Source organism: Moschus berezovskii, chromosome 17 (assembly GCF_049115385.1).
Source record: "Moschus berezovskii isolate FMDL1 chromosome 17, NW_MosBer_1.0, whole genome shotgun sequence".
Taxonomy (NCBI): Eukaryota; Metazoa; Chordata; class Mammalia; order Artiodactyla; family Moschidae; genus Moschus; species Moschus berezovskii.
The window spans coordinates 21518987-21807344 of record NC_142476.1 but is presented as its reverse complement, the minus strand read 5'-3'; the positions used below and the strand labels follow the sequence as shown (position 1 = coordinate 21807344).

The 288358-nt window shown below is 40.0% G+C and overlaps 1 protein-coding gene, 1 long non-coding RNA gene, 1 other non-coding gene and 2 pseudogenes across 7 annotated transcripts; 3 read left to right on the top strand and 2 right to left on the bottom strand.

Annotated features, from left to right (window-relative positions):
- Nucleotides 1-53417: 53417 nt before the first annotated feature.
- LOC129551269 (uncharacterized) lies at nt 53418-66127 on the bottom strand. Its single transcript, XR_016039468.1, has 4 exons — nt 65828-66127; nt 65272-65386; nt 54889-55021; nt 53418-53520 (listed from the first exon to the last, which is right to left on the bottom strand). It is a non-coding gene; the product is annotated as an uncharacterized LOC129551269 (long non-coding RNA).
- A 9084-nt stretch (nt 66128-75211) lies between these two features.
- Nucleotides 75212-278395, bottom strand: RPS6KC1 (ribosomal protein S6 kinase C1). 5 transcript variants are annotated; one of them, XM_055419061.2, is made up of 15 exons: nt 278174-278395; nt 260835-260870; nt 254879-254999; nt 230779-230894; nt 217530-217623; nt 204036-204398; nt 163804-163919; nt 149797-149889; nt 124035-124082; nt 122689-122821; nt 107747-109327; nt 107386-107475; nt 89223-89305; nt 87918-88013; nt 75212-76141 (listed from the first exon to the last, which is right to left on the bottom strand). In XM_055419061.2, exons 1-15 carry the CDS (start codon nt 278276-278278, stop codon nt 76031-76033), a joined length of 3186 nt encoding a protein of 1061 aa, XP_055275036.2. In that variant the 5' UTR covers nt 278279-278395; the 3' UTR covers nt 75212-76030. The 5 variants fall into 5 exon arrangements, with proteins under 5 accessions (XP_055275036.2, XP_055275037.2, XP_055275038.2 ...); XM_088845267.1 differs by lacking the exon at nt 75212-76141 and adding an exon at nt 83386-83659; XM_055419062.2 differs by lacking the exon at nt 107386-107475.
- On the top strand, nt 139633-139705 carry TRNAG-CCC (transfer RNA glycine (anticodon CCC)). Its single transcript has one exon. It is a non-coding gene; the product is annotated as a tRNA-Gly (tRNA).
- LOC148775090 (CDGSH iron-sulfur domain-containing protein 1 pseudogene) lies at nt 222777-223087 on the top strand (annotated as a pseudogene).
- On the top strand, nt 253555-254656 carry LOC148775089 (NADH dehydrogenase [ubiquinone] flavoprotein 2, mitochondrial pseudogene; annotated as a pseudogene).
- Nucleotides 278396-288358: the final 9963 nt, after the last annotated feature.

The following is a 288358-nucleotide window of genomic DNA, read 5'->3' as shown; positions in this document are numbered from 1 at the left end:
TAACATCTAAATCTGGTCAATAAGCGAGATGATGAAACTTTCCCAGTAAAAACTGATGTGTGATTTCCAAGGAATCAACAGACTGTGACAGGAAAAGGTGGTACCAGTCAGACCTTGGGTAATGGGAGTGATGCTGGACCAAGGGTGTGACTTCCTTCGGAAGCCTTCAAATGGACAGCACTCATCTAATGGATCAGGTAGAATCAGACTCACCCCTCACATCCACACCTTTCTTGAGAAGGACAGGCCACCTAGTGAGAAATCGACCGAGCTACAAATAATGCAAGGGAAGTGGGGAGCATGGGAGAGACTCTGTCTTGTCAAGAGAAGAGCCGAACAGAGAAATGAACGTTTACTGACTTTGGAGGAAGAGACAAACTTTGAAAGGCTAGAACATTTACAGTGTGCGGGCGACCCATGCTATATCACATAACACTTACAATAGCCTCACAGAGGAGGTACAATGATTGCCACCATCTTGCATTTGAAAAGAAAAAAGCACATCATAGAAGCAATGAATTCAGCCTATAGAGCCAACTAGTGAGAATCAAATCCAGGTTCCTCTACTTCAGAGCCAGAGACCCTGAACAAGTTACTTATCATGTCTGCACCTCACCTTCCTCACCCATAAGATGAGGACAATTACAGCAGACACCTTGTGGGACTGTTATGAAAATAATTTAATTAGCATCCATAAAATAGTACCTTTAAACAGTGCCTGCAACATGGTCATTGTGGTTGTTTAGCTGCCAAGTCGTGTCTGACTCTTTCGTGGCCTCACGGATCATCGCCTATCAGGCTGCTCTGCCCACGGGATTTTCCAGGCAAGAATACTGGAGTGGGTTACCATTTCCTCCTCCATCTTTCATGAAAGCCTTTCTTAATTGGGAGGGTGGGGTAGGCAGTTTAATAAGTATCTAAGCACCCCAACAATAAAGGGGACATGCTGAAGGAGCAAAAGCACAGAGATCAAAGATTAGAAGCTTCAAAGGCATACTTTCACCAGTCACATAGGATAGCATTTGTCAGTTTCATATTTTCTCTCCATTGTTGTCCGGAATGGCAGGGATTACTATCATCCCCACTTGATATAGCAAGGAAACTGAGGCTCAGAGACACTATGTGACTTCTCTGGGGTGAGCCAACTGATAACGGATCCCACCCCCATCCCTGGGGAACTAGAGTCCAAACGTTTCCAGCGCACACCTTGACTCTGTCCATGGTCCTGCCTTACCCCTCTCCAGACACTGCATGGTTTGGCTGTGATTTACTTTTGCCCACAGTCACTCAGATGGATTCAGGCAGGGCCAATCAGCCTTGATGACCCACATTTCTGTCCATTCACTGGAAGCTCCTGCAGCAGGCCCAGATTTATCAAAACAGAGGAAAAAAGAGGAAAGGTCATTGTTCTCCACCATTTGCAAGAATATCCGAGTTAAAAATGGAAGATTTGTCATTTGCATGGTGAAGGGAGGCGGGAGAGAGGAAGCATTGTTAGGTGTTGGTAATGTAAAAACATAAGTATGCTGTTATTTATGTAATTAGTTATTGCTTTCATTATGGGTGCAGTCTTAATGGTTATAGTATTTATGTATAATTACCTTAATATTCACTGAAATTTCCAAGTAGCTCCCTAATTAACTGTCTCAAATATATAATTACATTGCATCTTTACGCAAGACTTGCCTAATTAATGTAGTTACACCACTTCTTTTGTGAATGTGCATTATTAATGCTCTTTGCATCATTCTTCTGACTTCTTGTAATTCACGCTTTACAAAAATTAAGACCCCGAATTAGAAACCTTCACAAGCAGCCCAATCTAGCAGCAAAGCAGAGGCTCAGAGCTACTGGAAAAAACAAGGACTTGCTAAGCCTCATTATGAGTTTCTTGTTACACAACCTTCCTGCTTGGAGGTGAGAGGAGCCCGGTGTAGCAGGGCTCATTAGAACAGGCAGCCTCCAAGTGAGGCCCCATGGTCTCAACTTTCCTCATCCACTTCAGGCTACTGTCCTTGGGTTAACCTGCCCTCAACAGGGAAGGCTACCAGTTGTCCTGGGACATCTGCATGACAGTGGTGTTGAGCACTAATTCTATATCACCTTTGAGCTCACATGTCTGACACAACCTCACTAGGTCTTGATTTTCTAATCTGTAAAATAGGTGCAGTGACAGCTACCTGTCTCCTTAGAAAATTCTGCAAGAATTCAATGAGGTGATGGACATGAAAAAACTCAAGGATCTCATGAATGTAGCATATGACTGCAAAGAATTGCTTCTAAAACCACTTTGCCTTGCCACCAAGGTGTTCCCACAGAATGTATCGGTTACTCAGTGCTGCATAACAAACTACCCCAAATCCAGTGGCTTAAAACCACAGGAAGTTATTTAGTTCATGATTGTGTAGCTGGGCTGTTTGGTTCAGTCTCTGCAGCGTGATCTTTCCGGTCTGAACCTGGCTCAGCTGTTCTTGGACAGGCTCATGCCCATGACTGGGGCCACAGCAGGTTTGGCCAAGACCTCTCTCCTGTAGCCTCTTGCCCTCTTCCCAGCTCGCCTTCCCATGTTCAGTGTTGGAAGCATTTCCAGCCCAAGATCAAAATCTACAAGGCTCCCTTCCCAGAACTTGCACAATGTATTTGCCCACATTCTGTTCAACAGAACATCTTACAAGACCAGCCCAGAGTCAAGGACTAAGGAAAGAGACCCCACAGCCTGATGGGAGGCACTTGTACCACTGTTTTCAGTCTATCACACCTGGCTTACCTTCAACCTGTTCTTTCTGAGAAGAAAATAACCCTTCAACTGATCAATAACCAAGGGTTTGTTGAGCACCTGCTGTGGACTTTGCATCGTGGGAGATTCCACAGGGGATCCAGAAGAAGTTAAGACAGCAACATGGTCAGACCACTCAAGATGGCTGTTGTCTTGCTCTCTGGTCCCCTGCTCGACCAGTGCCTGTTTCACCTGTACCCTACTCATGTGACGGACCTTCTTATAGCCTTGCCCCAGGCCGCAGCTAGTGATTATTCTAACTTTAAATCAGAACTCTCCTCTCCGTTTATCAAAGGGCTAGTGAAGGGTATGTCCTTCCACTGGTTTCTCTAGTAACTGATGACCCTATCTGACATCAGTTTTGACCCTATAACTGATAACCTCCACCAGGCCCTGGGAGCAAAGACTGCTGCCATGTCCCACCAGCCGTCCACCGTACACAGTGGGATGTCGCTCCAGGACCTTGCTTCAGATGTTAGTCTCCCCCATCCATTAAACCATCGCTGTCTCTGTTGCTGACTCCTGATCTTTCTTCTGGTTTGAACCTGGGCTGGTCCAGGCCTGGTAGACCTGCAGGGTGCAGTCCAACACAGCTCCCTTCCAAACCACTGAGATGCAGTTGCAGAGGCCAAGTGAACAAGCATGAATGAAAGGGAAACCAAGGATGTGAAACTATGAGGGGCAGGCTACAATAGAAGCACAATAAACAACACCCAGAAAGGAGAGTCAGTGGGTTCCTGAGAGAAGACTGCATGAAGCATCCTAGGCCGGGCCAAAGCAAGGTGGTGAGAAGGGATTGCATATGGAAGCCATGAGACAGTCAGATGCAGAGGAGAGTGAGGTTCCTGCTGGAAGGAACTTTGGAAGCATCTGGACTTTGACAGTCCATGGGAAAGCAGTTCAGCTCAGTTCAGTCATTCAGTCATGCCCGACTCTTTGCAACCCCACAGGCTGCAGCACGCCAGGCTTCCCTGTCCATCACCAACTCCCAGAGCTTGCTCAAGCTCATGTCCATCAAGTCAATGATACCATCCAACCATCTATCTCATCCTCTGTTGTCCCCCTCTCCTCCTGCCTTCAATCTTTCCCAGCATCAGGGTCTTTTCCAATGATTCAGTTCTTCACATCAGGTGGCCGAAGTGTTAGAGTATGAGAAAGCAAGGTGGGGTTTAAATAGGGTAAGCCCAAGATCCATGAATAATTACTTATTTAGCATTAAGTGAATGGTCCCCAAGAATCTAGGAACTCAGCTCTTCCCCCGGATAACCACATTGTTCACTGCCCTTAATTCAGGTCACCTTCCCAGGGAAGGCTTCCCAACCATCCTGCACACATATTCTCACACACACACACACCATTTAAACACATGCACAGAGCCTCACCCCTCACTAACCCCTTACTCTGCTCTTTTGCTTTCAGAAAAATGTCACTGCCTTACACCGTAATTACATATTTCTGCAATTCTTTGCTTTTTGTCTGTCTGGCTTCCCTTCCCCCACAGGACTGGAAGCTGTGTGAGGGCAAGAACTTGATCCTTTTTGTGAGGAGTTCTATCATCTCCACCCATCTGAATACACCTGGCACATAGCAGACTCTTAATAAATATCTGTGGAATGAATATAGACTATATGCCAGGAGCCAATCAGCTGACTCCAGTCTTCACCAAGAACAGCATCAAAATCAAAAACCGCAGTGATCCGGAGATGCTGGAAGAAATGGCGTGGAGGTTAATGATCACTCCCTAAGAGCATCACACGGAGGGCAAATCAGCCAGCTTGCATTGCACTCTGCTTCCTGTTCCTGCCGCCTGTGTCCTCCAGAAGCCGATGGGGTAGTGAGCACGCAGCATGTAATCAGCGCTAGTGCTGTGTGGAGCCGCGGAGCTGGGCACATAGAATTATCAACAGAAATCTAAATGGTGATAGAGCATCTCCAACTTTACAGAGGAGATAGCTAAGTCTCAGAGAGACAAAGGGACTTCTCTAAGGCCACACAGCATTAATGATGAAGGTGAGATTCAAACCCAAGTCTTTGGGCTTCAGATCAGAGCTTAGTCCACTGCTGCACTTGCGGCTTTTGTACATGGGCTGGCTGCCTGGGAACTCTAAGCCCCACCCTATATTAAGCCAGGAAAAATGAGGAGGGCAGGAATTACACGGGAGGGGGAAGTAGGGTTTACCTCTGTCGTTGTAAAGACACCATTCACAGCACAGTATATGGAAACCCGTGGTGTCCCCCAGGGGTGTGCAACCCAGGGAAAGGCAGTAAGTGTCTGAAAAACTCAACAAGCAGGGTGACAGCTAGAACAAGAGATCTGCATTTGGAGTTGATAACTTTTGGCTCCATCACTCACTTGCCTTGTATTCCCTCTTCAGCCTCAGGTTCCTTATCCATGAAACAGGAATCACATCTACCTTAATTGCTGAAAAGTTTCTGAGAGGATAAAATGAAGGGACATAAAAGCATTTTGTAAATATACAAAGCGTCAGAAAATCTTAGGCATTGTCATTCCCTCCATATCAAATGATGACTCTGTGACCCTCCTTAATTGGACACACTCCATCATTAAGATCTTTCGTGGACTTCCCTAGTGGTACAGTGGACCAGAATCCACCTGCCAATGCAGGGGACATGGGCTCGATGCCTGGTCTGGGAAGATTCCACTTGTGGAGCAATTAAGCCAGTGAGCCACAACTACTGAGCCCACGTGCTGCAACTACTGAGCCCACATGCCCCAGAGCCCGTGCTCCACAGCAAGAGGAGCCGCCGCGATGAGAAGCCCAAGCACTGCAAGGAAGAGTGGCCCTGGCTTGCAGCTAGAGAAAGCCTGCAGGCGGCAACAAAGATCCAGAGCAACCAAAAATCACATTAATTAATTTCTTAAAAAAGAGCTTTCTCTAACAACAAATACGCATCACATAGCCTCTCTGTGCCCAGCTGTCTCCTACCTGATGTAGAAGGATTTAAGAAGTACTTGGCACAATACTGGAACCCTAGCTCACACTTTCTGACTCATAAACTTGATCTTGGCCTTATAACACTTGCTATACAATGAATTAGAGCTAGATTTGTTGTTTTCAAGCTCAAGTTTAAAGAGGTTCTGAAAATATTGTATTGCATTTCATTATTAAAAGTGGACTTCATAAACCAGTGGAAAACACACACACACACTCAAATGTATCACATATAGAAAATTAGCATATTAGAGACCTTCGATGTTTTAACTCAAGATCTTGCTGATTTTAGAACATGAGAATGTTATAACTTTGAACTTAAGATATTTATTTAAATAATTTATTGCTTTTATGTCTTACATTTTGGGGTCCCATAAAAACTTTTTTCTGAAAACGGAAATATACTAATAAAAAGAAGTTTGAGAATCACTGATCTCAGTGGTCTTACACATGCTAAGATATCTCTCTGATTCTGTGGGTGTACACAGAACAGAATTGCTGCCTTTAAAGAGGATGCAATCTTCTTGAGAAGATAAAAAGCAAAATATGACAAAACACAACATGAAACAGTTATACAGGCTGCCTTCTTACTACCCCTTTCCCACAGCGCTATCTGTATACACGCCTGCCCAGAATAAAACCTACACTCCCAAGTGGGCTTTGCATCTTGGTGTGGTCATAGGACCAAGTCCTAGAAAGGGGTGGAAGTTGTATGCTGTGTATAACACAAAATTCTCAGCAAATGTACTTAAAAAGAAGTCTGTCTTTCTTCTGATCTTTTCTTCTGCTGGCTAGACTATAGACTTCATGGTTGGAGCTATAGCAGCCATTTTGGATCATGAGTCAGAAGTCACACGTGGAGGATAGCAGAACAATAAAATAGAAGGAACTTGACCCCTGACCATGATGGACCACCTACGTGGACTTTCACATGGGTGAGAAACAAACATCCGTCTGATTTCCACCACTGTTATTGAGGGGATTTCTGCCACTCACAGCCAAAACTAATCCTAATACAACAACCTATCTCACACGCTAGTAAAGTCATGCTCAAAATTCTCCAAGCCAGACTTCAGCAATATGTGAACCATGAACTCCCAGATGTTCAAGTAGGTTTTAGAAAAGGCAGAGGCACCAGAGATCAAATTGCCAACATCCGCTGGATCATGGAGAAAGCAAGAGAGTTCCAGAAAAACATCTATTTCTGCTTCATTGACTATGCCAAAGCCTTTGACTGTGTGGGTCACAATAAACTGTGGAAAATTCTGAAAGAGATGGGAATACCAGACCACCTGATCTGCCTCTTGAGAAATCTGTATGCAGGTCAGGAAGCAACAGTCAGAACTGGACATGGAACAACAGACTGGCTCCAAATAGGAAAAGGAGTACGTCAAGGCTGTATATTGTCATCCTACTTATTTAACTTATATGCAGAGTACATCATGAAGAACGCTGGGCTGGAAGAAGCACAAGCTGGAATCAAGATTGCTGGGAGAAATATCAATAACCTCAGATATGCAGATGACACCACCCTTATGGCAGAAAGTGAGGAGGAACTAAAAAGTCTCTTGATGAACGTGAAAGAGGAGAGTGAAAAGGTTGGCTTGAAGCTCAACATTCAGAAAACAAAGATCATGGCATCTGGTCCCATCACTTCATGGGAAATAGATGGGGAAACGGTGGAGACAGTGTCAGACTTTAATTTTTTGGGCTCCAAAATCACTGCAGATGCTGATTGCAGCCAGGAAATTAAAAGATGCTTACTCCTTGAGAGGAAAGTTATGACCAACCTTGATAGTATATTAAAAAACAGAGACATTACTTTGCCAACAAAGGTCCGTCTAGTCAAGGCTATGGTTTTTCCCGTGGTCATGTATGGATGTGAGAGTTGGACTGTGAAGAAAGCTGATCGCCGAAGAATTGATGCTTCTGAACTGTGGTGTTGGAGAAGACTCTTGAGAGTCCCTTGGACTGCAAGGAGATCCAACCAGTCCATTCTAGAGGAGATCAATCCTGGGTGTTCATTGGAGGGACTGATGCTAAAGCTGAAACTGCAATACTTTGGCCACCTCATGCGACGAGTTGACTCACTGGAAAAGACTCTGATGCTGGGAAGGATTGGGGGTGGGAGGAGAAGGGGACAACCGAGAATGAGATGGCTGGATGGCATCACTGACTCGATGGACATGAGTTTGAGTGTACTCCGGGAGTTGGTGATGGACAGGGAGGCCTGGCGTGCTGTGATTCATGGGGTCGCAAAGAGTCGGACACGACTGAGCGACTGAACGGAACTGAACTAACTGAAGGAGCAATAAGCCCTCTGCCACACCATCCTCTTGAGGCCATGAAATGTGATCCTTACTGGTGCTTTTTCTAGAAGCCACCATTCGTTCTTGTGAGTAAAAGTGACTATCAGAGCTGGTTCTTCATTCTCTTCTTCTCTGAGCCTCAGTTCCCGCATGTGCAAAATGGGGCAATAACTCCTAACACTGCCGTCGCAGGGAGGGGTGTGGCGGGGAAGTCATTTGATCCAAGACTCAGCTTCACAAAGGGTTTCAGGCGTAGCTTTTTCATATCATCTCCAGGTGAGATATCACTTCCGTCACGGCAATACACAATAGGATTGGCAGAAGACAGCCATCGAACACCTTTGGACAAGCATCCTGTCACCATCTGTGTGTGTGTGTACCCTGTCTATACATTTTGACCAGAAGCAAATTTATTGCAGAGTTAATGACCATAAGGTTCCAGGCCCCACCCTCACGCAGATCACTCTCAAAGGCCACAGGAGAGCTCCTTGCAATGTATTCACATCATCACATGTTTTTATAAATTTTGCAAAAGTAACATATTTTAGCCAGAGCATTGAGAGTTCTCCCTCATTCCAGTCACCCCGTTTCTAATTTCCCCTCTGGTGGTAAAAGAATGGGTGCAGGCATCTCTGGGATTCAGTGCAGGGAAAGCTGAGTTGGTGATACATTTAGGTTTGGGTTTTTTGGGATAAATTCATGTGGTTTGCAATCCCTTATATATTTACTGCTAGTAATCCTAGTGTAGGAATGAATGTCTCCCAGGATACTCCTAATAGCATCAATTGATAGAGTATTTTAGAACAGTATAAAAGAAAAACTTATTGGAGGTGTTTCCAAATTTGGTGACATTTGAAGCCATCTCTGTGACCTCAGGCAAGTTAATCAAGATCTCTGTCTCAGTTTCCTCATCCATAAAATGAGAATTAAAGCATCTACCTCATGGGGTGGTTGTACAGATTAAAGGAATTAATTCATATGAAGCACTTTAAACAGGGGCCTGACCTCAGTAAATGCTATTTTTATTATGGTCCTAAAAATTGGAGGAGTCTTCAGTCCGCTTCCTCTTTGGAACCCAGGAGGTCCCAAGCCTGATACTGAAGTTTTCCAGTGTGTCACCATTAAAAGGCCAGTCCTTCGCAGACATAGAGAACAGACTTGAGGACACAGCAGGGGAAGGAGAGGGTGGGATGAATTGAGAGAATAGTATTGAAACATGTATATTACTGAATGTAAATTAGATAGCTAGTGGGAAGTTGCTTTATGACACAGGGAGCTCAACCTGGAGTTCTGTGACAGGCTGTGGGGTGGGGAATGGGGAAGAGGCTGGAGAGAGGTTCAAGAGGGAGGGGACATGTGTATACTTATGGCTGAATTGCATTGTCGTATGACAGCTAGTGACTATATTGGAGAAGGCAATGGCAAGCCACTCCAGTACTCTTGCCTAGAAAATCCCATGGATGGAGGAGCCTGGTAGGTTGCAGTCCGTGGGGTCGCTAAGGGTCGGACACGACTGAGCGACTTCACTTTCACTTTTCACTTTCACACATTGGAGAAGGAAATGGCAACCCACTCCAGTGTTCTTGCCTGGAGAATCCCAGGGACGGGGGACCCTGGTGGGCTTCTGTCTTTGGGGTCACACAGAGTCGGACACGACTGAAGTGACGCAGCAGCAGCAGCATGGCAGTCCAATACTTTGGCCACCTCATGTGAAGAGTTGACTCACTGGAAAAGACTCTGATGCTGGGAGGGATTGGGGACAGGAGGAGAAGGGGATGACAGAGAATGAGATGGCTGGATGGCATTGCCGACTCGATGGACATGAGTTTGAGTGAACTCCAGGAGTTGGTGATGGACAGGGAGGCCTGGTGTGCTGTGATTCATGGGGTCACAAAGAGTCAGACACGACTGAGCGACTGAACTGAACTGAACTAAACTGATGGCAGAAATCAACACAATATTGTAAAGAAATTATCTTCCAATTAAAACTCTAAAAATTAGGTAACAAAAAACAAACAAAAAAAACCCAATCCTTGTTGCCAAAATGTCCCTAGTATGCAACATGAAACATCACAGAAATATCAGAAAAGAGTTCAGGAACATTCCTACAGCTTTACCTTTCATGAAGCTGCAGAAAATCAAGCACCCAAAAAAAATAAACACACCACCCCAAATCTCACCCCAAGCATCTCACAGAACAATTCAACAGAGCTATTCAACACAGATCAGTTTAAATTCCCTGTGAATATGGAAATAACAGGCGAGGATATTTTTTCTGAATATGAGACAATCACCACATATGTAAGCAAGTCTTATACCCTTTACACAGATCACACATCAGGCTTTTCCCTTAATTTATAACATCCACTCCACTTAATTCAGTGTTTCAATATTAGAAAATATAGCTCTCCGTGTAATGAAAGAAATACCAGGAAACTTGATCACAAATATAACAAGAAATGTGCAGAATCAGCTGGTAGACCCATCTCCCAAGTCTCTTGTACAGCCTCAAGGGTCTACAAACATTCATAGGGAGAAATGCTGTAACGGCTATTTCTCTTTAAATAACTACAGGCCTAAGAGTAGGCCTACATTCCACCTATGACTGTGGAATGGAAAGAAAAAACAAAGTTTGGGAGGTAGAATCACTAAGACTTGCCCCTGATCGGTTGTGGGTGATGGCTTTAAGATCAGGAAGAAATACAGATAGAACTGTTGGGCCCTGACTTCCAGCGCCTACACTTTCAGCTCTGCCTCTTGTCTGCTTGCAGCCCTGAGCTCCTTTCCAACCAAGAAAGGTAATAATGCCTCTTCTACCTAATCCATGGAGTGGTGCAAAATCCAGCGTCTTTTTTGTCACTTGTTATTTGTTTTTGTCACTTGCTTTTGTCACTTCCCTGGTGGCTCAGTAAAGAATCTGCCTGCAATGCAGGAGACCCAGGTTCATTCCCTGGGTCAGGTAGATCCCCTGGAGGAAGGAATGGCAACCCAATCTGGTATTCTCGCCTGGCGAATTCCATGGACAGTGGAGCCTGGTAGGCTATAGTCCATGGGGTTGCAAAGAGTCGGAAACGACTGAGTGACTAACACATTATGTCAGGTATGACACTGGATCCATTGCACAGTGGCATGAAAGCATGGTGTCTAAGGAGCATGTGGATCAGAGCGTGACCTGGTCAGGACAGAGAGAAGACACCCCCTCTACACGGAGAGTAACTTGCAGCTCCGCTGGGCCACCCACAGCCACCCACAGAGGAGCCGACTAAATGGCGTCTAAGGAAACAGTTTACCTGCCTCCAGGATCTGGCCCACACAGAATTAACTAATGAGGCTCTTCCTATAGGCCTTTCTCAGGCCAAATTCCCAGGGACGGCTGGCCGTCCTGGTGCCAGAGATCTATTAGAGTCCCCATCGGAGTAGCATATGTCTTTGGTGGCATTTCTTCTATTTTGCATATACAGGCAAGCATGGTCTCCACTGCCATCTGACTGGAGTGCTGAATTGATGGATCTTTTTTTTTTTTTCTATTTAAAAAGGACCATGAATTGTTTGTGAAAACCAATAGACATCTTTCGCTATTGTGGAAAAACCACCACAAAAAAAGGACCATGAACTGTCACACTTAAGATATCTCCAGGAAGGGTCCAGTGTTTAATAAATTTAAATCAGCCAATGTTCAGTGAGAGCCAACTATGTGTGAGGTGCTGTGGGCTGCTCCGTGAAAGTGGCATATTATGAAAGCATTGTGGACATTTTAACTGAATTTACTACATTTCCGTTGATTGACATGACAACACCTAAGCGGTGCACTTGAAACATTGGAATGGTCTATTATGCAATCCGGGATACATGTATGGAAAACAAATTTTTTTCTATATAGGATTTTTCCACTGTCCTTTTTTTTTTTTTTTTTTTAAGATCTTGTGATGCCCTGATAGCTACCAAAATAACCAGCGCCTGCAACATCTGGGAGACCAAACAGACACAGGAAAAATACAGCAGAGGGGGAAGATCCATGAAAACAGGAAACATGGAGAGGAGAGTCAAAGATGTCAAAACAAAGGCAGGCTGGGCCGGCAGCGAGGGAGGAGGCCAGAAGAGAGGCTGGGGGTTCATCGGCCAATGCGAGTTCCTCGGGAGTCTGCAGAGAATAGCAGGGTGATGTCGGCCCTGCCACACAAGAGGACCACAGCCTTTCACCTCTGTTTATACAAAAGACATGGCCTCCTTCAAAGCCAAATAATAGCAGCGCCACCAACCTCCCTGCTCAGGGACACAACCATGCCTGTCCTAGCCTCCCACCCGACAGAGGTTAACAGAGGTGGAAGAGCAGCAATGCCCTGGGGCCCCAAGGGCAAGGGGGCAGGGGCCTTGTTCCAGCATTGCCAGCCTCATTACACAGGCCCTCCGCCTGCCCTCACTTGTCTCCTTCACCCCTCTTTTCCTGCTTGGACACAGGGCCTGGCCCATAATAGATATTAATAGTTGTTCAATTAATACTTGACCAGAAGGTACTGGAAGTGGCTTTGACCACACCACCCAACACGCTTACCACATGAGTCCCATCTCCTGGTCTGTGTTTTCAGTTCCAACTAGAGCAAATTCCTCCCAGAGCTGAGAGGAGCCCTCTTGCCCAGAGTAGGCATGCAAGGGACAAGTCCAACTTTACGAGTTGGATGTGAAGAGAAAGTCGCTCAGTCATGTCTGACTATTTGCAACTCCCCTGGACAGAGTAGTCCATGGAGTTCTCCAGGCCAGAATACTGAAGTGGGTAGCCGTTCCCTTCTCCAGGGGATCTTCCCAACCCAGGGATCAAAGCCAGGTCTCCCACATTGCAGGCAGATTCTTTACCAGCTGAACCACAAGGGAAGCCCAAGAATACCGGAGTGGGTACCCTTTCCCTTCTCCAGAGGCTCTTCCCAACCCAGGAATCGAACTGGGGTCTCCTGCATTGCAGGCGGATTCTTTACCAGCTGAGCTACTAGGGAGACCAAGAATTCATCAAACCCAACCTTCTGCTCAGGCCTGAATCCTCAATCCATGATTAAAACAGACACATGAGTTCATAAGTCTCCTGTATCAGGACATCAGTACCCAACAAGGGACACTTGTCCACTTCCTACTATGAACAACGCAATGGCTAAATGCTCATTTCTCTTTATTTTTTCTCCAAATGACAAAAAAAAAAAAAAAAACCCACCACCACCTCCTTCTCTCCTCCTTCTTCCATGTACAGAGAAAAAAAAAAAAAATGTCGCTTTCTGATTCTACTTTTCCAGTAGTTTTCTTTGTGAACTCTTAGGAGAGATCTGATCTCCTCTTCCTTTAGCAATTAGCTCATCTCAAAGTAGCTGCTGATGCCTTGAAAAGTTCTCCCAGGAGAAAAGGAAAACATTGCAACCCAACAGCTGGATACTTAAACCACGGAGTGCTCACTGTTCACCCTCTCAAGACAAAGCAAGACAGTGGAGAGGAAAATAGATAATACCCTGTTACAGCCTGACCTCTTGGCAATTTCTTTCTCTACTCTCCAAACTGGTCACCACCCTATATGAGTGAAATGAGAAGAGATTCAGGCTGGTTCTATGATCTCCCAGTAGTCATGCCACCTGGGTCTTACCATCAAGTTCCCTACCCGAGACCATGGAGGGTGAAGCCTACAGTCATCAGGATCAATGAGCCTTTAATGACCCCAATGACGCAGGCCAGGTCCAGGAGCTGCTCTCTGGGGACTTCCGGCCCTTGTCACACTGCCTACAGGTTCATCGCTGCACGCGTCTCCTGCCTTGGTATGGTTTAGTCGCTCAGTCGTGTCCAACTCTTTGAGACCCCATGGACCGTAGCCCACCAAGCTCTTCTGTCCATGGGATTCTCCAGGCAAGAATAGTAGAGCGAGTTGCCACTTCCTTCTCTCTTGCCTACTGGACTTCTCTCTCGCCTATTGGACTCCAGCAGGAAGGTGATTTAATACTCTGGTTGCCAGTGTCCAGCTATAAATGTTTATTAACCTGAGACATGAAGAGAGAGGCCAGCTGGGTATGGCATTCCCAGAGACAGGGTCAGTGAACTAACTTGGTGTTTAGGGGAAATGAGGCATTTTGAGACTAAATTCCCAAATCAAGAGCAGACACACTGAGGGGTGGGGGGTGGGGTGTTAGGTTTCTCCTGTATCCCATGGGAATCTTTTTCTTTGGCCTGTTTAAAGTTAAAGCAGTGGCTGAAGGAGCCAGGCTGGACACAATGTCCAGTGTGAGTGGGTTTCCATCTCTCCGGTGCCCCCACGGGAGGCCCTCAGACAGGCTGGTGGAGAGGTCCGTGCCGGGAGCTTTTCCACACAAAGCGACCTCCCTCTTGAACCCTTCTCACTTCAGGTCCCTTTGAGAGGGTGCCAAGGTTTCACTCGCTGGCAGGGAGACCAGCTTCTTCCCTCAGACACGGTGTGTGAAAGGGAGGCAGGAGGGGCTTTTGTCGCCTGCGTGATGGGAGGGGCCAGGGGTCCAACGGTGAGACCCCAATAGAGGAAGGACCTCAGACAGCTGTCTGCCAAGGCACAGAAGAATGTCTTTCTCACTCTCAGAGAAAGAAAACAAACAAACAAACAAAAAGATCTAAGGAAAAGGGAAAGAAAGGTAACCATGGAGCTTTTTCCAAGGAGCCTAAGACAGCTATCTCTGCCAGCCGGAGAGTGGGAAAATTCAGCTTTGTTTTGATGAAGGGATATGAGGCTTATTTGGACAAGAAAAAAAAAAAAAAAAAACCATCCACTGAATAATCAGATGCCTCTGGACTGCCTACAGAAGGCTGTATCTGGTGGTGTCCATTCTGCCTGCTGGCTTCCTACAGAGATGAGAGCTTCCCCCTAGAAGACTGCCGTTCTCCCAAAGTGGAGTTCTTGGCACAGAGTTGGGGCCCTTGTGATAAGGGATTAAAAGGTCTAGGGCTCACTCTGGCCTTCTCCCTGCCAACCCCACATGAAATTAAAATGCTTCCTCAGGACGTACCTCCCATTCCACTCATCACTCCCACTGAATCTGTGACCCCATGAGTTCCCTGAAGATGGAGACAAGATCAAGGCTTTTGAGAGACGCCTCACTGAGGTTCCTGGGAAGGAATCATTCCATCTGTAAGACAGAAAAAGGAAAACAAGTCCCAAGATGAATTTCACCTCCATTCCTATCAGTCCTGGCAAGTTCCAGAAAAAGAACTTGCTTCACTTTTGTTCGTAATGGTACTGTAAAACAGGGGGGGAAAAGGTGAGGAGGACTTCTCTGTCACACATAGCTCCAACTAACACCTAGCCAGCCCTGATAACGGGCTCAGGATTGGGAGAGGGAACTCTTAGTGATTGGAATCTTGGTCTGTGTAATAGGAATTTTCAAAGGGTGTGATCAAATCAGAGGAGGAAATGCCTTCTCTCGTGACTCTCTTAGCTTATTCAGCTCCCAGAAAAACTGATGTTAGCCTGTGTCCATGTACTAGCAGAGTTCAACCAACTTAGAGTTTCACCCAGCCTTTCAGTCATGTGGGTCCATTTGCACTGTCTCTAAACCTGCAGAGTCAAGACCAGAGGGGCTTCCTCCCTCCTTGTCTCGGATCTTTCTTTCCCTTCGCGTCTCTCCTTCTCTCCCCTCCCGGACTCCACCCTCACCTCCTCTCAGTGGCCCTCCCACACCCAGAGGTCCAAGCAGACCTGCAGAGATGGCTGACTCCCAGCTCACACTGAGTGGACACAGCACAGACCATGAGTTCAGGGAAAGAAATGTCTTTGCTTTCCAAGAAGTCACTACTTTGCTTACCCATCAAATGAGCACCAGGCTTAAAAAAGGGATTTGGCAAAATGCCTTTTATAACTAAAGGAGCTCAGTGGTCCACATTTTTGCCTCCAGCAAATTCTGTGATGGTGTCACAGTTCCAGAAAATAGTGTGAGTAACCTCTGGTGGCTCAGGTGGTAACAAATCTGCCTGCAATGCCGGAGGCCTAGGTTCAATCCTTGGGTGGGGAAGATCCCTTGGAGAAGGGAATGGCTACCCACTCCAGTATTCTTCCCTGGAGAATTCCATGGACAGGGGAGACTGGAAGGCTACAGTCCATGATGTCTCAAAGACGCAGACATGACTGAGTGACTAACTTTCACTTTTAACCTCTTAAAGATGATGGTTAATATGATCTGACCTCTAGGCTGCATACGTTTTCAGAAATCATTTGTTTACAGAACAAGTATGTCTCAAACACCCTCTGAAGGTGTGGACATTGGGGAAACAGGATTAAAACAAATAATGTTGCCCTCAAAAAACCCACTGTCTAGTAGAGACAACAGATAATAGACACACAAGTAAAGTTCAATAAATAAGTGAACAACTTTTTATACCAATAAATTTCAGAGAGTAGTAAAACTACCTGGTCCCCCTCATAGCTCAGTCAGTAAAGAATCTGCCTGCAGTTCAGGAGACCTGGGATCAATCCTTGGGTCAGGAATATCCCCTGGAGAAGGAAACGGCAACCCACTCCAGTATTCTTGCTTGGGAAATCCCATGGATAGAGGAGCTTGGCAGGCTACAGTCCATGGGGTTGCAAGAGTTGGACACGACTTAGCAACTAAATCATCACAGTAAAACTATCAGTATAAAACAAATACAAACAGTAATGAGATAAGAGATGTGGGTTGAACAGTGACTGCTAACTGACCTTTGGAGGACAGAGCCAGTCTCTTTGAGGAAAAGGATTGGTGCCGAAACCTACATGAGGAGATGATCCAGGCTTGGAAAGGTCAGAAGAAGGGATTGTCAAGCAGAAGGAAACAGCAAGAGCAAAGGGAGATTGGGGAAGAAGTGTCAGAACCAACCTGCGTAAATCAGTCTCACCAATTAATTCTTCAGCAATACCAGAAAAGTCCCCTCACTTTTTGAATGCTTTTTCCTCCCAGTAGAAATCAATTATAATTATTTTTCCCCCCAATTTCTGAGCGGCCAAGCCCTCTTAGCTTGTATCAGCCCCTTCCTCCAACACCCTCCTTGCCGCAGACACACATGTACACACAGAGATACACGACCAGCAATGCAGAAGCTGCCCAGAGAAAAAGAAGTTCCTTCTTCAAAACCAGAAGACCACCCACGAGTTGTTCACGTGACCAGGAACCTGAGCGGAATTCCTGAGAAGAGGCCCCCGGGGCTGGAGGCACAGGCCAGGGTGTCAGAGAGAAGCAAGACTTTTCACAGGGTTTTATTTCATCTCCCTTGGTTTCTATCAACAACACTGATTACTAGTGCTGTGGGTTTTTTTGTTTTGTTTTGTTTTGTTTTTAGCAGATGAAGAGCTAGTCTGAAGCAAGAAAGTGGCTGCAAAATTGAATGACTTCTTTCTTTGTCCCATTTGAGCAATGCCTCCCTCCTCCTCAGGCTCCCATCCCTGCACCCCAGGTCTCTGCAATCTTCCCATTTCCTGCATTTTCGTGCGAAGGAGCACTCAGGAGACCGACAACAAGGGTTTTATTCAACTTGACCATCTCCTCAAAAAAAACAAAAGAAAGAAAGAGAAAAAAAGGTGAAGAACAAAAGTTGGGAGAGGCCAGACTAAGTGGATATGATCTGAATGCATATTTGTGTTACAGCTCATACAACCAGCATCAGAGAGGGACCAAGATCAAATAAACGGTAAAACCTGACAAAGAGAAGAATAGATGGTATGTGGAGCCATCTGTTTTGGAGGACACCCAAATCTGTCTGAATCTGCGAGGCCAAACTACCAGCTATTCTAAGACGCCCCATTCCAAGAGTGGCCTAATGCGTATCTACACAATCAGTTTCTCTCACCATCACTTTGGCTGCAACTTTTTTGTGCAATTAAGTAATTTATTCCTTTCTTCAGCCTCCTGATTCTAATGAATCTGAGCCACAAACAAGCCTCAGTTGCTCCTATTCAAGGAGTCTGATTGCATCTGGCAGTGATTGCTGAAAATCCTGAAGAGGAAACAGGGAAGGGAAGCATATTGTTTGGGGGGGTAATAGGTGAAGACCTGCCTCTCTTGACCTATAATACATTAGTGTCAGTGAACATTTGGCAGCCTTCAGATGATTAGCAATGAAGATGAATCAAGCAAAAAAGAGGTAGAAACCTGCCTCATCTGAATCACCAGAACTGCATACATTTGCATGCTGATTAGCTGTTCTTTTGTCTGTGTTCCTAATTATTATGACACATTATGTCTTCATCAGGCAAGATTCTGATCTGTCTTGTTCAAAATGCATGTAGAAAAAAGTGCTGTTTATTGATTCAACATGTAACTTTTATTTTTATGTTTGCTTTAATTAAATACATATTTGATTGCCTTTGACTGCTGTCCTTTTTTTTTTTTTTTTTGCTCTTATTTATTTCATCTTGTTGACAAACACACAGGTAACCTTCCTTTATCATTCTCAGATCATTGGGTGCCCACTGTCTCTTCCCTCTCTGGCTCCCTCTCTCTCTTTCTAAGGTGCTCACTTTCATTTTCTCGAAGAGGCAAAACAAAGGAGGAAAAGAAAACAAAACAGCATCTCTAGTAATACAGCAGAGGGAGGAGCCGAGGGCAGGAGGCTGCACAGGCTTTGCCCAGAGGACGGAGGGAACGGGGCTCTGGCCTTAGTAGGAGCAAAGAAACGCTCCTGGCTTCAAAGAAAGGTTTTCCAGAGGATCGTGGGGAGCAGAAGGAGGTTAGAAATGACACAATCCTGCGAAAGAAGGAGACCTCTCTCATTCCCAGTTGTCTTCACATGTTACTGACTGTGAGGATTTGTGAAGAGACTGTGAAAATGCCTGTCCCATGGGTCAAACCTCCGTTTTTACCATCTGGCCAATGACGTTGATGGATCTCTAGAAAAGGAGGGAAAAATCTATTCCCAATGGCCACTCCTTAGGCCAACTCGTGCCCTCTTTCTCGGAAGTGAAAGTAGTGAGGGAAATGCAACATCTATCTGAGCTACACCCCACAGAAAGCAGCCAGAAAACCAAATGCCCAAGGGCCAGGGTACTAGGCGGAGAACTCTGCACCGAAGGGCCTCCGGCCTTCTCCTGAACAGAGGCAGCATGTGCGAGCATTGTACCCCACTGCTTGCTGGGCTTAGTCCCTCTGGACAGGGAGAAGTATGGGCAGAAAGGGAAAGGAAAAGGTACTTGTTTCCTGCTGCTTACAGCCACCCCAAGCTCTGACGTCCTTATCATCCTCCACCCAGGGATATGCTAAACAGCTGTAGTTAGCACCAAGCTATTTGGCGAATCCAATCAAGACCCTCAGAAAGCAAAAGAGCATCGCAGAGGAAGAGCCGGATGCAGGGGAAACTGAGCGCGCTGGGGGTCTGTGGATGCTAGAAAGAAAGCAGGGCCCAACCAAATGCAAACGGCTCCTCTCTGAAGAGGCATAATGCCCACCGCTCTTTCCTGCTAATGGGCAATGATTGGCTGGAAATGTAATCAACAGCTCTGCCCCCAACATCTATCCCTAGTGAGGGATGATGGAAATCCATATTCATGAGAAAGCAAACCGGCAATGTTTACTGGGTGCAGAAAGGGGCAGGGCTGGCCTCGGTGAGACTGAGGTCCCCGGAGAGGGATAATGAGGCTGGAAGCAGGGAAACTGGTGTCGTTAGAGCCCCCATCTCACCCCGACACTCCCCTCGCATTTCTGCCTCCCCCCCACAAAAGTACACATATCAGCTGAACTTGAGACTAAGAAGAACTCCAATGTGGCAAATCCATAATTTCCCTAAGCAAAATTTCTCCAATGATAGTGGCCTCCTATTCTATCTGGATGCCTGCCTCTCACAACATCTTGCATAAAAGTCCTTTCATCCTTTCCCGCCAACCTGCCCTCTCAGTGCAGCATATCTGTTCCATAGGTAGGAACAGACACAGCCAATGATAGCAAAATGCACACATATGGCACCGGCATCTTGAAATCTATTTTGAGGTCCCTCCACCATACAGTGGTTTATCTAAGCTAAACCTAAAGGGTATCAGGACTTGCGCTGGGCTGAATATTGTCTATATTATTGCTTGGGCTGCCATCACAAAACACCACAGATCAGGTGACCTAAACAACGAAAATTTATTTTCTCATAGTTCTGGAGGCAAGAAGCCCAAGATCTAGGCCTTTCTCATTGACTTGTAAAGAGCCCCCTCCTGAGATGTGTTCATATGATCTTTCCTATCTGTGTGCACACTCCTACCATCTCTAATCCCCTCTTCTTATAAGGACACCCATCATATTGCATTGGTGCCCACCCACAAGACTTCATTTTAACTTTACTATTAAAGGCTTTATCTCCAAAGTCATATTCAGAGGTACTGGGAGTTAAGGTTTCAACAGGTGAATTTTGATGGAATGCAATTCAGCTTGTAACAGTGTGTCCCCAAAATTCATGTCCACAGGAAACTCGGAATATGACCTCATTTCTGTAAGATATGGAAAACCAAAACAAACTTTTTGGGCAAGGATGCTTGCTCCTTGGAAGAAAAACCATGACCAACCTAGACAGCATATTAAAAAGCAGAGACATTATTTTGCCAACAAAGGTCCATCTAGCCAAAGCTATAGTTTTTCCAGTAGTCATATATGGATGTGAGAGTTGGACCATAAAGAAAGCTGAGCACCAAAGAATTGATGCTTTTGAACTGTGGTGTTGGAGAAGACTCTTGAGAATCTCTTGGACTGCAAGGAGATCCAACCAGTCAATCCTAAAGGAAATCAGTCCAGAATATTCATTGGAAGGACTGATGCTGAAGCTGAAGCTCCAATACTTTGGCCACCTTATGCAAAGAACTGACTCATTGGAAAAGACTCTGATGTTGGAAAAGATTGAAGGCAGGAGGAGAAGGGGACAACAGAGGATGAGATGGTTGGATGGCATCATCGACTCGATAGACGTGAATCTGAGCAAGCTGAGGGAGTGGGTGATGATCAGGGAAGCCTGGCGTGCTGCAATTCATGGGGTCACAAAGAGTCAGACATGACTGAGCGACTGAACTGAACTGAATACAAATACAAACCCACAGGGAGAACACCAACTGACAACAGAGGCAGAGATTGGAGGGATGCAGCTGGAAGCCAAGGATTGTCAGCAAACCACCAAAAGTTAGGAAGAGGCAAGGAAGGCTATTGCAGAGCCTTCAAGGGGAACATGGACCTGCTGACACCTTCATATCAGAACCCAGCCTCCAGAACTGCAAGAGAGTGAGTCTGTGTTACTTCAAGCCACCTTGTCTGTGGTCCTTTGTTACAGCAGCCCCAGGGAACTAAGAGAAGTATGATGACTGAAAGCCATAGAGGATCCCCAGATCTCAGTGCAGAATTACATTATCATTGGGGCCAACCACTTGCTCACCACAAGATGACCACAACACAAAAAGTCTGCATTTCTCTTCCTTCCTCTGCCTCCCAAGCTTCCCTCTGGTGGTGGAGCCAATGAGCAATGACAAGGATTGAGAAGATCCACAACCAAGACAGTGGATCCTAGACATCTGGTCACCCACTTTCTGAAGTCAGAGCCCAAAGAAATACAGGAGAATAATTGTACCCAGTAAAGTCAGAAGTCCAAACCACAGCAACCAAACAGCCTTTTGTTTCTAGACTGAGGTTCAGAGTCCTGTGCTGATCCACAATGACCCTCATTGAAAGAAGAAAAATGAAAACAAAGTGTTGAATTTGTATAAAACTAAATATGTTTAATTCAATGGACTCCCCATTTATTCTGAGAGCATGTCCTTTCTATATCTTGGATGTCCTACCTACTATGAAATGATAGCAATACAAGAGGGAAAATTTTTTTCTAATGTCCATTTTTAGCCAGATTAAAATCTGGCAATTCTCTGACTGGTCCTCACTTAAAAAATAAAAATCCATCACCTGTTACTCTTTCCAAGAAGCCTCTCCACATTCCTCCATCCTTTAGCATTGATGCATAAATCTTGTATTTCATTTTTTACTCATTTATATTTAGTTCTATAACTATTCCCTAGTGAAGTGAAATGAAAGTCACTCAGTCATGTCTGACTCTTTGCAACTCCACGGACTATACAGTCCACGAAATTCTCCCGACCAGAACACTGGAGTGGGTAGCCTTTCCCTTCTCCAGGGGATCTTCCCAACCCAGGGATCGAACCCAGGTCTCCATCATTGCGGGTGGATTCTTTACTAGCTGAGCCACAAAGGAAGCCCAAGAATACTGGAGTGGGTAGCCTATCCCTTCTCCAGTGGATCTTCCTGACCCAGGAATCAAATGGGGGTCTCCTGCATTGCAGGCGGATACTTTACCAACTGAGCTATCAAGGAAGTGCAGATAATCATTCCCTGATTCCTTGCAAATAGACTGCAAACAGATCCTTACCTCCCAAGGATAAGGACCATGACTCTTACATCTTCTATTTTTACTTCTACAGAGTGCAGAGCAGTATACAGTCAACAGATGTCCAGAAAATGCTGATGAGTGAATAAAAGAATAATCATATAAAGTGGTTAAAAAAAAAAAAATCCAAGATGTCTTCACTGGGTCCAGGACAAAGCACTAATTTATAAATTGATAATGGGATTTGATACCTTCTTAAGTCCCTTCCCACCACAATCATCTATGGTTCCTGTCTCTGGGCAAATTATTGGGGTGAGGAATACAACCCAAGTCAGTTGAAATGACAATGAGAAAGGGATACCCATGCCATAGGCCCCGAGAATTATGGACATTTCCATGCTGAAACTGAGGCAGCTTGATACATCCCCACAGTCCAAATGCTTCTCACTACCTTTTCCCAAACCATCTTCATCCTTCACTCTAACGCATTCACCTCTAAGGTAGTTAGAATACTGGCCTTCCAAAAGATGAACATGTCCTAATCCCCAAAACCTGTGAATATGCCACCTTACGTGGCAAAAAAGACTTTATAGATATTAAGGCAGGGAGATTATCCTGGATTATGTAGGTAGGCCTAATATAATCACCAGGGCCCTTATACAGGAAAGAGGAGGGTCAGAGTCAGAGAAGGAAATGCGACAGAGGAAGCAGATGTCAGAGGGAGAGAGACTGGAAGATGCCATGAGAGAGAATACGCTGAGAGACTTTAACGATGGAGGAAGAAGCCAAGAGCCGAGAGAGGCAGGAGGTTTTCAGAAGCTGGAAAGGTCAAGGAAGTAAATTTTCCTCTCGCGCCTCCAGTAGGAACACAGTCCTGCTCATACCTTGATTTTAGGACTCTGACCTCCATCGCAGTAAAATAATATATGTATGTTGTTTTAAGCCACTGAATTTGTGATAATGTATTACAACAGCAGTAAGAAATGAATACACCCTCCTTTCTGGCCTTTCTGTTTCTGCCCTTGTCCTTCTATGGCCTATTTCTAAACACAAAAGCAGGAGCAATCCTTTTAAAATCTCAGTCATCCGTCTGCTCGGTATCTCCCCGTTGGTGCCCTACCCCAGAGTAAAACACAAAGTTCTTAGAAGCCCGCACAGTCCTGCCCAACCCAGCCACACCACCTTCTGAGGCTCCCTCCCCTGCCATAGCCTCGCTTTCCTTCCATTGCAGCCTTACTGGTCTCCTTGGGGCTCCCAGCACTCCCTTCTCTGAGAGTCTTCACATTTGCTCTGCGTTTAGAAATCTCCTTTCCAGACGTCAAGAACTAGATCCAACTTCCTTCGCATCTTTGCTCAAATGGCACCTTCTCAGAGAGGCCTTCCTTGAGGGCCCAATTTAAGGATAAAACCTCAAAACTAAAACTCCCTTCCACTCCCAGGTCTCCCTCCAGTTTCTAAGGAAACAAAGAAGTGGTCCCCAACCTTTTTGGCACCAGGGATGGATTTCATGGAAGACAATTCTCCCTGGAAGGGGTGGTGAGGGTGGGGGGTGGTTTACTGTGCACTTTATTTCCATTACTATTAATGGGTTTCCCTGGTGGCTCAGACAGTAAAAGGTCTGCCTGCAGTGACAGAGACTCGGGTTCGCTCCTGGGTCGGGAAGATCCCCTGGAGAAGGAAATGTCAACCCACTCCAGTATTCTTATCTGGAGAATCCCATGGATGGAGGAGTCTGGCAGGCTATACAGTCCATGGGGTCGCAAAGAGTCAGACTTGACTGAGCAACTTCACTTATATTGTGATATATAATGAAATAACTATACAACTCACCGTAATGCAAAACCAGTGGGAGCCCCGAGCTTGTTTTCCTGAAACTAGACGGTCCCGCCTAGGGGTGATGGGAAGTGCACTGTGCTCCTATGAGAATCTAATGACGCCACAGCTCTCACAGGAGGCGGAGCTCAGGCAGTAACAGCAGTGACAGGGAGCAGCTGCAAATACAGATGAAGCTTCACTCACTCCCCAGTCACTTGTCTCCTGCCGAGAGGCCTGGTTTCTAACAGGTCACAGACCAAAATCAGCCCATGGCCTGGGCATTGGGGACCCTTGCTTGCTCTGGAGAAGGAAATGACAACCCACTCCAGTATTCTTGCCTGGAAACTTCCATGGACGAAGGAGCCTGGTAGGCTACAGTCCATGGGATCGCAAAGAGTTGGACCCTTGCTCTAAAGGCACTTAAATCCTCTGAGGTGGCTGGAGTGAATGAAACAACATAACCAGTGCTGATACCAACAATCTTGCTAACTGAAGCTAAGTCCTTGGGTATTTATCAAGCCAGGCATTGCGGCCAGCGCCGTACCTGTGTTAACTCAGTGAAGCAAATCACAGTGGGTCTTCACATTAGGGCCCCTGCAGAGAACTCAAGGAGCCACGAGATTCAAAATGTAGGGTGGGAATAGCTGACTTCCCACTAAGGGTGCAACTGGTTCACGACAAAAAGAGGAAACTTCACTGGACAAAACTGATGTCATCACAAGAGTCGATAAAACAGAGTCTGACTCAATAACCCTCCAGCTCTGGCAAGTGTTTGAACCGTTGTCAGATATCCAGTCAGAATCTGCTAATTTGAGTGTTTTTTCCTTTTTTTAAACCAAAAACCCTAATGTCACCTGCCAATATGGAAAGAGAAGGCTTTTATCTCAACAGAGTTGAGATCCATGGAAAAGCTCAGAAAAATAGGAGATTTTGGTTCAACAAGCCACTCTTCTGAAAATCCTCCAAATTCCATTCAGCTTCTCATGTCAGAGGCGCACACGGCACGGGTTGGTTGGTAAGAGTATAGTTGAGATGTAGACCAGAGAAAGGGGACCACAATGAGATGACCCAGGGGCTCCATAAAGGGGCCTGTGCCTGTTTAGTCACTCAGTCGTGTCCGACTCTGCAACCCCATGGACGGTAGCCCACCAGGTTTCTCAGTCCGTGGGATTTCCCAGGCAAAAATATTGGAGTGGGTTGCCATTGCCTTTTCCAGGGGATCTTCCTGAGCCAGGGATCGAACCTGTGTCTCCTGAGTCTCCTGAATTGCAGGCAAATTCTTTACCTGCTGAGTCACTGGGGAAGCCTGCAAGGGCTCTTATTCCCCAGGGATTCACAGACGAGGAGGTGTGGCCAGCGATGCCCTGTGAGTGAGTCTGTGGTCAGATGAGACAGGGAGGGTGGATAGATGTCCAGGAGGTGCGTCTTCTTTCTGGCTCTTCCCTCCCATTTCCCACCACGGGTCTCCTCTGGGAACACGTTTCTGAAGCAACCGAAACTCATCTACAACCCAGGCCACTCGTCTCACAAGCCTCAGCATCCCTGAGGGAGAAGAAAAGGGAATCCCCCCTGAGGCCATATTAAGGGTGGGGAGTTTCCTTTGTTTGCAATTGTGATCCCAGTAGTCACTCTAGTCAATAAACAAACAAGTGAAAAGACTCAGCGAGGTGTAAAAACAGATTTGCGCAGGGCAGACAACTGCGCATTCCATTTATTTACCTCTTCTAACAAACCGATACCTGGGGTGACATTTATTAATAAACGGCATTACCAGGTGCCTGCTATGTGGCTCACAGAAATTAATTACCCAGCCCATGGTAAAACCATAACAAGCCTGCAGTGCTGTAACATTTGTGCTAATTGAAAATGAGATAAGTGCTGTGGGTCCAATTTGCATTCAATGCAGTGTATTAATTATCTTCAGTTCTCTTCATGATAAATATACCTGACTGAATCGCTCTCCTAATTTACCGGGTAATAGAGTCATAAGTGGATTCCCCTAGGTAACCCAGGGAAGGCGTCGAGTTGTGGGCAAGACGAGGCCCTCCACTTTTCCAGGTACTTCCTCAAGCTCAGCTCCAGGACTTCACCGCCTTGCACCATTCCTACGAGTACAGTGAAACCCACTTGTTAGACTCACCAGAACTCCCAGCCTCGGGCACCTCAGGCCCTAATCTTTCCCTCTTCTTCCATCAGTCAGACCAACTGTTCTAGAAGCTCAGAGAGTGCTCAGACACATGAGTTAGAGGAGATATATTTCAATCTATTGAACGACTCTTCTGAATACTGAGTTTTATCTGGCAAGGAAGGGCCCTCTGGGGCAATTAATTCATTGCCTCCATATTAATTCAGGATTTAATTGCATTCATGCGACGAGTTGACTCACTGGAAAAGAGTCTGATGCTAGGAGGGATTGGGGGTGGGAGGAGACAGGGACGACAGAGAATGAGATGGCTGGATGGCATCACCGACTCGGTGGACATGAGTTTGAGTGAACTCTGGGAGTTGGTGATGGACAGGGAGGCCTGGCGTGCTGTGGTTCATGGGGTCGCAAAGAGTCGGACACGACTGAGCGACTGAACTGAACTGAACTGAAAAATAGACAAGAATTGAAACTTGTACCACTGGGTTGGCCAAAAATGTTTGCTTGGGTTTTGCTGTAAACTGTTAAATAAAACTCCAAATGAACTTTTTGGCCCACCAAATATAACAACTAGGAAAATACAGATCGAAAGATACTGGGCAGTTGCAGTAGACTGATGGTGTGCAGAGAGGGCTCCAATGACAAACCCAAGCTGAGATGTCCAGCAAAGCTGCTTATGGTGTGACCACTCACCTGGAGCCAGATATCTTGGAATGTGAAGTCAAGTGGGCCTTAGGGAGCATCACTATGAACAAAGCTAGTGGAGGTGATGGAATTCCAGTTGAGCTATTTCAAATCCTGAAAGATGATGCTGTGAAAGTGCTGCACTCAATATGCCAGCAAATTTGGAAAACTCAGCAGTGGCCACAGGACTGGAAAAGGTCAGTCTTCATTCCAATCCCAAAGAAAGGCAATGCCAAAGAATGCTCAAACTACCGCACAATTGCACTCATCTCACACGCTAGTAAAGTCATGCTCAAAATTCTCCAAGCCAGGCTTCAGCAGGATGTGAACCATGAACTCCCAGATGTTCAAGCAGGTTTTAGAAAAGGCAGAGGAACCAGAGATCAAATTGCCAACATCCGCTGGATCATGGAGAAAGCAAGAGAGTTCCAGAAAAACATCTATTTCTGCTTCATTGACTATGCCAAAGCCTTTGACTGTGTGGATCACAATAAACTGTGGAACATTCTGAAAGAGATGGGAATACCAGATCACCTGACCTGCCTCTTGAGAAACCTGTATGCAGGTCAGGAAGCAACAGTTAGAACTGGACATGGAACAACAGACTGGTTCCAAATAGGAAAAGGAGTACGTCACCCTGCTTATTTAACTTATATGCAGAGTACATCATGAGGAACGCTGGGCTGGAAGAAACACAAGCTGGAATCAAGATTGCTGGGAGAAATATCAATAACCTCAGATATGCAGATGGCACCACCCTTATGGCAGAAAGTGAAGAAGAACTCAAAAGCCTCTTGATGAAAGTGAAAGGGGAGAGGGAAAAGTTTGGCTTGAAGCTCAACATTCAGAAAATGAACATCATGGCATCTGGTCCCATCACTTCATGGGAAATAGATGGGGAAACAGTGGAAACAGTGTCAGACTTTATTTTTGGGGGCTCCAAAATCACTGCAGATGCTGATTGCAGCCAGGAAATTAAAAGATGCTTACTCCTTGGAAGGAAAGTTATGACCAACCTAGATAGCATATTAAAAAGCAGAGACATTACTTTGCCAACAAAGGTCTGTCTAGTCAAGGCTATGGTTTTTCCCGTGGTCATGTATGGATGTGAGAGTTGGACTGTGAAGAAAGCTGATCGCCCAAGAATTGATGCTTTTGAACTGTGGTGCTGGAGAAGACTCTTGAAAGTCCCTTGGACTGCAAGGAGATCCAACCAGTCCATTCTAAGGGAGATCAATCCTGGGTGTTCATTGGAAGGACTGATGCTAAAGCTGAAACTGCAATACTTTGGCCACCTCATGCGTCGAGTTGACTCACTGGAAAAGAGTCTGACACTAGGAAGGATTGGGGGTGGGAGGAGACGGGGACGACAGAGAATGAGATGGCTGGATGGCATCACCGACTCGATGGACATGAGTTTGAGTGAACTCTGGGAGTTGGTGACAGACAGGGAGGCCTGGCGTGCTGTGATTCATGGGGTCGCAAAGAGTCAGACATGACTGAGCAACTAAACTGAACTAAACTGAACTGAACCAGCCAACAAGGAAGGCTTGCCTTTCAAGATGGAAAAAGGGAAAAGACATCCTCAGTAATTAGGAATCTGAGCTCCCCAACCTTCCCGTGCTGGCACACCTGCAAAGCCATCACCACTTCTTCGAATTTGGTGAGGTTTTCCTCTTGCCTTCCTGTACTGAGCAGCATATAATTGGGGACAAGGAGACAGTTAACAACAATAGCAGTTACCATGAATTGAGGGCTTACCAGGGGTCAGGCAACAAGCTAAGGACATAACTTACATTATCTAAATTAATACTCTTTTAGAAGCCTTCTTTTATTTTTTTAATTTGTTTAACTTTATTTTATATTGAGGGATTAATATAATTGATATATTTATTATATCAATTATATATAATTGATATAATATATAATTATTATATATTTATTATATCAATTATAATTGATATAATTTATATTGAGCTGATTAATAATATTGTGATTGTTTCAGGTGAACTATGAAGGAACTCAGCTGTACGTATATATATATCCAATCTCCTCCAAACTCCCTTCCCAACCCGGCTGCCACATAACGTTGAGCAGAGTTCCCTCTGCCATACAGTAGGACCTTGTTGGTTATCCATTTTAAATATAGCAGTGTGTACATGTCCATTCCAAACTCCATAACTATGCCTTCTCCCCATTCTGAAGTGAAAAGAAAGTGTTAGTCGCTCATTCGTGTCCGACTCTTTGTGATCCCATGGACTATAGCCCCCCCGGTTCCTCTGTCCATGTAATTTTCCAGGCAACGATACTGGAGTAGGTTCCTATTCTCTTCTACAGGGGATCCTCCTGACCCAGGAATCAAACCTGGGTCTGTCTCGTGCATTGCAGTTGGATTCTTTACCATCTGAGCCACTAGGGAAGCCCTTACCCCCATCCTAGAAGTAACCTCCAGGAAGAAAACAAGGTGCTGTCTTGAAAAGTTATTGCGTGTGATGTGTTAGTTATTCAATCATGTCTGATCTTTTGTGATCCCGCAGACTTGCAGCCCACCAGGCTCTTTGGTCCATGGAATTCTCCAGGCAAGAATCCTGGAGTGGGTTGCCTTTCCCTCCTCCAGTTGTGTGTAGGGTGGGCTTCTTTTAGAAAGCCTTCTTTCTCTGTCTAAAGAACCTCCTTGTGCCCCACCTGACCCCTCCCCACACACAGTAACTTTTCAAGACAGCACCTTGCTTGCTTCCGGGAGGGCACTGTTCCAGTCATCACCTGATTCCTTTACTGCCCCCTGCTAATTAGCATACACGCTTCTGAAGGTAAGAGCCCTAGTCTGTCTTCTTCGTCCCTACTGTGTGACCAGCACACAGGAGGATACTTAACAAATATATGTGGAAAGAAGGAAAACTTATAATAATCTGAAGTAAGCAGACCAAAACTCATTGTATGACTCAGACTGAGTAGCACATAAAACGCATTCCCAAATTAACAACTTTATATGATGTCCCACCCTACCTATAGCACTCAGAGAGACCAGGAATCCCATGGGAGAAGAGCCAGTGGCACGTGGAAGCATCATGTGAAGTCCCACCTACCCGCTAGAGGGGAGACTGCAGCCCGATTCCGATCCTTCTCATGGGAGGAGGAAAGCATAGTGGTCAGTGCCTATAATGCAAAGCCAACCAGGAGCCCGAGGGAAGTGCAAACATTTCTGATCCTCCCCCGGAGGGAAATTTCTCCTGAGGACAGAGAAGATGCTGTCCAGTGTCTAGTCACACCCATGCAGTAAGGAGACTGCTGTCAGCCCACAGGGACTTCTGTATGAATGAGCAAAGGGCACGCATCTCCAGGCCAACGAGGCCACGAGGGCACCGGGCTTGGCGAGAGGAGTCCGGCTGCGTCTTAGCCCTTGTTCCCCCACTGCAGCGGGAGCCCATGCACAGTGCCAGGGGCGGCCCTGATGAGGACCTGCACAGACTGTCTCCTCCGAAAGCATCTCATTCATAGTGCGGTCTGGTAAGAAGCATGCCAGCGGAAGCCCCTGGGATTTGGTCCTGGTCCCCCGGTAGATGTTGCCACCACATCTAGAGCAACTCTGCTAAGTTACACCTCAGTATGAAAAATGATGGCAACTGCTGGGTTTCTCCTAAGAGAGGGGCGACAGATTTTATTTTAGTTAAATAAGCATACTCTCCATTCTGTTTCCTTTGGAAAGAAAAAAAAAAAACTGAACTCTTAATATGTCACTTCCTTCCTGTTATGGACTGAATCTTTGGGTTCCCCTCAAATTCACATTTTAAAGCCCCACCCTCAATGTGACGGTATGTGGAGACAGAGCTGTCTTGGAGGCCATTAAGGTTAAATGAGACTCTAAGGGTGGGACCCTGATCTGATAGGATTTGTGTCCTTATTAGAAAAAAACTTCTCTGTCTCCCTACATGTGAGGACTTGGCAAAAATCTACAAGCTAAGAGAGGAGGCCTCAGAATGAAATCCACCTGGCCAGCACCTTCATCTTGGACGTCAACCTCTAGAAAGAACTGTGAGAAATAAAAATGTATTTCTCTTAAAGCCACCTAACACCGTGGTATTTTGTTGCGACAGCCTAAGCTAAGACACTGACATCTGGGAAATGGGCATCTCTGTATAAGAGGATAATGCATAGCAGGATGCTGAAAACTAGAGTTAGGAAAAAAAGAAAGACCGGGGACAGCAAATTATTTGTTCTTTTTTATATCCCCAGTAATTTCAATAGTGCCTGGCACATATTAGACACTCATAAGTATTTCTTAAACGATGAAAATTATAAATTATTATAAGATAGCAGATAATAAAGCAGCTATGTATTGAGCAATGAGCTAAGCTTTGTACATACATCATACATATATACAGTAGGCATTAAACTGAACTCTTTACATACCAGGAACACAGCTTTAAGTACATCACCTAATTTAGTCCCTACCACAACCAGCTGACATAGGTGCTGTTATTCCTGTTTTATAGATTAAAAAAACTGAAGCTCTCAGAGTGAGTTACCTACACAAACTCACAAAAGTAGGAAGGAGTGAATTCAGTTAGGATTTAATCAGAAGTCTGTCTGATTCCAAAGTCCATGCTCTTAAACACTCTATGAATCTGATACAAACCAAAAAGTGGTGTGGAAATCAGATATCTGTAAAATAAATCTTAACTGAACTACACCAGGAGTATTTACTATTTAAAGGGAACTTGTAATCAATTCCAAATTGTATATTTTTAAAAAACAAACAATACTTCTTTTGAAAGAGACCGCTCATGTATTTATTTGTGATAAATATGCCAGTTTTATCTTAATCCGGGACACATTCACGATTCCAAAGTAATTTTCATTTGGCTCTGCAATATAACGTGTGACATTTCCGCCAGGAGACTGACCTTCCTAATTAGATTTTGCCCAGGCTAGTATCAAAATGGATTTTTACTCCACCCACACACAACACACCATTTGGCAGAGAGGGAAAAGATATGACCATCAAAAGTTTGCTCAAAGCCTACCTGATTACTTTTTCAAAAAAGATGTGTGAAAGAACGCACATGGTATTGAAAGTGTCAGAAGAGGACTTTTTAAAATTATTGTTGGGAAATGATCATCATTATGTTCCTTTAAATATAAGCAGAAAATCAAGTGTTCCTCAGGCAGCTTACCATTCCATCACATCATTTAAAATCATTGTGATTGAAAGCACAGAATAGCATAGGGACTCACTAACTTCATTGATTTTCCTGGCTGAATTACTGGGCGCAAATAGTAATTATGCACTGTACATTTTTTTTAAGGCCTATGCTTGTCCCCATTTCAAATGCAGAAACGCACTATGCAGGGGTCAGGTGAGTGGACAGAGCCCTAAGCAGAGGGATTCACAGATTTTCTGTCCAACTCTTGACTGAATTTGAGTATCACTCAGAATTGAGTCTTTTAAAATCGCTCCTGTTCTTTAGTGCCCATTTGATATTATATAAAACATTACTCAACTGAATGCCATAATATTCTACTTAACTTCATTTGGGGAAATTCATATGGTAGAAAAAACACTCAAAGGGCCTTTATTCCCCCAAAGTAGTTTCCATTGCTGTTAATGGAAGAAGCCTGGAGGGCAAAATGTCCCTGTGGTCAGAAAGCTAGTGTAAACACGCTTTACTTGAGCAAGGTCTCTGTAGCAAGATTTCCCAGCTTCTTTAATAGGCTCACAGGCATCTTCGCCCCCAGGTCAGGGTGTCTTGCTATCATTAACCTTTATCATGTTTGACAACAGGACATTCTTTAATCAAGAACCTAAGGATTCCTGTTCCATAGCCAAGGTTTTAGGAAACACTGCTTTTAAGAAGGTTACAGTTTACTTGAGGGGTGCTACAAGTTGAATCATGTCCCCCGAGAAGAAATGTTTAAATCCAAACCCCTGTTATCTGTGAAAGTGACCTCATTTAGAAACAAGATCTTTACAAATGGAATCAAGTTCAGATGAGGTTATTAGGGTGGACTCCTAATTCAATATGACTAGTGTCCTTATGAAAAAGAAGGTCATGTAAAAAGGCAGAGACAGGCAGACAGAACACACAGGAAAACAGAGGCAGAGATTGGAATTGTGCCACCAAAAAATTGGGAAACCTGGAAGCGGCATGGAAGGGTCCTCTTCTAGAAAACTCAGAGGGATCAAGGCCCTGCCGACTCCCTAGATTCAGATTTCTAGCTTCCAGAATAAATCTCTGTGGTCTCAAGCCACATGGTTAGTGTTACTTTGTTATGGTAGCCAAGGGATCTAATGCAGGAAGATGAGACACACGAATGACCAACTACAAAATGGAGACTAAGTGACACAGGAAGGGGAGAGGATGGAAGGAGGCGGTGCAGACGGCTGTCCCAAATGGATCGCAGACAACAAAGATGCAGGGCTTGAAAGGAAAAGGGTTCTCTGGTGACTGCGGTGATCAGAGGTGGCTTCCAGGAGGTGGGAGAGGAAGGGAGGAGTAAACACAATCTGGATTATCAGAGGAGCTAGCACACACACATATACACCATGCACACACACACACACACACACACACACACACACACTCCTTGATGGAGTGACATCCCAGCCTTCTGAGAGACTTCTTCTTTGGGCGACTCATTGGTCATCCCTCTGCCTTGAAGGCACCATGTAAAACCTAATCATCTGTGTGTTAGTTGCTCAGTTGTATTCAAGCCTTTGCAACCGTTCGGATTGTAGCTCTCCAGGCTTCTCTGTCCGTGGGATTCTCCAGGCAAGAGTACCAGAGAGGGCCGCCATTTCCTCCTCCAGGGGATCTTCCCGACCCAGGGATCGAACCTGCGTTTCCTGCATCTCCTGCACTGCAGGCGGATTCTTCACCCGCTGAGCCATGATTCTCTCTCACAGATTTACCAAAGGAGTTTCAGAAAACACACACATATTTCCCATTTTTGTGAGTTTTCGGGTTTTACTTGCATATGATGGAAAGAACAGCTAAAACAATCATTCTAGATCAAACCAGTTACACAACCATCTCGTTTCAATAGGAAGACCTAGAATAAAATATTGCTGAAAATTTGGAGCAAAAAATCTCCACTGAATAAAATAGCAGTGGAGATTTGCCTGGGGGAAGGGAAGGAAATCATCAGAACCTTAACTTTTAGCATTAAATGCATCTGTTAAATAGACCTACTAATGGTGTTATTGTAGCTAAAAACAGCGACTTGAAAATGTTGTGTACATTATTACTGTCATTATCCACCAACTGTAAGAATGCTATGTTAAAACTAACTCAAAACACCTCGAGAAAGGTAATTGCTACTAATGGATCTGAAGTGTGCAAAATTGGACATCATTACCCTGTCCTCACGTTGTGGGGCTGGGGAAGCTGCTCGAGATGGCGGTGAGTAGGCTCCCTCGTCTCTCCATCAGGATGGAGATTTGAAGAGAAGGCCAGCTCCCTTTCATTCTGTAGCGCAGGGAAATTCCACACTGCAGAGCACCACAGGCAAGGGATTACAGGGCAAAGCCAAGGGCAGGAGATGGAGTCTTAGAACCATTCTCCAAACTTTCCCAAGCTGATTCCGTGCTTGGGAAATACCACAGATGTTTTTTTGCTGAAAACCTTCCATGTGCCAATTTGTCAGATCAATTGCCATCAAAGTGAGTAAGGTATTGCTGACCCTGAAATTTCATGGAATAACCCAGGATCCAGGGTTATAAAAGTTAAATGGTCACCCTGAGTCACTTTCTGATCCCAGACACCCTCGCCCTTGAGAAGCAAGTGACCCAACTGTTCCAAGTGAAGGTGACACCCCCACTTCCCCCCACCCCCACTGACACCCGCCTCTCTTGGGGCTTTTTCCTGACATCTGGCCTAATCTCATTCAGCTGAGCTGAGTTCCCCATCTCCTCACTTCACACATTCCCTCCTTTATCCCACGCTAATTGATAAAGAAAGAAAATTCTCAGTCCTTAAATGTTTTCCAAACTTTCAAAATGAACACCCCCAAACTGGACACGCATCTAAACACGTAAGCTTCCCTCCTCTGCCCAACACTCCAGTCCACCACCAACCCCATGCCCACAAAAAAGAGAAAAGAAATCAAAGGAAGCTGATTTTGAACAGGAATTTCAACCTCGCTTCTCACTAGAAGTCTGACAACTTAGGGGGAAGAGCCCTTCTTCCTTCTGGCAAAATACAGGAGAACAAAAAGGGCCAAATGCCTAGAAACGACATAGATAATCTCTGACCTGAAGAGCTGCCGATATTCTAAATAAAAAAAAATATATATATATATATATATATTTAAATCCTAGTTTCAGATTAACACATACACCCTACTATATATAAAAGAAACAGCAAGGACATGCTGCACAGCACAGGGAACTATGCTATTTATTATGTAATAACCTATAATGAAAGAGAATCTAAAGAAGTATTTGCATATATATGTGTATGTATGCATATATATATATATATATATACAACTGAATCACTTTGCTGTACACTTGAAACTAACACAACATGGTAAATTAACTACACTTTAATTTTTTAAAAAGTTCTTTAGCCATGTGCGTATAGTAATTTCTTCCCAGCCCCAACAGCTCTGGGTGAGCAGGACCCCCAATGCCCTTGCAAGTCTGTGATCTTGAAGCTCCATATGAGTGATTTTGCCCTTGTTTCCTCACCAAAAGATTGAAAAGCAGGTACCTAATGATTCTCCTCATGTGACAAGTTGACTCACTGGAAAAGACTCTGATGCTGGGAGGGATTGGGGGCAGGAGGAGAAGGGGACGACAGAGAATGAGATGACTGGATGGCATCACCGACTCGATGGACATGAGTTTGAGTGAACTCCAGGAGTTGGTGATGGACACGGAGGCCTGGCGTGCTGTGATTCATGGGGTCGCGGAGAGTCGGACGTGACTGAGCGACTGAACTGAACTGAATTGAATGATTCTCCAGTTCCCAGGTAAGGCTTCACCCTGTCGGACAGCACAGAGACAGATAAATGCCCCACAAGATGAAATGCTCTTGAGGGAAGAAATCTGGCAAACAGTCTGACTTTTAAATCAATTTTCCTGTATGTAACCTCAGTAGAGATAATATAATTTACCTCATCATTCAGGTTATTCTTTTGTTTATTCAAGGCTTACTTATTTAGCATCTCCCAGCACTTTCGTGTTCTAACAGTATCTGCAAACAAAGGAGACACGGGTACCTGGTGCATAGATTAAAAACGTACAATGCATACAGATAATAACATATCAGTATGTATGTCAGGCCTTGATCATCTTTCTAATGGAGAACCCTTTCATAGAAAGGTATGACAATGTGAAGTGCTCTTTTATTTACTTATTTTTAAATCATTGTATTTATCTGTTTGTTTTGGGCTGTGCTGGGTCTTCGCTGCTGCGCATAGGCTTTTCTCTAGATGTGGCCACCGCCCGCCCGCGCTTGGCTGCCGTGCTCGGGCTTCTCAGCGCAGGAGCATCTCTTTCCGCGGAGCACCGGCCCCAGAGCACAGGCTCAGCAGCTGCGGCCCATGGGCTTGGTTGCTCCACAGCATGTGGCGTCTTCCCAGATCAGGGACCAAACCGGTGTGTCCAGCACTGGCAGGTGGATTCTTTACCACGGAGCCCCCAGGGAAGCCCTGAAGAGCTCAGACTCCCCATCTATCCCTCCACCTCCTTCCACTGCCCTGGTAACCTTAAGTTTTCTCTGTAGGAACAAACCATAAGTCTGGGAGTTTTGGAGTTTGGGGGTTTGGGATGGACATGTGCACACTGCTGCATTTGAAATAGATAACCAACAAGGATCTACTGTATCACACGGGAACTCTACTCGATATTCTGTAATAACCTAAATGGGGAAAATAATTTGAAAACATAGATATGTGTATATATGTACATGTATGGATACGTAGCCATTCCCTTCTCCAGTGGATCTTCCCAACCCAGGGATCGAACCGGGTCTCCCGCGTTGCAGGTGGATTTTACTATCTGAGTTGCCTGGGAAGTCTGAGATATGCGTGTATGTATAAATGAACCACTCTTCTGTACCCCTGAAACTAACACAACATTGTCACTCAATTATACTCCTAACTATACGCCTAAAAACTATACTCTTAATATAAAATAAAAATTAAAAAATAAACAGCCCCCTTCCCCCATCAAAAAATGAAATGGGTGCTCAGGACATGCAAAAAACTGAAAAGAAGTGAGATCTCTAGGGGAACATCCATCCTTCTGGGGAGAGGAAGAGGAGTGGAAAGGCCTTGGGCAGGGAGGCAGCCTGGGGAGGTGACAGAGGACAAAAACCCCGGGGGCGTGGAACACAGTCCAGGAGGAGAGTGAGACGGCTGACATCAGGGAGCAAGCTGTGATTGGGCTTCACAACCTGGGGAGGACCTGGTATTTTATTCTGAGGGAGATGAGAAGCTACTAGAAGGCCAGAGCTCAAGAGAGATAAGGTCTGACCTATTGTTTTCTTCTTTTTATCCTTTTTATTTTAAAAAAAAACAGTTTCTTGGAATCTAGTTGACTGCTAATGTTGTGTTAGTTTCCGGTGCAGAGCACAGTGATCCAGTTGTACATATACATGATTTCATTCTTTTTTTAGATTCCTTTCTCATATAGGTTATTACCTGTTTTAAAAAGATCACGATGCCTGCTGTGTGGAGAGGAGACATCACAGGGACGAGGAAGGCAGTGGGAGGCCAGAGAGAAAGCCACAGCAGCCATCTAGGGGAGAGACTCGGAGGGTGGGAAGTGGTCAGACTCCAGGAGTGTTTTGAATGAGAGGCCAACAGGAACTGCTTGTGAGTGGGAGGTGGGGGGTGAGAAGGAGGCGGACTGACCGGCTGGAGTGACTAGAAGAACCAGCAAGGTCAGCAGTCCTGCTCCAGCACCACGGGCATGGCTTTGAACAACATATCAGGGTCTTCATCTCAAAAGTGAGATGGCTAGACTAAAAATTTCTAAATTTCCTGGGGACTCTGACATGTTTCACTTCACTTTTGCCATGAAGAATATAAAGCAGATCCTTTTTAAATACTCAGTTACGACATCTGTGTTCTTATGGCACAAATAATTCTCTTTTCAAATACCTAAACTGTCATCATCCCTTTCAATTGTCTCTTCTTCCATTTTCAATTAATCCAGCTCTACTAATTCTCCATCGTCAAAGGCTTTGCTCCATGTCGCTATAAACAACTTGGAGAAAATTTGGATCCCCTGCAAGATTTGCAACTTCACTCTGCAGTCTATTTATATTTTGTTTGCATTAGGGTTGTCAGATGTTTCCAATACCCTGAAATTAGCTGAGATGAACTGAGAGCCAAAAATGTTAAAAGATATTGACCCAATGGGCAGGGTTAAAACTCCAGTGTTAAACAGGGAGGATGGTTTGAGTGAAGACTGATTTTATAAGTGGTCACATTATTACCAAGAATTTCCTTGTTAGAATGGCTTTTCCTTCCAGATGCAACTGCGGACTCTGATAATAAATACTCAGAGAACAAAAGGATCCTTATCCCAATAAAAAACAGCTTTAAAAAGTTTCCCATATGGGTCTGAAATGTCATTTAGCAGATAGGCATGGCATTTTAACACCTAGCTCCCTGGTGGCTCAGACAGTAAAGAATCTGCCTGCAATGCGGGAGACCATGGTTCGACTCCTAGGTCGGCAAGATCCCCTGGAAAGGGAAATGGCAACCCACGCCAATATTCTTGCCTGGAGAATCCCATTGGCAGAAGAGCCTTGCAGACTACAATCCATGGGGTCTCAAAGAGTCAGACACGACTGAGTGACTAACGCTGCAAATCTTTATGTGTGTGTATTATGAGTACTAAATATTCCATGCAAGGACTTCCCTGTTTGTCCAGTGGTTAAGAATCTGCCTTGCAATGCAGGAGACACGGGTTCAATCTCCGGTTAGGGAACTAAGATTACACATGCTCTGGGGCAACTAAGCCTGTATGCCACAACTGAGACCCAAAATATTCCATGACCCCCAATTGAGAAAATATTGTGGAAAATCTGTCCCTAGACTTATCATATGTATTATATAGACATAGATAATAAGGATGAAGAAGAATGAGGAACAATGCACTTGCTATTTTCCCTGTGAATAAATTCTTTTTTTTTTCTTTATAAATTTTGGCACTAGCCCATGGTCATTATACAGCCCTGACTTGCTGCCCACAGCACTGTGAGAAGGTCCCAGGCAAGTCCTGTGCTCTCTGGAATGAGAGAGGCTGGGGGAGCCAGCGGAGGCACGCTGATGGGAGCAGGGAGAGACAGGAACTGGTAAATAGACCATGGAGGTCCTGCTGGGGCTCTCTTGTCCCATTTACCATTTCACTTGAGTTTCACAGAACTGATTCTATGGGGAACCCATCCCAGAGTCCCGGCCAAGAATGAGCCCCTTTGGAGATGCTGCAGGTCTTAACACCACTTCCCCTAAAGCAATTGATGAGGAAAGGTGGTATCCATCCTGGGTGAATTAAAGAAAAAAAAAACAAAACTTAGAGCAAGCAGAGGAGGGACATTTGTGTCATTCCCATTTGCTCGTTTAGGTATTTTAAGACAAGAGAAAATTCTGTGTAAGGCAATGGAATCTGGGACCTAATAAGAATAAAGTTTTACTTAGCATCCAGAAGAGTAAGCTAGGGAAAGAGAAACATAAAAGGAGATGGTGCTCCATTAACATCTTTATTTTCCTTGAAAACACATGTCACAGGGAGGAAGCATATGGTTGGTTCTGTGGGACTCGTCGTGATCAGGGGAAAGCACTTCAAAACCTACATCCTTCTTATGGAAGTGCATGTGAAAGAGAGCCGATTAGCAATTACTTCTATTGCTTGAATTAATGTGACACTGACAGTCACATTAGCTCAGAGATGGAAGTATGAAAACAATAACGTGCCTCCACTTCCTTGACCCACAAGACACACACACACACACACACACACACACACACGTGTGTGTGTGCACGCAGGCATCCCATGACAGACACCATGTGAGTTCCACGTGAGCTGCAGGCATCAGCACTCGGAGGAGACCTTGCTCAGTAGTGCTTTGTAAATATCTGTTGAATGCATGGATTCCTGCCCTCTTCTTCCCTGAGCCTAGAGGCTGACTTAAGAGTCCTGTTCAGTGCAGCGGTTGAGTTCTAAGAAGTTTACCAATCAAACAGCATGGTACACAGATTAAAACCTCCCTGTGGTCCCTTCACAATTAGCTAAATTATAATGCTCTCCCTTTAAATGCAGAAACTTGTATAGAAAATATAGGTAGATTCCTGGGTTACTTTGAGCTCCATAATGACATCCAACTTAATTTTATGTTGTTGTTTTCACTGTGGGGCATCCAGCTTCACATATATTTGTAAACAACAAATTCTATTTGAAATATAAAGCTTATATAATAGATGCTCTCATAAGTCACTATTTATCGGTGCTGCTTACGTATTTAATAATGATGTTTTTCTCTAATTACTGTGTTTGGACTATATTTTAAGATCTCTCTCTCTCGGTAATTCAGATAGACATCACGACACTCACCCATATTTTCAGTCCCCTTTCCCCTCTGAACATACAGACAATCACAGTTTCCTAACCCCAGGTAATCAGGTGAGGTCATGCGCTTGGTTTTGACCCAAAAGCTATCACGCTATGTCACTTCCAGGTTGAAGCACTTAGATGATGCTCAATTTTCTGCATACTCATCACTTGGATTGGTCATCCTGAAATCATGTTTTAATATCAAGGTGCCATAAAATCCAAGCAGGCTGGACTGTTGGGTCGCACTCTATTGAATGAGTGAGAAAGAAATCTGATGATGTAAAGGCACTAAGCTTTTGCTGCTACTGGTTACTATAGCATTACCTAGCTTATCCTAGAACAGTAATGATAAGGACTGTCCCTTGTGATGGAATACCTGTCCCCTAATCTCACTCCAGTGCAATTTAAGAGCAGCAACCTGATTCTCAAAAGTTACAGGTCAAAACAGTTGATAAGAGACCTCCCTCGGTAGTTCAGTGACTAAGGCTCTGTGCTCCCAGTCAAGGGGGCTTGGGTTCAATCACTGGTCAGGGAACTAGGTCCCACACGCCACAAAGAAAATTGAAGATCCCATGTGCTGTAATTAAGACCTGGAGAAGCCAAACAAGTATATAAATATTTTTTAAAAAAATAGTTGATGAAAGAGCAAAGCAAAACAGACATGGCAGAAAGGGCTGGGGACTCTGAAGAGGGGAGCCGGCAGGGACAAAGAAAGATAGCCAGAAGAATCCATCACCAGGAAATGTGTGGTAATGCACTTGGCAATGGGATTTGTCCCTACCCAAAACATCAGAAACACTGATGCCATCTAAGTGACCCCCAGCTGTCACCCCTGACTTCTGCTCTCTGTTTAGATGCCTCCCTCAAGCTCAGCTATGGGTACTCCCATTCGCTGAGTCAAACTGAGCTATGAAACTGGGGATTTTGGCTCTGCACTTTTCAAGCAACTAGTTCCATAAAGCCAGAGAAACTTTCTCCAGGAGTAAGTTTCTGGAGCCTTACTCTAGAAATTGATTTGGCAAGTATACTGCAAAGTATATCTTAAGTCCTAACTTGATCTAGTAATAAAGAGTTTGCGTGACTTCAGACTGTTTCCCAAAGACAGGCTCCAGGAAAGAAGACCATAGCATTATTAGTAGCAGCAAAAATTGAAAATAGTCTAAGAAAACAGCAAAAGAAGAGTCATTAAGAAAACAGCAACAACAACAAAAACAGAGAATAACCATGTAAGAGAATATCATGGGTAAAGCAAAATGATGTTTTCAAAGAATGTCTCAAAGGATGTGAAAATAACTTATAATATAATGTTAGATAAACAAAAAGATGCAAAACTTTCTAAACAGAATCATCTCAATTTTACATAAAGAAAGTGAAAGTGAAGTCGCTCAGTCATGTCCGACTCTTCGCGACCCCATGGACTGTAGCCTACCAGGCTCTTCCATCCGTGGGATTCTCCAGACAAGAGTACTGGAGTGGGTTGCCATTTCCTTCTCCAGGAGATCTTCCCAACCAGGGATTGAATCTAGGTCTCCCGCATTGCAGGCAGAGGCTTTATCATCTGAGCCACCAGGGAAGCTCACATCATATGCACAAAAAGACTAGAAGGAAATATATTAAAAAGGTTCAGTTTCAGTTCAGTCGCTCAGTCGTGTCCGACTCTCCGCGACCCCATGAATCACAGCACGCCAGGCCTCCCTGTCCTTCACCAACTCCCGGAGTTCACTCAAACTCATGTCCACAGAGTCGGTGATGCCATCCAGCCATCTCATTCTCGGTCGTCCCCGTCTCCTCCCACCCCCAACCTTTCCCAGCATCAGAGTCTTTTCCAGTGAGTCAACTCGTCGCATGAGGTGGCCAAAGTATTGCAGTTTCAGCTTCAGCATCAGTCCCTCCAATGAACACCCAGGATCGATCTCCCTTAGAATGGACTGGTTGGATCTCCTTGCGGTACAAGGGACTCTCAAGAGTCTTCTCCAACACCACAGCTCAAAAGCATCAATTCTTAGGCAATCAGCTTTCTTCACAGTCCAACTCTCACATCCAGACATGACCACGGGAAAAACCATAGCCTTGACTAGACGGACCTTTGTTGGCAAAGTAATGTCTCTGCTTTTTAATATACTATCAAGGTTGGTCATAACTTTCCCTCCAAGGAGTAAGCGTCTTTTAATTTCATGGCTGCAATCAGCATCCGCAGTGATTTTGGAGCCCCCCAAAATAAAGTCTGACACTGTTTCCACTGTTTTTCCATCTATTTCCCGAAGTGATGGGACCAGATGCCATGATCTTTGTTTTCTGAATGTTGAGCTTCAAGCCAACCTTTTCACTCTCCTCTTTCACTTTCATCAAGAGGCTTTTGAGTTCTTCTTCACTTTCTGCCATAAGGGTAGTGTCATCTGCATATCTGAGATTATTGCTATTTCTCCCAGCAATCTTGATTCCAGCTTGTGCTTCTTCCAGCCCAGCGTTCCTCATGATGTACTCTGCATATAAGTTAAATAAGCAAGGTGACAATATACAGCCTTAACATACTCCTTTTCCTATTTGGAACCAGTCTGTTGTTCCATGTCCAGTTCTGACTGTTGCTTCCTGATCTGCATACAGGTTTCTCAAGAGGCAGGTCAGGTGGTCTGGTATTCCCATCTCTTTCAGAATTTTCCACAGTTTATTGTGATCCACACAGTCAAAGGTTACCACTGACTATCTCTGAGTGATGAGTTCTTTTTATTTCTTCTTTGAAAGTGTCTATATTTTCATGTTCTTATTAATGAATATATACGATTTTCAATTAGAGGAAAACTTTTATTTTAAACAAACTGAATTTGTATCAGGACTTCAGTGATTTTAATTATTCCGGGGTATGTTCTAGGGTGAGGAAAGCTTTGGCTCAACATGCTATACTGTCTAAATACAATCCTAAACAACTGTCTTTATTGAGCAACATGATGGCTCTGTCAAAGGGGTGTTTTATTTTTACATTTTTCAGTTGATATACTAATGAAATAAAATACAAAACACTATTCAGAGCCTCATTGTTCAATTATTTACAAAACCTTTTGGTAATAGAAGACTATCCTCAAGTTCAGTTCAGTTCAGTTCAGTCACTCAGTCGTGTCCAACTGTTTGTGACCCCATGAACCGCAGCACGCCAGGCCTCCCTGTCCATCACCAACTCTCGGAGTCTACCCAAACTCATGTCCATCGAGTCTTTCATGCCATCCAGCCATCCCATCCTCCGTCGTCCCCCTCTCCTCCTGTCCCCAATCCCTCCCAGCATCAGAGTCTTTTCCAATGAGTCAGTTCTTCACATGAGGTGGCCAAAGTATTGGAGTTTCAGCTTCAGCATCAGTCCTTCCAATGAACACCCAGGACTGATCTCCTTTAGGATGGACTGGTTGGATCTCCTTGCAGTCCAAGGGACTCTCAAGAGTCATCTCTAACACCACAGTTCAAAAGCATCAATTCTTTGGTGATCAGCTTTCTTCACAGTCCAACTCACACATCCATACATGACCACTGGAAAAATCATAGCCTTGACTAGATGGACCTTTGTTGGCAAAGTAACATCTCTACTTTTTAATATGCTGTCTAAGTTGGCCACAACTTTCCTTCCAAGGAGTAAGCCTCTTTTAATTTCATGACTGCAATCAGCATCTGCAGTGATTTTGGAGCCCAGAAAAATAAAGTCTGACACTGTCTCTACTGTTTCCCCGTCTATTTCCCATGAAGTGATGGGACCAGATGCCATGATCTTAGTTTTCTGAATGTTGAGCTTTAAACCAACTTTTTCACTCTCCTCTTTCACTTTCATCAAGAGGCTTTTTAGTTCCTCTTCACTTTCTGCCATAAGGGTGGTGTCATCTGCATATTTGAGGTTATTGATATTTCCTCAGCAATCTTGATTCCAGCTTGTGTTTCTTCCAGCCCAGTGTTTCTCATGATGTACTCTGCATATAAGTTAAATAAGCAGGGTGACAATATACAGCCTTGACATATTCCTTTTGCAATTCAGAACCAGTCTGTTGTTCCATGTCCAGTCCTAACTGTTGCTTCCTGACCTGCATACAGGTTTCTCAAGGGGCAGGTCAGGTGGTCTGGTATTCCTGTCTCTTGAAGAATTTTCCACAGTTTATTGTGATTCACACAGTCAAAGGCTTTGGCATAGTCAATAAAGCAAAAATAGATGTTTTTCTGGAACTTTCTTGCTTTTTTGATGATCCAGTGGATGTTGGCAATTGGATCTCTGGTTCCTCTGCCTTTCCTAAAACCAGTTTGAACATCAGCTTGGACGTTCACGGTTCATGTATTGCTGAAGCCTGGCTTGGAGAATTTTGAGCATTACTTTACTAGCATGTGAGATGAGTGCAATTGTGCAGTAGTCTGAGCATTCTTTGGCATTACCTTTCTTTGCGATTGGAATGAAAACTGACCTTTTCCAGCCCTGTGGCCACTGCTGAGTTTTCCAAATTTGCTGGCATATTGAGTGCAGCACTTTCACAGCATCATCTTTCAAGATTTGAAATAGCTCAACTGGAATTCCATCACCTCCACTAGCTTTGTTCGTAGTGATGCTTCCTAAGGCCCACTTGACTTCACATTCCAGGATGTCTGGCTCTAGGTGAGTGACCACACCATCATGATTATCTGGGTCATGAAGATCTTTTTTGTATTTTTCGTCTGTGTATTTTTGCCACCTCCTCTTAATATCTTCTGCTTCTGTTAGGTCCATACCATTTCTGTCCTTTATTGTGCCCATCTTTGCATGAAATATTCCCTCGGTATCTCTAATTTTCTTAAGAGATCTCTAGTCTTTCCCATTCTGTTGTTTTCCTCTATTTCTTTGCATTGATCACTGAGGAAGGCTTTTCTTATCTCTCCTTGCTATTCTTTGGAACTCTGCATTCAAATGGGTATATCTTTCCTTTTTTCCTTCGCTTTTTGCTTCTCTTTTTTTCTCAGCTGTTTGTAAGGTCTCTTCAGACAACCATTTTGCTTTTTGCATTTCTTTTTCTTGGGAATGGTCTTGATCACTGCCTTCTGTACAATGTCATGTACCTCTGTCCACAGTTCTTCAGGCACTCTATCAGATCTAACCCCTTGAATCTATTTGTCACTTCCTGTATAATCGTAAGGGATTTGATTTAGGTCTTACCTGAGTGGTCTAGTGGTTTTCCCTACTTTCTTCAATTTAAGTCTGAATTTGGCAATAAGGAGTTCATGATCTGAGCCACAGTCAGCTCCTGGTCTTGCTTTTGTTGACTGTATAGAGCTTCTCCATCTTTGGCTGCAAAAAATATAATCAATCTGATTTCAGTGTTGACCATCTGGTGATGTCCATGTGGAGTCTTCTCTTGTGTTGTTTGAAGAGGGTGTTTGCTATGACTGGTGCGTTCTCTTTGCAGAACACTATAAGCCTTTGCCCTGCTTCATTCTGTACCCCAAAGCCAAATTTGCCTGTTACTCCAGGTGTTTCTTGACTTCCTACTTTTGCATTCCAGTCCCCTATAATGAAAAGGACAACTTTTTGGGTGTTAGTTCTAGAAGGTCTTGTAGGTCTTCATAGAACCATTCAACTTCAGCTTCTTCAGCATTACTGGTCAGAGCTTAGATTTGGATTACTGTGATATTGAATGGTTTGCCTTGGAAATGAACAGAGATCACTCTGTTGTTTTTGAGATTGCACCCAAGTACTGCTTTTCAGACTCTTTTGTTGACTGTGATGACTACTCCATTTTCTCTAAGGAATTCTAGCCCACAATAGTAGATATAATGGCCATCTGAGTTAAATTCACCCATTCCAGTCCATTTTAGTTCGTCGATTCCTAAAATGTTGATGTTCATTCTTGCCATCTCCTGTTTGACCACTTTCAAGTGAATGCCCACAGTGTGCCAAAGCACAGTGTGAGAAGAGTATTACAAGAACTCTGACCCTGGGTTCCTACCAGCCTGAATCTTAGTCACAGGTGTCTGGAGGGACTCTAACAGCCCTGGGACAGAGCGGAGGTACCTATGGTCAAACCTGTGCCCTGTGCAGATGAGCCCCAGTTAGGGCAGTGGGCATGTTAATCTCCTAGCACACCTCAACCCTTCCGTCAGCTGCTCACTATGAAGACATGATCCAGTCATCTCAGCAGCTGAGGCTTAACTCGTAAGGAAACCCCCACAGGAATATAAGCACTACAAACGGGTCTGTAGATCACTTCTTAAGTCCCTTCCAGTCCTCGGACCCTGTGAACAGAACAGACATAGAAACCCATAAATGGCCATGAGCCAACTTCTGGCCAAGCAGAGACATTGTAAAAGCATAAATGAGCAGAGCATGTTACTCCTGAGCAAAGTTCATAATGAAAGTAAACATTCTGCGTGCTAGAGACTTTCTTCTAATGTCCGTTCACTTTGAGAATGAAGTGCTCAGAAGCTGACTGGAAGCTTTGTGTGGGTAGACAGGTTTATCTATTGGGAAAATCTCAAGCCCTACCCTAGATCTCCTGAAGCAGAATTTGCATTTTTAACAATCCCCCAGGTGATGTGCCTACACAAAAATTTGAGAAGCACTGAACTACTCTGCCTTTTCTGCCCTGTTTGCCCCTGCACTCCGAGGGCCATGACAATGTTTAGCATCTACTAGCTGCCCAGTGGGAGAAGGCAGTGGCAAGCCACTCCAGTACTCTTGCCTGGAAAATCCCATGGATGGAGGAGACTGGTGGGCTGCAGTCCATGGGGTCGCCAAGAGTCGGACACGACTGAGCGACTTCACTTTCACTTTTCACTTTCATGCATTGGAGAAGGAAATGGCACCCCACTCCAGTGTTCTTGCCTGGAGAATCCCAGGGATGGCAGAGCCTGGTAGGCTGCCATCTATGGGCTCGCACAGAGTCGGACACGACTGAAGCGACTTAGCAGCAGCAGCGGCAGCAGCAGCAGCTGCCCAGTGAATACTTCTTGACTGGCCATTATATGGACTGTAATTTATAGTGAAATCTCATGATAAATTTTAATTTTAAAGGCAGCAAAATTGTTTTCTTTTTAACTTTTTATTTTATATTGGGGGTATAGTCAATTAACAAACAATGGTGTGAACTTCAGGTGAACAGCAAAGGGACTAAATCATAACATATATATGTACCGATTCTACCTGCAAACTCCCCTCTTATTCAGGCTGCCACCTACCCTTCAGCAGAGTTCCATGTGCTATACAGCAAGTCCACGCTGGTTATCCATTCTAAATACAGCGGTGTGTACCCGTCCATCCCAAACTCGCTCACTGTCCCTTCCCTCCATCCATCTCCCCCCTGGCAGCCATTAGGCTGTTCTCTGAGTCTTTGAGTCTGTTTCAACAGCAGCACCACTGCTGAACCCAACATGTAAAGGTTCAGAGGAACCAAACAGCCTGACATTCTTTCTGGTGGCATTGTCATATAGATTAGCAGGACATTGGAGCTTTGCTTCCTTAAATCTATCTCTGCTTTCCTCCTGTACCGTGCTAAAATAATGAGCAAAGGAACAAAGGACAAAGAAAACAGGAGAGAAGATAGTTTACAACAAATATTTCCAAACATTTGGGGGATGGAGGGTTAGATGCATGAGTGATAACTGGTTAAGTGGCGTGGAAAAATGGGACACCTAAGAGCCTGTAGAGAGGAGGCCCCGAAATGGGGTTGCTTCACAGAAGAGGCCCAGGGAGGCGCAGGGGCCTTCCTCAGGAGGAGGGTGAGCGTGGAGTTTGGGAGAATTGGTTGCTCCCCAGTCCTACCTGTGGCAACCTAGAGATCACTCCTCCCCATTTCCGCAAATTTCGGAGATGTAATTTTCGCATTATTAGATCAGAGTGGCTCTCCTGAAGATACCAGGCACTACAGAAGGAAGAGGCGAGATGCTTTACTGACAGAACAGGTATTAGGTGAACACTGACAGCATCCCGGCCTCCTCCACTGCCTCCAACACTGAGAGCCAGGCTCCTACACACTAAGGAGACCGATTCTTCTCTGAAGAACCCGAACTAAGAAGGACAATCAAAGATGCTGATCTGGGACGCATCCCAAGTAAGATGACCTGCTACCATCAATCACCCTTCAGTGATGTCTACCAACAGGTAAGTCTGGCCCCACACACAGACCTTGCAACCAATCTCTAAGGGCTTTGGTTTTAGTAAACAGGTTTTAGAGGAAAGTCTTCACCATGAAATATGGAAAATAAACCAACGGAAGTTGGAGCAGATAGCCACAATATTTCTGCTCTCACATTTAAAAAAAATTTGTTGCTCATTCTTTCATTGAGAGGTGGGATTTATGTTTTCTTTCCTTGAATCTGGATGGGACTCCAACCAACAGAGCCACCTGAGAGCCAAAGGCCACTAGGTACATGTGGCTATCAAGCTCTTGAAATGTGGCTATTTCTACCGAAGAACTGAAATTATCATTTTACTCAATTCTACATCATTTAAATTAAAAAACTAAAGCCGTAGAAAATATTTTACCAATAACTTGATTGTTTGGATAGGACTGTGCTTCCCATCAACTACTGAAAATTTTGCATCTGAAAAAAAAAATTTAGTATTTGGATTGAGATGTGTTATAAGTCTAAACTCTAAACTGGGGACTTCCCTGGTGCTTCAGAGGTTGGGACTCTGCCTGCCAATGCAGGGGATGTGGGTTCCATCTCTGGTCCAGGAAGATTCCACATGCCACAGAGCAACCAATCTTGTGTGCCACAACTACTGAAGCCCGCATGCCTACCGCCGATGCTCTGAAACAAGGAAAAAGCCACCACAACAAGAAGCCTGTGCACCACAGCTAAGAGGAGCCCCCACTCGCCACAACTAGAGAAAGCCAGCACACAGCAACGAAGACTCAGAACAGCCGAAGATAAATAAATAAATACATGTTTTTAATAAATAAAATCTAAATTGAATTTTGAAGACAGTATGAGAAGAAAGACTGTAAAGTATCTCATTAGCAGTTTTATATTAATTACATATTACAGTATTTTGTATATATTAAATTAAATTAAATATTAGAATTCTGATAGCAGTCTTCACTAATGGGTCTGTGACTGCAATTTGACAGGAGTTAGATAATTTGAGTGAACAAATCAGAATCTGATCAAATGATAAGACTTATTCTCCCTGTTGACAAAGAAGAATTCTAAGAGACTCTAAGTAACTAAAAATTTCCTGCATTGGCCCTCATATGTCATGGCCCTGTAGCTGTTGGTCCCCAATTCTTGGTAAAACCCAAATTTCCCATCCAATGCCTGTTAAACCACAGATCTATTCCTCTTCATTCCTCTACTTCTTACCATCTTACTGATGCTCTGGTCAATTTCCTTCTATACCTGCTGACTGTGGTTTTACTGTTTGACCACTTTGTCCTCTTGTGGACAAAGAATGCAAGGGGATAATGAACAATTGAAAACCATTGTTGTGTTAACGTAGTGAGACTATTAAGACTTTTTCTCTAAGGCAATTTTATTGTCTAAGCAGTAATTACATCTCCTAGGGCTTCCCTGGTGGCTCAGAGGTTAAAGTGTCTGCCTCCAATGCGGGAGACCCGGGTTCCATCCCTGGGTCGGGAAGATCCCCTGGAGAAGGAAATGGTAACCCACTCCAGTATTCTTGCCTGGAGAATCCCATGGACGGAGAAGCCTGGTAGGCTACAGTCCACGGGGTCGCAAAGAGTCGGACACGACTGAGCGACTGAACAGAATGGAATGAAAAAGCGTAGGCATGTATTACTCTGTTCCTACATTCCCTGGTGGCTCAGACTGTAAAGAATCTACGTGCAATGTGGGAGACCTGGGTTCAATCCTAGAGAAGGGAATGGCTACCTACTCCAGTATTCTTGCCTGGAGAATTCCATGGACAGAGGAGCCTGGTGGGTTACAGTCCATGGGGTCACCAAGAGTCAGACATGCCTGAGAGACTAACACACACACAATTATAACCACTCTAAGAAAAGATTTTCAAGAACATTGTAAGAATTCTATGTTTTCCCCAAAGTTACTCAAGGTAAGTCTTGAGTCATCTAGAATACTGATTTTTTTTTTTTTAAACTTTTTCTTTACTTAAAAAAAAATAGCCTGTTTCTCCAGTGGAAACATGAATATTTGGCTTAGAAATGACCAATGTCTCAAAAAGCTTTGATTTCCTGCCACCTAGTCGTCTCCAAAATGCCAAATTAATGGCATCTGATCCTTCAAAGTAAGGCATCCACAGCTAAAAATGTCTTTATAATGGGGGTAGGGAGAGTGGGGGGAAAAAGCAGGGGTAATTTTTTTCCCAATATGTTTGTCATTATTATAGGTTATATATACAGAAGGAAAGTTAATTAAGCTTTAAAAAAAAAAATCCATCACACATCAATGGCTGCATTTTAATAAGTACAAAAAGTTGAGGTGTTTACTACCAATTAAAGTGGTTTTTAAATAAGCATTAATTAACACAGAAATTCAGAAGAAAGTTATACCTTGTCAAAGAAAGGCCAGTGCAGGCTATGCCCACTTCTGCTCCCATTCATATTCAGATAGTAATTACCACCAACCCTATATTTTCCATAATAATGAGGAGATGCTGTCATGTCTATCAAACAACAACACACACACAAAAGTGGTAGAATTAGAAATTCTCAACCTGAAGTAAACTTTTCAAATTTTTTCCTTCTGGGTTTTTCCCTCATCTGTGTCAAAGCTATTCAAAGAGGAGTTTGGCCTGTTTTAATTGTGAAGAAAATGGCAACCCACTCCAGTGTTCTTGCCTGGAGAATCCCAGGGACGGGGGAGCCTGGTGGGCTGCCATCTATGGGGTCGCACAGAGTCGGACACGACTGAAGCGACTTAGCTTTCTCTCTTTTTCCCTCTTTTGCAAAGAACACTATATAAGGAGTACTCATTGGTTAAGTCTACATCAGCAAATCCAAACAATTACCCAATCGTGATTTAAGAGGTCCTGCAGTTCTTCCTTTGTTTCTTCATGATAATGTTAATTTGCATACTACTACTGACTACTCCACTTCCTTTTAGAAAATTATTGTCTATCTTAAGGTGGTAAGGAGGAGAAAGACAGAAAACTTGTAAAGCCCACAACCTAACTAGCACAGAGTTTGATGGACAGTCTCATCCTTGAGTGAAAAGTAATGGGGAGCACTTAGGAAGATGCCACAGGGTGGTCGCAGGAAAAGGGGTTCTCAAGCACGTCGGGTGGGCAACAGGTTCCAGAGATGGGTCCCCACCTCACAAATCAGGTTTTCTTATAGATGAACGTATTCTTACCAAATTCACATATAATTAGTCAGTAAATCAGTGTATTAACTTACTAATCTTTAATAGAGGAGTTAAGAAACTCTCTTTCTAGAACTTGGAATTCTCATGTTTCCTCTCCCTTCCCAATATCAGTGTATTTAGGAAAGAAAGCTGAGTTATTAATCAGAAGGCTCCTTGGTGAACACAAAATCAGATCAGGTGTGGAAGGGTTCTGCCCAGTGGAATTTCCCCTTCACACAACAGGGAACCTCTTTCTTGTAGTCAAAACACTCTGATCCTTTGCAAAGAAGTGCCTCTCACTTATTCAATATAAACAGGTTGACTTTGGTCTCTCTGGACTCCAATTTTCAGTGAAGACTCTTCCTCTATTTCACTGGTACATATCTTGCTTTATCTACCAGTAAAGTTCTTCTCTTTGCAGTAATTTAAGTAGTCAAATTCTCATCATGGGAGAAGCTCCTCCCAGCCAGTCTTTAGTGACCCAAGGATAGAACACCAAACAAGAAAGGTCAATTCCAGGAGTCTGCACTGAACATGTTTTTAATCAAGTTGGCTAAGTTGATGTAGAGTCTATTGTTGAAGCTAAAGGGTGAGAGGAAACAGTGGAAGAAATTTCGTCATCTCCCAGATAAGGGTGGTTTCTCCCCAGTGTGCAAAAGGTAACACCATGTTTCCAAAAGTTTGCACAAAAAAGTGGGAGGGAATCTACTGGTCTTCTTGAGCCTTGAATTGTGCATGAATAAAGAGATGGCTTGATTATGCAGCCCTTTAGTTGCCAGAGTGTATTTTCAGTGCACAACCAGCGTAGCTTCAGAATTTCTATTTATAAGACAGGTTTAGGGAGCAATCCAGTTGGAAGGGGCTTAGAGAACTTGTCCGGAAGCCACATTTGCAAAGCAAACATGCCATTTTTACCTAGATTGAATGTTTCTTGGAGTGGCCTGGGGGTGTTGATGAACACTGAGGGAGGAAATGAGGACTCTGTCCGTTGCTATGGGATTACTGAGGGTGGGAGCCAGGTCTAAATTATCTTTGAATCATGTAAATGCCTAGCAGGATGAGTAGTACAAGTGTTCAAAATGTTTATTAAATGATTGATGAGTAAGTTTTTAGTTCCATGTTAAAGATGGTAAGTTCATGCCTGGGTTTGATGCCTTTATAAGCCCACTGGCTTCCCTCTAGTTTTATGACTGGTGACTGGGCTCTTAACTTGTACCAACCAACTGGTATACCTGCCCTTGTCACAACCAGGCCCAGGAAGAGGCTGATAATGGACCAGCAAAAAGCTACAAAGAAAAAAAAATCTACAAAACCCAGAAATTTAGCTGGAAAGAGAACAGGCTGAATTGACATACACGAAAAGGAGGGGCTGGTAATCAATGAGGAATAGGAAGCGGACTGTGGCCCATGCCTCACTGATGAACCACAGAGCACAGACATGCTGCCATTCGAGTTGCAAGCACTCTCCATCATACTTTTGTTTTTAAACTATAGCTGTTCACAGCTGATGTTCAGCTCTGTCTTATCTGATCCCTTTGTACAGGAATAAACAGTCTTTGTAGAACAGTGAAGTACCAATGTGCTTCTTAGGAGAGGATGGTAATAGGCTGGCAATGCCTCAAATTCCAGAAGTATGAAAATCTCCTACCGTGACTGCCACTTTGGTCTTTGCTTTTTCTCATTCTTTTCACTGTTCTTGCCTGTAGAGGAAAATGCTTGTTTGGGGGCACTGTTTAAACATACAGTCAATTGTACTTCTTTTTGGAAAAGTGTGCAATTTTCCCCCATAGCATAGAGAAGGGTAACATGCCTCCTTGGTCAAGTCTGGCAAAAGGAAGTATTGCTTTTTCTGAAGCTCCTCAGTTATGTTACCTTCATCTGGCCTTATTAAAATGGAAAGAACTTCCCCTATGTGTGTCCCATTCTCCTACTTATCAGACTTGGGATAGATTTTGCCTTTCCACTCAGTTTGGACAATGAACTGAGTTTCATTTTTATTTATGGGCTTCATAAATCCGTTTCACTTGCTGCTTTTCATGCCCCAGTTCCATGCTGTTGTGTTGGGATTTCCCACCCTGCCAGGCAATTAAACAAAAAACTCATGGAAAAGAAATTTCTTTACAAAACTCTTTTAAATCCAAAATACACAAAATCATCTCCATTTCAGGTCCAATATATTTAACGGATGGGGCTTTTAAGTCTTTTTTTTTTTTTTAAGCAACCAACTCTCCAAATTAATTCTTTCACTGTTATAGCCAACTCCTCATTTGAGTTCTAAAGATTAGTTCAAAATTCCAAGACAGAAAGCACACTTAATTTTAAACCCTCTGTTTGCAGACCAGGTGGCAGGCATGCGAGAAGATACTACAGTGGCCACGTGGCTGATGGGTTTGAAGAACAGGAGGGGGCTGCACATCATGGTCACCTGAGCTCAGAGCAGGATAAGCCCAGAAACTTAGAGCAGCACCAATAGTTCCTTGTCCTAGGCTGGATTTAAACACACACACACACACACACACACAACCAACAAACAAGAGCAGCCAGACGCAACCACACAGACCTACGCTATTAAAGGAAGCATGGAGAGATGTAGTCCCCTTTCTCAGTGCTCTGTCACCCTCAGAGGAAATTACTGCTGTTTCTTTAAATACATGACCAGACAGCAAGTTTCTCCCTAAGGGCTGCCTCCAACTAGACCTGATAAATCAGAATCCCATCTAAGAAAATTTAGATTGAGTTCAGGCATAATTCAGTCCTGTTACGCAGAAGTCTAAGAAAAGAAATCCAATAAAACTTTATTTAGACAGAGACCCAGTAATCTGAGTCTCACATCGCTCAGGCACAGGCCAAACTAAAGTTTCCTTTGATGCTTTCTCTGATCTCCGTCTCTCTCACACACACACATACTATAGACAGATGATAGACAGAGATAAGCCAAGTAGAAGTGGGCAAAGAACATTTAAATCTGGTCCTACCAGGCTGTAAGCTACTTAAGCCCAGGAACCACTGCTGGTTCCCCTTTGTGTCTAGTCCATGGAAGGTGCTCCAAGTCTGTTAGATTCACTTACCTGAAATTCTTTAAATGTGAAGTGAGCAGGCTGCTCCAGGTGTCGTGTCACCAGGCACTAGGGTTGACCCAGATGTTCTGACTGTGAAGGTGTTTTCCTTTCTCCCTCTGTGTGGAGCCGAGGAAAAGATAAACTAGAAAGCAAGAATCTGTAAGTGTGTACACTGCACGATGTTGACACGGTTGACACAAGTGTTTTGGTCCAGCTGGCAGGTATCTCCCTGGAGTGGACGGGGGTGGATCGGAATGTGATGACAATGTCACCAATCATTAGGATCATCCACCTCGCTTTGCAAACCACATAACTTCCTGGCTTCAAACGTACTTACCTAGTAGGGAGAAAATAGAGACAACGTTGAGTACCCTCATTCATTCAGCAGTTACTATTATTACAGGAAATTAATCAACTGACATTCTGATTTATATCACAATCTTTTGAACCTTTGCTAATGTGGATCTATCCCCCTGAACCTGATGAATTATGATGAATCAAGTCTGGACCTGGCCAAGATGGGGTCTAGAGCTCGCCTTTGTGCTAACCAGAGCAGGGGTACAATACCACCGAATTTCCTGCCTCCGCAGCCATTCAGCCCTCTTAAACCTTTCTAACACTGAAATACTAGCTAGAATAGCACTTTGTCTATCCCACTGGATTGCTAAATTGCACTGAAGTAAAATCCCTCAAAAACCAAAAGGATATTTGCAACAAAAAAAAAATCCCTTTCTCTAACAACACTGAACAGAGACAAACCTGAAACAATGTAGAGATTCGAGGCCATTTCATAACATTGCACAGGTTGTACACCATACAAAAGCACCATCAAAGAGGCACTTCCATTCATAGTCATTATTATATATTTTTTAATTTACTGGCCAAAAGCAGTAAATGCCCAAGAAAGCACTGCCTTTTTCTAATGTGATAAAGACTAGCAGAAGCTCTGTAGAAACTTACATCTAGTAAAAGGACAAGGTAGGCAGTAGCCTCTATTTCTATTTACACATTTACAGAAAAAATATATAAATAGAAATAGCAACTTTATTTTTATTTATGTATTATATTTGTGTGTATATATTATGTGTGTATATACATATTATCCATGGAGAAGGGATAGGTTACCCAATTCAGTATTCTCCTGCCTGGAGAATCTTGAACATGGACAGAGGAGCCTGGTGGGCTACAATCCATGGGGTTGCAAAGAGTAAGACACAACGGAGCTACTAAGCACACACACACACATATATATATTATATATGAAATATCCCCAAGAAGTCCCTCCATGCACCCCACCCAATCATAATCCCTCCCTTCCCCCAAAGGAACAGTTACCCAGTTATAATTTTAACTTCTTTGCATTAAAAAAAAATCATTTTATCACCCGAACGTGCATCTCTAGATACTGTTGTCTAGATGTGCCCTTAAAAACTTCAGTATGTTTCTTTTCATCTAGCATTTTCATATCTCCATTCATCTCCATCATTTTCTTATCTTTATAAATTATCTGTTGAAGACTTAAGAAGATTTGACATATAGTTTCCCAGTGTCTTGACGTTGCTGACTACACTCATGTGCATGTTCAGTCACTTCAGTCATGTCCAGCTCTTAGTGACCCCATGGACTGTAGCCTGCCAGCCTCCTTTGTCCATATAATTTGCCAGACAAGAATACCGGAGTGGGTTGCCATGCCCTCCTCCAGAGGATCTTCCCGACAGGGATCAAATCTGCATCTGCTGCATTGCAGGCAGATTCTTTACCCACTGAACCAACTGGGAAGCCCCTGCTGACTACATACTTATGGCAAAGTTCACATTCCTATGACTTCTGTGTTCCCAGCAAATGGCAAGCTCAGTCAAGTATCAGACCACTTTTGGACTCCTTCATGAAGACTACAGGTGGTGTTTAGCAACGTTATTAAGAGTCACAAAATGTCTGGTTGTCTTTCTTTTTATAACCTTAGCAGCCATTGATGTCTAATTCTTGGTATCCATCCACTGAGGGTTACAAAACATTGATAATCTAATTCTATTGCTTCTTTTTCATTCTGTAGCTAGAATAACTCTGTAAGAAACTCTGTCCCTCATTTAATGCCTGGATACTCAGAGATATAGTTCATATAAAAATCAGTGTAAATGCTTGATTCTTTTCCTTTGTTTCCTAGTTTACAAGATAATGAATTAGTTCTCTATAATTCTCTGAAGATAATCCTTTATAATATCATTATCAAATCATGGATTAAACATACATGATGGGCTTCAATTTTTCTCAATATTGAAGGTCAAATTGTTCCATCTTTGGCCAGTGGGAGGCTCTGTGTCTTTTTGACATGATCTGAGAAGTCTTTGATAGTTCCCTTGGTATATACGATGTTCCAGTTTCATTTCACAAACTTTCTACCTCAGACTTATTTCTCTAAGAAGCCCTAATTTGTGGCATTTCAGAACCAGAGTCTGAGTGCTAGAGATGTTCTTTGGTAAATTAGACAAATTTTCTAGGACTTTTCAGTGGAATAAGCTAATACTATCAATTCAAAGAAAAAAATGCATATTGACACCTTCTATTCAAATTCAACACTACAGAGCTTTTACCTAACCACTTCTCTAAACATTGGAATCTTCTTTCATCCATTCTGAGAATTCTGGTTCTTAAAAGCAGAAAGCACAATAGACTTAGAACATCTGAAAATGATTTGTTTTATCCCATGTTACACAGCAACAATCTCAGAATGACAGCAGTAATATTACCACCAATATGATTATCAAAAATATTTTTAAATTTTTGTATATGCTCTATTTCCCCAGTAAAAAATGGATCTGTTATACTTACACTGTCTGAAAATATTATCATTATACACTATACACTTTCCCCCTTAGTCCTAACTCTACAAGCATCTGTTTATTTAATGCTTAAGTTTTATGTTGGTGTCTTTTTCATCACCTCAGTCATCTACAATATATTCTCTAGTAGATTTTTCAGGAAAAGCTCACGCAAAAATACTCTGAATACTCACATGTTGATAACTGTTGTGCCCTTTATACTTAAAAATTAGCTTTGTTGGGTATAAAATCCTTGGCTCATTCTTTTTTCCCTTATTTTAAATACAAAGGTTGAACAACACAAAGTTGGGGACTTGACCCTCCGCACAGTAGAAAATTCAGGTATAACTTATAGTTGGTACTCCATTTCCACAGTTCCTTCGTATCCATGGTTTCACACCTGCGGATTCAAAGAACCACGATGGTGTGGTACCACAGTATTCAATACTGAAAAACGCATGTAAGTGGACACACAGAGTTCAAATCCGCCTTGTCCAAGATCAACTCTATGTCGATTCATTTCTCCCCCTCGACAACACACTAATGTTGAGCAGTGATTACTGATTAACTCGTCTCCTTCGTAAGTCACGTGCACTTTTTCTTCTAGAAGCTCAAAGGACTGTTTCCTTTTCTTGGTGTTAGCCATACTGCTGCCATTCTCAGCTATGCAGTGTGCTATTTCTGTATTTAGCTTCAATTTTTTTTTAACTTTCAAGAAAGTTTTCTTGAATTAGCTTTTACACTTCAATTGCCTCGCTTTGATTTTCTTTGTGATCTCCTACCAACCATATATTCTATTTCCTTTGCCCACTTCAATATTTGGGACTTTTTCTTGAACGCTTTTTATCTCTTTCTCTCTTAAATTTTTTATTTTTAAAACTTTTCTGGCATTCAGCTTCCAGTTCCACAAATAAGGAGTTTAGAAGTCACCACTCTAGCCTAACAGCATGTAAAATTCTATGCAGAGTGAGAAACCCACAACTCTTAGATTTCTAAGAGAGGGGCAAGGACACAGGGAAACTGCTGTCCCTGAGACTGGAGAGACAGACAAGTGAATAAAGGGAGTCAGGGCTTACCAGAGCAGAAATTCACACATGGAAGACTCATGGGTGGGAATCAAGGTTGTGGTAAGAAAATCTGAATTGTAACTGACAAAGTGATAGAAGCTCAGTGTGGACAAGCTTGAGATTTAAAGTCTCCAGGGGACTCAGTTATCAGGGTCTCCACAATACCATGAGATTTACCTCCAACTCAACCAAGTTTCCACAGTAGATACCAGAGAAAAAGTTCCTGTGTTTTCATGTTCCCAGCAAGGGAGCAAAAAAGCAACCATTTTGTTATATTTCAGGGCATTCTCTTCTTCTTAACAAGACCTTTCCTTGGGGGAAACTAGTTAACCCCAGCATAATCTGCTGGGATATTATCAAAGCCTAACTGATCTGGGGAAGGAAAATAACCAACTTCAGTCTCCTCTAGTCTTCCATGTGGGAGAATGGAAATACGAACTCCAGCCTAACTCCCCTGTCCTACCTAACGGGGTTGGAAAAAACTAAGAAACGCCATGAAGTTCACAATCCAGAGGCACAGTTTCACTGAAAGAGTGAGCCCTAATCACAAGACTGTAGAGTGCTTCCTTTCTTTCCATACCTCACAACGACTTTACTAAAGACTCATTTACAGCAGGCCACTTTACACGTTATATCATGTCTGGCTATTAAGAAAAAATTACAAGGCATGCCAAAAGGCAAAAAAAAAAAACCACCGTCTGAAGTCACAGAGCAAGCAACAGAACAGAAATGTTGGCATTATCATATTGCAAATTTAAAACAAGCATGATTAATACAGTGAGGATTCCAACGGGTAAGACAACATGCAAGAACAGATAGGCTATGTAAGCAGGCCATGGAAATCCTAAGAACCAAAAAGAAATGCTACAGATAAAAACAAAACGCTAAAAGAAATGAAGAATATCTCTGATGGGCTTCTTAGTAGACTAGACACAGCTGACAAATGAATCTCTGAGCTAAAGGATATATCAAGAGAATCCTTGAAAACAGAAAAGCAAAGGGAACAAAGATTGGGGAGGGGGGAAATAGTATATCCAAGGACTTTGGAGTAACTACAAAAGGTATAACACACATGTAATGTTAATATCAGAAGGAGAAGAAGGAAACAAATAGAATAAATATTTGAAACACTAATAACAGAATTCCTCCCAAATTAATGTCAGACATCAAACCACAGATGCAGGAAGTTATATCTAGAGGAACTAAGATACAACATACATCTGACTTCTCCTTAGAAACCACGCAAACAAGAAGAGAGTAGAGTGAAATATTTAACGTGTTGAGAGGAAAAAAGATCATACTAGAAATCTGCATCCTGAGACACTAACATTCAAAAGTGAAAGATTAAAAAGACCCTCAAACATAAATTGTGGGAATAAATAATATTCAAAAATCAATTAACAGGGACTTCCCTAGTGTCCAGTGGTTAAGAATCCACCTGCCAATTCAGGGGACACAGGACCAATCCCTGATCCAGGAAGATCCCACATGTTGAGGAGCAACTAACCCGATGTGCCACAAGTACTGAGCCCACACTCTAGAGCCTGGGAGCCACAAATCCTGAAGCCCAGATGCCTAGAGCTCACACTCCGCAGTAAGAGAAGTCCATGCACTGCAACTAGAGAGGAGCCCCCACTCTCTGCAACTAGAGAAAGTCCATGCACAGCAACAAAGACCTAAACAGCCAAAAATAAATAAATATTTTAAAAGAAATCGATAAATGAATCCATCATATCAACAGGCTGAAAAAGAAAAATCACATGATCGTATCAGTAGATAAAGAAAAAACATTTGATGGCTCAGTGGTAAAGAATCTGCCTGCCAACGCGGGACACACGGGTTCGATCCCTGATCTGGGAGGATGCCACCTGCCATGGAGCAACTAAGCCGTGACAAGAGAAGCCTCCACAATAAGAAGCCACCACTGCAACTAGAGAGGAGCCCTGATTGCCGCAACTAGAGAAAGCCAGCGTACAGCAACAAAGGCCTAACACAGTCAAAAATAAATAAAGGAATCATTTCAGAAATCTTAAAGATAAATGAATAAAAGTGTATCTTTTAAAAAAAAGCAAAACCACTTGACAAAATCTACCCCACATTCATACAGACTCTCAGAGAAGTAGGAATAGAAAGAAGCTTCCTCAGCTTGAAAAAGCGCATTTACAAAAAAGTCTATAGCGAGGGGTAAACTAGGAGACTGGGATTAACATATACACTCTACAGTATATAAAATAGATAGCCAACACAGACCAACTGTATAGCCAGGGAACTATACTTAGTATTTTTTAATAATCTATAAAGGAAAAGATTCTCAACAAGAATATATATATATATATATATGTAACTGAATCACTGTAGTATATACTCGAAACTAACACAACACCATAAATCAACTATGCTTCCATTTTTTTTAAAGTACAGAAAAAAGAGATGAAAGCAAATAAAGTATTCCTTATGAAAAAAATATCTACAGCTAACATACTTAATGGTAGAAACTCAAAGCTTTCACACTAAGATCAGGGAAAAGACAAGAATATCCCTTCTCACTGCTCCTTTTCAAAGTCCTTATGGAAGTTCTAAGCTTATGCAATAATATAAGAAAAGGAAATAATGGTATGCAGATTGGAAAGGAGAAATAAAACTGTATTTGTTCACAGATGACATGATTGTCTATGCAGAAAATCTGAAAGAATTGACCCCCCAAAAAAAAAAATTTCCTGGAACTAATAAGCAGTTATAGCAATGTGGCAGGGTTCAATTTCCTACATACCAGCAGTGAAAATCTGAAATTTTAAATTAAAAATCACAATACCATTTACATTAGCAACCTCCAAAAATGAGATACTTTAGTATACATTGAACAAAAATAAAAATAAAAAGACAAGATCTTTGTACAAGGAAAACTATAAAATTCTTATGAACAAAATCAAAGAATAAATAAATGGAGAGATATTTTATGATATTTCATGGATAGGAAGACTAAATATCATCAAGATGTCAGTTCTTTCCACTTTGATCTATAGGTTCAGTGCAATCCCAATCAGAACCTCAGCAAGTTATTCTGTGGATATCAACAAACTCATTCTCAAGTTTACATGGAAAGGCAAAAGACTCAAAATAGCCAACACAATATCGAAGGACAAAGTTAGATACTGACACTACCCAATTCAAAGATTCACTGTAAAGCTATGGTAATCAAAAAGTGTGGGGAAAAAACAGACAGTGTGGTATTGGTGAAAGAAAGGACAAATAGATTATTGAACAAAGTAGAGACCCCAGAAGTAGAACCATGAACAAAGCAAACAGAGAAATATTTTCAACAAATGGTGCTGGAACAACTGAACATGCTGAACAATTAATCTAAACACAGGCCTTCCATCCTTCAGAAAAATTAACTCAAATGGAGTAACAGGCCTAAAGATAAAACAAAAAACCAAAAAATTCTTGACTACAGCACAGAAAAGAAAACCTAGATGAATTTAGGTACGGCAATGACTTTTTGATGCCAGACCAAAAGCAGGTTCCATGAAAGAAGTAATTATAAGCCTAAGACTTTGTTAAAATTTCAAATTTCTGCTCTGCAAAAAACAGTGTCAATAAGAAGACAAGTCACAGATTAGGAGAAAATATTTGCAAAGTACATATCTGATAAAGGACTGTTCTCCAAAATATTCAAAGAACTCTTAAACTCAGCAATAAGAAAATGAGAAACTCAAATTTAAAATGGGCCAAAAACCTTAACAGGCACCTCACTAGAGAAAATATACAGATGGCAAATAAGCATATGAAAAGATGCCCCACATCATGTGTCATTGGGGACGTGCAAATTAAAACAATAAGACACTACCACACACATATTGGAATGGCCAAAATCTGCAACACTGACAATATCAAATGATGTCGAGAATATAAAGCAACAGAAACTTTCATTCATGGCTGGCGGTAGCACAAAATGGTACAGCCACTTTGGGAGACCATCTGAGTTTTTTAACCCAATGAAACATACTTCTGCCATACAATCCAGCAATCATTCTCATTAATATTTATTTAAATGATTTGAAACGTACGTCCACACAAAAATCTACATATGGATATTGATAGCAACTTTACTCATGATGGCCCAACCATCTTAGAAGCAATGAAGATGTCCTTTATCAGATGAATGTATAAATATAATACATTCAGATAATGGAAAATTATTTAGCATTAAAAAGAAGTGTAAAGTGTTACTCAGTCATCTCCGAATCTTTGCAACCCCATGGACTGTATGGACTGTATCCCACCAGGCACCTCTGTCCATGGCGTTCTCCAGGCAAGAATACTGGAGTGGGTTGCCATTTCCTTCTCCAGGGGATCTTCCCAACCCAGGGATTGAACCCAGGACTCCCGCATTGGAGGCAGACGCTTTAACCTCTGAGCTACCAAGCCAAGGACGTGATGTACCAAACCACGCTCATCAGCTGTAAGGCATGTGTGTCAGTCTAGTGGGGGTGTTCACAGTGGTGGAGGCTACGTATGGTGGGGCAAAGGGCATTAGGGAATCTGTAACTTCCCCTGCAGATGCTGATTGCAGCCATGAAATTAAAAGACGCTTGCTCCTTGGAAGGAAAGTTATGACCAACCTTGATAGTATATTAAAAAGCAGAGACATTACTTTGCCAACCAAGGTCCGTCTAGTCAAGGCTATGGTTTTTCCCGTGGTCATGTATGGATGTGAGAGTTGGACTGTGAAGAAAGCTAATCACCGAAGAATCGATGCTTTTGAACTGTGGTGTCGGAGAAGACTCTTGAGAGTCCCTTATACTGCAAGATCCAAACAGTCCATTTTAAAGGAGACCAGTCCTGGGTGTTCATTGGAAAGACTGATGCTAAAGCTGAAACTGCAATACTTTGGCCACCTCATGCGACGAGTTGACTCACTGGAAAAGACTGATGCTGGGAAAGGTTGGGGGCAGGAGGAGAAGGGGACGACCGAGAATGAGATGGCTGGATGGCATCACCGACTCTGTGGACATGAGTTTGAGTGAACTCTGGGAGTTGGTGATGGACAGGGAGGCCTGGTGTGCTGTGATTCATGGGGTCGCGGAGAGTCGGACACGACTGAGCGACTGAACTGAACTGAACTGAACTTCCCCTCAATTTTGCTACGAACCTGAAACTGCACTAAAATGTTTTTTTTTTTAATTACAGTTTTTCATTTTCATTTTATATTTCTCTCAAGATGTTATCTGTCACGTTTATGCACTCTTCTGATCCTTCTACTTTAGTCTTCATTCCTGAAATCGTTTTCTCTTTTACTTCGAAATCTTTCCTGAGCTGTCACCTCATTTCTGAGTTTTCTACTTAACGATTTCTGTCATTCTTTCATGTCATATAATTTTCTTAATGTCTTTCAGTTCGTTTTGAAATTGTAAATTTTCATCTGTTTTGTGAGCATGTCTTTCCGGAATGCTTTCATTGTCTCTAAGGACTTTATTCTAGCCCGAATTCTCTTTTTTCTTGTAATAACTTTGTATGGGACTTGATTGTTTTCTGTTGTGTATTTTTATGTCAAATTAGTTTTCCTAAACTATGAGAATGAAGCAGGTTAAACTTTCAAAGGCTCTAACTTCACAGAGCTCCTGCTGTTGTTTTTGTTAAGGTTTTTTTCTTTTCTTTTCTAAGTATGTCATCTTGCTTTCTGCAATTTCTTTGCTGCTCTTCCTTTCCTTTAAACTATACCTTTCTCTTGTCCCTACTCTGCTCAGTTTTGATTCCATTCCCAGCAATTTCTCCTCATTGTACGGTCCTGGACTAGAAGGTGGCTCTGGCAGGTCAATTTTGAAAGTTCAAGGAACCTGCCCCTTTAATCTCTTATATTGCAAAGTCTCTGCACTTCCCAGGTGTTTAAGCAGGCAAAACACCTTCACCTTCGGCTGCTCTTCTCAACTTGGTCCAGTGAGTACCAGCTGGCTAGCTAGGAATCTCCTGACCTCTGGTCCAGTCGGAAGCTATACTTTTGCTTCCTTCTGTTTCCCACATGAGTTTGCTTATCACGCCAGTCTTGTGGTTCTTGGTATTTTGTCCCCAACTGCTTGCATTCTGGGGTACCAGGTATCTTGTTACCTAGTTTTATTGTAAATGTCACCCATGAATTTTTGACTTCGCTACTCTAATTGCACTGTTATGTTTTTACACAGGATTATGAGAGCAGTACGCGCCTGCCATCATCACCACCAACTTGCCAGGATTATCACCATCTTTTAATTCCGGCTAATTTTTGCTTTGTACTTCCTCTTGATTCCTTCCTTCAGCCTGTCACAGGAAGAACTTGGCTTCAGCTTGTATTAGAGTGTGTGTGTGTGTGTGTTGAGCTGAGATATATGAAGACAGGCTCATGAATGAGTTGAGGCTGCTGCTAATTGGGGGCATATTTGCAAAAAGTTAAAGACACAGTCCCGGCCCTTAGGCCCTTATAACCTAAGAATTCAACACACACTTGCTTAGTGAAGCAGAAGTATAGCTACCTGTTTTCAGTCACAGCTCTTAGTAGCTTGCCACGCCAAATGGGGGAAGGCAACTCCTAGGGACTTTAGTTCCTCCCTTTGCAAAACACAGGGCGTATCACTGTCCTGTTCAGTCCTGTATGTTGTGGGGGAAGAAATGAAATAACAAAAGCATATATGACCTGGTCATCAATGGCCTGCGTCCTGGGGGGTGGGGGTCAGTGACTCTGTGCTGTTCTTCATCCTTGTCTCTGCCCTTTAGGGCCTCACAGACAGATTGACACATTCTGAGTACTCAGTGCTTGCATCTTGAAAAAAAGTACTAACAGCCCTATTATGGGATTATTAATTTAAAGAGTTCCTTGGCCACATCAGCAATAACAAAAGTTAATCAGCCCATGTTGGGACTCGAGAGGGTGGCCTCCAGAAGGACCCTTCACATGGAAGAAATGGCCTTCACTCCAAAAGTCAAGCGTCAGAAGACAGGGAAGAGCTGAGTTTTTAAAATGCATGTTTTATTATTCAGCCTTCAGCAGAAATGTCACCTTTCTAAAGCAAGCTGTTATCATGCACTCACCGTGCCAAACAGGCGCCTCTGAGGAGCAGGATTTTATCTCAACATTTCTAGTGATTTGTGTTTCTCTTTCAAGGAGCTCCATGCCTTAAGGCACCTAAAACACTAACAGCACAAGAAGGTAAGGTTACAGGAGGAGCAGACTCCAACAACATGAAACGGGGATTTCTGCAAAACAGGTCTAGGATCGGCATCAAAGCTCTAGTCTGCAGCCGCCCTGCCCAATAATTCATGCCCTCGCCGTGCAGCTCATTGTTTTCTGGTGGGCTCCTTGGTCGGCACCATATTCTCAAAGAAACTCCGTTTTGTGACAGAGCCCCCATTAGCAGGCTCAGCCACATGACAGGCCTCGAAGCAGCCAGCACAACTGCCGGCAACGCTTGCCAATAAGCCAGATGCTGCCACATATTGGCATCTGGGTCCTGGAATCGCAACCATGTTCTCAGTCTGGCTAGGGATTCTGACCCCAGCTACGGAAGGAGACAAAGGAAGGAAAGAAAGAGACGGAGCGCGGGGAGGGCGGGCAGGCTGTGGAAGAGTCTCTTGGTAATTTCCCTACCATGGATTTAGAGCCTCCACAACAAAAGACTCCTTGGAAAGCTGCTACCAACGCTGCCATGGGCGGGAGAGGTAGAGGTGGGGAGCATTCTAAACCCAGCGAGCTGCTCTGGCACCGGGGAGCAGGGGTGGCTGATTCGAAAGGAGACAGCTGCAGCAGGCAGCCACGTGCTCCGGGCTCCGGGCTCCGAGAGAGCCCACAGCGGAGGCCAGCCACTGGACGGGGCTGCGACCTGCAGCTGGGCAACTGGGGGCAACACCAGGACGGCTATCGCTTTCTGCTTTCTGGGTGCCAAGACCGACCCACGCCGGCCAGGCCAAAGAAATGGCCAGGGCGAGATTCAGACCAGCCTTCTTCAGGGGATCCTTTCGATCCAGAAAGGTGTGATTGGGGAGGGGGCAGTGGGGGTGGTTTAACACAGGAACGGGGTGCAGGCAAAAAGAAGCCCTTTGCCTTCAAGTGACTTTGGATGCTAAGGTGACACCAGCCCGAGTGAAGCTTCGGATCCTGCCGGAGTCCTGTGAGGTAGAGGTATGGCCTGGGAGGGCTGGGCTGCATGAGGAAAGGTTAGGGTCCGAAGTGAGAGGTGAGAAAAAAAAGGAGGCACCGGTTCTTCTTTCTTCAAAATCCCCAATTGTACCCAGCACCCCCTTTACCCCCATCATGTCCGTCAAGAGGTGTTCAGGGCCTTAGGCTTGAAATACAAGTTGGAGGAGCAAGAGAATGAGAGTCAATGTGGTGGAAAGAGCCCAGCTTCTACTGTCAGAAGACTGGGGAGACAGCCCCAGAGGACATCTGCCAGTGGGAGGGCTGCTTCTCTTAGGGGCACACTGGCTTTTTTCTGCTCATCAGATACTGTATTCAGGAACCAGAATCACGTGGTGGTGCCTCTGCTCACAATTTAGTGGTGAGGAGGCGGTGTTAGGGGGAAGCTCTGTCTGCCAGGGCTTCCCTAGTGGCTCAGATGGTAAAGAATCTGCCTGCAATTCAGGTTCGATCCCTGGACCAGAAGATCCCCTGGAGTAGGAAATGGCAACCCACTCCAGTGTTCTTGCCTGGAGAAGCCCATGGACAGAGGAGCCTGGTGGGCCACAGTCCGTGGGGTTGCAGAGCCGGGCGTGACTGAGTGACTAACGCTTTTCTATCTACCAGTGAAAAAAATTCTTCAAAGCATGTTCTATCAATGGTGGTTTAAGCAACAGTGTCACTTTTGAAAAAGGCTAGCACATTACTACTGAGTCTGGCCATAGCAAGAGCGTAGAGACACATGGAACAACTGCCAACCCTGAAATCCCATGGTCTGAAAACACAAAATTATCTAAACATCTGGCAGATGCACACACATGGTCAGTATATATTTGGTCAAGATATACTTTATTACATATACTTTATCACCTCATCTGATAACCTTGATACCTTATAAACAAAAAGAGCCTTCAAGTGACAAACAGGAAAATAGTGGGTCACCCCCATCCCCTTCATGGCCCCCTCCACCTACACACATACACACACACACACAGCCTTCAGGGAACAGCTAATCTATTTCTCTTTACTCCTGCGAAGCTTGCTGCCCCTTTTCAAAGGCAAAACCAAGTCTACAGAGAGAACGTCCTCAGCTGAGTCCCTCGGTTCTGAAGAGAACGCTGAGCAGCTCTGCAACCCTCCCAGATTCGCCTGGAACTTTCTGGTGTCTTCCTCAATCTTGGTTTAGAGTCTCTACACTGAGATTTTGAACAATGCAGCGTCTAAATACTAAATTTCCACTGTGGCTCTCCTCAAGAATAAGCAAACAGTCCAACAACATACAGCAAGTAATCAAAAGAACTGCAATGATCATGTTTACTCTGTTAAGTGGATGAGTTATTTGAATCCAGAGACCTGCGACAGAAGGGGGCTGAGTCTCTGTGGGGGGCCAGATCACAACCCACCGCGTCCGCCTCCTTCTGCCCCCTGCTCCGATGTTTTCTTTATCCAGTCGGCTCTTCCCCTTGGCTTTTCCCTTCCCCCTTGTTGTCCTCATTATCTGTCTTTTGCTCTCACCTGTTCCCATTGATGCAAAAACTCCTTGGGCCAGCCTCCTGGGAAATAAGCTAAGTGCTGGGAAACGTCTTCAAACTCAAAACACACACCACAGGGAAGGATGTTGGTGTTGATGCAAAGCACAGGCGATAAACTGACAATGAACTAAGCCAGTGGTTCTCAAACTTCATGGTGCATGAGAATCACCTTGAAGGGTTTGTTAAATAAAATCAACTGCTGAGATTTGGGATAGGGTTTGAGACTATGCACTTCTGACAAGTTCCCAGGTGATGCTAACATTGATGGTCTGGGGACCTCTTTTTTGTTTTTGTTTCCATTTCCCTAAAACTTGCTTATTTGGGAGTAATTTCAAATTTAAAGTCTCAAGAAGAGTAAAAATCTCGCTGTTCCCTTGACTCAGATTGGGATCCCTTTTTGAGGACCACTGAGCGACTGAACTGAACTGACAGAGCTAAGCTATGTCTGAGGAGCGAACAATCAACCTGGTAGGACACACCGCCTTCTAAGAACAGGAGCGGAACACTATCCACATAGAAAGCAAACCAACTGTTTAGAAGGTGGGACGAAGTGCCACAAAATGATGAGAGAAACTGAGAGGGGGCCCCGGGGCTTTTAAACTCAGAACAGTGAACAGCATTGTCAACCAATGGGCGGAAGTGTAGGAATTCCTGGTTTGCTTCTCTGGTGATTCCTTAGGGGTGATTTTACAAACTACAAATCTGTATCTCCCAGGAAAAACTGGCTTCGAGGAAAAAAAGAAAGAAAAGCAATTATTTGCTAGGGAAACTCTGCACCTGAGAGACACGGACGAGTGGACAGTCATGTACCCCTCTTCTGTATCCTACTGCCTGAACTCAGGACTTTATCTCTTGCCTGGATGCCTGCTGCTGCTGCTAAGTCACTTCAGTCGTGTCCGACTCTGTGTGACCCCACAGACGGAAGCCCACCAGGCTTCCCTGTCCCTGGGATTCTCCAGGCAAGAACACGGGAGTGGGTTGCCATTTCCTTCTCCAGTGTGTGAAAGTGGAAAGTGAAAAGTGAAAGTGAAGTTGCTCAGTCGTGTCCGACCCTTAGCGACCCCACGGACTGCAGCCTACCAGGCTCCTCCATCCATGGGATTTTCTAGGCAAGAGTACTGGAGTGGCTTGCCATTGCCTTCTCCCCTGGATGCCTGCAGTTAACTCCTAACCGATCTCTTGACCTCTTATCACCCTCTCTCCAACTTATCCTCCATTCTAACCCTGAAGTTACCTTTTTAACAGCAGGCTGCAATAATGTCATCTCTCTGAAGCCCCCTACCACTTAAGAGAAGGAAGTCCAAATGTCTGTAGGTGGCATTTAACCTGGCCCCAACCTACCTTTCAAAAGCATATGTCTACACACCAGCCCCAATAGAATAGGCACAGGTTCACCTTTTCCTAGCTCCAGGCCTTTGTACACAACTGTTTTTTGTTCCCCTGGAGATTTTCCTTCTTCCCAAACAAAATCTTGAAAAAAGAGAAGTCCTTATGTTTAAAAATACTATTCAAAGGCCAAGGTTCCATTCCAATATAGGCAGCCTTCCTGCAGTTGCTCCAATCTTGCCTTTGTAGGCTCACCATACTCTATTTGTACCTTCTAACACGTCCTGCCCTACTTATTATTTATGCTTCCTTCCCCCTGAGCTTTACAAGGTCCTTGAAGACAAGTACCATGTCTTTTGTTCAGTGACCAGAGAAGCCCACAGGAGGCATGCTGGGCAGATGAAGAAAAGACGAAGGGAGGAAGACGGAGAAGGATGAGAAAAAGCGAGCACGGAGCGGGGCGTGTTCAGTTTCAGACTTTTCTCAGGCTTTTAGAATGTTTTGCTGAAGACAGATCCTTCAAGTATCTAATGCATTTTCCTCCCAGAACAACCAAGACTATAAAGTTGTACAGACTTTTGTCTGTTTTGCCAACATTTCACGTCTTTTTAAAAATTTTCTTACTTTCTATGTCAACATTGAGTCTGTCTATTCGATGTCACTATTTCATGTCTGTCTCCCATGGGATAAGGGCAACATCACATTGCAGTTGTTATTTTGATTCAAATAACGAAACAGGTTGAAGTCTTTTTTACATGTGTCAAATCCCCTTTGACATTTGCCTCTTTGGGTGGGACTGGTCAAACTCCTACCTTGTCCTTTAGCTGTAGAAGAATTTGATCAACACGCCCAGAAGAGTTACCTTTTTGATACGAACACTTTATTGAGATTTACAAAAGCAGGACACCCACAACGCTAAGTGTGACCAGAAGTTGGTTTGCTGGCCATTCTTTCTTATTCATTGAGAGGTTTTCTTGCCCAAAGAAATCAAAGCAGCTCTTTGGAGACACTCCTGGCCTCTTTACTGCAGACATACCAACTGTCCTCTGCAAGAAAGCAGAGCTAGAACCAACTCTGGGTAAGTGAGCCACTTAATTCTTTCCAAAAGGTAGTTTAGCATCTCTCTTCCTGGAAGAGGAGGAATAGTTTCTGTTTCTGCCTGACTCTCACTGGGGGAAGAACAAAGACCAGCACTTCAGCTCAGAAAAGCACACGCTTGTTCCAGAAGCCTGGGCCAAGACGCCTCACCAGCGCCCCGCTGCACTCTCAGCCAGCACTCAGGTCACCTTCTCTCCTACACCTCCTCACTTGCTCTCTGTCGCTGTTTCTCCCTGGATGGAGGGAAGAAGGCACGTGGCAGGGACAGAAGAGGCAGGGCTCTGCCACCCGACTACAGATCACCACTACTATAAATCTTCCTAAAGAGGAAGCTTGTCCTCTGGCTTCCTATTTACTGCTCTTTAGAGAGTAAGTACTGCTGAATCATAAAACCCGCAGTACTTGGCTTCCCGTTTCCCTGCTATGTTTACAGTCTTACTGAGAAATGACTGACTTCACGGCTTTTGCCATTGAGTAACCCTTCAACATGGACTTAATATGAAATCCTTAAAATGAGCTGCTGCTGCTGCTAAGGCACTTCAGTCGTGTCCGACTCTGTGTGACCCCATAGATGGCAGCCCACCAGGCTCCGCCGTCCCTGGGATTCTCCAGGCAAGAATACTGGAGTGGGTTGCCATTTCCTTCTCCAATGCATGAAAGTGAAAAGTGAAAGTGAAGTCACTCAGTCATGTCCAACTCTTCGCGACCCCATGGACTGCAGCCTACCAGGCTCCTCCATCCATGGGATTTTCCAGGCAAGAGTACTGGAGTGGGGTGCCATTGCCTTCTCCGAAAATGAGCTGAGTAGACACCAAATACTCAAAAGTCCAAATTACCTACACTGGTAGAGGTTAATGTTCTGCATTAAATAGGAATAGAAGGTATCAATTTTGTACTCTGATTGTGCCTGCTCAAGAAGTGAGTCAAATAAGCACATGAAATATGATAGATGGGGGCAACAGGGGTAGGAAAACCACCAGAGTTGCGGAGAGAGGTCTAAGAAGTGAGCAAATGTAGGTGTGTCCTACTCCTTTCACCTCCATGCGCTTCCATCCAGACCTTCAACTCTCCTTTTCCAACGCAGAGCTGACAGAGAAACAGCCCTTGAATATTTCAATCTATTTTTAATTTTTATAGCCACATAACTACTAAGCACTGTGCTACTGAACAAATATATGGCAGTAACCCAAGTATCTGGGATTACTGAAAAATAATTATAAGAAAATAGTTAAGTACAAATTTAAGATTTTCATTAACTGTATTTTTACAATGTTGGTTTACTTTGAAAAAGTCCACCATTTACTTGTGATGCTTAGAACTCAACTACCTTTTCATTCTATAGGTAAGGGAACAGATCTAGAATATTGCTATTAAAGTTAAAAGGCTAGTTAGTCACAGAGGTGGGACCAGATACCACCTTAAGACTATTATATTTCACAATCCTTAGAGAAAGAACTTGAAATACCAGGTTTCATTACCCAGAGCATTTAGATATATCAGAGGTTAAATCCACTACTCTAAGAAGAAAGATGATCCATCTTATGCCTTGGCCTCTGCTACAAAGTAATCCCTGTGTGTGCTAAATTGCTTCAGTTAATGTCTGACTCTTTATGACCCTGTGGACGGTAGCCCACGAAGCTCCTCTGTCTATGGGCTTCTCCAGGCAAGAATGCTGGAGTGGGGTGCCATACCCTCTCCCAGAGGATCTTCCTGACCCAGGGATTGAAACCAAGTCTGTTACGTCTTCTGCTTTGGCAGGCGGGTTCTTTTTCACTAGCGCCACCTGGGAAGTAATCCCTAAGTCAGTCCAATAAGGATGCTAGAAAAGGCTCCCTGTGAGGCATGCTGCAATCAGGTAGTTTTCTATTTACAGTCATAAATTACGGGCGAGTGGAATTCAACTAAGGCATACATTATGTGCAGGGCCCTAATACAGAGTTACTGGTCATGGCATGAATATTATTTCTAGATTTTATCTTCTTCATTACACGCATTATACAAAAGCTAAACTTCATCTTGGTTCACGATGACTCTGAAATACGACAGGGTAGGAAAAGCCTGAGGGTCAAAACACACTAGGAATTATCGCTGTTTAGAAAGGCTTAAAATACAGGTTTAAACGTGTTAACAAGAGGTCAGTAATTATAACAAATAAATTGAAGACATACATGTCTCCCAAAAGTCTTAAGTCATACCATTGTTAAAACAAACTGTTAAAATCACAGCATTCTTTGTTACTCTTCAGTTCAGTTCAGTTCAGTCGCTCAGTCGTGTCCGACTCTCCGCGACTCCATGAATCACAGCACGCCAGGCCTCCCTGTCCCTCACCAACTCCCGGAGTTCACTCAAACTCATGTCCATAGAGTCGGTGATGCCATCCAGCCATCTCATTCTCTGTCGTTCCCTTCTCCTCCTGCCCCCAATTCCTTCCCAGCGTCAGTCTTTTCAAATTACCCCTTCTGTGAAACAAAATGGTAGATTTTCATATCATGTCTGAAGATAGGTAGCATTAGGCCAAATTATTGGCAACCTGCTGGAAAAGCTCTTTATAAAGAACGTAGTAAAATAACAGTCAATGGCATCAGTAATTTCATACAAAAATATAAAATCAAATGAGAGTAAGGACTCAAACAGATGTATGTACATCAATGTTCTTAAGGACACTGCTTACAACAGCCAGAAGGTAGAAATACCCAAATGTCCACTGACAGATGAACGGACAACAAAATGTGATATATACACATAATGGAATATTATTCAGCCTTAAAAAGGAATGGAACTCGGATACATGATACAACATGGATGAACCTTGACAACACTGTATCAAGCAAAATAAGTCAGACAAAAAGAACAGATATTATATGAGTCCACTTCTGTGAGAGACCTAGAAAATAAGATTCACACAGAAAGTAGAACACTGGTTACTAGGGGGTGGAGGGAGGAGGAATGGAAAGTTCTTATTTAATGGGTAAAGAGTTTCAGTTTCAGACTTAAAAGTTCTGAAATGCAGTGGCAATGGTAGGAAAAAAATGTGAATATACTTAACGGCACTGAATTGTATGCTTAAAAGCAGTTTTAAATGGTAAATTTTATTATGTAAATTTTGATACAATAAAAAACTAATTGAGAAAAAATAAATTAAAAAAAAATCAAATGGGAAATAGTAAGTGGTAAGTTCTCTGATTTTGATTTTTCTAATACATGTCATCAAGTAAAAACAGACTTGGGCCCACCACCTCAAAGCCATTTACCCTGTGCGTTTATCACTCTATAATTCATGTCCACCATGATTATGAATGATGGATTTACATTAAGTACAAGTTCCAAACACAGAAATAGAGAAACTGAAGCAATGGATTTGTGTCAACACAATTCCATCTTTTAACACTGTCCTTTGAACCCAGGGATGAAAGTCATGAGGTAGGGCTGGGAGCTTCACCTTAGCTGTGAAGTCCTACTTTCATGTCATAGGGCACTTCTGGAAGGAAGCTCTGTAATGACCAACTCTCACCACGTGCAGATTTCCGACTAGTCCCACACAGGAAGTCATTCTTGTGTCTCACCTGCATGAGTTCCTGTTTGGAGACCTGGGGGCTGGTGAGCTGAAATCCAGCTCCAGGGGCTGATGTCATCTCAACTGAGCTATGACCCTGGTGACCTGCTCCCCATCCTGGTGTTGTTGCAGCCCTTCAGCTGGGGTTCAGGTTATAAGGGGACCAAAAAGGAAAATGGGGGAGTAGGATAACAGAACAAGGAAAAATGCTTGCACATTTCCTTCATTCCACTAAAGCATTTTCTGCTTCCATTTAATGTGATGGGCAGACCTGGCCAATGGCAGCTGGAAGCTGCACAGAGGCTCTTGGGGTGGGGATAGGCTCTGTCACAGATCTTGAAAATACAAAGAATTAAAACATACAGAAAACTTTCATTATGTTTGTGGCACCATTTGGAAATGGTGACTTATTCTTTCATCTTTGGATAAAGTTTAAAAAAAAACAGGTATTAACTTAAAAGGTTTGTATTCTGTTGTAAACACAGTATGACTACAGGGGCTGTCTTAGCAACAGAAAAAAATAACAAACACAAATGTACAAATACTCAAGTTCTTTCGACACAACGTCAAGTAGATGAGGAGGTCAAATCTAGAAATCCTGTCAATACGTAATAAAATAGGATTGCCGTTCAATCCCACTGAGATGAGATCCTTTGGTTCTTAGGATACACAGCCAAAAAACTAAAACAAAGTCAAACACAGTAAGAAGCAGAAATTGTTAACCTTTCAAAATGAAAGGGAACAGAGGTCTTTGAATAGGAAAAAAATTGTAAGCAATTAAAAGAAAGAGAGACTTCAATTTTTAGCGAATTTATTTTACATCATGATTCTTTAGTTCTTATTAAGTTGATACAATTTGGGGAAATAAATACTCCCTTCCCTTTTTTGCTGCCTATGTATTAGTAGGGGTAGGAAGAACAGAATATGACAATAGGCAAAGGGTGCAGAAAGCGGAAGATAAAGATAGAGAGACAGCTGAGAGCTCATATGAACCCTACTGTTAGCAATACCAGCCAAGAAAGCACAGAGCTGACAACAGGAAGTGTCTTTTTCTTACAGGGACTTCAGAAAGAATGAATATGGGACCACATTTGATATACGTTAATTATATAGCATTGTGGTTGAGGTTTCCTATCAGACATGATGTGTATATTCTTTTCTTTCTCATTTTTTAAGCTTCATAGATGACATTACTTGTGAAGCACTTTTAGTATATATATCTTGGTTAGTGAAAAGCACAGTCAGCTGCCATGTAAAGGTCGTCCTTTCAAGTAACACTTCATTCTACACTCGGAGCTTCATCTCAGAGGAAGTTCTTGAAGGACATTCCTCTTTTAGTTGGGTTTACAACTCACCTGCACCACTAAATGCAGATAAAATAAAGAGCACACCTTGGTTTGTATCTAACAACCCCTCACAAAGGTCGCCAATATGATGTCCGGACAGTAACTGTAAAGGAGTTGTTCTCTCTCAGGCCTTTCCCTCCATTTCCTCTAAAGCTCTTCATCCCAATGCTTGGGGTCCCGAAGTGAGTGTGAGGCAGAGCTGCCTCCGTGCTAGAGATGCCTGTCGCAGAGAAGGCCAGAATGGGTGCAGAGAACCCTGCGTTCTGTTCATCTCATCAGTTCTGCCCAGTCCACAGGGGTAAAAAATGGATGAGATTTGATATCTTCAACACCAGCAACTCCAGCACCAAGCCGCTCCACAGGGTTGAACTGTAAGAGCTAAAAAGGAAGGATTTAAGTGAGTAGTGGGAATCCAACTAAAGAATCAAAGGAAAATAAAAACATAATGAAAGGAAACTACTTCTAAATTCAACCTCAGTAACAGACTTGATGACAGCCAACTGACTACATTTCCTTGAAAGAGGATTGTGTCTGTAACACCACTCTAGCTATGGGGTGCTGGGGACTATATCTGAGTTTATGGCTTTTCAAATGATATCACCTGGAGTAACTGACTCTGTTACTATATACTATATAGCTAAAGTATATCTAGTATGTATCTAGTATATCTATACTACATAGCTATATATATATACTATACTATATATCTATATACTATAGGATAGTTACACCTATCAATTTCCTACTCCAAAAGTATGATCATGACATTAATTAGATATTGCACCAAATTCTGAGAGATCCAGCTACTCCTTTCATGGTTAGAAAGTCTGAAAGGCACACTAAGTCTTTCAACCTCTAGTGAATTATATTTGCCCCGGGACTAAACTTTACCTAAGGTCTAAATGTGTGTGTTAGCCGCTTCAGTCATGTCCAGCTCTTTGTGACCCTATGGGCTGGGGCCCATCAGGCTCCTCTGTCCATGGAATTTCCCAGGCAAGAATGCCCTCCTCCAGGGGATCTTCCCAACCCAGGGATCGGACCTGTGTCTGTTATGTCTCCTGCATTGGTAGGTGAGTTCTTTAGCACTAGTACCACCTGGGAAGCCCAAGGTCTGAATAAGCAAATTCATATTCCGAAACTTTGAAAGAGCTGACTCACATGGAACAATCTGATCCAATGAGTGAAATGTGTTTCAGCTTCTTCACTAATAGGAATCAGGTCTAAAATAAGTTAATAATGTTATTTGCAACACGATTTGTTAAGAGTGGGAAAATAAAAGTAGTCATACACAATAACAGATGACGCTGGTCATACTGAAAGAATGTGTTACTTAAGACATTCATGTATCCTCAAATTTTTGTTTTAACAACTTTAGTGAGAGATAATTTATATAGAACAAAATTTATCTATTGCAAGCGTCCAACCTAACGATTCTTAGCAAATCTGAAGAGCTGTGCAACTATCACCACAATCGAGTCTGAGATCACTCTGACCACCCTAAAAAGTTTCTCCATGTTGTTTGCAGTCAATCTACATTTCCATCCCTACCCCCAGGCAACCACTGATCTGCTTTCCATCTCTACAAACTTGCCCCTTCTGGATATTTCACATAAACGAAATCATAAAACATGCTGTCTTTTGCAGTTGCCTTCTTTCACTAAGCATAATGTTTCTGAGGTCCATCTGTGTTGTAGAAGGTGTTGTAGAAGGTGTCAATAGTCTGTTCCTTTTCGTTTCTGAATAGCATTCCACTATTTGGATATAACCACTTGGGCTTCCCTGTAGCTCAGACAGTAAAGAATCTGCCTGCAATGCAGGAGACCCAGGTTTGATGCCCAGGTCAGGAAGATCCCCTGGAGTAAGGGAATGGCAACCCACCCCAGTATTCTGGCCTGGAGAATCCCATGGACAGAAGAGCCTGGTGGGCTACAGTCCATGGGGTTGCAAAGAGTTGGACACGACTGAGAGACTAACACTGCTGCTACTATTTGGATATAACATATTTTGTGAATCTGTTCACCCGTTAATGGACATATGGACTTCCCAGGTTGTGGCTACAATTAATTGTATTGCTTTTAACATTTACATATATGACTTCCTGCAGACATGTATTTTCATTTCTTTTAAGGACATTTCCTAGGAGTGGGAACAGTCGGTCGTGTGTTAAGTTTATGTTTAGCTTTTTAAGAAACTACCAAACTTTTCTAAAGTATCTGTACCATTTTACATTCCTGTCAGCAATGTATGCGAGTTTCCGTTTCTCTATATCCTCATCAACACTTGATACTATCTTCTTTACTATAGTCCTTCTAGTGGGTATTAATGATATCTTATTTTGGTTTTAATTTATATTCCCTAATGACTAATAATGCTGAGCATCTTTTCATATACTTATTAGCCATTTATATAGCCTCTCTGGTGAATCTGTACCCATTTTTATACTGAGCTGTCTGCTTACTGAGTTAAAGGGTTTCTTTATACATTCTGAAAACATATCAGTTACTTGATGTGAATGTATTTTCTCCATGTCTGTGGCCTGTCTTTTCAATTTTTTACTGTTATCTTTTGAAATGCAAATGTTTTTAATTTTAATGAAGCCCACTTTATCATTTTTTTTCTTTTATGGATCATATTTTGGTGTCACATATAATAATTCTTTTCCTAACCCAAGGTCATAAAGATTTTCTCCTATTTCTTTCCTACGATTTTATAGTTTCAGCTCCACATATAGGTCTATGAGCTACTCTGAGTTAATTTTTGCATATGATATGAATTAAGAGTCTTAGTTCATTTTGGTTTTAGCATGTGAAAATTTTATTTTCCCAACACCATTTGCTGACAAGACTACTTTTCACCAAATTATCTTGGCATTTTTATTGAAAAGTCATGGGATGCAGAGGGACGTGAGAGGGTAGTTCAGAATGGGGATACACATGTGCACCATTGGCTGATTCATGTCGATGTATGGCAAAAACCACAATATTGTAAAGTCATTATCCTCCAATTAAAATAAATAAATAAAATTTTTAAAGAAGAATAAGGAAAAAGAATATTAAAAAATGAGTACAGTTAATGCAGGAAGCCTAACATCCAACTAGTAGGTGTTCCAGGAAAAAGAAATACATGGAGGAGAAGAAACTGTCAAATAAATAATACTTTAAAAACTTCCCAGGACTGAAATAAACACATTTAGAGATCAAAAAAAAACAAAATAAAACCGTATACTAAGTTCCAGCCAAAGCCATACATTATCATAACAGAACAAATTTTTGAAGTATGAGTATTTCAGTAAAAAATTATCATTATAAATTTTTATTAAGCATTTTAAGAGCTGACTTTTAATTGATAGTATAGTATACAATTTCTCATCTGATATCAGCTATTAGGTTATTTCTATAGTCTCTAGTCTGCACATACTCTGTACTAAATAAATGCTCAATTCCAATTGAAAAACAAAATTGTTTCAGATACTCTAGGTCCCGTGTCTTTTTTAAAAATTAATTTATGTATTTTAATTGGAGGCTAATTACTTTATAATACTGTAGTGGTTTTTGCCATACATTGACATGAATCAACCATGGGTATACATGTGTTCCCCATCCTGAACCCCTCTCCCACCTCCCTCCCCATCCCATCTCTCAGGATCATCCCAGTGCACCAGCCCTGAGCACCCTGTCTCATGCATCGAACCTGGACTGGCGATCTATTTCACATATGGTAATATACATGTTTCAATGCTATTCTCTCAAATCATCCCACCCTCGCCTTCTCCCACAGAGTCCAAAAGTTTGTTCTTTATCTCTGTGTCTCTTTTGCTGTCTTGTATATAGGGTCATCGTTACCATCTTTCTAAATTCCATATATACGTGTTAATATACTGTATTGGTGTTTTTCTTTCTGACTTACTTCGCTCTGTATAATAGGCTCCAGTTCATCCACCTCATTAGAACTGATTCAAATGCATTCTTTTTAATAGCTGAGTAAGATTGCTGGGAGAAATATCAATAACATCAGATATGCAGATGACACCACCCTTATGGCAGAAAGTGAAGAGGAACTCAAAAGCCTCTTGATGAAAGTGAAAGAGCAGAGTGAAAAGGTTGGCTTGAAGCTCAACATTCAGAAAACAAAGATCATGGCATCTGGTCCCATCACTTCATGGGAAATAGATGGGGAAACAGTGGAAACAGTGTCAGACTTTATTTTTTGGGGCTCCAAAATCACTGCGGATGCTGATAGCAGCCATGAAATTAAAAGACGCTTACTACTTGGAAGGAAAGTTATGATCAACCTTGATAATATATTCAAAAGCAGAGACATTACTTTGCCAACCATGGTCCATCTAGTCAAGGCTATGGTTTTTCCAGTGGTCATGTATGGATGTGAGAGTTGGACTGTGAAGAAGGCTGATCGCCGAAGAATTGATGCTTTTGAATTGTGGTGCTGGAAAAGACTCTTGAGAGTCCCTTGGACTGCAAGGAGATCCAACCAGTCCATTCTGGGGGAAATCAATCCTGGGTGCTCACTGGAAGGACTGATGCTAAAGCTGAAACTCCAATACTTTGGCCACCTCATGCGATGAGTTGACTCACTGGAAAAGATTCTGATGCTGGGAAGGATTGGGTGCGGGAGGAGAAGGGGACGGCAGAGAATGAGATGGCTGGATGGCATCACCAACTCGATGGACATGAGTTTGAGTGAACGCCGGGAGTTGGTGATGGACAGGGAGGCCTGGCGTGCTGTGATTCATGGGGTCGCAAAGAGTCGGACACGACTGAGCGACTGAACTAAACTGAACTGAATATTCCATTGTGTATATGTACCACAGTTTTCTTATCCATTCATCTGCCGATGGACATCTAGGTTGTTTCCATGTCCTAGTTATTGTAAACAGTGCTGCGATGAAGACTGGGGTACACGTGTCTCTTTCAATTCTGGTTTCCTTGGTGTGTAAGCCCAGCAGTGGGATTGCTGGGTCATATGGCAGCCCCTCCCTTGCCTTTTTAAAATATTCATTTCCGAAGTCAGCTAAACACTTCCCACTTTTGCTAATTTTTTCAAAGAACCAACTTGAGATTTAATTTGTCTGTTATTTTTATCTAGCCAATGAAGATTTTCTCTTCACTGATTTCTGCTTTCTTTTCCTGCTTGTTTTGGATTTATTTTGCTTTTTACAATTTCTCTTTCTAGTTTCCTCAGTTACAAGGTGAGATTTTCATTTGAGACCATTCTTTTCCTATATAGATTTCTAAAGCCATACATTTTTCCCAAGAACTGATGTACCTGCATCCTGTAAATTTCGATGTATTGTGGATTTGTTTTCATTTCATTAAAAACATTTTACGGCTTTTCCTGGGATTTCTTCTTTGACTCAGGCTATTTATAAGTGTGTTGTTTAATTTCCAAACATCTGTTATGGCCTCACCAGATCTCTTTCTGTTGATGATTTCTAACAAAAAATTGTTACGGTCAGTGTACGCTATGTGATTTCAATCCTTTCAAATACTGAAACTTGTTTTATGGCATAGCAAATGATCTATCACAGAGAATATTCTGTGTGCATGTGATAAGAATGTATTCTACAATCATTGTTCTATACATGTCAGAGTTGTTTGATAGAGTTGTTCAAGTCTTTTCTATATCCTTGCTGGTTTTCTATCAATTATCATGAATAGAGTATTGAAGCCTCCATTTATTATTGGAATATCTATTTTTCCTTCAATTCAATTGGACTTTGCTTCATAAGTCTTGAAGCTGTTACTAGAGCATACACATTTATAATTGTTATATCTTTCTTTGTATTGATCCTCTCATCACTGTAAAAAATCTTAGTCTCTGCTAATTCTCATCTTCACATCTATTTTATCTGATAAAACCACTTCATCTCTCTTGTGGTCACTGTTTGCATCGTTTATCTTTTCCCACCCTTTTTCTTTCAACCTATTTGTGTTTATTAATTTAAGTGTGCCTGTCATACACTGGTAATCGCATCTTTTTAATCCAGTGAACTATCGCTGTCTTTAGCTTCACACACTTAGAGATTCACACTGAATGTTACTGTTAACACGGTGAGTTCACATTTGCCATTCTGCTATGTTTTCCACAGTTACTGCCTTTTTTATTCCTCTTTACTGCCTTGTTTTGTGCCAAATACTTTTTATTGTACTGTTTCAGTTCCTCTATTAACTTACTATTTTTTGAGTGGTTGCTATCAAGATTATAATATGCTTCTTAATTGATCACAGTCTACTTCAGATTAATACTAACTTACTTCTTCCAGTGAAAGGAAAAAATTTTGTTCTACTATGGTTCTATTCCTTCTGCCTTCTTTTGTCTTAAATATTGTATTATTGTTGCTGTTTAGTTGCTAAGTCATGTGTGACTCTTTGGTGACCCCATGGAGTGTAGTCTACCAGGCTCCCCTGTCCATGGGATCTTCCAGGCAAGAATATTGAAATGGGTTGCCATTTCCTTCTCCAGGGGATCTTCCCAACCCCAGGACTGAACCCAAATCACCTGCACTGGTAGGCAGATTCTTCACCACTGAGCCACCAGAGAAGCCCTAAATACTGTGTATTATATCTATGTCATTAAATACTACATATATAGTCACTAAATACTATATATTACATGTTATAAACCTACCAGCATAGTGTTATAAATATTGCTGTGTTCAACCTCACGTTTTTTAAAAGAAGTTGAGCCCAGAAATGAGAAAAAAAAATATTTAATCTTCTCTATTATCTCATATTTATCTTTCTAACACTCTTCATTTCTATGAATTTGAGTCACTATATGGTAACTTGATTCAGCCTATGGACTTCCTGTATTATTCCTCATAAGACAGGTTTGATAGGAATAAATGCTCTGTCTTTACTGGGAAATTTCTTTATTTCATTTTTATTTTTTGAAGGATAATTTTGCTGGATAAGGAATTCTTGGCTGAAAGTTACTTCCTTTCAACACTTTAAATATGCTTTTCCACTAACTTGTCTTCCATTGTTTCTGATAAGAAGTTAGACATCAATGTTCCTTTGAATATGAGTTGTTCTTGGCTGCTTTCAAAATTTTCATCTTTGTTTTTGTCTTTCAACAATTGAAAGATGAAATATCCCTATGTGGATCTCTCTGTATTTTCCAACTTAATGTCCACTAAGCTTCTTGAATGCATTTTAATGTTCTTCATCAAATTTGTGACACTTTTGGCTATCATGTCTGAAACATTTTTTGCTGCCTTTTCTCTATGTCCTCTCTTTCTGGAACTCCCATTATATGTATTTTGGTGTATTTAATATCATCTTACAGGTCTCCATATCCCTGTTCATTTTTCTTCAAACATTTTTAATCTGTTTTTCAGATTGAATAATTACTATCATCCTGGTCTTCAAGTTCTTTGCCTTTTCCTTCATCTATCTCAAATTTGCTGTTGAGATGCTCCAGGGAATTTTTTTCACCTATTTAATTCTTCATATCAATTATTGTACTTTGCAACTTGAGAATTTCTACTTGGCTCTTTTTTTTTTTAATATGATTTCTATATCATTGAGAATCTTTATTTATTGATTCATTATTATCTTAATTTCCTTTAATACTTTTTAAATTAATTAATTATTTTTAGTTGTTCTGGGTCTTTGTTGCTGCCTGCGGGCTTTCTCCAGCTACAGCGAGCAGGGCTACCCTCTGTGTCATGGTACACAAGCTTCTCACTGTGCTGACTTCTCTTGTTGCGGAGCACAGGTTCTAGGCGCTCGGGCTTCAGTAGCTGCAGCGCGCAGGCTCTAGACTGCAGGCTCCATAGCTGTGGTGCACAAGCTTAGTTGCTCCACGGCACGTGGAATCTTTCTGGACCAGGAATCGAACCTGTGTCCCCTGCATTGGTAGGCAGATTCCCATCCACTGTAACACCAGGGAAGTCCTCCTTTAAGTAATTTATACACAGATTCCTTTCGTTCTTGGAATATAACTATAATAACTGCTTTGAAGTCTTCACTATATCCAAAATCCGAGGACACCCAAGAGCAATTTCTATTGACTGCTTTTTTTCTCTGCCTATTTTGTTTCTGTGAATATCTTTCAATATTTTGCTGGAAATGAGACATCTTAGGCAATATATTTTAGTGACTCTAGAGTCTTATTTTTTCCATGAAGATGGTTATCATTGCTATTTGTTGGTTCTTTGGTAACTTTTTTCAGCTAGATTTGTAAATCTGCTTTCCCCCACCCCCACCTCCAACTATAATAAGCAGAGGTTGACAGCCCTGCTCATTTTTTTCTTTCTTAAGAAAAAAAGTCTTAAATTTTCATTTTTAAGCTTAGTTTCCTAAGGGTCACCCCTGTGCCTGCATAGCTTAGGGGTCCACCAGTGGTTGAAAAGGGCTGCCAAGTCTGTCCAACTTTATAATTTCCTTTTTTGAGAAGAGAACTTTCCAACCTTCTCTTATATGGCTAGTCATTCGTATCTGAGAATATCCCTAAAGCATATAATTTTTTTCTTCAGAATTTAGTCAACTGCAATAAAATATTTGGATGATTACATTAATGGTTCCACAACTGTAGGAAATCCCACTACTCAAATTACACCTACACATTTGTTTCTTCTTTTTCCTGTATTTCTATTTTTTCTTTCATTCACTAATCATTAATTCATTATTTATATAAAAATATCAGCTGATTTCCTATTGAGTGCCTATCCTCTACTTTTCTAGACTTTTCCAACACAAATCACCAGCAGTTGCCTCACTCTTACACTGGCAATCCTATACTATAATTCAACTACATACTTCATCAAATTATAAATTACTACATGTCATGAGCTTTCAGTGCTGCTCTATCAATAGTAATAATACAAAATATTTATGTGACACTTAAACTGTGTACTAGGCATTATTCTAATTGCCTTGTATAAATTAGTTCTTTGAACTCACAACAACTCTATGAATAGTTACTGTAATTATCTCTGTTTTATAGATGAGAAGATAGAAATTTGTTTAAGGTCATATCAGGCAGTAGACAGCAAGGATATGATCTGAATTCAGGTACTAAGTCTCCAGAATCCATGCTGTTAACCACAACATGACACCACCTTATGAGTGTGTGATCTGCAAATGCCAAGAATTCATTACTTCACTTTGATATTACCAAATCCACAAGGGCAGTGAAGTATATACTTCAAAAGACTGTACTCTCAGTCTTTTCACTTGAAATTATTATATCCAGCATTCAAAATGACTTTTTATTAAAGTGTATTGAGTACAAAGAATTTTTATATTAGAAGTTGCTAAAGTGTGTTAAGAGAAAAGCTGCTATTATAAAACAAACATCTAAGAATATTTGAACATAGCAAATCCATTTTCAAAATCAGACAATTCATATCTACTGATTGAGATGTGGAAGGCAACAAACATTTAAATATAAAAGTAAAATACCACACATTGGTAAGAATTAACTATAACTATAGCATGTTTTTTAATATTTCAGCAAATATGTAAACATGTAAGTTCTCTCTTTCTTGTTACAAGTGGTTTTTCCACCCCCAGTCTCTCCAAACCATGACCTCATTATGAAATTCCAATGAAAGTTCATATTTTGACTTTTACTAAAGTCAATTTACCTTAGTTCGTGAACTCTTCTATAAACCTGCAAGTATAAATCCATAGGCAAAAATATAACTGTGTTACCCATGACTGTCTTGCTTATTCTGCCATTTAAAATATTAATACTATCCTAGATCTTCTGAGAGCTTTCACAAAGATTCTTCTGCTAAGAGAATGTGTTGACCAGTGAAAAACCAAGACAGTCACTGCCAACTTCCTTTCTCTTAAAGGACAGACAATAAAGCTGAGCAATGGAAGCACAGAAATTTGTTTTGATGGTCTTCTTCTCATATATCTTTCAACTGACAAAGCAATTGTGTCATAAAGAACTAAATGTACATTGTGAAGTACAAACATACATGCTCTGAGGATCTGTAAACTGTAAATATATATTTTTCTAATTGCATTCAAAATGTAACTATGCTTACTTTAGCACCATTCACTTGGACTGAGATGACTAAAACATGGGTACAGGGAATTGTGAACTCTAGGAAGAAAGCAAGCAGCTAAAAAGACCAAAGAGAGGAAAATCTCCTCAAAGTGGAATAATTCTTTCCATATAAATCGTTTGGTGATTTTTTAAAATAACCTCTATGAACTGTGAGGTAGTGGAAGAGGAAAGTCAAAATGACAGATTGCTAATCATGCCAAGAGACCTCTTTTCCCTTTCCTGATGATGTTTCCTTAATGTGAGTGGTCGTTTCCTTAGGCAGGCCAGGGACAGAACTCTGCTTTACTATATAAGTATACTATATACTATACAAGACATAAAGACATCTGTACAGGGGAACTGAACATGCCTTAAGCTCAGACTCCTGACAATATAAATTCTGATAGACAGGAGCAGCAGACCTTTATTAATTAACGTGGGGAATTCTATTCTCAGTATTTGTCATGATGACTACTTCTTTAAGACAGAGAAAGAAACAACAGCAGTTGCTAGCCTTCCTTAAATTAATAGACAAAAAAAATCCTTTGAATTTACCTTGCCGTTCCACAACAAATAAGAGGAAAATAGAGGAGGAGCTGTCCTTTTTCTCCATTAGAATGAAACGTTTTATGAATCTTTACATTACATCCATCCTTGTACAAAGCACTCAGGCTACTCTCATCTCACTGTTTTCAGCCTAATTATGTTCTTTATATCTTACATACTCTGGACAAATGAATCCTCCTGAAGCGCAACTCTGATCCTTTCACTCTTTGTGCACAAACACTTCAAATCCCGATTTTTTACTGAATTAAATACTGTCCTTCTCCCCTGGTACTCAAGATAAGAGAACCCAGCTTCTCTCTCCACACTCATTTGCTACCATTGCTCATCCTATATTCTCCCCGTACTCCAGATAAACCAAACTTTTGATTTCCCAAACTGGGTCTTTCTGACTCAGTCCTTGTCTTCGTTCACACTTTTCATCCCGCCCAGCTATCCCCCCACATCTATCCTCGCAATGCCAAAATTATGGCGAAGGCTCCACAAAAACAACACTCACTACACAAAAACTTCCCTAACACCGCCACTGCATCAGTTATAACGCCTCTTTATCCTGACTTGCCAAAGTGTTTTTTAAACCTCTCTGATAGCCTTTCTCAAATCCATCTATGATATAGCTATATGTGAGCCTCAGGTTTGCAGCTTATGACACCATGCCTTTATATATATTTGCTGAATGGAACCAAAATCACTGCCTAAGAAAATACTAGGTAAATCTTTTCTTAATATATTATCCCCTCCTCTTTTTTTTCCTTTTTTTTGTTTAACCAGTTTTGTTTTCCCTGATTTAAAAAATAATTTATGTTTCATTAAACAAAAACTTTGGTTCTTCATCTTTTTCAAATAAGTTTTCCCTTGATATTTTCCCAAAAGTGTAAGGGATCACAGTTCTGACAATTCTTGCTGATCTGTGATGAGTCTGCCATAAAGCTAGACAAGCATTTTAAATATAAGGAATCAATTTAAGGAGTTCATTAGAGTGAGCCTACCTCTGGGATAACAAACTTTAATTATCAATAGTCTTTTTTCAAAGCCACCAGAAATATACTGACAGCAATATTCCATGAATGGATCTAAAGAGACTTAACTTGGCAAGATCTACTACCACTTCTCTCCCGGCCAGCCAACTCCTAAGCTTATCAATATGGATTAAAGATTTAAAACAGCCATTTATGAAATGTTGAGACTAGCTCTAAGGAATAAACGCTTCAATAACTTTTAAAAAAAAGGAAAAAAGAGCCATTCATATATGGTTACAAAATATAAAGCAGCTACAGACAGGCTTAAAAGCAATACTTAAATCTCATGCCTACATGGACATATGGAATTGACTAAACGTTAGCCTGGGTTTCAGAAAAAAAAAAAGTAATGTAACTTTTAACTGTTCTCTCTGACATCACCAATACTTAGATAGTAACAGAAGCCTAAAGATGCACAGTACTAGTTCTGAATGTGTAATTACTAATGGGTCCTTCTTGCCCAAAACTAATTTCTGTAAGGTTTCAGAGCTGTGGGCTCTGCCAGTCTGCATGGTTGATATACTTGGCCAATAGGTCAATTAAATTACCTGTTGAATGAGTGAGCGAGCCTCTTCAGAGACACATTCTGGCATGTTCAAAGTGGTGTGAGTATTTATTCCTGCTGGATGGCACTCAACCAGAGTCTGAAACAATCAATCACATACACTTCTTAACCAAAATAACATCATATTCTGTTCCATCACAGGGTTTATAGACAGCAAATACAGACAGCTCAACAACCACTTTCGCCACAGTGCCCTCTAAGCAGTCTAGGACAAAGGTTATGAGCCTAAAGAACTTCTAACTGGAAAAAAGGCAGTCATCAAAATCACATCATAAGCTTATGCCACTTGCCCCTTTCCCTTAGATATAAAAATGGCCCATAATAGAAAGATTCTATTACAGTCAAAACCTAAAACAGGATTCGGTATCTCGGAAATTTTTTTATGTTCTTAAAAACGTCCCAAGTCGAGAATTTGTTAATAATAATGCTTTATATATGTATAGCACCTTATGTTGGAGAAGGAAATGGCAACCCACTCCAGTGTTCTTGCCTGGAGAATCCCAGGAACGGGTGAGCCTGGGGTGCTGCCATCTATGGGGTCTCACAGAGTCAGACACGACTGAAGTGACTTAGCAGCAGCAGCTGCAGCACCTTATGGCTCAAATGTATTAATATCTATCTATAGGTGATTTGTGCATTTCACAACAATATTAGGAGCTCAGTATTAACTACATATTTAAGGGAGATGACTGCTTACAAAGGTATGATTGTTCATTTCCTCTATTTTAGTCCCAGGAGGCAATTTGCACAATACTCTATTAGAATCTATTAACCTCAAATATCTTACTTAAAAGTTATTGATCAGAGAAAGTATGAATTCTGTACTTAAGCCAGAACAGAGAGAAAAAATTTACAGTATTGAGAAAAAAATCATACTACCTTTAACACCTACATTAATTTTCTAAAATGATAATTCCCTCCTGATTTCAGACAGGTGTTTAAAACAGAGAATTCTAACAAATCCTTACACAACCCTTACAGGTTTAACTCTGTTAAAATTGAATCACAGAAAAAGAAGAGAAAGAATGTCTAGTCTTATATCTCGCTATGTACTAACACTGTGACATTTTATTTTATTATCAATTTATTCAATGTAATACAATTTTACTTTTTAAAAAATCTGCGATCTTGATAAACTTGCATTTTTCTGGCGTCCCATTCCTTTTGATATCAAGGTTTTCTTACTTAGTCCCCAACCTAAAAACTAAAGGCAAAGGCTAAATATTCTCAATTTGAAATCAAGGTGCGCATCTGGATAAACTTATTAAACCTCCAGGTCACTGCTTACCTTGCCAGTGAGAAGTTCAAAGAGGACAGCACCCAAACTCCACCAATCACAGGCTTCAGTTTCTTCCGTGATTGCTCCAACCTCTAAACACACCAAAAAAGGTTGATATTAAAATTCCAAAGGTCAATTAAACTCTCAAAATTAACATGAATTAGCAAGGTGACCTTTTTAATGCTGAGAGAGCACATACTGAATACTACTGGGCTTTCAAAATCCCTGAAAGTTACTTATCCCTTTGGTCACCTACTGGGGTTGCAATTTTTTTTCTATGCAGTCATATATTAAACTGAGACATTTGTTCTTTAGCTGATAGAGGGACACCTTCAAGATGCTATACTTAAAAGTTACATGAATCTACTAGATCAGCATTTTGCTTAATTTTTCAAATTTGAGAATACACAGTCAACTTTCTCTCAGAGGTCATTTTTTGTTTTAGAAATAAAGACTCTAGGTTTCAGAAGGAACTTCGAAAATTATCTAAACCAGTATTAATTATCCTTTGAGTTACAGACCAGAAACCAGGAAGGTGAAATGTCTTGTCCAATGTCATACGGTAAATCAGCAGCAGAACTAAGACCCAGTTTATAGTATCACCCCTCTCCTATATAATCAATTGTTTTCAACTTGTTATTCAGAAGGACAGACAGATATGGTGTTTTAAGCAACAACTGAAACTACTGGCTAAGATAAGAGCTTTTAGAATATCTCCAAGTTACAATTTTATCTGTGTTATCCCTATCTCTCACCAGCACAAGTTCCTGAAATGTAATAGTTTTCAGGTGTCATCTTTCAGGTTTCTCCACAAATCAGCAATAACTCCTCATTTCACCATTTTTGAGGTTTTTAGCTAACTCATGTTTTGATGTCTTCTTGTCCTTTCCTAATAAGATCCAACTGATCACTAAGCCTGAATATATCTGCCCTTTCATTTCCATTAGACTGACAAAACATGCTTGTTATTTGTTTGCAGGTAGCCCACAACTCACAATAATCACATTGAAAAGGCTTTGTAAGTGGTTAGGATGGAACTTGGACAATAATAATAAGTGGAAGAGGTGCTCGGGTGCCCAGTCTTTTAACGGATACTTAGCGAATCTACTATGTTGGAAAATCAAAAAGACTTGTAATACAGCTCGAGTTTTAAGTCTTAAAGGTCACATGCATCAGAAAAAGAGCCATTTCTAAGCAGAATACTGAAATTACTCCATTGCAGCAACCTTCTTCCTTATCCCTACCCCATTCTGGGTTGCCAAAGGCCTACGTTCAACTATACCCTCCACACTAGCTCCCACTCAGCCTCTCCTCCCCGAGTTGTGCTATCCACCAAATGACAACCTCTATTCTCTAACTCAGCTGCTCTCAGCTAGGTGGTAAGAAGAAAACACAGATATTTAACCAACTCAAATTATTGTGTGAATGACCAAAAGTCTCCTAATCCCCTGAGAGCCATCTGCATTCATAAAATAGCCAATTTGTTTGAACACCTGAGAACTACCTTACTATCTGACAGCAGAGGGTCAGTTACGTGTATACTGGCGCATCAATGAAACATTACTACATAAGCATTTTAAATGATGTATTCACACAAGGTTGAAGTATGTAAGTAAATGTCTGGATATACTGAATTTTAAAAAACAAGCTATAAAACAATAGAATCTTAATTTTTAAAATATGTATTTTTTTCTAAGAGACTGGTGAGAAAATATAACAAAATGTTTTAGTTTTTGCCTCTGGGATGGTGAGATCTTTATTTTCATTCTATACTTATTAACCTACACGAATATCTAAGTGGTATAATTTTAAACATATAGCAAAACAACATGGAAACTTCATTCAGGCTTGTTGAAGCAGGAAAGATGAAGCTATTATAGGTCAGTCCTAAGAATCTGTCTGCCTACAGTTTGCTCTACAACTTTACACTTGAACTTAGCCAAAAGGCTGAGAAGCGATCCTCTACTGTAACGTGTTGTATAATATATTTGAGACAGCAGAGGACGAGGAATCAAGAGTCCTGGCCTAAGAACCTTGAGGAATTCACCTGATCTCATCCTAACACGAGGATTAGATCTGAGGGCCTCTAAGTTAAATTTAGCTCTATAATCTACAATTCTGACACTTACAGATTTCCTGAAGGAGATTTTCTTGAGGGACCACTCCTTGGGGGCTCTCATTCAAAGTGCTTACACTACCCCTCCCAGATTCAAATACACTACCCCCATCCCCATTCCCGACATCCACACAGAGCCACCATCACCTTCCAAGAGTGCTCTAGAAACTTTGGAAAGGATGTGTGTTCTCAGAAACATTTTAGAAGAAATTTACCACAGCCCTTTCATCATATATAACCTTTTGCACATTTCCCTCTAGCCTAAGGCAGGCAATGGATTATATCACTTGGTGGCTCAGAGGTTAAAGTGTCTGCCTGAAATGCAGGAGACCCGGGTTTGAGCCCTGGATTGGGAAGATCCCCTGGAGAAGGAAATGGCAGCCCACTCCAGTATTCTTGCCTGGAGAATCTCATGGAGGGAGGAGTCTGGTAATCCCATTGAGGGAGGAGCCTAGTAGGCTACAGTCCATGGGGTCGCAAAGAGTCAGAGACGACTGAGCTACTTCACTTCACCTCACTTCATTCAAAATTCTGAAATGGCTTCTCGCTAAACATTCAGTAACATTCAAATGTCTTGCTTAACCAGGCATGTATACATTCAGGTCTCCATAATGAGATCCCAATGTATTTGATTCATTCAAACCAATACTTGTAAGCAGTACAAACTAGGTCCCCTGCTAGGCACTATTGCTCTGCAGAACTCTATGTACTTACTACGTTGCTAAATAATGTGAAGCGAAAGTCAGTTTCCCCCCTAGCAGGGTTAATGGCTTTCTTTTTAAATATCTTGCTCAAGAATGTGTTATGTCATTTTCTTTAATCATATAGCAAGTACTATATACTCCTGACTTTTATAAAGGTGTTATATGTTCACAACTCAAGACCCCAAATTAATGACCAGCCATCTGTTTTGAATGTAGCACCTCCAAGTCTAACTTTCTGTGTATGAATGTTGCTAGTAGGCCTGTATTGCAATAATGATAGTTGCAACAATAAAACAGTAGCTAATATTTGCTGACTGCTTACTGTATATAAGGAACCGTGTTTAACATTTTACACGAATTATTTACAATTTCCAAGCATCCTTATGGAGAACTTAGTTGGGCAGAATGACTTTGGAGGAGAAAGAACACTATATTTGTGTGTTCAGGGAAAGGGGGAACACCTGATCCCGTCAGCTCAGATTAAGTTGTGAAAATCAGACATGTGTTGCAGGGTCTAACAACATGCCCCAAGGAGTTCTAGACTAGGATCACACCCTAAGCCTCTGCTCACAAAGGTTTCCTGTCACAACTGAGCAAAGGGTCACTGGGGTAAGTCTTTGCAAGGTAATCAATGACTAATACATTTATAAAGGGACCTTTCAAATTCAGCTAAGGTCCAAAGTGCCATCACCAGTTGCAGCCTAGACGACCAAACACTATGTGTTTGCCTGCTTCCCAGATCACTGCTAGGAAGGTGACTGGGGGTGAAACGTGTTACCGGGTGGGGTGGGGGGGTGCTCCTTGATGCTACCATAAGCACAGTGCATCTTCCTGAGCATCAGAGACTTTCATGTGTGGGAGGGGGCAGGATGTTGTTTTATTATTAAAAGAAACACAGACCCATCATGGAACAGAATGTAAACCTTGCATGGATTTGCAAGATAAAAAGACTTCAAAGCAACGTCAGGATCATATGATTAGTCTCAGAGGTCCCCATTTCATACCACCTCTACAGTCAGAAATACTTGGACAGAAAAGTCTGAGAGGCACTTCAGAAGACAGACAAGGTGCGTGCTATTCCTCTATTGGCTTTCTGCGACCTCGCTCAACTAAGGTGTCTAAGAACAAGGTTCATTGGTTTTTATGCTGCTTTGAAATCTCTCGCAATTTTCTGCCCGAGTCCTTAACAGGTAGGTAATAACCAATATACCGCTTCAAAACGAGCCTCAGTCTGAATGTGAGACATCACAGACAGCAGCAAGAGACCCAGACAGGCGCTAAAGCCAATCCACTTCCCATCTTCAGTGGGCGGGCTCACTGTTCGGGCCAGGATGCGCTGACCGCACCTCGTGTGACCGCAGGCTATACTCTAGCACCACCAGCCTTAGTCGGCTCACTGTTCGGGCCAGGATGCGCTGGACCGCAGGCAACACTCTAGCACCACCAGCCTTAGTCAGCTCACTGTTCGGGCCAGGATGCGCTGGACCGCACCTCGTGTGACAGCAGGCGACACTCTAGCACCACCAGCCTTAGTCGGCTCACTGTGCGGGCCAGGATGCGCTGGACCGCACCTCGTGTGACGGCAGGCGACACTCTAGCACCACCAGCCCTAGTCGGCTTCATCTACTCCCCATTTCTTTTCCCATCTTTCCTTGATCTTCCCCTCTTCTTTCTTTCTTCCACAAACGGCCTGCTTCTTTTCCCCTCCCCTAATTCTCTCTTTCCTCCCCTCACCCCTTGGCCACCCTTGGTTAAACGGAATTTCTAAAGTACTTGAGTCTAAAGAAACTACTGAACCCCCAATCTAAGAAAAACTGCACATGAAAATCTGGAGGCAGCTAGGCTGAATATCATCTTTAATCTGACTGGACTAATAAATAAAGACAGCAACTTTGAAAAGTTAATTTTTTTTCTCATGGAAACCTGGAAAAAGACACTAAACAATTTTAAATCCATCCCTTTAACAATGCAGCTTGAACCACTTCAAAATGAGTTTATATTAAGCAGGGATTCATTAATTAATGTGAAGTTGACATCATAACCAACTGTCCTGGATTTTAATAGATAACTCTGAACTACAACAAAGAGCTTTGTATTTAGATAAGATACAAAGAACTTCCCAATGGCTAAGAAAATGTAAATATTAGAACAACTGGAAGCAGAGAGTTATAAAATTTCTCCTTTAGGGTTTTAAAATAGAATCTCACTTTATTTTAATAATCAGAATAAAAGATTTTGGTTGTCTTTTTAACATTCCTTATAGATCAATAATGCTTAGATTAAATTTTTAAAGATTCACTCTGAAATCTCATTGCCAGAAAGACTGAGGTTGTGCAATTGTCAAAACTAATATTCTAAGACTGTTTATTTGTAAAGTCTATACAAAATTTCAAGCATTAAACAAGAGTACCGATTCATATATAAAGCTACATGATAGCTACTACAAACAGAAGGTGAACAGGTATGTATATCTAAAGTCAAACACAGAGAATATAAAGAAATATCAAATAGATCTGTAAGGCTTCTTTTAAAAGCTCATATACTCTTATACTCTTTTAAAGTGTAATGTAGTAAAGCTGAGAAATTCCTTTAAACTCCCACCTTGAATTTTTTAAATCTCTGGGGGGGAAAAAAAAGGAGAAAACAAAAAATTTAAAGGATAAATTCTACCACTGCTTTGTCAATTTTCAAAATATCTTCCCTATAAAACCCAGCATGTTCCGTTTCCATGCGGACCCCTCCCCCGACACTACATCCTGTGTTTGCAGTTTCCAGGGTGGCTGAGCAGTCTCCCTAGTCTCCATAAGTACGGTGGGGCTACAGGCATTAAGCAAAATGAAAAGGGGGGGCAGGGGGGAGGAAGTAAACTATTTCCTACGGAAACAAATTCTCAGGTTATTCTCATGAAAACTCAAAAAGAGATAGTGATATCAAAGGATGCTGGACTTTTGTCTTCCAGTCAAAGAAACATACCGATGGGGCTCTAGTTCTGCTACTGTTTGAGCCCGGCTGGGTATTTCAGCTTCTCTGAAAATGAGGACAGCCAGACTTCTAACATTCTTTCTACCTGTAATTTTATGATCCTGAAAGTGTTTTCAAAAGCACTCATGAGGCTTTCTCATAACTTCTCTCTCCATTAACCTAAGATGCCCAAAGAGTGGGATTATGCTAAAAAGAGCCAGCATTCCACAGTCTTTCTTCTTCTTTCTCTCCACAGTGACTCTTCCCTTCCCCTGAGACCTGATGGTGAGCAAAATGAATCAGTGTCACTAAATCTAACCACTATCATCATTTAACGTAATGGAGACACAAACTCAGCTCCAGATTAGATTTCAACTCATCCAAATTTTTTGGAGGACAGCAAATATCTAAGAACTCTTTAGTAAAATTCTAGAACTCCCATTTTAGCCCTATCAATCCTCATATCCTAACAATATAAAATCTCACTTATTCACACTAATGATTCAAACTACCAAAATTCACAAGTGAAATAACAAGTTTAAATAAAATAAAGATATCACAAGTAAAACAACAAATTTAAATAAAACAATAAAGATATCACAACATAAAAATTGTTTACCTCTGTTTCACTCATGTTTAACTCACAGAACACTTAAACAAGCTAGGATATTTTTCAGAAAAATAATGCTGCTTTAGTAACCCATATTGTCAAAAGGCTTGCTAAAACATAGAATAAGAGTTTTATAGTTCTCATGATAGTCAGAGTTTACTGTCTCCTTACAATCAAAAATAATAATGTTAACCTGACCCCAAAACTGAGTAAGCAGCCTCACTCCAGAAAAGTAAAAAAGCAGAAAACCCGGGACTCAGGAGACAAAAAAAATATCTCTATATGTATGAGAAGAGAAGGTAAAGACGCAAAGTATACACTCTTAGACTACATGAAGTCTGAGACACTGGCAAGGCCAGGTGATTCCAACATTACTGAAATCACAACACGTACTATCTACTGACCCAGGCCCTACCTTTTAGGGCTATACAACTGAAGCCACGTGGATCTGTCAAAGGCGTGACTCAAAAATAACTGTGGATAATACTAAAACTAAGCGAGAAATTGTACAGAAAATTTTAAAAGCTAGAAAACGTGTCTCAAATCCAAGCTTTAAAAACAAACACCAACCTTCCTATAAAGCTTTATGAAGAAGGAACCACCGTGCACTTAAAGTAACTGCGAATTCCCAGATTTAAATTTTACTTTTCTTTAAGAGACGTTACTGCTATGGTGCTTGATGAAAAAGGGAATCTGATATTCCACATTTAGGCTTTGATGCATTTGTGAAGGCACATTTTCAGACTGTTGACACCACTTGATTCTGTTCCCTGGTTTTTCCACTAAGGGAGCCCCACACACGTCATCGCATCCTTCTCCTTACCTCTACTGCTAACAACAAATAGCTCCTCACCCGCATTCCACAAATACTGAGAGACAATCCCTTGACCTCCCTCTGGCAGTATATTCTGTTGCTGCTCCCTTCCATTCAAGATGCGATAGGAAATACAGTAGGTTCACATACACAGAAATTCTATTTAAATTTAGAGTATTTAAATCTCTCTCCCAAACTCTTTCCCGTAACTACACTTCTTTTTAAATAATAGAATGTTAAGACGCTTCATTTCTCTTCACTCTTAAAGTTACAGTAATTGTGGAACTAAGAGGTCATATAAAACTCAGCGAAAAAGCAACTATTGTTGCAAATAAAATATTTATGTAATAGTCAAATTAAACCAATATTTAGATGCTAAAAGAATTAGTCACATACATGATGGAGCACTTGATCCAAATATCAAAATGATGGAACAATTGTAAAGGTATATACCTATAGCATACATTAAAATGATAACCAATAGTAAGTACACTTTGAGGGGAGGTGGGGGGGGTACATGCAGTTCTCTAATGTCACAGATGTTCTCTAATGTCTCTAATGTTCTTCCCAAAATAATTCTTTAAATTTTGAAGTTAATTATATGACTCAAAGATTCCAAGTCTCTCTTTTGGGAAAAAAAAAGTAAGAAAAATATATAAGATTTTAGAATAAAAGAGAGATCGTTGGTGAATAAGACAATATAAAAATTAAGCCACATTCTTATGAACCTTAAAATTAAGCACCGCATATACTTTTACAGTATCCAAAAAAAAAAAAGTGTGGTGCTTAAATTTTCCATAAATTCTGTAAGTGTTCAGTCAAATGTAAAACAAATAGTTTGTTTACTTTCTTCCAAAGGAGTCAGACTTCATTAATGGCCTTAGATAGAAATTTTTATTTTAATGTGATCTATCATTAGTGATATATGTGAACCAAGGAAAAGAATATCTTTCTTCTGCAATGAGCATTCCATGTCAGCTAGAGCATGGAAACATTAGTCCTGTGTTTCTACACAGACAGTCTTTCCCTGCAGCATCTGTTGCTAATTGAAAGGAACTAGAATTACAAAATTCTAGTCAATTTCTCTCACCAGCTCTTGCTGTGTATAAAGATTTTCTATGCAGGGGCAGAGCATTAGTCTTCCACTATAGATAATGACTAAAGAGCTAAGAGAAACACGGAAGGAAACACTTCTTTTCTCTTTATATATCCAACAGTACACGGAACTAAACTGTGAGAAGAGGGACAGCTAGGCATATCTTTTGTTAGCTTGGTAAATTGCAATTCTATAAACATAACTATGCACCTATAAAGTCTATTAGGGTCCTAGTTAACTAGCTGTGTATGTCTACTGTTTGGGCTGTCTCTTCACACAAATCTTCAAAAGTAAATGTCAATATCAAACTAAATATGTCTTATTTCTATCTCCGAGGCACAGTGCCTGGCACATAGGCAGCACATTAATGCATGTGTGTTGGACAGCTATCTCCACCTTGAGTTTCGTAGCACGATGCATTAAAACACCTGCAAAGGCTGCATTGCATGCATTTTCTTTAAGTCTCATTGAGCACAGAGATCTACAGCAAGTCTTTCTGCATCTTTCACGTGGTAGGCTAGAAAGTTTTAAACGTTATCTAAAGCATCACTCTGGCTGCTGGATGAAACCCAGATTAGAACAAGGTAGAAATGGAGGTCAGTGAGCTAAGGATAAGGACTGCAATAGTTCAGGGAAGAGATGATGGTGGCTTAAAGAGGGGTGGTCAAGTGGACACCTTCCAGGGCTCCCCTCTGCCCTGGCATGGATAGCATGTGGTAAGGAAAAGGAATTGGAAAGCCCTGGGAGTAGGAAGAAGACAGCACTGAGAAGTAAACTGAGCTTTCCTCTGCCCCCATTCAATGGAAGGAATGTGCTGCAAATGGGTAAGCTGGACATAATCCCTAACTAGAGCCTGGAATCTGCATTTCCTAGCCCATCCTTTCAACTGGGCATTTCACTCCTTTGTTATGTAATAAAGTTCTATCTGAATTTCAGAAAATGTAAACTGCCCAGTTATCTGGCTCCGTACTCCATAAAGTCCTTCAACACTTTACTCAAATTATTCAAACACCTTATTGTCAAGCAGAGCGTGTGAACCGCTTCAAAGTTGCTGGTGTCATATCACTCGGACTCATGAGTGTCACCAGAGAAGACCAATGACAGGCTGGCACTTTGCAGAGGGGAGAGTTTGCAGCGGCTGGGCGCTACGCTTCTCCTGGCGCCCCAGGTGACGGGAGGGAGGCGGGGCTCTGGTCCTCTCTTGGCTCATCCCAGTGTCTAGCCTGCCGCCACCAGACTAATTCAGGTGGTTCCCAGGAAGTCTCATGATATAAACCCTGGCCCCTGGGTTGTACTGTGGAGACCTGAACATAAGTAACACACCACACTAAGACAATTCAGGGGAGGTTTGACAGACTTCTGCTTCTGTCACTACCCATGTTTTAATTCCTTGTTGTCGTGGTGACCTGGCAACCATGTTCTGAGCTTTTACACAATTAACTGCACGGTGTGGGTCAGGACTCCTTGATTTTACTAGATGCAGCATTCCAGAGTCAAAAATTACTTGTTCAAGGACGTTTATAGGTACCATTACTATATCATTTTCTTGTGAGATAAAATAAGAAACAGGTAACTACCAGATGACTTCCGGTTGACTGATGATAATTCTGAGCTCTGTCCAGTCCTCCTTACTTAACTCTCACCTGGCATTCCTGGTAGGAGAAAAACCAACAGCACGCTCCACTTCCCACTGATCATATCACAACAACTCCATTCTGAATAGCCATCGGGTGTCACAGTGCTACCCAACCAAAGCCATTACAGCTGACTGATGAGGAAAAGGCTGACTGAAAACTGTGACGACAGGCACGGTCTTCTCTCTCCCTGCTGCTCTGCTGTTGTGTTAGGCAGGCAGAGCTACATGCACTGCTATGAAGGGAGCTTCAGGAATTCTATTTGCTTTATCATCAATTTTTAAAACCTTAGGATTTTTAAACATTTATTTGAAGGAAGTATTTATGAATAACTGTTTAGAAGGCATCAGACCTGGTTACTTCCTGGCGATTCAAACTGACAAGATTTTACATGGCATAAAAATTGAGGGTTTGGTCAAAGTAGCTTGGCAAGACTTCTGGTATGTAATGTTGAACTCAGCTTTCATCTTCGTGTTAAATATCAGGAGTAAAAGATAGTTTCCTGTCTTCCTCAGAATTGGCATCACCGACAATGGACATGAGTTTGAGTGAACTCCGGGAGTTGGTGATGGACAGGGAGGCCTGGCGTGCTGTGATTCATGGGGTCGCAAAGAGTCGGACACGACTGAGCGACTGAACTGAACTGAAGGTCAATTAACTGAACAATTGCCAAAAGCACATTTGGTCTTAAAATTAAGAAGCATTACAATGCAACTATTACTTAAAACTATTTAAGTATCTAATCTCATGTTCCTCTTCTAAAAAAGAAATTTGTCTAAGATCATAAAGAGAAAGATTAGGAAGAAATAAGAGATGAAAATTAACTTTCTTTTAATAATCTAAAGCTTGAAATAAACCCCTTATTCCCCAATATCAGGTAGTACTGGAAATGGACAGAGACACTGTTTTCACACAGAAGAGGTGAAATTCAGTATCAATTCGTTTACCCTGATCAATTCTCTAGTTCTAATAGCTAAAGAATTTCTTCTCTTGAGAGGGACTAATATATTATTTATTCAAGTGCCAAATAACGAGGATTAAACACTCTATTACTCTGTCTCACTTTTACCACTAGATCCAAATCACATTCTGATCTGGTAAGTATGGCTTCAAAATGGGTCTGCTTCAATACAGAGTGACCTTAATGCAGAAGTGAAGGTGACTGGCCCATTATTAAGGGATTCATGAAGGCTTCAGGATACACCCTGCCTAGGGATCGATCCCAAGGTTCCAGACCCTCAAACATACGTAAGTGAAAGTGAAAGTCGTTCAGTCATTTCTGACTCTTTGCGACCCCATGGACTATATAGTCCATGGAATTCTCCAGGCCAGAATACTGGAGTGGGTAGCCGTTCCTTTCTCCAAGGGATCTTCCCAATCCAGGGATCAAACCTAGTTCTCCTGCATTGCAGGTGGATTCTTTACCAGCTGAGCCACAAGGGAAGGCCAAGAATACTGGAGTGGGTAACCTATCCATTTCCCAGCGGATCTTCCCAACCCAGGAATCGAACCAGGGTCTCCAGCATTGCAGGCGGATTCTTTACCAACTGAGCTATCCAGGAAGCCCAACATACATAGCTTTCTTTCCATCAGAAAGCTCTTGCCCTTCTGGACACGGCTAATTAAGACTTAAGTTGACTTGAACCTCTTTTTGCTTAACCTAATACACTCAGGGCACAAGTTTCATCAGTACACGAGGGTACTGATGGGGGTGGAGTGCACCAACGGAGGGAATTTTCCTCATGTAAAATTTCCACTATTCTATGGCAGACTTGAAATGATACTGCTTCTCTCAAAGAAGATATAGATTTAGTTTTATAACATTAGGAACTAAAGGCAAAAGATTAAAAGTACTTGCTAATCATTCGAGGAAAACATTAAAACATTTACTATGTACAAGAGAGCTACTGTTGAAGTTTTGCTTAAGGGTAAATCAAACAAAAGAGCTTCTGTTTGAAACATAACGTTTAAATATTAACCACAGATATTTCACTCTTTTAAAATTACTTCTATGGTTCCCTCTTGCCTTTTTCTTCCTTTTCCTATGGGGTGGAAGACTAGACCAGAAATACAGCCATACTTCCTGGTTACAGTATTAACACACATCTGTATTCATCTGCTTTCTCTATCAACTTTACATGCTTACAATTAGATTCCTCACTCACGGTGAAGTTACCGAGGACCCAGAGATTCTGAGGTCTAAATGATTCTTTTAGACAACTTTGTTAAAAATCTTGGCATTGAAATTCCACACTATTCAAGAGCTGTCTTGGCTTTTTTCCTCCAAATGAAAATATTTTCCATAAACTCATTTCCATATTGCATATCATTTATGTACAAATGACATACGAGTAAAAACAGAATACTCAGAAAGTCCTCCACGTGAAATGATCTTTTAACTTACTGATGTTAGGCAAGAAATCAGTATTTATTCCTCAGGGGAAAAGTTCTTGCCTTAATAAGATGGACTCCAGTTTTGACTAAATTGTGTATAAGAAGTCTGTTGGATCATCCGACATCTGGCATCTTCTAAATATTCAATCAATCTACTTCGGGTAGATACAGGATAAAGCAAATACTAATATTAACTGCAGAAACTAGGTGACAGATAAATATGGGTGTACAATTCTTCCAACTTTTCTGTATGTTTGAAATTTTTTCAAAATAAAATGTTAAGAAAAAAATTTTTTTAAATCTATTTTACTACTGATAAATTAAGGCCTAAAAAGTCTTAAATAATTTGCCTAATGTCACGCAATGAGTTAATGGCTGATTTCAGAATACTGAGTTTTGATAATTCTCAATTCCATCGTAATATTCTAAATCTTAAGCCTACGATGCCCTCATGGTATTTTTAAACCATCCACGGTCTGAGTCTTAGATCTAATTATCAAACACATAACTGTCACACAGAACACCATGCTTAAAAGACAACTAATCGTGTGTAAGGCGTGCTTATGGAGAAAGGCTGGACGGACTATGCCCCCAAAATATATTCATGGATTATCTGACAAAATCAGGCAAGAAGAGCAAAGAGTGGTAGTAAATAAATGTCATGCTCTAAAACTGAATTTTGCAGCCAGTTTTCAGCATGGTTTTTCTGTTTCACTTTTCACCGTCAGCTGTGAGCTGTTTCCAAGTGTGAAATCGCCTCAGAGAGGAAGCAAAGCTGTCAGCTGACATCTGGGAGCGTGGAGACTGGGCTGCGGTAAAAAACACTTCGGACTTCTTCAATTTGCACACAAATTCACCTATAAATTCTCAAGTGTGAAAAGTATTCAATGAGAAATATCAACGTAAATCTCAAGCATTTACAAAGGCTCATAACAGGCTGGAAAATAAAGGTGAAGGACGCACTGATAGGATGCCACATCAACCTGTTAACACTAAAATGGGAAACTTAAGCGATTATGTTAGCATAAAAACTAACATATAAACAAATTTTACTCACTTGTCTTAATTGCATATTAAACTTTCAAATCCATCTTTTGTGTTTTTATGTGCTGAATATTCTAAGGACTATTTTCTAGCTGCTTTTTTATGATGAAAGACGAGACCGCTAAGAAAAAAACACTGGTAAAAGAAAAAAATATTTTTTTGACATTTTATTTTTCCTCTATATTTAAAATACTGTAACAAAAATTTTATTCTATATTATGATAAGCTTATAGCTCCAGTGATAAAGCACATAAAATCTTTTACATAAATCTATGTTTGTAGGTGTGTATATACAAACAGAAAATCAGAGTAACTATAAGGAAGCCCTCTTGAGAAGAATAACCAATTAACTCCAGTTTTTCTATAATACTCCAGATTATCCTAAAATCTCTTGTAACATAAAACAGGAGATTGATGTATGGCAGAAACCAACAGAATATTGTAAAGCAATCATCCTTGCATTAAAAATAAATAAGTAAAAAAAAACAGGAGAATCTGTCTAGACATCTCTTAATAAATATCTAAAACTCTCCTCAGATGGGAACTAGATAGTGTTGTATTTATATTGTCATGCTATAAAATCTATTCCCACTTTGGGGACTATTTCTTCACTCTTTCTTTTCCTGAACTCTGTTCTGTGTTTCTATGGTATGAAAGGAACCCATTTGCCATGAATGATGTTTATTTAAAATAAAACCTTTCTAGAGAATCATCCTAGATAATCTAAGGATACAAAGTGAATATAAAAGGAATGGCTTCTACTTTGAAAACAGGGCTGGGTTTGATCAGTGAATTCGTATTCTCAAGACCCTCTTGATGGGCCTGCAGCTGCAGCCATTTATTTGCTGGCTTTTTCACAGATGTAGACAGAGAAAGCTCCATGGTTTTTGTCTTTTTGTTGTTGGATTTATTTTCTTTAATATAAAAAAGTGACAACTTTTTTTTTTTTAAGTTCTTCGTTTCACTGTAGAAACTTGTGAACATCGGACATCCTTGGTAGTATATACATCGTTGAAATAACTATGACTTTTTAAAATCTAAGATCTCAAAGCTGGCAGAAACTATACTTAAATAACAGAAGGTGATCATTTGCATTTCAAAATTTATCTATCTTGCTTTTCCCCTCAATTAGACCAAAACATGTTGATTCACAGGTTTCTCTGTGTGTGTTTTCTTTTTTAAACTTATTTATAGAGCAGAATAATGGCCCCCCTGCTAGTTTGGCATTTGCTCAAGTTTCTGTCGAATCTGTTACTGGAAAATTTTCTCAAAATATAAAGGCACATCAACCACAAGATAAAAAGATACACTGCTGATATTATAGAGTACAGGGCAGGTGGACAATGTTTTTAGGACAAATGTGTGATAAGGATTCCCAGGAGGGAGGCGTGGTGAGGGAGAGGCTGCATGCTGTTTAAACAGAAGTGAGTCGTTCTCATCACAATCTTCTGACAACTTTACTTTCTAACCAAACATCAGCTGCTTAACGTGCTTCAGAGTTACTTGGACAATAATACTAAGGTCAGAGCTGGGACACAGGAGGGAGAGGGGGACATGGGAGAAGTACTTCAACCCTTAGTACTTACTACAAGGGGTAGATCAAAAGATAACTTTGTATTCTATGTGCCCCTGTGTTCACTGATTTGTGATTTTAACCACTGAAACGTCAGCTGCTTACTGCTGCTTCCACCCCTCTGAGAAAAGGAGCAAAGTCTTCTACTTGTATTTTTATCAGCAGCATTGCTATTCAGTTTTGAAAGAAACAGTAAATCACAAATTTTTGCTCCTTAAAAATGCAATCCCCCTTCATTATAAGCAATGGGCAGGAGTACACAAGCTTACCTTTGAGTTCTGCAACTCTAGGTTTCAAATCATCTAAACTAGAACACCAGCGTTACTTTTCAATTAAGGCCATTACTGATCTGAGTTTCATCCTATTGATAACAAATTAATAGGTCCAAGGAATGAAGAGACTTCTCACATTGTTCAATATATGCCACAATACTATAACACTTTTGTAACTCACAAAGCTTTAAAGTGCAATTCTTTTATGCAAATAATTAAAACAAAGCCCTTCTTCAGACGACAGCTTTTTTCAAATGTTAGTGAAGGACAAACTAGACCATGACGGCAAAAATCCATTAATGGTAGACTGCCACCTGCTGGTAAACTTGGGGAACTGTGACTTCTGGGAAAAGTCTTAAAAATCACAACTTGGAAACTGATCTGTGTTAAATTCAGTATACAAAACTGTATTCAGCCGAATACACAGCCCAAAGTATGTACCTGCTGATGAACGTCATATGGTTTTGTTCCACATATATTAGAATTCTCAGGGGGTCAACATGCTATGGATGTTAAACATGTCTGTAGTTTGAAGAAAAATAATCTGCTAGAAAGCCAAAGTACAACCCTACAGATAGTTTTCAACAAGAAAGTGAGAAGAAAAATAGGAAATAAAGAGTCAGTTATAAACATTAAATTACTCCACAAACATCTGGTTTTGATGTGAGGTTAATAATACACTTAAGGATTTAACAGGTTTTACTTAAAAAAAAAAAAAAAGTCTCCCAGATTTAATGTTGACCCTAAATCCTTGAATCTGAGCAAACTCCGGGAGATAGTGAAGGACAGAGAAGCCTGACATGCTGCAGTCCATGGGGTCGCAGAGTCAGACACAACTTAGCTACCGAACAACAATAAAACCTTGAAATTCATTATATTAACATATGTATTTATATACATTGGTACCTAAAATATTATTATCAAATTAGAAAGGGGGAAAGTCTGTCAAAAAATAAACCAGATAGCCATAATAAAGTGATTTCACTATGAAATTTTTTTTGTTATCCCATTAACTAAATCATACTAATAAGATCAAAAGCCAGCATAATATTATCTATTTGTGAGAAACAAAAAAAATGTAGGCATGCTCTATGCTCTATTGCCCCTAGGAAGAAACAAAATGAAACAATCCTAATTTGGGGGACGAAAGAGTATAATAGTAAGAAGAAAATCTAAATCATTGTTTTCAGGAAATAGTTTGAGGATATCTGCTTGGCATATTGAAAAACTTTTCTATTCCCCAATAAAGAAATAATTCTTAACAATGAAAATTATAACTAAAAACAATATAGCTCTTTCAATCCTAATTATAATCATTTCCCATTATGCAGGGAAACAATGTTAGCATCACCAAAACACTGGTTTGCTAGTAAGCATTAAATACTGTATTAATCAACAACTAAGCAGATCATGTCAATATAATCCGGAGCGGTGATGAGTAAAGCAACTTTGGCCATCCAAAGGGGCTGAAAGTGAAAGTTGCTCAGTTGTGTTTGACTATTTGCAACCCCATGGACTATACAGCCCTTGGAATTCTCCAGGCCAGAATACTGGAGTGGGGAGCCTTTCCCTTCTCCAGGGGATCTTCCCAACCCAGGAATCAAACCCAGGTCTCCGTAACTGCAGGTGGATTCTTTACCAGCTGAGCCACAAGAGAAGCCCAAGAATACTGGAGTGGGTAGCCTATCCCTTCTCCAGCAGGTCGTCCCAACCCAGGAATCGAACCGGGATCTCCTGCACTGCAGGCAGATTCTTTACCAACTGAGCTATGAGGCAAGCCCCTACTAGGCAAAAGGTGAACAAACTTTGGATTCAAACACAGCCCCATCTGCACTGATGACAGAGAAAGTAACTCAAACCCAATTCATATGCTTAAGAGACCTGTAATTATCAGCAGAGGACCTAACAATCCCACAGAGCCTCTGATAAGTCTCTAATTTTAGAAAACAAAGATAATACAGTAAAAGAAACCTATTGGGTCAGATATTTGGTTATTTCAAAACAAGAAGAATATGCTTCCTAAAATTTCTGAAATATGGAAAGAATTCTTTAAAATCTGTTCTAAAATGTCAGGATGGCTCATCACTGAAGTCACAACATTGTATGTTCTTTTTTAATTACAAATTTCATCCATTTATAGCCTTAGGAATTTTATTGTTTTAGTCATCTACCTCTCACATCATAATAATGATCCATTTGAAGAGGTTCAGGAGGACTTCCCTGGTGGTCCAGTGGTTAAGAATCTGCCTTGCAACGCAGGGGACAGAGGTTCAATCCATGGTAGGGGAACTAAGATTCCATCAGTTCAGTTCAGCTCAGTCGCGTCCGACTCTTTGTGACCCCATGAATCACAGCACACCAGGCCTCCCTGTCCATCACCAACTCCCGGAGTTCACTCAAACTCATGTCCATCGAGTCGGTGATGCCATCCAGCCATCTCATTCTCTGTCATCCCCTTCTCCTCCCACCCCCAATCACTCCCAGCATCAGAGTCTTTTCCAGTGAGTCAACTCGTCGCATGAGGTGGCCAAAGTATTGGAGTTTCAGCTTTAGCATCAGTCCCTCCAATAAACACCCAGGACTGATCTACAGGCCATGGAAAAAACAAAGCCTGCCCACAGCAACTAAGACCCAATACAGTCAAATAAACAATTTTCTTTTTAAAGAGATTCAGGATCCTTAAAGGTCCTTTGAAACACTAAGAAGTTAAGACATTTCTACAAATTCATTGCCAGTTCTAAGAGAAGTATAAACCCATTTAATAGGATACACTAACAAATACACATATACTATGGCCAATATGATGATTTTAACCCGCAAATAATCTTTTTAAAGGGTTAAAGAGATAACCAGATCCAATATATTGTCAATGGCTAGTGAAAATACAACTTTGATAAAGAAATGAGAGCTGCTGAACTACTTTTGCAAGTGAGACATTTAGGAGATGCTCTAACCTGGGGCACAGTACATTCTCTCTATGGCATCGCTGTCACAGGCATCTTCAACCTCACTCCACCTGCTAAAATACGTTAGCTGAATGTGTCCTAAAAACAAAACGACAGGAGAAATCAAAACATTTTTCTCTTCCATTTTCTGCAGAAGTGAACTGTAATTACTCCTTTTGTAGCTAAAAACAGTATCATTAAGAATAATGGCATCATTAAGTACTAGAAGCTATTACTGGGGGTGAATTTGCTGCACTGATAATGAAGCTCTAGACAGGAAATGAAGATACTAATTACAAGATAAAACGCCTACTCAGTTAATTGGAAGCAACAGCGAATAAAAAGAAATGCATTTGCAAAAGTTCCTGACCTCTATCATTCAATAAGATGTTGTTTGGGTTCAAATCGCGGCACACAATCCCCTCTCTATGTAAAGCATCAAGGGCTACCACCATTTCAGCTGCCCATCTTTGAATGCAGCCCTCTGGGATGTAAAACCTGGAGTTTAGTGCTAATTTTTCATCAAGGTCCTCAAAAATCTGATGTATTTCCTTGTCTCCTTCTTGAGCTAGCCCACTCTCTCGCTTAGGCTCCAAGTCTCTCTGAAATATAGCGGGTTCCTCTTTAGCCAAATCATCAGTTTGATCTGTAAACAGCAAGACTTCTTCAGTTTTAAAAGTGTCTGTATTTACGTTATATTCATTAGCACCTGAGAGTGGGTCAGAAATGTGGAATAAGCTTCCTTCTGTGTTGTTTGCAGTTCCTGGTGACTCGACCACGCTAAGTCCTTGGAACTTAGACTCTGAACTGTGTAACAAAGACATGTCTCCCGTATTACTATGATCAACAGCTGGTAAAAATAACATCCCAAGATCCCCCTGTATGTAGTGTTTCTCTGTTATACTATGGGCTTCAGGCCCACAGGGATCACTCAGTTCCTCTGTGCCTTTTTCTTCCTGTGCTTGGCACTGTTCAGTACTAAGCCTGAGGCATAAAACATCAGGGGTTTCCAACAGTTTACTTTCTATGATGCCTATATTAGTCTGTGTGAACTTAGTAGGTCCCATTGCCACGCCATCTTTCATTGGCTCTAGTTCACCAGGTAGATTTACAAGAAGATCAGGCCTTCCTTCATCAGTGCCACTGACATCATCAAAAGCAGCATCTTTAAAAGAAATAACGGGGACTGAGTCATCTGAGCCCCTGCTAATAGTGTCCTGGGCTACACACTCTACCTTGCTTTCACCAGAACTAACACTCCTGGGAGTGCTTTCTCCATCTGACAGAGTGAAGAACGGTTTCAAAGGTTCTGACTTTAGACTATACAATTTCTCTCCAAAATCAAGTCCCAGGAGTTCACTAGTGCTGTCCTTACTATCTATCCTAAAGAATTCCATGGGGATGTTTTTAGATCTACTGAGGGAATCTGATGTTCTTGGAGAACTAGCTGCTTCAAGGCCATCATCTCCAGGGAAGAACTTCAGCTGTCTGCTGGGGCTGTCGCTGTCAGTAGCAAGCTGTCCTGGGAAGTTTTCTATAGCTTTGGTATCAACATCATTCCTTTCAGTCTTCGTGAAAGGTTCCTCACTCAAAGACCCTGGTTCAATCTTCTCTTGCCCGTACTCATTGCATAACGTTAAATAACTAGTAGTACATTCTTCTTCGGAACTTGAGCCAGAATCTGGCCACTTTGGAGAGCTGTCTAGGCCACCATCATCTTGGTTGCTATCATCCTGAGAGCTTGGAGTAAGACTAGTCTTCAAAGGCAGAACTTGGAGCGTGGCTCTACCATCACTTCCTCTGGATTCAAAGCTGCTGCTGTCCTGGGGACTACAAGTCGGCTGTTGCAGGTGAACTTTAGCAGCTGAAGACTTTTTCACTTCTTCAGTGTCAAAGCTTTCTTCAGGACTTCTGTTGAGAAACTTACTGATATATGACCAGAGTTTGCCACCTGTGAACAAGTACAACCAAAAAAAAAATAATTAAGAACCCCAAATTAATGGTTATATATTGAAGCCATTAGAAAAACAAAAAAGTATTCTAATAATCAAAAGCAAGTCAATGATACCCATTAAATGTCAAGTACGCTGTAAGAAGCATTTTAATAAAAATGCCTTCTTGAAGAACAGTCGCACATGGATTTGGGATTCATGACAACAAAGGGTTTAAATAGAATTTCTGCAATGAAAAAAGAAACTACATAAAATATTTTATTACTGGTGAGTACAGTTTCAAGCATACTCCTAATATCAATTATTTTGTAAATATCAACCTATTTCTTCCTTTGAAGAACAACTGGTTATAGCAAAAACTAAATATGAAATTTCACAGCTAAAATTCTACTTAAAAATAATTACTCTAGAAATATCTATGTTCTGCTTTGTTAATAATTTTTTCAAGCATGGTCACCGAAGCTCTACTGACAAGAAAACAGTATTACAAAAAGAAAGAATAAGTCTGACAGATAAATCTTAAAAACAGCAATTATGAGAACATACTTTGTGAAGATATAACTATTGCTTCCAAAAATAGGAAATAATGCACTAAAAATGGAACTCTGTACTAATAAGAAGGCAATATTTTTCCAGTATATTTTTAAATGTCGTTATTAAATATCATGTAACAAAGGTAACTAAATCTTAGGGGAAATAATCATTGACAGTCAATTATATGTGTAAAAAGTCAATGGAAGCATCCAAAAACTCTTTCTCTCCTTGGTATTTCACTTCATTTAAAGGAACTCAGTAAATAACATAAATATGCAACATGGTGCCCAGCACAGAGTAAATGCTGTAAAGGGGAGTTGTCATAATATTATTATATTATTATTATAATTATAATATTATTCCTAGGATACTCAGACATCTTCTACCAGTTATCTAATTTACAGACTTATCCCAATTTTTTAATTCAGAACACTGTGGTTTGTAACTTTTCCCTGTGGCTTTTTCGTAGCTAACCTTCTGTTATCACTAGATGCAAGAGTCTCATTTCCCCATATTCAAACTACTTTAAGGATTCATATATGGCTTTGAAATTCACTCACTCACACACAAAATAAGCTATGCATCGACTCCATCTTTTTTTATTTCTTTGACAACAACGATGACATTCCTCTGATCACAAATACCTTCACTGGCACAATGATGATAAAGCCTACCGTGGACTCTCCTGGTGGTCCAGTGGTTAAGAGTCCGCCTGCCAATGCAAGGGACATGGCTTTGACTCCTGGTCTGGGGAGATCGCACATACCACAGAGCCACTAAGCCCACGAGTCGCAACTACTGAGCCCCTGTGCTGCAACCACCGAAGCCTGAGGGCCCAGAGCCCATGCTCTGCAACAAGAGAAGCCACTGCAATGAGAAGGCTGCCCATCACAAAGAACGAATGCGTGCGCACCCAACTCGCCAAAACTAGGGCAAGCTCGGGGGCAGCAACGGAGACACAGTGCAGCAAATAAACAGACATGCAATGCCTACCCTGAAGCTGGGATCCTCGTGTGAAATCCAAAAAATCACGCTGTCTGCTGTTTTCAGTGCTCTTAGATGATAACTACCATAAGGACAGGACCAAGTCTTTTTCATCGTTATATATCCACTGCCTATACAGTGTGCAGGAAATGGCAGGCGTCACTCAATGCTTGTTAACTCAAATGTTACTGTGTGATGAGATATGCCATCACAAAGCGGACACTATCCGTAGCTGTAACGTTCCAGTAATCAGCAAGGAACCTAATAAAGTTCTAAGAAAAGTTGCATTTATTTTTAGGCTAATTGGGCTTCCCTAGTAGCTCAGACAATATAAAAAAAAAAAAAGCATCCACCTGCAATGCAGAAGACCCAGGGTTGATACCTAGGTCAGGAAGATCTCCTGGAGAAGGAAATGGCAACCCACTCTAATATTCTTGCCTGGAGAATTCCATGGACAGAGGAGCCTGGTGGGCTACAGTCCATGGGGTCGCAAAGAGTCAGACACGACTGAACGACTAACACACACAAACATGCACACACACACACATACACCCTGGATGAGCTGCTCAAATCTAAAATGAGTGTGCTTAAATTCTTTATTTTTGCTCCCCAGGTCACTTCCTCTTTCTGACTTCAGAGCTACTGAGGCACAAAAGCTTTGGACCATCTTGGACTATTTTCTCTCCCTGTTCTTCCTACATCTGACAAGTTTCAAAGTCCTATAAGATCTACACATGCTTCCCACAGTCCTCCTCTTCTTTTAATTCCTCCGATCACTCTGTGTTTCCTGGAATAATGTTACAGCTACAACTAGACCCCTACTGTCAGTCCTTCTTGTGGCGCCCTACCATACTAACTGCTAGCCAAGTAAGCTTTTCACTTTAGCACAGATCTTCTCGTGTTATTTCTCCAAGAACCCAAATCCCACTGCTGCCCACCTACTGAATGATGTACATCCTCAGTCATTTCAGTCGTGTCCAACTTCTTGTGACTCCATGGACTGTAGCCTGCCAGGCTCCTCTGTCCATGGGATTCTCCAGGCAAGAATACTGGAGTGGGTTGCCATTTCTTCCTCCAGGGGATCTTCCTGACCCAGGGATCGAACCCGCATCTCCTTCATTTGCAGGTGGATTCTTTACCACTGCACCACCTGGGAAGCCTCACTGAATGATGTACCAACACCATATGGGCATTTAAACCCCTACTAATGCAGTATCAATCCATGATTTGGTTCTTTCCCTCAAATTACTATGGCATTTTACCTGAACAGAATTTCTCCACATATAACCCATGCTGGGTTTTTGCTCAAATGAAAGCTGAGTGCCAAAGAATTGATGCTTTTGAACTGTGGTGTTGGAGAAGACTCTTGAGAGTCCCTTGGACTGCAAGGAGATCCAACCAGTCCATCGTAAAGGAATCAGTCCTGAATATTCACTGGAAGGACTGATGCTGAAGCTGAAACTCCAATACTTTGGCCACCTGATGCAAAGAACTGACTCACTGGAAAAGACCCTGATGCTGGGAAAGATTGAAGGCGGGAAGAGAAGGGGGTGACAGAGGATGAGATGGTTGGATGGCATCACCGACTCAATGGACATGAGTCTGAGTGAACTCCGGGAGTTGGTAATGGACAGGAGGGCTGGCGTGCTGCAGTCCATGGGGTTGCAAAGAATTGGACAAGACTCAGTGACTGAACTGAAGTTACTTATACCACTTAGAATTTTCTTCCCTGTTAGTTTCACCAATATCTGCTTGTCAAAATCCTATCCATTCTTTTTTTTTTTTTTTTTTACAGTTAAAAGTATTTTTATTAAAAAAGCACATTCTTGAACGTCTTTCAGAATTTGTTTTCTTTTATCAGTTTTTTTACATGTCCTCACTGGATACAATTCCTATCTTCTCAGAATCCTCTGTATCACTTCATCCCTATTATGACATTTACAACATCCTATTTCCTACTAATATTACTTTTATGCTTTCATCAGCTCCTTTACCAGACTGCAGGGTCTTCATAACTACAAAGAGAGGATTCAGTGTAGTAAGTAAAATAATAGGAATTGAATATTCATTAAATAGTTTTAAAACAATGATATTTTTACAAATTTTTGAAAATCTTTCAAGGAAAAGCTTATACACACTAAAAATGTCATTTTTTTGGTCATACTTTCTTCTTATTCTAAAACAGATACATGTAATAGTTTTACTATGAAAAAAAAAATTTCAATACAGAAAAAGACAAGAATAGCAAAAAATTCAGAATATATAATTCAACCACAAACACTATTAACCATTAGTATATTTTTTCAGACTTTTCATAACTAACATCTTATCACAAACATTTTCTAATTTCATGAGAATACAAACTTGAATGGCTACAGAGCATACCAATGAGATAGATAAGGTGTTTAAATGTTCCCCTACTGTTGAACATTTGCTTCCAGCCTTTCACTATTAGAAGTTAAAAAATGCATATTCATAGTTTAACTTACAAATACTTAACACCTCTGACTATTTCATCAGGACAGAATATCAGAAATGAAAGTGGTAGGTCAGGAAGTATGAATATATTTAATGCTCCTGATATGTGTCATTAAACTGCCTTACAGAAAGGCTATGCCAGAACCCACTATTACAACGTGTACCAGAGCCATCTTCATAGCATCTTACCTATATTGAACATTGGAAAGTTTACCAATTTGATTAATCAACTATGGCATTTTATTTAATTTCCATTCTTTTCATTATTAGACAAAATTTTAATGTAATTGTTGGCATTTTCTTTATGAAATTTGTTAATAGCCTAAATGAGTACCCTAACACAAAATATAAAAACTGTGCGTTTTCCAGAGAGAAAAAAACTGTTTCAGCTCATCTCCATTCTATTTGGGGGTTCCAGTTAGATTTAATGCTCAATAGAGAGCTACAGAAACAAAAATTCGGTCCTATGACATGCTTTTGTTCAATTATAAAATCATGAAAACCACATAACTGACAAAAAACATTATTCCACAAAGTTCCTGATCCACAGAAGCTGAATGGGCTTTACTTTCTAGAGTTAAGATCAGACCTAATACACAAGCTTACACAAACATTATTATTGTAACATTAATGACATTAACTGAGAAAACTCTATTATTGCTAAATCACAAATATAAATAGAAAATACCTAAACTATTTATAACTTTTAATACTCTAAGAATATAAATGACACTTTTCTAAGACCTGTTGAAGAATATAAAATTATAGATATTGTCTATTTTAAGCTACAAAAAAAGCAATACAGCTGATTGCAGCCATGAAATTAAAAGACGCTTACTCCTTGGAAGGAAAGTTATGACCAACCTAGATAGCATATTCAAAAGCAGAGACATTACTTTGCCAACCAAGGTCCGTCTAGTCAAGGCTATGGTTTTTCCCGTGGTCATGTATGGATGTGAGAGTTGGACTGTGAAGAAAGCTGATCGCCGAAGAATTGATGCTTTTGAACTGTGGTGTCGGAGAAGACTCTTGAGAGTCCCTTGGACTGCAAGGAGATCCAACCAGTCCATTCTAAAGGAGATCAATCCTGGGTGTTCACTGGAAGGACTGATGCTAAAGCTGAAACTGCAATACTTTGGCCACCTCATGCGACGAGTTGACTCACTGGAAAAGACTCTGATGCTGGGAAAGGTTTGGGGCGGGAGGAGAAGGGGACGACGGAGAATGAGATGGCTGGATGGCCTCACCGACTCTGTGGACATGAGTTTGAGTGAACTCCAGGAGTTGGTGATGGACAGGGAGGCCTGGCATGCTGTGATTCATGGGGTTGCAAAGAGTCAGACATGACTGAGCGACTGAACTAAACTGAACTGAAAGTTTAATAAAATTTCTCTCTCATTAAGATTTTCATCTATTGGTTTTCTACAAGATTGCAAAGAAAATCTGTTCAATTTACTTGATCAGAATTGGAATTGTTTTAATACATATGATAAAATATTTCTGAAAATTATCTTTTGACCCAGCAATTCTACTTCATGAAATTTGTTCTATAAATAAACAATAATTTATCATTAATTAATTCAATTTTAAATAAATATTTATATACTTAGGTTATTTCATTCAGTTCTAATAAATTATTGGTTATTTAAATAATTTATTCTAATAAATAACAAATAATTAGAATAAACTATTATTTAAATAACTCTCAAAACAAAAATGTACAAAGATGTATAGGTACAAGTACTGGAAACAACTGAAAAAATAATTGATAGAGGACTACTTAAATCAATTACGGTAAACAGCACAACCAAATAAATACCCTGTATCTATTCAAAAATAAATAAAACAACAATACTGCAAACATGTATTAGGCACTATTTTAAATATTTTACATATTCAACAACTTAATCCTTAAATCAACCCTGTGTAATTATTATAGTTCATTATATAACTGTTACATAATTCTTATTATCCCTATTTTACACATAAGGAAACAGAGGCATAGAAAGGCTAAATAATCTGTGCAAGGTCACCACTAGTAAATTATGAACCAGCCTTCAAGCTAATGTAGTCTGGCTCTAAGATCCTTGTTTTCAGTCACTGTACTGTACGGCCTCTCTGAATAGACACCTGTATGAGCACTCATAAGGAAAGATGATCAAAGTACACTGTTAGGACGGGGGGAAAGCAAGCTACTGAATATGTGAAATCCATTTGTTTTCAAAAATCAGACAGATAAAGACGGAGTTCAGTTCAGTTCAGTCACTCATTTGTGTCTGACTCTTTGAGACCCCATGGACTGCTGCACGCCAGGCCTCCCTGTCCATCACCAACTCCCGGAGTTTACTTAAACTCATGTCCATTGAGTTGGTGATGCCATCCAACCATCTCATCCTCTGTCGTCCCCTTCTCCTCCTGCCCTCAATCTTTCCCATCATCAGGGTCTTTTCAAATAATCAGTTCTTCACATGAGGTGGTCAAAGTATTGGAGTTTCAGCTTCAGCATCAGTCCTTCCAATGAACACCCAGGACTGATCTCCTTTAGAATGGACTGGTTGGATCTCCTTGCAGTCCAAGGGACTCTCAAGAGTCTTCTCCAGCACCACAGTTCAAAAGCATCAGTTTTTCAGCGATCAGCTTTCTTCACAGTCCAACTCACACATCCATACATGACTACTGGAAGAATCATAGCCTTGACTAGATGGACCTTTGTTGGCAAACTAATGTCTCTGCTTTTGAATATGCTATCTAGGTTGGTCATAACTTTCCTTCCAAGGAGTAAGCGTCTTTTAATTTCATGGCTGCAGTCACCATCTGCAGTGATTTTGGAGCCTCCCAAAAATAAAGTCTATCACTGTTTCCACTGTTTCCCCATCTATTTGTCATGAAGTGATGGGACCAGATGCCATGATCTTAGTTTTCTGAATGTTGAGTTTTAAGCCAACTTTTTCACTCTCTTCTTTCAATTTCATCAAGAGGCTCTTTAATTCTTCTTCGCTTTCTGCCATAAGGGTGGTGTCATCTGCATATCTGAGGTTATTGATATTTCTCCTGGAAATCTTGATTCCAGCGTTTCTCATGATGTACTCTGCATATAAATTAAATAAGCAGGGTGACAATATACAGCCTTGACATACTCCTTTCCTTATTTGGAACCGGTCTGTTGTTCCATGTCCAGTTCTAACTGTTGTTTCCTGACCTGCATACAGATTTCTCAAGAGGCAGATCAGGTGGTGTGGTATTCCCATCTCTTGAAGAATTTTCCAGTTTGTGGTGAACCACACAGTCAAAGCCTTTGGCACAGTCAATAAAGCAGAAATAGGTGGCTTTCTGGAACTCTCTTGCTTTTTCAATGATCGAACAGACGTTGACAATTTGATCTCTGGTTCCTCTGCCTTTTCTAAAACCAGCTTGAACATCTGAAGAACTATGGACAGAGGTTCATGACATTGTACAGGAGACAGGGATCAAGACCATCTCCAAGAAAAAAAATGTAAAAAAGCAAAATGGCTGTCTGAGAAGGCCTTACAAATAGCTGTGAAAAGAAGAGCAGTGAAAAGCAAGGGAGAAAAAGAAAGATATACCCATCTGAATGCAGAGTTTCAAAGAACAGCAAGGAGAGATAAGAAAGCCTTCCTCAGTGATCAGTGCAAAGAAATAGAGGAAAACAGTAGAATGGGAAAGACTAGAGACTTCTTCAAGAAAATGAGAGATACCAAGGGAACATTTCATGCAAAGATGGGCACAATAAAGGACAGCAATGGTATGGACCTAACAGAAGCAGAAGATATTAAGAAGAGGTGGCAAGAATACACAAAAGAACTATATAAAAAAGATCTTCACGACCCAGATGATCACAATGGTATGATCAGCCAGCTAGAGCCAGAAATCCTGGAATGAGAAGTCAAGTGGGCCTTAGGAAGTATCACTATGAACAAAGCTAGTGGAAGTGATGGAATTCCAGTTGAGCTATTTCAAATCCTAACAGATGATGCTGTGAAAGGGCTGCACTCAATATGCCAGCAAATTTGGAAAACTCAGCAGTGGCCACAGGACTGGAAAACGTCAGTTTTCATTCCAATCCCAAAGAAAGGCAATGCCAAAGAATGCTCAAATTACCACACAATTGCAGTCATCTCACACACTAGCAAAGTAAAGCTCAGAATTCTCCAAGCCAGGCTTCAACAGTACGGGAACCAGGAACTTCCAGATGTTCAAGCTGGTTTTCGAAAAGGCAAGAAGAGGGAGTAGTGTATGTTTATATACAAAGGAAGTTTCTGAAAATATTCCCCCTATTTCTTGGGCATCAAAGTGAATAAGGAAGAATTTTAATTTCTATTTTATAGACTTCCATCTAGCATGAATTTCTTTCTATATTTGTTTTATAATATTTTTTTAGAAACTAGCTAATAAGAATCATTTCATCCCTTGGGTCCCCAGGTATCTTGAGGAGAAACTCTTTCCTATCCCCCACCTAATCAGTATGTTCATGCTCAGATGCTTTTCCAATCACTTTCTTGTAACCTAATCATTCATCTTTTCTTACTCAGTATTGAACAGTTATACACTGAGCACCTTCTGTGTACTTACATTCCTGTAAGTGCGGGTATCTGTATACACAATGACTCATAATCCCTAATCTTAGGAACCTAAAGTGTTTAATGACACACATAGCCTTGACTGAATATATTTGTTTCTCCCATCTTTTCTTCTTCAAACAGAATTAAAATAAGAGATCCATTCATGGGAACAATACCTGTTTTAACCTCTCTCCTAAAATCCTGTCTGGCATTTCCAACTGCCTACTCAACACCACCTAGAAATTTAATTTAATAAGCATCTCAAACTCAAAAGGGGCTTCCCGGGTAGCTCAAATGGTAAAGAATCTGCCTGCAATGTGGGAGATCTGGGTTTGATCCCTGCGTTGGGAAGATCTCCACAGAAGGGAATGGCAACCCAAACTCCACTATTCTTGCCAGGAGAATTCCTGGGACAGAGGAGCCTGGTGGGCTACAGGCCAAGGGGTTGCCAAGAGTCAGACAAACATGTTCACTTTCAAACTCAAATGTCCAACACTGAATCTCCAGTTTTTCTCTCTAAATCTACTCTTCCCAGAGCTTTCTTTATGTTAGTAAATGGAAACCATTCTTTCAGTTATTTGAGCCCAAAATCAGAGTCACACAAGGCAGAACCATGCCAGTTCTCGCTTCAAAATACATTCACAATCTAATAACCATTTCTCACCACCTCCAGCACTATGTCCACACTAGCGTTGACTTCTCCTGGATTACTTCAACAACCTCCAAAATGGTCTCCCTCCTAAATTCTATTTTTCCTCCTAGATTCTGTTTTCTCCACCAAGCAACCAGCATTATCCCTACCTTGTCACCTCTCTGCTCAATATCCCCCAGTAACTTCCTATCCATTCAGAATAAAACTATGTTCTTAAAGTGTCTTAGGAGGCCACACCAGATCTGTCCACGTGTGTCCCCACTTCTACAAGACCATTTCCTATCACTCTTCCCATTCTGCTCCAACCACAGCTGACCTTGCTGTTTTTTGTACAGCAAATACACACTTGCCTCCAGGCCTACATACTTGTTCTCTCTTGCCAAGATACTCTTCCCTCCCACGTCCACATCTGCTCCCTCTCTCACTTCCCTCAGGTCATTAGCCAAATGTTCCCTTCTTAATAAAATCCACCACTCTATGTAAAATAGAAACCCTCAACTCACCCTTCCCTCATATATTTACCAATGTGTTTGCTTATTGTCTGCTCTGCCTCTATACTATTAACTCCATGAGGGCATATTCTTCGTTTTGCTCATTACCATGTTAGAACTGGGGCTTCTCTGGTGGCTCAGATGGTAAAGAATCTGCCTGCACTGCAGGAGACCTGGGTTCAATCCCTGGGTTGGGAAGATCCCCTGGAGTAGGGCATGCATGACAAGCCACTCCAGTATTCTTGCCTGGAGAATCCCATGGACAGAAGAGCCTGGTGGGCTACAGTCCATAGGGTCACAAAAGAGTCAGACACAACTGAAGCGACTTAGCATGCATGCCCAAATGTTAAAACTAAGAGCCCAGAGAGTGCCCAAAATATTTCTAACTGAATGAATTAAAATGTTAAGAAAATTAGTCCAAGAGACTCGTGTGAAAAATGAATAGTTCTGTAAGCAAAGGGAAGTTAAAGCCCAAATCATAAATAAATTCAAGCATTCATATTACGGAGAAAACAATTCTTCAGTGTTTACTTTTTCAGTAATAGCTATTCATGAATATGAAAGTGGTATTTTTATGATAAATGCACAACCTCCTATTTCACAGAGGTAACAAAGTACCAGTGACATGTAAAAGATAACACATTGTCCACTATCCAGTTCACTTGGCTGCTCATGCCAAATCCAGAAAATTATCCTAAATTCTTCTCTCCCTAACTTTAAATCCATCACAGGTCCCACTGAAAGTGAAAAGTGAAAGTGATGCTCAGTCGTGTCTGACTCTTTGCGATCCCATGGACTATACAGTCCATGGAATTCTCTAGGCCAGAATACTGGAGTGGGTAGCCTTTCCCTTCTCCAGAGGATCTTCCTGACTAAGGAACTGAACCAGGGTCTCCTGCATTGCAGGTGGATTCTTTATCAACTGAGCTATCAGGGAAGCACACATAGGGTCCCATTGATTACCCTCAAAGCAACTCCACAGTATCCCAGAAGGCCATGCCATCATCATCTCTTGCCCAGGCTACTTTACTAGCCTGCTCACTGCGTCTCCTCTTGACTTTCTATAATCCATTCCACATGTAACAGTCAGAGGGATTTTCTTGAATGTGAATCAGATCTTGTCCCTGCTTAAAATGTCCAATCATTTACCAGTGCCCTTGAATGAAAGCCAAAGTCCCTACCTTGCTCCTGCCTGCTTCTTCCATAGCTTCATATACCACCAAAGCCATCGACTGCTAGATCCAACTGAATAGTCTCCATTCTTGTTCATCAAACCAACCAAGTCTGCTTCTGCCCTCGATTTTTCACACTGATCCCTATACCTAGAACGGGCTTCCACCCTACATTCAAAGGGTTATTTCTGTTGTCATTCAGAACTCCTCTAAAATGTCACTTTTTTAGAATAGGCTTCCTTGAATAACTGAAGTTGTCACCCAGTCACTCTCGATTAGATCTCTCTGTGTTAAAAATGAGTATTAGTGAGTGCTAAGTTGCTTCAGTCATGTTCAATATTTTGTGACCCTATGGACCATAGCCAGCCAGGCTACTCTGTCCATGGTACTCTCCAGGCAGGAATACTGGAGTGGGTTGCCATTCCCTCCTCCAAGGAATCTTCCCGATCCAGGGAGCGAACTCTTGTCTCTGGCATCTCCAGCACTGGCAGGCCAGTTTTTACACTAACACCACCTGGGAAGCCCCAGAAATGAGTACAGTCCCCATTATTAGCTGATATTATCACTCTTTCATTTTCTGTTTGACTCTTCACAAGAAGAATGTAAGTTTATTTTCCTGTCTTGTTCATTGAAAAGAAAGCCTAATAGACAGTACATACTCAATAAATTTGCTGAATATTAAATGAATCCAGAGTCCCTATTTCTACTATAATCTATTTGTATTCTAAAATCTTTTTAAAATTAAACAATAAACACCTGAAATAAACTGTCAAAAGTAATTGCTCTCCTCTCCCGACCCCCATCCCCCCACCTCCCCCCCATTTAAATAATCCAGGACAAATTCCATGGCCCTGTGATCATTCAAAGTCAGGCATGGTCAACAGCAAAGGATAAGAGATTTGGTGAAGACAATCTAAAACAGTGAAAAATTTGAAAGCCACATGTCTATGGCTTTAAAGCAGATTATAAACATCTTCCATAGTAACAAGGTAAAATCAGTTGAAATATGAGCTTTGGGAAGTATAAGAAATGATAAGAAGACAGCACAAGAAAAAATTAAGTATTTGGTAAAGGAAAACGAAAAACAGGAAGAGGAAGCTTCAAATAGCAGAGGTAAACTAGGATTGAAAATTTACCACAGATTATCTCCAACATGAATAATCCACACTGGGTAATAGAATATTGACTATAATTACATTCATCCTACTGACCTTGTTCTAAATTATTATGGATTATTACTACGCAAGTTATTTTGTTCCACACCAGAGGTGGCTGTATTTCGCTATCAGATGACATGACCTCTAATTCAATAATGTCTGTAATGCACTGGTATCCTCAGATAAAAGCTGTCTATAATGTCTGAACAAAGGTGAATTAGTTATCCAATTCACACACGCAATTAACTCTCTTAATACCTGAGAGACCATGGAGCCCCTTCTGAATTTCCTATTAAATACTACATATGGAGGTCTTCCCTCCATCTGTAGTTATCTTGTGCTGTACTTCATAATAAACAATATTAATAGTTTATTGCACCCGTCAAAAATCTTACATTAGTTATCATAAGAGACCTCATTCCACAAAGCAATGACTCATTTTCCTAGCAAAATGCATTCAATTCAAATGTTATGCCTATTACTAAAGCACAACAGTTCTTTATTCTCAGTGACGTAAAAATAATAACAACCTTCTTGAAATATGGAAAATAATTTAATTTCCTTTACCATTTAAAAAATATCTCTCAAAATCCAAAAGGCAATGTTAATCTTGTGCATTTATATTTATAAGCTGTGTTCATTTTAATAAAAGACTAATTATTTAAACTCAGGTGTTAAAGGGCAAAAACAAACCAAAATATAGTATTTTTTTTGCCACCTGTTCCCTTTACTAAGAGCTGAAATCTCATAAAGAGTCTGAAGGCAGAGCACTGCGCCTCTGCTTTGTACCCATATGTGATGCCAATGGCTGTATTCATAAAAACCCAGATCAGAATAACTAGTTAATGTCAAACGTTAAGCAAATACCTACACCTTCTAAAAAAGGAGGTAATTAATTAATTCTTCAGGGGATGCTTTTCATTTTGTCATCTAACATTAATGTATCTTTTCAGCAAAGAACAAGAGAAATCCCTAAAATAAAACCTAGTCCTCTTAGCACACGGCCGCATTAAAGTTCTCATCATATTGGACCCATCCTCGGAGTAAGGAAGCAGTTAAGCGTATCTAAGAATGTTCCTACAGTTCAAATGAAATCTGCTGCTCGCCTGGGCTTTCATTGTCCCTCGCAACTCAAAGTGGGGGGGTGGGGGGCGGGTGGCGAGCAGAGGAATAAGGAAACAGTTTCTTACATGTGTTTCGTATGTTTTATCCACTCAAGTAATGACAGAAGGAAGAAGGACATTATAGAAATTGAAAAGCTAAGAAGGGTGCTCAGCTTTCCGTGCATAAACAATTTAAGCTGCAAACCAACCTTCTGCGTGCTGCAGCACAAGAAACACCGACTCCTCAGAAATGATGTACTTGTGCAGGCACACCATGTTGGGCACGCAGCGGGGGACGATGGTCTTTCTGTTCCTGCTGCACTCACTGCTTTTCCTTAGACCCTGACAGAGAACAAAAAGGTCAGTTGTACCCTCAGTTGCCTTTGGAGCCTGCTGTGCTCTGTGTTTATCAACCAAACTAATCTATCCGAGTTACTCTGGGCTTCAGAGAAACCACTCATCTGCTGCTCTATGCCCCTCGGTCCCTGGAGGCTCTGCTGATGGCATCTGGCGTTAGTCCAGAGCACTGAAGATGCCACAAAGCTGCCATTAAAATCAATTATGTGGGTCAGTGTTTTTATTAGAGATGCTCTCAAACTAAGTCATCAGGATGACACACAGTTATTTCTCTATGACCTTTTCTTAAGTTTTATTTTACTTATGTATATCTTCAAAGCAGTAGACTTCGTGAGATCAATTCAAATTCCTGAGACCCAAAAGGTATTCCGAGATTAAATGGGCAGTTTTGAAATTCTATTCCAAAAATAATACGAAGATCATTTTAAGTTTTCTCCGAAGGAACAAGGTATATGGAGTTTCTCCCATCATACCCTGGTTGAAAAACCTGAGGATATATCAGCAATAAAGTGTACGCAGAGAGAAAAATTCATTTCAGGGCATGTCAATGTGACCGACTGCCATGCTGGTAAGTAAACGGAAAAATATCAGAAAAACGTAACACTACTTTTAAATTCATTAATTCTGGATGCTGAAGAAATGCTTAAAATTAGGACACTTTTAGAATACTGCACTATCAAAATCCACTTCAAATACGATTTTGAAATTGCAAAATTGAGGGGGGTTTCTTCCCTTATTCACTTAATTACAAATTGAGTAATACAGAGAATCGAAATTGAATTTAGGTAAAAGACACAGCCGGGGATGTAGATAACACTTTTCCAAACACCTTTAACAAAGACTTTAAGGTAAAATTTCAGCTCTTAAGAACTGTAATCATAATCAAAAAGTATGATTGCATGTGGTCCTCATAAATTATGCAAAATATATTAGAGATGTATTTAAATTATACACTATACATTTAAACAGCATAAAATGAGTCTTCAACTTTTCCAAATTATTTCCTCCACACTCTTTTTAAATGTATGCTACAGAGTATTTCTCAACTGTGATGGAAGGACAAAGTAAAGTGAATCCAGATGACTGTAAACACACAAAAAATACATTCAAACACCCAGAAAAAAATTAAATACTTTCTTTCAGAAGCTTAATTTGAAAATACATTTCTAAACTCATTAAACAGAAAAATTTTACTTACTTTTAAAATAAATGTCTGTTCTGTCCTTGTGTCCATTACAAGTAAAACCTACAAAAAAAGGCATGAGTAATAAATTATTTACAATACAAAGAAATACAGACTCATAACTTTTTGAAACCATACTAAAGGTTTGGGGGGAAAGTGTTGAAACTGACTCAGCCAAAACTGTTAATTTCTGAATAGGCTTTTTCTTAAGTCACCAAATCACACAGTGAAAAATCTTATCCAAAGGGTATTTCCTTTCTAAAAATGCCATATTTTAGAAACTCTACCATGTTTTCCTAGATTTATTTTAAAATATAATTCTTAAAAGGAAAAATTATTTTAGAAAAAGAACTTTTCCTTATGAAACATTAAGTGGCTAAGAAAAAAATAAATAATTGTTTTACAGAAATTGAAGTCTCAATTTTCTTCCCGAAACCTCAAACATAGCCACTTGGTACAATGTGATCTCAATACCTCATGCTCCAACCCAAGGCATCCTTCTGGTGCTACTTCTCCATCATAGACTCATCCTTAAATCCTCTTTTCCCATCAGCAAATCCTGCCAGCTCTATCTTCAAACTGTATCCAGAATCTGAACTCACCTCACCCCTTCCACAGGTATTACCCTGAATGAAACAAAGATTTACCCGGATTATAACAATAACCTCCTAGCAGATTTCTCTGCTTCCATCTTTGCTGCCCTATGCTCTATTCACAAAATAGTAGGCAGGTTTTCTTTTTAAAACATTATATTATGTCACTTTTCTTATTCAGAGAAAAAGAATATATCCAAAAAATGACCTCAAGACCCCTCATAATTTCACACATCACCCCCTCAAACCACCTACTCCCCCTATCCATCTTGATGAAAAGAAAGAGTGAACAGAGATTGGGAATTATCCTCCCATATTTATAGTTTATAAATATATTCAATATTTACATATTTTATATGTTGATATAAAATATTGATCTTATCATTGATCTTATCATGATCTTATCATGTTGATCTTATCATTTTGGAGACATTACAGCAGAGGCTGGCAAACTATCCCCAGAGAGGTACAGACAGTAAATAACTCAGGCTTTGCAACCCACGCAGTCTCTGGTGGAGTTACTGAACTCCACTGCTGTACCGCAAAAGCAGCACAGTCTGAAATGGGCCGGCAGGAGATTTACACCACAGAAACCAGTAAACACACAGCAATCTGTGAGTACTGTGTACAAGGCCTTCTTTCCTGCCCTCTGCAGTGAGTTGGGAGCCAAGGGTAAAAGACGATATCAAGCTTGGGGAAATAAAAGACTGCTGAGAAGAAACAGGTGAGTTAAAATGAGGAACCTGTTTAAGACCTGAAGAATTTTAAGTCATAGCGACAACGTCATCTTTGACCCCTCTTCTGAGTGCTTCGTCGATCCTATTCTACTCCATCTAATCTCAAACAAATACTCCCATGGATACCTCCTGAACTCCCTTCCTCTTCCCAAAGCCCTCTTCTCACTAAAAACAAAACCCAGTTTCACCTCTTAACAGTATTAAATAATATTATCACCCATGAAACCCCCTAAATCAAAAAGCTCCCTAAGTCCTGTGAGTTCTCCCGTCCCCACCTTCGTGACCCAGAAGTCTAGTCAATTCCACCCCCAAGTATTTCTCCTCTGCACCCACCACTCTCTTTCACCTGCCGTGATTTCAGTGTTTACTGTGTGCTCTGCTTTAGTCATGTGTAACCATTGTTAATTCTTTCAGTTACCCAATAAGACAATTTTACCATTCCTACTCCGTATGTGAAGATATTACAGCTTCATCTGTAGAAGATACAATTGTGAAGTGAAGTGAAAGTCGCTTAGTTGTGTCCGACTCTTTGCAACCCCACGGACTGTCTGTGGAATTCTGCAGGCCAGAATACTGGAGTGGGTAGCCTTTTCCTTATTCAGGGGATCTTCCCAACCCAGGGATCGAACCCAGGTATCCCGCATTGCAGGCAGATTCTTTTACCAGCTAAGCCACAAGGGAAGCCCATAATGGTAGATAATAATAGAATCTACCATTTGTGAGAATTCCAGTGAGATAATCTTTAAAAGTGCCTGGTACAGTCAGTTGTTACTATTATTGCTGTTACTATTATAGCTGCTTCTCCCTGCAATGTTCACCCAGCCCCTTATCAAACAAGCACTCGTATTTCCATATTCAGCTCAAATGTCAGATGCTCTTCTTCTTATGTTCTCCTACTGTATACGATACCAGCCTCTTCAATATGGTTTTATTTGGTCACTTCGGTCTGTAGCCCAACCAGATTTAAAGCTTTTCATCAGTGTTGTAAGCAGAATAACAGTTGCCAATGACGCTCATACCTTAATCTCCATAACTTGTGAATATGTTCCGTTACTGGCCAAAAGGACTCTGCAGATGTAATTAGGATACAGACCTTAAAACAGATTACCTTGGATTATCTGAGTGGGCTCAATCAAATCACATGAACCCTTAGAGAACCGTCTCGGTCCAGAACTGTAATGATGCACAGAACTGATATGGCAGAAGGGGAAATCAGAGGGATTCATAGTATCAGAGAGAGGTGCGGCTGCTGGCTCCAAGATGCAGAGGTCCACATGCAAACACTGGACACAGACCTCTAGGAGCTCACAGTAAGCATGACACGGAACAGGCAGCTTTGGGGCACAAACACCAACCCTGGCTGTCGCTAGCAACCACAGTCCTACAACCCCAAAGAAAGGAATACAGCCCACATCCTGGATGAGCCTGAAAGTGGATTTTCCCCCAGAGTCTTAGGGAAAGAAAGCAGCCTTGCCAGTACCTTGATTTCAGCCCAACGCAACTCATGTCAGACCTCTGATCCAGAGAACTCTGACATAATCAAGTGAGTTGTTTCAAGCTGTAGAGTTTGTGGTAATTTGTAATGCAGCAACAGAAAATTAATACAGGGCAGAAACTGTATTTCCTGCAACACATAACCTATCCACCTCCCAAAGTAACTGTTCACTAAACATATGTGAGTGAATTTAGGCATAAAAGTTTGGAAGGTACATAGTAATATGGGAATGGAGTTTAGAAAATAAGTCAGAACTAGAGATGTGTATGAATAGCTAAGAATTCTCCATTAAAAACAACAGCTAAAGACAGGAGAAATTATCCTACTAGAATGCTTCGAGTAGGCATTGTGACGGGGTTTAAAGAATCAAACCACATAACTCATTCAACAATCTAATAAGGAAGGTATACTTTTTCTTTTTGATCACACCATGCAGCACGTGGGATCTTCGTTCCCCAACTAGGGATCAAACCCATGCGCCTTACAGTGAAGTGTAGAGTGGAAGTCCTGAGGTAAGTATACTTTTATTAATCACTTTTATAGATGAGAAGGCCTTTCCTGGTGACTCAGATGGTAAAGAATCCACCTGCAACACAGGAGACCTGGGTTCAATCCCTAGGTTAGGAAGATCCCCTGGAGAAGGGAACAGCTACCCACTCCAGTATTCTGGCCTGAAGAATTCCACGGACAGAGGAGCCTGGCAGGTTACAGTCCATGGGGTCACAAAGAGTTTGACGTGACTGAGCAACTCTCATTTCATAGATGAGAAAACAAACATAAAATTATTAATATGCTCAAGTTCACAAAAACAACTAGAAGAAAACAACAGAACAGGAAAGACTAGAGATCTCTTCAAGAAAATTAGATACCAAGGAAACATTTCATGAAAAGATGGACACAATAAAGGACAGAAATGGTATGGACCTAACAGAAGCAGAAGATATTAAGAAGAGGTGGCAAGAATACACAGAAGAACGATACAAAAAAGCTCTTCATGACCCAGATAGTCATGATGGTGTGCTCACTCACCTAGAGCATCCTGGAATGCAAAGTCAAGTGGGCCTTAGGAAGCATCACTACAAACAAAACTAGTGGAAGTGATGGAATTTCAGTTGAGCTATTTCAAATACTAAAAGATGATGCTGTGAAAGGGCTGCACTCAATATGCCAGCAAATTTGGAAAACTCAGCAGTGGCCACAGGACTGGAAAACGTCAGTTTTCATTCCAATCCCAAAGAAAGGCAATGCCAAAGAAAGCTCAAACTACGGCACAACTGCACTCATCTCACACACTAGCAAAGTAATGCTCAAAATTCTCCAAGCCAGGCTTCAACAGTAAATGAACTGTGAACTTCCAGATGTTCAAGCTGGTTTTAGAAAAGGCAGAGGAACCAGAGATCAAATTGCCAACATCCTTTGGATCATCGAAAAAGCAAGAGTTACAGAAAAACATCTATTTCTGCTTTATTGACTATGCCAAATCCTTTGACTGTGTGGATCACAATAAACTGTGGAAAATTCTGAAAGAGGTGGGAATACCAGACCACCTGACCTGCCTCCTGAGAAATCTGTATGTAGGTCAGGAAGCAACAGTCAGAACTGTACATGGAACAACAGACTGGTTCCAAATAGGAAAAGGAGTACTTCAAGGCTGTATATTGTCACCCTGCTTATTTAACTTATATGCAGAGTACATCATGAGAAACGCTGGGCTGGAAGAAGCACAAGCTGGAATCAAGATTTCCAGGAGAAATATCAATAACCTCAAATACACAGATGACACCACCCTTATGGCAGAAAGGGAAGAACTAAAGAGCCTCTTGATGAAAGGGAAAGAGGAGAGTGAAAAGTTGCTTGAAGCTCAACATTCAGAAAACTATGATCATGGCATCTGGTCCCATCACTTCATGGCAAATAGATGGAAAAACAGTGGAAACAGTGACAGACTTTATTTTGGGGGGCTCCAAAATCACTGCAGACAGTGACTGCAGCCATGAAATTAAAAGACGCTTACTCCTTGGAAGAAAAGCTATGACCAACCTAGACAGCATATTAAAAAGCAGAGACATTACCTGGCCAACAAAGGTCCGTCTAGTCAAGTTTTTCCAGTAGTCATGTATGGATGTGAGAGTTGGACTATAAAGAAAGCTGAGCACCGAAGAATTGATGCTTTTGAACTGTGCTGCTGGAGAAGAATCTTGAGAGTCCCTTAGACTGCAAGGAGATCCAACCAGTCCATTCTAAAGGAGATCAGTCCTGGGTGTTCATTGGAAGGACTGATGCTGAAGCTGAAACTGCAATACTTTGGCCACCTCATGCGACGAGTTGACTCACTGGGATGCTAGGAGGGACTGGGGGTAGGAGGAGATGGGGACAGCAGAGAATGAGATGGCTGGATGGCATCACCGACTCGATGGACATGAGTTTGAGTGAACTCCGGGAGTTGGTGATGGACAGGGAGGCCTGGCATGCTGCAGTTCATGGGGTCACAAAGAGTCGGACACGACTAAGCGAATGAACTGCGGGGTGAAATTTAAACCCTACCAATGTGGCTCCAGGGTTCTTCCTCTTTAACTGCTAAGCTATACTATTTAAGTCTGTATATACATAGCTAGAATAGTGAGGGTATACAAGACAATAACGACTACAGCACCATAAGAAATATACTCAAAAGACGCAGAAAATACAGTAGTTCAGTCATCAGGAAAAGAGACTGCTTAAAATGAGAGTAATCACCTACCTGTGCCAAACAACAAAGAGAAATCATGAAGAATAAGGACTTAGAAAGGACTACAGCCTAAGGCAGTTAGGAAGTCACTGATAACTTTCAATACTGCACTATGCAGTGACCTGGGGACAGAAGTGAACTGACCTGAGTTAGTAATGGGGAATAAGAAAATGAAGGAAACATATACATATCTTTCCATAGAGAAGTATGTCAGAAGAAGGAAAAACACTAAAATGAAAGAGTTAGGATTATAAGGTTTGAACTTTTTTCAGATAGGGTAAAACTGCTCTCCCTTAATTTCCCTTGGAACTTGTATTCACCACCAATCTTGAACCTCCAAGTCAAGGAAATATATTCAAAGAACCTGAACCTTGACAGTCAAATTAATATCATGAGTGCAAAGGGAGGCATCTTTGTAAAAGAGAGCTCAATAAACATCTACTGAGTCTGTAAAGACATTCAGTGTTCCTTAAATCTCATTGTTTTCTTATCAGTTTGTGACTCTTTTAAGTCACTCACCAGATTCCAATCCAAAATGTTTCACCAGGTAAAAGGTATGGAAGCTGTACAAAGGAAAGAACTTTTTCTACCCGAAGCTTCTTAATCGACTAGACAATATGTACCTGTGTAAATCAGCAGTGATATCTCTTTGCTGGTCTCACTTAGCCATGAAGCATGAAGCAGGACAGATAAAAAGGCCAAATTCAGATCGATAAACACGGCTGAGAAGGGCTTCTTTGTTTACATTTACTTTCTTCTCCTACCAAGTTTGTTTGTGACTAGACAATGTTCACATTGAGGCAATAAACACAAGAACATATGTGATTTTTTTTAAATGTGCCCTTTGACTGTCAATTTCTCCCAAACAGGTGTTGGCTAAATGATTATAAATTGGCCTCTGGATACACCTCTTCAACTGAGCCGTACAGGGCTGGTGATAATATAATTAGACCTAAAAACATCAGGCTGGTGAATGCTTTCCATCTGTTTGGCAATAATGTTTAGTTAACAATAGTCTTTAAAAGAAGCACCTTCAACTTCAGTTCTTAAAGTTATTTATAGAGCCATTCTTAACACACCAGCACTCCTGCTAACAAGAGCTTTAGCCACTTGGAAATTATTAGCCATACGGCTGTATACAAAGAGAAACGACTGCATTTAACATCTGTATCTTTCCAAATTTACACGCTTCAACCTCATTTAGAGTCATTTCTTAATGAACAGTGCTATGGCGCTGCATTAATATTATAGTTGCATGCACAAAGATCATAAGGAGCCAAACATTTTTTTAATGCCAACAGTAGGCCAATCTGTAATGAAGCTGTCAGCATAAAGGACAAAATAATAGCTTCTTTAACCCTCAAACAGAATTTTTTCATTTGTGGACTAGAACACATCAATTTAAAAACTGCTCATGGGTTTGCTCACCTTTATAAAGACAAAAATCTAATCTAGTACTAATTTGATACAATTGTCATTCCAATAAAAGGCTCCTAAAACCAGCTTTTATTTCATGATAAAACAAGTTCTATAACTCAAACTGTCATGAAATAATTATCTTGGATGGCATACCTTATTGACAGAATACAATTAATGTATTTTTCCCTTTCATTTTTCACACTTACTTATCAGCACTATATTAGCATATGGTCTAACAGGAGAGATTACTCCATCTTTGCCCATGGTAATATATGGAATCACTGCTCCTAACTGGGGGGGGAAGCAAACCGCTTATCCCTCTAGGATTAGCCTCATCTGTTCCTCAATTCCACCAACACAATGAGACTTGCCTACTTTCCTTTCACAACAGTAGAAGGAGAAGCTTCAGTTGATTATCAGTAAATTTTGTTAGCTAGAATGGGGAAGACTTGACATTTAACTAGGTTTAACTAGGTACTACCTCTGGAAAGAGAGGGGAGGTAGGAGAGCATATCAAAAGTACCAAATGACAATTAATTTTTAGGCACATGAAAAATAAATTTGGAGGAAAGAAAAGAGACGAATAGCAATAAAGACACCGTGAATGTGGTGAGGAAGTGCAGAAAGTTCCCTTCAGTGAAGATTATATGTCATCTGTTTTTGAATTTGTTTAGATACTTAATTTAAATGCTGACATTCAAGGTCTGTAAGCCTTTAGAAGAAACTTCAGCTCCAATTCCTTTAAGAAGAAGAATTACCTGGGTAATCCGAGGGAATATCTCTCACTACTTTGGTGCCACTTATTTCACAGAACTCCAAAACAAGTAATAAAAGTTTGTTTGTTTTTTTTAATGTTTAAGAAGAGCCTATAGAGAAAGCCATACTGGGACAAACAGCCTTTCCTTTAACAGTTGTCACAGCACTATTCGTGTTGTCTGAATGTCATCTAAATGGACTTCAGTTGTGCAAGTTATACCACTTAAAATTCACATAAAAACATACCAGAGAACAAGGGGATCAACATAAGAAAGAAAATAGAGAAGCCCAATCACACAAGTTAGCTAGTTTTTCTCAACATGGTTCTCAACACTTGACCGTTATTAGATTCACTAAACTCATCTTGGCAGCGTTATAGGTACTGGTAATGTTATTCTTCTGTAGAAATAGTCACAAACCTAAAGTACTAAACTGTTGCTTTCCCTGTCAATACCACATGATGATAATCAAATGCTACTTACACTTATTGCTAAAACTTATCTAATTTCACAGGCTTAGAATATTCAAAATGTATTTTGACTGTTAACTGTTAATTCCATACCTTATTCTCATGAGAGATATCTTATAAAAATTCAACAACCAGAAAACAAAGAGTACTTGGTGAACTTTAATACCAACAATCCTTCCAATTCTTCCCACCGGGGTCTAACCTTCTCTTTCCTGGACATCAGAAACTAGCAGTGCTCCCTGTACCACCGCCCAGCAACTCCAAAAGCAAAGGACTCTCAGCCTACCACCTTTGTCCATGAGGAACTGCAGCACCAGGAGCGTCAGCATGAACAGACAGTGGAGAGGCACTTCTTGTCCTCATGCCATGAAACCAATCTGTTCTTGATGGTCCTGTGCTCACAAAAGTTGTTTCACTGGTAAGAACTGAAGTATGAAGAGTAACATTTGACATGGATACTTACAACTCTATCCTATAAGATAGAAAGTTCAAGGATTTGTTTTCAGTAAAGCATAAAAAGTACCCTTGTGACTGAAGGGAAACGGAAAAAAAATTCTTTGGCATCTTATCAGTGTTTTATTGGTGCTAGAATTTCCAACATAACACAACATCATGAAGTGAACAACAATCCAAAAGGATATTGCTCTGTGGATTGATGGCAAAGCCAAAAAGCATCACCAACCAACTTCCAGCAAGGTGAAATATCATTTTGAAGTGGGCTGAGTTCTCCTGGCATCTATATAGCCTAGAAACACATTCAAATGCAGGAAACAACAGAACTGATCTACTAGTATATATGGAAGCAGTATGCAAGATCCACACTGTTTTCCAGTTATTAAATTCTAAATTATCATAAATAAAAATATAGTTTAAATGTTTATCCAAACGCATTTAATTCCCCAAAACATTCCATTTCCGTTTACCTAATTTTCTTATCTGCCTTTACTACAAACAAACTGGGGCATGAACAAGGGGAAAAGAATGACATTAGGACAAGCAAGCAACACAAAACTAAGCTGGTAAATAACTAATTTCTCTATAAGAAAACAACTGATCTTAGACTTCTTTAAATGCCCACACATTTGCAAAGGTTTGAGTATGCTAATTTTTTAATTAAAAGATATTTCAGCAGTGAAAGCTCTTTCATATGCACTACTGATTCTTCATCAAACGTTAACTTTCCAACTTAACACCAGTATAGCCGGTGGCAGCCTGAAGGTTCACCATCTGCTGCTACCCAAAGTCACTGTGGCCACCTTCAGAACATATGCATCAAAGCCTGGAGATAAGAGACTGAAGGAATACTGCCTAAGTCAGCATAAGGGCTATGACAAACCCAGAGGCAGGCAACAGGCAAGCTACCAGAAAATTCAGAACATCACGAACCATCAGTCACCTCTTCGAATACATACCCAAGGTCACAAGGGATTCTAGTAGCTGAACAAACAGCCAAGAGAAATACTACCACTAAAGGAATTTACTTAAGTAAGTAAGTGTGATGGTTTTTCCTTAAAAGAGAGGGGATAGTTATTTTTTAAATCTCCTATAATTTTACTCAAAGCAAGCATATGGTAAATAAAATGAAATATAAAATTAAAGTTATATTAATCTATGAATAATAATAAAGGAATAAGTATATATTTTAGGCAGTCATAAAATAAGGTACTGATGTTTGAAAGATTTATCTTCTGTGTACCATCATACCCACCATCCAAATATTACCAAAGTACTTTGAGATGAGATTTTATAAAATTCACAAAATATCAATTAAAAACCCTGATTTCTGGATACTGAAAAATGTCATTTATTTAAGGTAATGATCATATTCACCACAATACTGCATATAGAAACATAATATTGTGGTGTCTTTTAAAATACTAAAAAGAGAGAAACTCAAAAACCTGGCTATATTCAATTATAATACTGAATAACTGACATATTCATCTTAAAAGAAATTAACTAATATGAAAAGTTCTTACACATCATCTTTGATTTCTAAGTTGGTTATTTTGGTTTCTTAAATGTAGTTAGAAAAAAAGCAATATAGAAAATATCTTTTAGAGGATATAAAGCATCTCTCAATTCTTAATTTTAAATGGCAACAGATACATTTAGTTAAAATTCATTCTAATATTAATCCAGACATTTAAAAATTCTTCCAAACTTCCACAGCAAACTTAGTTAGAAATTAATTTAAATCGAGGGCATTATTAAGCATTCATTTATACCATAAAAACTGTCACAATGAAGCCCATTTGTCCTGCCCTCTATTTAAACTGAACACAACCTGTTGAGCACAACTATCTACAGTTTCTACAACCGGATACAATAGTGTAGTGTAGAGTGTGTGTGTGTGTGTGTGTGTGTGTCTGCGTGTCCCAGGGGAAACACAATTCATACCTCTGTACACTTAGTAATTTCAATAATTATCATGATGATTTCTTAAAGGGTCATAGTTTGTCACTGTGAGAGCTAACAATAGAGTTCAGTTCGGTTCACTTCAGTTGCTTCCGACTCTTTAAGACCCCATGGACTGCAGTAAGCCAGGCCTCCCTGTCCATCACCAACTCCCGGAGTCCACCCAAACCCTTGTCCATTGAGTCGGTGATGCCATCCAATCATTTCATCCTCTGTCGTCCCCTTCTCCTCCTGCCATCAATCTTCCCCAGCATCAGGGTCTTTTCCAGTGAGTCAGCTCTTCGCATCAGGTGGCCAAAGTATTGGAGTTTCAGCTTCAGCATCAGTCCTTCCAATGAACACCCAGGACTGATCTCCTTTAGGATGGACTGGTTGGATCTCCTTGCAGCCCAAGGGACTCTCAAGAGTCTTCTCCAACACCACAGTTCAAAAGCATCAATTCTTTGGCGATCAGCTTTCTTCACAGTCCAACTCTCAAATCCATACATGACCACGGGAAAAACCATAGCCTTGACTAGACCGACCTTTGTTGGCAAAGTAATGTCTCTGCTTTTTAATATGCTGTCAAGGTTGGTCATAACTTTCCTTCCAAGGAGTAAGCGTCTTTTAATTTCATGGCTGCAGTCACCACCTGCAGTGATTTTGGAGGCCAGAAAAATAAAGTCAGCCACTACTTCCGCTGTTTCCCCATCTACTTGCCATGAAGTGATAGGACCAGATGCCATGATCTTAGTTTTCTGAATGTTGAGCTTTAAGCCAGCTTTTTCACTCTTTTCTTTCACTTTCATCAAGAGGCTCTTTAGTTCCTCTTCACTTTCTGCCATAAGGGTAGTGTCATCTGCATATCTGAGGTTATTGATATTTCTCCTGGCAATCTTGATTCCAGTTTGTGCTTCCTCCAGCCCAGCATTTCTCATGATGTACTCTGCATATAAGTTAAATAAGCAGGGTGACAATATACAGCCTTGACGTACTCCTTTTCCTATTTGGAACCAGTCTGTTGTTCCATGTCCAGTTCTAACTGTTGCTTCCTGACCTACATACAGATTTCTCAAGAGGCAAATATTATCAGGTAAATATTATCGAAATAACTTTATCTTCCAAGAAATGTTATGAATATATTATGAATCATAATATTGAAAAAAAGAAAGTAAGTATATTTTGGTGGTGCTAAAAGAATTTGCAAATACAAGTAATGTACTCAAAATTCAAAAACCAGTCATTCTCACACTATTTCATTGCTCCAAAAGGCACTGAAATATGGCTGGCAAAGTTTGTTTTCTTTGAGACTAATATCAGCATGAGAAAAGATAAAAAGGATTTTAAGAATGTTTCTCTACTTCCCATCTAAAAGTCATTTGGCCAACACCTGGATTATTCATCCTGAGGCAAATAGCTAAATCTAGTCCTGCCCTACAGCAATACAAAACACATGTGATTCTCTGGAAAATAACCCAGGGAGTAATTATTTCAACCACAAATATGAATTTTAAATCTCTTATATTCCTATTAGCCGAATGTCAATGAATGTGAGCCATTCCTCAGTGATATCTCATATTAGGATGTGAAGTGAATGATTTAGTGAACAATAACCTATACAGAAATGTCTTATATATATATACACACACACAAACATAAATACTTGAAAAAAGTTTTACTTTATATAATTTTTAAAATCCTAGGTCTATACATCTATTACTTCATAAAACATGCTTCCAAAGGACATGGTGTGTCTTTGTAAGAAAACAGAATATAAATACAGCAGAAGGCAGAATATAAAAGAGAAATCAGGTTTAAAACGGAAAGGCTGAAGAGCTAGGAAAAACATCCACTTAGGAGGCTCTTCTCAGATCCAAATGCTTTAAAAGCTAGATCTCTACACCTTTGTCATTCTCATTTTGATTGTCTGTTTTCTGTTTTTGTGAAGCAATTTGCCCAAGGCCACAAAGAGATTACGCTAAAGGGAGGTTAAAACTCTGAAGTTCTGGGTTTATACGCCCAAGTTCAGTTTATGTCATTCAATTCCATAATGAAACCATTTGTTTTATTTTTTTGGTTTGAATTCTGAAGTTCACTTGGGATAATGATTTGACACTGCTAACTTTAGATGAAAATTAACTCAAAAGTATGATCTGTTATACTTAGCTTTAGATATATATATATATATTTTTGGCATTTGCCAGAAACACCTAATACTCTAATGCTGATAAAAAATATCCATGAAATTAAAAGACACTTAGTCCTTGGAAAAAAAGTTATGACCAACCTAGACAGCATATTAAAAAGCAGAGACATTACTTTGCTAACAAAGGTCCATCTAATCAAGGCTATGGTTTTTCCAATGGTCATGTATGGATGTGAGAGTTGGACTATAAAGAAAGCTGAGCGCCAAAGAATTAATTGATGCTCTTGAACTGTGGTGTTGGAGAAGACTCTTGAGAGTCCCTTGGACTGCAAGGAGATCCAACCAGTCAATCCTAAAGGAAATCAGTCCTGAATATTCATTGGAAGGACTGATGCTGAAGCTGAAACTCCAATACTTTGGCCACCTGATGCGAAGAGCTGACTCACTGGAAAAGACCCTGATGCTGGGAAAGATTGAGGGCAGGAGGAGAAGGGGACGACAGAGGATGAGATGGTTGGATGGCATCACCGACTCAATGGACATGGGTTTGGGTGAACTCCGGGAGTTGGTGATGGACTGGCGTGCTGCAGTCCATGGCGTCTCAAAGAGTCAGACACAAATGAGTGACTGAACTGAACTCCGTCTTCATCTGTCTGATTTTTAAAAACAAATGGATTTCACATGTTGTTCAGTAGCCTGCTTTCCCCCCGTCCTAACAGTGTACTTTGATCATCTTTCCTTATGAGTGCTCATACAGGTGTCTATTCAGAGAGGCCGTACAGTACAGTGACTGAAAACAAGGAGCAAAGAGTCGGACACAACGGAGCAACTGAACTGAGACTGACACTGATTCGTACTCTGCCGTAACATCTTCATTCGGCTGCTAGATGTGCTGCCAATACACTTGAATAAGTTTATAGGCCCTAGAAACTGAAATAAGTTCCTAAAAAATAGCAAATATATGCACAGAGTTTGTATATAGTGTTCAAAATTGGAGTAGTGTGTACTCAGCAAATGCCACCTTAGAAAGGTAACACGCTGACACACAGCCTACATCTTCAAGTCAATCATATGTATCCAACTAAGCTGCCAATGTCAGAGACAGCCTGATTCCAATGCAGAAGAAAATACTTCAAGGGCAAGAAAGCTTTAGATGCTTTTTTTTTTAAGTGTTTTAAATGAGTTTTGCACTTTTGTAGAAGATGGAGCGAAATTTTGGTACTGATTAAAATTTAACAGTGTTTTAATATGACCTAGAACATTTATTTAGTTTAAAAATCCAAGTGTGGATGTTCTTAAGAACATTCCAAAGTATTTCAAAGCACATATGAAACACAAAGACACAACACTCATTCTCAAACTGACAATTTCATTGACTGCAACAATTTCCCTGCCAACAATCTAAACGTGTATTCCGTGAAAGACGGTGAGAAAGGGAGGAGGATGAATGCTTGGACAGTTCTCAAAACCACACTCTTGCTCTGATCCTGAACATGCAGTACAGTTTGAGGTGCAGCCTCACAGAGTATGTGAAATCTTAAAATACATGTATTATTTCTTTTTGTCCCCTTTATAACTATGCAGCAAGCATTTATTAAATCCTTACTGGATAGACAGCAATATATTTAACTAGGCATTATCAAAGAAAGAAAGAGAGGTATATAAGGTATACTTTCTGCCGTCTAGGACAGGTTAACAATGTATTTAAGGCAACTAAAGTGAAAATAAGACACAACCGAATGCTAAGTTTAATTCAAAGAAAGGAAAGATGAGTATTACAGTTGAGGAGGTAAGCTTTCAACTACGTCGTGAAGACTGGACTATATATAGGTAGGCAGGAAGGAAAAAAGAAGAAAAACTTCAGAGTCAAAGAAGCTAGAAAGCAAGCATGCTCTGAGTCTTGCACACCTCTGCACACTGGCAATCCTTTAGCCTCTATGAGGAACCCTACTCATTTCTCACGTCTCTGCTTTACTTTCTTTAAAAAGCCTCTGGAGAGCCCCAAGTTAGGTACCCCTCTGACATGTTCTCATAATACTCTAGTGTACTCCCCTCACTGAAAACAGCTTCACATTGTATGGTAACTGCTATTTCCCACTAAATTCTAAACTCTGAGAGGGTAGAGATGAGGTGTTTTATTCACCATTATATCCAGTGGCTATTATCACATGTGATGTATAGCAGAAGCTCAACAAAATCACTGCAGACGGTGACTGCAACCATGAAATTAAAAGATGCTTACTCCTTGGAAGGAAGCATATGAAAAAGCAGAGAAATTACTTTGTCAATAAAGGTTCATCTAGTCAAGGCTATGGTTTTTCCAGTAGTTATGGATGGATGTGAGAGTTGAACTATAAAGAAAGTTGAGCACCGAAGAATTGATGCTTTTGAACTGTGGTGCTGGAGAAGACTCTTCAGAGCCCCTTGGACTGCAAGGAGATCCAACCAGTCCATCCTAAAGGAGATCAGTCCCTGGTGTTCACTGGAAGGACTGATGCTAAAGCTGAAACTCCAAGACTTTGGCCACCTCATGCGACAAGTTGACTCACTGGAAAAGACTCTGATGCTGGGAAAGGTTGGGGGTGGGAGGAGAAGGGGACGACAGAGAATGAGATGGCTGGTGTGGACATGAGTTTGAGTGAACTCCGGGAGTTGGTGATGGACAGGGAGGCCTGGCGTGCTGTGATTCATGGGGTCGCGGAGAGTCGGACACGACCAAGCGACTAAACTGAACTGAACTGATGATACTGTATCAAAATACACAAAAATGTTAATTTTTAGGAAAAAAGAAGAAAAATACTTGGCATTTGACGCATGTCAAGGCTTGTTGGAGGAGGCATAGAAATAGCATCAAAAACTACCATACAGGGATTTCCCTGGTGGTCCAGTGGCTAAGACTCTGCACTCCCAATGCAGAGGGCCTGGGTTCAATCCCTGGTCAGGGAACTACATCCCACATGCCACAACTAAGAGTTCGCATGCCACAGCTAAAGAGCCCACACACCACAACAAAGACTGAGGATCCTGCATGCTGCAGTTAAGACCCAGTGCAGCCAAATAAATAAATATTAAAAAAAATAAACCTACCATATAATATGGATGAATGCTATGGCAGAAAGGTTCAAGGCATTAAAAAGACACAGCAAAAGATATTGAAAAATATCACACAGTAGAGGTAAGCAAGGGAGCCTTCCAAGAGAAGATAATAATTCAGAATGAGACAAAATTAAATGAGGAGGGAAAAAAAAAAAGTCACTCCAGATAGAGGGGTACATTCTGTGTAAAGCATGATACCTTGTGCATCTTACAAGTTCCACACAGCTGTACCCAAGGAAACATGCTGACCCTTCCCATGCTGAGGTGGTCTGGGAACGGTCTTTGCAGGCTTAGATAATAAGTGCAAACATTATCCTAAAAATCTGTGTAATGGTATTAAAGACTTATAAGCAAGAGAGTTATTAGCTTTAGAAAAATCACTTTTCTAAAGCATCAATTTTATGAATTATTCTGACAGCAGTGTCAACAATGAACTGGAGGAAAATCAGATTAGATGCAAGTATAGTATACATTAAAAGGGGGATAAAGAGACTAGTGTATGCCTTTAAACTTACAAGTAACTTGGGATGCCTAAGTTTTTATTTGAAACAGTTGAAGGTTAGTTGTAACTAGCAGTGCCCAGAAGGTACTGGGTCAACTTGAAATAATTATTCTAGCTATATGTCATCTACAGGATTTTTTGTCCTATTCTGGTGAAAAAAAAAATTGTTAACTTGAAAAAGGTCAACAAAGACATGTTGATCAAAATCATGGACACCACGAAGCTGAAAGGTCCACACAATGTGTTAAATTTAACATTCTCTGAAATACAGATCACTATCCCCTATAGAAACTGGTGATGGACAGGGAAGCCTGGCGTGCTGCAGTCCATGGGGTCGCAAAGAGTCAGACATGACTGAGCGGCTGAACTGAACTGAGAGAAATTTTTAAAGCTATATAATAATGACTACAAAGAAAACAAGAGAGGAGATGAGAAAAGATGGAAGACAGAAAACAGAATGAATCAGATACTACAGACAGCTAAAGCAGGGATCGAAGAGTGGCACTGAAAACAGGGCTTATATGAAAACTTACACACCAAACGGATGGGCTCCCAGAATCCTGGTTGGTCTAATACTGTATCCCTCAGTAACAGACTGTAAAATTCTTTTCTAAGAAAACCAAGTAGCCTAAAAGATAAGGCATATAGATACTGAAACTATTAGGTCTCCTAATAAAACATCTCATTACCCAAATTGAAAGTCACCAAATGCCCAACTCAACAAATGAAAATAAAATAAAATCCCACCAAAACAAATCACTGTGAAATTCTGAAACAGTAGGGTCAGAAAGAAGAGCCTATAGGCCTCTAGCGAGCAGAAAGAAAGTGGGGGTGGGGGTGGGGGAAAGGTAAGGAACTGGAATTCAATATAGAAGACTGATGAAAGGAATTCCCAGGAAAACAAGTGAAAGTGTGATGAGGGTAGCTATGCAGAAGACCAAGAGAACAAACAGACCCAGACTTGAGAAGAGCAAAGAAGGAACCCAAGAGAGAAGACTACAAGAACACCACTGATCCAAAGTACTGTCTGAGGCACCTGATGGTACTGAGACATTTAAAGTTTTATCACACGGTTTAGTAATAAATGTAAAAAATAAGAAGGACAGGGACATAGGGAAAAATAAGAGGACGGTGATGGGGAGAGAAGGAAGCAGTTTATCAACCCTAAGGAAGAAACAAAAAGTGCGTACAAGTAAAGTCTGAAGATATTTCAACAGATTGAAATTTTGGTCAAATTTAAGCAAAATAAAACTAGAAGAAACAAACAGAAAAACAATACCAACTGGAAAGACAACACACTGTCTTGAAATAACTAAAAAATGGTTATTGGAGAAGGGCAGTACTAAGGACTAAAGCAGCAGTACTTGGCTCAAGAGAAAAAAAAGACTTTCTAAGAGTTTCAATTGTGTAAAATGGAATGACCTCCTGAGACATTAAGTAGTTCAGTCCTTATTCACACTTCTTTAAAGTCCCTTCCATGTTGTTTTAGAATTTACATGCTGACTGACCTATCTCTCTCCTGCTAGACTAAAAAGAAGAAACAAGTCCTATACAGCACCCAACAGTGCCTGTCACATGGTGGCATTCAAAAGAAGTTTGTTAAATTAACAAATAAAAGACCCTAAAACTGAGCAGCCATTCAGTGGGGCACTACAGATGAGCCACAAGATCTGCAATTCACTGGGTCAGATGACCTTAAAGTCCTTTCTAACGCTGAGCTTGTATATGCCAAGCCATTAGGAGGTAAAATGAAACTAGCTTCTTTATTCCAAAATTACTTAGGTTATCATATTATAAAACTGCCCATACAAATCTATCCCTAAAAATATATTAGATAATCATACTTCAAATACAAAAAGAATGAGTTCTTCAGAACAAAAAATTACTCTCAATCTATTAACATTAATATCACAGATAAAGGGTTTTGCAAGTATAGAATTCATTTTTATATATTCAATTATAGTTAAGACATATGTTTCCAAGAGACAGAATAAGATATTAAAGTATTGAACATAATGAAACAACCAAAATGCATGTGTGTGTGTTTATCAAACATGTAGCTGTCCCTTGTTTTAAAAAACAAGTATATTAGATGACATTCCTTAAAGATGATATTACTAGTTAAAAGTCTATTTTGATTTCATGTATACAAACTGTGGCTAAACATGCCCTTCAACAATATGCATAAATTAGCTTATGGCTATTAATGTCATCAGCACAATCCAACTCTATTGCTAACTATTCCTTAGCTTCTTGAAGCAGTTTTAGGTTCACAACAAAATTGAACACAAAGTTTCCATCCATTCCTCCTGCCCCCAAACACCCTACAAGCTCCACCATTATGAACATCTTGCAGCAGAGTGGTACCTTTGTTGAAACTGATGAACCTACAGCGACACATTATTATCACCCAAAGATCACAATTTAGAGTTCACTCTTGATATTTCAATGGTTTTGACAAATGTACATGTATCCACCGTTATATCAAGCAGAATAGTTTCACTGCCCCCAAAATTCTGTCTCCACCTATTCATCCTTCCTTCCTCCTCCTAATCCCGTGTAACCACTGATCGTTTTACTGTCTCCCTGACTTTTCGCCCTTTCCAGAATGTCATATAGTTACAGTTGTACAACAGGTACCCTTTCCAGGTTTGTATCTTTTACTTGCTTGGGATTCCCAGGTGGCACGAGTGATAATGAACACATCTGCCAAAGCAGGAGAAATAAGAGATGCAGGTTCAGTCCCTGGGTTAGGAAGATCCTCTGGAGGAGGAAACGGCAACCCACTGCAGGGATGCCTGGCATCCCAAGGAGAGAAGAACCTAGAGGGTTGCAGAGCCTGACGCAACTGGCGCACACACAGGCAGCAGGCACATCTTCCACTCAGTGATACGCATTTAAAGTTCAGGGCATCTGGCTGCTTCCAACGCTTGACAATTATGAATAAAGCTGTTATACACATGTAGACTTCTGTGTGGATGTTAACTTTTCAACGCATTTGAGTAAATAATAAGTACAACTGCTGGATTATAAAGTGAAAGTATGCTTAGTGTGGTAAGAATCTGTCAAATGTCTTCCAAAGTGGCTGCACCGTTTTGTACTCCCAGCCAGCAATGAATGAGAGTTCCTATTGTTTCACATCCTCGCCAGCATTTGGTGTTGTCAGTGTTTCAGATTTTGGCCATTCTAATGGCTTCCCTGGTGGCTCAGCAGTAAAGAATCTGCCTGTAATTCAGGAGACTTGTAGGAGACGTGGGTTCGATCACTGGGTCAGGTCAGGAAGATCCCCTAGAGAAGAAAATGGTGGCCTACTCCAGTATTCTTGCCTTGGAAATCCCATGGACAGAGCAACCTGGCAGGCTACACTCCATAGGGTCACAAAGAGTCCCACATGACTGGGCAACTCAACAGCAAAAAGTATCAAGAGGTATTTCATTGCTGTTTTAGTTTACATTTCCCCGATGATGTATGATATGTAGTATATTTTCATATGCTTACTTGCCATCTGTATATTTCCTTTGGTGAGGTTCCATTTATCTGTCTATTCTTTCACCAATCCCACACCACTGTCTTGATTTCTACAGCTTTACAGAAAGTCTTAAATTCAGGTAGAATTACTTCTCTGAATTTATTCTTTTCCTTCAATATTGTGTTAGATTTTTCTGGAACATCTGGTCCTTTATAAAAACTTTAGAATAATTTTCTCAATATCCAAAAAATAACTTGCTGTGATTCTGACTGAGATTGTACTAAATGTATACATCAAACAGGGAAGAACTGACATCTTGACAATAACAAATTATCCTACACATGAACATGGAATATCTCACCATTTATTTAGCTCTTCTTTAATTTTTTTCATTAGAGTTTTATAGTTTTCCTCATATAAAGTTGTATATATTTTGTTAGATTTATGTCTAAGTATTTCATTTTTTTGGAAGTGCTGATATACGTGATACTGAGTTTTTAAATTCCCCTTGTTCACTGCTGGTATATAAGAAAGTGATTGACTTCTATACATTAACCATGTATCATGCAGCCTTCCTATAATAGTTCAATAGTTTCAGGAGATTTTTTTGGTGCATTTTTCATACAGACAATCATGTCACCTTCAAGTGAAGTTTTCTTTCTTCCTTTCCAATTTTTGTATCTTTATTTCCTTTCCTTACCTTACTGCAATCGTGAGAACTTTCAGTAGGATGCTGAAAAGGAGGGATGAGAGAGAACATCCTTGCCTTGATCATGATCTTACAGGGAAACTTCAAGATTTTCAGCATAAAGGATGGTGCAAACTATAGGAGTTCTGTAAAAGTTCTTTATCAACTTGAGACATTTTCCCTCGATTCCTAACTTGCTAAGAGTTTTTATCATGAATGGGTATTGGATTATGCTATATGCTTTTTCATAGTCAATTGAAAGGATGATGTCATTTTTCTTCTTTAGCTTGTAGATATGCTGGATAACATTAATTGACTTTGAAATGTCAAACCAGCCCTGCAGACGTGGGGTAAATACCACTTGGTCATGGTGCATAGCTCTTTCTATACATTATTAGATTCAAAATTCCTAATATTTTTGTTAGGCTCTTTATGTTTATGAGAGATACTGGTCTATAGCTTTCATTTCTAGTAATATCTTTACTTCTGTTGTTAAGCTAACACTGGCCTCAGTGACTCAGTTAGGAAGTATTACCACTGCTTCGATCTTCTGGAAGAAATTATAGAATTGGTTCAATCTCTTCCCCAAAAGGTGGTGGGATTCACCAGTGAATCCATCTAGGCCTGATGCTTTCCACTTTAGAAGCTTATTAATTATTGGTTCAATTTTTTCAATAGACATAGACCTACTCAGATTGAATATTTCTTGTGTGAGTTTTAGCAGACTATGTCTTTTAAGGAATTGATCCATTTCATCTAGATTATCAATTTTGTGTGCACAGCATTGTTCACAGTATTCCCTTATTACCCTTTTAAGGTATATGCCTAAAGTGAGGTTCTCTCTTACGTCTCTGATCTTAGAAATTTGTATCTTTTATCTTTTTTTTATTAGTTAACCTAGATAAAAGCTTTTTGGGTTTTGTTAATTTTCTTTTTTGATTTCCTGTTTTCAATTCTTAAGATTTCTGCCTTAACTTTTATTATTTCTTTTCTTCTGCTTGTGCATGCCCGCTAAGCTGCTTCAGTCGTGTCTGACTATTTGCAATCAATCCCGTGGACTGTGGTCCGCCAGGCTCTTCTGCCCGTGGGATTCTCCAGGCAAGAATACTGGAGCAGGTTGCCATGCCTTCCTCCAGGGGATCTTCCTGACCTGGGGATCAAACTCGTGTCTCTTTCATCTCCGGCACTGTCAAGAGGGCTCTTTACTGCTAGTGCTACCTGGGAAGATCCAGTGTTGGTCACTCAGCCAGGCCCAGCTCTTTGCAACCCCATGGACTATAATTCGCCAAGCTGTTCTGTCCACATATTCTCCAAGCAAGATTAATGGGGCAGGTAGCCAGTCCCTTCTCCAGGAGATCTTCCCAACCCAGGGATCGAACCTGGGTCTCTTGCATTGTATGTGGATTCCTAAATCCATGCCTGGTGGACCACAGTTCATGGGGCTGCAAAGAGTTAGACATGACTGGGCGACTCCCTATTTATTTTGCTCTTCTTTTTCTCATTTCCTAGGATGGAAACTTAGATAATTGATTTTAGATGTTTCTTCAATTTTAATATATGCGTTCAATGCTATCAATTTCCTTGTAAGCACCACTTTCACTAGATCTCACAAATATGAAATTGCTTATTTCTTCTTTCAGTTTTATCAGTTTTTTGTATGTGCATATCAGTATACTACTAATAATATACCAAACTTACACTTGGTGAATACATGTCTAGGACTGCTATATGTTCTCAGTGGATTAACCCCTTAATCATTATATAATTTTCCGTCTCCGGTTAATTTTCCTTGCTCTGAAGCCAATTTTTACATTTTCTGTTTGTTCTCTTTGCTTTTTCTTTCTATTTTCTTGCCTTCCTGTGGGTTACCAGAATGCTTTTCAGAATTCCATCTGGTTTATCTGGAGTGTTTTCAGTGCATCCCTCTACACCTACCATTTTTACTGCTTACTCTAGCCATCAGACACAAATAACATCGCTGCCTACTGGTGTCATCATTTTACCATTTCAAATGAAGTGCAGAATCCTTACATCCCTTTATCCTCCTTCATTTATAATTATCTTAAATATTTTCTCTTTACACTTTTACAACTACATCAGACACGCGTGAAGCAGGGCACCCAGGGCTGGTGCTCTGTAATGACCTGGAGGGATGGAGCGGGGCAGAGTGGTAGGACGGGGGGACACAGGTATACCTGTGGCCCATTCATGTTGATGGATGGCAAAAGCCATCACAACACTGTAAAGTAATTATCCTCCAATTAAAATAAATAAAAGAACTACATCAGACAGGAAGGTTTTTGTTCAACCATAAAACAACTTAGAATACTCAAGAGGGAAAGGAAAACATCCACTCGTATTTCTCTCTTTTGTTCTTTCTTCCTTCTTAATATTTTAGAATTCCTGCTTTTATTATTTCCTTTCTGTTTAGAGAACTTACTTAAGCTATTCTCTCATAGTAGATTATCAAGTGACAAATTCCCTGAGTGTTGCTTCACCCTCTTCTTCAGCCTTCAAAAGGGTCGATTTCCCCTTCATTCTTTTACGATATTTTTACAGGACATAGAAACGGGGTTGACAGTTCTTGTTCAGCGCTCAAGTGTTGTGCCATGTCCTCACGGCCTTGATGATTTTTGGTGAGAAATCCACTGTCATTTGAACTGTTTCTCCTCAATAAGCAAAGTGCTGCTTTCCTTGCACCACGTTAAAATGAAAGATTTTCCAATCTCAGTTAAAGAACAGAAAGTCATTTATTCCTCTTTGAATTCTAGACCAAGACACAACTATGTAATTACTCTCCCTCTGGGTAAGGACATCTGTGTGTCTTGAACCATAATACTAGATAGCAGTCTCCCGTTAAACCAGTAGGTGTCACTCTATATATGACATATTAAAAGTCATTTAAGTCCCAATTTCATCCCTTCAACAAATATTGATTAAGTGTCCATTAGGTGCCAGGCATGATTCTGGATGCTGAGATTATAAAGGTGAACAAGAAAGACATGATCATTATTTTCATGAAGCTTACAGTCTAGATATTAATGAACAAATCTGCTTTACTTGTTTTCATTATAAAAGTCTGTCAAATTCTATTCCAAAGGAAATTTTATTTTCCTAAGTTATTAGATAATAACACTTAAAATAGCTCTTAAAGAACATATCATAATGAAACAGAATTAGAGAATCTGTGTTCAGTACAGGTGAGATTGGGGCTTCCCTGGTGGCTCAGTGGTAAAAAATCCACCTGCCAATGCAGAAGACACGGGTTCGAGCCCTGGGTCAGGAAGATCCCCTGGAGGAGGAAATGGTAACCCACTCCAGTATTCTTGTGTGGGAAATCCCATGGACAGAGGAGACTAGTGGGCTACAGTCCATGGGGTCACAAAAGAGTTGGACACAACTTAGTAACAACAAGTGAGATTAATGTATCCAGTATATTTTCTAGAATCGACACAACACTTCTCTTCCAAACTTTTAAGTTTCTAAAACCCAAATATTAGCTATCCTTCATTACAATGGAGAAGAATTAATTTTAAAAAAATTTAAAGTTTTAAAAAATCTATCTATTCATGTTTTTACAATAGAGACTATTACAAATCTTTAAAGATTATTTGCAAAGTTTATTAATTCCAAATAATACAGATTTCTTTATTTCTACTTAGAAAAGTTAAAACGTCCCCTTCTAAACACCAACATACTCCCCCAGTTAACAGAACAATGATAGTAGTGAATTATCATTCTCAGCATAGAATTTAGGGATTCCTCCACTGTCAACATCCTTATTTGGATAAACACGTGAGACTTATAGTTATTACCAGGACTTAAAGGTTACCTACTCATGATTAGAGTCGAGCAATGAAAGGTCAAATCTTGTCAAAATAAACATATCTAAGAGAGGGAGCAGACATGGTACCTCAAAAAAGTATATTTGCCTGCACATAAATCCAAGAACTTTTAACTCATCCAAGAACTATTTAACTGCTATTTTACTTCTCTGAATTCTCAAACAGAATGTTCTCTAATCTGGGAAGGCTAGAAAAAATATGGTTAAGGAAATACTTCAGGATCAAAAGTTCTACTGCTTAGAATTCTTTAACTCCAAATTCAGTCAAATAAATTTCTCTGAGACAAAATGATGCTGAGAAGAATTTTAAAAGACCACAACAGCTTCATGTAATATCTAACCTAATATTCCTTTTGAACTACCTCAAACTCTTAGTTACTATTCAAATTACCTGAAATATATTCCACATTGTTCAATTTTAGCTTATAATCACACACATACTTTAGAACAAAAGAAGCAGTGAGTGAATGTGAAGTTATAAACAAACACTAAGGTGGTTCATAAAGGATGACTGACATTAAAAAGAGCAAATTAATTTATATCTAATATCAAGGCATTTTCTTTCACTTTGAAAGGTATTAAAATAGTGGTGATTGACCAAAAATATTTAAAACTGGCTTACTGGGTATGATTTTTCAATTACATTTGTAAACTTTCTGATGCCCCAGTACTGTTGTTTGGCATACCTGCGATGTCACCAAATTTGGGGAAACTGATGGCAGAGACATCTGCTATCGCAGTACTTGTATTTCAAAAATAAAAATGTGTGTGTGTAAATGGGGATTTAGTGTACAGGAAAAAAACACAGCTCTTGGTGTTATAATGATCCTGGTTTGAATTCCAGTACTACCTTAAATAGTTCTATGTGACTTTGGGGGCAAGTTACTTAAACTATTCTAAACATCACTTTTCCACCAAGATGCAAATAACAGGGTTGAAAAGGATTATGTTGTTTATATTGCAAACATACATAAAACACTGTATTATGTTGTTTATATTACATAAAATGCCTAATACATGGTCTGACACATAGTAGGTACTCAAGAAACAGTATTTATTAGGAGAGCACCATTCTTCTTTTTGACCACTAGACTGACTATACCAGTTAATGCTGAACAACTACTGACTCACTAGTTTTTGTAACTAACACACAGTGCATCTTTACCTGCTATAACAGGTTGATAAAATCAAACTCTTTATTAGACTGAATGCCAACAAATAAGCACCTTCTCCTTTAACATAACATATTTTGCATGACCTTACATGAATTGCTTAGATAAAAGCTTTTTCTTTTCTGCTTTTGTTATTTTAAAGTGCAGATGCATTTGAGTCATTTTCTCCTTTTGTTTCATATCCTTAAGATCCAAAGCTTCAAAGACATAATGTCAGCATGCAGTCGATTTATTACTGAACTCTTGAAGAGACACTGAAGAATTACCTTGTCAATCACCCCAAGGACTCTGAAGGCCTTCAGCTCCTCGGCAGGGCTCCTTAGGTTCCAAGGGGGCCTTGAACTTAGTGATCCTGGAGGCTAATGGAAGATATCAAAGATTACACATCAATCAGGGAGGTACTTGAAGGAAGGCTGCCTGCTGAAGCAAATGCCAGGCCAAAGGAACTAAATTTATCATAAATCAGAGAATGGAAAGATGAAAGGAGGAAGTTTCTGTTTGTCTGTAATATAAAGTAAAAAAATAATAAAATCAAAAATGAAGGAAATCAAAAAGAAAAAGCAAGAAAAAAGTTGCAAGTAAATAAATCATGATAACACTGGAAACAAGATTTTAAAAAGAAAAATTAATGAGCTGATACAGTTTCCAGAGCAACAATTCAATTCAGAACTGTACAGCTATAATGAAACTCTGTAACAAATGGATAACTGAACCAACACTCAATCACAGCCTTATATTTACCCCAGAAGGCTCAAGAGTAATTTAGAAGAAAAAGACTAAAAAACAATAAACAAACTTGGGGAGAGAGGGAACATAAGTCATTTTCTCTCATCATAAAACTACAGTTCTTTAATGCTACTTTTAAAACATATACTATGTATGTTAAGAGGGATTGGCAAACTTAAGGTCAACCAGAATTGCTAATAATGGTGAAGAATTAAAAAACTCTATCCCATAACCAATAATTATTAGAACTGAGACTGGTTAAGTCTAGGAAAGAGATGATTTACAGAGGACAATGTCTTTTAAATATTTGAACGCCCGTGATATGGAAAACTTCATCTGCTCACCATAGTAAAAAGTGCAAAAAAGATCACTGAACACAGAAGGGATACTTCAGTACCACTTACAATAAAAGAATAATCCTAACTTCCCACCCATTGGTCTCAGTTTTTCACTACCAGTCATGTAAAACATTAGACTAGATAAATTCCAAAGACCTTTCCATTTGGCATTTACAATCAGAAAGCAATCCTTTATTAACCTTTATATTAAAATGGTGATGCGATGACAGGACATATATCATATCTTCAAAACAGACCTTTCTGTTGTCAACAATCTGTTAGAATACAGAGGAAACATTTATCACCCCGCTGAGTAGCTACCGATAAATAACCTGGTTAACCAAATGTCCTGATTACTGGAGTTCCTGTTACTATTTTTGATACTTCAAGCCCTAGTATGGCCCAACATCACTAGACAAGAAGCTCCCTGAGAACAGGAAGTATGCCTTATTCACCTGTATGTTCACAGTGCCTAGCATGCTGGCTGGAAGCAAAGAGGAAGAGCAGAAAAAAACGGAGGAGGAAGAGAGGAGAGTGACAAGTGAGGGAGGTCACACAGACAAATCAGGTGTCTCTAATAGCTTGGAAAACTATCACTTTGTAAAATTTTCTAAAAACAACAATTCTAATTGCTTTCAAAATTTTTTTTGTTTGTTCTTAGGTTTAGCAAGCAAATACTAACTTCAATATGCCTGAAGAGGTGATATTTTAAAAAAGATAACTCTTTACTTTTTAAAGAAACTTGAGAATGTTGGTGACAATGGCAACTCAACAGGGTAATAACAATCTTCTTAAATCTAGGTAATTTCTACTTCTAGGATATGTTTCCAAAAAATTATATTTTTAATATCTCACTTTTATTAAGTGCTGAGCTAGATGACATAAAACAGAGATACATCTCTGTCTCCCTAAAGCTTAAAATCCAAGGGGAATTTTTAAGGCTAGAAAAACACTTAGCAGGGCATTTTAATAGAAATAAAACAGAAATACAGACTCTTCTCTCTTAATCTATATTATCTCATCCTCATACCTCACCCTGGCCTGAGTGTAATACTTACAAGAAGTTATCATTATAATCCCATTTTACAGATAAATAAAAGGAAGTTCAGAATGGTTGGGAGTTTACAGTGAAAGATCCCAGACTAGATCCCAACTCCTTACTTGATTGCTTGCAGTCCTTCTGCTACACAACACATTCTGATGATTAAAAATTCAGCTCTCCCTACTCTATTGTCAAGGAAGAGGAAGAACTGCTTGTGATTTTTGTAAAAGGAATGGCTAGAAAACATTATAAGTGGAAAAAGAATAATGTGGCCAAACATGTCCAACATCCCTGTCTCCTACTTATCCCTCTTACTCACTGATGTCGTAGGATCTTTCCGCTTCCAAGGAAGGTTATCAGTTCACTGTAGCAAGCTCAACGCAAAGACAGAAAACCACAAGCTCTCTACTATGTCTCTCAGTAAGTTACCATGCCCACTACGTGCATGATAATTTAAAGGGACAAATATCATCAAGACACAGTCCCTACTTTCAAGACATTTACAAGTTTACTTGAAGAGATATGCTAAACACATGAAAAGTTCAGTTCAGTTCAGTTCAGTTCAGTCGCTCAGTCGTGTCCGACTCTCCGCAACCCCATGAATCACAGCACGCCAGGCCTCCCTGTCCATCACCAACTCCCGGAGTTCACTCAAACTCATGTGCACAGAGTCGGTGATGCCATCCAGCCATGTCATTCTCTGTTGTCCCTTCTCCTCCCGCCCCCAACCTTTCCCAGCATCAGAGTCTTTTCCAGTGAGTCAACTCGTCGCATGAGGTGGCCAAAGTACTGGAGTTTCAGCTTTAGCATCAGTCCTTCCAATGAACACCCAGGATTGATCCCCTTTAGAATGGACTGGTTGGATCTCCTTGCAGTCCAAGGGACTCTCAAGAGTCTTCTCCAGCACCACAGTTCAAAAGCATCAATTCTTTGGCGCTCAGCTTTCTTCACAGTCCAACTCTCACATCCAGACATGACCACGGGAAAAACCATTGCCTTGACTAGACGGACCTTGGTTGGCAAAGTAATGTCTCTGCTTTTTAATATACTATCAAGGTTGGTCATAACTTTTCTTCCAAGGAGTAAGCATCTTTTAATTTCATGGCTGCAATCAGCATCTGCAGTGATTTTGGAGCCCAAAAAAATAAAGTCTGACACTGTTTCCACTGTTTTTCCATCTATTTCCCATGAAGTGATGGGACCAGATGCCATGATCTTCATTTTCTGAATGTTGAGCTTCAAGCCAACCTTTTCACTCTCCTCTTTCACTTTCATCAAAAGGCTTTTGAGTTCCTCTTCACTTTCTGCCATAAGGGTAGTGTCATCTGCATATCTGAGGTTATTGTAAAGTAACAGTAAAACATTTTTTAAAAATATAAGACAATAGAGATAAGTCACTAGTTAATGTATAATAAACTGTGGTCTCAGAAAGAAGTGGAATCAAAGGGGATTTTAAGTGTTATGTAGAAATTAGGTTAGGAAAGGATATTATACATAGGATTGGGGGGAAAAACTGGCTTGGTAGGGGAAAAAATGTTGAAATTGTAGAACAGAGGAAAATTAAATTACACATTTAAGGTTGGTGGGTTTTACTGCCTTTAACAGGCCTTGAATGCCAAGAAGAAAAGTCTGGACTATGTTCTCCAGAATCTAGAAAACAAATTTTTGTATGAGAAACAACTCAACGAAACAGTATTTAATAAGGTTACTTCTGCAAAGACAGGAATGGTGAAATTGTAATGGGGAAAGACCAAAGGCAAAGTGATCATTCAAGTTCTCTTTCTACTTTAACCATCTATAAAAGTCTAAGATCAGAGAAACGAACAAAGAAAGATCATGAAATAAAATCATCAATAAAAAATCCTGTGTTTCTGATATGCAGTGTTTAAATTGGGTAGAATCCCTATAGATCTATTCCTTTTTTTAGACGGCAAAAGGAAACATAAATCCACAGAATTTTAAGAACAGAAGAAGCAGAGATCAAGTCCAGCATTCTTTTTTTTTCTTTCAGATAAGAAAACTGAAAAGCAGCAAGGTCTAGCAATCTGAATAAGATGACAAAACTAAGTAATAGATAAGAGGGGATTAGATCTTATTTATATAATTACATAACACTGTTTAAAGAAACTTCAGCAGATACTATTGGGGCAGGGTAAATGGATATATTTCCAGGCAATATGGCTCATTTCCTTAAGGAAGAAAGTAAAAAAATTACTTCTTTGTATCGGCTACAGAAGATGCCAAGAGAAGCAAACAGTTCAAAACTAAACACAGAAGGTGTGGAAGCAGGGGGGAAACATAAGAATATGAGATAACCCACCAACTTTCAGAAGGAAAGACGGCAAGGATGTATTACTCAGCTGCTCCAGTCTACGGCAGACTCTGTCAGTCCACACTCCATCTTGCAATACAGGGCTCCTGGCGGCCACCACCAGTGGACCAGAGTTATCAGCACACTAGCGAGAACTATTTACTATCAATGTCTGACACTGTCTACAGTTGAAGCTTGCCTTTGTTCTCATTTGGGTTTTTTTTTTTTTTTCAGTTGTTGCTTATCCAGCCCAGAGTCTTTTTTCTTGATATTATTCCTTTTTCTCAATGAGATCTATCTCAATTCTTAATGATCTGTTCAGTTCAGTTCAGTCGTTCAGTTGTATCCGACTCTTTGCGACCCCATGAATCACAGCACACCAGGCCTCCCTGTCCATCACCAACTCCTGGAGTTCGCTCAAACTCATGTCCACAGAGTCGGTGATGCCATCCAGCCATCTCATTCTCTGTCGTCCCCTTCTCCTCCCGCCCCCAATCTTTCCCAGCATCAGAGTCTTTTCCAGTGAGTCAGCTCTTCGCATGAGGTGGCCAAAGTATTGCAATTTCAGCTTTAGCATCAGTCCTTCCAATGAACACCCAGGATTGATCCCCTTTAGAATGGACTGGTTGGATCTCCTTGCAGTCAAAGGGACTCTCAAGAGTCTTCTCCAGCACCACAGTTCAAAAGCATCAATTCTTCGGCGATCAGCTTTCTTCACAGTCCAACTCTCACATCCATACATGACCACGGAAAAAACCACAGCCTTGACTAGACAGACCTTTGTTGGCAAAGTAATGTCTCTGCTTCTTAATATGCTATCTAGGTTGGTCATAACTTAGTGAGGTACTTTTCAAACTTTTAACATGCAGGCACATCACCTGAGGACTTGGTGAAAATGGGAATTCAGACTCAGTCAGTCTGTGGTGGTGCCCACGAATCTGTATTTCCAAGCAGCTACCAGGTGATGCTGAGCTGCTAGTCCACCAACTGTATGTGGAATAGGGTTAGCTGCTGCTGCTGCTGCTGCTAAGTCACTTCAATCGTGTCCAACTCTGTGTGACCCCATAGACGGAAGCCCACCAGGCTCCCCCATCCCTGGGATTCTCCAGGCAAGAACACTGGAGTGGGTTGCCATTTCCTTCTCCAATGTGTGAAAGTGAAAGTGAAGTCGCTTGTCCTTAAATAATCTGAGAATTAAGTCAGCATTATCTGGGCGGGAACAAGCAGTCAAAGGCAGAAGGAAAGTTCTACCAAGAACATATCAAGAATCCACACTCTGAACCATGATAGCTAACTGCACTAGTTTCTGAACTTGGCTTCATCTGTAGATTTTTGGCTTTGCCGAGACTGTCCCTGGCAACCTATTAACCCCCAATACTCAACCTCCTCAACAAGTCTCTTAGGTCACATTTCAAGCATGACTCCTAACTGCAGTCCTGTTACTGATCTGGGGTGCACCTGACTGCCATCTTTGCTTTGCCCGTGTCTCATTAGGGTGACATGACACTCCTTCTAAAGTATTTGCTGAAGAAGAATTGAGACATACCAGTGATACTAGTAAACAAAATGCACAACAGTGAAATACTTTCAATATTACAGCAACTATACTCAGAATCTATGAAATACTCAGGAAATGCACACATTCTACACACATCTGTCCCTGGAACCAATACACAGGAGATCGATTCCAGGATCCCCATGAACACTAAAATGCACAGATGCTCAAGTCCCTTACATAAAATGGCGTAATCTTATATAACCTACGCACATCCACCCATATACTTTAAATCATCTCTAACTACTTATAACACCTAATGCGATTCAAATGTTATGTCAGTAGTTGCTGGCAAGCAGCGAATTCAAGTTTTGTTTTTTAGAACTTTCTAGCACTTTTTCTCCCCAAGTATTTTCAGTGTGTAGTTGGTTTAATCCACAAACGTGGCGTCCATGTGTACAGAAGGCCCACTGTGCTTCCATTCATACCTCATAGCTGCAAGTAAAATGCACTCATACTTTAGAAACTACACAACCTTTTATGTCCTAAATTTAGACCATTTACTTTTTCTAAATTTCACTGATCTTGAGTTTTAAATTCCTAGAGCTAAAAATTGCAAATAAGCTATTCCATGTCTTTTACAGGGACATAGCCTTTAAAACTACTAATTCTGAAATCATTCAAAGTCATCTACAGTTCAAAAAAAGGAAACAGAAATCTATCTCTTTAGTTAAAACTGCAACTTTAAGTGAAAGTTGTAGTCGTTCAGTTGTGTCCAACTCTTTCCAACTCCATGGATTGTAGCCCACCAGGTTCCTCTATTCATGGAATTCTCAGGACAAGAATAGTAGAGTGGCTTGCCATTTCTTTCTCCAGGGGATCTTCCTGACCCAGGGATCGAACCCGGGTCTCCTGCACTGTAGGCGAATTCTTTATCATCTGAGCCACCGTATTTTTAGTTTACGCAAAGCTCATTTCTTTTTTTTTTTTTTTTGAGATTTGGTCTTTAAATTTCCTCAGCACTTTTTAGTAATGAAGAAAAGAAAGAGCCTTAGGATAGTGCTTTTGCTCCTTTCTATCCTTTTTTGAAAATGATATTATCAACAACAACTGGAAAAATTTGGAACTTTTTTATTTACTGCATGAGAGTCTCAAATAAATTCAATAAAGCAAAGGCTTGAACCATCACAGAAAACTCAGGTAAAGTAAGTCATGACCTAGACTGCCCCAAAGGAAAAACAGTGATCAACAAAAAAATTCAAAACTGAAAAGGAAGATTCTTTTATTTTCTTAATAACCAGGCTAGAAACAAATGTTTGTTTGTAAGTTCAAGAAAGAAAAATATCTGCTCTGCAGAGAATTAAAGACTTGCCAAAAATCATTAAAATCAATTCACTTGTTGTATTGGTTGACACTATGGTCCAAATATGGTTAAAGAAGAGAAATAAACTAATCAAGCTAATCTAGAACCTCCAAAAGATATTTACATTAAATTTCAGACAAGAAATAATCAAGCATGTCTCTAACCTAAATAAGGGTCAGGTTTAATAGAGTAAGGGCTTCCCAGGTGGCACAGTGATAGAGACTGCTTGCCAGTGCAGGAGACGTAGGAGATGTGGGTTCAATCCCCGGGTTCGGAAGATTCCCCTGGGGGAGGAAACTGCAACCCATTTCAGTATTGTAGCCTGGAAAATTCCACAGATGGAGGGACCTGGAGGTCCATGGGGTCACAAAGACTTTCAGACACAATTGAGCACACATGCATCCGTAAGCGCGCACACACACACATTAACACAGTAAAATACAAAAGTGAAAATAAAAAGTAAATGCTTACTCTAAAAGAAAAACACCTTGCTCTTAACTGCCTAAGAACTGGGGAAAAAAATCCTAGAATATCAAATCTAATTCACTAGGTACCCCTTTTCAACCTCTGCCAATACAAGTTTTTATTATTCTACATGGCTGTTACAATTCTAACATTTGTTACCTCAATTATGCACATATATTGGGTTCTCAATTATGCTTTAGGGCAGTGGTCCCAAACCCTTTTGGCACCAGGGACTGGCTTCGTGGAAGACAATTTTTCCATCAACCGGATTGGAAGGGGGATGGTTTGGGGATGATTCAAGCACATTACATTTATTGTGCACTTTATTTCTATTATTATTAAATCAACTCCATCTCAGATCATCATGCATTAGATCCCAGAGGTTGGGAACCCCTGCTCTGGGGTGTGCAAGAGCAGAGACTGTGTTGATGTAACTCCAATGCACACCTAGTTTGATACTGTATACCCACAGAGTCTTAGATGCTAGTGAATTTATATAATCCAATACAATCAGCTTCCCTGTACTAAATCTCTTTTGATTTATTTTCATTTAAAGCTATGCCTGAAAGAAAATTCTGACTGATACACATCATAGTTCCTTTCCCAAAGTCAAAAGTTACATGGCAGGCTTTATATATTTATTTGCTTAATAAGTTATTGCCTTATAAAAGTGATTATGGGGAACTATAACAGAGAATGTATAAATAGGGAGCTTGAATGAGTAAGGATGAGTAGAAATGTCAGGATGGATGACTCACAAGCTGGAATCAAGATTGCTGGGAGAAATAACAACAGTCTCAGATATGCAGATATTACTACTCTAATGACAGAAAACGAAGAGGAATTAATGAAAGAGGAGAGTGAAAAAGCTGGCTTGAAACTCAACATTAAAAAAACTAAGACCACGGCATCCAGCCCCATCACTTCATGGCAAATAGCTGGGGAATAAAATAGAGACAGTGACAGATTTTATTTTCTTGAGATCTAAAATCACTGTGGACAGTGACTGCAGCCACAAAATTAAGAGTCGCTTGCCCCTTGGAAGAAAAGCTATGACCAACCTAGACAGCATATTAAAAAGCAAAGACATCACTTTGCCGACAAAGGTTCATACAGTCAAAGCTATGTTTTTTCCAGTAGTCATGTATGGATGTGAGAATTGGACCATAAAGAAGGCTTAAAGCACCAGACAATTAATGCTTTCAAATAGTGGTGCTGGAAAAAACTCTTGAGAGACCCTTAGACTGCAGTCTATCCTAAAAGAAATCAACCCTGAATAGTGATTGGAAGGACTGATGCTGAAGCTCCAACACTTTGCCACCTGATGCAAAGTGATGACACACTGCAAAAGACTCTGATGCTGGGAAAGATTGAAGAGGATGGCAGAGGAGGAGATGGTTGGATAGCATCACCCATTCAGTGGACACAAATTTGAGCAAACTCTAGGACTCAGTGGAGGACGGAAGAGCCTGGTGAGCTACAGTCCATGGGGTCACAAAGAGTCAGACACAACTCGGCAACTGAACAACAGATTCTGCAGTATTACTGCTCAAAAAAATTCACATGTAAGTAGACCCGCACTGTCCAAGCCCATGTTATTCAAGATCAACTGTATTTATATACAAGATGGATTTAGTTAAAAAAAAAAAAAGTTCATAGAGGCCCACCCTATTTAATCTGTTTTTCAATGTCCCCCCCAAAATAGATGGAGAATATACACACTGGACTGCACACAGGGCCAGTTGCCAACTCCACAGAAAATAAGAACTGAATTCAAAGCAACCTTCAGATATAGTCCATTTAAAAATGTTTAAATGCAATCCTGTCATTTGCAACAACATGCATAGACTTAGAGGATATTAGGCTAAGTAAACTAAACTAAATCAGACAGGAAAGACAAATAGCATGTGATTTCACTTATATATAGAATCTAAAAAACAAATGTATAAACATAACAAAACAGAAACAGACGCAGATGCAAACTGGTGGTTGCCAGAAGGGAGGTGGGGAGGGTTGAGTGAAATAGGTAAGAGAGATTAAGAGGTAAAAACTTTCAGTTTAAAGTAAATAAGTCAGCACAAGGAATACTGTTAATAGTACTGTAATAACTTTATATGGTAATAGATGATAACTAGACTTACTATGATGCATGTTTTGCAATATATAAATACACTGAATCACTATGCTGTACACCTAAAACTAATATATTGTTAAGCCAATTATACTTCATTAAAAATACTTTTTAATTTTTAAATTAGAAAGAATAATTCAATAGTAAAGAAATATTAATAGTAAAAGAAATAATATAATTGAAACAACAATGACAGAAAACAGGAAAATATTAGCAAACAGAACAGAGTTATAACTATTAACAATCTGAAAATGACTCAGCAGGTAACTTACTTAAACACATTTATTATGTTAGAAGAAGTAACAAAAGTGTATTACTTCCAAGCTGTAATATAGTTTGTCCTAAAAAGAATGGTCAACTGCTTAACAACAGAAATTTCTACACTAAGAAGTGTAGTTCTGATAACTGTACGTTTTAAAAGGTCACAAAGAAAATAAAAAGGACTCAGAAAAGCAGCAGAAAAATTTCTAGTAGTCTGATGAATCAAGATTACAGTGTGTTTCTATATTAGAAATTGAAACCTTTTATAATTTTCAAAAAGTATATAAAGCATTTATAAATGTGCAAAAAGGTATATAAAGCAAATATATGAGGGAAGATGAAAAACAGGTTAATGCTTATTAAGCTAATCTTAAAAGCTTGGCTTATCAGCCAGTCTTTTTACAAGACAAGGACTTGATTGTTTACATGGCAGTGTGTGCATGCATCCACATACGGGAGTGATTTTTTTTTAAACCTATTTAATCCTAACAACAACCTAGAAGGGAATTACTATTATCCTCATTATTCACATGTAGAAACTGAACCGAAGAGGTGGAGTTGAAGTGAAGAGGTGGAGTTAAGTATCTTGTCCAATCTTCCATGGCTTCAAGGGACAGATCTGGTAGTACACAAGCCTGCCTTAGATTAATTAAGAAACATTTTTGCTCTAGAAGATGTAACTCTTAAATTGCATCATAAAAATAAAACCTTAGTTTAATTAAAAAATAAAATTTCTTCCAGAAATATGCCAAATCCAGATAGACATAACACAGAAACAATAATGATAAACCACAATGTTTCTAACATTTTAAGCACTCACCTGCTTTCTTAATAAGACCAGGGATAGCCCCAAATAAACTAAACATCCCTGTTAGAATTATGCCTTTATAATTCCAGGTGATCTATAACTGCCACTTGTAGGACTTATGCTTAAATTATTAGTTTTAGCATCAATCAATAAAACTGTATGTGAATGCTATAAGAACCGTAATTTAAAATTTCAAATAAAATAAAGTGTAAATTACTGTCATTCTACATATGGCAATATTAGGGATATTAGGGATGGAATTCCTGCCTGGAGAATCCCCACAGACAGAAGAGCCTGGAGGGCTACAGTCCATGGGGTCGCAGAGAGTCAAGACACGACTGAGCGACTAAGCACAGAACAAACAGCAAAGGGCCAAGAAAAAGAAGGTGAGTCTCATCTTATTTTACCTTTGATGGTTTGCTTTAATGCTCTTCTTCCCATCAATAACTTTTAAGAAAATCATTGATGGAAAAGGAAATGGCAACCCACTCCAGTATTCTTGTCTGGGAAATCCTATGGACAGAGGAGACTAGCAGGCTCCATGGGGTCACAAAAGATTCAGACATGACTTAGGGAGTAAACAACAACAGCAAAACAAAATCATGAACAATCAAAATACCAAAATTGATAAAGAGAAATAGTTGTTATAAATACCTTGTTTAGACTCTTTCCTTCTTTGGATCCCACGCCTATGCTAATTACCTTCTAACATTGTCCAGGCCAAAATGAGCAATCAGAGCTCCTTTAAGCACTTTTAAGAACTTTTTGTTTAACAAAAAGTTTTCTTGACACTCACACAGTAAGCTGCTTAAAAGGGACTGACTCAATATTGTCAGTACCAGTGTGAGTGAAGAGAAACTGAACTCCTGGCCAAGGTAGGAAGTTGTCGTCTAAGAAGTACAAATAAGTTTGCACTGCATTAGAGAAATATATACGATTTGATTTCATTACTTTAAATAGATTGCCGGGAGAAATATCAATAACCTCAGATACGCAGATGACACCACCCTTATGGCAGAAAGTGAAGAACTAAAGAGCCTCTTGATGAAAGTGAAAGAGGAGAGTGAAAATGTTGGCTTAAAGGTCAACATTCAGAAAACTAAGATCATGGCATCTGGTCCCATCACTTCATGGCAAACAGATGGGGAAACAGTGACAGACTTTATTTTGGGGGGCTCCAAAATAACTGCAGATGGTGACTGCAGCCATGAAATTAAAAGATAATTACTCCATGGAAGGAAAGTTATGACCAACCTAGGCAGCATGTTAAAAAGCAGAGACATTACTTTGCCAACAAAGATCCATCTAGTCAAGGCTATGGTTCTTCAGGTAGTCATCTATGGATGTGAGAGTTGGACTATAAAGAAAGCTGAGCCCTGAAGAATTGATACTTTTGAACTGTTGTGTTGGAGAAGACTCATGAGAGTCCCCTGGACTGCAAAGAGATCCAACCAGTCCATCCTAAAGGAGATCACTCCTGAGTGTTCATTGGAAGGACTGATATTGAAGCTGGAACTCCAATACTTTGGACACCTGATGTGAAAAGCTGACTCATTTGAAAAGACCCTGATGCTGGGAAAGACTGAAGGCAGGAGGAGAAGGGGATGACAGAGGATGAGATGGTTGGATGGCATCACTGATTCAATGGACATGAGTTTGAGAGTGAACTCGGGGAGATGGTGATGGACAGGGAGGCCTGGCATGCTGTGATTCATGGGGTCGCAAAGAGTCGGACACGACTGAGCAACTGAACTGAACTGAACATTTTATAGACACCTCTTCAAAAGGAAGAAATAGATTTCCTAATTAGTATTAGTTTATGCTTAAACTTAATATTTTACCCTGAACTCTTGAATTTTCCCATGGCTTTGTGAATTTAATATGTGCAATTTTGATCATGGTGGAAAAGAGAATGTCTCGTGTATCCTACTGTCACTAAACTTGGCACAAATTTACACTTCCACGCTCAGTAAATTTTTGGTTTACCAGTGAGTAAATACTGTAGACAGCAGTGGAGTTACAAGTAAGGTAAAACCAGCAATTTGCTGTTTATTACAGAAGACATCTCATCTTTTCTATGGCATTTTTGCCGAAATAAGTGACTTTATAATCACTTTGGCCCTTTTTTCCCCTCAAGTAACCTTGTAAGCTGCTCCTTCCTATCCTTCATATAGGAAGAGTGGGACTATAGAGTAGCTTTCCATTTTGCATGCTTGGTAGAATTGGGACTGTGGAACATGGGTCACTTAAATTTTTATATCTTGTATAGTCAAATTTTTAATATAGGAAAGTACCATATTCCTATTATCCAGTACTTTAAGGGCCTGTGTATAACACTCTATTTCATTTATCCCAGAAATATTTTCATCCAAAACTCTTTCAAAGGTATATCTTGAAGGTGCTTCTATAAAAGCAGCACTACGTGTATTCATTAAGTGATCTAATATTCCTAGAATAGCTTTTATCTTCTCTTTTTCCCCTCTAAATAATAATTTTTCATAGAGCTTCTCTTTATTTCTTTGGGTTTTACTTATTTTCCATCTCTTTTCATTGCTGCTGCCAATGTAAAACTTCTCTTTCGCTGGTGGGAAAAAAAGCTTTATTTTGACTTTTAAGTATCATGTATCATACATCGATTAGGCTCAATAGAGGTGCCATTTTGAACTAGAGGTATCCTGTCAAGAGCTTGCCAAGTAGTCTCATTGCTTCCTCTAAGAGCAGAAAATTCAGTGATATATCTGCCCAAGCAATATTTTGCCCCAACGTTTGTGAGTCTGATCAATAAACAGAATGGGTCTTCTGTGTCAGAAATACTGTGAATGAAAAACTGCCAAATCCTTTCTTGTATATTATAAACACCCCTACAACACTTTACCTACCTGTCTTTAATGGTTTCTAAACATATAGCCAAGTTTGATCTGGGTTTGATTTCTTTGGTGAAGAGGATGCCATCAAAACAATTCTAAATAAACGTCTGAATACACGGCTAGGTTGAAATGTCAAAGACCATGATGTAATTTGGTTTGAATATACTAGAGTGAGCAATTATGGTTTGCCTAAGAACAACACAACAAGCTCATAATGTATATTTTGCTTTTTTCTAACTGAAGACATTCACGTATATATTTTAACCTCAAACGTATTTTTAAAAAAATAATAAATGATAGTATCAAAATTCTTCCAATAAAATTTCTGTTAAAAAAAAAAAGAAAGAAAATCATTGATAAAATTCTAAAGACCAAAATATCAAACATCCTAGTTAGAAATAAAACCAAGAGAAAAAAAAAAGCAAAAATGGCTAAAAGGAAATGCACAAGGAAACATAAGACATACCTGAGACACATCATCAAGTTGAGGTTTCACACAAAGGCTAGAGAGACTCTCTGCTCGCATGAGATATTCTGCAGTTCTTCTCTTCACAGCTTCTCGCCGGGTGGGGCTTGACTCTCCTAAAAAGAGAAAACAAAAGTCAGGACATGTGAAAAGTAAACTTTCATTCGTGCAAACTGAAGATTAACCTCCTTTTACCCAATTTACCACCTGTTCACATTTCTAATTGAAAAGACGAGAGAGATCAAAATTGGAACAGACGTCAAAGTTACTAAAATCAGCAAGGTCTAAATTGCATTTATCTAAATTCTGAAATTCCCATATTTAAATATGTATAGAGAATTTGACCTATTGTATAAGAGGAATCAATATATAAAGAATGTGATATAAAAAGCTCTGTGGACAAAAGATTAGGCTAGTCCAGACAGTTTACAGTTGTCCAACTCAACAAATAGCACCAAATGGAAGAGATGTTTATTAAGAGCTATGACATGGATGTGAGATGCTGTAACAGTACCACCAAACCGGAGAATAAAAGTATTCAGGGAAACTCTAATATTTGCAAGTGTCATGGTTTATTCATTAATAACAAATTGTCACCCACCTTACAACTGAACACAAGAATGTGACTTCAATTCTTATAACATATAATTATCTGAAATTGAAATAGGGTCACTACCCTGTCTGGCTCTCAGTTTCCCTAACAGAAGGGTATTCAAAGCGGCCTTTAATGAACCCAGGATCTCAAAGAGGAGGCGGGCCACTCCTGGATCTCTCCTCTCCAGAGCAGGATGATCCAATGCTTTTATCCATTTTATATACTCGACTGTAACATTTCATTTGAAGAAAGGATTCCAGGGCTGAAAGTCAAAAAGTTTAACACCACTGTACTATACGATGTTCAAGGTTCCGTTCATAAATACTATTCAATACTGTGCATGACTCATTTTTATCAAAGCACTTAATAATACACAGTACTGTTTTTATAATTCACCCTATGCACCTTCTGAATGAAGTTGTTAACCAAAATGTAAGTATCACACAGTGGAAAGTACCCTGGATTACATCCCAGAAACCCTGGTTATCTGAATTCTGGCCCTGCCTCTCATCAGTCATGTGTCCAGTGATAAGTCATTTCAACTCTGAACCTCTTCCTCATTCTCTAAAATAGAAATATATACCTCAAATGACTACAGAGATTAAAGGAGACCAAATACATAAAAGGAACTACAACAGATCAAGTAGTAAAGGAAGCAATAAATTATTAAAGTTTCCGATCTTGGTTTTCCTTTCAAAATCAAATCCTATGTAATAATGTCACCTAGTTTGCTGAATTAGAAGTGAACTGAATTACAATAAAGCAGATATTTTCCCCAAAAAGACTACAGGTAGAAAAAGCTTTTCTTTTTTCTGCCTGGAATAACATCTACTTCTCTGGGAAATGTCCTTTTCTCTTCCCCTTCAGACCCCTCCATCTCCAGCCAACCACTACCAACTCTTAGTTCAGTTCAGTTCAGTTCAGTCGCTCAGTCATGTCCAACTCTTCACGACGCCATGGACCTCAGCACACCAGGCCTCCTTGTCCATCACCAACACCTGGAGTCTACTCAAACTTATGTCCATTGAGTTGGTGATGCCATCCAACCATCTCATCCTCTGTCGTCCCTCTCTCCTTCCACCTTCAATCTTTCCCAGCACCTTAAGGTCTTTCCAAATGAGTCAGTTCTTTGCATCAGGTGGCCAAAGTATTGGAGTTTCAGCTTCAGCATGAATATTCAGGACTGATTTCCTTTACGATGGACTGGTTGGATCTCCTTACAGTCCAAGAGACTCTCAAGAGTCTTCTCCAACACCACGGTTCAAGAGCATCAATTCTTTGGCGATCAGCTTTCTTTATAGTCCAACTCTCACATCCATACATGACTACTAGAAAAACCATAGCCTTGACTAGACGGACCTTGGCAAAGTAGTGTCTCTGCTTTTTAATATGCTGTCTAGGTTGGTCATAACTTTTCTTCCAAGGAGTAAGCGTCTTTTAATTTCATGGCTGCAGTCACCATCTGCAGTGATTTTGGAGCCCCCCCAAAATAAAGTCTATCACTGTTTTCACTGTTTCCCCTTCTATTTCCCATGAAGTGATGAGACCAGATGCCATGATCTTAGTTTTCTGAATGTTGAGCTTTAAGCCATACGGGTGGTGTCATCTACATATCTGAGATTACTGATATTTCTCCTGGCAATCTTGATTCCAACTTGTGTTCATTCAACCCTTAACATGGTTCGAATGAAAACTTCTACCTTATTTCAGATCTCAGCCCCTCCAATCACTACTTGTTAGCCAAGGGTAAGCCTCCCTGTTACAGCAGAGCCAATCAGAACCCCACCTCCTGGCCACAGCTGGAGAAGGGAGAAGTTGACCCAACACAAACTGGGCCAATCTTCTGTGTAATTGATGCTGGAAATAAGATGAGTGGGACTGCCAACAGCCATCGTTTCTGTTAAAGGAAAAAAAAACCGACAAGAAGGAACTTAACAGACGCAAATATGAGAGACAAGAAAAGAAACTCTACTGTGACCGGGGCCCCTGACTTTAGCTGGACCTACAATCCTAAGGTAGTGGACTGTATCTCCTGTAAACCAAAGAACCCTAAATGAGTACAGACCTCAAAGAAAAACTGCAACGAAGCTGCAACTGCAAGTGTGCTTAAATACCGCTCCTCTCACGGCTTTCACCTTACAGCTCCATCTCTCCTCTCCACTATGGGGCTGTTGCTCGGTCTCTCAGTCATGTCTAGATCTCTGCGACCCCATGGACTTTGGCCCACCAGGCTCCTCTGTCCATGGGACTTCCCAGGCAAGAATACTGGAATGGGTTGCTATTTCCTCCTCCAGGGGGATCTTCCCGACCCAGGGATTGAACCTCTTGTGTCTCCTGCATTCACAGGTGGGTTCTTTACCACTGTGCCACCTGGGAAACCTTCAGTGTAATTAACCTCTAATAAAACTTCAAAATATTCTTTTTTCAAAAGAAAAAAATATTTTAATTTGTCTCACAAAGTAATTTGAAATTCAAAAATGTCAAGACTATAAAACACCTACTTAAAGCTAGAGGTAAAACCCTATTTTGTAATCAAATTGCTGCTTTTTAAACTTTTGGTATTTCTGTCGCTTTCTAGGCAGTCACCATAGTAACAGAGAAAAAAGAACCGGAAACTAGCAGTTGAAATGGACTCCTGCTGATGATAGTGGTTCCGCTTCCATGGAAACAACAATGAAGTGATGGAAATACTGGAAGGCTTTTTAAATGTAACCTTAAATATACATACTAGGACTCCTTCCTTATCAGCCCCTTAAAAGTAGGTCACAAGCACTGCTGATCAACAGCAGCAGCCCAGGATGAAAACCACCTCTTGCAGACTGCTGCTACAGGATACTTGCTGAGGTTTGTGAGTCCCAGAAAGAAAAGATCAATCTGTCGACTTCCAGAATAAGTCCAACTAATCACATTATTTATAAATGTGACTTTAAACAGATTTTACTTGATCAAAACTTTTGACTCTAACCTTCTTAATTTCCCTTTTAAGACACATACAAAGCTTATGATTATTTTTCAGGGAGACCAGGCTACCTGGAATTTAACTGCTAACCCCATACTAGGTCATGTGACTATTATTTCTTCAGTAATATATCTATAAATGCTTTTAAAAATGGATCCATATTTAACATGCTACCTAGAAATAAACCAATACCTTCAGTGAGTTCTCTACATTTCTGTTGATCATTCAGAACAAGAATTTCTACTGTGCTTTGGCAGTCAAAACAGAAAAGCTGCTTCCGTTATTTCTTTAACAACTGTTAAGTCAAAGAGTTCTGGTGTCCAATAAAAGACGTTTTGTATATATTGAGTCAATCTGTATTTATTTACCTCAAATCAAGAGAGAGGACAGAATCAGGGTGATTATAGAACGGGTGAAAAAGAAAGTGTAGCTGAATAGAAATGAGAAATTTTGAAGTTGCTATTGAGGGACTTCCCTGGTGGTTCAGTGGATAAGACTCCAAGCTCCCATTACAGGGGGCCCAGGTTCGATCCCTGGTAGGGAACTCGATTCCAAATACCACAACAAAGAATTTGCATGCTGCAATGAAAAAGATTCCACATGCCACAGGGAATTCAGGTCGAAGCCCCTGTGGGCTGCAACCAAGACCCTGCTCAGCCAAATAAGGATTTTTTTCAAGTTGTCACTGACAATTTTAGAAGCACTGGCCTGCCTAGCCTGCATCTCTCAGAGCACCAACTCTCACTCAGCTTCCTCAGAGACGTTTTTACAGAAGGCACCATCTACATACAGATAATAGAATTGTGAAATTCTTATTTACCCAAGAGGCTGTCACCATCTGGCCACTCCTTGAGCACAACAGGAAATTCATTTACTGTATTACGTTTTTTTTAATAACCAAGGAAATGGAGGCTTGGAGACATGAAATGCCTTTCTCAGTCACAAAGTTAATTTAAGAACCTAAACTTAAACCAGGTCTTATGCTACCACACTTCACATAATTGAATCTGAATTAGATTATTGAGTAGCACATGAAAAGATACAAAGCACAGGGCAAGTGCAATACAGGTGAGTATGGGAACAAAGATGAGGAGAAAATAAACGTAAGGAGTTGAGGTGGGAGCCTGAATCAGAGAGAAGGAAAGAGACTGAAGCAATCAGACAGCACATGGTGAAATAACAGCTGCTGCTGCTGCTGCTAAGTCACTTCAGTCCTGTCCGACTCTGTGTGACCCCATAGACGGAAGCCCACCAGGCTCCCCCGTCCCTGGGATTCTCCAGGCAAGAACACTGGAGTGGGTTGCCATTTCCTTCTCCAATGTGTGAAAGTGAAAAGTGAAAGTGAAGTCGCTCAGTCGTGTCCGACCCTTAGCAACCCCAAGGACTGCAGCCTACCAGGCTCCTCCATCCATGGGATTTTCTAGGCAAGAGTACTGGAGTGGCTTGCCATTGCCTTCTCCGGAAATAACAGCTACGAAGAGGTATATAAATTTCACACTATGTAAAAGAGAATGGGCCTCTAGGAGAAAAACTGGGCTCTCAAACATCCTTCTTACCCAAGGATTTCTTTGGAAAACAAAGGCCACTCATTTATCCGTTTTAAAAAAAGGGCATTTTTATTCACAGAAATAATGAAAATCAGTTTCAAGAACTAGAAAAGTTCATTCTTCCAGTTCCGTTATTCTACCCTTGGACACTAAAAAAAGAATAAAGCTAATGCTTCATCACTGATTCAACAGAAGAAAAGCAATGCTAAAGGAAGAACTGACCGTGTTGAACTTTTTTTTTTTAATAATTTTATGCATTTATTTTTTGGCTGTGCTGGATGCTCACTGCCGCACGGGCTTTTCTCTAACTGCAGGCAACAGGGGCCACTCTCCAGTTGTACTGCATGGGCTTCTCTTAGGGGTGGTTTCTCCCGTTGAGGAGCAGAGGCTCAGCAGATGTGGTGACAGGCGTGGCAGCTCCGCAGCATGTGGGATCAGACCTGTGTCTCCTGCATCGGCAGGCGGACTCCCCACCACTGAGCCACCCGGGAAGCCCCACGTTAGACTTCTTGAAAGCCAGTGTGTCTACATTTGTACTTTATGAGAAATTTTAGGGGATTTCCAAGGGCATTTTGATCATACTTGATCATTCTCCACATGCACAGGATTTAATTCCCATATAAGACTGCACTTAATCACATCTTATACTCTGATCTCTACTCCTCTACCCCACGCTGTCCAACAGGCTCTATGCCACATTAATCCTGGTCAAGGGTGCCTGGTTTTCATTCAAATTTATCACATTAGAAAGAACATCCAAATCAACCTGGGTTTGCTGCAATAAGTTTTTGTTTGTTAGCGATTCTTTTTTTTTTTTTTAACAACTTCAGTCACATAAAAGAATATGCCTATCTGAGATGGCCTTGGTGGTGAGAGTTTGTTTGTTTGTTTGTTTAAGTGCTGATTTATTATATTTAATGGGGTTTTCAGGGAAAGCCTACCATTTCTGACTTATGCTAATTGTTCTGACAACAAAAGGCAACCTTGAGAAGAACTGTAATTTATGGTTCTACACACGATCCACAAATATGGAGCCATCAGCCTTTCCATGAATAACACAAACCTGGTCAAAAAAGGGAATCTGCTTCCCATTTGCATTTAACCAACCTTCTATTAATGTTTTTTCTAAACTCAATGTTACGTGAACCCTAGAAGTTCAGAGTCACCAAACAATAGTAAAAGCAATAGTCACAATAACATTCATGCCCAGGCATTGCCTCAATTATAACTGCTTTCAATTTTGTTTCGAAGTTTTTCTGTCCTTACAAAAAAGAAACAAGCAGCCCAAAATGGAGCCACCTGAACTAAGCCCATGTCACTAACCCAAGACTTAATACCTAACCTAACTGTAGTTTTAAACTTCCCCAGGACTGGAATCTTAACCAGTCAGTCTGGAATTTCCTGGTCAGCACCAGGGAGGTCAATAAATAATTTTGTCTCCCAAAGGAAGACACCTTGCTCAAATAATTCTTTTCTGTTTACGACTTCCTTGTCACATCCCCTCTCTGGCTTTAACAACCTTTCCCTTTCTGGAGTTCCCTGGAGCTCCTATCTGCTTGCTGGATGGGAGGCTGCCTGGTTCATGAATCAACTAATAAAGCCAACTAGATCTTCAAACTTACTCAGCTGGATTCTATTAATAGATAGGGTGCCAAGAAAAAATAATAATAATAATAACAGATAGGGTGTCAGTGTCAGGATCCAAAGTGAACAAACTTCTGATGGCATTCCAGGACAAGACAGACAGGTTCAGTACCTGTGGAGCGCTTTTTGCAGTTGCTGTCTTTCTTGTTATTTTCAAGGACCAGGGGTAACTTTCTGTAAACACTGAGCTCCTTTCTCTCTGCATCAAGCTCCACATCTGATTGGCTTTCCTTTACAGAGCAACAGAGCTTGAACTGATGGACACTTCTGCCTGGAACTCAAATCCCTCCCAGGTTTTTGAGCAGAACCCTCAACCCTTAACTCTGTCCCAAGATCCACTTAGGAACTGTTCGTGGTAATGTGCAGTTCCCTATTCATGTGGGGCCCCCAGTCCACCGCCCTCATTTATTGAGATCTGCTGGTTTAATCCTTTCCCCATTCCAAGGTCCCACATTGCGGCACTGGTGTGGTACACACAGAGCCTCCTCTTGGCTGGAACTTAGTTACTTTAAGGTACATTTTTTGGGGGGTTCTTATTTTATGTAGATAAAGACTAAATGCTAATAATATCCCAGAATTCAAAACAGCCTCAACATTTATGGTTAAGGATATAGGATTTAAGACCTGTTAGACACCTAACTCGGGCTTCCCTGGTGGCTCAGAGGTTAAAGTGTCTGCCTCCAATGCGGGAGACCCGGGTTCGATCCCTGGGTCAGGAAGATCCCCTGGAGAAGGAAACAGTAACCCACTCCAGTATTCTTGCCTGGAGAATCCCGTGGACGGCGAACCTTGGTAGGCTATAGTCCACGGGGTCGCAAAGAGTCGGGCACGACTGAGCGACAGGACAGACAGACAGACAGACACCTAACTCAAAGACTCCCGAATTAAGATAAGCTGGTCACATAATGGGATATTGTCACTCAGTCACCTGCTAACCTTAAGAAAATTTCCACACACAGAGGTAGACTGTAAAACACCACATAATCCCCAATGCTATGTCACACCCCTCCTAGGTATCAGTTTGATTCTAAGAGACCCAAGTTCAGTTCAGTTCAGTTCAGTTCAGTCGCTGAGTCGTGTCCGACTCTCCGCGACCCCATGAATCACAGCACACCAGGCCTCCCTGTCCATCACCAACTCCTGGAGTTCACTCAAACTCATGTCCATCGAGTCGGTGATGCCATCCAGCCATCTCATTCTCTGTCGTCCCTGTCTCCTCCGGCCCCCCAATCCCTCCCAGCATCAGGGTCTTTTCCAATGAGTCAACTCGTCGCATGAGGTGGCCAAAGTAATGGAGTTTCAGCTTTAGCATCAGTCCTTCCAATGAACACCCAGGATTGATCTCCTTTAGAATGGACTGGTTGGATCTCCTTGCAGTACAAGGGACTCTCAAGAGTCTTCTCCAGCACCACAGTTCAAAAGCATCCATTCTTCGGCGATCAGCTTTCTTCACAGTCCAACTCTCACATCCAGACATGACCACGGGAAAAACCATAGCCTTGACTAGACGGACCCTGGTTGGCAAAGTAATCTCTTTGCTTTTTAATATGCTATCTAGGTTGGTCATAACTTTCCTTCCAAGGAGTAAACGTCTTTTAATTTCATGGCTGCAATCAGCATCTGCAGTGATTTTGGAGCCCAAAAAAATAAAGTCTGACACTGTTTCTACTGTTTCCCCATCTATTTCCCATGAAGTGATGGGACCAGATGCCATGATCTTTGTTTTCTGAATGTTGAGCTTCAAGCCAACCTTTTCACTCTCCTCTTTCACTTTCATCAAGAGGCTTTTGAGTTCCTCTTCACTTTCTGCCATAAGGGTGGTGTCATCTGCATATCTGACGTTATTGATATTTCTCCCGGCAATCTTGATTCCAGCTTGTGCTTCTTCCAGCCCAGCGTTCCTCATGATCTACTCTGCATATAAGTTAAATAAGCAGGGTGACAATATACAACCTTGATGTACTCCTTTTCCTATTTGGAACCAGTCTGTTGTTCCATGTCCAGTTCTAACTGTTGCTTCCTGACCTGCATACAAGTCAGGATATTTCAAATCATGAAAGATGATGCTGTGAAAGTGCTGGACTCAATATGCCAGCAAATTTGGAAAACTGAGCAGTGGCCACAGGACTGGAAAAGGTCAGTCTTCATTCCAATCCCAAAGAAAGGCAATGCCAAAGAATGCTCAAACTACCGCACAATTGCACTCATCTCACACGCTAGCAGAATCATGCTCAAAATTCTCCAAGCCAGGCTTCAGCAATATGTGAACCGTGAACTCCCAGATGTTCAAGCAGGTTTTAGAAAAGGCAGAAGCACCAGAGATCAAATTGCCAACATCCGCTGGATCATGAAGAAAGCAAGAGAGTTCCAGAAAAACATCTATTTCTGCTTCATTGACTATGCCAAAGCCTTTGACTGTGTGGATCACAATAAACTGTGGAAAATTCTGAAAGAGATGGGAATACCAGACCACCTGACCTGCCTTTTGAGAAGAGACCCAAAGGCTTAGCTAAAATAATAAAAATAATAATGGAATCTTTAAAACCCAGAGTTAAGCAAACCCTTCTGACATACCTGTTGATTTTATGTCTAACAACTATAATCCTGGAAATCTACAAAAGTGGCAAAAATCTTACTAAAAACAACCTAGAATGGTGATGGCCATTGTGGGGAACTTTGCAATTAGACAAGATCATTCACTGGAGACACACACTTAACAGCGCCCCAGTTAAATTACAAACAGAAGGGGATACATATTTTAATTGGTACACAGAAGGTTCCAAAGGCTTCCAGATGCCAAAAAGAACTTTAAAGATTCACTACAAAAAACTAATAAAAAATTAGAGACACAAGAGGTACCTAAAACAAAGGATTACAAGACGGACACAACTCCTACTGCCCCCTTTATCCCCCTGTACCTAGTACGCATTCTTGTCGTCCTCTGTTTGAACTGTCGTGCTACTCTGAAGAGACTACAGGGCCATAAGCAAAAGTCTATGAGCTTAAGGGCCTTAAAGGTACCCCCGTATAGCTCTGAACGAAGTACCCTGTAAAGACCCCTCTCAGAGATAATGAGACTGAGGATTTTCTGGTAAACTGCTACATCATTCCCTTAAACAACCAAGGGGAAGCTAAAATCAAAAATTAATTTAAAAACCTTGACAAATTCTGGTAAACATCAGAGATACATTCTTTCCACTTAAACCCCACTTAGAACCTGCAGACAGGATCTTGAAAATAAACTGGCAGAAGTTAGCTAAGGGTAAGAATTATTATAATTCTTCTGGATCTCTGTCTATAGTACCCAATAAAGAGAAAAATATGTTTTTCATCCCATTACGGGATGCCTCTTAAGTCCAAAGGGTTGTTTAATACTGTGAGAAATATCTACTGTTTATTCAAGCTGAAAACTGATAAGATATTATTTTTAAAATTTTAAGCAGTTCTGTGGTCAAAAGTTGGCCAAATTGGAAGCTGATATACAGACCCTGGTAAGAACTTTTTAAGGCCTTCTCCCCTAAACTAAAATAATGTACCCAGCAGCAAAGAAAACCTTCTAAAGCCCTTGAAAGGACTTATGGGGGGATCAACCTATTATGTCATTTAGGTAACCACCCAATTCCTTGAGTAATTGAGAGCAACTGTCCTTATCCTACAAATCTATGCAGAGACTAGAAATGCAGCTCAAGGCAGTCCAAAGTTCACCTATTCCTTTTTCTAGTCTCATAACCTCCCCTATTTACTTAAAAGTCTTATAACTTGCATTTTTTTTCTTATGTCTTTGGGATGTAAATATTAACGTACAAACTTCGGAGAGGTAATTCTTATCAGTAAAAAAACACAGGAGAGGGGAGCTGGGGGTAGGTCATTTGGGACTTGAGCAATTGAGAAATCTTAACTGTAGAGAAGCTATGCGGTCGGTCCCCATTCGCGCCTGTCTATACGTTCACATGTGCTTATACCTGTGTTACAGATATATTTTCTACCTCTGGATTGTACAGCCAAAATGAATTTATAGAAGAGCTCTATTTATTGGCTTATAAAAAGTAAACACTTATATATAAATCATGTATTCATAAAATTCTTTAAAAAATAAGAAAAATTAACCCCAATACTTTTGAGGTTCACATGATCTGAGACAATATTTAGTAAATAAGCTTGTTTTAAGTTTGTTGATTTAATTAAAACAGACACGTCTTAAAGTTATTGATATTAAAAATAATGAACATATACACCTTTCATTCAACCCAGGCTCACTAAAGATCAAATAAGTTCATGTTATGTATTACAAATTTTGTCAGCAAGAAAAACGTCTTAGAATGAACACTGACACCATCAAATGTCTCATGAAGCTTTTGTGGGCAGTCTAAGCATAATTGTTAAAAACAAGTAAATGAAATAGATACAAGGAGGATAAAATGCTTTTAGGTGAACCTTCTAAGAGTGTCTCCAAATCTTTACAGTAACCTGAAATTCCATTAAGTTAAATGATAGTCATTTTCCAAACAAGGTTCAGTTCAGTTCAATCGCTCAGTCATGTCCGACTCTTTGAGACCCCATGAACCACAGCACGCCAGGCCTCCCTGTCCATCACCAACTCCCGGAGTTCACTCAAACTCATGTCCATTGAGTCGGTGATGCCATCCAGCCATCTCATTCTCTCGTCCCCGTCTCCTCCTGCCCCCAATCCTTCCCAGCATCTGAGTCTTTTCCAGTGAGTCAACTCGTCACATGAGGTGGCCAAAGTATTGCAGTTTCAGCTTTAGCATCAGTCCTTCCAATGAACACCCAGGATTGATCCCCTTTAGAATGGACTGGTTGGATCTCCTTGCAGTCCAAGGGACTCTCAAGAGTCTTCTCCAACACCACAGTTCAAAAGCATCAACTCTTCCGCGATCAGCTTTCTTCACAGTCCAACTCTCACATCCAGACATGACCATGGGAAAAACCATAGCCTTGACTAGACGGGCCTTGGTTGGCAAAGTAATGTCTCTGCTTTTTAATATACTATCAAGGTTGGTCATAACTTTCCTTCCAAGGAGTAAGCGTCTTTTAATTTCATGGCTGCAATCAGCATCCGCAGTGATTTTGGAGCCCAAAAAAATAAAGTCTGACACTATTTCCACTGTTTTCCCATCTATTTCCCATGAAGTGATGGGACCAGATGCCATGATCTACCAAACAAAGTAGAGCACTGAAATATTAATTACTGAACACAAGTTTATTTAAGTTTTGTTTTCTTTTATAGAGAAATTAAAGGCATTTTGTTCTTTTAATAAGCTTGTGTTTGCCACACTGAGAAACTATAAGAAAACACATTTCTAGAAATTTAAAAAATATTTATGAATCTGCCAATCCACAGAATGCTAATGTGAAAAATAGTTCATAATTGTTTACTTCCCAGTTTTCACCAGAAACAAGTTTAAAAACAAGGTTTCTAAGGGTTAAAAAATCTCATATTGATAATTAAAACTACTAGAAATAATAAAGAAAAGGAATTTTATGTGTTATCAGGACTGGCTAAGATGGGAATGAGTCTGATTAAGTGAGTTTTAATACCAAAACTGGTATAAAATTAGAATTTGACTTTCTCCCGGTTGAAAGGGACAAAGTTTTCTTAGGCTATTGGTCTGCTTTTGACAGTCAGAGATTATAAAAGGTTTTTCTTTACCTTTTGAACAATCTGCCAGGGAGGAGGTGGGGGACAGAAAGATCTTGTGCTTTGTCAAAATAAGCACCTATGTTCCTGTTGTGTATATCAGACCTTTGATTTCTTAAACCTAGTCCTCTCAATATTAAAAGAGCTAAGTTTCACTCAGAACTATGTAATCTATATTTGCCTGTAAAGTCTTTGCCACTTCGGTTAAATATGTAAGTACTGTTTCACAGTGTCCTATGACCCTATGTGACCAAGTATTTTTAAACCTTTTAATATTTTTGACAAAATTCCCAAAAATCAAATTCTAAAAGAAGTCTTTCTGACCTCACACTAACTTTGGGAAGTTTTTTAGAGGGTACCAAGCATATTGCAAAAGATTCATTCTCTCTTCTCATAAAAAGATAGATGTTAAATTAATTAGACTTATTTGCTATGTTAAATTACATGTGAAGAAGCATTGGGAAATAAAAATACTAAGCTTTCTTTATGTTGTATTTCTATAGGATATAAATACTTTTAAAACTATATGAAGTTCCTGGAAATCTGATATATGTTAGTATCTGGTAATGTTGTGATAAAACATTATAATACACATAGTGATATTTTATTTATAATAGTAATACAATAATAACTCTGATAATGTTATCAGTCATAATTCTAGTTACTGTCTTAGAGTGCTATGTATCATAGAAATAACCAAATTTCCCTGTCAACTATGCTGTAATGAACTCTAATCAGATCTTTAACCATGGCATTTTAAGTCTTTTGACATTTACAGTTATTGCTTTACTCTAAGGTTTTTCCTAAAGCGTTCCTAAAAAGTGTTCTTTCTTCAGAGAAATTTCTAAAAAGCATTCTGACAGGTACTCTAGGATCCTAGTTTATGGTAACTTTCAGATCATAATACCAACTGGGTAAGAATTTACAGAACTCTAAGGAAAAACCAGATTCACAAAAATGCTAACAAAAGATGAAGATCAGAAACTAACTGCATAGGACTGAATGAACCGATAAGGATGCGTATGATTTTACGATTTTTTGTTTAAACCATAGCTGGTTCTTTTGTGTTTTGTTTTTCCAGGCTTAAGGAAATCCTCTTTTCTCTTAAAAGCTTTCAGCAATTTGGTAATAAACATTTGTGAACTAAACTTCTCCTTACTTGATCTCCTTACAGATTTTCTTTCTATATGCACTGAAATCCTAATTGACTCCTCGCTTGAACACTAAAAACAGCAATCCCTGTGAACGATCCATTAGCAGCATCACTTTAATAGGAATGGTTTGTGCCCCGATACGGTTTGTCTTTGTTTGTGGTAGTTATAATTCTCCTTGGGGAGAATGTCCATTTACTTTTTCTCCTTACTTGATCTCACCATAATTCAGAAACTCTTGAGTATTCTTTCCATTGTAATAAATTTCGTTATTTGCATAAGTTCAATAAGAATCTGTTCTCATTATACCAGAACACAATTGGAAACACTGGCTATACACAAAGGCTTTAAATAGAATGTCATATTTGAGAGAAATGTGTATAGACCCAGATATGACCAGACAACTTGGAAAAATTGGCCTAGTGCTTTACTTAACACGTTTACCATCAGCCTTACCAGATGAGTATGGAAGGTTACACTTCCTGGCAGGCCCAGCAACCTTGAAGAGAGGAGTTCACTCAGACTGTAGGTACTGCAGGGAAAATCTAGTGATGATTCTTAGACTGGTTTCCTAGTCTCAAAAGATTTTAAGAGTTCAATCTGAGACCCCTTATGAAAATTTCCACCAAAGCAGTCTTAAAAAGAACTTACAATCACTATTCTTGCTGCATTTGTGTAAATAATCAGGCCAGTCTAATGCAGACTAATTAGTTTTACTGTAATTATCCTTAAAAAAGAGAAGTGGAGATAATTGTATGGAGAGAAATTATGCCTGGACTTTTGTCTATTTTAGAGTCTAACCCTATCAACTGTTTTTGAGGTTTTGTGATACACCGAGGAACTGAACTAGATCCTAAATTCTTCTAGTTTCCTCAAATATCTGGCTACAACTCTCCAAACCAACATTTCTAATTTTCTCTGACCCTTCTAATTTAGAATTACAAAAAACAAAGACTGCCCTTGAATCTTCTTGGAAGGGACTATAATAACCAGGTCCTCTTCCCTGCCCAGACGGCAGTCAGGGCACTTGAGCCATAGATATGTGTCTCACAGCTGAAGATGGCTCCACCTGACATCTGGTCCTGGACAGGCACGAGGGACCTCGGAATCAAACTGGCAAGAGAGAAGTAGCTGACATCAGGGTAGCTTGCTTCTGCCCATGATGTCAGATCAAGACAAAACATGAAACCCTTTATTCTTCTCTTTCTTTCCTTTACTCTGGAATTGGAAAGACATTTACATATCTCTCAGTCCAGTCCTAAGTAGGGTAACATCTCAGCCTGCTGGGTTTGTCACTAAAGATTCTGATCTCCCCAACACTAGAGGTTTCCTGGTCCTCCCTGTGACCAATTTTGCTTCTGTTCCCAATGCCAATGGAAACTATGATCAACCCCACCCCCTCAACCTAGAAGTCTCTTACCAACTTCAACTCTTGTGGTCAGAATATCAAATACTGTTTTTATCTTTCTCCAATTACAATACTTATCCAGTTAGACACAATCACCTGCATAATTTTAGGTCATTTGCACCCCCACATTCCCATGATTATCTAGATGAATCTGCCCCCACTCACTAGGAGATCTCACCAGCAACACCCATCTTTGCAAGGTGGGTGCCTCTTTATTTCTGACTAAAAGATTTTCTTTCTGTATGCACTGAAATCCTAATTGACTCCTCACTTGAACACTAAAAACAACAATCCCTGTGAATGATCCATTAGCAGCATCACTTTAATAGGAATGGTTTGTGCCCTGATAGGGTTTGTCTTTGTTTGTGGTGCTTATAATTCTCCTTGGGGAGAATGTCCATGAACGCCTAGATGGCTAGCATACAACTATGTGATGCCTCTTAGGTTAAATAACAGTACCCCTAACTTTCCACGAATGAACTAGTCACCTCATTGGCTACCTCCCATAGATTTACATCAGAAAGTTAGAAAAGACCTACCAGAAGGTGTTCATGACTCAGAATTCACTTCCTTTGGCAATGCCATGCCTCCCTGGTGAGGAGTAAATGTAACTGAGGGCGTGATTTTAAAATTCTCCTTAGTTCTTGAAAATATTCAAGAATCTGCTGCTAAAACAACAGCTGTCCCCAGAAAACTCCTCGGACTCCTCAGCCAGAATCGTTCCTCAAAATAGAACAGCCCTTAATTATCTTTTAGCTGAGCAGGGAGGTGCTGTGGCCAACACAACCTGCTGTGCCTAGATTAACACTTCGGGGGAAGAAGAAACAATTCCATAAGATCACTGAGCAAGCCACTTGGTTAAAAAGGAGACTCCTTCAGGAGGGTTGTTCTTTGATTTATTTGGTCTCGATTAATTTGGATCCTGGGGACCATGGTTCCAATATTCATTCCAAATACTGGGAATTATCCTGATTTTGATTATTATAATCATAATAATCTCCCTGGTACATTATATTGAACCTTAAACTTTGATCACATTTCTCAGTTAAGCTAAGGGTTTGATCAAAAGGGGAGAATTGTTTAAAAAAAAAGAAAAAGAAACAACAGGTCCAGAATGGAGTCACTTGTGCTAAACCCGCATCACCAAACCAAGGCTTAATACCAAATCTAACTGTAATTTCAACTTTCCCAAGGATTGGAATCTTAACCAAAAGATCTGGAATTTCCCAATTAGGACCAGTGAGATAATATCCATAATAAATCCTTTGGGGACTTCCCTGGTGGTCCACTGGCTAAGAATCTGCCTTCCAATGCAGGGGACATGAGTTCAATCTCTGGTCAGGGAGCTAAGATCCCCACATGCCATGGGGCAACTAAGCCCATGCACCACAACAAAGAACTATCAGAGCAAAAAAATAAAAATAAAAAAACAACCTTTTGACCCCAAAGGAAAGAGACCTTGCTCAAAATAATCCTCAAATAATCCTCAGAAGACAAGTCATTCAATTCCTTCAAAAGAATATTACCTGGACATTCTCTTTCTGACAATAAACTCTTCTAAGTAAGAAAATTAGTAAATAAACAACCCCCTAAATGTTCCAGATGATGATAATCCCCTAAGGGTTATGCTCTAATTAAATGACTTCTAAAAGATTAAGATAAAAAGATTAAAAGAAGCTATAGATACATTGAAGGAAAAGGGAATAAAGAATTAAAACCAAGGAGTTAAAACATTCTCTTAAAAGATGGAATAAAAATAAGATATGAGAAAATTTGGAAATCAAACTCCACATAAACTGAAGAGTTTTTTTATCTGCCACACAGATAATTATCGAAAGTCCCCCAAGCCATACAAAAGTTTTTATTCATTTTTTCACTGCCTATAGGAGACATCTTAAAAGAAGTAGCAAATCTATAGAAGATTCAGTTCAACAACTGTTTTCTTGATGTCATGACATGGAATCACATTTTTTTCCTTAAATGATACAAAATGATAAACAGAAATATTGATTATAATCTGTAAATTCTTCTCAATTCTAGAAGCTTCACAGACTCTTTTAATGCATCCCACTGGTGGCTCGGGCGGTAAAGAATCTGCATACAGTACAGGAGACCCAGGTTCTATCCCAGAGTCAGCAAGATCCCATGGGGAAGGGAATGGCAACTCACTCCAGTATTCTTGCATGGAGAATCCCATGGACAGAGGTGCCTGGAGGGCTGCAGTCCTTGCTATCACGAAGAGTCGGACCTGACACACTTTCACTTTCACCTTAAAAATTAAATTGACTTAGTGCATACTAGAATTAGAACAGACGCTATCCCATCTTTCTTCAGACTGATCTAAGGTAAAGATATACATATAGCCACGTTTAAACAGTTCAAATTATGTGTAAAGCAATACTCCCAGAATATATCACATGTGAAGCCCATTTCAATATAACAATGAAAATCCTCCTAGCAACTGGCTTTCTTTAAGTAAGCCATCAAAGTGAAAAAGTTATCCATATCACTTATGCCTGCCCCTCCTACCCCTTTCAGAAGGAAAGATATCTACTAGTTACTAACCATATATTACGTTCCAGAAAGTCATCTCAATGTTTATAGTCATTTCAGTGTTATCACTAAACATTACATATAGAAGACTATCAATAAAACTTTGTTAAACAAATGAAAGGAAAAGTAAGTGAATGATTTTGCACCAATAGTACACAGTCTGATAACAAGACCTTCTTGCCTAGAGATGATCCAATTATAACTTAGTGCCTTTCATAATAGTCACATAAAATGCATTTCAGAAATGTGTATAATTATCATCTTTATCATCTGTGTATACAAAAGGAATATAAAGGAATATAGCATAGAAGGGGCATGGCTGAACTAAAGAGAGAATCTGTATTTGGTCTAATTTTACATTATAACTATCAGTGAGGAAAATACAACACAGATATTCTAAGTAATTATAAATCACTGTGAAGTCTATGAACTCTCTATTGTTTGACAACTTTGGAAAATGTGTTTCTTAACAGTTTATAAAAGTATGATATGTCTGCACAGTGATCTGGTTATTTTTCAAATAAACGCACTTTGAGACCACAAACAGAAACACAGTGTAATCTTCTGAGAAAAAGCAGAGTTACATTTTTAATACTCCCTAAAAGGGAATAAATAAGCTGAACTTCCATGCAATTTATTAACAGCTCAATGTTTAAGATACAGCTGAAGCTCTAAGTTATATAAAAGTATGTAACTCAAATAATAACAAAATAATGATTAACTCCTTGCCCAAGTGTCTAACAACCTGCCAGAATTAAAATAGTAGTAGTAGTTTTTCCACCTAGAGTATTTTAGGTTTGTTTGGTTTATTTTAAAATACTCACAGATATCTACAATTCTTCCAATCAGAATCAAGGTTTTTTCCTTTTTATCCCCCCCAATAATCGCAGGGATTAAACCAACCTTCTCATTTTAATGTTTTTAAATTGTGTTGCTAAAGATATAAAAATGTAGTGATACTGATGACAGAGACCATCTAATAAAATAAAAAAAGCCTTCGAGAACCCTCATCTATCTCACTGCTTTTGCTGCAGAGCAGCTGTGCCTCACAGATTCACATGAATGAAAATATTTAGATGAGAAACCACCCACTTAGTTTATTTTCCATATGACTTTCCTGTAATTATTTTGTAAACTGTTCACACAACAATACATAAAAACATCTGCAAAAACAGGTAATTAATGTGTCAAGCCAAACTAATGCATTTTTTATGGTGTCCATGCTTCGTCAACTGTAATTATAACTCTTTTTTAAGCAAATGATGATGTGTTTGTTGCAATGTGCAAGTGGTTATTTTAGATGCTCTGTTTACTCTTCATACAATCTGAATATCAAACTCCTCAGCTACTTTACCCCACGTCGATGCTTTACCTTGCTTTTTGCAGAAGCAGGACAGTGGCTCTCTTTTCCAAGCTATAATTTCCAGTAAATATTTTTGTCATTAAAACATGAAATTCTAAACATGAAAGTCATTACCAAAATAGCCAACAACTCAAGAAATAATATGCCCACCAATGATTCAACAGGACTTTCTTCCTCAGTTGCAACCACATGTGAATGCAGCACTTTTTGCCGATCAACCACAGTATGCTAAGCCTTCCGAACACCAGCGATGTAGAAGGTGCATTGTTTTCTGAATGTACAATATTCATTCCACCTAGACCACCAAATATACATATCTTCGACATGAGACCAACAAATGAAGAATCAAATCTTGCCCAAAGTATACTGCTTCGTAATCAATTCATCCTGCTTGAGTTCTAACTATGTGAAAGATCATCTTAATTATCATTACTATTATTATACATTAACAATATTGTTAATAATCCTTAAATGGACATTCTTCTAGGCCCAAGGTATGTGATCTGTTAAAGTCTGTTTCCAGAGGAAACAAAATCTAAAATTAATGAAGAAGCACAACAATGTAAGATTTTTCTGGGGTTCCTTCTCTTCTTAAAAAAGGTGGTTTTGGGGATTTTCCTGGTGATCCAGTGTCTGGGAATCCACCTGCCGATGCAGCGAACATAGGTTCAATTCCAAACATGCCACAGAACAACTAAGCCCGTACACCGTAAATACTGATCCTGCACTCTAGACCCCATGAGCTGCAACTACTGAAGTCCACACACCTAGAGCCCATTCTCTGCAACAAGAGAAGCCACCTCAATGAGGTGCGCTGCTCCTGCTTGCTGCAACTAGAGAAGCCAGCACACAGCAATAATCAAGACCCAGCACAGCCATAAATAAATAAATAAATATTTTAAAATAAGAAAGGTAATTTTAAAAACATCTATGATTAAAACCCACAGTATTAAAAAAAAAAAGTGGTAATTTAGAACTCTTAGTACACAAGGTTTTTCTGCTTATTTTCACAATGCAAATTTTGAGAGATAATATAAGAATTAGTCCTTCTGGGTCCAAACTTATATAACTCTTAATTTTAATACAAATATATCTAAACTGAGTTATTCCATTCTTCCCCTGACTATCAGCTACCATGATATGCTATAGGTGACTTCTGGAACACAGTATAGGTGTTTGTCTATCCCTACCTTGTTCTCAAAAAGAACATGAGGAAAATACTGGAGTAAATCAAATGACATTTTCCCAGCTGCCAAGCATGTGTTTTAGGCCGAATGCTAATTCTGGACAAATGAGTGAAAGTGAAAGTCACTCAGTCGTGTCCAACTCTTTGTGACCCCCCTGGACTGTAGTCCGTGAAATTCTCCAGGCCAGAATACTGGAGCGGGTAGCCTTTCCTTTCTCCAGGGGATCTTCCCAACCCAGGGATCAAACCCAGGTCTCCCATATTTCAGGTGAGTTCTTTACCAGCTGAGCCACAAGGGAAGCCCAAGAATAATGGAGTGGGTAACCTACCCCTTCTCCAGAGGATCTTCGCGGCCCAGGAATCGAACTGGGGTCTCCTGCATTGCAGGCAGATTCTTTATGAACAATTTAGGGTTGAGTCTAATTAAAACAGAACAGAGTCCTAGTTCCAAGGATGCTGGGATAGGAAACACAAGAACAAGACCTGGAAAGGTACCAAGACAGAAGTATATTTGTTGAAGCTAGAAATCAAACTTAGGGTCAGGTTAGCATAAATTCTCAATACTGAGTTCTCACTATTTATGTAGCAACAAACATAAATATAATAATGCATATAATCAATGTCATTTCAAATGGCTGAATTCTGCACACTGTCAACCTTTCGGGATAAATACACTAATGTCTATGTGGAGTACTACCAGGACAGGCAGAGGTCATTTTAAACCTACCTGCCATTTCCACAAGCTACCTTAATGCATACTGGCTATTTATTATACATACTTTAAGATTTCACTTAACTATCACCTCTTCCAGAAGCCTTTCCTATAAGCTCTCTTCTTCCCCTTGGTCAAGTGCCCACTTATATGTATCTACAGAAGCACACTCATTCAAAAATATTTGTAAGGAATTTTCTATGGAAAAGCCACTACGCTAGAAGATACAATAATGAATTAGAAAACTCCTTGCATTCAAGGACATTTACAAGTAAACAAAGAGACGTTAATTCAACAAATAATTAGATAAATAATCATTTCACTGTAAATATCAGCACTTGAAACGAAACAGCGTACAACGACCACAAGGTTCAAGGAATCTATTCTGGTTTAAACAGAGCTAAGGAAAGGCTTCCCTGAGGAACTGTCGTTGAAACTGAGGCCTGATGAACAAGGAGGTATCAACTGTGGAAACACAGAGAGGCGCTCAGATGCAGCACAGCTTACATGCAAGTATTAACACGGAAAAGAACTCGGTGCCTGCCAGCAGGTCAAAGAAGGCCACGGTGGCTAAAGAAGAGGACGTGAAGAGGAGTGGTTCAAGATGAGCCTGGAGAGGCAGGCAGAAGCCACGTCATTCACAGCCTTGGAGGCCATAATATCTTTGGATTTTGTCCTCAAAGTAATGAGTTTAATGCAAGAAAGTGACAAGATTAGACTATTTTTAAAAGATCACTCAGGCTACTGGTAGAGAAAGAATAAATTAGAATCAAGCAAGAGCAGAGCAGGGGAAAAAAAATTATAAAGTTGTTAGAAAAGCAATGATGGAAGGTGGGACTTCCAGATTATTAGAGAGAGAGGAACTGGAGAAAACATCTTCCCAGACAAAACTGGCCAAAATTATCAAAAAATCACAACTCTGGAAACTGACTACAAACAGAAAATTCAGCAATACATATGTAAGGAAAAGTACTGAACTGCGACAGAGAAGCAAGGGTGTTTTAACACGCAGCTACTGCTACCCGTCCCGAGCCAAATGTTGATAAGGGATGCAGGGATCAACAGTCTTCCTGATGCTGGAGGGGGCCAGTCTGACATCCACTGGAGAAAGCTCCAGGCTATTAAAATCAACAGCAAACAGTGACAACAGGCAAGACAAAAATTTAACAGAGAAATCTGAGAAACTAGGTAAGTCACAGTGTGCTTTGACAAGCTCCCACATATTCATAGGGGTCTTGAAGTTATTCAGATGCACAGAAGAGATCGCAGAAGGTCACAACTATCCACTCACTCTTGGTGAACAGGAGACCCTGCAAAAACAGAAAGTAAAACCAGGGAAGACTATAAACCACCTGAATTTTTGAAGCCCCAGCCCACACACAGTCTCAGCGCATGGCAGGAGCCTCACTACTGAGGCAGTTTAAGCATCATCTCCACACAATCAGTGACTGACCACAAACAACAACAAACAACCCGAGGAACATGGAAGGGAGGAGGCAGACTCTTAAGAGCTGCTCTGTTCTCTAAAACGTCAACTTTTCACAAGCAAGGTATGGCCCATAATAAGAACAGAAAGCAGTCAGTAAAAACTCTCTCTGAAGGGCATGCGTGCATGTTAAATCACTTCAGTCGTGTGCAACTCTACAGACTGCAGCCCGCCAGGCTCCCCTGGTCATGCTACTCTCCAGGCAAGAACACTGGAGTGAGTTGCCATGCCCTTCTCCAGGCGAACTTCCCGACCCAGGGATTGAACCAACGTCTCTTATGTCTAACCTCCACTGGCAGGCAGATTCTTTACCACTAGCGCCACTTGGGAAGCCCATCTCTGAAGGGACTTGTATCTAAGAAGATCAACAAATATCATGGATACAACAAATACCAACAAACTGTCAAAAGCCAAATCAGAAAATCTTAAAAGTAGCCAAAGATAAACATTACTTATCACATACTAGGGGATCTCAACAAAAGTTAACAACTGACTTATCAGAAAAATGAAAACCATATATATGCGTTGCTGCTGCTGCTGCTGCTAAGTCGCTTCAGTCGTGTCCGACTCTGTGTGACCCCACAGACGGAAGCCCACCAGGCTCCCCCGTCCCTGGGATTCTCCAGGCAAGAACACTGGAGTGGGTTGCCATTTATGCTGTATTGATGTTTTTCTTTCAGGCTGACTTCACTCTGTAAAATAGGCTCCAATTTCATCCACCTCATTAGAACTGACTCAAATGCATTCTTTTTGATGGCTGAAAAATACTCCACTGTGTATATGTACCAAAGCTTTCTTATCCATTCATCTGCAGATGGACATCTAGGTTGCTTCCATGTCCTGGCTATTATAAACAGTGCTGCAATGAACAGTGGAGTACATGTGTCTCTTTCAATTCTGGTTTCCTCGGTGTGTATGCCCAGGAGTGCGATTGCTGGATCATATGGAAGTTCTATTTCCAGTTTTTTGAGGAATCTCCACACTGTTCTCCATAGTGGCTGTACTAGTTTGCATTCCCACCAACAGTGTAAGAGGGTTCCTTTTTCTCCACACCCTCTCCAGCATTTATTGCATGTAGACTTTTGGATAGCAGCCATTCTGACTGGTGTGAAATGGTATTTAGAAAGATGGTAACCTTAACCCTGTATAAGAGACAGCAAAAGAGACACAGGTGTATAGAACAGTCTTTGGGACTCTGTGGCAGAGGGTGAAGGTGGGTTGATTTGAGAGAATGGCAGTGTAGCATGTATATTAACATATGTGAAATGAATCACCAGTCCAGGTTCGACGCATGATACAGGATGCTTGGGGCTGGTGCACGGGGATGACCTGGAGGGAGGATATGGGGAAGGAGGAGGTGGGAGGGGGGTTCAAGAGGGGGAACACATGTACACCCGGGGCAGATTCCTGTCAATGTATGGCAAAACCTACCAATATATTAATGTAAAGTAATTTGCCTCCAACAGAAAACACACACACACACACAAAGAAAAATGAAAACCAAAAGGCAGTGATATAACATATTCAGCATGCTGAAAAAGGGAATAAAAACCTGTCAAACAAGAATCCAATATCTAGGGAAACCATCTTTCAACAATAAAGACAAAACAGAGACCTCCCTGGTGGTCCGGTGGTTGGGAGCCCACCTTCCAGGGTGGGACACGTGCGTTCAATCCCTGGGCAGGGAATTAGGATCCCACATGCCATGGGGCCACTGAGCCCACAAACTGCAACTACAGAACCTACACACTGCAGCGAGAGAAGCCCGCACACCACAACTACTGAATCCAAGTGCTCTGGAGCCTTGCGCCCCGGCAAGAGAGACCCACATCCTACAACTAGAAAATCCGCTACGTGCCACAACTGGACAAACCTTGTGTGCCATGAGGACCCAGCGCAGCCAAAATTAAAAAATAAAAATAAAGACAAGATGAACATTCCTACATAAACACTGAGAGAGTATGTTGCTAATAGACTTGCCTTCGTAAAAATTTTAAAAAGATAGCATATTTCTTCTCATTTATTCTCCAAAGTGGTTTCAAAGACAAGCAAATTTAATCAGTAACTGTAAAACTGTACTGTAGGGCTAATATACTCCAGTACTCTTGACTAGAAAATCCCATGGATGGAGGAGCCTGGTGGGCTTCCGTCTGTGGGGTCACACAGAGTCGGACACGACTGAAGTGACTTAGCAGCAGCAGCAGCAGGGCTTATATAAAGATAATACATATGACAATACTAGCAAAAGGAAGGGAAGGAAGCTATACTGAAGCAAAGTTTCTCTGTATCACTAGAATTAAGGCAGTTTTACTCTGAAGTAGAAATGTTTTACGTTAAAAGGCTTATTACTTTAATCTTCAGAAAAACCATTATGGGGGGAGGAAGGAGAGGGTGGGATGTATGGAAAGAATAACATGGAAGCTTCCATCACCATATGTAAAATAGATAGCCAACGGGAATTTGCTGTGTGACTCAGGGAACTTAAACAAGGGCTCTGTAACAACCTAGAGGGGTGGGATGGGGAGTGAGATGGGAGGGAAGGTCAAGAATGAGGGGACATATGTATACCTATGACTGATTCATGTTGATGTTTGGCAGAAACCGACAAAATTCTGTAAAGAAATTATCCTTCAATTAAATAAATTTTTTTAAAAAACCATTATGGAAAATCACAGTCAAATCAAAGTCAAAATGATATAGTCTAGTAAAAAAAAAAAGATAATAAAGATAGCCTAGAAATATATTTACTTGTCACAGAGGAGGCAGTAAAAACAAAAAGAAATCAGACATATAGAAAACAAATACTAAGACAGCAGATATAAATCCAGTGATATTATTAAATACATTAAATGAACATGGATTAAACATGCCAATCAAAAAGTAGAGATTATAAGACCGATATTTTTTTTAAAAATCTAACTACGTCCTGTCTACAGGAGACACACTTTTATTCAGACAAATATAGGTTGAAAGAAAAAAAATAGAAAAATGTATCATATAAAAAGTAATCATAAGAGAGGTAGATAACTATACTAACATCTGTTGAAATAGATTTCAAGAAAAAAAATTTACTAGAGACAAAAACAGATAATTTTAAAGTTAAATTCCGTTCCGTTCCGTTCAGTCGCTCAGTCGTGTCCAACTCTTTGCGACCCCGTGGACTGTAGCCTACCAGGTTTCTCCGTCCATGGGATTCTCCAGGCAAGAATATTGGAGTGGGTTACCATTTCCTTCTCCAGGGGATCTTCCCGACCCAGGGATCGAACCCGGGTCTCCCACATTGGAGGCAGACGCTTTAACCTCTGAGCCACCAGGGAAGCCCTAAAGTTAAATTAATCTAGGTTTATTCATGATAACTATTTTATACCAAGATTTTACTTTAATTGTGAACTTTTCACCCACAGCCAATAAAGCAGGTATGCTTTCATTAATAAGTTCCTATGACTAGTCTGTAACAACCAATTATCAAAAATTACAGAGACTACTAAAATGTGGAAAATGTCCTACAAACATAAATATGATAGCCATGTTATAGAAGTGTCATGAAACCTTCAAATACCCTAATGTATCAAGCATCCCCATTTCAAGTCCCTGTGTTAAAATGATTAAATAGGATGACCTGGCCATAAAGAAAGTCTCAACAATTTTCAAAAAGTTAAAATCATTCAGACAAAGTCCCCTGGACACCATGGAATTAATCTAGAAATCAGAAGCAAAAAGATAAGCAGAAAAAAATCTCAACTGCTAGGATATTAAATAGTACACTTGATCTTCCCAACCCAGAGACTGAACCCAAGTCTCCTGCATTGCAGGCAGATTCTTTACCATCTGAGCCACCAGGGAAGCCCTAGAAATAAATTACTTAGAAGTAATTCACAAGTGCAGCAGGCAGACTAATGGACCCCTAAGATGTCTGTGCCCTAACAAAGAAACCTGTGAATATATTACTTTACTTGGCTAAACAACTTTACAAAATGTGATTAAGGTTACAAATTTTGAGACTGGGCAATTTTCCTGGATTATCAAGATGGGCCCAACCAAATCACCGGGGTTCTTAAAATCAGTTAACGTTTCCTTGCTAAGAATCAGAGTGAGATATGACTACGGGAAAATGACCAGGCAGATACAAAATTGCTGGCTTTCCAGCTAGAAGACATGCAGGAGGCCTCCAGAAGCTGGAAAGGGCGAGGAAACATAGAGTCTCTGGAAGGGAGTACAGTCCTGCCCCAACTTTGATTTCAGCCAGTAAGATTCACAGCAGATTTCTAACCTACAGAACCATAAAATAATAAATTTGCATTGTAAATCTGCAGTAATTCTGCATAACAGAATCTAACTCTCTTTCTTGACAAAACCACCCAGAAAACTAGAAACAAATTGGAACTTCTTCAACATTATAAAAGACACCTATGAAAAACCAATAACTAACATCACAGTCAATGGTTAAAGACAAAACTCTCCCCCTATGATCTGGAACAGGACAAGGATGCCTACTTTTCCAATGCTACTGAACACTATACTAGAAGTTCTAGCCAGAGCATCAGATAAGAAATAAAAGGCAACCAAACTGCAAAAGAATACATAAAAGTACATCAGAGTTAACACCATAAACAGCCAAACGAAATTTAAACCTACATATTTTCACTTCTGGAATTCAGCAACAAGAAATCATGTGACTTGCTTCTCTTCATCAAACATAGACTTACTACTACTTTTCTCATATATCCATCCATTCTAAAGCAAACAAAGTTATCCTTTGAGCTTCCTCATACTGGTCGGCTGCCGTCTATGGGGTCGCACAGAGTCGGACACGACTGAAGCAACTTAGCAGCAGCAGCAGCATACTTAAGTAACTCATTCAAAGGAATAAATGGATGGTCAAAACTATTTTATAAAGCATGTGAATATATATCATTATGACTGCACAGAAACCGGCCACATTCATAGAGCCTACACACGTTCTAGAACCAACCCTGTAATTCTGAGCTAATCCAAGTGACTGAAAGGAAACCTAAACATATATGTAGATTTATGATTTCTCCAGAAATTCTATTCCTCACTGTAGGGAAGGGAAGAAAAACAATCAAGACCCAGTAAGAGACTCAGAATGATGTAGTACCTCTACACTAGTTCGGCTTTTGAAGTATGTCTGGACATCCCTCCCTGAGAGCCTAGCACACATAAACCCAGGGGATGGGTAAACCATGAAAAATGGTTTGGTACTGCTTATTATGGATTTCCCTGGTGGCTTAGACGGTAAAGCATCTGCCTACAATGCGGTAGTCCTGGGTTCAATCCCTGGGTTGGGAAGATCTCCTGGAGAAGGAAATGGCAACCCACTCCAGTACCCTTGCCTGGTGAATCCCACGGATGGAGGAACCTGGTGGGCTACAGTCCATGGGGTTGCACAGAGTTGGACACGAATATTCCTCTGGTGGCTCAGTCGGTAAAGCGTCTGTCTGCAATGCAGGAGACCCGGGTTCGATCCCTGGGTTGGGAAGATCACCTGGAGAAGGAAATGGCAGCCCACTCCAGTATTCTTGCCTGGAAAATCCCATGGACAGTGGAGCCTGGTAGGCTACTGTCCATGGGGTCGCAAAGAGTCGGACACGACTGAGCGACTTCACTTCACTTCACTTCACTTCACTTCACTGCTTATTATACCATTTACCAGGAGGAAAACTGCAGAAGACTGTTAGTATCTTTCAGCTGAGTAATAGCATCACAAGTAGTCTCACGTGTCAAAAATATCAGTAAGTTTGACAAAAAACAAAAAACAAAACACACCAACAACATCAAGAAACTCTCTTCATCAGTTCATTCACTCAGTGGTGTCCGACTCTTTGCGACCCCACTGACCGCAGCACACCAGGCCCCCCTGTCCATCACCATCTCCCAGAGTTCACTCAAACCCATGTCCACAGAGTCCGTGATGCCATCCAACCATCTCATCCTCTGTCGTCCCCTTCTCCTCCTGCCCTCAATCTTTCCCAGCATCAGGGTCTTTTCAAGTGAGTCAGTTCTTCTCATGAGGTTGGCAAAGTACTGGAGTTTCAGCTTCAGCATCAGTCCTTGCAATGACTATTCAGGACTGATTTCCTTTACGGTGGACTGGTTGGGTCTCCTGGCAGTCCAAGGGACTCTCAAGAGTCTTCTCCAACACCACAGTTCAAAAGCATCAATTCTTCAGTGCTCAGCTTTCTTTGTAGTCCAACTCTCACATCCGTACACGACCAATGGAAAAACCATAGCTTTGCCTAGATGGAGTTTTGTTGGCAAAGTAGTTGTCTCTGCTTTTTAATATGCTGTCTAGGTTGGTCATAATTTTTCTTCTAAGCACTCTTTTCACAGTGATATTCATAATGCATGCAGGAGACTTAAAAAGAAACAGAAAAGAGAGGGGAGAGAAAAAGAGGGGAAGAGAAAGGAAAAAAGGAATGGGGAGAAAGTAGAGGAGGTCTCATTTTGAAAGGCCATCATTCAATTTTATATTTTTATAAGAAACCACTATATAGTCACTATCACAACACCTGGTACATACAAGTAGTAAAAACTTGTTGGATGGTCAACTGAATGAATAGATGGCTGAATGAGCAAAGAAATAAATGGGAAGAATGAAAAAGAAAAAATAGTTAAAGTGTACAAATATTTGATTGTGAAGAAGATATATGTCTCCATTTTAAAAAGTTAATCTAATAGGAGAGATGTGTAAGAAGTAGCATGGCAAAGCGGAAAGAAGGCAAGATTTGAACTCAAAAGGACCTAGAGTTAATCCTGGATGAAACTTCACTCGTCTGTGCTGCTAATATTTTATATGAGCCTTAGTTTTGACTGGTTCAGGATTGAGAAATAAGTACAACAGGGCTGTATATTGTCACCCTGTTTAACTCATATACAGAGCACATCATGCAAAATGCTAGCTGGATGAGTTACAAGCTGGAATCAAGACTGCCAGGAGAAACATCAAGTCTCAGGTATGCAGATGATACCATTCTAAAGGCTGAAAGAGAAGAGGAACTAAAGAGGCTCTTGATGTGGGTGAAAGAGGAGAGTGAAAAAGCTGACTTAAAACTCAACATTGAAAAAATTAATAAGATCACGGTATCCAGTCCCATCACTTCAGGGCAAATAGAAGGGGAAAAGGTGGAAGCAGTAACAGAATTCTACTTGGGCTCTAAAATGACTGCAGATGGTGTCTGCAGCCATGAAGTTAGAAGACGATTGCTTCTTGGCAGGAAAGCTATGACAAATCTAGACAGTGTGTTAAAAAGCAAAGACATCACTTTGCCAATAAAGGTCCATACAGTCAAAGCTATGGCTTTTCCAGTAGTCATGTATGGATGTGAGAGCTAGACAGTAAAGAAGGCAGAGTGCCGAACAACTGATGCTTTCGAACTGCAATGCTAGAGAAGATTCTTCAGAGTCCCTTGGAAAGCAGGGAGATTAAACCAGTCAATCTTGAAGGAAATTAACCCAGAATACTTTTCGGAAGGACTGATGCTGAAACTGAAACTCCAATTCTTTGGCCACCCTATGCAAAAAGCTGACTCACTGGAAAAGACTCTGAAGCTGGGAAAGACTGAAGGCAGAAGAAGAGGGCAACAGAGGATGAGATGGTTGGATGGCATCACCGATTCAACAGACATGAAATTGGGCGAGTTCCGGGAGATGGCAAGGGACAGGGAAGCCTGGCGTCCTGCAGTCCATGGGGTCATGAAGAGTTGGACACAACTTGGCGACTGAACTAGTTTTCTCCATCTGTAAAATGGGGATTCCAGTAACCACCTTACAAACACAATAAACCAGCAATGTTGGCACCTAGAACAAACTGAACAAAACCAGCTCTCAAATCAATTCTGTAATTCATAATGTAACCCACAGATGGGTGTTACTAACAATGCTCGCCATCTGGTAGCTTCCACTTTTAAATAATTATTCTTGCTAACTAGGTGCCAAGCTTTTAGAATCATTATATTGAATGTTTGCACCCTCTAAATTTTCATGTCCTTAGAAAAAGCCCAGTATGACCAGCCATAAGCTCATAGTATATAGGTTTGCTCTGAGGATTAAAAATAACATTAAGAAAAACCCGTTGTACAGTGACAGACACGTAATCAATAATAAATTATTGTTATTTAAACATTTCATGAATACCTTTATGTCATCCATTTGCCACTCCACATTATCACAATTATTCCAATAAGCCCACACTAAGAATACAGATTAATCATATTAGTCATAATCACTTGCAGAAAAACATAAATAAGGCAGAAATGAAAGGTTATAGAGACAGAAATGAGAAATGCTGAAACATTCTCTTCAAAGAGTCAATTTGATTCCTTCAATCTTGACTTTTCAGATTTTCTCTCTTAAATCCAGAAAAACCTGAGGACTTAGAAGAGTAGAGACACCCTAATTTCAAGAGCCATTTCCAGACTAAGGAAATAACTGTTGGATTCAAAAGGAGAATGCAAAGTTACCACTCAGTGTATGCTTTTTCTCTGCTGGATGGGCAAAGAGAACTGCTGCTATTGTGTTTTGCATCTAGTCTCAGCTGGGCAAACACCAGTTAAGTAAGAAAAACATCAAGTCATCTTTATAAGATCCACAAACAACTTAGACAAATTCCTTTAGAAAGCATAGTTAGTTACGCTGAATAGTTAGTATGTAAAATAACAAAATTTGTCAACTCATAAGAATCCCTGTATAAAGTACTCTTACTTAGCTCTGAAAGATTATATCTCTGGATTATCAAATATCCAGAAATAGTTATTTTATTTTAAAGCATGCCAATCCAATCCAAGGTCACAGGTAACAATTCTCACAGCAAGAGTTAAACTAAAATGACTCATTGGTATAACTAGTTATAATGATGTCTCAATAACAGTTTTTCTCCAAGAAAACATCTCTTCTGCTCCTAAATGTTGTTAGTTCACAAGCTAGAGCCCCCAGTTTCCCCACAAATAAAAGAACAAAGTCTGTATACTCAACTTCAATCAACAGTAATAAGCTGAAAGCTTTTCCTCTAAGATCAGGAACAAAACAAGGATGCCCACTTTTGCCACTTTATTCAACACAGTACTGGGAGTCCTAGCCAGGCAAGAGTAATCAGGCAAGAAAAAAAGGGGGTGGGGGGGGAGAGCATCCAAATCAAAAGGAAGAAGTAAAACTGTCTCTTTTTACAGATGACATGATGTTAGATATAGAAAATCCTAGATTCCCCCCAAAACTGTTAAACTAATAAACAAATTCAGTAAAGGTGCAAGATATAAAACCAATACACAAAAATCAATGTGTTTCTACACACTAGCAACAAAGTATTAAAAGATAAATTAGGAGAGCAACCCCACTTAACACTACATTAAAAAATAAAATACCTAGGAATAAATTTAACTGGGGAGGTGAAACCTAAGTATACTAAAACCGACAAATAACTGATGAAAGAAACTGAAGAGAATGACGAAAGATATTCCATGCTCATGAACTGGGAGAATTAATAATGCTAAAATGTCCATACGCCTCAAAGTGATCCATGATTTAAAGCAATCTCTATGAAAATTTCAAAAAGCAGAAGAAACAATTCTAAAATTTATACAGAACCTCAGAAGACCAAATAGGCAAAGTAATCTTAAGAAAGAAGAAAAAAGCTGGAGGTCTCACATTTCTTAATTTCAAACTACATTATAAAGCTATAGTAATCAAAATAGTACAGTATTCACATTAAAAAGACACAAATGTCAATGGAACCAAATAGACAGTCCAGAAATAAAACCATACATGCATGGTTAACCAATTTTCAACAAAGGAGCTAAGAATATTCAATAGGAAAAGAACATGCACTATAAATGGTGCTGGGAAAACTGGGCAGTCACGTGCAAAAGAGTAAAACTGGACCCCTATCTTACACCACAAACAAAAATAAACTCAAAATGGATTACAAACTTGAATGTAAGACTTGAGACCATGAAATTCCTAGAAGAAAACATAGAGGGTAAGTTCCATGACATGAGTCTTGGTAATAATTTTTTGGACTTGAAACCAAAAGAAAAGGCCACAAAAGCAAAAATAAACAAGTGGGACTACGTCAAACTAAAAACCTTCTTCTGCAGAGCAAAGGAAACCATCAACAAAATCAAAAGGGAAACCAGGGGGGGAAGGGACAGTTGGGTTTGGGATTGATATGTGTACACTGCTTTATTTAAAATGGATAATTTACAAGGACCTCCTATGTAGCACATGGAACTCTGCTCAATGTTATTTATGTGGCAGCCTATATGAGAAATGAGTCTGGGGGAGAATGGATACATAAATATGAATAGCTGAGTCCTTTTGCTGATCACCTGAAACTATCACAACATTGTTAATCAGCCACGCCCAATACAAAATAAAAAGCTTAAAGAATTTTTTTAAAAAATCAAAAGGCAAGCCCAGGACCAGACAGCTTCACAGGAGAACTCTATCAAACATTTAGAGAAGAGCTAATGCCTATTCTTCTAAAACTCTTCCAAAGAATTGCAGAGAGGAACACGTCCAGACTCATACTACAAGGCCGCCACTACCCTGATACCAAAACCAAAGACAACACAAAAACAGAAAAGTATAGGCCAATATCACTGGTGAACATAGATGCAAAAATCGTCAACAAAATTTTAGCAAACAGCATTCAGCAACACATCAAAAAGCTCATACACCATGATCAAGTTGGGTTTTTCCAGGGATGCAAAGATTCTTCAATATATGCAAATCAATCAGTGTGATACACCGTATCAACAAATTGAAAGATAAAAACCATATGATAATCTCAATAGATGCAGAGAAAGCCTTTGACAAAATTCAGCACCCATTTATGTTTAAAGCTCTACAAAAATTGGGCAGAGAGGGAACCCATCTCAACATAATAAAGGCCATATATGATAAGCCTACAGCAAACATTATTCTCAATGGTGAGAAACTGAAAGCACTCCCCCTAGTATCAGGAACAAGACAAGGGTCACCACTTTTACCGCTATTATTCAACACAGTTTTGGCAATCCCAGCTACAGCAATCAGAGAAGAAAAACAAATAAAAGGAATCCAGATCGGAAAAGAAGAAGTAAAGCTCTCACTGTTTGCAGATGACATGATACTGTACATAGAAAATCCTAAGGATACTAACAGAAAATTACTAGAGCTAATCAGTGAATATAGCAAAGTCGCAAGATACAAAATCAATACACAGAAATCACTTGCATTTCTATATACTAACAATGAAAAATCAGAAAGAGAAATTAAGGAATCAATCCCATTCACCACTGCAACAAAAAGAATAAAATATCTAGGAATAACTTACCTAAGGACTTCCCTGGTGGTTCAAACGGTAAAAGTGTCTGTCTACAATGCGGGAGACCCGCATTCAATCCCTGGGTTGGGGAGATCCCCTGGAGAAGGAAATGGCAATCTACTCCAGTACTATTGCCTGGAAAATCCCATGGACAGAGGAGTCTGGTAGGCTACAATCCATGGGGTTGCAAAGAGTCGGACACGACTGAGCGACTTCATTTTCACTTTCACTTTCTTTAAGGAGACAAAAGAACTGTACACAGAAAATTATAAGACACTAAAGAAAGAAATCAAGATGACATAATCAGATGGAGAGATATTCCATGTTCCTGGATAGGAAGAATCAATATTATGAAAATGACTATATTACCAAATGCAGTCTACAGATTCAACGCAATCTCTATCAAATACCAATGGCATTTTTCACAGAACTAGAACAAAAAATTTCACAATTCATATGGAAACACAAAAGAGCAGTCTTGAGAAAGAAGAATGGAGCTGGAGGAATGAACGTTCCTGACTTCAGACCATACCACAAAGCTGCAGTCATCAAGACAGTATGGTACTGACACAAAAACAGAAATATAGACCAATGGAACAAGATAGGAAGCCCAGAAATAAACACATGCACCTATGGTTACCTTATTTTTGACAAAGGAGGCAGAATATACAATGGGGCAAAGACAGCCTCTTCAATAAATGGTGATGGGAAAACTGGACAGCTACATGTAAAAGAATGAAATTAGAACACTTCCTAACACCACACACTGGAGAAGGAAATGGTAACCCACTCCAGTATTCTTGCCTGGAGAATCCCATGGATGGAGAAGCCTGGTAGGCTACAGTCCACGGGGTCGCAAAGAGTCGGACACGACTGAGTGACTGAACAGAACACCACACACAAAGATAAACTCAACCTAACACCACACACAAAGATAAACTCAAAATGGATTAAAGACCCAAATGTAAGACCAGAAACTATAAAACTCTTAGAGGAAAACACAGGCAAAACAGTCAATGACATAAATCAAAGCAAGATCCTCTGTGACCCACCTCCTAGAGTAACGGAAATAAAAACAAAAGTAAACAAGTGGGACCTGATTAAACTTAAAAGCTTTTGCATAAGAAAAGGAAACTATAAGCAAGGTGAAAAGACAACTCTCACAATGGGAGAAAATAATAGCAAATGAAACAATGGACAAAGGATTAATTTCCAAAATATACAAATAGTTCGTACAATTTAATACCAGAAAAACAAACCACCCAATCCAAAAGTGGAAAAAAGACCTAAACAGACATTTTTCCAAAGAAGACATACAGATGGCTAACAAACACATGAAAAGATGCTCAGCATCGCTCATTATCAGAGAAATGCAAATCAAAACTACAATGCGATATCTCACAACGGTCAGAATGGCCATCATCAAAAAGTCTACAAACAATAAATGCTGGAGAGCGTGGAGAAAAGGGAACGCTCTTGCACTGTTGGTGGGAATGTAAATTGATACAGCCACTATGAGAGATAGTATGGAGATTCCTTAAAAACTAGGAATAAAACCACCATATGACCCAGCAATCCTACTCCTAAGCATCTACCCTGAGGAAACCGAAACTGAAAAAGACACATGTATCCCATTGTTCATTGCAGCACTACTTACAATAGCTAGAACATGGAAGCAACCTAGATGTCCATCAACAGATAAATGGATAAACAAATTGTGGCACATATACACAATGGACTATTACTCAGCCATAAAAAGGAATGCATTTGAGTCAGTTCTAATGAGGTGGATGAACCCAGAACCTATTATACAGAGTGAAGTGAGTCAGAAAGATAAATGTCGTATACCAACACATGTACACAGAACCTAGAAAAATGGTACTGAAGAATTTATACGCAGGCAGCAATGGAGAAACAGACATAGAAAACAGACTGATGGACATGGGGAGAGGGGAAGAGAGGGTAAGATGTATGTTGAGAGTAACGTGGAAACTTACACTACCATATGAAAAATAAATAGCCAACAGGAATTTGCTGTATGTCTCAGGAAACTCAAACAGGGGCTCTGTATCAACCTAGAGGAGGGGGATGGGGAGGGAGATGGGAAGGAGGTTCACAAGGGAGGAAATATATGTATACCTATGGCTGATTCATGTTGAGGTTTGACAGAAAACAACAAAATTCTGTAAAGCAATTATCCTTCAATTAAAAAATAAATTTTAAAAAGTCAAAGGCAATATACCAATGGGAGAAATATTTGCAAATTATATACCTGATAACAAGATAATATCCAGGGGCTTCCCTAGTGATCCAGTGGTTAGGAATCTGCCTGACAATGCAGGGCACACGCGTTTGACCCCTGGTCAGGAAGATCCCATATCCCACAGGTCAACGAAGCCCATGCACCGCAACTACTGAGCCCGTGCTCTAGAGCCTGCAAGCTGCAGCTACTGAAGCCGAAGCCCATGCACCCCAAGGAGAGCAGTCCCCACTCGCCACAACCACAGAAAGCCCAGGCACAGCAACGAAGCTGCAGTGTAGCTATAAAATTTTTTTAAAGTTAATATCCAAAATACATACCGAATTGTCGTAACTCAAAAGGAAAAAAATCAACCAAATTTAAAAATGAGAAGACGAAGTGAACAGACATTTTCCCAAAGTAGACATATAAACGCTTAAAAGGTATATGAAAAGGTACTTAACATCGCTCATCATAAGGGAAACCCAAATCAAAGCCACAATGAGGTATCACCTCACACCTGTCAGAATGGCTATCCTATCATCAGAAAGACAATAAATAACAAATGTTGACAGGGAGGTGAAGAAAAGGGAACCGTCATACACTGTTGTTAGGAATGTAAATTGGTGCAGCCCCTACGGAAAGTGGTATGGAGGAAACATTAAAAATAGAACTACCATTCGACTGAGCAGTTCCATTTTCAGGTGTACATCCAAAGGAAACAGATCATTATCTCAAAGATAAATTTACGTGTCCATGTTCACTGCAGAATTATTCACAACCACCAAGACACGAATCAACCCACGTGCCCATCAACAGATGGACTGATAAAGACAGTGTGGTGGAACATTACACAAGCATTAAAAATATATTTATGATATACAGTGAATAATCTACAGCGGAATATTATTCAACCATAAAAATAAATTCTTCAGGGCACTATGCTAAGTGAAATTACGTCGGAGAAACACAGACACCATATGACCTCACTCATATGTGGGATCTAAACGGAGCCAAACTCAAAGAAACAGAGAGCAGACTGCTGGTTACCAGAGGCAAGGGGTGAAGGCGGTCAAAAACACAAACTCTCATTTACAAGATTAACAAATTTGGGGGGTGAAACATACAATATGGGCTTGCCAGGTGGGTCAGTGCTTAAATAAAAACACCTGCCTGCCAATGTCAGAGACTCTGGTTCAAACCCTGGGTCAAGAAGATCCCCTGGAGAAGGGAATGGCAACCCACTCCAGTATTCTTGACTGAGAAGTCCCATGGACAGAGGCGCCTGGAGGGCTACAGTCCATGGGGTCACAAAAAGTCAGACACGACTTAGCGACTAAACAACAACATACAATATGGTGACTACAGTTAACAATACTATATTGTATATTTGAAAGCTGCAAAGAGAATAATCTTTAAAGCTCTTATTACTAGAAAAAAAATATAACTATGTGAAGTGATGTAAGTTAACTAAACTTACTGCAGTAATCATTTCACAATATATACATATATCAAATCATTGTGATGTCATATGTCAATTATACCTCCATAAAACTGGGGAAAACATTTTTCAAAAATAATGTCCATGTGTGGTGACTGGTATATTTCTAAACTGAATCCACAGACTAGAAACACTGCCCTAATGTTACATTTAAATATGGTTAAATGTATAACCATGTGCCTGAAACAGACATTATGATACATTTTGGTTAAAAGTTAGAATTGGGACTATGGTCACCATGGTTTGTATGAATAAAACTGATCACATTATGGATAAACAATAGAAGGCTAAAAGCAATTAGTTGATTATAACTTTTTAGACTTGATGGCATAACTAATCCAGGCAGAAATAGAGATTGCAGTTTCAGAAATGTGTTAAAATAAATAGGAAAAGTATGTTTAAATTGTAATATTCCTTAAGTCAGAGGTCTAATAGGTTTACAACTAGCCAATCTGATCACATGGACCACAGCCTTGTCTAACTCAATGAAACTAAGCCATGCTGTGTGGGGCCACCCAAGACAGACAGGTCATGGTGGAGAGCTCTGACAGAATGTGGTCCACTGGAGAAGGGAATGGCAAACCACTTCAATATTCTTGCCTTGAAAACCCCATAAACAGTATGAAAAGGCAAAAAGATAGGACACTGAACGATGAACTCCCCAGGTCAGTAGGTGCCCAATAGACTACTGGAGATCAGTGGACAACAGAGGATGAGATGGTTGGATGGCATCACCAACTTGACAGACATGGGTTTGGGTGGACTCCGGGATTTGGTGATGGACAGGGAGGCCTGGCATGCTAAGGTTCATGGGGTCACAAAGAGTCAGACATGACTGAGCAACTGAACTGAACTGAACTATTAGGTTTGGTATAAAGTTGCAGTGGAGAAATAACTCACCACCATAATCACAAATAACAATATTATTATTATGAAATAATGAAACAATATTATTTTTTGTTATTTGCTGATATGCATCCATAATTTTCATTTTGAAGAAAAGATTTTTATTTTTCTGGTGCCATCAAGTGGTAACATTATGAAGTGTTCTAAGGCTAAATACTAATAACTTTTAGACAAAAAAGTAACATACTGATATGTTTTATATATGTCAATTTTGTGTTTTAGCATAAAATTACATAGAAAGAAAACAGGGTAACATTAGATCTAATTGTTTGCAACTCATCCCCATTTTAAATTCCTAACTCCAAATGAGAATTAAGACGAAGAAAAATGAGTAAGTCATTAAGATTGTAACATTCCACTGCTGCTGCTGCTGCTGCTGCTAAGTCACTTCAGTCGTGTCCGACTCTGTGTGACCCCATAGACGGAAGCCCACCAGCAGACAAAAAAAGACAATGAAACTACCTGAAAAACAAAATTTATATCAAAATGATATATCAATCAAATCATAAGAGATGCTCCCTCCTGAAGTTTCATTAATGTGGCAGTAAAAGAAATTATTTTTAAGGCAAAACCCTTCAAGAACAAAAAGAGAGAAAACAGCAGCAATAAAATTTTAGAAGCTAAAAAGTAGACGAATGAGTGGCTACTGTTTGGTCAACTCAAGGAAGCTGCCTTACTTACAGAGCAATGTAAATCTCTCCAAAATTTCAGGAACTGGTGGTTTTAGATAGCTGTGGAAGTGAGTGTGAAAGCTAAAACCAAGAAAATTCACCAAAATCCTAGTTAAGAAGTTGTTAGGACAGCACTACACACACTCCTTCTTCCCCTCCTTAAGGCCAAGCATCCATTTTTACACCACACACACTAGAAGATGGAAAGTTTATACTCGAGGGAGAGTGAACAGGAGGCTTCTGGCTACAGGACACCAAGCACAGTGAGGGTGGAAGTACTGCAGTTAAAGAAAAACCGTCAGTAATCCAGGGGACTGGGACAGTCTAAACAGTACCGACAAGTCGAAGACCACAGAACAACAACAAGGATGATTTTCCTGAAAGAAAATCACTGGAAGAAGGTCCTATTAACCTTTGACTATTGTGTCCAGGACGTCGGATTATGAATTGCAGTATGCTTCAATCTGCTTCCCTAAGGGAAAGGCAAACTAACTGATGCTTAAAAATAAATAACAGGCTAAGTTCTACTTACAGACATTTAGCAGCATTCAGCTCTCCATGTCCTGTATCACCCCCATTAATTGGCTGAGAATTTATCACAACTAACAAAAACAGAATAGTAAGCAAATACAAGAACCCTTTACATTCTCAGTTTAAAAGCCCATTTCATCTTGCCTCTTCAGGCCATCAAGAGTAAACGTACTAAAGAATCTCTAGGAATACTCCTGACAGAATCAGGTAAACATGACAGGAAAAAAAAAATTATTATTCAAACAAGGGACTTAGAAGCCTGATTTTCAAAATTCTGTTTGTGTTTATTAATTGATCAAAGCAGAGACTTAAGTATATTGTCTTCTACCACGTAATTAAAAGTTAAATTACCATATTTAGGTAATTTAATCTCCAGTAATTTCTTTTTTTCAGTCTTGTTTTTACACAGGATTATACATAAGAAATTGCTGTGTGTGTGAGTGTTTGTGTATTTTCCCCCAAATACCAAAACAAGAACATGCCAAAATATAATAATACAGGATTATAAATAAGAAATTGCTGTGTGTGTGTGTGTGAGTATTTTCCCCGTGTGTGTGTGTGTGAGTATTTTCCCCGTGTGTGTGTGTGTGTGTATTTTCCGTGTGTGTGTGTGTGTGTGTGTATTTTCCCCAAAATACCAAAATAAGAACATGACAAAATATAATAATACAGGATTATACATAAGAAATTGGTGTGTGTGTGTGTGTATTTTCCCCCAAATGTGTGTGTGTGTGTGTGTATTTTCCCCCAAATACCAAAATAAGAACATGCCAAAATATAATAATACAGATAAAATTGTACCTTGAACACCTTCCAGGAGCAAATCAACTCCCTTCCTATAAAAATCAGAGGCAGCTTCATAGTCATCTTCTTCTTCTTTTTTTAAAGCCAGCTTTATTAATTCTCCTGCTTTCTCCAAATAATCTCTCTTGCCAAGCTTGGATTTTAAACTGCCAGGAAAAAGGCTACGACTTTCCCGTTCTTCTTCTGTTTTGTTCTGTTCACTGTCAGAAAAAACAGCCCCTAGTGCTGAAGAATCCGAAGAAAGATTGGAACCAAAAGTCCTGATGGGAGAATTTTGATTGGAAGCCATTCCATCATCCAACTCAGCAAGAGAATCCACATCAACGGTAAGAGATACCAGATCACTGTCACTGGAGAAACCTAGAAATATGATCACAACAGTGAACAGATATTAAACTGAGAATCAGCCAAAAGAATACAAATCATACAGACTAAACATTTTTTCATACTACCCACGTCAGTCAGGAAGACTGCAACTGACTGATGGAAGTCAGTGTCTAGCAATTTGTTTCAGCTTAGTTCATTCATTTTTGTACTATCTCCCTACAGTTCTGGAAGACAATCTCCTTGCCTTAACCATCAAACTAAAACTGGAGACAAGTCTTTATCGAGACCTGTTATTATAAGAAAGAAGTCTTTACCACACGATCTTATATTTACAGAAGGTTGATGCTTATATACACAGCTTCTGTGAACAACAGAATTATGATAAAAGGAAAAGAATAAGCACTTTAGAAAAGAGAAGCGCTTGAATCCCAACTCTTAAAACTTACTGTGTGACCAACCACAGTTACTTAATAATAAAACTTATTATGTGTGGCTTTCAGTTCAGTTCAGTCGCTCAGTCGTGTCCATTAAATGGGAAAAAAAGTTAATGCATATAACAGGCTAAGATTAAATTATAACTTTTATAGCAATTACATAATAATAATTTTACTACACATAATATAATGTATCCTCAGAGATGTGCCTTTAAGTAACCATCCATATCTGGAAAATGTATGCCATGCAGCTCTTTTTTAACTGAATTTTTTGAAATTTATGTTTCAGCCTCTTCCACAAGCTTTTGGCAAAAGCTTTGGTCAGTATTTGCATCTTCATTTTCTGACAGAAAATGAATAGTGGATGCTACTGAACATTCACTCAATGAAAATTACTTCTTCCATTTCATATAACTGACCTCATGATACATGAGCTTGAACTACAATAACCGGTACTAAACCTGTTCTACTTTTACATTCTTAAAAATGATTAAGGACCTCAAAGAGCTTTTGTTTATATGGATTACATCTGTAAATATTTACCGATCTTGGTATTTTAAAAATAGACTGAATTTTTAAACAATTATGTTAACATAATTTTTATAAAAATAATTAAGAAGTACCATTGTTCTACATATTTGCAAATCTTGTTAACAGAAGACGGCCAGATTCTCATGTCTAATTCTGCACTCAATCTGTTAGATGTCGTTCTGGTTAAGAGTTGAAGAAAATGTCACATTGGTAGGTAACTGAAAGTGGGGTGAGTATTTTAACAGCCTTTTCAAGTAACTATAGCTATCATTTTTTTGATACTACAACAAAACTTAACGAGTAGTAGTTTCTTAAAGGTTAGTTTACATGTGGAGTATAAATTTCTATCAATGTAATTTCTGTTTCTATTACATTCAAATCCATGGGTCTGTCTCACACACTGAATGGATCTTTTATCATGTATGAGTCTGTAACATCACACTCTGGTCATTTTGAAAATATTAGTTTCCTGAGTTACATGGAGCCTCCAAATGGTGATAAATTTCATCATTACAATAGCTCCAAGAAAATCATATTTGCTACTTATCACCACCAACCTCATTAGAAAATTGTTTACGTATTGCGAAACTGTTAGGCTCAAAGTGGCTGATACAGGTTCTCCAAAATTCTATTTTGGTGTTGAGAACTAGAATATCATCACTATTTGGCAACAAATACTGTTAATTGTTTTCCTTGAAGTGCAAGCTTCCTTTATTCATTAAAAAAAAAAAATTGTTAAATACTCAAGTCTGAACAATGAGTTATCTAGCAATCATTCTTTCAAGTAAAAATTGGGTGCCAGGAAAAGAGTAGTTAGTTTATGGTTCAAATAACTGCAAAGGTGCTTTTTTTCAAGACAACCAGGGAAGTTCAGTATGGAAAGTGTTTTTTCACTTTCATTTCATCCCACATAATAGCATATAAAAGACATATATCCGAGGGTTGAGATTCAGTAAAATTAACTGTCTTTACTGCTTTATCAAGGATCTCCTAGGAGAAATAAGCATTGGTATTACTCTAAGTATGTGCAACAAATACGGTTACAGGCTCTATCACTGACTTGATTCATGCTCAGGTACAACAGTTTTACCCACCACTGCTTTTCGATCATCAGTACAAACGTCAGCAGAGTAGAAACAGAAAATAACATCCTAGATTATTATAAAAAATAGTTTCTGCCTTGGAGAGTCCCTGAAAAGATCTCAGGAATGAATACGTAGAGATCTGAAAACTATGCTTTAAAAACCACTGACTTGTATCATTAAATAAGATTGACAACAGCGTTAGGCAAACCTTAGGTTTGAGAACAACTATGTGATCGGCACAGTCACTGAACACAAACGGACTGCCACGTTTCTCAGGAAGGAAAGTTCTGGGTTGGCCAAAAAGTTCGTTCAGGTTTTTCCAGAACTCGACTGGCCAACGTAATGCATAAAGAAGAAAATGATCTCCCCAGCAACAAGCACTAAGTCAAAATCAAAGATGGATCTGAGTGTACAGTTCCAGATAAGGGGTCAGCAAAGTTTTTTTCTGAGGGCCACAGGGTGAATATTTTAGGCTCTGTGGGCCATACAATCTCAGTCACAACTGACCAACACTGCCGCTGTAGCAGGAAAGCAGCCACAGACAACACCTACATGCACAGGTGCGCCTGTGTTCCAACAAGCCTCTTACACGGAGGCTGAGCGCTGAGTGCCGCATAATGCTCACATGCCACAAAATAATATTCTTTGGAATTCTGTCAACCATTTAAAAATGTAAAAAACATTCCTAGCTTATAGGGTAGGTCATATAAAAACAGGTGGCAGGCCAGACTTGGCCCATGGGCCACAGTTTGTCAACCCCTATTACAGACTCAAATTGCTTCAGTTCAGTTCAGTCGCTCAGTCGTGTCCAACTCTTTGCGACCCCATCGACCGCAGCACGCCAGGCCTCCCTGTCCATCACCAATTCCCAGAGTTTACTCAAATTCATGTCCATTGAGTCAGTGATGCCATCCAACCATCTCATCAAATTGCTTACTTCATACCAAATAAAGTAAGTTGGGATAAAAACATTTACTGGCAGCTAAGTTCTAATTTCAAATCAACTTTAGACACTATTTTGGCCCTCTGTCAATATATTCTGTTTTCCGGGTTTAGCTTTTTTTTTTTTTCCACAAATCCTTGGAATTCCCATAAAACACTAATTTTGTTCCCTGAAAGCAAGAGACTTCATTAAAGCCATATCAGATGAAATTCATTGGACCTAGTGGAAATCTCTTCAATTCGCCACATTTCAACTGTACAGACAGCACTTAAAATCAAAATCTCTTTATAGCCATCTACAAAATTATTTATGCACTGCTCTGAGAAATATATAAACTTTAAAAGATTTTTTTTAATAATTTTAAATATTTTCTATATTCAATACAAACTTCCTTCCTTAAATGGTTATCATTGTATAACCTGGTCCTCCGAAATTAATAAACAGACAAAGAAAAAAATGCTGCAGTTTATACAGCTAATCACAAATGAAAGGAAATGTTGTTACAGATCTTTTGTCTGCTCTCTGATGTCTTGTCACTATAACCTCTACATCATCTATTACATCATACTGTTTCATGCTTTGCTTGATTTTCCTTTCTAACAAGAACAATAATACCAAAGGGCAAGAGGGTAAAGTTATGTGCACTCAGTTTCTTGGCTTTTGACCATAAAAATCTAGTCACATAAGTCATATTTCCTCTTACTCTTCCAACCTTATTAGCAAAGAAATCATGATTACATGAAACTAGATCAGAAAAGTAAGATCATAAAAACACCTAGGGAAAAGTCAGATAGTAAAATAAAGTAATAAATAAATGTTCTATACCAATTGATCCCTTTTCAAATTCTACTTAATTCTAAATGACAAATGTTTCAAACTAAGCAAACAAATAAGAACTAGCAGGTTAGGAAAAGAAAAATTTTTAGCCTAAGCAAGAGAAGCAAAAGGACAAAATTACTTCTTCTGGTTTATGGAGGACAATTTTAAAATATATGTCAGATGCAAAAATGCTTATATGTTTAGTCCAGAAATTTAACAATATATACCTGGAACAATCACAGATGTAGGAAAAAAGACCTACACGTAAGAATATTCATCACAAAAACTAGTGCAACTGAAATAACAAATTCCTAACAATAGGAGAATATGGTATATCCTATGATAAAATATCATAGAGTTATTAAAAACTTTTATCAGTTCAGTTCAGTCGCTCAGTCATGTCCGACTCTTTGCGACCCCAAGGACTGCAGCACGCAGGCCTCCCTGTCCATCACCAACTCCCTCAGTTTGCTCAAACTCATGTCCATCGAGTCGGTGATGCCATCCAACCATCTCATCCTCTGTCGTCCCCTTCTCCTCCTGCCTTCAATCTTTCCCAGCATCAGAGTCTTTTTAAATGAGTCAGTTCTTCACATCAGGTGGCCAAAGTATTGGAGTTTCAGCTTCAGCATCAGTCCTTCCAATGAATATTCAGGACTGATTTCCTTTAGGATGAACTAGTTGGATCTCCTTGCAGTCCAAGGGACTCTCAAGAGTCTTCAACACCACAGTTCAAAAGCATCAGTTCTTCGGCGCTCAGCTTTCTTTATAGTCCAACTCTCACATCCATATATGACTACTGGAAAAACCATAGCTTTGCCTAGATGGACCTTTGTTGGCAAAGTAATGTCTCTGCTTTTTAATATGCTGTCCAGGTTGGTCATAGCTTTTCTTCCAAGGAATAGAGTCTTTTAATTTCATGGCTGCAGTCACCATCTGCAGTGATTTTGGAGCCCCCCAAAATAAAGTCTGTCACTGCCTCCATTGTCTCCCCATCTATTCGCCTTGAAGTGATGGAACCGGATGCCATGATCTTAGTTTTCTGAATGTTGAGTTTTAAGACAACTTTTTCACTCTTCTCTTTCACTTTCATCAAGAGGCTCTTTAGTTCTTCTTTGCTTTCTGCCACAAGGGTGGTGTCATCTGCGTATCTGAGGTTATTGATATTTCTCCCAGCAATCTTGATTCCAGCTTGTGCTTCATCCAGCCTGGCATTTTGCATGGATATTTCACAGACTGGTTCCAAACAAGGAAAGGAGTACATCAAGACTGTATATTGTCATCCTGCTTATTTAACTTATATGCAGAGTATATCATGTGAAATGCCGAGCTAGATGAAGCACAAAAATTGTTACAGGAGAATATTTAATGCTAAAGTATTCATGCTTTATTAATCAAAAACAACAAACTGCAAAGCAGTATATATACTATAATTCTAGTTTAAAAAAACAAACACACACCAGTGTTCATAGCAGCACTATTTACAATAGCTAGGACATGGAAGAAACCTAGCTGTTCACTGACATGAATCTATAAAGAAGTCGTGGCACATATATACAATGGAATATTAATCACCCATAAAAAGGAACGAATTTGAGTCCGTTGTAGTGAGGTGTATGAACCTAGAGCCTGTCATACACTGTGAAGTAAGTGAGGAGAAAAACCAATATCATATATTAACGCATATATATGGAATCTAGAAAAACAGTACTGATGAACCTGTTTGCAGGGCAGGAATAGAGATACAGATGTAGAGAATGGACTTGCAGACACAGTGGGGCAAAGAGAAGAGGGGACAAACTGAGAGAAAAGCGTTGACACATATATACACTACGGTGTGTAAAACAGATAGCCTCGCGGGAAGCAGGTGTATAGCACAGGGAACTCAGCTTGGCGCTTTATGATGACCTGAGGGGTGGGAGGAAGGCTCAGGTGGGAGGGGACATATGGATCCTTATGGCTGATTCACACTGCTGTACAGCATAGCCCAACACAACACTGTAAAGCAATTATCCTCCACTTAAAAATACATAAAAAATAAAATTAAAAAACACAAACAGGAAAAAAGGTTAGAAAAGTACATGAAACATTAGCAGTGCTTTCCTCTGCATGCTGGAAGTACAGGTGACTCCTCATATTTGCTGTATGTGTGTGACAAGTCCTTAAGGCTACGTGTGTGAAGGATATCAAAGAAGCAGCAGCAAGAGCTAAAACTGGGGATTTGTTTGTAAATCAAGATATGTTATACAGACATAATTTATAAAACGTAGACCTATGTGAATCAGCCAGCAGCCAGTGCCAAGAAATTTCTAACTTGAGAGAAGACAGAGATGATTATAAAAACAGATCTGTACAAAGCAGACTAACCCCTGACGCTTCTTCCTTACTTATTTTCTCCCTTTCATTCTCTTCTTAAGATGTACCCTGATGCACCTGAAAAGCCTAGCACCACCATATTTCCTCAACTATACACTGCAACTAACCCAGTATTATCTGATGTTTCTCTTCCACATTGAAGCAATTGCTAACTCCTTCTTTTCATTGAGACTCTCCCCAACCAGCTCAAGAAGAACATTCCCCATCACTACCTCAACAATGAGTACAAAGACAGACAGGAATACAAATACTCAGTACCTATTTTATTCATCTTATATCTTTAAAATATCTACTTAATCCAGTGCTTGCTCAACTCCGTGAAACCACGGTCTTGTCATTCAGCCTGTTTTTTATAAAGCTACATATAATGGACACTAGCTCCCTGAAACCCAGAAAGTTAACAAGTAAGATAAAAAGAGCTGCAAGCAAGAAAGAGGTTCTCAGTTAAAGTGAGTAAGAAGAACATCGTGGATAATGCAGGGCAACAACTGACAATACAGAGGCTATTTGTCAAAAGTTAAACCAACCTGAAGTCAATCCATGTTTAAAAGGGCCCTCTGGGCCATCAGAAGAGTAAAAGGTGCATCCTTTACCAACACCATCAAGTCAAAAACCTAAGCCTTTTTTGGAAAGGATGGGGGTGGGGGGGAGTCAAAGGTTCTATGAAAGTGTTCAGCCTCCAGGTTCATATCACAGAGATTCAAGTCTCAGGGCTATTAGAGGACCCCAGGTGACTGGTTAAAAAGCAGCTACAGACATGAGGGGTTTGTACAGCGTCCCAGTTCACCTACCTACCCTCACCTTCTGTGCTTTGAACTGCTCAGAGTAGGGCAGTGTAGTGTAATCTGTCTAGGACACCATCTCTGAAAGACAGGCACCAGGGGAAAAGGTTGAGTTGCCATAGAATAAATCTTTATACTATAAGCTATCAGAAATCTGTATTTGAAGACCTTCTGCAAAAAGAGATCAGTTTCCTTTAGAACAACAGGTGGTCTCTCATGGCCGACTATGCCTAAAATACATGGCCTCATTATTATTAGCTGATAGCTTTCACTGAGCCCTGAGGTTCAAATATTGCCATAGTCAATGAAAGGGAATTTCTACTTTTCCTAGTAGCGATGACTCAAGCTTCACACACAAAGCAAGATATCTAGCTAGCAGAACAAAGGTCACCCTAAGGTAGAAGACATACATATCAATCTCCATTAAGAAACAAGCCTTTATAAATATGATTTTAAGTGACCACCTAAACCTAAAAGTTGATGTTAGTTAAGATTCCTCTATTTGATCACCAACTCATTACTCAATAATAGCTATTGTTACTAAAAATAGCCATTCCTCTGACATTTCACATTTTTATAATGTTCTTGATACATGTCTTGCTTCACCCTTGAAATTTTATAAAAAGAACATCAGAACATTTACTGCATATTTGGTTAAAAAAAAAAAAGAATAAGCACAGGAAACAACACATCAATCACAATTACAACCCTAGTACTGTTACCTTATAATGAACAACAAAGATCTATGAGTTGGCTTCCATTTTTACTTAATGAACTTTTCATGCTGCTCCATAATCTACTCTGTAAATCAAATCTGTGACCAGCACACAAGCAGTTCATACTGAGCTTTCTATACCAAATTAAATCTCATTTCAGAGTACAGGTCTGTGATTGCTGTTAAATATCTGAAGGGCTTTGACCGCCTCAGGCATCTGGCTTAACTTTTCTGAAATTCCTATTTTTAACTATAAAGTAAGGTATTTATCTATATCATTCCCAGTGTTCCTACTCCTCTAAAATCTATCCCCACAACATATCGTGAAATTTTTATTTGCCCCATCAGACTCCTAAACTCTTAATATACAATGTCATCCTCAAAAGTCACAGAATGGTTAAGGGTCAATTTTTGTAATTTGTGTCAAATGTTTTATATGTACACATACACACAATGACACATTCTCATTTCTGCTTAATAATAACAACTTATTCTTTTTCTACTTATTTTAAACTTCCCCACAAAGAAAATTCAACTAATAATGGACAGCGAATAAAAGTTAAGTAGATAAGCACTCAGGAGAAAAAGGAACTTCAAACTGAATAAACACACTCTGAAGTAGTACAGGAGCACCTAGAATTAGCCCAGTAATAAGATTCAGCGTTCTTGTGGAGCCACCTGGTGGACATTTGCTATAAATTCTACTTTAAATTTAAAATCTTAATTTTGTCATCTTTGTGCTTTTCTATATAATAAAAAGAATTATTACCCTGACACCAAATAAATACACAAATTTTGAACTGAAAGTGATTTTGAAAAGGTCCCTTACATGGACCAGCAATAGATTCTATTCTCAAAATGTACATCTCATTTACTTTAAAATAGCTAATTCGAGACAGCTTACTTAATAGACCCTTTCCTGTGTCTACAATTGCTACAGTGAGCACTTAGACAGCTCTCACTCCACAATTTACAGGCAAAATCAAAAAGAAAAAAAAAGGTAAATTTGACTACTTTAGGAAACATTTAAGAATATTTACTCTTAAGATATGCTACATATAAGAAGCTGATCTCTCAACTTGTATCTGTGGTTATGATCACCTAATTACTTTCTCTTACTTGCTGCATACACCTGGAAAATGTCCCTCCCAAAACTGCAAAAGAAGTCAAGTAATGTACTGCAAAGAGGAAATGACACAGTTTACCAGATGAGCTTATACAAACATCAAAGGCTCCGATATTAAGGCCAGCATGCAGTCAAGCAACCTATATCCTTCCAAAAGGCCAACAGATGAGAGAAACATGCCAAGAAGCTCAATCCCCATCCACCACTTTGGCCAGGTCCCCACAAATGCCACAGGAACTTTATGGCTAAGTTTAATTCAACAAAAAGATGGAATTTAAAAAAGGAAGTAAGATGTTAACAATCAATTAAAACTTCTTTCATCTTTGAGAAAATATATAGTTTCATTTCACTGAACAAAAGAGATGAAGAGCAAACCAACACTTCATTTTAAAAATAGAAAACTATGTTAACGTTTCATCTAAAAACCCACTGAAAATTTTTATGTTTTTTAATTTCATATTAAATAAAAATACATTAAGCAGTTAATCACCAAATTGTTGGGTTTTCTAAAACCTTAAAGGGGTTTCCTCTATCACACTTTACTATATAAAATACTGAAAGTTTTTAAAAATCCTCTAATCCAACTCTTTATGCTTTCCTGAGAAAACTTTCTTTCAAGGTAAAGACTTGACTGCATTTTACGGTACTAATAAAAATAATGATCACTTAGCCTCTGCATCTGTTCTCTGAGAGGTGATGTACTTGCCATGTGTCATTCTAACTCTAACTGAAGGGCCTTGGCACAGCAGACTATACATATTAAGATTCACCCCGCTGGCTCATTCCACTGGCAAACTAAATGACAAGTATGAAAAATGAATCCACCTTCAAAACACCATTTAAAACACTACACTCAGAGGAGCTGTTACGCAGTGTATCACCTCCTCACATTCTGGCTCTAAATCCGCTTTGCCAGCATGTACCTTCACAGTCCCTCGACAACCTTCCCTTGCCCTGCATACCTGTGGGGCTTGGCTGGCTGCGAGCTTTCCTGCCCCTTTCCTACGAGAGGCCCTCTCTCTTGGTTATCTCTGGGACTGGCAGACCTTTTGGTGTGAAAGTAAATCTTGTACTTACCCAGGATACCAAGCAATCTCATGATATTTAAAAATCATTTTTCCTCTCAAATACCAGCGAATTTGTAAGATGTCTGATACTCGAACCTGTATTTGTCAACAAGGTATCTTTGGGCAGGATCAATGAGCCAGGAATAGAGGTTTTTAAAGGGAGGGGGTGAAAAACATAAACATTAACAGCTTTTCCAGGTCCCTGTTTTTCATTCTTCATGGATCCCAGGGTGTTTCAGAGGTGGCAAACTAACTTATGCACTGAAAGGGTAAAATTTCAGTGTTACTTTTGAGTATCATTAAGTCTTTTTCTGCGTTTTTAACAGAAATGTTGCCCCAGTTTCTCCCATAAAAGCATATTCCTAAAATGATAATTGCTTCCAAGGAAAACTCATCGGTTTGAAAAGTTAAAAGATAAACTCTGAAACAAATACATCCTACCTCTACTGTAGGTAGGGTGGCCCTTTCACCCAGAGAGCAGTCCTGGTCTTGGCGAACAATAAGTACAATAGCATCTTCTTTAATTCTCAGAAGTGTCTCAGTTGGGACAATAAATTACAAACTCACTCTATCCTATAAGTTAAAGGTTATAACCCACCTTAGGTTATATCTCCTTTAACATGAATACCTTTTTATTGTGAACAGCTTTCCACATTGTAAAACACCATCCCAAGAAAAGTCATCCTAATAATAACTCTTCCCCTTCTCTTCTAAACTTAAGCAAAGGACAAAAGACCTCTGCACCACTCCTATCCTTGATTCAGTTCAGTTCAGTCGCTCAGTCGTGTCCGACCATCTGCGACCCCATGAATCACAGAACGCCAGGCCTCCCTGTCCATCACCAACTCCCGGAGTACACTCAAACTCATGTCCACAGAGTCGGTGATGCCATCCAGCCATCTCATTCTCTGTCGTCCCCTTCTCCTCCCGCCCCCAACCTTTCCCAGCATCAGAGTCTTTTCCAGTGAGTCAACTCGTCGCATGAGGTGGCCAAAGTATTGCAGTTTCAGCTTCAGCATCAGTCCTTCCAATGAACACCCAGGATTGATCTCCTTTAGAATGGACTGGTTGGATCTCCTTGCAGTATAAGGGACTCTCAAAGAGTCTTCTCCAACACCACAGTTCAAAAGCATCGATTCTTCGGCGATCAGCTTTCTTCACAGTCCAACTCTCACATCCATACATGACAAGATTGCCGGGAGAAATATCAATAACCTCAGATATGCAGATGACACTACCCTTATGGCAGAAAGTGAAGAGGAACTCAAAAGCCTCTTGATGAAAGTGAAAGAGGAGAGTGAAAAGGTTGGCTTGAAGCTCAACATTCAGAAAACAAAGATCATGGCATCTGGTCCCATCACTTCATGGGAAATAGATGGAAAAACAGTGGAAACAGTGTCAGACTTTATTTTTTGGGGCTCCAAAATCACTGCAGATGCTGATTGCAGCCATGAAATTAAAAGACGCTTACTCCTTGGAAGGAAAGTTATGACCCACCTTGATAGGATATTAAAAAGCAGAGACATTACTTTGCCAACCAAGGTCCGTCTAGTCAAGGCAATGGTTTTTCCCGTGGTCATGTATCCTTGATTACCTTCTACTAAAATAGGCTCCTGAGACACCCTTCTCTCACCATGGCTGACTCCTACCTAGGTAATAAAGACTTATCAAGGATATAAAAGAATAGAGTCATCCTCAAGTCACATACCCTTCAATTCCTGAATCAAAAAGAGAGAAAAAAGATTCCGTAGTTTTCAGGAACTGTACTCCTCACTAAGCACTTTCCCACAAACCTTTCTAAGTCTCCTGCCTGTCCTCTCTTCAGTTCAGTTCAGTTCAGTTCAGTCGCTCAGTCGTGTCCAACTCTTTGCGACTCTTGGACATCACCAAATCTGCAAGTTTTTACAAGCAGAAAATGTTGTCTCCCTCCTTCTCTAAAGTAGGAGGTCTCTGAGGCAACAGCCAGATCAGGTTATCCCAGAAAAGTCACCCTCCAAGGAAACTTGTTCTAAAAATAGTCACCTTGGGATCCCAAGAAGTGGTTAGATTTTTCCAAGTCTAGCAAGAATCTCAGATCAAAACAAGTCATGGAGAATAGATGCATTTTTCTCAAAAAACACCTGATGGACTGTAAAGTAAAATGACTATCAATATTATTTTTCTATGATCTTAGCTGATTCAGGATGGAGTTGAAGATACCGAGGACCCAAAGGAGACCCCAGCCTACACATAACACAGAACATCGGATGTAAGTTAACGGACTGTGCTTTTAAGTCAAGGGGAGTTACCATGAAAAATAAGAAATTTTAATTACTTCTCAGTGTGGATTTTCTTCACCAAAAGAAAAATAAATTTTAAGTGCATCAATCCACAAAATGGATGGGACTTCTTGCTCCTACCAAAACATTCTGAGAATTTGCTGCAACAGATCTATGTTAGCGTGTCAATGACATCAGTACACAGTCCAACAAAACCATCACTACAATGAGATCAAGACCACCTCTCGTGTCAGCCATAAACCACTCTCCTCTACCATAAATTCTTACTCAAGAAACAGATCAAGAAACAGTCTCTGGTGTATGATTTTTCTTTTATATAAACCAAACCTAAGCGACTTCAAGCAAATCTAATTTACCTATTTTTAAAGACTCTCCCCAGCCCTGTCCCCAAATATATCTCTCTTTTAAATTTAAAATATTTTCTGGAAGAAAACTAGCTAAGGAAATTTTTTAAATCTTCATTAAAAATTCAAGAATGGCTTAAGAGAGGAATAAAAACAAGAGATTAAGCATTCTTGAATTAAAATGATTAAAAGTATAAAAATTGCTTTGGTTTAGACTCATGTTATTATAAACAATATCAAAAATACTAAAACTGCCTTAGATTTATTCTTTCTGGTACATGACTAAACTTTTAAAGCCCCTTTTGAAATTATCCGAAAGTCAGATCCAGCTAAATAAACTTCAGAAAGGCATTCTTTCACTAAACAATACAAATTCTGAACACTTACTATACCACATTTCAACAGATCTAAGAAGCCATTAATTGTGGGACAAATCATTATTTCATATATCACTAAGAAAAAAAAAAGCTGTCAATTAATATATCATCAACCCAATACCATGTACTCAATATCATGATGTTAAAATGTGAAGAAAAAAGTACCTTAGAATTAGTGTAATACTCTCAAACTCCTATATCCACCTGATTCGGGCAATGTAGATATGATTTACAGTCTGCAGCAATCAAACCACTGAAATGAAAAAAATATACAAAAATCTCTTACCTTCTGTGCTGCACTCAGGAAAGCTATCAGTGAGTGAATCCGGATAAGCTTCAACGGGACCGATCAATTCAGAGCCATCACTGATTATCCCACCCTAAAAAGATCAGAGGAACTATGTTTCACGGTCAATATGACTATTTTAAAAAATCAGTAATGAATGATAGTTATCGCAACTATTTATAAGAATTACAAAAACATTCATCTATTAAACTAGATTATAATTGCTTTTAAAAAATCAACAGGAACAGCTGTAATGGTTTATCAAAAGTAACAAATATACCACACCAAGGCAAGATGCTAACAAGGGAAACTGTGAGGGAGAAAGGTGAATATATGGGAAAACTCCTATATTTTCCACATAATTCTATATTATGCAGAATAATACAGAACCTATACTGTTCTAAAACTTTTTTAATTCAACAGGAATTTTATAATGTTTATAATAATGTGTGACTTTTTACAAAAGCATGCTATTTGAAACCTATCAAAAGTGCTCATCTTTTTAAAATGCAGAAAAAGACAAAGCCCACCAGCTAAAGTGGGGGATGTTATTCAGTATCATTAAAGTCACTTGTCTTTCTTATTAGTGATAAATGATGGACTCCATTAGGGAGTCATTTAATTTTACCAAATTAAAAACTACAACATACCACACAGTACCTCAAGTGATCCAAAAAGTATATTTGAGAATCATTTGAATACAATGCACACAAAATGAAAAAAATGCAAGATGTTTATTAAGGAAACATATTTTTAAATATTTATTTGGCTGCATCAGGTCTTAGATGTGACATGTGGGATCTAGTTCCCTGACCAGGGATGGAACCCAGGCCCCCTGCATTGGGAGCTCAGGGTCTTAGCCACTGGACCATCGGGGAAATTCCTAAGGAAACATTTTTAATAAACATAAAACTGATTTATCTGTGACCATCATTTAATTCTATGCTTAAGCTTCCAAATCCATGCCTAAAAAGATTATTTTCTCTTACTTTGTGTGCAACTAGAGACTGCTCTGTCAGGCAATTGGTATAGTGTGATTTTGTGCTGTGGTTTTATGGACTGAATGCTCTAAAGGCTTATAAACCTTAAAGAACTAAATTAATGGGCTTCCCTGGTTGCTCAGTGGTAAGAATCCGCCTGCAATGCAGGATACCCGGGTTTGATCCCTGGATGGGGAAGATCCCCTGGAAAAAGAAATGGCAACCCTCTCCAGTACTCCTGCTCAGGAAACGCCATGGACAGAGGAGTCCGGAGGACTGCGGTCCACGGGGTCGCAAAAGAGTCGGTCGGACACAACTTCGCGACCAAACAACAATTAAAATAACAGCTCTTCTGCTTTTTAACCTTCCACCAACATTTCTATACCCCCAAACACTATTAGCAGGACAGCAAAGTCCAAGAGAAATATAAGCTCCCTATTTCCTCTCTGTGTCGGCACTCAGAACTCAAGTACCCTTCCCCCCACTCCCAGCAACATCCTTACCTCAAGTCTCCCTGCCAGTTTAAAGAAGAGAAATGCGAAATGGTCCCTCTCAAATTATCAAATTTTACTTCCCTGAGTTTTAAGTGAACTGAAGCACTGCAAATGTTTGAACTTTTATCACTATATTCTATGTATTCAAAAATTCAAATCACAGATTACAATTGATTTTTTCTCCAAAAAGTAGAGTATCTATTCTACACAAAGCCATCCTTTAAAGAACATCCAAACCAAATCCTAAGAAAATCTAAAAGCAGTTTTGAGCATTTTAATTGACAAAGTTGATTCTACCTACAATCTCACGTAATAGAAAGTGCCTTTCAACCATTAACTACCTCCTCCACTACCAGGTATGTGCCTTTAAGTCACCTACCTATAAAATGGAAATAACGTGTATAAAACTAACTCAAGGACTTCTCAGGACTAAAAGATTTCATGCACTGCTGCTAAGTCACTTCAGTCATGTCCGACTCTGTGTGACCCCATAGATGGAAGCCCACCAGGCTCCCCCGTCCCTGGGATTCTCCAGGCAAGAACACTGGAGTGGGTTGCCATTTCCTTCTCCAATGTGTGAAAGTGAAAACTGAAAGTGAAGTCGTTCAGTTGTGTCCGACCCTTAGTGACCCCACGGACTGCAGCCTACCAGGCTCCTCCATCCATGGGATTTTTCTAGGCAAGAGTACTGCAGTGGTTTGCCAAATTTATTATTACTAGCTGATATAAAATCTGCTTATAAAAGAAAATAAAAACAAAATACTAAAGAATACAAAAAATGTTTTAGCTCATAATCCTAGGGAAATTTTACTTACCTAATAAACAATTTAATAAAAATTAGATAATAAAGAATAAATAATGAAACAATAATAATAAAAACTGTTCTAGAGGAACTTAAGTAGTAGGAAAATATGCCACAATTCTATTTTAAATCTTCAGTTCAAAAATATTAACCTTTTAGTATTTCTGAATATGCAGTAAAAAGAAACTCTTATTATACATCATCTCAAAAGTTTTGATTAATGAAGAGTCAATTTGGAGGTGGGGGGAGGGGAGTTCAGATGTGTTGGAATATCCAAATATGGTGGGAAATTAGCAAATGCTCTCCCCCCAGAAAGCAATGACAAAACTAGAGATGGTAATGTCAAAACAATCATTCCAGAGCTCTGGAAAGTGACAAAAAACACAGAGCAAATAAGTGGCTACTCAGGAAAAACTACAGAACCACAGGTAAGAACTGTGGGAGTTTGTGGCATTCTTGCCTGGAGTTGTTTCCATCTTCCATCCCATCTGGGTTGCCATGGTAATCATCCAAGGGAAGACAAACCTTAAAATCTAGCCAATTCACTTGCAGATGAGGCTGGCATGATTCAGATTTAAGCAGAAAAAGAGGTCCACTCCAGTGTCATCAACAAGAGTAGCAACCTCAGTGCATGGCAAGAACATAGACTCAGTAGCAGCACAAAGTTGCAGTTAGCAAAGGACCAGACATTTAGCAGGAAGATCCAGAAAATGGCAGAGCTATAAGGGTTCTTAATAAGCTCTCCACTTATCCATGAAGGAAAAACCAGAGAGGGATCAAGCTATCTGCAAAGCCCTGCAAACCATGAGAGGGTGCACAGAAGAAATGCAAGAGATCCCAGAGGAAAACAAAAGCCAGAGCAAACTTAAAACATGCCTGAACCTTTAAAACACACGGAGAATCATCACCATTAAGGGAGAAATAGAATGAAACAAAAGTGTACCAGCAAAGAACAATCACTGGCTGACCCAAGCTATGCTTACACAGGACTAGCCAATACCAAGCCAGGTTTAAAAATACAATAAAGATATTATGTTGAGCAGAAATAGTAGCAGTCACACACTGTACATCAAACTCCACAGATGTAGTACAGACATGTTACTGAACACACTGATAAAACTACAGCAAGAACTCTCAGGGGAAACAAATTAGAACACAGATTTGCTATATTATCCAAACTTTTCGGTTTCAACAACAAAATGACAAGACATTCCAAGAAACAGAAAAGTGTGATGAAGAGTGAATACACAAATGTGATATATTTATATCCACTTAATAGAATATTATTCAACAATAAAATGGATTTAAGTACTGATACATGCTACATACAATACAGGTGAACCTTGAAAGCATTAAGCTATGTGAAACAAGTCAGATGCAGAAGACCATATACTGAATGATTCTATTCATGTCCAGAATAGGCAAATCCATCAAGACAGGAAGTGTTTTCTACAGGTTGGAGCAAATGGTGTAGGAAGGGTGAATGCTAATGGGAATAAAGTTTCTTTGTGTGTTCAGTCGCTCAGTCGTGTCCCGTTGCTTTTCCATGGGCTGTAGCCCACCAGGCTCCTCTATCCTCTATCTGGGATTTTCCAGGCAAGAATACTGGAGAGGGCCGCCATTTCCTCCTCCAGGGGATCTTCCTGATGCAGGGATCGAACCTGCAACTCCTGCATCTCCTGCATAGGCAGGCAGGTTCCTTACCACTGAGTCACCTGGGAAGCCTCTAAGGTTTCTCTATGGGGTGATAAAAATGTTCTGGAATTAGGTAGTAATAATGGTTGCCTAACCATGTGAATATACTAAAAACAACACTGAACTGTACACCTTAAATGGTGAATTTTACATTATGTGACTTGATCTCAATTTTTTTTTTAAAGTACCAGATGAAAATCCTGGAGTTGAAAAGTTTAATAACAAAATTTTTAATTTCCTAGAAGTTCAACAATAGATCTGAGAAAGACAATCAATGAGCCTGAAGATCAATATAAACTATCCAATATGAAGATCATAGGGAAAAAATGAACATTATAATGAAGAGAATCAGAGAGAGCTACAGGACAACATCAAACATACCAATCTATATATAATGGTAGTACCAGACAGGAGAGGGAAAAAAGGGCTAAAAAATATTTGAGAAGATGAGGGCAGAAAACTTCCCAAATTTGATTTTAAAAAGTCAATCTACAAATATAAGAAGATAAACCCAAAATAAAATAAATAGAAAGAGAGCAATACCCAGTCACACAATTGAAAGACAAAGGCTAAATTCTGAAAGAAGTAATAGAGAAAGACGTATACAGTGGAACCATAGTATAATTAAGAGCTGACTTCACATAAAAAAACAATAAAGGACAAAAGGCAGAGGAATGATAAGTTCAAAGTGCTAAAAGAAACACCGTGGGACCTCCCTGGTGGCACGGTAGATAAGAATCCATCTGCCGATGGTGAATCTTACGTTATGTGACTTAAATCTCAAATAAAAATCTCACAAACCCAGGGCACATGGGTCCGATCCCTGATCCAGGAAGATTCCACATGCCGCGGAGCAACTAAACCTGTGCACCACAGCTACTGAGCCAGCACTCAGAGCCCTCGAGCCGCTGCTACTGAGCCCACATACTGAACTACTGAAGCTTGTGCACACCTAGGCCTGTGGTCCGCAACAAAGAGAAGACACTGCAATGAGAATCCCACCCACCACGATGAGGAGAGGCCCCTGCTCACGGCAACTAGAGGAAGCCCGCGCAAAGCAACGAAGACCCAGCACAGTCAAAAACAAAATAAATGAGTTTTTTAAAAAAGAAACATGTTCATCGATAATTCTCCATGTGCAGTAAAAAAGAAAGAAAGAGAGAAAGACAGTGCTATGTTGTGTCCGACTCTTGCGATCCCACAAACTGTAGCCTGCCAGACTACTCTTTAGAAATGATGGGTAAAGGCACACCCTTGCAAGGGACAGTGCAGGAGGATGACGTCCAGCATATAAGCTGAATGGACTGCAGCAGTGACCACTGCTGCTGGGACAGCTGCAACTGGTTATCTAGCTTACAAAAGATTTTAAACATCACAACAAATCTAGAGTAAACCCTCTCATCCAGAAAGACAACCCCAAGGTAGTACATGCTTTTGACATGGAAGATTTGGCAGATAAAGCTGTGTACTGACGACGTTGTTGAAGGTCCAAAACAGTTCCCATTCTGTGATGGACCTGACACAAAACACAATGGAGACCCTGGAGACAATATGGGGCCTCTGATCATTAAGAAAAAAGACACTTAAATGGATGCTTTTGATGCTGTAGACCAACTTGTCCAGATGTTTCCTGACTCTTAACTAGAATGACTACCACTTCTGTCTAATTCAGCTCCTCTGAGTTCTAGATGTGGTATATTGCAAACTACAGCTCTCATATTCACCACATCCACCCTGTATGCTGAACCACTGTGGTGCACAACTGCTGAAACCAAAAAAAAGGAAAAAGTAAAAACCAATCTCATGGCCCGGGGGTTACTTTGGCCCTGTAAGGATCCGTTTCTTTACATTTAAAACTGACATTATTATATAGTTGTATGTCAAAGCTAACGTATTAAATTATTCTTAATATTAAAAAAAAGATGGGTAAATAAAAACATTTCCAGATCAGGACTAGAGACTCTATTACTAGCAAATCTGCCTTACACACACAAAAGAACACTACCGCCCTCCAAGCTGAAAGAAAAGAATAACATGTGGTAATTCCAATCCACCTAGACAAATAAAGAACACCCAAAAAACAGAGAGAGTAACAGGGCAAATAAAAAGACTACATATATATGTGGTCTTATTTTTTCCTCCCTTAACTTTTTAAAAAGACACTGTAACACTGTATTTTTCTGTTTATATATGAGGTATCAGTTCAGTTCAGTCACTCAGTCCGACTCTTTGCAACCCCATGGGCTGCAGCACACCAGGCCTCCCTGTCCATCACCAACTCCTGAAGCCTGCTCAAACTCATGTCCATTGAGTTGGTGATGCCATCCAACATCTCATTCACTGTTGTCCCCTTCTCCTCCCGCCTTCAATCTTTCCCAGCATTGGAGTCTTTTCCAATGAGTCAGTTCTTTGCATCAGGTGGCCAAAGTATTGGCTTCAGCATCAGTCCTTCCAATGAATATTCAGGGCTGATCTCCTTTAGGATTGACTGGTTTGATCTCCTTGCAGTCCAAGGGACTCTCAAGAGTCTTCTCCAACACCACAGTTCAAAAGCATCAATTCTTCAGCGCTCAGCTTTCTTTAGTCCAACTCTCACATCTATACATGACCACTGGAAAAACCATAGCTTTGACTAGATGGACCTTAGTCGGCAAAGCAATGTCTCTGCTTTTTAACATGCTGTCTATGATGATAATAATAAAAAAGAAGGACAGAGCAAGTTTGTACCATAAAGCTCTATTTTACTAGAATTCAGTATTCTTCTCAAGTAAACTATCATAAATTAAAATGCATACATTAATCCCTAGAGCAAACAGTAAGAATATAACTTTTAAAAGCACATACATAAGGGACTTCACTGGTGGCCAGTGGTTAAGAACTTGCCCTGCAACTCAGGGGACCTGGGTTCAAAACCTGGTGGGTGACCTGAGACCCCACAGGCGGCAGACAAGCTGAGCCCGCGCCCCGTAACCACTGAGCCTGTGTGCCACAACTAGGACATGGCACAACCAGATAAATAAGCTTTTTAATAAAAGCACACACAGCACATAGCAAGTGACAGACAGAATTCAGTCTTATCGATAACTGCACACAAAAGACTAAATACCACAGAAGAGCAGCAGTTCTCAGACTAGATTAAAAAGACTTGGTGCAACCAGATAAATAAGCTTTTTAATAAAAGCACACACAGCACATAGCAAGTAACAGACAAAATTCAGTCTTATCGATAATTGCACACAAAAAGACTAAATACCACGTGACAACAGCAGCTCTCAGACTCGATTAAAAAAACAGGGTCAAACTACATACAGTGCATGTAAGAGTACCCTTTAGATTCAATTACACAAACAGACCTAAAGCAAAACTTAAAAGAAAAGTACATGCAGATTGTAAGAAACCTAGACTGCTATATTAAAATCACACAAAACAGACTTTAAGACAATAAACATTGCTAGAAAGAGGGACATTTCATAAGACTAAGTAAATCATTTCATCAGGAAGATAGAACAATTCTAAACATACATGCACATGCCAAAAAAGGCCCAAAATAAAGTAAAAATCAACATAACTGAAAAGAAAAATAGAAAATTCAACAATAATAATTAGAGACTTCAATACCTCAATCTCAATAATTGCTAGAACAACTAGACAAAAAATCAGCAAGGATAATGAAGACAATACTATCAACTAACTTGAACTAATATTTACTCTACCTGAATTAATAAATATAACTCCACCTGACAACAGAATATGTCAACATGTAACATTCTCCAGGGTAGATCACATGCTAGGAAACAAACCATGTCTCAATAAATTTAGGACTTCTCTGGTGGCTCAGATGGTAAAGCGTCTGCCTATAATGCGGGAGACCTGGGTTCAATCCCTGGGTCGGGAAGATCCTCTGGAGAAAGAAATGGCAACCCACTCCAGTACTCTTGCCTGGAAAATCCCATGGATGGAAAAGCCTGGTAGGCTACAGTCTGTGGGGTCGCAAAGAGTCAGACATGACTGAGCGACTTAAAGGACTGAAATCATACAATGCAAATTTTCTGATCACAACAACAAGAAAACAAAATTAGAAATCAGTAACAGATGAAACTTTAAGAAATCCACAAACATTTGGAAATTAAAGAACATATCTCCAAATAACCAATGGGTCAACAGAAAAATCATAAAAGGAATCAGAAAATACTTTAAATTGAATAAAAGTGAAAATAAAGCAAAAACTTATGAGATGAGGCTCAAACAGTGCTAAGAGGGAAATTTATAGCTGTAAATGCCTATGTCAGACAAGAAAAACCATCTCAAATCAACAACTAAAGCTGCCAATTTAAAGAATTAAAGAAACAGATAAAGACCAAAGTAAATCCAAAACATGAAAAAGGAAGGAAATATAGTTTAGAACAGAGATCAGTGAAATGAAATAGAAAAATACAGGGAAAAAAAAATCAATAAAACTAAATCAACCCTTTGAAAAGATCAACAAAAACACCAAACTGTTAGCTAGATGGGTCAAGAAAAAATAGACACAAATTACCAAAATCATGAATGAAAGAGGGGCTATCACTGCCATTGCTCTAGGGTTAGAAACACTGTAAGTAAACAGTATGAACAGATTACAGAATTCGGATGAAAACTCCTAGTAAAACACAAGTTACCAAGCTGTATCAAGTATCAAGCAAAGAGAGAAAATTAGAATAGACCTATACAAGAAAATAAACTGAATTAGAATTTAAAATCCTCCCACATCAATTCCACTCCTAAGTATACACCTTAGAGAAACAAAAAGTGTCCACATAAAAACTTATATGCCAATATTCATATCAGCATAATTCATAGTAGTCAAAGGAGTCAACAACCCATATGTGCATCAACTGATGAACAGATAAACAAAATGTGGTATATCTATGGATCCACACAAAGGAAAATTACAATTAGTATTTAAAAATAAATTAAGGAATTAATGGATACTGGCTGTAACATGGATAAACCTTTAAAGCACAATGCTAAATGAAAGAACAATTCCATTCATAAGAGCATCAAAAGAATAAAATATTCTGTATTAAATTTGGCAAAAAGAAGTACCTTATACAGGAAAATCACAAACAGTGCTGAGATAAATTAAAGAATACCTAAATAAATGGTGTTATTTCATGTTCATAGATTGTAATATTAAGATAACAATTCTCCCCAAATTGAACTGTATACTTAATACAATTCCAATCAAAAATTCATTAGAATTTTGTGCTCACATGGACAAACTGATGCTAAAGCATTTTATGAAAATTCAAAAGAATCAAAACTGCTGTAATAACTCAGAAAAAATACAAATAAAGTGGGATAACTTACATTTTTTCATTTCAAAACTTACTATAAAGCTACAGTAATCAAGACAGTATGGTATTAGTAAAAGAACAGCCACACAGATCAACAGAAGTTTATAAGAAACTGCCAAACTGCTTTCCAAAGCAATTTTTACCATTTTACATTCCCCAATAATGAAATTTTGCCATCTGTAACAACAATGCATGGACTCAGAGGGTGTCATGTTTGGTGAAAAAAGTCAGTCAGAGAAAGACAAATACTGTTTGATATCACTTTTATGTGGAATCTAAAAAACAAACTAATGAATAAAACAAAAAAAGGAAACAGACTCACAGAGAAACTAGTGGTTACAACTGGGAAGAGGGAAAAGGTGAAGAGAAAAATAGGAGCAGGGGATTCAGAGGTACAGGATACACTGCACAGCACAGGGAACGTAGCCAATATTTTACAGTAACTATTAACAGGGTTCAGTTCAGTTCAGTTCAGTTCAGTCGCTCAGTCGAGTCCGACTCTCCGCGACCCCATGAATCATAGCACGCCAGGCCTCCCTGTCCATCACCAACTCCTGGAGTTCACTCAAACTCATGTCCACAGAGTCGGTGATGCCATCCAGCCATCTCATTCTCTGTCGTCCCCGTCTCCTCCCGCCCCCAACCTTTCCTAGCATCAGAGTCTTTTCCAGTGAGTCAACTCGTCGCATGAGGTGGCCAAAGTATTGCAGTTTCAGCTTTAGCATCAGTCCTTCCGATGAATACCCAGGATTGATCTCCTTTAGAATGGACTGGTTGGATCTCCTTGCAGTCCAAGGGACTCTCAAGAGTCTTCTCCAGCACCACAGTTCAAAAGCATCAATTCTTTGGCGATCAGCTTTCTTCACAGTCCAACTCTCACATCCATACATGACCACAGGAAAAACCATAGCCTTGACTAGACGGACCTTGGTTGGCAAAGTAATGTCTCTGCTTTTTAATATACTATCTAGGTTGGTCATAACTTTCCTTCCAAGGAGTAAGCGTCTTTTAATTTCATGGTTGCAATCAGCATCTGCAGTGATTTTGGAGTCCCCAAAAATAAAGTCTGACACTGTTTCCACTGTTTTTCCATCTATTTCCCATGAAGTGATGGGACCAGATCACCAGATGCCATGATCTTTGTTTTCTGAATGTTGAGCTTCAAGCCAACCTTTTCACTCTCCTCTTTCACTTTCATCAAGAGGCTTTTGAATTCCTCTTCACTTTCTGCCATAAGGGGAGTGTCATCTGCATATCTGAGGTTATTGATATTTCTCCCAGCAATCTTGATTCCAGCTTGTGCTTCTTCCAGCCCAGCGTTACTCATGATGTACTCCACATATAAGTTAAATAAGCAAGGTGACAATATACAGCCTTGACGTACCCCTTTTCCTATTTGGAACCAGTCTGTTGTTCCATGTACAGTTCTGACTGTTGCTTCCTGACCTGCATACAGGTTTCTCAAGAGGCAGGTCAAGTGGTCTGGGATTCCCATCTCTTTCAGAATGTTCCACAGTTTATTGTGATCCACACAGTCAAAGGCTTTGGCATAGTCAATGAAGCAGAAATAGATGGTCTTCTGGAACTCTCTTGCTTTCTCCATGATCCAGCGGATGTTGGCAATTTGATCTCTGGTGCCTCTGCCTTTTCTAAAACCTGCTTGAACATCTGGGAGTTCACGGTTCACATATTGCTGAAATCTGGCTTGGAGAATTTTAAGCATGACTTTACTAGCGTGTGAGATGAGTGCAATTGTGCGGTAGTTTGAGCATTCTAACAGGGTACAACCTTTAAAACTGTGAATCACTATACGGCACACCTGAAACATACATAATCTTATAAACCAACTATAATTTAAAAATATGTACATATATGAAAAAAAAAGCTTTGTTGTGTGAGACAAACAACATGGGAGTTTTGCTTTGCTGCTTACTTGGGAGTCCAATACTTTGGCCACCTCATGCGACGAGTTGACTCTGATGCTGGGAAGGATTGGGGGCGGTAGGAGAAGGGGACGACAGAGAATGAGACGGCTGGATGGCATCACCAACTCTATGGACATGGGTTTGAGTGAACTCCGGGAGTTGGTGACGGACAGGAAGGCCTGGCGTGCTGTGATTCATGGGGTTGCAAAGAGTTGGACATGACTGAGTGACTGAACTGAACTGAAGACCATATATACTTATCTCTACATTAAGAAGCTAAGCATCACTGTTATGATATTAAATCAGTATACCTCTCCCACCAAACACACTGTTTAGGATATTTCCAAGATATTTTCCAAGACTAGCTTGACTTTTCTTAAACTGCCCAATTTTTTCTTCCTCTTCTTTTGTTTCTCATTTCACACAACCCAAAAATAAGTGTCTTTCAGCAACAGTTACAGTGAGGAATTCCCAGATCCAAAAGAAACAGAATGAACAGCTTTTAAGTTATTCAAAATCTATGATCTGATCTCTATATTCTTTTTTTAGCCCTTGATATGTGTTAATTTGCAAGATTGTCTTTCATAATTTCTATAAAGCAATATTCTTCTTGCTTAATAATGCTGTCTTTTTTTATAAGCATAGATTCCCTGCCATACAGAAACAGCTGTATTTAGCAAACAGCTAATACTGTATCAATTTGATTTGGTCTTTTACCCTAAATATCTGCAATAGGTCATAAGCAGAAGCCAATTCATCACCTCAGCCCAGTCTGCAGAGTAATGAAAAATTAAGCAACAAAGTCAATCAGCAAGAATCTTATTACCACAAACTTGTCTACTACTATTTCTAAATCACAAGCTCATAATGTCTTTCAAAAGATCAACTTCCTTCAGCAAACTAAAACAGACCATAAAAAATAAATTCCTTTTGTAGATAATATTCTTTTGTAAGATCCTCATATACCTTGCCAGCTACATGTTCTAAGAAATTACATTTATACAACTGAGTAGATTTTTTGTTAAAGAAGGGGAAAAAAATTATGGCACAATCATCTAGCTTTAGTCTAGAAAGCTAAATGTGATAGAAAAATTAAGACATTAATACTGAATAAAGACATTGATATTAACTGACAACTAGCACAAATTCAATACATAATAAACTAGAATATTATTAGTACAAATGATAATGAACTCAGAATGAAGGCATCTCATGTCAGGAAACTTAAAACACTAATATCCAAAGATCTCCGGAGAAGGCAATGGCAAGCCACTCCAGTACTCTTGCCTAGAAAATCCCATGGATGGAGGAGCCTGGTAGGCTGCAGTCCGTGGGGTCGCTAAGGGTCAGACACGACTGAGCGACTTCACTTTCACTTTTCACTTTCACACATTGGAGAAGGAAATGGCAACCCACTCCAGTGTTCTTGCCTGGAGAATCCCAGGGACGGGGGACCCTGGTGGGCTTCTGTCTATGGGGTCACACAGAGTCGGACACAACTGAAGTGACGCAGCAGCAGCATCCAAAGATCTCTGGTAATACAATTTGTACTAAACTACCTCTTTAAGTTGTACATGAACTATTTTTGTTCTATCTTTACACAAATTAGTCTAATTAGAACAAATTTAATATGGACTTACAGTGGTTTCTGTCCCCAAAAGAAGTCTATTACTGAAAGAAACCTCAAAAAGTGAAGATAACTACTGGAGTTTCATGATATTTAAATGTTTTAATGTATTTCAATTATGATGAATTAGATAATCTCTAAGCCCTGTGCAACAATTTTCTTAAATCTGTGAATCACAAACTATACACATTTCCACAAGAGAAATAGAAGACATGCCAGACACTGTTATTTACTATTAACTTCTAGTTATTTTACTGAATAATGAAATTCAAAAGTAAATGACATTTTGTCTGGGGAAGAAAAAAAAAACTTAAATCTTGCTTTTCTACAAATTAGAAAATAAAGACATTTATTCAAAATATACAAAATATTCCAGAAAGAACACCAAACCTTGAAAAAATCTTCAAGCTGTTTACTGTTATAAAGGGCAGGAATGTTGGCAGAGAACTGCAGCAGATCTTCAGCACACTGTCTCCTCTCTTCAATAACTGTTTCATCAAATCGTCCTAGAATTAAATAAGAGTCAACACTGAAGGAAAGAAAGATCAAAGCTGGTTTGTAACAGCTGAGGTGCACAACGAGAAAGCAGCAGCAGGCCAACACTGCCTATCTGCTGTCGGCACCATGCAGTCTTCTGAAGTCAAATCCAGTCTGCATAACTGGAATCACTCATGCCCCCACCAGGGAAGAAAGTAACGTTTCTGATAAAACAGCAGGCAGAGGTGTCAACTAGTCAATAAATAGTGCTGTCATAATCTAAAGACTGTCAATACAAAAAACTTACCATTTAAGAAGCTGGCAATTTGAAACTAAAGTTGAAAAGAGAATTGTAAAGAACTCAAATAGTTTTCTACAGTAATTTAATACTGCAATTACTCATATAATTTTCCCTTTCCCACTCTTTTTTGATTTATAAAAGGAGCTGAAGAGAGGAAATTATGAGAACATCTGTATGGCAGTGGGGTCAAACACCTCAGCTTGAAGCAAAAAGCTTTCAAGCCAAATTTCATGTGCGATGCTGTCAGTGTACATAAAGCATGCTTGTGAGAAAATAGAGAACCTGCACGGCGCAGTGAGCTCTGGTTTACAAGGTGATCGAAAGGTGGTTTTCATAGAAATTTTTTTAATGATATATACAATTTGAATGCTGATAAGACATTTTCAAACATGAGCATTTTGTACTACTCTCAGATAAGATTACCAGCTGGCATTTGTCACACGCCATGTATCATACTGATTACAATTTAGGTTTAAAAAATGACAAAATCAAAAGAGTAACACATCCCATACTTGACTGGCTTTGCAAAATGTTAATGAAAACAGAGGCATAAAGAGATTCTTAGTTATAGGCACCACAACTTACTGGAAATAAATCAACTTCTTTGCAGTTATCACAGAGCCACAAATGAATGACAGGGAGGAAAGAAACAGGCGGATTAAAACAGAGCCCTCAGTAGCTTTAGTCAAAGCATTAAATACTGTGCATTCGAGAGTACAAAGAGAAAAGAGGTCACTTTTACACTGCCACACTTCTTCCAAGAGCTTACTAAGTACTTAATATAACGATAAAGTAAGGAAACCTGTTTTTTAGCAACTTTTTAAAATATCACATTTTCCACTCACTCAGAAACACAATTAATGATTAAATTTTGGTATGCTAACTAAATTTGCGCCAAATCTCTACTCTCCCTATTGTTTATAGGGAAATTTGTTTCAAAATGCTCAACTCTATTGTGAGAGCACAGAATTACAAAAAAAAAAAGATGGTCTAAGCTAGGAAACATCACACACACCTAATCCAACATACTTTAAAACCAGCACTTACATGTAAGATTACACTATCTCCCAGCTGACAAACTTAAGATAATAACTAGACTTTGTGGAAAATACCTGAGGTTCAAGCTTGTTGATTTTAATCATGACATCACCTTAAAATGGTTAACAACAGAAAGTGAACAGGTTTTTAAACAGAAATAGAAATGGGTATATATAACAATAGAAATAGTTATATAGAAAATGAACAGGTTTTTGCAAGTCTATGAAGTGTAAATAAGCAAGGTAGTATGATCACAAAAATGCTAGTCAACCTGAAACAAAAGAGAGAAAGACTCCTAGTTATACTACCCAAGGCAAGAATTTGAAACTGAACAATTAAATGCCTCAGTTCAATGTGTCTCAAGTCTAATGAAACGTCTACTTAATAACAACTGAAAGAAATGGTTTGAGAGATAGACCTGGGTTCAAACTACTTGCTCTCTCATTCCGTAGTTATAACATTTAGGCTGATGACGTCCTAATTCACAAAACGGAGACAATGAAGAATGTACTCAAAATTAACAGTTCCATATCAAGCACATGCATGCATGCAGAGTCACTTCAATCGTGTCCAACTCTGTGACCCTATGGACTATAGTCCGCCAGATTCCTCTGTCCATGGGTTTCTCTAGGCAAGAACACTGAAGTGGGTTGCCATGCCCTCCTCATCAAGCACATAGTAAGCTCTTGATAAACCAATCATGGTTTCTTTAAATCTTCAAGTACCATCATAGCGTCCAGTATATAGAACGGGCTAATATATTTTTGTTGACTGTATGAGTAAATAATAAAAACTTAGAAACTCTGTCCAAAGAATTTTCCAGACAAGAATACTAGAGTGGGTTGCCATTTCCTTCTCCAGGGGATCCTCCCGACACGGGGATTAAACTCACATCTCCTACGTCTCCGGTATTGGTAGGCCCATTCTTGACCACTGAGCTACCTGAGAAGCCCAGAGGGGGCAAAAACAAATAGACGATAATTTCCAGCTTGCCTTGAGGTTATATGTGGACTAAATTCTGGCCAATAATATATAAATGAAATTTACTTTGCAGCTTACCAGAAATCTCTATACACCTCCTTCTCCCCCTGCTCCTCTTTCTTCTATCTCCTTTTCCCCTTCCAGGAAGGACTAGGATGTGGGAGGTTAAAAACAAGACTGAACAAGGCAGGAAGGAGCTTGGATTCCTGATCACTCTGAAGCCACCTTGCCTCAGGCTACATCCAAAGCATTTGCCATGAGAAAACAAAATTAATATTATTCATTATGCTAAACCTACTAGTTTCCAGTTCACACTCAACAACTACATTTCTTCCAATGACAAAAACACGTCTAAAGTGACACTGCTAGCTTACCTATCAATAATATTATCTGGAAACAAACTTCTGAGAGCTATAACATGTAGCACAAATTCTCTGGCCTGAAAACAACCTAAGATATTCAATCCCGGGGGAAAAAAAACATTGGCCAAACAGGTTAAAATGACAGCTAAAAATGTCCATTATCCCTTATTTTGCCTAAATAAGAATTTGAGTATTCATCGGTGCTTATGATTATTGTCCAGCATATTTATCCTTTAAACAAAAAAGCAAACTGCAGCACCTATAAATTTAGTAGTAGTAATTGTGTGAGCATCTGTAATCTTAGAACAGAAATCCAGAAAATGCACACATTATATTATGCTTCAATCCAAAGACCACCTGACATTATCTTTAAATGAACTAATAATTTGTTGAGAAATATAAATGAAAAACTTCCTCATATTTGATGACATCCTAAAAAACGCTAGTTTACTAGTTGAAACAAATACATAAAAATGTGGCTGCTTTAATCCTAGTGTGATCAATGACTCATCTCACCTCCCTATTAAACTAGATTTAAATGCTTAAGTTGTGAGTATATCAACTTCTAATTAGAATAAACATGTCAAAAGTGCATTTTTGTTCTATTTCTATTGATCTATGCGTTTCTATTCCACTAAACTTGGACAAGCAGAGATGAATTAGAACATTTTTCATAGTACAACCAAAATTAAAGGCTAATGCATTAAAAGGTTCAATTACACTGAATCCTATCATCAGAACAAATATGATGAAAGAACACGTTCACTTCTTTGTTCCTAAGATATTTCAGAATAACAAAAATAAAAAAACAGTATTGGTAGCACAGACAAAGAGAAGCAGATAAATTTTAATGCAATGACTACTGGCTCTAATACATGTAACAAAGCCACCTAATTTGAAAATTAAATTTAAACAGAGCAAGACTCAACAGTAATTCTAATGGGAAACAACACCCTAGGGGCTACTCTCAAACTGTTAATCTTTTAATATCATCCAAACTTCCCTTGAAAGTCAACAACAATGAGAAATTATAAACAGGTGCTTCTCTTACAGCCTTTAAATTTCCATTTACAGGAATGGAAATTTTATTTTCTTGTGAAGAGTAGAAAAATTATAGGTAATTTATGATAGAAAATGTAAAACAAATTTTTCCTGAGGTTTATTATGCAGTATTACACATTATGTACTATATTATTTGTGTATGTGTATATATTATCTTTAAGTCACTCTACCACCTCCAAATTACTCCACAATGATTTGCTATTAAAAGCAGCAGAAGGAAAATTAAACCAAAACCTTCTCACAAAGCTGGTAAAACACTTAAAAGTCTTTCTCTTTGATTTCTAAGCTGTTTTTGAAATCTTCTCTATTTTTTTTTTAATCATGAAGAACAACTCATGAAAGAAGGATTTACAGCTTTTTTAAAATGCAACTGTCAGTAACCAGAAACCAGTTAAACAAAACTAAAGGTTATCCTTGACCAGTAAGAAACTGGCCAGAGACGCTTGGTGCTAATTCCTAACTGTATTAAAAACTCATTCACAAGGCAAAAGAAGACAGAGGCCGAGTTCTTAGGTGTGAATTCCCTCTACTCAACAGCACCAAGAGCATACCTCTAGTTAGACTACGGAGAATGCATACTCTGGGGAACCCTGGAGCACTGCACTCAGAGAGTGTTAGAAAGGACTTACAGAATTAGAGTTTCGTTGGGTGCTGGGGGAAAGATTCAAAGAAGTGCGGCTTTGTTTGCTCTGTCAGGAAGTGGGAGCCATTCTAAGATTCTGTTAATTCTAATACTTCTACGATTCTATGGTTTTAATAAATTTTATTATGAGGCAAGAAGAATGAAGAGAGGCTAAGGCTGTGATTTATAAAAAAAAAATCTGTGGTCATCATGGTAGCCAGGATGAAGTAAAGCTTGGCCATTTTTGTGACTTGACAATGTTCATGTTTTTGTCTGTGTTCAGACATGATTACAGAGTGGTCTTGTTTTAGCCTTGATCCAAAGACACAGAGTGCCCTTGTCTAATGTTCCTATTCTGTGAAACTGCTTATATTCCACAGGAGAACACAACCTAGCTGTGAAGGCCAGGCTAACTCTAATAAACAATGAGGTCGAACAGATCGGGAGTGTCGGGCCAGCTCTTTCTTACATCTGTCAGGAGCTGCTTTTCCCATTCTCACAGGAAATCAAGTGTGAGGAGAGATGTAACAAAACAAACAAAAAACAGTTCTTTATGATCTCTGTGATTGCTTTCTCAAGATCAAGACTGTGAAACCTACAAACTAATACTCTTTTTAAAACTGTCAGAACAAAGACCCAGCACAGCCAATAAAGTTATTTTTAAAACAAAAGCAAAATAATAATTTTTTTTAATGTTAAAGTCATGAAAAGACAAAAAAAAATGCATAAGGAATAGTCTAAAGAAACGAACCCACAGATATGAGCCTGGATGCAAAAAAATAATTTAGAATAATGAAAGAAAACTGAATATTAACTACATATTTGACAACGGTATTATATCAGCGTTAAATTTCTTGAGTAGTAGGGGAAATATGGAAGTAGAGATGAAATGTCACAAAATCTGCAATGTATTCTCAAGTGGTTCAAGGAAAAAATGATACACACAGACACAGGAAAATGTGGCAAAATGTTCTTCAGTGAACTTGAGCCAAAGGTATATAATTGTTCACTATATTATTCTTTAGACTTTTCTGTAAATTTTGCAAGTTAAAAAACTGGAGAAAAATAAAATGAGTTAAGGGTCAGACTGGTGAGACGTAGAGCCAGGTGCGGAAAACAACCATCTCAACTATCGCCAAAGAAAACAGAGAACTTCCTAGCAGAAGAGACAACTAGAGCCCTGAAAGGCTAACCGGAAGCTCCTCAGTGGAGCCGGGCAACTCTGACGAACGAGACACGGCAAGTGTGGTGCGTTAGGAGAAGGGCAGACCGAGCGACAGATGAGAGCTAACGGAGCTGACGGGCGTCAAGCACTGAGCTGCACACGCTACCGATACGATCCTCAGGACAGGAAGCTATAACCCCGAACTCCTCAATAACAACACAGGCTCAGACGTTAATTTGTACAAGATCATACCACTAGTAAACAGCGGAGAGAAGATCTGGGCCTAAATCTGATTCTAAAAGGCATGTTCTTTACCCTGAAACACTCAATAGTAACTACAGATCTCATGGTTCTGTAAATCACAAACAGGACTCTTGCAGCTGAGGCTCATGTACTAAAAATGTGAGACTAGCTAAAAAGATAGATGATTAACCAAACCTTCCCTTCACACAGCCACAGCTGCTGCCTGCAGGGTTCACTGCAACTGTAAGTATTACAAATGGACTGCACCAGTTACTGAAAGAGACAAATTGCTTACTTACTAAGATTAATAAGAAACTTTCACTCTTTAATATATAAGGATGTGGAGAAAAGTTGAAAATAACCCACTAGCAACAGACAATAATAGCTAAGAATCTCAACCGATCCAGAAGTCATTCCCTGCACCCAGTGACAAGCTTATTGTTTAATCTGCACAAGATCCCAAGCTTCTTGGGCGCAGTTGAATTCCACAGTACAGAAGGTGCAAGGTAGAAAGTAAAAATATCCCTCCACCCACGTCACCACAGGCTGCACACATTAGGTATGTCTTCACACAAACATGTATGTCTATTTAAATACAGATGGGATCTGACTAAACATACTGCTATGCAACATTTGTTTCTTTATCTTAAAAATAAATCTTGCATCAGTGTATCACAAATAGCTGCAGAATCCTATAATTGTCTAAATTTGTACAGTACATCCATACAATCATACAGTGAGAAAACTCAGTTTCAGTTTTCTTCTATTGGAGGAGAGGGAAGGAGGAACTGAGAGAGTAGGGCTGACATACATACACTACCAAGGGTAAACCAGATAGCTAGTGGGAAGCTGCTGTGTAGCACAGGGAGCTCAGCTCAGCGCCCTGTGATGACCTAAGGGGTGGGATGGGGGTGGGGAGGAGGGCGGCTCAAGGAGCGGGTATATGGATACAAATGGCTGACTCACACTGTTGTACAGCAGAAACTACCAAACTAATTATATTCCAATAAATAAAGGGAAAGAAATGCTGCAAGGACACTCATCTGTATACACATATATGTGTTCAGACATTTGTTATGTGTTCTCAAAATATAGTCCACAAACTGCTGGGGGTCCCCCAAGGCCCTTCAAAGAATCAAAAAGGTCAAAACCATTTTCATAATAATACCAAGACAGCAGTTGCATTTTTCACCACAGGGACATCTGCACTGATAATCTAAAAGCAATGGCAGTAAAACTGCTGACCTCTTAGCATGAACCAAGACAATGGCACCAAACTATACTTATTAGTAATAATCATATTCCTCATTGGCACTCATATTAAATTTTTTTAATGCCAGTTTTACATAAGAATGTCCGTGATGAAGCATAAAAATTAACTTTATTAAACCTCAATACTTGAGACCATTTCTTTTTAAAAGTCTGTGGGTAAAAAAAATATAAACTACTATGACTTGGATATCTGACAGATATTTTCTCAAAAATAAACAAAGTGAGCCTAACACTTCAAAGAAAACAACCAATGGCATCATTTTCAGTGATGAAATTCAAGCTGTCAATTCACTATAAGCTTGACAGCTTCCTACTACTTCAAAAAATTTCCTTTAGAGATCTGCAATGATAGTTAACATTTTTCGATACTACTTAATGAAAATGGCCAACATAGGCAAAAGCTGCATAACTTAGGGAATCAATACTTGTCAAATGATCAATGCATGTCACAAGCTGACACATAAGTAAAAGATACATTCAGATCTAAGACAGACGAATGGATTTTAATATAACAAAGGACCAAAGGTCCATTGATTGTCAGATTCCATAATGTAACTAAGCCTTTAAGATATTACTGCTGTCTACCCAGCCATAGAAAAGAATAAAATGTTCCCCTATGTAACAACACAGATGGACCTCCTGGAAGGTATCATTCTTACTGAAATTAGACAGAGGAAGACAAATATTGTATATTTTCACTTATTTGTAGACTGATCAATCCTGGGTGTTCATTGGAAGGACTGATGCTAAAGCTGAAACTGCAATACTTTGGCCACCTCATGCAACGAGTTGAGTCACTGGAAAAGACTCTGATGCTGGGGAAAGTTGGGGGCGGGCGGAGAAGGGGACGACAGAGAATGAGATGGCTGGATGGCATCACCAACTCTGTGCACATGAGTTTGAGTGAACTCCGGGAGCTGGTGATGAACAGGGAGGCCTGGCGTGCTATGAATCATGGGGTCGCGCAGAGTCGGACACGACTGAGCGACTGAACTGAACTGAACTGAAAAAATAAATAAATGAGTATAACAAAATAGAAACAGATTCATAGATAAAAGGAACAAACTAGCGGTTACCAACAGAGAAAAGGGTGAGGGGAGGGGCAATATCATGGTAGAAGATTGAGAGGCACCAACTACTAGGCATGAAATAAATACGATACCAGGACGCAATGCACAGCACAAAAAACATAGCCAACATTTTATAATAACTTCAAATAGAGTATAATCTATAAAAATATCAAATCACTATGCTATACACCTAAAATTAACATAATACTATAAATGAGCTATACTTCAATAACAAAAAAAAGAAGGAATTTACAAATACCAAGCTTCTGTGTATCAAAGAAGAGTATCTTCAACCATCTGAAAAGCTGTTAAAATACTCCCCCTTTTTTCAACAACATCATCTGTGTGACCCTAAATTTTCATCATATCCTTCATCACATTTCACCACAGACTGGATCCAGAAGCAGATATGAGAATTAGGTATTTTTCTTTTAATCCAGGCATTGAAGATTCATATAAGTAAATTAATACTACTCTAATTTTTTTGGAAAAATCATTTTTCATAAAAATACTCACATTACATTTTTATTTTTAACTAAGTACAAATATATTTTTAAACTTCTAGTGTGATAAATATTAATAGCTACAACCACATAAATAATAGTTTTTCAAGCTTCAATAATTTTTAAGAGTATAAAGGAGAATTCTGAAGCCAAAACATCTAATAATCAATAATTATCTCCCTGTAAACAAGAGAATAGATGTGTAGTAAAATTTACCAAAAAATAGGAAAAGGTATATTCCAAATTGTCCTCCCCAAACTACACAAATTTTTACTCTTCCTCTATTTCCCCATACTAGTTATAATCAAACTTTTATATTTCTGCCATGAGACTGACTTTTAATGGTAACATTGTCTGTATATAGTCCAGCTCTTAAACCTTAACTCATTATTTGTTTCTGTATTTTTCAAGTTAGGCATGGTGCTACATGCTGAATATATATCTGTAAATAAGAACAAAGCAGTCTCTAAATAACACAGCTCAGGAAAGGCGGAGAAAAGACAGGTACAATACAAGAGAAGTTTCTTTACTTTTAGAATACAAAAACAAAAAATTGTTGATGTGGCTTTAGAAGTATGATTCTTAAAACTCCTCAGATTAGTCAATTTTTTACATTACTTGCACCTTCATAATAAAAGTAGAGAATCACAAGACTTAAAAACGTGACTGGATGAAAGCCACATCCTCAAAGGAGTTGGTGATGGACAGGGAGGCCTGGCGTGCTGTGATTCATGGGGTCTCAAAGAGTCGGACACGACTGAGCGGCTGAACTGAACTGAAAGCACTTCTGGATCATGACACTTGCTTCAACTATGAGACTCTAAATTTCTGAGAAGGCAGAGGCTGAGTCACTGTATACAACAGTGCCCATTTCTAAAATGTTTCTTGAATTAAATGTGCTCATAAAATCCCCAGAGAATTAAGGGTTAAGCTGAAATTAATCAGAGAAGACTCTAGTAATAGAGTCTTACATTCACGGCATGTAACCAGCTAAAACTTGACAACCTTAAACAGGACAGGTGTCATGAAAAAAAGGAAGGAACCATAGAGTTTGGACAGTAACTATGAACAGAAAGCAAGAGAAATGTGGAGAACCAATGGGACGTCTAGACTCAAAGACCAAAAGCAGGCAGGCAGAGGTTAACAGCCTACGATACAAGAGTTCATGGATCCCCTAACGCTGAGTACAAGAACGTGATGAACGGATGGAACCATCAGAACTAACGGTTCTACGGCTAGTGACCAGGTGCCCACTTCCCTCAATTGTTTTTATCTTTCTAATTATGCATCCAAGATACGTCTTGCTATTACTTATATTTTGAAATGTCAGCATATATCATAAATTGTTAATATTTAGCATTTATTAAAATTAAAGACTTGTAGCAAGAAGCTTTCAATGACCCCTTTATTCTGGCATAAATGTCATTGATGCTGCTATACTATATAAGATTCTCTGCATCTTGCGCCCAAATCTCAAGGAGCTGTGAAAACCTGCTGAACATCCTGAGGAAGCAGGTGTGAAGCTCAGGAGTACCGTGATCCTGCAATCAAATCAGAATGAAGAAATCCCTGTGCCACGAGAACTTGGAGCCAACAGACAGGATAACGTCAGATTACCCAGAATTATTCTAAAATCAAAGACAGACAGCAGGGTTCAGTCAAGAGATCAAAATCACACAGCAACTGGAACAGGAAAAGTTTAATATAAGGAATTATTAAGCATGACAATGGAAGAATAGAAACTCTAAAGTGAAAAGAGAATCCTAATGAATACCCCAGGGTACCCAAGGAAGATAAAACTTGGAAGGGGGAAGCCCTCCCCCCGGTTCGATCACAGATCCTCTTAGAAAAGGTATGGTTACAGCCACTGGATTGGGAGACATTTGCTGGGCTCCCGGGACTGGTCCACAGTTGCTAGGAAAGACCCCCTCCAGATTTCAGAAGGGACAGGGCTGGCAGGTGGGCAACTAGAGAGTCACAGTGCTGGGAGCCCACACATAAAGCAAGGTCACTCAAGGCCTGGGGAACACAGTGTTAGGGTCAGGAAGGCCGCAGGAAATGACTTTCTGAGGTAAGGAAGGCAGGCCGCAGCTATCAGACTGGCATGCAGAAGCGGGGAGCATCAAGCATCTGCTCGCCTGCAGGGCAACGAGGCCAGAGGTCTTGTGTCCTGTCGGAGGGGTACATGGTTCTAGCAGGCTGCAGCTGAGGGGCAGATACACAGAGAGAAAGTGTGTGAAGCGCACTCTCCAACAGGCCTGGAGACCGTGGAGTGCTTAGCTAGATGGCCATCGACTAACTGCAGCTACAAGCTCATCAGGAGCTTGGGCTCCAGGTGTATGGCTGAGGCAGATGCTTCTGGCAACAGCGCAGCAAAAGCAAAAAGAAAAACACAGTCCACAGCAGACACGACTGAGCGACTGAACTGAATTGAACTGAACAGCAGACTGCAAAGAGAGAGAAGAGACCTGACCCTCCCAGAGCGCCCCTCCAGTGTCCCCTACAGTTAAGCATGTGTTTAAGTGAAGCTTAACTGCAATACTCACTGGAAAGGGAAACGCTTAAGGAGTCCAGCCTATTAATGTGGAACAGGAAATGAAAGAAGGACCGGAAGGGAATTCCCTGGAGGTCCAGTGGAACTAAAATGGGGGAACTAAATCCCACAAGCAGCACAGTGAGGCCAATTAAAAAAAAGAAAAGAAATGGACCTGAAGCTAAGAGGCAATAAATGGATAATGGATAATTGGCATGGCTTCTTAGAAGCAGGAAGAACCAATGTAAGAGCCCCAGGAATTCCAAGATGACCTTGCAAGGCAGCATTTCCCCAATGTTGATGAGAAATATAGCTAGCATCAGAACATACTCTTTAAAGACATTATACAAAAATCAACATGGTATAGAAACAAAAATTAATGTAAGAATAGATAAATAAATGCCACAAAAGAAAAAACCCTTAATTAATGGCAACACATATGAAAAGTATAATAAAGATTTCATTAGGAAAAATACAAATTACTGAATAAGTGATCTGACAACAGATATCTAACCATCTGAAAGAAAACTAAAATAGAGCATTATCATTAAATTGGATAATTTAAATATAAATTTATTTATTTATTTAAATATAAATTCCACAGATATTAAAAAGAATTTTTTAAGCTATAAAAATCATCTTCTGTTCTGTTCTGTTCAGTCACTCAGTCGTGTCCGACTCTTTGCGACCCCGTGGACTGTAGCCTACCAGGCTTCTCCGTCCATGGGATTCTCCAGGCAAGAATACTGGAGTGGGTTACCGTTTCCTTCTCCAGGGGATCTTCCCGACCCAGGGATCGAACCCGAGTCTCCCGCATTGGAGGCAGACGCTTTAACCTCTGAGCCACCAGGGAAGCCCAAAATCATCTTACAAGCAAATAAATTTCACATAGATATTAAAAAGAATTTTTTAAGCTATAAAAATCATCTTATAAGCAACTGTAGGTATGGGACGTCTTTCTCATCAGGACCAAAACCATAAAATCTTGGCAGGGAGGTTAGTGGAGGAGCATTCAGGAATAAAACTGAACATATAAAAATCTGTTTGGCAAAAGCTATCATAAACAACTCTGAAATAAGCACATGTAGGGCTGAAAGAAGCACAAGCTGGAATCAAGATTGCCGGGAGAAATATCAATAACCTCAGATATGCAGATGACACCACCCTTATGGCAGAAAGCGAAGAGGAACTCAAAAGCCTCTTGATGAAAGTGAAAGAGGAGAGTGAAAAAGTTGGCTTGAAGCTCAACATTCAGAAAACAAAGATCATGGCATCTGGTCCCATCACTTCATGGGAAATAGATGGGGAAACAGTGGAAACAGTGTCAGACTTTATTTTTTTGGGCTCCAAAATCACTGCGGATGCTGATTGCAGCCATGAAATTAAAAGACGCTTACTCCTTGGAAGGAAAGTTATGACCAACCTAGATAGCATATTAAAAAGCAGAGACATTACTTTGCCAACCAAGGTCCATCGAGTCAAGGCTATGGTTTTTCCAGTGGTCATGTATTGATGTAAGAGTTGGACTGTAAAGAAAGCCGAGCGCTGAAGAATTGATGCTTTTGAACTGTGGTGTTGGAGAAGCCTCTTGAGAGTCCCTTAGACTGCAAGGAGATCCAACCAGTCCACGCTAAAGGAGATCAGTCCTGGGTGTTCATTGGAAGGACTGATGCTGAAGCTGAAACTCCAACACTTTAGCGACCTGATGCAAAGAGCTGAGTCACTGGAAAAGACCCTGATGCTGGGAGGGATTGGGGGCAGGAGGAGAAGGGGACGACAGAGAATGAGATGGCTGGATGGCATCACCGACTCGATGGACATGAGTTTGGGTAAACTCCGGGAGTTGGTGATGGACAGGAAGGTCTGGCGTGATGCGATTCATGGGGTCGCAAAGAGTCAGACACGACTCAGGGACTGAACTGAACTGAGGCGTATATATATGTACATGTGCAGATTTGTATATGAATGGAAGTATGTACAATGTATGCACTGTAATACATATGTACATAAATGCACTGTTTCCCAACTACAGCAGCTCAAAGAGCCTTGAAACAGGCTACAATGAGCCTGTCTACTGCCCAGATAGAGGACCCTGTGGCAGCCAGAATCCAGCCAAAAAGTGGAATCCACAAGGCAGTTTGAAGAGGCAAAGTCTTATAAAAGAATTATAAAATATTTACACAGGATTAACTACTAAGAAGGAATAAAAGAGAAGTGTAAGGAATATCCTAGGATGGAGGGAAAGAACCGAAGGCAGTCCTAGAAAGGGGGCCTGCTCCCCAAGCCTGGATTCGGGGCTCCTGGAGACAGTGTGGCTGCAGCAGACTGGGTGAGAGAGTAAGCTGGGCTGCCCCAGCCACGTGCTCCACAGTAGGAGGGCCAAAGGCACTGGGCAAGGAACCGCAGGCTGGAACTGCCAAACAGGAAACTCTGCTGTGGTGTCAGCAGGCCACAGGTGGAAGCAGGGGAGCCCTAGACAGGAACTAGCAACAAAACTTGCTAGAGGGTGAGGACCGCTGGGAAGCCCACACACGTCCATGCCACTGGCAACACAGAGCACGCAGGAACAGAAGTACATCTCCACAGGGTCCCTCCAACACCTTGACGGATTAAGTTTACACATGCCAGTTGGAAAAGTAGGTCCAATAAGCAGGGGAAAAAAAGTGGATTTGGAGCTAATTTTATGGAAAAAATTGGTAACTAACAGTTTCTAAAAACATTCCCCACAAAAAGCAACCAGGGCTCTGTGAAGAGATGGCTGATTCCAAGGCTGGAGCATATAAACTCACAGATGAGCACTGAACGTCTTATTATGCTTAAAAGTAGTAAGTACTTTAAAAAAAACAACCACCACAAAAACATTTGATGGTAAAAAGTTTCAAGGACAGAGAAGCCAAAGTAAAAGGGGCCCTACTGGTCAAAGCTAGAACAATTTGGGCATCTAGTACCCTGAAAGAAAATGTGAAAGTGAAAGTCCCTCAGTCGTGTCCGACTCTCTGCGACCCCATGGACTGCAGCCTTCCACGTTCTTCTGTCCATGGGATTTTCCAGGCAAGAACACTGGAGCATTCCCTTCTCCAGGGGATCTTCCCAACCCAGGGATAGAACCCAGATGTCCTGCATTGCAGACAGATTGTTTACCATCTGAGCTACCAGGGGGGCCTAATGAATTCTGAATTCTAAAGTATTAGGGAGTAAAAATTAGGTATATGAGTCCAAATAAATAATGGATAGATGGATAAATACACAAATAGACACAATGCACAAACATGCAGCTATACAGATAGATAACACAGATTCAGGTAAAAAGAACAGTTACAAAGACACACAAATAAAGAGATAGGGAGGATAATCATTAAGGTGGAAGCAGTGCTAGAACTGGAAAATCATTATTATGAAGCCACGATGGGAGTTGGTGATGGACAGGGAGGCCAGGCATGCTGCAGTCCATGGAGTCGCAGAGTCGGACACAACTGAGTGACTGAACTGAACTGAAGCCATGATGTAAATAATGGTTTGTGCAAGAATCTATGGATGCTAAATCTAAGGGGCAATTTTGTAAAAGAACAGAATATCTTAAAATTTTTGAAAGAAAGGAAGACAGGGATGGAGAGACAGAGGAAAGGAGGAACTCAAATATATGTGATAGTCTCAGTTCAGTTCAGTCGCTCAGTCGTGTCCAACTCTCCGCGACCCCATGAATCACAGCACGCCAGGCCTCCTTGTCCATCACCAACTCCCGGAGTTCACTCAAACTCATGTCCATCGAGTCGGTGATGCCATCCAGCCATCTCATTCTCTGTCGTCCCCTTCTCCTCCCGCCCCCAACCTTTCCCAGCATCAGAGTCTTTTCCAGTGAGTCAACTCGTCGCATGAGGTGGCCAAAGTATTGCAGTTTCAGCTTTAGCATCAGTCCCTCCAATGAACATCTAGGATTGATCTCCTTTAGAATGGACTGGTTGGATCTCCTTGCAGTATAAGGGACTCTCAAGAGTCTTCTCCAACACCACAGTTCAAAAGCATCGATTCTTCGGTGATAGTCTCAAGATGGCCCCAAAGATACTAGGTCCTAATTCCTGGAACTTGTAAATGATAGCCTTTATTCAGAGTGTGTGCAGATGTGATAAAGGACCTTGAGAGGCAGAGATTACCCTGGATTATCAGGATGGGCACTGATGCCATCACAGATGTCTTATAAGAGCGGGGCAGAGAGAGATTTCACACAGAGAAGGCAGTAGCGTATTGAAGTAGACAGAGGTTTGAGGATGAGGGCCTTGAAGACTGAAGTGATGCTGGCACAAGTCAAGGAACACACCCAGTCACCAGAAACTGCAAGAGGCAGGGAACATATTCCTCCCCAGAAGCTCTAGGCTCTGTTAACACCTGATTTTTGCCCAACGATACTCATTTCAGACTTCAGGCCTCCAAAACTATAAAAAAAAAAAAAAAAACAGAATTTATGGTTTTAAATAGAGCACAGACACAAACCTTCCTCTAATTTCTCTCTCACATTTTACTAAAAGCAGCAAAAAGAAAGCACACCAAACGTGTTAAACACTCTGGCTGGAAATCTCCCGCAGCGCTACCCTCTTCCTCTGGTACCTTTCCTACTTTCCACATCACTGTACGCAATCATGTTGCTAAACTTTCTACAACTACATAAGAAGGACCCACTCCCTTCCTCTAATTTCCAGTACATTTACCTCATTTTCCTGCAACCCTCACCTGTAGTCTTATCAAAGAATACGAGGCTTCTATAAACAGCTTCCTCAAGACAGCATAGGTCCTCACACTCTCCTCAAAGCCCATGGCTCATTGCAAAGCCACTCTCCACAGTTTTGGGTTTTGTCATAACAGCACTCCAACTTCCAGGTTAAAAAAAAAATTAAGTACTTATTATGATGTAAAAAATTATCCCAAAACTTGGTAGCCTACAATAACAAACATTACTGTCTCACACAGCCTCTGACAGTCAGGAATCCAAAGAGGCTAGGCAGGATGTTTTCAGCTGAGTGTCTCTCAGAGGCTGCAGGCAAGCTGTCAGCCAGCGCTGCAGTCAACTCAAACGTCTGCTGGGACCTGAGAAATCGGCACCTAAATTCACCCACATGATTGTACCAGGTTTCAGATGACTGCTGGGTGTTGATGTTGGCCTCTGCTTCTTTCAGTGTGGGCCTCATCATGGGCTGTGTGTGTCCTTACAGTATGAAAGCTGGTAACCCTCAGAGCAAGTAATGAGAGAGAGAGACAATATCCCCAAAAGAGAAGCCACAGCTTTTATAACCTAACCTCAGAAATGACATACGGCCACTTTTCTTTACGCTACTGGTCACACAGACCAATCGATTCCTGGGAAAGGAATACACAAATGTGTAACTAGCAGGAGAGAAGAATTACATATGGCCATCTTGGAGATGGTCTATCACAAAAGGTATGGTCCAAATATTTAGCAAACTAGCACGCAGCGTGAATTTGATTTACTGGTGTAGTATAAGGAAAAAAGATTCCATTAAAACTATATTGTCATAACATGTATATATATAGCTGACCCCACTGCTGTTTACCTGAAACTATCACAATGTTGTTAATTGATTAAACTACAATACAAAATAAAAAGTTTTAAAAAACCTACACTGTCACAGTACTCATCACAATTAAACTTAACAAAATATAATTGTTACCTGTTTAATGAACAATATTTACAGTCATAATGATACGAATATTACCTGATATAATGAACAATATTTACAATCATAATGATACTAATATTACAGATGAAGTTGATTAAAATTCCAGATTTGAAAATCATTCTACTGATTAAGTATGGAATCTTAATTATAATTACTGAAAAGAATATAAATATTACCACCTTTGAGAAATGTTAAAATAAGCATACAAGTTTCAAAAGCTGAGTGATAAAAGGAGCTAATGAGGTAAAAGAGAGGACAAATACACTCTTAGATTCATCTTACAGAGACAAATGGTATTATCCATAGTTATGGAACAAAGAAATAGAGACGTGGTCAACAGAAGAACTAAAAATATTATGTAATAATACAGGGGAACAGGTAAGTCAAATTCTTACCTACCAGAGTAAAAAGTAAATAGACACATTATAAGCTGTTATACCAAAGGAAAAAAACCATATAAATTTACTATTATAGATACAGAATACACACTCAAGAAATGAAAACTAAAAAAGATAAAAGCCAGTTTTCTCTAGAAGCAAAACTGGGAAGAAGATGCGCAGAGCAGAAAATTACAGTGCTTTTTTTTGTGAGGTTTATAACCATTTGAACATTGGTTTATAACAGTAAGTTTCTCATGTATAACATTATAATTCTACTTCTGTATACACCACAGCATGCTCACCACCAAAGCCTAGTTTCCATCCCTCCCTATGCACTGGACCCCCTTTAACCATTCTGCCCTATCCCCACTGCTCTTCCCTCTGGTAACTACCAATCTGGATCTACGTGCTTGTTTTTGTTCCATTTCATTTCATTTAGATTTCACATGAGTGAACTCATACAATATTTGTCTTTTTCCATTTGACTTATTTCACTGAACATAATACCCTCTAGGTCCATTCATGTTGTTGTATATGGCAAGATTTCATTGTATCTCATGGCTGAGAAGTATCTGATTGGCATATATATATATATATATACACACACAAACATCTTCTTTATCCATCCACCAGTGGTATTTAGGTTGTTTCCTTATGTTAGATATTATAAATAATGTTGCAATAAACATAGGGTCTGCATACATCTTTTCAAATTACTGTTTTCATATTCTTCAGAATACCCAGAAGTGAAATAGATGGATCATATGGTATTTCTATTAATTTCCTGAGCAATCTCCACACTGTTTTCCATAGTGGCTGCACTAATTTACATTCCCACTCCCAGTGTATGAGGGTTCCTTTCTCCTCGCATCCTCTCCAACAACTTCTGATAATCAGCATTCTAAGAAGCATGAGGGGATATCTGACTGTGACTCTGACTTGCATTTCCCTAATAGTGATGCTGAGTATCTTTTATGGGCTTGTTGAACATCTATACGTCCTCTTTGGGAAAAGATCTATTCAGACTCTCTGCCCATTTTTTAATCAGGTTGTTTGGTTTTTTTGCTGTTGAATTAGAGGAGTTCTTCATATATTTTGAATATTAGCCCTTAACAGGTATATAATTTGCAAGTACCTTCTCCCCCTCAGCAAGTTGTCTTTTCATTTTGTTAATGGTTTCATTTGCCATGCTGATGCTTTTTAGTTTGATGTCATCCCATTTAACTCTGCTTTTATTTCCTTTGCCTGAGGAGACATATCCAAAAAAATTACTGCTAAGACTAATATCAAAGAGTGCACAGCCTGTTTTATTGTAGGGATTTCATGCTTTCAGATCTGACATTCGTATCTTTTATACATTTTGAGTTAATTTTCATGTCTGGTATAAGACAGTGTTCCAGTTTATTCTTTTGCACACAGTTGTTCACTTTTTCCAGCACTAATGGAGAGACTTTCCTTTCTCCATGGTATGTTCTTAGTTATCCATATATATGTGTGGGTTTATTTCTGGGCTCTCAGTTCTGCTCCATTGATCTGTGTGTCTCTTTTCTGCCAATAACATGCTATTTTGATTAGTGCAGCTTTGTGCATGCGTGCTAAGTCGCTTCAGTTGTCTCCGACTCTCTGTGACCCCATGGACTGTAGCCCACCAGGCTCCTCTGTCCATGGGATTCTCCAGGTAAGAATACTGCAATGGGTTGCCATTTCCTCCTCCAGGGAGCTTTGCAGTGCAATTTGAAATTAGGGAGTGTGATACTTCCAGGTTTGTTCATTTTCTTCAGGATTACTTCAGCTATTCCGAATCTTTTGTGACTCCATACAAATTTTATGATTTTTTGGTTCAATTTCTATGAAATCTGTTGTTGGGATTTTGACAAGGATTGAATCTGTGGATAGCTTTAGGTAAGATAGGCATTTTAACAATGTTAATTCTTGCAATCCATGAACATGGGCTAACTTTCCATTACTTTGTGTTTTCTTCAATTTCTTTCAACAATGCTTTACAGTTTTCAGTGTACAAGTCTGCACCTCCATGGTTAAGTTGATTCCAGAGTATCTTATTCTTTTTGCTGTGATTGTAAATGGGATTGTTTCAATTTCTCTTTCTGCTAGTTCTTATTAGTGTATAAAAACACAACAGTTTTGTATTTTGATTTCATACTCTGCAACTTTACTACATTGGTTTATTATTTCTAATAGATTTTTGGTGAAATGTTTATAGGGGTTTCTATATATAAAATCATGTCATCTGCAAATAGTGACAGTTTTACTTCTTCCTTTCCAATTTAGAGATTTTTTCTTTTTCTTGCCTAAATGCTCTGGCCAGGACTTCCAATACTACGTTGAATAAGAGTGGGCATCCTGATCTCACTGATAAAAGGACAGCTTTCAGGTTTCACCATTCAGCACGATGTTAACTATCAGTTTGTCATATATGGCCTTTATCATGTTTAGGTACGTTCCTTCTATAATAATTTTATTTTATTCAAAGTTTATCACAAACAGATGTTAAAATCTGTCAAATGCTTCTTCTGCATCTATTGAAATGATCATATGATTTTTATCTTCGATTTTATTAATGTATAGAATATTAATAGATTTGCAGATACTGAACCATCCTCATATCCCTGGAATAAATGCCACTTCATCATTATGATCCTTTTAGTGTACTGTATTCAATTTGCTTAATATTTTGTTGAAGACTTTTGCATCTATGCTCATCAGAGATATTGGCCTGTAATTTTCTTTTCTGCATGTTATCTTTACCTGGTTTTGGTATCAAGGTAATGATGGCCTCGTAAAACGTGTTAAGAAGCACTCCTGTCTTAATTTTTTGGAAGGGCTTCAGAAGAACAGGTATTAAATCTTTGAAAGTTTCATAGAATTCACTGCTGAAGCCCTATATGGTCCTGGACTTCTGTTTTGGGGCGGTTGCTTTTTTTTTTATTAGTTTCAATCTCTTTACCAGTGATCAGTCTATTCAGATTTTATACTTCTTCATGTTTCAGACTTGAAAGGTTGAACGATTCTTAGAATTTATTCAGTTCTTATAGACAGTCCAAGTTGGTGGTATGTTCATTCACAGTAGTCTATTATATTCCTTTGTGTTTCTGTAGCATTCACTGTAACTTCACCTCTTTCCATTTCTGATTTTATTTGAGCCTTCTCTTTTTTCTTAGTGAGTCCAGCATAAGGTTTGTCAATTTTGTTTACATTTTCAAAGAACCAGCTCTTAGTTTCACTGATCTTTTCTACTGTCTTTTAAATCTGTGTTTCATTTACTTCCACTGTGACTTTTCTTACATCCTTCCTTCAACTGACTATATACTTCATTTGTTCTTTTCTTCTAGTTTCTTTAGTGTAAGGTTAGATTACTAGAGATTTTCTAGTTACTTAAAGAAGGCCTATACTGCTATAAACTTCTGTCTTAGAATTGTGTTTTTGCTGCATCCCATAGATTTTGGTATGTCATATTTCCATTTTCATTTGTCTTCAGGCATTTTTTTATTTCTCTTTTGATTTCTTCATTGACCAGTAGTTGTTCAGTCTCCACATACTTCGATATTTTACAGCTTTCTTCTTAACAGTTTGATCTTCTTTTAAAAAAAATAATTATTTATTTGGCTGTATCAGGTCTAAGTTGCAGCATGTGGGATCTTTACATTGCAGTGCAGTAGTTGCAACATGCAGGCTCTCTACTTGTGGTGCCGGGGTTAGCTGTCCCATGGCATGCGGGCTCTTAGTTCACCAACCAGGGACTGAACTCACATCCTCTGCATTAGAAGGCAGATTCTTAACCACTGGACCACCAGGGAAGTCCCTGGCCAATTTTCCTAAAGAGACTTAACTTGTGTCCCAACATACAGTCTATCCTTGAAAACAATTCATGTACATTTGAGAAAAATGTGTATTCATTGCTTTTGAATGGAATATTCTGTATATATCTGTAAGAATGGTCTAATGTTTCATTTAAGGTCAATGTTTCCATGTTTACTTTCTGTCTAGATCTATCCATTGATGTAACAGGGATGTTCAAGTCCCCTACTATTATTGTGTTGCTGTCAATCTCTCCCTTTAGGGCGGTTAATAATTGCTTTATATATTTTGGTGCTACGTCAGATGTATATATGCATATTAATGAGTCATGTCTTCTTAATGGACTGTCCCCTTTATCATTATATCCATTTTTGTCTCTTCTAAATTTTTTGGCTTTAAGCCTATTTTTCTGCAGATGGTGATTGCAGCCATGAAATTAAAAGACACTTGCTCCTTGGAAGGAAAGTTATGACCAACCTAGAAAGCATATTAAAAAGCAGAGACATTACTTTGCCAACAAAGGTCCGTCTAGTCAAGGCTATGGTTTTCCCTGTAGTCATGTATGGATGTGAGAGTTGGACTGTAAAGAAAGCTGAGCACAGAAGAGTTGATGCTTTTGAACTGTGGTGTTGGAGAAGACTCTTGAGAGTCCCTTAGACTGCAAGGATCCAACCAGTCTATCCTAAAAGAGATCAGTCCTGGGTGTTCATTGGAAGGACTGATGTTGAAGCTGAAACTCCAATAATACTCTGGCCACGTGATGCGAAGAGCTGAGTCACTGGAAAAGACCCTGATGCTGGGAAAGATTGCGGGCAGGAGGAGAAGGGGATGACAGAGGATGAGATGGTTGGATGGCATCACCGACTCAATGGACATGGGTTTGAGTGGACTCTGGGAGTTGGTGATGACAGGAAGGTCTGGCGTGCTACAATTCATGGGGTCAGAAAGAGTCAGACACGACTGAGCAACTGAACTGAACTGAACACATGCTTTCTTCTGGCTGACATCTGCTTGGAGTATCATCTTCCATCCCTTCACATTGAGCCTTTATTTGTCTTTAGAGCTGAGCTGAGTATCCTAGAGGCAACAAACAGTTTTTAATCCATCTGGTCCCTCTGTTTCTTTTGAGTGAACTCAATCTATTTACATTTGGGGTGATTACTGACATTTGAATACTTGGTACTGCCATTTGTTTATCATTTTCTGACTGCTCCGTATTTTTTTTTCTGGTTTCTACCATTTTAGTTTGGTGGCTTTGTGATGTTTTTCTCAGTTTCCTCTTTATTATGTTTCATGTTTCTGTTCTAGATTTTACCATACTGTTTTTGTTTTACGTTTTGGTCTTTTGGCTGCAAGGCATGTGGGATCCCAGCTCCCCGACCAGGGATCAAATCTGTAACCTGCACTGGAAAGCAGTATTAACCCTGGACCACCAGTGAAGTCCAATACAGCAGCATTATTTTTAATAGCCAAAAGGTAAAAGCAATCCAAGTGTTCACTGATGGATGAAAAAATAAACAAAACGGTGTACACACACCCGATGGACTATATTCAGACATAAGAAGGAAATTCTGATACATGCTACCACGTGGATAAATCTTGAGAAATGATGCTAAGTGAAATAAGCCAGCCACAAAAGGAAAAATACTGTATGATTTTACTTATATGGGGTGCTGACCCACAGTTAGCTGAATCCATAGATGAGGAACCTGCAGATACCGAAGGTCGACTGCACTGCAACAGACAAGGTGATTGAGCACCCACAGACTCTAGTACCCACAGTGGGCCCTGGGACTAGTTCCCCAGAGACACGGAGGGACAGCTGTGCTAGAATAATTCAATGTCACCTTATGTTCCTACAGGGTTTTGAGTTTGAGTTGTTGTTCTGGTGCTGTTTTTTTCATCAAAGGGAGGAGTAAATGCACTCTGAGTTAACAAAACCACAGCAAGAACATGAAAAAACAAGTGACCCAAAAGGACTGAAGTCTGGTCTGCCATGTTCCTCTTGGTGGCATTTGAGCCTGCAAAGCTAGCCTCACCACCCAGAGGGGAAGATGTATAAGGAATCTGCATAAGACAGCTGTGCAAAATGGAGCTGGAGGAGCCTTATTTGCGCACAGAGATACTCTTGAGAATAACCCAGACACTCCATTTGATTTCATACCGGAAAACTCTAAGAGGACAGAAGCAACTATTAAAAAAAAAAAAAAAACTACCCAGCAGAGCATGAGGCAGTAGCTGTGCTTCCACTCCTGGATTTAGCCCAGACAGAATGGATGGCTGCCCCTCTCTACATGAAAAAAGTTACAGGAAGTTCTGCAATTATCTTCAATAAAGTATATGAAGCAGCAATTTTTTAAACAATGTACAATCCAAGTCAGTTGGTAAGTATCATATTCAAGCCTGCACTACTACGCCTTGCATGCTTTGAAACCTGGACAACACACTGGAGGCCATTCAGAAAAAAACCTGGAATAAAAGTTGGGGAGCCTACACCTGAACAACTTTTCACTCTTATAGAAGTGGAATGTTTAGAAGGCTGTGTAAATGCACCAATGGTTCAAATAAACGACAGCTACTACGAAAATCTGACACCTAAGGATACTGAAGAAATTACCGAGGAAGTCAATGCTGGCAAAATCCCAAAACCTGGGTCAAGGAGTGTATGCCTCTCATGTGCGTCAGTCAGAGGTCTCGCCTCTTTGACTGAACCACCTAAGACACTTGGTTTTGGTGTGCAAGCAGGCCTTTAATTTATGTTCAACTGTAAACATATCACTGAAGAAATAAAATATGAATCTCCTATCTTAAAAAAAAAAAGCCATGAGAAAACAACTTCAAGAGCCTGTGGCATAATAGGAATTATCTTAATAAGGGGCTTCTGACTTCATGGTACAGTGTTTTAGTATTCAGTGTATATACATAATTAGCTAGTCATCACTTTTCAAAATCACAATTTCAAAATAATCACTTACCAAACACTATTCCTTTAGCAAATGGAGGAAACAATTCTGAATGTCGAAATAAGTTTTTGTGAATTTGCCATAGTTCTTTGTGCAGTTTCTTAAAGTCACTATATCTCTTCCATACGATTATCTAAAGAGAGAAGAAAATTAAAAGTGTATCTCACAGTCAAACCATCTACATTCATATATCTGAACAAGAAAAAAATTTTTCATTAAAGTGCTCAAAACTGTCATGCAAAGGAAAACAAAAATGTTCTAACCAATACAGTTACCTGAAATCAACTAATATTCGCTTTAAAAATATAAAGCAGCAATTCTCCCTCCAACTGTTTTGGTTTTTAAATTTCATTTTAAGAAAGCACTGTTTTCTTCATATTAGAAAAACATTCAACCTAGTACAAAAAAGGTCTACAGTACACAAAATGTCACTTAACCTCTTCAAACAGTAATTACAATCGCCCTGGAAATGAGTTAGATGTCAAAATATATATTCATCTCAAAAACAGCATGTTTACAAACACAAAATAATTTAAACAAATTTAAACATAAAGAACGTACTCATCATTTGCCTTAAAGGATAAATAATCTGAAAAATACTAAAGAAATAGCTTTGTAGCAAGTAATTAACCTAAACTTTTGCATTTCATAAAATCTCAATTAAGATAGTAATAAGATTTCTGGCAAGGTAAATCCTGATCAGAATACCACTAAAATTAGGATATTTCAAAAAACAAAATAACAATCATTTAGACTATATAACACATAAAAGTAAGTTATCTTCATTAGTTTCAATTATTGTCTAAACTTATTTAGATTAAATTAAAAGGAAAAAAAAACACTTAATAAAAAAAAGAATCTAACACACGGTCTTAACAGGGATCAGTCTCTATAGGGTAAAACTGAGTTTTAAATTCCATTACCTAGTATATTGGGGACTTTACTTCTGAAAAATCTAATTATCTAACTTCTAACAAACTCAATAGTGTAATACTAATAAGCAAACATTAGGTCAAACAGGTAACCAAGTGTGATTTAAGAGACCTGTCAAAAATCCACTCACTGAATGTAAGAAATTCTTTGCAGAATTTTGTCATGCTATCAAAAATTCTACTATGATTACTAAATGTCATGTAAGAAATTCTTTGCAAAATTCTGTCATGCTATCAAAAATTCTATTATCATTACTGAATGTGCTGCAAGACTTGCTTTTAATCCAAGGAGACTGGTCAGGCAATATGAATTCATTTAAACAAACTGCTTGCTCCTGATGTTTCCTTTTATTCATTTGCGTGTGTGTGTGCTCAGTTGCTCAGTTGTGTCCAGCTCTTTGCGACCCCATGGACTGTAGTCTGCCAGGCTCCTCGGCCCATGGAGTTTTTCAGGCAAGAATACTGGAGTGGGTTACCATTTCCTCCTCCAGGGAGATCTTTCTGACCCAGGAATCAAACCCACATCTCCTGCGTCTCCAGGCACATTCTTTACCACTGAGCCACCTGGGAAGCCCTTTTTATTCATTTACTCAACAACAAAAATAGTCAACAAAGCAAATATTTTCATGAGCATACTTTATGCTAGGCACTGTGTTGGCACAAAGGACGAAGAAATAAGAAACACAGTCCCTGCTTTAAAGAGTTCTCTGTCAAATTAAGAAGAATAAGCCAACACAGTAACTACATCACAAGACGGCATGGTAAACGCTGAGAAGGGCAGCCCAAGCGTGTTGTGCAAGGAGCACCTCCACAGTGTCAACTTCGGCGAGCACCCTGCAGGGAAGCAATGGCCAGAAAAGACAAAAAGAGAGGGAGAGAGAAGTGGTCAGCAATGAAGTACTTTAAAAGGAGAATGAAAGGCCAAATATGATTCCTGAAATGTTGGCTTTTACAACTGGATAAATGGTGGTGCTATATTTCCAAAGGTGAAGAGCCAAGGAAAAAAGCTGTGATGAGATAAGAATGAAGCTCAATTTTAGATATATTTTATTTAGGTGCGTGTGAGGCTATGTCTAATTGAAGATATCCAATAGACAGGTCGGGAGTTCAAGAGCAAGAACTAAACAAGATGGAGTAACTGGGGAGTCATCAGAAGAGAGGTGGAAATAACTCAGAAAAGATTTCTCAGCATTTGTTACAAGATGAAGAGTCTAAACGGCTGAATGATGGGGGTCAGCTAGAAATAAAGAAGAGGAAACCAAGGACGAAGTCAGTAATGAAGAAGCTCAGCTGTGCCAGGAGACAGGACACCTGGAAGAAGAGGTTTCATATGAAATGGAAATGAACAAGACAAATGCAGATAGTAGAGCATCAACAGTTCCAGCAGAAGATAGAGTAAGAGAAACTGAGAGAGTCAAACCAACATTTGAAAAGTAAAAGGCCTCAGGACACTGAGATCACAAGTGACTTTTTAATTTTCATATTTTGCTTCCCTGCATTTTCTAATCTTGATACATTAACATAATTCTGGTCATGGGAACATAGTGCTATTTCATATTTTTTAAATAGATCAAATTATGGTGGTACCACATCTGCCAAAGGCTTAAGGGCAAAACGGGTGGTAGGCTTCTGACAATAATCTTACATAAGGGAAGCACAATCCTTAAAGCTCTTATAAATTAGACATGAGAGCTATTCAAAAGACCACAGCTCATAGAAACAAACCTGTAGATAAAATTTGTATTCCAGTTAGGGTCATGGTCAAATAAAGTCAGGGTAACTTAAGGGGCAAAAGTTAATAATTTAATCACAATAATGATAATAATATGATGGCATATAAACCAGCAGATAGTCTTTCAGAGCAAAAATTAGGAAATCTGTGTTTCTTCATTATGTCCTAATTTATTCATTCACATATTCTCAACACTATAGAAGTGAAATACCCAAAAGCAAATAAAAACCCTAAAAAATTCAGGAAACCAAAGCATCTCCAAAACGTCACAAGTCACTGCCTCCTTTTCTTCTTACTCCTTTTAAGCTTGGACATTTCTAAAAATCTTCAAAATGGAAAAGTGAACAAAAGCACACCTCCACTATATCAGCAAGTATCGATGTCTATAACTGGACTATACAAAGTAGCCAAAAGATACATGCAAAAAAAAACATTGTCTCTAATAATCAATTCTTTCCTATTAGGAAAAAAAAGTTATAATAACACTTATTAATCTATTGAATCAACTCTGTAGAAATATCCTATTCATTAAAGTTACTTCTGCATAAAATTTCTCAATATTCAATTAAAAATTCAGTGATAATCATAACAGACTACAAAGAAAAGCTTAATTTTCATTAAAAACATTTCCTTAGATATTCTTACATAAAATGAATGCTTTCTATACAGATAATTTCTCCTTAACAATACCAAAAAACTTTAGATCTTTTACAAAACCACTCAATTAACTTTCTCCTTTTTACTCTCATATAATATTTAAAACGTGCTGTATCAAATTTTCCTACAATGTCACCACCATACTACCTGCTTATGAATTTTCTTTCCTCCCCTTTTAAAGAGCCTTTTCTTCCCCCTGACACATTTCTGAATGTGCTCAAATAGTTTTTCGAAAACTGTTTTATTTATGAAATGACTTAACAGTGACAGACTTCCGATACGATACACAGAAAGTTCTATTTTGGTTCTCCTTTCCCAGATTTCCCCAGTGAAATACAGCGACACAGAGCTCTAGGTTACTTCTTTTTTCCAAGGTGGGGAGGGGCGGACACATCCCTATCACATTCTTTACGTCCTGCAAGTGCGCATGCTCTAAGAACCTACTGAACAAGAGGCCACGTTAACTGCTGCTGTCCCCCCTTCAGAGTCACCCACGCTGCTCTTCATAAATGAAAATTTAGAGGGAACGTTCAAAAGATAAAAAGAAAAACCACCCTGGATAATTTTAAATTATTTACTCTACGCAAGTATTCTGGCCTACTTAGGAAGAAAACATAACTATCTGGTAGCATGTGCCAAGGTGTGTGTGTGTGAGTGAGAAAAAGAGGTGAATCTCCCCAGTCTTCTAAGGAGAGCATATTATTAGTCCTATATTTGATTAGACAAACAGTACACCTACTGATCTGTTCAACAGCTCTGGTGAAGCATAAGTAAATTCTAAGTGAATCAGTTAACAGAGAAAGAAAGTGAGAAGAAAGGAAATGGAAACAAATTCTACGTAGTAAATTCCTTTCCTAAGTAAGAATTTCAATGTTTAAATAAAATAATACATGGGAAGCTTAAAAATGTTGTTATAACTTCAAGGTTACTCTATCCTTCAAGAAGTCAGCTAGACAGAAGACATTCTTTTTAAGATTTTACACCATTTTGAACAAAGGACCATGCAATCATCTAACTAAAGCACACTTACAAGAGTTTCTGATGAATGGTTCACCAACAGTTGTTATTATAAAAGAGTTTTCCCCAAAAAAGGATTAAGGAAATGGCAGAGAGTATGTTCATGGATAGGCTGGCTCAGGATTCTCCCTGGAAAAGGGGAACATCAAGCTACAAACTACAGCACAGCAATCAGACAATGTATTCAAAGGAAACAACCCATTTTCAATTCTAACAGATCTAAGTTTTCAGAAGGAGAATAGCCTGGTATTGACTTTTTTTTTTTTGGTATTGACTATTAATTCAACAGAATTAACAGAATACTAAGGAATAGTTCATACTAATGAACTGACACTTAAATAGGAAGACTACTCTCTTAAGCAAAGGTACAAGTTATTTTCAATGCCATTTTGAAAGGATATAGATATATATAAATACAGACTTAGCCTTTTCTTCCAAAATAACAATATTTTCTTCCTGGCTATCAGGGGGGCAGGGAGTGAGGTTAAAACCCCTAAGGAAAACAGTATGGAATCTTCTTAAAACGTGTCTTTTATCAAACTTTTTTTTTTAACTCTTTTTAACAACAGGACAAAAACAAGTACCAGATTAGATATAGCAAGAAACAGTTACTACATAAAAGTTAAAATATTATCGAAACATGTTCAAACCAACCAGAACCAATCGATTTAAATCTATGAATCAAGACAGGTATATTTGGTAAGGAGTAAGTGGGGCTTGTGGTTAAATAGACAATACATAGCCCACTCGAAGACATTAAAATGCAATTAGAAAAAAAAATCTTGCAGAATAAAGACTTAACAAATTACAACATCTGTTTTAAACACTTTACTAGGAAGAAAAAAATATATAGACTATATATATCCTTCTAGTCCTACTGTAAATAAGCAAGGACCAAAATGAAAGTAAACTTAAAAATGTTAAAAGACGTTAACTCCTCAGTTAGGATTCCTAAAGGTATATAACAAGGACAAAGTAATTACAAATAGAGAATTCTACAGTTCTAAGCAAAACTATAACAAGCTGGTATCATTTTAAAAAGAGGGAATTAGTCTGCAAAAGAACTAAATACAAAATTCTAATAAGAAGCAATTTTCCAGGATGTCAACACGCCAACTCAATATAAAAATGGAAGCAGAGAAGGAGGTTCAGAGGGAAGGGATAGTACAGCAGAGACGAACACAACACCGTAAAGCAATTATACGTCAATAAAAAGAATGGAGTACAGAGAAACCCATAATTTATTATGCTCTTTAAGGTTAATACAAGTTACCAAATACTCTCTTTTTCATTTTTTTTCTTTACCATACAGGCATCACAATTTTCAAATCAATAGGGGCCCTTAACTAGTATTGAAATCTTATGAGTGACAAGCATCAGAAAAGTTATCACATTATTAAATGGCACTATAATTCCTGAAATTTTTATTTATATAACTTAACACCTACTGAAACTTAACATTTACTTAATAGGTCTGAAATAAGATACTTCAGTTACTGTTCAGTGAATTGAAGACAATTTCCAAACATACAAAAACTGACATACAAATAAGTTCTTCCTCAATGAAGCATTTAATTAAATTTTTGTCAAAATGCATAAAATAAAATTTTCATATGGATAAACATGTTACCTCCTGGACATCCTCTGGATTTCTTCGTGAAACAACCTAAAACAAAGAAAACACAGAAATATCTAATCATTATCAAAACTATTTTACACTTGCATGATTACTTTCAACAGCATTTGTATGAAAAATTCAATTTGCTGAAAGAAATATATCATTTTCACAGAACTCAGTTAAATAACTTCATTATTTGAAACACATACTAAAAAATTAAAACAAAAAGGCAACTAAAATAAAGTCCACATGCTAATGTTCATGTACATTCACAAGAGAATGCCTCAACCTTTTACTCTTACTCGACATAATTCTAACAGCTTATCTATCTCCCGTTCCAGTCCACAAATAAATCAAAAGCATAAAAAGGCAGCTGCACCTCAGCAAAGTATACAAAGGGATAGCTCTGTATTATTTCTTTTTTATTTTTCATTTTTTCTGTATTATTTCTTACACCCGTATATAAATCTACAATTAGCTTAATAAAGATTTCGCATTAAAAAAAAAGAACAGCCATGATGCTCAGATACATCAATATCTGTTAGAAGTAACCACTGACCTCCTAATGGTGAAAAAGAAAACAAAATTAACCTGTTTAAAAAAAAGTATACACATCACTCACAGACAAATAATCCTATCATTATTGCCTAAGCAGGGAGGGTGCGGGTTGGATTCTTTCAGCCTTCTCTAATGACAAAAGCCAAAAAGTCTAACACCATTTACAAAGAATTCCTCACAAACTGTACAAAAAGCAGACTGGGTGCTTAAATCATCAAATGCATTGCTGCTGCTGCTGCTGCTGCTGCTGCGTCACTTCAGTCGTGTCCGACTCTGTGCGACCCCATAGACAGAAGCCCACCAGGGTCCCCCGTCCCTGGGATTCTCCAGGCAAGAACAAGAGTGGGGAAACTCTCATATTATATACATAATACCCTCTATGTAAATATAAAAGTCATAAACTTGATGCTACAATACGTATTCTGCAGAAACAAATACATCAAACATATTAAAATGGTGCCTGTGGATGAGAGGAAGAAAAGTCTTTGATGACAGGTGACAATATTATAACTGGAGATTATGATCAATTCAACACTACACTACTCCTAAGGTCCAAAACAAAAACAAAAAGCATACTGACATCACACAAACTTGGGTTCAAATTACAGTTCCTCCACTCACAGGCTTGATGGGCTCTATAGAATGAGGATAATACTCTCTGTCTGGCCTGGCTGTGGTAGATAGCGAAAATGGAGACACAAGAATGCCATGATTTAATTATCTTTCTCTTACTAGAGAATTTAAGTACCTTGAAAGATCCCACACAACAATTCTGAAAGAAAAGGCTTCCAATTTCTTGCCACTCTATTCTCCAACTTTCAGGATATAAAATTTGGTGAAATCTCTTAGCCATTTTCTTAACTGAGAACAATGTTGTCCAACAGTACTTTCTCTGATGATGGAAGGAAATATCCCTATAGACGCTGTTCAACACAGTAGTCCCTGGCCACATGCACACGTGGCTCCTAAGCACTGGAAACATGGCTACAGCAACTGAAGAATGAAACTTTTAATTCTATTTCATTTAAATTAATTCAAATTAAAATAAAAGTAGCCACATGTGGCTAATGGCTACTTTATTAAACAACACAGATTTACAGTAAGAGGTCAGAACAGGTAACTAACAACAATTTTAACTATTACTTTCAAATTCCACCCCCTAAAAAATGTCCACCTTTCCAAAAGCATGGTGTTTCACATAATTAAATGATTTAATTTTGCCTCCTATAAATATAAATTTGCCTCCTAAAAATATAAGAATATATTTTTATAAAATGTGCTAAAGAGAAGTTAGATAATCAATCCACTAATATCCACCCACCAAAAATAAATTAACATATGATCACTGGCAATAAGATTTATGTACCTTACTATTCTAAACAATACTTTAACACGTGCATATGATCTTTTTGGGACAAAAGAAATTCTTTCCCTGCTTGGGGTATGTAGTAGAAGTATCACATTTTAGATGTTCCTCAGGTAATCTGTTCCTGGAAATCAAACATATGTGTACTGCATCATCAAAAATATATCAGCCATTCCCTAACAACAACCACAATTTAAAAACAATTTCATCAGAAATAACCAATCTGGGGCTTCCCTGGTGGCTCAGTGGTGAAGACTCCACCTGCCAATGTCGGAGACACAGGTTCAGTCCCTGATCCGAGAAAATCCACATGCCACAGAGCAACTAAGCCCATACTCCACAACTATGGAGCCCGCACTCTGGACCTCAAGCTCCTCAGGAGAAGCCACCGCAGTGAGAAGCCTGTGCACCACATCTAGACAGCAGACCCTACTCTCCACAACTAGAGAAAAGCCCACGCAGCAACGAAGACCCAGCACAACCAAAAATAAGTTTTTTTTAAAAAGTTGGTTTAAAAAAGGAAAGAAATGACCAATCTGGGACTTCCCTTGTGGCCCCGTGGCTAAGACTCCTCACACCCAATGCTAGGGGCCCAAGTTTAATCCCTGGTCAAGAGAACTAGATGCCACGGGCCGCAACTAAAAGACCCACATGTCTCAACTAAGACCTGGGGCAGCCAAATAAATATATAAAAATTAAAAAAAAAAAAAGAAAGAACCAATCTGATTATAACTCCTCATCCACACTCTTTGTTGGCTCACGTATTTCTGCTATGCGGCTATGATGGCAAGCAAAAGAAAGTCCCTGCCTTCAAACCCCCCAGAGCTTACAGTCTGGTGGCAGACTGTAGCTGCTAAGCAACAGGTTAAGAATGGCTGCACCTTCAATGTTTTCATGGCAAGTCGTTCATAGTTATTACAGAAAAGCAAAACTTAAGTACTTAAACTAACTGCTGCTGCTGCTAAGTCACTTCAGTCGTATCCGACTCTGTGTGACCCCACTGACAGCAGCCCACCAGGCTCCCCCGTCCCTGGGATTCTCCAGGCAAGAACACTGGAGTGGGTTGCCATTTCCTTCTCCAATGTGTGAAAGTGAAGTCGCTCAGTCGTGTCCGACCCTTAGCGACCCCACGGACTGCAGCCTACCAGGCTCCTCCATCCATGGGATTTTCTAGGCAGGAGTACTGGAGTGGCTTGCCATTGCCTTCTCCGTCAAACTAACTGGAGACCTTTAATTTTAAGCTCTCAAAAAGAACTTCTCCTCATCCTCACATACTTCTCATATGAAGGGGGTAAATCTACTGAGGCAGAGTTGAGAAAATTAGGTCAAAAGTTACTTCCTGAGCAATGTATCCTTTTCCCAAACAGCATAAAAAAAGCTTAGTGAAAAGCATGTCCGGAAACTAGAGGGGTAATACTTGCTTGATTCTTTTTCCTCATTGGTTCTTTTGCTTATCTTTTATAGGTTTTCCTTCCTCCTTCTACCCTCAACATTCTGTAAGCACTCCAAGAATCAATCCTAACTCTGCTTCTTAGCCTACTTTTCAGTATTAAGACAGAAATTCTGAATCTGTGTTAATACTGTTCAAGGCACTGTACTATGCAAGTGGGAGGGATAAAAAAAAAAACTTCACTTCGTACATTTACATTTGCACAGCATTTTATATCAATCTTTCATTTTATTCCCTCAACAACCTATGAATTATGAGGAAGTGGTTATTATGAGTCCCCCTTTTACCCCAAAGGAAACAAGGTCCAGAAACTTGTATAAGGTCACATGGCTATTCTCCTTCAGATTTGGAATTAGAACTTGGATTTTCTGATTCTTGATTCAGTACTCTTTCCACCGTACTCTATTGTAAAGGTCCCCAACCTTTTTTGGCACCAAGGACCGGTTTTGTTAAAGACAATTTTTCTACAGATGGGGGTGGAGGGGGTGAGTGTGGGAATGACTCAAAAGCATTACACTTACTGTGCACTTTATTTCTATTATTATTACATCAGCTCCGCCCTCTGATCATCAGGCATTAGATCCTGCTCTACAGAATCCCTCAATTTACCTGCAGTATTTTCTGCAATAACTTAACTCCACAACACCCTTCACCATTAGGTTTTATTTACTCTTATTCATTCAACAACTATCAGTGCCTACTCTGTTGATAGGTAAAGTAGCACAGCAGTGAATTCACTGGGTCTGATTCTTAATAACATTAGAAAAACATAACCACTTGCTAAATACATTACCAAGTTCAACCACTTGGTACCCCACTATAGGATTCAGCATTCCTATGTGTGCAAATTCACTTAAATGAGTTAATAATGTGTCCTCTGAAATTAAAACCAAAAACACAACAGGTTGGAATAACATGGTGGTAGTGGTTTAGTCGCTAAGTCGTGTCTGACTCTTGAGATCCCATGTACTGTAGCCTGCCAGTCTTCTCTGTCCATGGGATTCTCCAGGCGAGAATACTGGAGTGGGTTGACATTCCCTTCGCCAGAGAATCTTCCCAACCCAGAAATCGAACCCAGGTCTCCTGCGCTGCAAGAAGATTCTTTATCGACTGAGCTATCAGGGAAGCCCCCTCATGGAATAACATGCTGCTGCTGCTGCTAAGTCACTTCAGTTGTGTCTGACTCTGTGCGACCCCATAGACGGCAGCCCACCAGGCTCCCCCGTCCCTGGGATTCTCCAGGCAAGAACACTGGAGTGGGTTGCCACTTCCTTCTCTAATGCATGAAAGTGAAAAGTGAAAGTGAAGTCACTCAGTCATGTCCGACTCTTCGTGACCCCACGGACTGCAGCCTACCAGGCTCCTCCATCCATGGGATTTTCCAGGTAAGAGTACTGGAGTGCCATCGCCTTCTCCGTGGAATAACATGAGCCCAAATGTCCTTTAAGGGTAACTCTTTCTAACTATGCAATTCTCTTCAGCAGGACTACAAAACTGACAAAAAATGAGGAAAAAAATATGATCATACTGAAAATGAACAAAATTGAACCCTTAGATCCAGATTTCTATAACTTTTAACATTATGCTAGCAATTATCTTAATAAGTAGTCAATTCTAAAACAAACATACTGTGAATTCAGGGATTTCCCTGGTGGTACAGTGATAAGAATCTGCCTGCCAATGCCAGGGACATGGATTCGATCCCTGGTCCCAGAAGATTCCACATACCATGGAGCAACTAAGCCCATGCACCACAATACTGAGCCAAGTGCTCTAGAGCCCAAGAGCCTCAACTACTGAGCTGGTATGCTGTAACTACTAAAGCCCTCAAGCCTAGAGCTTGTGCTCCAAAAAAAGAGAAGCCATCGCAACAAGAAACCTGTGCACGGCAACAGAGTAGCCCCCACTCACCACAGCTAGAGAAAGGCTGCCCACAGCAACAAAGACCCAGAATCGCCGAAAATAAATAAATAATATTTTTAAAAATACTGTAAATTCACCCTGATGTAGGCTGCAAGCATTCAGTAATTTTTGTTTCTGGGTGAATTTCAATATTTTGTTATATAATTCCACAAAAATTAGAATTTAAAGCACTGATTCTTTTCATTTAAAGTTCATAAATTTCCATGGCAAGCATAGACTATCGCCAGCTCAGTAAGTACTATACATATCATGAAGAGCCTTTTGCTACAGAGAATTCTATCACCAAATCATCTTGAAAATGATTATCTAAAGCAGTGTTTGATAAACTGTGCTGCATGGAATACAGATATTCTTTAAAATCATCTATTTTAAAGGGCTGAATGATCAATTCAGTTTACTTTTGTTTATAAAAAAATTTTTTTTAACAGCAGAATTTCTCAAGGCCTCAAGGTCTCTCAACATTATTATGCCTAGTAAATTTCTGAAAGAAAAACAAATAGTATTTCCCCAAGGTCATTTATCCACCCAACTATTTATGCAACACCTACTACTGATAAAATCTGGAACACAACTGGGAAATGCTACTGCAACATTTGTAGTCCGTTTGCCTCAGTTAATGCCAACAGCAAGTTCTGAATTTAGGGAAACAGGGGCTCACAGTAAAGGTTAACTATCTCTTACTATGCTAAGAAATTAAATATTTTATTACATTCAATCAACACAACAATCTTGCCTGGTAAGATGAGATAACCAAGGCCCAGGGGAACATATTAGCACTAATCAGATTCATCAGGAATACATAGGACCAGGTCTCACAACCCTCTGGTTCTAAACAAAGTGCTCTTTCCAGGACATAACTAAATTGGCCCTCCTAGAGATTAAAATTCCACGTAACAGCCCTAATGCCAGTTCAGTTCAGTCGCTCAGTCGTGTCCAACTCTTTGCAACCCCATGGACTGCAGCACGCCAGGCTTCCCTGTCCATCACCAAATCCCAGAGCTTGCTCAAACTCATGTCCATCGAAGCCATGATGCCATCCAACCATCTCATCCTCTGTCGTCCCCTTCTCCTCCTGCCTTCAATCTTTCCGAGCATCAGGGTCTTTTCCAATGTATCCCAGTAACAGTCCCAATGCCAGTTAGGCAAACCAATTTTGTCCTTCACAAAGAAATGCGATTAAACCGAAAAACAGAAGCACTTTGGCAGCAGATCAGAAGGACCAAAGAAGAGTGAATACTTCTTGAATGAGTGAATACCGAATACTGGCTCTACCAGCAGCTGAAAACAGCTTTCTTGCCAGTTCTGTGATAAACCTAAGAAAAGCAACCGTAAAATGAGCTCTCTTGCCTATCTTAAAAAAAGAAAAAAGAAGGAATGCTGCAGGTTGGCTGAGATAGGCCTATAATAAACAACAAATCATACTGTCATTAGGCCCTCTAAATTCTTCCCAGTGCTAACTTCTTTTATCTACTTCTTACCAAGTTATTACCTAGTTTCCTTAAGGAGCTTTCCTGGTAGCTCAGCTGGTAAAGAATCTGCCTGAAGTGAAGAAGACCCTGGTTCCATCCCTGGGCTGGGAAGATGCCCTGGAGGAGGAAATGGCAACCCACTCCAGTATTCTTGCCTGGAAAACCCTAGGGGCAAAGGAGCCTCTCGGGCTACATTCCATGGGTCACAAGAGTCCGACAGGACTTAGTGACTAGTTTCCTTAAGAATTAGTCAAAAGCGCTCTTATCTAATTATCATAACAATGATTTGAAATCAATCTCTTAACTCGAATACACAAAAGAATTGTCATCTTTATAAGATTAAGAGATAGCTACTGGAAAACAGAACTACAAAATTTATTCAATCTAACCGTAATAGTTCCTACCAAAAATGATCACAAAATAAGTCCCTTTAGAAACAGAAATAATATGATTTATAATCATATAATCATGATTTATATCACAAATTTGAACATAAATTTTTAAAAGCTACTTTTATGAGCAATTTACAATAATCAGGTCTTCTGATGGCCACTTCACTATCAGTATTCAGCTGCCAGTTCAGAGCAGAAGCAGAGGTAAGAGGATAAAATATTGCCAAAAGTAACATATTTTTTAAAAAACTGTCACGACACAAATAATCAAACTCAATGAAAAACAGAGACATGCCCCACACATTTTATTTCTCAAAGATATGACTTTCCAAATGGAAAAGAGAAAAAATAAGGTATACAGAAATGTAAGGCTACACTATACTGAACATTTCCCATTGTGGTGATTAGGCAAACCAAACGGAACATCCATCTGTGTAATGCATGCATTCCTGACTTTCAGACATTTGACTTTCATAAAATCCACATTCATATAAACATACTGACATCTTTAAACTGCATTTCATACACACACACACTCTGGCAAGAGGAACAGCAACCTCAAAGCGCCCAGCTCACACAGGCAGGCATCCCCTTACCAAACTCAACCCCTCCCGCTCCATCACCTGCATCTCAGCTCCTCCCGCTCTTTTCCCTGCAGAGCTGCAGGTGTCACTGGTTGGCAAGGATACCTGGGTTGGTTAATCACTTGCCAGCCAGGTAGTCAGGACTCAAGAGACAGCACCTGCACAAACCATAATTGGATATTTTACAATATTTTTTTAGTACTCTGAAGAGAGAGACCTCCCACTAAGATAGAAAAGTCAGTGGGGAAAATTTTAGACATTCAACTTTCTAGTAATTGCTTATGACAATAATATGTTGAAAGTAAGAAATATTTTCTTAAAATCCCAAAATCTATAGGTGAATAAAGAAACTAACCGCAAGTTACCTTTGTATACTCAATAAACACTTGCTTATACTGCAAGGAGATCCAACCAGTCCATTCTAAAGGAGATCAATCCTGGATGTTCATTGGAGGGACTGATGCTAAAGCTGAAACTGCAATACTTTGGCCACCTCATGCGGCGAGTTGACTCACTGGAAAAGACTCTGATGCTGGGGAAGGTTGGGGGCGGGAGGAGAAGGGGACGACAGAGAATGAGATGGCTGGATGGCATCACCGACTCTGTGGACATGAGTTTGAGTGAACTCCGGGGGTTGGTGATGGACAGGGAGGCCTGGCGTGCTGTGCTTCATGGGGTCGCGGAGAGTCGGACACGACTGAGCGACTGAACTGAACTGAAAGTTACTTTTCTCACTTCAAATTCTCCCAATCATAGCACTACTCTAAGGTAAACTACTTTCCAATCAAAGTTCAAGGAAGATAAAAATCCGTAAAGTTAGTTAACATAGGGACTTCCTTGGCAGTCCAGTGGCTAAGACTTTCCCTTCCAATGCAGCGGATGCGAGTGTGATCTCTGGTCCTGGGAGCTAAGATAACGCATGCTTCACAGACAAAAGACCAAAACATAAAACAGAAGCAAAACTGTAACAAACTCAATAAACACTAAAAATTGGTCCACAACCAAAAAAAAAAAATTTCTGCGGCCAAAAAAAAAAGTTACCTTGGTATACTCAATAAATGTTTTGCTAAAGTTGCTTTTCTCACTTCAAATTCTACCAATTACTATAATACTATTGCTGTTTTTCAGTTGTGAAGTTGTATCCAACTCTTTTGCCATCCCATGAACTATAGTCCACCAGGCTCCTCTGTCCACGGGATTTCCCAGACAAGAATACTAGAGTGAGTTGCCATTATCTTCCACAGGGGATATTCCCAACCCAGAGACAGAACCTGTGTTTGCTCTCCTGCATTGGCAGGTGGATTCTTTACCACTGAGACACCAGGGAAACAACTATTTTCCAATCAAAATTCAAAGAAAGTGAAAATTCTTAATGTACTGATTTCCTGGAGGTCTAGTGGCTAGGACTCCACATTTTGAATGCAGGGGGAGCAGGTTCAATCCGCAGTCAGGGAACTAATATCTGCAAACCCTGGGGTGAGGCCAAAAAAAAAGTTAATGTAAAAATCTTTAATATTAAAATGTTAATATCTGAGCATATAAATTGTCAATAAACAAGATGAAAACAGGAATGGTTTACATTTTTTAAAACCTGGTGTCAACAAAGAGATTTTATTAGACACAGCACTAAAAGCCCATTTTTCCTCCATAAAAGAAAAATATGATAATCTAGACTTCACCAAAATTAAAAATGTTTACTTTGTGAAAGACACTGTTAAGAGAATGAAAAGATATGCTACATACTAGAAGGAAACACTTGCAAACTACATATCTGACAAAAAACTTACATTCAAAAAAGAACTATCGAAAGTCAACAATAAGAAAGCAAACCCACTGAAAAAACTAGGCAAAAGATGATCTCAACAGGTTAAATACTCTATGATTCTCTTTATAAAATGCCCTCAAAAGGACAAAAGTATAGAGGCAGAGGGCAGAACAGTAGCTGCTAGGGACGAAGAGGTGGGAGAAGAGTGTAAAACAGGGAAAGCAGAGGGAGATGTTGAGGCTGATGGGAACTGTTTTGCTTCCTGATTATGACAGAGGATATGAGAATCCATTCGTTTGTAAAGATTCATAAAACTACCCAACAAAATATCAATCATACTGCATGCTAATTTAAAAGACAACAGAAAGGAAAACACTGCCTCTTTCCAGCCTTCTCTCAAGTTCCTACTATATCCAGGCTGTGTTAGGCACCAATAGGTTAGAAAGACAGTTTGCCCTCAGAGGAAGCAAACAAGTACAGGAAGGTAAAAGCTTTAACGGAGGGATATATTAGGTTGGTGAAAAAGTAATTGTGGTTTCCGATGGTGAATCTTAAATCATTATAACCAGGCTCAAACACATCTTTGTTAATTAAAATAGGAACCATTGTAATCAACACATTTCTGCCAGTGAGAAATAAGTTTATTCCCTTAGCATAAAAATCTGTGCTTTGAGATTCAATGAACTCTTGGAAAGCATTTTCTGCCTTCTACTGGTTGCGAAAGCATTTTCCCTGTAAAAAGTTGTCAAGATGTTTGAACTAGCAGTCATTTGGCGAGAGGTCAGGTGAATCCCCTGGAGAAGGAAATGGTAACCCACTCCAGTATTATTGCCTGGAGAATCCCATGGATGGAGAAGCCTGGTAGGCTACAGTCCACAGGGTCACAAAGAGTCGGACACGACTGAGTGACTGAACAGAACAGAACAGGTGAATATGGAGGATGAGGCAAACCTTCGTAGCCCAAATCATTCAACTTTTGAAGTGTTGGTTTGTGACATGCAGTTGGTCACTGTCATGGAGAAGAACTGGGCCCATCCTGTTGACTAATGCCGGTTGCAGGCACTGCGGTTTTTGGTACATCTCATCGATTTGCTAAGCATACTTCTCAGATGTAATGGTTTGGCCGGGATTCAGAAAGCTGTAGTGGATCAGAGTGGCAGCAGACCACCAATCAGTGACTATGAGCCTTTTTCTGGTGCAAGTCTGGCTTTAAGAAGTGCTCTGGAGCTTCTCCCCGGTCCAACCACTGAGCTGGTCATTGCCGGCTGTCGTATAAAATCCACTTTTCGTCTCATGTCACAATCCGATTGAGAAATGGTTCACTGTTATTTCATAGAATAAGCAAAACAACACTTCAAAATGACTATTTTTTTAAATTTTTGGTCAGCTCATGAAGCACCCACTTATTGAGTTTTTCACCTTTGCAATTTGTAGAATGGTCAACGTTGAGTTCTTCAGCAACTTCTCGTATAGTCGTAAGAGGATCAGCTTCTATGACTGCTGTCAATTGGTCATTGTCAACTTCTGATGGCCAGGCACTATGCTCCTCATCTCCAAAGCTCTCATCTCCTTTGCAAAATTTCTTGAATCACCGCTGCACTGCATGTTCATTAGCAGTTCCTAGGCCAAATGCATTGCTGATGTTGTGAGTTATCTCCACTGCTTTACTACCTACTTTGAACTCAAATGAGAAAATCATTAGAATGTGCTTTTTGTCTACCATCATTTACCTAGTCTAAAATAAATATAAAATAAACAGATAGCTCAGACAGTAAAGAATCTGCCTGCAATGCAGAAGACCCGGGTTGGATCCCTGGGTCAGAAAGATCCCCTGGAGAAAGGAACGGCAATCCACTCCAATAATCTTGCCTGGAAAATTTCATGGACAGAGGAGCCTGGTGGTCTATAGACCATGGAGTCACAAAGAACTAAACACAACTGAGCAACTAACTTCACTTTCACTAAGTCATTAACAAGAAAACATAAAGCAAGAAAAGGGCATTAAAATGATGTATAACATAAGCACATTTATCTAAGAATGTATTCCAATATCAAACAGCAAAGTTCAACAATGCAAACCATAATTACTTTTGCACCAACCAATTTGCCAACAAATTGGTCCGTCTAGTCAAGGCCATGGTTTTTCCTGTGGTCATGTATGGATGTGAGAGTTGGACTGTGAAGAAAGCTGATCGCCGAAGAATTGATGCTTTTGAACTGTGGTGTTGGAGAAGACTCTTGAGAGTCCCTTGGACTGCAAGGAGATCCAACCAGTCCATTCTGAAGGAGATCAATCCTGGGTGTTCACTGGAAGGACTAATGCTAAAGCTGAAACTCCAATACTCTGGCCACCTCATGCAACGAGTTGACTCACTGGAAAAGAGTCTGATGCTGGGAGGGATTGGGGGGTGGGAGGAGAAGGGGACGACAGAGAATGAGATGGCTGGATGGCATCACCGACTCAATGGACATGAGTTTGAGTGAACTCCAGGAGTTGGTGATGGACAGGGAGGCCTGGCGTGCTGTGATTCATGGGGTTGCAGAGAGTCGGTCAAGACTGAGTGACTGAACTGAACTGAACTGAATACAATACACAGAATTCTCCATTTAAGAACGGCTTCCTGTAGAACAGAGGGCAGGAGAGGTCACGTGAGACAGCAGCGATTGCCAAGACAAAATGGAAGCGCATTCCAGACTGAGAAAACCACATCTATCTAACAGAGAGGCAAGGAAGCATGCCTCCCAGTGGTAAAGAATTCACCGGCCAATGCAGGAGACACAGGAGATGCAGATGCGTGTTCGATCCCTGGGTGGGGAAGATCTAGAGGAGGAAATGGCAACCCACTCCAATATTCTTGCCTGGAAAATCCCATGGACAGAGGAGCCTGGTTGGCTACAGCCCAGAGGATCGCGAAGAGTCAGATACAGCAGAGCCGCAGGCATGCACGCGCACACACACACCCAGATGAAAAACTCAGTACACCAGCATACTTGGGAAAACAGATAATTATCTTTCCAAGCACAAGCAGCCCATACAACAATGTGGTCAGGAATTGAAAGCAGGTTCCCTCCAAGCAATACAAATAGTGCTTGAATTTGAAGCTCTGGAAGAGGCAATTTTCAGATTCAAGTCAAGCCGAGTACTTCTATTCATTTCCTGATCCCCTTTGTTCACATCATCCTAATCACTGTAGTATACTTGCATCTATCACTTTTGTAAACTACAGTATACCCACAGCCTCTAATAAGGTGTGTTTCGGAACTCAGCACAGCACTGGGATTAAAAGCACTCTGACTGGTAGACTACCAGGGTTCAAGTCTAAACTCTACCATTTGTTTTTTGTGTGAGCCTAGGCAAGTTATTTAACATTTAGGTGCTTCAATTTCCTCACATGAGAATGTGAGAATAATAACTGCACCTACTCATTGCGCTGCTATAAAAAATGTGCTAATTTATATTACATGCTTAGAATAGAGCTTGACTCACACTAAGCACCACAGAAGTGTGTGCTATTAATACTCAACAAATGTTAGCTATGTAAAATAGACTTATGTATTCTGATAGTTTGAAAACAAACCCAAATTATGTGCAAGACCTGCACACTAAAAACTGGAAAATATTGCTCAAATTAAAGAGCTAAATAAATGGAAAATTTGTGTTCATGGATAAGAAGGTTCAATATTATTTAAAGACATCAATTCTAAAATTGACCTACACTCTCAATGTGCATGCATGCGTGCTCAGTTGCTTCAGCTATGTCCAACTCTACAGAACCTTATGGACTGTAGCCCTCCAGGCTTCTCTGTCCATGGGATTCTCCAGGCAAAAATACTGGAGTGGGTTGCTAAGACCTCCTCCAGGGGATCTTTCTGACCCAGGGATCAAACCTGCATATCCTTCGGCTCTTGCATTGCAAATGAATTCTTTACAACTGAGCCAAACAGCCACTAGGAAAGCCCCACATTCTCAATGTAATTCCAATCAAAATCTGAGTAGGCATGTTTGCAGATTCCAAAGTTTTTCTAAAAATGCAAACAATCTAGAATAGCCAAAATAATTTTGAGAAAGAAAGAGGACTGAGATTATCAGACTTCAGCGTAGTATAAAGGTATAAGGCTGTGCTATCAAGAGAAATAAAAGCCCACATTCACTGAGACTTGCATATAAATGTTCATAGTACTTGCATTAATAATAGCCAAAAACTGGAAACAACCCAAATGTCCATCAACCCAAATGTGGATGGATTAACTGTAGTATAACCATACAAGGGAATGTGCGTGCGTGCTCAGCCGCTTCGGTCATGTCCAACTCTTTGCGACCCTACGGACTATAGCCCGCCAGGCTCTTCTGTCCATGGGATTCTCCAGGCAAGAATACTGGAATGAGTTGTCATGCCCTCCTCTAAAGGATCTTCCCGACCCAGGGATCAAATCCACGTCTCCTGCTCTCCTGAATTGCAGATGAATTCTTCACCACTGAGCCACCAGAGAAGCCCACAAGGGAATACTGGTCAGCAATAAAGGAGAATAAAAATACACAATATAGATGAATCTCAAATAATCCTGCTGAGTTAAAGAAGCCAGATCCCTCCTCCACAAAAAAGCACAGTACGACAACAGAAAGCTGACCAGCAGCTGCCCAGGGACAGGGGGTGGGGAGAGGAGGCTGACTGCAAAGGAGCATGAGGGAACTCCTGCAGTGATGACTGTGGTGGTGGTTACACAATTACAGACACAGGTCAAAACTCGTCCAACTGTACACTTAAAATTGGTGAATCTCACTGTATATAAACCATGTCTCAATAGAAACAAAGTCATAAGGCAGCGTTGTCTTTTAAAAATAGAAACATAAGATTTTCTTTGCATATTCATGAATGAATACAGGCAAGAATTACTATTTACTCAATACTGTTAAGAAGTCCATATTACCTTATACAAATTTTGTAAACTTAGCATGATAAAACAACCAAAAACACTATGTGAATGGTTCTTCTACATCTGTGTCTCCTTTAACTAAACCATCAATGGAAATCTACAAAAGAACTTTCTAATGCTGAACAGAAGTACTTATTCAAGATGAAAATTAACAAGCAACATAGGATTTAACTAGGAAATCCGTTAGCAAGCTTGTAACTGGCCATAAGGTTATCTAAGCCTGCCAGCTTCCAGAGAACTGGCGGAAAAACTAAGTATAAAGGAGATTTAAGAACATGAAACAGCTCTTATGCCAACCAAAATTTAACAATGGTAATTCCAATGATTCTAATTCTATTCTTACATAAAGAATCTTACAAGAATCAAGAATAGAGAGATTGTTCCTTAAAAATATGTCAGTAATAGGAAACATAAAGAGGACATTTTTATCTTACAAAGTTCTGTCAGGGGAGCACTACTTACCTGATTAATTCTCCTAAGGTAAGATGTTTTTCTCTTTAAGTCTCAAAAAATAACAAATAATTTACTTATATTTTATACTATGAAGGTTTTTTAAGTTTATCTCTTTATTAATCCTCAATATTTAAAACTAGAAAACAAAATCTGTACCATAAGCAATAAATGAGGACACAAATATTTACAAGGAGAAAAAAAGACAGTGTAAGCAATTTCCAGTTAAATAACCACAGAATAACTGATATGCATATTACACAGATCTGGCTAGAACAGACAATGTGCTACTTTATCTTCTAATTGATGTTGTCATATGTTAGCTTACAGCTTTAAAAAAGATATTTAAGATCTCAACTAGATTAACCATGCCTTTTGTAAAGGAAGACACAAGTAATAATCATATTCAGTTTCTTACTCAAGTTCTACACACATTCACACATTCCTTCCACCTGCAATACCCTTTCCACTTATCCCACCCATCTAGATTCTTCCAATCTTTCACCACCTATCTTAATTGGTACATGTTCCCTGATCCCTTGAGCCAGAAACTCTGTATTCTGAAACCCCACAGCTCTTTTCTATAGTCTTTTATGGCACTTAACACTTTCTACCTTGCACTATACTTCAAGTATAGTAAACCATCTTCTACTAGGAGTATCCTTGAAAAGAAGGCCCACACTTTATGCTGCCTTGTAACCCTCAGAGCTCATATTACCTGAAACTAAACATTTAGTAAATGTGCTACCTAAATCACAGAGGAAAACAATAATTTTTAGGCACTCTGTGCCCCACAATGCCTTGGGAGATACAAAAGGAAACAAACACCAGTGACAGTGCCCTGCTCCAAATCTGAGAGACACAGACAAGCAAACAGATTAATACAATATAACTGTGAAAAGTGTTATAACAGAAGATGAACAGGGTGCTCTGAGGGGAACATTAGAGTTAGGGCATTAAGTATGTTAAAAATTGTTCTAATTTCACAAACTACGTTAGGAAACCAAGTCTAGGTTTCTGAAGGGCCAAAAGAAGCTTTCAAGGGGGCCACAGTAAGAGCACCCTTAATCTCAAAATTTTTTCTTAAACTGAAACTAACACTCCACCTATATAACAACCTTACTTGCAAACAGTAACAATTTTCTCCGTATTCTTGGTACAACCCTCTGCAATAACCGGGACTGGTCTTACTACATTTACACAAATTTGCCCATCCTATCCTCTTACACTTGTCTGAATCGTGCACCAATTCCAAAAAGCACATGCCATTCCCATGCCCCAAACTCTGCGGATCTAAATCTATAAAATCGTTAAGGTTCCTTTCAAGGCCCATTTCCTGATCTATCACCCAAGAGCACTACATCCCCCAAACGTATACTGTAATATCACCTCTATCTGTACCTCTCTTTTTTAACAATTAATGATGAAGTTAACTCTTAATCATTTTTTTTACAACTTAAACAGAAGAGACCTCATACCCCAGATGTGCCGCTGCTGCTGCTGCTAAGTCACTTCAGTCGTGTCCGACTCTGTGTGACCCCATAGACGGAAGCCCACCAGGCTCCCCTGTCCCTGATGTGCTACTTTCTTGCAATGTGAAGCTGGGCCAGCCACAGCACTTTCTTGAACTATAGTTTCCCCTTCATTAAAATTAGGATTTAACTGGGTGATGTGTACATATGCCTAATACACACATACATTCACACTACATATAACACATTACATATATATATGTAATTTTAATACTAATTTGTATTTAATATTAATATTTAATTTTATTACTCTTATTTCAAGGAGAAAGACACAAACTCTAAAACTCAACGTAAGAGCAATGAAACATGAACAAAGCAGGCACTAAACTAAAAACTGTATCAATTAGTCGATGTAAAGGAGCCTCACAACTTTCAAATGTGCTCTCAAGACAACTCACAGAAGATCAGCAGAATTTCTCATGTCTTCTACGAAAAACTCAGAGGTGAAAAGACACAATCAGTTACAGAGGTCCTAGGATGGTGGCCCTACCACTGCCATACTTCCCAAGGGTTTATCTGCCTCTGTGCAACCCAGAAGGAAGGGAAGAAACACCCTCTATTACATAAGTCAAATAGTACATCAATTTAACATTTTTTTTTTAAACCTGCATTATCCCGAGCAGACAAGCAAAACCACTTCTGCATATTTCAGCCTCGGAAGAGAAAGTCCAAGCGGGATGGGGCTGAGTCATCTATTAAAAATCATCAACGCCTGCCCCACCCTGGAATGGGGACACTACTGAGACCATTTCCAGCGCGGTTCGGGAATTCCCACGCTCTGCCCCTATCGCATCCTTTCCAAGTCCCCACGTCGGGCGCCTGTCCCGGCACCAGGCGCAACCTGGCATCCGGCATCCCCACACCGGGGTCCTCGCCTGTCTCGCGCCCCTGGTCAGACTGCGACCCCCGCCCGGCAACCGCACTCACCCGGGCGGTGACCTTATACACCGTGTAGCCCCTCGGGTGTCGCTGGGGCTCGGTGACAGTGTAGAATCGGGCCAGATCGGCACTCCGCTCGCGGGGAGAGGTCATCCTCCCGCCGCCTCTGCCGCCGCCGCCTGCCGGGGATCATCAGTGCAAGCCGGCGCCGCCGCTGTTCTCCGAAGCGGCGGCCAGGCGGCGAGGGGGCGGTGGCTCTTCGGCGGCGCCTCCGCCGCGGGGCTCTGCTTCCGGGGTCGCGGGAAAGCTTCCGGGTCAGACCCGGGCTCCAGTCCTGGGAGGGAGACTCCACTTTAGACCCCGACTCCCATCGCCGGCCAGAGCCTGGCAAGTGCGCGAGGATCAGGCACCGGCACCGCCGACGAGGAGATGGAGGTGTCTTCTTTCCTTCCCTGTTGGCGGCCCATTGGTTTAAATGCCCAAAACCCCTGAACACTTATTTCACGACAAACCCGGTCCATCTGTGCACCTGTGTTTCAGTTCAGTTCATTTCTGTAGCTCAGTCGTGTCAGACTCTCTGCGACCCCATGAATCACAGCACACCAGGCCTCCCTGTCCATCACCAACTCCCGGAGTTCACTCAAACTCATGTCCACAGAGTCGGTGATGCCATCCAGCCATCTCATTCTCTGTCGTCCCCTTCTCCTCCTGCCCGCAATCCCTCCCAGCATCAGAGTCTTTTCCAGTGAGTCAACTTGTTGCATGAGGTGGCCAAAGTATTTGAGTTTCAGCTTTAGCATCAGTCCTTCCAATGAACACCCAGGATTGATCTCCTTTAGAATGGACTGGTTGGATCTCCTTGCAGTCCGAGGGACTCTCAAGAGTCTTCTCCAGCACCACAGTTCAAAGGCATCAATTCTTCGGCGATCAGCTTTCTTCCCAGTCCAACTCTCACATCCATACATGACCACTGGAAAAACCATAGCCTTGACTAGACGGACCTTTGTTGGCAAAGTAATGTCTCTGCTTTTTAATATATTATCAAGGTTGGTCATAACTTTCCTTCCAAGGAGTAAGCGTCTTTTAATTTCGTAGCTGCAATCAGCATCTGCAGTGATTTTGGAGCCCAAAAAAATAAAGTCTGACACTGTTTCCACTGTTTTCCCATCTATTTCCCATGAAGTGATGGGACCAGATGCCATGATCTTTGTTTTCTGAATGTGTTTATACCACCACAAAGTGAAAGTGAAGTTGCTCAGTTGTGTCCGACTCTTCACGACCCCATGGACTGTAACCTACCAGGTTCCTCTGCCCATGGGATTTTCCAGGCAAGAGCACTGGAGTGGGTAGCCATTTCCTTCTCCAGGTGATCTCCCCAAACCCACGTCTCCCACATTGAACCCACGTCTCCCACATTGTGGGCAGACACTTTACCATCTGAGCCACCAGGGAAGCCACAAAGTGAAAGTCACTCAGTGTCCTGATTCTGCGACCTCAAGGACTGTGCAGTCCATGGAATTCTCCATGCCAGAATATTGGAGTGGGTAATCTTTCCCTTTGCCAGGGGATCTTCCCAACCCAGGGATCAAACCCAGGTCTCCTACATTGCAGGCAGAGTTATTACCAGCTGAGCCACAGCAAGCCTCCCAAATTAAAAAAAATAAAAAAGTTGCCTGTCTTAAGCGTTTTATAAGAATTAAGCTTCAACCTACTGCAGTGTGCTCACTGACAGTACCCAGAGGGGAGTTCAAACTAGGGGAAATTAACACGCATTCCCTGCTTTGAGTATACTAACCCTTAGGTAGTTAAGTTGCATATCTAAGGGAAATTTCATAGATGTCGTGGTCTGGGCGTGGGTTGGAAAAGAGTTTCCAGGCATGAGACAGAGTGAGAGGGAAAATAAAGTTTATTAGAGTGGGAGATGCTGTTAGAGTAGCAGGCTTGCTCAAGGGAGAACCGACGTTGAATGGGGGGTCCTTAGTCCACTTTTATGCCCAGGGTACAGGAGTGGGATGGGGTCTTGCAGTCATATGCTGATTGGATGAGGCATGTATACTGGGCTGGGAAAGAGTAGAGCAAATATCTTCTCTCTATGGGATAGGAGGGAAGACAGATTATGCTGTTCCATTAATAAATACTGTGTATATAATATACACAGTATATAGTATATAATATATACTGTTCCATGGGGGAGGGAAGGACGATAAGCGTCTGGTTTTTCTGTTCCTGTACTCCAAGACCCTCCTTGGTTTTATCTGCTCTTTCGTCCTTGGGTCACCACATTCCTCCCTCTATTTGTAGGGCCAATTCTTTGGCCTCTTTTGATACCCTGCTCATGTCTACCTACCTACCTATTTCACTTCTTAGGCACTTGGGAACCCAGTCTCAAATGAAAAGGGGCGATGACTGCTCCGGCTTCTTCAGGCTGTACAGGGGTGTAGTGGAGCTCTGGGTTCCTTTTGCCTGCTCTCTGTCAGGGTGCATTTACGGAGGGAGATGAAAGTCCATGGAGTGATAAGGCAGCTTGTCTGGGTGTTGGCCAGGGAACATTCTTGTCATACTACCACTTGGAGATGTGTTGTATTCTAGAAGAAACAAACTTAACAAGAAAGTTAAAGGTACATGGCCCAAAGATTAATAGAAGTAGAAAAGCTGCTGAGGAGCTAGCCAGGAGAATCAGGACTAGACATTGGTTTGTGACATTAGTGTTTCTCTAGGTATGAGAAGATGCAAGAATTTGGGCTCATAAAATCTTTACTTGAAAACATCTGACTATCTGAAGGCCAGTTCTTGTGGGGTTTTCCCAAGCACAGAGTGCCTTATTTCTGAACTCCTTTCAGGGAATGTTGAAGGTCAGCAGCTTGCAGTGGTCACGATGTAATCCTTGCAGAGGCAGCTGGCAAGTGCCAACTTTCAGTCAGCAGGGTCCCTTCATAGCCACATATTTGACCATACTTTGGGGGCATTTCATGGCCATTGTGTCCCACGGTGCTGGGAAGACTCATTCCCAGGTCTAATGAAGATTCCATTAACAGGCCTCCAGTGTGCTGTTATTGGACCAGGCCTTGCAAGTAGCAAAAGTCTCTGGACCATGCCTGTCTTACTAGCCTCTTGGTCCTGGAAAATATTCCCTCTTGTTGCTTCTTCCCATATCTTGAGTTACATTATTACAATCACTAATCTCATATGGAACTGCATATCAGCATTTCATCACAGGCTCAGTTACACATTTGGTGATATAAGAAACAATCTTCTGAAACAAGGGACATAGAAAATAATATACCTATAGTTAGCAGTTATAAGTAAAGTCATAAGTCAGTCAGACAGGATCATATAAGTCACTGTGAAATAATATATTCACTTAGGCAAAGTAACAAAGATTTCAAAGGTAAACATAGAACAGATCACTTCAGAGGTAAAGAAACTTAAAATCCATTATCAAAGGCAGTTCAACATCTCAAGAAAACTTGTATTTATGCATAAAACTCTTCCCTTGGAGTGCACTTTCCATCAAACCTTCTTAACAATTTCTGTACCCATTACTTTGTTCTCCCATCCTGAAACAGCCACCTGTAAGTCAGATTTACTTCCTTTTCCCTTCATAAAATGTAATTTCATTCCTCATCCCTTCTTTACTGAAAATACACATCGTACTTTCCTTAAGCAACCACGAACTGTCCTTTATATTAGCATTCTATAGATTGGTGAACATAAATACCAGTGACAGTTTCTAAAAAAATTCTAGAGAACATCTTAGGATGGCGTCTAACATTATTCATTAATAGTCCAAAATCTCTAGTTTCTCTGTAAGAGGAAGTTAGTGTTCAGTAATGAATGTTTCAGAATCTTATTTTATTTGAAAATGATCTAGCTATTCAATAAATCAGTCACTTAGTTTAGCACAACCCTAGAAATTCAGGGTTACCAAAATCTAGAGAGACTGTTTTAGAGAGACATTTTTAAAGTATAATGATTCTTAATAGTTTATCTAAAAGCTCCTATCTCATTTACTGTTTTTTGAAGTTTCTTCACTTGAGGTACTTTCCTTGCTGGCAAACTTGTAACAGATATAACAGTATAACAATATTTAACTTATAATAAACCTGCTGCTGCTGCTGCTAAGTCACTTCAGTTGTGTCTGACTCTGTGTGACCCCATAGATGGAAGCCCACCAGGCTCCCCCTTCCCTGGGATTTTCTAGGCAAGAGTACTGGAGTGGCTTGCCATCTCCTTCTCCGTAGGCACAATGAAAATATGCTTAGTGTTAATGACTCTTAGACATGTCTATATTAGATTAGCAAACAAACATTAATACTAGATATTTAATATTGATTATTTCCCAGTTCATGTGAATCTGAAATTCATTTAGGTTAATTTCTCTTGTATTTAGAATTGTCTGATTTGTAAGCGCTTACTTTTCTTTCAGTTCAGTTCAGTCGCTCAGTCGTGTCTGACTCTTTGCGACCCCATGAATCACAGCATGCCAGGCCTCCCTGTCTATCACCAACTCCTGGAGTTCACTCAAACTCATGTCCATCGAGTTGGTGATGCCATCCAGCCATCTTTAGGCCAATTAAATTAGAACTCATTTATAGCTTCAGCAGTATTTAAAAAAAAAAAGACACACACTGAGACATACATAAATCCAGACAGACAGAAATCTCATAGTTTGCTTCTTGAGATTTAAAATGTCTCTTTGACCCTCCCCCCTTTTTTTCTTTGCCTGAAATTCCAATTTGCCCAAGGCTGAGGTTTCAGGCAAAGTGGGCTGTGTATTTCAAGGACATGAAAGAATTAACCTCAAGCTTTTCCCTCGGCAGGCCTTTTAACAAGTTAGTTGTTTTTAACTGCATATGCAAAAAGAACTGGTTTTGCAGTTTCCAAGAAAAAAAATTCATTTTAACCAGTTTTCTCCAGAATCTAAAGAAAATCATGGCCATCGTGTGTCAAAAAGTCATCTTTCCTTTCCGTCGTCATAGTTTTATAGCTAAAATATAGACCAACTAGTGCTCAAATTGACTCTGATATCAGGGCCAGATCAGCTGATGAAAATCTTGGATTGTCGTTTTGGTGGGAAGTGAGGTCTTTGTCCCATCAGAAGAATCTGAAGGGCTAAAGGAATTTGCAGGAGTGGGGAAGTGTGGTCCTTTCCCACCCTGAGAAACAGGAGTAGTTAGAAGGGAATTCTTTAGGATGTTCAGGAGTGGGGGAAATTTGGTTCCTTCTCCACCTGAGAGAGAAGAAGGCAACGGCAACCCACTCCAGTACTCTTGCCTAGAAAAATCCCATGGACAGAGGAGCCTGGTAGGCTGCAGTCCGTGGGGTTATGAAGAGTCGGACACGACTGAGCAACTTCACTTTCACTTGTCACTTTCATGCATTGGAGGAGGAAATGGCACCCCACTCCAGTGTTCTTGCCTGGAGAATCCCAGGGACGGGGGAGCCTGGTGGGCTGCCATCTATGGGTCGCACAGAGTCGGACACAACTGAAGCGACTTAGCAGTAGCCACCTGAGAGATAAACATATTTAGAAGGGGATTCTTTAGAATGTTAAGAGAGTTTTTGATTCTTCAGGCTTTTGAATATAGGAGAAAGACCTGGATGAAAGGGAACCTCAGAATCCTTTCCTAGAGGTCATGTGGATACGGAAGTTCAAGTAGGGGTTGTCTAGGAAATCTGATGGAGAGAGACAGACGGGGCAGGAGCTAGGGAGGCAACAGAAAGACACTTGCAGCCTGAGTCCCTCAAGTCCGGATTCTGACTGAGGGCCATGAAAGCAACATCTAGGCTCTTGTAAGTCAGTCTGGAGCAAAAGGGAAAGAAGTGAAAGTGACAGGGAAGAAGGCTGAGGAATCCGCCTTACAGTCCTATCGGAGAGGCGGTGGCCGGGGGACGATGGGCTCTGTTTTGCTTCAGCCACGATGTGCCTGACTTGGTGCATGGAAGTTGTCTTGCTGGGGGCGGATGCTCTTGTGTCCTGATCCGTTCTGTGTCCCCCTTATCAATGTAGCAGGAGCCCTAACGGCTTTTAAGTGCCTGACCCGGGCCAGCACAATATCAGTTGGCTTAGTCCTCAGTTGGAAAGAAGACAAAGAAGAGACCCTCACCCATTTGGGCAGCAGCTACTGGGGCGCTGTGAGCACTGGGGCCTTGGGAACACACCAGAGGGTAACCCTGGCCAGAGTTCCTCAGTTGCTTCAGCAGCACTTGCCTGTTTGCAGAGGGCCCCTATGAAAAAGAAGAGGCAAGGAGGTGGAGGAAGAGACCCCCAAGGTCCCCGTACTGGCCACCAAAAATGTCATGGTCCGGGCACGGGTTGGAAAAGAATTTCCAGACGTGGGACCAAATGAGAGGGAAATAAAGTTTATTAGAGTGGGAGATGCTGTTAGAACAGCGGGCCTGCTCAAGGGAGAACCGATGTTGAATGGGGGTCCTTAGTCCATTTTTATACCCAGGGTACAGGAGTGGGATAGGGGTCTTGCAGGTCATTCGCTGATTGGATGAGACACATATACTGGGTGGAGAAAGAATAGGGCAAATACCTTCTCCCTATGGGATAGGAGGTGGGGACAGGTTATACTGTTCCATTAATAGTTACAACACGGGGGAGGGAGGGACGACAAGTCTGGATTTTTGTTCCTGCATTCCAAGACCCTCCTTGGTTTTATCTGCTCTTTTGTCCTTGGATCACCACAATAGATTCTTACATCTTCCACAGATGGAAAAGCATTAAAATCATATTAACTGTGATGGCTTTTCAGTAACCAGCAGTAATGTTTCACTACTTCATGTTTTTCCCAGCAAAAAAAGACAAAAAAGAATCATATAAAACCTGTCTCCTCCCTTACCTCTTTGGAGCAGTCTCTTAGCTATCTGAGAGGCTATCTCTTGGGCTGTTGTTCTCAAAGTGGCCCCTGAATAAAACTGAAACTCATTGTTCTCACACTGTGCATGTTTTTTATTTAACACAACCTATTTCAATTTTAAAATTCATCCATTCATACTGTAAAGCTGGAACCTGTGTCTACTACAAAGATGAGTTCCTATTTAAATTCGTCACTACCCATAGCTTGATTCCTCTACTGTCCTTCATCAAGGTTTTCTCATTCCCCACAACATTCGTTCCAAATGGTTGCAGTTCTCCTCGACACTGTATTCCTCTTCACCTTGCCTTTTTACCTGTTGGCCCCTCCTTCTTTACAGAGGGGGGAAAAGTACTTAGTACCAATCCCTTCATCTTCACACATTTCTGCTTCAATCAGACCTAGACATATCCCTACCTCATTCTCCAGGACTAATCACTCTTCCTGTGCACTGATATCCATCCTCATTAGCAGACCTAAAGACCTTGCTCCATCAGTGACATTCCAACTCTACTTTCTGTACCTTTAATCTCTTCCTTGTCACTGGCTCCTTCTTCTCAGCCTCTGTATGCAAGGTCTTCCCTGTAGTTCAAACAGTAAAGAATCTGCCTGCAACACAGGAGACCTGGGTTCAATCCCTGGGTTAGGAAGATCCTCTGAAGAAGGGAATGGCAGTCCACTCCAGTATTCTTGCCTGGAGAATCCCATGGACAGAGGAACCTGGCGGGCTACAGTCTGTGGGATCGCAAAGAGTTGGACACGACTGAGCGACTAACATTATGTATGCCTAAATCTATCATTTGTTTATTCAACCTGAACTCACCACCTATTATATGTCAGTCATCATGCTAACTAGGCACTGGAGTTACAAAGTCCCTGGATCTCAAGAACCATTTAGGAAGAAAAAGCAAAGAACATTTAAAGTATATTGTTATTAAAATAAATACTATCACAGGTGCACATATGGAGTGCTACAGAACACATCTAATTCTGTTTGGAAGATTACCTAAGGTTTTCTGATACTGGGGAAACTATGGTGAATTTTGAAAGAGAGACAGGAATTGGCCAGGAAGAGAAGAGAGTAAAGGAAACCATTCATGTTCTGGTCTCTCCTGATTTCTTCCCCTGATACTGAGCAGTATCAAGAGAGGGTAGTGGAAAGGGCATGAAAACCAAGGGCAATGAAAACCAAGTTCATGAGGAAGCTATGTTCAAAGAGCTAAAAAAAAAAAAAACAAAACACAAGCGAAAAATGTCCAAACTGCTTAACCAAAACTGGTTCAAGAAGAAAGAGGAAATCTTAATAGACCCATAATGAGTAAAAATACTGAATCAGTAATTTTAAAACTTGAACAAATAAAAAGCCCAGGATCAGATGACTTCACTGGTGAATTCTACCAAATATTTACAGAAAAATTCATGTGAATCTTTTTCAAACTCTTCCCAAAAAAATAGGAAATGAGAAAACAATAACTCATTTTATGAAGCCAGTATTACCTGAATACCAAAGGCAGATGGAGCCACCCCAAAAAAAGAAAATTGCAAATATCCCTTATGAATATATGTAAACATATTCAACTAGGGGGCTTCTCTGGGGGTCCAGCAGTTAAGAATCTACCTGCCAATGCAGGGGAAATGGGTTCAACTCCTAGTTTGGAAAGATCCCACATGCCATAGAGCAACTAAGCCCTAATGCCACAACTACTGAGGCCTGAGTGCCTAGAGCCCGTGCTCTGAAATAAGAGAAGCCACTGAAATAAGACGCGCTCACATTGCAAGGAAGAGCAGCCCTGGATTGCTGCAACCAGAGAAAGCCTACTCAGAGCAGCAAAGACCCATTGCAGCCAAAAACAAAAACAACAACAAAAAATCTTCAACTAAATATTAGCAAATAGAATCCCAGAGTATATTTAAAAAGTTAAATAACTAGACCACATGGGATTTATCCCAAAAATACAAAGTTGGTTCAACATATGAAAATAAATCAGTGTAATATAACATATTAATGAAATAAAGGGGGAAAACACTGGATAATATCAATAAATACCAAAAAAAAGCGTTTAACAATATCAAACACCCTTTTATGCTAAACACAAAGCAAAGAAAGAAGAAAAGGGAACTTCCTCAGCCTGATAAAGGGCACTGAGGAAAAACTCACAATTACTATCATACTCATGGTGAAAGACTAAAAGTTTTCTCCCTAAGATTAGCAACAAGACAAAAATGTACACTCTTTCCACTTTTATTCAGCATTGTACAGAAGTTCTAGACAAAGCAACTAGACAAGAAAAAGAAATAAAAAGCATACAGAAGAGAAAGACAGGAATAAAACTCTTGATTTGCGGGTGACATGATCTCATACATAGAAAATTCTAAACACACATACATGCAATAAAACTATTAGAACTGATAAACAATTTCCATTAAACGGTAGGAATAAGATCAGCACACAAAAATCAATTCTATTTCTATGCATTAACAATGAACAGTCTGAAATTAAAATTAAGAAAATAATTCCATTTACAATACCATTAAAAATAATAAAATATTTGGGAATAAATTTATAAAAGAAATATGACTTGTACACTGAAAACTCTAAAAACATTGTTGAGAGAAATTAAAGCATACATAAATAAACAGTCATCTCCATTCATGGCTTAAAATATGGTTAAGATGGCAATACTCACCAAATTTATCTACTGATCCAATGAACCCCTATTAAAATTCCAAAATTTTTTTTCTTTTTTCAGAAATGGTCAAGCTGATCCTAAAATTCATTTGGAAATGCAAGGGACTCTGAACGGCCAAAATAATCTTGAAAAAAAAAAAGATTCACCTCCTGATTTCAAATTTTACCACAAAGCTACAGTAATCAAGGCAGTGTGGTAGTGGTATAAGGATAAACATATAAATAAATGGCATGAATTGAGAGTTCAGAAATAACTTGATATATTTATAGTCAAGTGATTTTCAACAAGGATCTTAAGATCATTCAATGGCTGAGGAGGGTGGAAGAGGGTGGGGAGGGGTAGCAGACCGTCTTTTCAACAGATAATGCTGCAAAAACTAGATATACACATGCAAAAGAGTGAATTTGGATCCCTACCTAACACCGTATACTAATTTTTTTTTCTAATTAACTCCTGCTCATGGGTCATGGGTCAAAAGAAATGAATCTGATGTTAACGCACATAATTGTTCAGCCTAGCTGCAAGAAATGAGTAAATACTCTATGATTCCATAAAGTTCAAAAAACAATTAAAGCCATTCTGTAGTGATAGACGTCGGGACGGTGGCTCTCCACGGAGGATGGGGATGGTGAGCATGTGAGAAGGACACAGGAAACTCCTCTGGCATGCTGGGAAGGGCC

Bases quoted from the DNA above. Each gene is read 5' to 3' on its own strand.
- RPS6KC1 (XM_088845267.1), bottom strand. From the start codon at position 278,278: ATGACCTCTCCCCGCGAGCGGAGTGCCGATCTGGCCCGATTCTACACT. The intron at 260,871-278,173 runs GTGAGTGCGGTT...TCTTTGTTTTAG, and splicing joins TGTATAAGGTCACCGCCCGG to GTTGTTTCACGAAGAAATCC. The intron at 89,306-107,385 runs GTTAGAGCATCT...TGGTGTGTTTAG, and splicing joins GAGAATGTACTGTGCCCCAG to AGGTTGGAGCAATCACGGAA.